General features: G+C 36.7%; 17 protein-coding genes, 8 long non-coding RNA genes and 3 other non-coding genes across 42 annotated transcripts; 10 read left to right on the top strand and 18 right to left on the bottom strand.

Annotated features, from left to right (window-relative positions):
- Positions 1–858: 858 nt before the first annotated feature.
- On the bottom strand, positions 859–51,195 carry LOC149618905 (ras-related protein Rab-37-like). 3 transcript variants are annotated; one of them, XM_089854913.1, is made up of 9 exons: positions 51,051–51,195; positions 48,373–48,730; positions 45,764–45,874; positions 5,178–5,219; positions 5,044–5,110; positions 4,936–4,988; positions 3,871–3,993; positions 2,410–2,486; positions 859–1,614 (listed from the first exon to the last, which is right to left on the bottom strand). In XM_089854913.1, the coding sequence occupies exons 2-9, from the start codon at positions 48,568–48,570 to the stop codon at positions 1,503–1,505; spliced, it is 783 nt and encodes a 260-aa protein (XP_089711039.1). In that variant the 5' UTR covers positions 48,571–48,730; positions 51,051–51,195; the 3' UTR covers positions 859–1,502. The 3 variants fall into 3 exon arrangements, with proteins under 3 accessions (XP_089711039.1, XP_089711038.1, XP_089711040.1); XM_089854912.1 differs by lacking the exons at positions 45,764–45,874; positions 48,373–48,730; positions 51,051–51,195 and adding exons at positions 6,215–6,325; positions 10,619–11,018; positions 17,301–17,397; XM_089854914.1 differs by lacking the exons at positions 45,764–45,874; positions 48,373–48,730; positions 51,051–51,195 and adding exons at positions 10,619–11,018; positions 17,301–17,401.
- A 24,248-nt stretch (positions 51,196–75,443) lies between these two features.
- Positions 75,444–77,040, bottom strand: LOC149618904 (uncharacterized). Its single transcript, XR_016375351.1, has 3 exons — positions 77,023–77,040; positions 76,306–76,834; positions 75,444–76,249 (listed from the first exon to the last, which is right to left on the bottom strand). It is a non-coding gene; the product is annotated as an uncharacterized LOC149618904 (long non-coding RNA).
- Positions 77,041–82,947: 5,907 nt separating this feature from the next.
- LOC149618903 (uncharacterized) lies at positions 82,948–96,695 on the top strand. Of its 2 annotated transcripts, XM_089854903.1 has the most exons (6): positions 82,948–83,804; positions 83,902–83,945; positions 84,437–84,502; positions 84,667–84,724; positions 90,600–91,238; positions 91,317–96,695. In XM_089854903.1, the coding sequence occupies exons 1-6, from the start codon at positions 83,730–83,732 to the stop codon at positions 92,205–92,207; spliced, it is 1,773 nt and encodes a 590-aa protein (XP_089711029.1). In that variant the 5' UTR covers positions 82,948–83,729; the 3' UTR covers positions 92,208–96,695. The 2 variants fall into 2 exon arrangements, with proteins under 2 accessions (XP_089711029.1, XP_089711028.1); XM_089854902.1 differs by having other exon boundaries at positions 82,956–83,804; positions 90,600–96,695.
- An 821-nt stretch (positions 96,696–97,516) lies between these two features.
- On the bottom strand, positions 97,517–99,425 carry LOC149618902 (uncharacterized). Its single transcript, XR_016375347.1, has 3 exons — positions 98,404–99,425; positions 98,289–98,322; positions 97,517–98,220 (listed from the first exon to the last, which is right to left on the bottom strand). It is a non-coding gene; the product is annotated as an uncharacterized LOC149618902 (long non-coding RNA).
- An 8,077-nt stretch (positions 99,426–107,502) lies between these two features.
- Positions 107,503–107,621, bottom strand: LOC149618901 (5S ribosomal RNA). Its single transcript, XR_016375668.1, has one exon. It is a non-coding gene; the product is annotated as a 5S ribosomal RNA (ribosomal RNA).
- Positions 107,622–111,942: 4,321 nt separating this feature from the next.
- LOC149618900 (5S ribosomal RNA) lies at positions 111,943–112,061 on the bottom strand. The gene has a single exon (XR_016375628.1). It is a non-coding gene; the product is annotated as a 5S ribosomal RNA (ribosomal RNA).
- Positions 112,062–112,295: 234 nt separating this feature from the next.
- LOC149618899 (U2 spliceosomal RNA) lies at positions 112,296–112,487 on the bottom strand. The gene has a single exon (XR_016375643.1). It is a non-coding gene; the product is annotated as a U2 spliceosomal RNA (small nuclear RNA).
- A 1,459-nt stretch (positions 112,488–113,946) lies between these two features.
- On the top strand, positions 113,947–115,841 carry LOC149618898 (uncharacterized). The gene is made up of 3 exons (XR_016375345.1): positions 113,947–114,672; positions 114,740–114,848; positions 114,923–115,841. It is a non-coding gene; the product is annotated as an uncharacterized LOC149618898 (long non-coding RNA).
- A 2,674-nt stretch (positions 115,842–118,515) lies between these two features.
- On the top strand, positions 118,516–121,586 carry LOC149618897 (tRNA (carboxymethyluridine(34)-5-O)-methyltransferase alkbh8-like). 2 transcript variants are annotated; one of them, XM_089854904.1, is made up of 8 exons: positions 118,516–118,680; positions 118,807–119,038; positions 119,492–119,614; positions 119,669–119,869; positions 120,171–120,348; positions 120,403–120,796; positions 120,890–121,039; positions 121,140–121,586. In XM_089854904.1, the coding sequence occupies exons 1-8, from the start codon at positions 118,576–118,578 to the stop codon at positions 121,542–121,544; spliced, it is 1,788 nt and encodes a 595-aa protein (XP_089711030.1). In that variant the 5' UTR covers positions 118,516–118,575; the 3' UTR covers positions 121,545–121,586. The 2 variants fall into 2 exon arrangements, with proteins under 2 accessions (XP_089711030.1, XP_089711031.1); XM_089854905.1 differs by lacking the exon at positions 118,516–118,680 and having other exon boundaries at positions 118,862–118,985.
- A 299-nt stretch (positions 121,587–121,885) lies between these two features.
- Npl4 (nuclear protein localization 4) lies at positions 121,886–130,744 on the top strand. The gene is made up of 13 exons (XM_089854901.1): positions 121,886–122,052; positions 122,172–122,252; positions 122,327–122,442; positions 122,516–122,752; positions 122,812–122,860; positions 122,921–123,009; positions 124,216–124,678; positions 126,493–126,619; positions 126,690–126,850; positions 127,906–128,079; positions 128,141–128,369; positions 130,050–130,219; positions 130,289–130,744. The coding sequence occupies exons 1-12, from the start codon at positions 122,050–122,052 to the stop codon at positions 130,214–130,216; spliced, it is 1,896 nt and encodes a 631-aa protein (XP_089711027.1). The 5' UTR covers positions 121,886–122,049; the 3' UTR covers positions 130,217–130,219; positions 130,289–130,744.
- Positions 130,745–132,126: 1,382 nt separating this feature from the next.
- LOC149618895 (DEP domain-containing protein 1B-like) lies at positions 132,127–139,982 on the top strand. Its single transcript, XM_089854154.1, has 9 exons — positions 132,127–132,300; positions 132,423–133,113; positions 134,221–134,268; positions 134,427–134,573; positions 134,642–135,175; positions 136,290–136,459; positions 136,592–136,774; positions 138,348–138,518; positions 139,685–139,982. The coding sequence occupies exons 1-9, from the start codon at positions 132,247–132,249 to the stop codon at positions 139,832–139,834; spliced, it is 2,148 nt and encodes a 715-aa protein (XP_089710280.1). The 5' UTR covers positions 132,127–132,246; the 3' UTR covers positions 139,835–139,982.
- Positions 139,811–144,339, bottom strand: wcd (U3 small nucleolar RNA-associated protein 18 homolog wicked). The gene is made up of 11 exons (XM_089854162.1): positions 144,152–144,339; positions 143,734–144,009; positions 143,599–143,667; positions 143,106–143,370; positions 142,353–142,527; positions 142,197–142,297; positions 142,041–142,131; positions 141,071–141,194; positions 140,195–140,369; positions 139,984–140,123; positions 139,811–139,912 (listed from the first exon to the last, which is right to left on the bottom strand). The coding sequence occupies exons 2-11, from the start codon at positions 143,991–143,993 to the stop codon at positions 139,888–139,890; spliced, it is 1,425 nt and encodes a 474-aa protein (XP_089710288.1). The 5' UTR covers positions 143,994–144,009; positions 144,152–144,339; the 3' UTR covers positions 139,811–139,887.
- A 1,251-nt stretch (positions 144,340–145,590) lies between these two features.
- On the top strand, positions 145,591–173,550 carry LOC149618892 (protein tweety-like). Of its 4 annotated transcripts, none has more exons than XM_089854159.1 (13): positions 145,591–145,789; positions 146,585–146,750; positions 146,818–146,978; positions 151,769–151,880; positions 152,965–153,203; positions 153,273–153,368; positions 155,548–155,620; positions 157,942–158,011; positions 158,583–158,868; positions 160,652–160,753; positions 160,982–161,104; positions 166,102–166,168; positions 169,785–173,550. In XM_089854159.1, the coding sequence occupies exons 2-13, from the start codon at positions 146,604–146,606 to the stop codon at positions 169,851–169,853; spliced, it is 1,545 nt and encodes a 514-aa protein (XP_089710285.1). In that variant the 5' UTR covers positions 145,591–145,789; positions 146,585–146,603; the 3' UTR covers positions 169,854–173,550. The 4 variants fall into 4 exon arrangements, with proteins under 4 accessions (XP_089710285.1, XP_089710287.1, XP_089710286.1 ...); XM_089854161.1 differs by lacking the exon at positions 145,591–145,789 and adding an exon at positions 145,872–146,054 and having other exon boundaries at positions 170,007–173,550; XM_089854160.1 differs by lacking the exon at positions 145,591–145,789 and adding an exon at positions 145,872–146,054 and having other exon boundaries at positions 169,794–173,550.
- LOC149618893 (uncharacterized) lies at positions 163,724–165,972 on the bottom strand. Its single transcript, XM_089855794.1, has 5 exons — positions 165,966–165,972; positions 165,122–165,196; positions 164,913–165,028; positions 164,236–164,777; positions 163,724–164,189 (listed from the first exon to the last, which is right to left on the bottom strand). Exons 1-5 carry the CDS (start codon positions 165,970–165,972, stop codon positions 164,186–164,188), a joined length of 744 nt encoding a protein of 247 aa, XP_089711920.1. The 3' UTR covers positions 163,724–164,185.
- LOC149618891 (uncharacterized) lies at positions 173,132–177,007 on the bottom strand. Its single transcript, XR_016375190.1, has 2 exons — positions 175,268–177,007; positions 173,132–175,182 (listed from the first exon to the last, which is right to left on the bottom strand). It is a non-coding gene; the product is annotated as an uncharacterized LOC149618891 (long non-coding RNA).
- Positions 177,008–177,788: 781 nt separating this feature from the next.
- On the bottom strand, positions 177,789–181,938 carry LOC149618890 (uncharacterized). Of its 3 annotated transcripts, XM_089854157.1 has the most exons (3): positions 180,192–181,938; positions 179,967–180,101; positions 177,789–179,893 (listed from the first exon to the last, which is right to left on the bottom strand). In XM_089854157.1, the coding sequence occupies exon 3, from the start codon at positions 179,714–179,716 to the stop codon at positions 177,920–177,922; it is 1,797 nt and encodes a 598-aa protein (XP_089710283.1). In that variant the 5' UTR covers positions 179,717–179,893; positions 179,967–180,101; positions 180,192–181,938; the 3' UTR covers positions 177,789–177,919. The 3 variants fall into 3 exon arrangements, with proteins under 3 accessions (XP_089710283.1, XP_089710281.1, XP_089710282.1); XM_089854155.1 differs by having other exon boundaries at positions 177,789–180,101; XM_089854156.1 differs by having other exon boundaries at positions 177,789–180,166; positions 180,274–181,938.
- A 1,598-nt stretch (positions 181,939–183,536) lies between these two features.
- On the bottom strand, positions 183,537–186,237 carry LOC149618889 (uncharacterized). The gene is made up of 2 exons (XR_016375143.1): positions 184,567–186,237; positions 183,537–184,214 (listed from the first exon to the last, which is right to left on the bottom strand). It is a non-coding gene; the product is annotated as an uncharacterized LOC149618889 (long non-coding RNA).
- A 3,202-nt stretch (positions 186,238–189,439) lies between these two features.
- Positions 189,440–190,105, bottom strand: LOC149618888 (uncharacterized). The gene is made up of 2 exons (XR_016375142.1): positions 189,925–190,105; positions 189,440–189,808 (listed from the first exon to the last, which is right to left on the bottom strand). It is a non-coding gene; the product is annotated as an uncharacterized LOC149618888 (long non-coding RNA).
- Positions 190,106–190,382: 277 nt separating this feature from the next.
- LOC149618887 (multiple inositol polyphosphate phosphatase 1-like) lies at positions 190,383–193,232 on the top strand. The gene is made up of 2 exons (XM_089854411.1): positions 190,383–191,017; positions 191,381–193,232. Exons 1-2 carry the CDS (start codon positions 190,755–190,757, stop codon positions 191,742–191,744), a joined length of 627 nt encoding a protein of 208 aa, XP_089710537.1. The 5' UTR covers positions 190,383–190,754; the 3' UTR covers positions 191,745–193,232.
- An 889-nt stretch (positions 193,233–194,121) lies between these two features.
- On the bottom strand, positions 194,122–196,257 carry LOC149618886 (uncharacterized). The gene is made up of 2 exons (XM_089854406.1): positions 196,154–196,257; positions 194,122–196,037 (listed from the first exon to the last, which is right to left on the bottom strand). Exon 2 carries the CDS (start codon positions 195,807–195,809, stop codon positions 194,226–194,228), a length of 1,584 nt encoding a protein of 527 aa, XP_089710532.1. The 5' UTR covers positions 195,810–196,037; positions 196,154–196,257; the 3' UTR covers positions 194,122–194,225.
- A 16,946-nt stretch (positions 196,258–213,203) lies between these two features.
- LOC149618885 (uncharacterized) lies at positions 213,204–215,339 on the top strand. Its single transcript, XM_089854407.1, has 2 exons — positions 213,204–213,307; positions 213,424–215,339. The coding sequence occupies exon 2, from the start codon at positions 213,652–213,654 to the stop codon at positions 215,233–215,235; it is 1,584 nt and encodes a 527-aa protein (XP_089710533.1). The 5' UTR covers positions 213,204–213,307; positions 213,424–213,651; the 3' UTR covers positions 215,236–215,339.
- Positions 215,340–216,228: 889 nt separating this feature from the next.
- LOC149618884 (multiple inositol polyphosphate phosphatase 1-like) lies at positions 216,229–219,078 on the bottom strand. The gene is made up of 2 exons (XM_089854538.1): positions 218,444–219,078; positions 216,229–218,080 (listed from the first exon to the last, which is right to left on the bottom strand). The coding sequence occupies exons 1-2, from the start codon at positions 218,704–218,706 to the stop codon at positions 217,717–217,719; spliced, it is 627 nt and encodes a 208-aa protein (XP_089710664.1). The 5' UTR covers positions 218,707–219,078; the 3' UTR covers positions 216,229–217,716.
- A 277-nt stretch (positions 219,079–219,355) lies between these two features.
- On the top strand, positions 219,356–220,021 carry LOC149618883 (uncharacterized). The gene is made up of 2 exons (XR_016375257.1): positions 219,356–219,536; positions 219,653–220,021. It is a non-coding gene; the product is annotated as an uncharacterized LOC149618883 (long non-coding RNA).
- A 3,199-nt stretch (positions 220,022–223,220) lies between these two features.
- Positions 223,221–225,924, top strand: LOC149618882 (uncharacterized). The gene is made up of 2 exons (XR_016375258.1): positions 223,221–224,894; positions 225,247–225,924. It is a non-coding gene; the product is annotated as an uncharacterized LOC149618882 (long non-coding RNA).
- Positions 225,925–231,313: 5,389 nt separating this feature from the next.
- On the bottom strand, positions 231,314–233,814 carry LOC149618881 (uncharacterized). 5 transcript variants are annotated; one of them, XM_089854401.1, is made up of 2 exons: positions 233,371–233,814; positions 231,314–233,287 (listed from the first exon to the last, which is right to left on the bottom strand). In XM_089854401.1, exon 2 carries the CDS (start codon positions 233,133–233,135, stop codon positions 231,447–231,449), a length of 1,689 nt encoding a protein of 562 aa, XP_089710527.1. In that variant the 5' UTR covers positions 233,136–233,287; positions 233,371–233,814; the 3' UTR covers positions 231,314–231,446. The 5 variants fall into 5 exon arrangements, with proteins under 5 accessions (XP_089710527.1, XP_089710531.1, XP_089710530.1 ...); XM_089854405.1 differs by having other exon boundaries at positions 231,314–233,345; positions 233,438–233,814; XM_089854404.1 differs by having other exon boundaries at positions 231,314–233,341; positions 233,438–233,814.
- Positions 233,815–237,250: 3,436 nt separating this feature from the next.
- On the bottom strand, positions 237,251–238,784 carry LOC149618880 (uncharacterized; the record flags this gene model as incomplete). Its single annotated transcript, XM_089854537.1, has 1 exon — positions 237,251–238,784. A coding segment is annotated over one exon (1,395 nt), but the record flags the coding sequence as incomplete, so codon positions are not given.
- Positions 238,785–246,985: 8,201 nt separating this feature from the next.
- Positions 246,986–253,483, bottom strand: LOC149618879 (uncharacterized). Of its 2 annotated transcripts, XM_089854409.1 has the most exons (4): positions 251,621–253,483; positions 248,891–248,998; positions 248,655–248,811; positions 246,986–248,569 (listed from the first exon to the last, which is right to left on the bottom strand). In XM_089854409.1, exon 4 carries the CDS (start codon positions 248,561–248,563, stop codon positions 247,697–247,699), a length of 867 nt encoding a protein of 288 aa, XP_089710535.1. In that variant the 5' UTR covers positions 248,564–248,569; positions 248,655–248,811; positions 248,891–248,998; positions 251,621–253,483; the 3' UTR covers positions 246,986–247,696. The 2 variants fall into 2 exon arrangements, with proteins under 2 accessions (XP_089710535.1, XP_089710536.1); XM_089854410.1 differs by lacking the exon at positions 248,891–248,998.
- Positions 253,484–253,566: 83 nt separating this feature from the next.
- LOC149618878 (uncharacterized) lies at positions 253,567–255,794 on the bottom strand. Its single transcript, XM_089854408.1, has 2 exons — positions 255,472–255,794; positions 253,567–255,386 (listed from the first exon to the last, which is right to left on the bottom strand). The coding sequence occupies exon 2, from the start codon at positions 255,231–255,233 to the stop codon at positions 253,713–253,715; it is 1,521 nt and encodes a 506-aa protein (XP_089710534.1). The 5' UTR covers positions 255,234–255,386; positions 255,472–255,794; the 3' UTR covers positions 253,567–253,712.
- Positions 255,795–257,529: the final 1,735 nt, after the last annotated feature.

The following is a 257,529-nucleotide window of genomic DNA, read 5'->3' as shown; positions in this document are numbered from 1 at the left end:
CAACGAATATTTGAAAAGGCAATATTTAGAGGACAACCTAGCCTACGTTCAGTAACGTAGCATCGAAGACCGATTATTTTTCGCGGATGCGCATCAGTTTCGTGACGTAATTTTTTAATAGCGACTGATGTGTTTGAAGGATGATTCAAGAAATATTTTAAAAATTGACAAAACTTTTCAAGAATTATTGTTACTAAGAATCTCCTAATTTGATTTCAAAATAGTTTTAGCTCAACACTTTCGGAAATTACATAAATTATAACGAAATTGGTTATGCCTTAGTTCTTCGCGATTTTGAACGAGACGGAAAAAGTTGAACAAAGCACCAAAAATGCGTTCCCAAAATAAACTCAATTGAGAAAGAACGGTTTTTAGTTACTGAACGTTGCCAATATTCCTATTGCATTATGGTGTGATCGTTAAGGTAAGGTTCGGGTAAGTTTCGGTTAGGTTTGGTTAGCTTAGGTTCGCTAGAACCACACTGCACGGCTTTCAGTTAGCGAGAACCCTTCCAACTTTTGACCCACCGGGGCTTCGAAAATCGGCACGGTCGCTTCATTGTTAGTCTCAATGCTCGGTTTTCAGTTCGCTAGAACCTTTTTCGCTGGAAGTCGGCCTTTAAGATTCGTTTTAGGCTAGGCTTAGGTTTAGCTTCATTTAAGTTACGTTGTAAGACAGGCTAAGTTTCGGTTTAGGTTAGGTTCAGCTATCCTCCTTCTAGCCCAATATTCAAATAAGCAAAATAAATATTGGCTATGAATCTTTCAAACCATGCATGGTTCCATGTTTCAAATACAGTCACCGTTAACTAAAAAAACCTTATTAAAGACTGAAAATTTAGTTTACGTTTTACTCCAAGAATTTTGACATTATTTTTATTAATGCAAATAAAAAAGAAATAATAATTAAAACACCTTAATCATTTAAGTCTCCCTTTAACCTCGTAATCTGAAGCCAAAAATATCTTCCGCGCTGTAAAACATTTAATTTAAAAAATTCAAAATTGAAACTTTTTTGTTTGGTTTTGCGAAATAATATTTTTATAGGCACCATATTTGTTTTTTTTTTTTAGTTCTTTTAGTTTTTTTTGGTCAGTAAAAAAGAATTATTTTAGTTATACAAATAGTTTTAGCTGGGTATTATATCTCTAGTTATAAAAAATTCTGTTAAAAACCTAAATTATTTTTGGTTTGGGGGAGATTTCATATGTATTGAAAAACTGCCACATATATATATATATATATACTTTTTCTTTCTGATAAGGAATGTACAATATTGTCTTTTCTAGGCATTTTTAGAACCAATAACTATTTTAAGTTAATTGATGATTAATATTAATTTTTGTTTTTAACTACTAAAACAAATTATCGAATTTTTTTTTAGTTTGCCTATTTTTGTGAAAATATTAGTAAAAGAAAGACTTCACTAAAGGGGGAATGAAAGAGTTGTATTTGATTCTCCCTTATAAATTTAAAAAATAAGCCAGACTATATACAGTACAGTCATCCGTTAGAGCAGCAAGAACTGTTACTTCTTTGGCTTTCTTGCCTGACATACTCCGTTACGTTGAATTTTGGGTCATCTGGGTTGCGAGTTTTCCTGTACTTTAGCTCCCTGTGTTGAATGTATAAATTAATTTTACGATGGGAATGGTATGTAGGTGTTAGCAGGGCCAGATTAAAAGGGGGGCGAGGGTGCACTGGTCCCCGGGTCCAAGGCTTTTTGGGGGCTCACTGAGTTAAACTATTCCCCCTTAGCAACATTTGCTGTTCCTTAGGGGGGTGCAAATTATCTCGGCCCCAGGGTGCAAATTATCTCGGCCCCAGGGTGCAAATTATCTCGGCCCCAGGGTGCAAATTAACTCGGCCCCAGGGTGCAAATTATCTCGGCCCCAGGGTGCAAATTATCTCGGCCCCAGGGTGCAAATTATCTCGGCCCCAGGGTGCAAATTATCTCGGCCCCAGGGTGCAAATTATCTCGGCCCCAGGGTGCAAATTATCTCGGCCCCAGGGTGCAAATTATCTCGGCCCCAGGGTGCAAATTATCTCGGCCCCAGGTTGCAAATTATCTCGGCCCCAGGGTGCAAATTATCTCGGCCCCAGGGTGCAAATTATCTCGGCCCCAGGTTGCAAATTATCTCGGCCCCTGGTTGCAAATTATCTCGGCCCCAGGTTGCAAATTATCTCGGCCCCAGGTTGCAAATTATCTCGGCCCCAGGTTGCAAATTATCTCGGCCCCAGGTTGCAAATTATCTCGGCCCCAGGTTGCAACTTATCTCGGCCCCAGGGTGCAACTAATCTCGGCCCCAGGGTGCAACTAATCTCGGCCCCAGGGTGCAAATTATCTCGGCCCCAGGGTGCAAAACTGCTTAATCCGGCCCTTTGTGTTGGTTAATATTTGAAGTATTACCTTGCAACAGCCATGAAAGCTAGTTCGACATTCAGGCCTGTTTTGGCACTGGTTTCCATGAATGCAACACCATATTCCTAGAGAAGAGTTTTGTCGAGTTAGTATTTATTCGATTAGCAACGGTTTTGTGATAACAGTTTATTTTCCCAATTTAGTGCTCTGCTCCAGAACCTTTGCAGGTAATTTTGACTGTGTAGATCAAATAGAGCATTTACTATTTTGGTATTGGCTATAAACCTAAAAACAAGTATAACGCTAATTGATGCTTGTAATTTGTCAAAACGGTCATAGAAGTAACACATGTCGGTAATAGTGTATAAAGTTGTCCAATGGAACAATCCTTCATTTTGAAATTTAGCATTATTAGGAAATGTTAAATGTCATACTTATTGATATCATATAACTTATGGCTGCAATCATTATATTATATCGTACTTATTGTCATAAACCTATGGGAGTACTTGGAGGAACCTTCAACACAAACATCCTAATCTTGTGTTACGTATTCATTGGTCATAAAAATTTCATATCAAGCAAAAACCTTAAGGGAACATGATGGTCTAGCCCATAATAAAGCCACATCGTTCAAATGATCTCGCTCATCATTTTTACAATAGCTGTTCATTCAACGCTTAAAGTTAGTGCAATATCTCTTCATTCGACGCTGAAACCTTTTATGATATATCTTCATTCAATACCTTACTGCAATATCTCTTCAGTCAATGCTAAACCTTACTGCAATATCTCTTCATTCAATGCTAAACCTTACTGCAATATCTCTTCATTCAATGCTAAGCCTTACTGCAATATCTCTTCATTCAATGCTAAACCTTACTGCAATATCTCTTCATTCAACGCTAAACCTTACTGCAATATCTCATCATTCAATGCTAAACATTACTGGAATATATCTTCATTCAACGCTAAACCTTACAGCAATATCTCTTTATTCTATGTTTAACCTTACTACATTAGTTCCTCATTGAACTATAAGATATATCCATCTACAAAAGTTGTTGCAAAATGAAGTTAGGCTTAGCGAGCTTACATCAGAACTTCCAAAATTAATTATAAATTAACGAGAAAGATTTGGTGAGTTATAGTAATGTTTTTATCCATATTTTAACACCTTTAATCAATTAAAAATATCTTGTCTTTCTACTTCATTAAATATCCCTTTAATTATAAATAAATAGTGAACGAAATACTACTACTATTACATCCACAGGCCCTGACAAACTAACAGCCCATCATAGTCATACACGATACGATGTAGCTAAAAAAAAGCTTCATCTTTAGAAATCACGGAATTGCGCCATTTGGTCTGTGGAATACCACCTGGTTATCCGAGCATAACCAATTCATTAACAACATCGCCTCCTCAAATGAATAACTTTAATTTATGGGCTAATAAAAATTGCCCCCTTTTTAATAGCCCGTTGAGTAATAAAAATTCCTGACCCTTGATAGCCTTTCGCCGTCTTCAAACTTGACTTGTCGTTCGGCTGAGGAATCCGCCTTGTTCCCAATAAGCATGATCACCACGTCATCTTGCGCGTACTCGTTAATTTCACCAAGCCATGCCTATATCGTTGAATGAAAAATATTCAGAAATCTTAACCCGCAAATTATAATTTCAAACTTTTGAGTTTTCAGAGGTGTTTTTGTATGAACGCAAGCGTAAGCTCATAAGATATGTTCCATAAGTTTGACACTTGTTACAAACTGGAGCTTGTCACGTGGGTCATAGATTCTCGTAAAAAGACGCCTGGTGAGACGCTGTCAAAGACCAGCTGTGTGTACAGACAGGGATAGATTTCATTTGAGAAGTAGGAATGAAGAACAGAAAAATGTGGGCGCGCGGCAAAGTCCCGGACCCCCTTCCACGGGACGGAGGTGAATGAAATAAGAGGCGGGTCATAGCGACAGAGGTAAAAATCAATTACGTATTTTCCGCCGCCCCCGTCAGCAACGTCATCAAAAAGTAGTTTAAGTGAGCCAATAAGATAATTTAAACTTTTCGTTACGTATTGGAGGGAGGCTCTCTGTACTGGGCCATGAGTCGGACTGAAGAAAATACTAGCCGTTCTCCATTCCTACTTCAAAAATTAAATCTATCCCTGGTACAGACTAAATAGGAAGATGGACTGGATCAAAACCGAGTGTAGTCGATTCTCGCTTGTCGTTCTCGAACTAGCTCGAGCTGTAAGTCTCTAGCATTGCGAAGTATAAGAAGTGCCTGGCCATACTTATGGAACATCACTTATGATACAAGTCATTTTATAGGAGCATATCACTAACGAGTTAAGAGAAATATCTAGACTGCTGAGCAGCTAAAGACCATTTCGACGTACAAAGTAACTAATGGAATGGTCTATTGGAACATAATGGGGTTGATACATCGTCGTCTTTGCCGTCATGATTACAGCACAGGCGTCAAAAGCAAGCGGTGGAAGTTAGAGTTTTAGTTACATCGAAATGGTCTATTCTTAGATGTAGGCTTTAGTGTTTAAATGCTTATATTACCCTGGTGTTGTCGAAACTAGATTTATTTGTGACATCGTACAAGAGTAGCAACGCTGAAAATAAAAGATATTTAATTAAAGGAAAAGGTTTTTATTTCACGTATATTACCATGTGCATCTCTGTAATACGCATGCGTCACGCTACGAAACCTTTCTTGCCCCGCAGTGTCCCATATCTAAGAAAAAAAATTAGTTTTAAATCAACATTTAATTTAAATTTAACATATTCAATATTAAGTTTACCTGTAATTTAACTTTAAAGTCGTCGACATTAACAACTTTATTCTGTAAAGAGAAAAAATAACAATTTATATTAAATTCAAAAAATTTTTAATAAATGGATTCTTAAACGCGCAATAAGTATTTTTAGATGGGAAAAAGAAATTACGAAATTGAATAAAACTTTATTGAAATAACTCATCCTTTGGAAAATATATATTTTTGAAAGTTTAGCATTATGAGGTAAATATTTTTAACCTCTTTTCGACCAATCGTAGCCTTTTGATAAGTATTTCAAAGTTTTCTCATTGGTCATGGAAATTTTTGTAAAATTAAGCCTTCTAGTTGAACTCTTATTTTCAAAAGACGGTAGGATTGGGTATTTGTCAAAATTTTAATGGTTTTCTTTGCTTCTGAATGCACCTTATGGTCACAACAAAAAATACTTGTTGCAGCATTTAAGGATTCATTGAAAAATTGGACGATTTATGCCATCAATTTTCCAAGTTAAAATGATAGAACAATGTTAGGCCACATTTTTTAACTATAAGGCTCCCTTATGCATTTTTATTTATTTATTTATTTTCAATTAAAAAACTGAAGTACTGGGATTAAAAAATCCCTGAGATACACCGGCCTGTTTGTGAGCTATGAATCTCAGGGGAAAAGGCAGTTCAGTTTGAAACAATACTTGACACAGGGCCTGACAACACTGCATTGAAATGGAAGCTGAGAGCAAAGGGTTAAATTTTCTCAACTCCAACAGTAAAAACTATTTATAAATATGATAACTATGTATAAAGAAACTGCATCCTAACTGACGTCAGCTGAAGTCTTTATTTCTCTAAAAATAGCTTGTTAACAAAATGGCTACGTTGCCATAGAAACCAAATACGCATTTATAATTGTCTGCCCACTGTATTTGTAGGCTTATATTTTAGGTTACTGTTTGTAAGTATATAGTTTTATTATTATAAAAACCATTTTATACAAATAATTTCAGATGATAAAATTAAAATTCAGAAAAATTTTTGCGCCGCCGCAAATGACGTTAAAATTACCCGGAAATCAATTCCTACTGTAGAGATGAAAGCTCCGCCCAAAAACGCGCCATCTTTGAATCGTATCAAGAGACATGTTTTTCCAACTCCTGAGTCACCAATCAACATCGCCTGAAATCGTTGATAGATACAGAAATATTTAATACAGAAAGTTCCGAGTGGACCAAGGCTTAAGAAGAACACAACTATTTCAACGATGGACCCACTAGACCATCAATCGAAAAGGACAATGGCAAATAAAATTAAGCCACTGCGACCGTTGCTATGGTACCGCAGCATCGAGGGACTGTTAAGCCTTTTTACCTTCAACCATACGAGGTGAGTTTATTTTCAATAAAATCGACAGAAGGACTCTGTTATTGTGAATCCACGTACCATAGTTGGTACACATAAAAGATGTATTTCAGGATTATGATACTTAAGCCTTGGCCATTTTACATTATACTCATATGAAACCAAAAAAATCTTCCATTGAAAAGTATATTAAACCCCGAAGTTATTCTTATGTAGACTAAAAGATTAATATTTCACTTGGCAGTGTTTCCCAAAATTGATATAATATATTCCTGAAAAGCGTGTATGTCACGTGGTATAGTTCATTAAGTCTATTATTGATCTACTAATATTCTCACTGTATCTAGGAGTCAAGTCTTGTTACCTTAGGCTATGAAATCATATTTTCACCAAACATTTCGGTCAAATACAGATATTGTCCAAAATCACAATTAAAGATGTGTCAAATATCATAAGTTCATAAGATATGTTTCATAAGTTTGTCACTGGTTAGTGAGAGCTTGTCATGAAGTGACGTAGATGAAACGTCATAGATTATCGTAAAGCGACCGACGCCTGGTGAAGAGCTGCCAAAGGCTTAGTATAGACTAAATAAGAAGATGGACTGCAAAACTAACCGAATGTAGTCAATTCTCGCTTGTCGTTCTCGAACTTGCTCTCAGTAAATCTCTAGCATTACAAAGAATATGTATTGTCATACTTATGGAACATATCTTATAAAAGTTATGCATATGCTTAAAATCGGGCAAAATGTGATTTACTTAGAAATTTTTTCGAAACCTTGCAAAGGGCCCAGGGGTATTGACATCGTAAGGAGGAAATACTGACGAACGGATCACTTCTTGTTAGGTGCGTTATAAACAAAGTATATTGGTTCACAAACAACTGAAATCCTCACTATCCTCCTATTGCGAAAATCATCCACCAGCCTTTTCCGTGGCCCTACGACTAAGTAAGTGATTCTATTGTGGGAAGGTAGACTAAAAGGGAAATTTATTGTGCAGTATGACTAGCAGTAAGGTACCATTTGGTACCTGAAAGCATCTAAACAGGTAGCGCATGATTGAGAAACGCATGCCAGCTGGCTGTAAAACAATCAAGAGTAAATCAAAAAAGAATTGAAAGTAATATTCGCCCAAACCCTCAACCGCGGATAATGAGGCAAATTGACCCCCATTGTATGGTGTAATAGTTTTAGGTTATGTTTACGTCAAATTTCTGTTTAGGTTAGGTTTCAGTCAAGTTTCTATTTAGATTAGGCTTAAGTGAAGTTTCTATTTAGATTAGGCATAAGTGAAGTTTCTATTTAGATTAGGCTTCAGACAATTTTCTATTTAGGTTAGGCTTCAATCAAGTTTCGGTTTAGGTTAGGCTTCAATCAAGTTTCGTTTTAGGCTAGGCTTCAATCAACTTTCGTTTTAGGCTAGGCTTCAATCAAGTTTCGGTTTAGGTTAGGCTTCAATCAAGTTTCGGTTTAGGTTAGGCTTCAGTCAAGTTTCGGTTTAGGCTAGGCTTCAATCAAGTTTCGTTTTAGGCTAGGCTTTAATCAAGTTTCGGTTTAGGTTAGGCTTCAATCAAGTTTCGGTTTAGGTTAGGCTTCAGTCAAGTTTCGGTTTAGGTTAGGCTTCAGTCAAGTTTCGGTTTAGGTTAGGCTTCAGTCAAGTTTCGGTTTAGGATAGGCTTCAATCAAGTTTCGGTTTAGGATAGGCTTCAATCAAGTTTCGGTTTAGGTTAGGCTTCAGTCAAGCTTCGGTTTAGGTTAGGCTTCAGTCAAGTTTCGGTTTAAGTTAGGCTCAAGTTAAGTTTCGGTTTAAATTAGGCTCAAGTTAAGTTTCGGTTTAAATTAGGCTCAAGTTAAGTTTCGGTTTAAGTTAGGCTCAAGTTAAGTTTCGATTTAAGTTAGGCCCAAGTTAAGTTTCGGTTTAAGTTAGGCTTCAGTCAAGTTTCGGATTAGGATAGGCTTCAATCAAGTTTCGGTTTAGGTTAGGCTTCAGTCAAGTTTCGGTTTAGGTTAGGCTCAAGTTAAGTTTCGGTTTAAGTTAGGCTCAAGTTAAGTTTCGGTTTAAATTAGGCTCAAGTTAAGTTTCGGTTTAAGTTAGGCTCAAGCTAAGTTTCGATTTAAGTTAGGCTCAAGTTAAGTTTCGGTTTAAGTTAGGCTCAAGTTATCCGTCATTTAGTGAAAATTCAGAGTTAGCGGTTCACATTTCCCATCGGTACACTCGCCCTCCTTACCCTTGACCAATAGCGAAGATAATCTCTTAAATCAAATATGGACTTGTGGCATCCCATGTTATTTGCCCATAAAGCTAAATACAGTCAAAAATTGGAGACAGCCAGTGCCGTTGCTGTTTAAACATTGGTCGAGAGTAAACTCGACAATAGTTCGATGCCAAACCCGGTCAAGACAGACATGTATAGACAGAAGCTCAAAGGGATGACCATCATAGCTAAATCGTTTAGAAACGTACAAGGCGTTGAGCCAAGTCCCCTTCGCATTTGCCCCTAAATTTCTCTTCAGTTTGTCTGACACATTAATCACTTTCATGTGCTCCTTCCTTACTCATTTAATGTCTCAGCCCATCAGATTTTTGATTATCACATCAGTAAAATGACCTGTTTGTGTGAGTTTAAACTAACTACACATAACCACGTTTTGAAGCCTATGCTTTCAAGGTTCACGCCAAAGCTTGCGCTACGTCCATAGCGACATCTGTCGACATATTCAAGCGGGAAAACACAGACCCCACACAACGCTTCAAAAATCAAAACGCGCTAAAGTGTAGCTTTCTATCATATGGCAAGACTGTCACTCCCAAGCGATATCTATTAACTCCTTCTTATGTCATGACTCATGATAGTCTCTGTAACAGACTTCATGTTTCATACTCCATAGCTTGATTTACTCTTGGTTTTATACGAGTGGCTTTTTATATCTTCGACTTCATCTACTTCCGAAACCCGAATAGGCTAGTTCTAAGAGATTATTTGCATGGATAAACACATCTCTTTGTAATCTACTCTTTCGAAAATATTTAAGTGCTTTCAAAGGAACTTTAGTGAATTTCTGAATATTTTAATTTTACTGATAATGTTTCAGTCCAGTATCTCCAGTTGTTGTGAACAAATACGAAGTTTACACTTACCGTTAAAACAATGCGCGTACAATAGTTTATCTAGGTTATTAATCTTCTAATTTGAAACCCTTATACCTAGCAGGTGGGCAGATAGTGGTTTCGTAGCCTGAATATTAAGTAATATTTTTCATTTGAGTTTTGTGGAAAATGACTATTCTGCTTGAAGTTAGTCTATTTAGACTAGATTTCAATGATTTAAATTAAAATGATTTCTATTTATTTCTATCTTTGAAATATTTCAATGTTAAATATGGCTCTTTATTGCAATCTTTTGAAAAACTCAATATTTGCGAAAATACAGGTTCAATCTAGGCTATTTTATTCCAATCTTTTGGCACAGTCCAATCAGATTTCGCTATTTATTTTAATATTTTCGAAAATATAATTTCTAATTAGGCTATTTATTTCAATCTTTTTGAACGTACAATTTCAAATTGGTCTATTTAGTTCACTATTTGTGATAATATAATTTCAAATTCAATTTATTTCAGTATTGCCGTGATCTAATGCAATATGTGTGATGATGACATAATTTCCAATTGCCCTATTTAATCCAAGCTTTGCGAATATATAATTCCCATGCACTTAGTCTATTTATTCCACAATCTCTAGAAAATCCAATTTCAAATCGGTGTACTTATACCTGCAACCTTAACCAAAATCCAATTTCAAATTGGATCATTTATTTGATCCAAATAAAGTTTGATCAGGTCAGTTTTTGATATAAATTTCATAACCCATTTTTATAAGCGATAATCTAATTTAATCACCTCAAGGTGACATATTTAACCATCAAAAATAAAAAATAAATTAACACTAAGCGTTTACTTATCGCTTTAAACACGACTAGTCACGCAACATCAGCTACGTGAACGTCAACCCCTATTAATAACTCTGTGCTCACAAAATGTGAACGAAAACATGCCTACTTGACGTCACAAGTTAGACTAACCAATAAGAATGAAAAGTCAATTACCTTGAAAATGATGTCATAAGGTTCTATGCTTAGTTGAGGCCTTAGAGCGGGATGTGTCGTCGGACTAGGCGCTGCCTCCTTGCGGTCCATCAGCTGAGTCAACTTGTTGACTGTCGAGTCTCTCTCGTTGACGGTAGCATCCGCGCTTCTCGAGCCATTATTTTCCTTTGATTCGCGAATCCGTTTCGAGGCACGAGGTTTCCCGATCGACCAACCAGGAGAGCGTTCGGCTAACAAGGCGCTGACGTCACTCAGTCTGTTGTTGTTGTTTCCCAATTGATACCCGTTCACGGAGGGCATGCCTAAAGGATGCCAGCACGGATTTCCGAAAAAAACGCGATGAAACTTCTCGTATTCCTCTTTATTCCCAACAATTGCCGATATTGTTTATACTACTTTCCTAAAAAATATCAATCCTCCCGTTTAAATTAAATTCACCAATCAGAGCGCGGCGGTACCCTACCGACATCTACGTCTATTTTGAACTTTCTGTTGAACTTGATATAAAGTCACACGGTGTTTTTGATAAGTCTGCCATAAATTAAAGAGTGTGTTCATAGGGTCAAACTTAGTGGAAAACCTGAGGCCTACAACATTTAGGTGCGGAGAAATGGGCTCCCAAACATTACACATTTGAACTGTTCGATCTAATATCGTTATTGAAGCTTCATCTTGCAGAAATGACGTACTATGAAATGAGTAGAAATGTGCGTACGCTGGTAACGTAAAGATAATTACAACACATGTTTGACTATATCCTTATATTAAGGGACAATCAATGTTTGGAAGACCATATCTTGGTAACTGAATGTTGTAAACAGCATGGTCTTTGACATTTTAAACTCAGTTTGAACTAAAAATCGTACACTTCAATTTATGTCAGACTTATTGGAAACGCCCAGTATATGTTAAAATAACAAAACTTTAACACAAGTTTATTATTGTGGCATATATATATTTATATAAATAGAAATGTATTTATTTTAGAACTCTTTTTGCGAACTATATTTTCACGCCCTTATTGCACCCTCTCATAGCACAACTGTAATGCTAGCTCTTTAAAGAACGGCGGGTTAACTGAAGTATAACTAAAAACTTCCTCTATCGATGAATACACCTATATCAGACAAATAAACAACTGTATTTGGCAGTATTTCACTGCGGGCTTGTAGGCCAAGGCTTAACGTTATAGAGTTTTGCAGACATTTGTTTTATAGGGCATGCCTCTATAGAACCCATAGCATAGCGAAATGCTGTGTTCAGTTTATACTCGGAACCGTAACGGTTTTTTGAAAACTAGGCTGTATTTCAAACCCTTGATACAAAGATACATGGAGGCTTTCCAATAATTTTCAGGCGAAATTCAACCTTGAACGAAATTAACCAATTATTCCACTCTAATATGACCTTGAACTAAATTGACCAATTATACGGCACGAAGTAAAACTGGCTAATATTTGCCTGCCACATATTATCTTGGGGAATAATTTAATGTAAAATTGGCCTTGAAACTGGTATAATAACAATACCTCAAACAGGGTTCGAAAAAACCTGGGTTTTGTTTCAAAAATACCCAACCCGCCGGGTTTTATTGGGTTTGTTATATTTGGTAGTTGCGTGAAATGTAGTTATTGTCATACATAAGCCACTGCTTAATAAAAAATCTTAAATTTTTCATAAAAAAATATGATTAAATAATAATACTTTTAAAGTTGAAACAATATCTTAAGCTATAGCTTTAAAAAGAAATTGTTTTAGCATTTCATCAATATTGAAGATTTTAAAGAAAGGTTATATAAAGTGATCTTTTGGGTTTTTTTTTATTTTTCGTGGGTAAAATCCAATAAAACCCATGGGTTTTTTACCTCTCCGTGTGACGTAGTCCAGGAGAGGTTCTGTAACGGCCGTGTCTGTCTGTCCGTTGTTACACCCACATGATCGCGTTCGCAGTTTGGGTATCGGAGCAAACGTGTTCGCCATTTCCGAATTGCTTTCACAGTCACGGAAATGGCTCCTCTACTAGAGTTCTCACACCACCTGTGTTGAGTTCTTACTGGCTTCTAATCACCACCATCTTCTGGTCTTCGTGCATTCCACTTGGACACCAGTCTGTACATATTGGCTTCTAATCACCACCATCTTCCGTTCTTTGTCAATCCCACATTGACACCAGTCTGCACTTACACTGGCCTCTATAACCACCATCCACTGGTCTTTCGTCTATTCCACATAGACACCAATCTGTATCATTGGCTTCTACTCCATTATCATCGTTTGGTTTTAGGATATACGCGGCGATTAGGTAGGGTTACGAGAAACGTCTAGCCTCCCTAAGGTGGGATCGCCACCAAAGGTTTTCGCAATTGCGCTTTTTCCTTACTATTATAATGGAAACGAATCGTATATATACCCCAAAATTTGAAGAAAGCGGGCAAGAGGGGTACCCTTCACTTTAAACGTCAATATTAGCAAAGTTTGAGAAGATAATAGGTATAACTTTATTTTAAACGATTTAACTATTATTAATGTTAATTATTGAAGATTAAAATAATTAAAAATAATTATATTTATTTAAATATTAAAGATAAACCTCTCGTGCAAAGAGAGAGATTATCATTACCTCCTATATCTACCAAGGCCCGTGCATGCGATATATTTCCTTCATTGCCTCCTATATCTATCAAGGCCTGTGCATTGTGAGATATTTCATTCATTGCCTCCTATATCTATCAAGGCACGTGCATTGTGATATATTTCATTCATTGCCTCCTATATCTATCAAGGCCCGTGCATTGCGATATATTTTTCAAAACAACAACAAAAATGCTCCTCTCAGAAACATAATAATTTCTTTTCTCTGTATATGAAATGAAAATATGGATAATATTGCGCTCCTTTAATGGTATGAATCCTTGCCTGTCTATTAATATTTTACGTAGGAGTAATACGTTTTTAGCGAAGTCTAGAGAGGATAAACATAAGCGAGATTGTTTCGGAAAAAAAATACAGCTTCCACTAATGGGTTTATACTCCTTGTTACTGTTGTGTAGAGTAATCATGATAAAAGCTTAAAAATTACGAGAGGACAGACCTTTTTAATCCTCTTGATTTATTCTTAATAAGAATATAAAACTTTATTTTGTATCAAAAAATATTTTTTGGTGCTAAGATTGCTTTAAAAAAATCCAAACGGTTAGGTATGATGATACTTTTCAAATCTAATGAGATAACGCCCACCTAGTTGAAAATTGCCCTTTTTTATCCGCGGGAGCCATTCTTAATGAGAATTTCGATGCTAGTAGGTTGTCAATTAAACTACCGGTATATTATTGTTGTTGGAAATTGGGTATTAAGTCAAATTAAGTGGTTGTAAAGAGCCAGCAAGTTTTTGCCACTTCTTTTTGTGAGTATTTGATTTTTGTATGTAAAATGGAGGAAGATAATGTTGAGAGTAAGGATGAAATGTGGAAGCGCAAAGCGCGGGAAAGGATGAGGGCAAGAAGGTCGACGATTTCATTGGATACTTAAGTTTATATAATCTTCTCGACACGGAGAGGTAATATTTTGGTTTTCCCAACTTGTTTAGATTCGAACCCTGATACCAAATGAGATATTGAACGTGTTTGGGAGCTTAACTAGAAAAAACTACTAATTTTTAAACAAGGTTTTTTACGCCGATTTTAAGTGTAGACATAAATTGAACAAACCCATTTTTTACTTAGCAACATGTTTTTTAAACTACTATATAACGCAATTGAAATGTATTACGATCAGTCAGTTATTGTTATGATGTAATAATGCATAGTTAATTTGTTTGACGTTGTTTTTAAATAAATACTCAGTTTGATATTTTACTCTCGGTTGTTATTAAGTTTACGTTTACTGTCGCGAACAGAACGAGTCGGATTGAATAAATTATTACTACGACAGTATGCGTTCCAACTGATCAGTTTATAACAAAGCGTCAATTTAAATTTTGAGCGTAATTGATAGCTAATTACACGTCAGATACTCACGAATAACTATCTCGATAAAGCTGACCAATAGCTATCTCGATCAAACTGACCTTGATTAAACTATAGATCAGATATATGTAAATTCTAGATAAAAATTAACTACGAATCAGATATATAGTCTTTTTAAAAATAGGCCAATAACTACGAATCAGATATATAGTCTTTTTAAAAATAGGCCAATAACTACGAATCATATATACCCATGATAAAACTTAACCAATAACTACGATATACCGTCTTGATGAACATTGACTAATAACTACGAATCAGATATACCGTCTTGATATACATTGACCAATAACTATGAATCAGATATATAGTCTTGATGAACATTGGCCAGTAAGTACGAATTAGATATGTAGTCTTGATACGAAATTGACCAATAACTACGAATCAGATATGTTGTCTTGATAAAAATTAACCTAAAACAACGAATCAGATATACCGTCTTGAAAAACATTAGCCAATAACTACGAATCAAACGTATAGTCTTGATAAAAATTAACCTAAAACTACGAATCAGATATATAGTCTTGATAAAAATTAACCTAAAACTACAAATCAGATAAAAATTGGGCAAACTAACCTAAAACTACAAATCAGATATAAATTGGGCAAAACTAACCTATAAATGGAAAAATGTAACCTAGGCTGTTATTTAAGCTGAAGACATGAGCTGGAAAAATCAATAGCATACATATATATAATATAAATGAAGGAGATAATGCATTTATCTAATCCTAAAGTGGGAAATTGGATCAGCTGCCGCAACTGAAATTCAAATCCTCTTTTGTTATACAAAAGGCGCGCGTGGAAAAAAGGCCCAAGCCCAATAGGATTTTCAAGTCTTAAATTTGATACCGGCACCTTTGTTGTTTGTACGTACGCCTTTTGTATACTGTTTTGTACTTTGGCTTTTTCTCACCCCAAAAATCCGGTTTCAAAAGTAAGAGAAAAATCGATTTTCAAACTACTTATGTAATACAAATTTTCACGGTTTCATTCTTCTTCAAATACTGTTTTTGGCTGCAAACGAAATTGATACCTTGGGATTATACTAAATCCATTGAATTTCATCAAACCTTTCGAAAATATTTTTGGAAACCGCTTAATGATCGTATGATTTTAACATCTGGAGCATCTCTATATGCTTTTTAAAGGGAAGGGTAAGATGAAAATCAAGTGATTTTTTATCGATTCTTCCACTAAATTATAAGACCAGTCTGCGCAATGAAACATTCAGGAAGTAACTCCGAATGATTTTAAAATTCAAATTAGTTCAGAATTTAAGGATAATTTTAAATAAGGACCCCTGACCAATCGCGTAACGCCCTGCCTTCCTGTTGATTATTCACTATTTCGTTCATGCCCCTACCTTACCCTGTGAGAATTCGACCAATCCCGTAGGGGTAAAGTTTGGTTTAGCAGACGCCACTAAAGCAATGGCGGCGCAGTAGTCTTCGTTTTTAAGGCTATTTAAACGCTAATTACTTTGTAATAAGAGATTATAAATTTTGTTTGATATTTTTCTTTTTATAATTTGAAAAAGGCCGTTACGTTACCTTACTTTTCCTTTAATTGAAAATGATCGACAAATTTTCTAATGAAACTAATATTTCAAAATAAAAGTTTGTATTCATCTACAATATTATTGACGGTACGAAAATTTACCCTTTTTCAAACGCCAGGGGGAAAATAGTCTGGTTTAGAACCAACTGTTGTCTCAAGATGGAACATGCGGTATGTGGATGCAAAGACGTTAAATGTGGCTTCAATAATAAGGACTTTGGTGTAATAAGTCATGATAAAATGTCGCTTATATAATGTATAGATTCCTGCTTATATGCATGATAAATTACGCTAATTTGTGACATAAATGAAATTTAAATTTTATACGCAGCCTCAGTTATATTATGGAAGTACAGATACTAAAATTAACATTTTCAACATGCTATAAAACTAGAGATGTGAGTCGGTAATTTAGCAAATACCGCCATAAATTACCGATTTATATCATACGGTAGTTTCACAATGCTAATATGTGTTGCTAATTTACCAAATACCGCCGTAAATTAACGATTAATATCATACTGTAATTTCACAATGGTAATTTAGCGGTAAATTACCGATTTATATCACACCATAATTTCACAATGGTAATTTACTGCTAAATTACAGATTTATATCATACAGTAATTTCACAATGCTAATATGTGAGTTGCTAATTTACCAAATACCGCCGTAAATTAACGATTTATATCATACTGTAATTTCACAATGGTAATTTAGCGGTAAATTACCGATTTATATCCTACCGTAATTTTACAATGGTAATTTTCCACTAAATTACCGATTTATATCATACCGTAATCTCACAACGCTAATATACCGCTAAATTACCCAACCGTTTCCAAATTTTGGTACTCTGTGACAAAACCGTTTTGAGTAAAACGTACTGCCAGTTCGAACTTAAATCACCGAAACTAGGTATACAGTATTCACAATTCAACGTGGTTTAATAGACTATATACACGTGAAAAAAAATAAATTACCGATGGAACAGTATTTATATTTTTTTCCCAAAATTTGAATGGGTAAATTAACGTTTTTAAAAATTACACTAATTTCACATTTCAAAATAAATCAAATGATTTTGGCAAACTTACTAAAATAAACGAAAATTACTCCATGCCCGATGCAATATTATTATTGCCTTAAGACCTTATTTTGATTCTACAAAGTTCGGAAACCCGTACTGTACTAAATGTTTTATAGGAAATCCTTTGAAATAATCAAAAAGCTTTTTTCTCTTATGTTGGGATACAACTGATAACGCTTTGCGCCTGCGCCTACCTCGGATGCCACCCTCATAATCTAGAACTTATAACTTTTGCATGAACTAGATCAAACCCGAAGTTTTCAGATAAGCTCATTTTCATCAGCCACTGTCAAAATGGCCAATAAAACGGCATCATAACGAAGAAACCAGGGTTTTATTTAAAAATACCATCCCGCCTGGTTTTATTGGGTGGTTCTGGGTTTAATTGGGGTTTTTTTATATTTAAAGGTTGTGTAAAATGTATTAAATGTCATTCAAAAGTTACTACTTATTTGAAAATAAAAATCTTATGTTTTATAAAAAATTACAAATATTATTAAATAATATTTTTAAAGCTAAAAAAATAAACATCTTAAACTATCTTTAAAGAGAAATTATTTCACCATTAAAATTTATCAAAATTGAAGAATTTAAAGATGGTTTTAGTAAGTGGTTTTTTATGATCCGTAAAACCAAAAACAAGTTGGGAAACCAAAATAAACCTCTCCGAGTCGAGACGCAAATAGAGGTTTTCGTAAATAATTTTAATAAATTTAATTGATATTAATTATTTTAATCGTCATTAATTTAGTTTAATCGTCATTAATTTAGTTTAATCTTAGTTAAATCGTTTTAAGAAACTTCATTCCTAAAATAATTTTAAACATAACTATTGTTGACGTTTGAATTCTAGCCTATGCCTCTTTAACAATATTTGGAAATTTGGAGTATGTAAGGTGATTGATTCACTATAGATGATAAGGGAATAAAAGCCGAGAAGTTTCCTGTCTGAGTAGATACTAAACTCTAAAGACCCGTTGAACCAAGAGAAAATTTTCTCATGGTAAAACTAAGAAGCGATATCTAATAAGGAGAAGGTATAAATTCGCCACATTTCTAGCTTTATATCAAGTCCAAACGTAGGTCCGGAGTTAATCCTCGCCGCGTCTAAATTACAAGCAGCATCTCATTGGCTCTTGAAAACTCACGTCAGCGCGACGCGAATGACGAAAATTACGTATTTTCCGACTGAGGAGAGGCGAAACAGCCCGGCTTCATTTTACGTCTCCCTTGTATTTTAAAAGGGGGACTGGGACTATGGCACGCGAATACTTAGGCATCTTAGACCTTCTCCCTAGCAAACTAGATATCACTTCTTGGTAGAACTAACGGTACTTTGCACCTACGACCTTTTTGGAACACCCTACAAGATTATTTCCCTAAATTTTTAAAGGGGTTTGGACTGGGTATACTGATCAGTCCGAATTTCGAGTTAATGTACTTTTGTTTTGGTCTTTATACCCTCTAAGAGCTTTATTTGCGGTAGCTTAATGATTTATGAAATGAAGTTGTCGCGGTCTTCTATAAGTGCGAGGTTCAAATATGAATTGTTATTTACGTCTTTAAAGGTCATGGGTTAGAACACAGTGGTGCTGGTGTTAACGAGCTCAGACTACCTGAGGCTGCAGTGTTAAATTACCCGTTAGATTTTAATTGGGAAAACTTGTGAAATTTGAGTCGAAATCTCGAGAAATCCTGGTACGCTTCAGTTATTACGTTTTCAACTTCCTTCCAATAAGCTTAGAGATGGATGTTTGCAGCGTAGAGATTGATATACCGGGTGGAAACATTTTCCGGTGACCTGTTTCGAAACTTCCCCCTAACGCATTGGTCTTATGCAGGGAAAGCGTGTAAGAGATTCACTGGCGCTTATGGAGTAATTAAACGTGGAGTCGAAAATACCTCTAATAAATGGAATCAATTCAATTTGGTTTCAACAACAGGGTTTATTTTAGCTCCTTAAATAATGCAAAAGGTTAATTGCGTCTAGTTTAAAGCTTACGCATTTATATCTAGTATTTAATTACTCTGTATTGTAGACAAATTATGACTATATTACCCTCAATATTATAGCGTTCTCAAAAGTTTGCGGCTGGTGTTTGAAAACCTGGTTTTCTTAAGATGCAGCATTCGGTATGTGGATTATCCAAAGACGTTACAAGAAACAAAAGGACTATGTCCCAGCAAAACTGGTTTGTTTCCTGGAGCGGCTTGGACTGGACATAGATTATTGTTCAGTCAGAGTTTTTACCAAGGGCACCCGGCGTTGCCCATCAGCCCACCAGGACTTTTTTTTTACATTTCGGGCCGCCATTTTTAAAGATGTTGGCAAATCGAAAAGTAAACGCCATAAAATCTGTCTACGGGAAATAGACAACCAGTGTTCTAAATATTAAAGAAATCGGTTTAAACGCGCGGACGTTTTTCCATAAACGTCATTTTTCAAGATGGCGGCCAATTGAAACCTAAAAGGCCAAAAAGTCCGTCCATAGTATATAGAGAGCAAGTGTAGTGGCTAAATTCGTTTATTATAAACAGAAACTACCATTGGGGTATTCTTTCCTCGCGCCAATATGCAACGCCAGACGGAGCCCGAGTTCAATACACCAGGTGGGAGTCTAACCAACTCGCACTGCCTCTGGCGGAGCTTTTTGGTGAGAGGGAGGATACCCCAATGGCGGCCTCGCCCCTGTATGTTCTTTTCTCTGTTTGTAATAGTCGAATTTTTCTATTTTAAATCATCGGTTCAAATGCACGGACATTATTCCGTAAAGTTGATAGTCAGTCTTAATTTGAATTACGTAGATATTTAAGTTTGTACAGGGATAGATTTAATTTTAGAAGTAGGAATGGAGAACAGAGTAATGTGGGCGTGCGTCAAAGTCACGGACCCCCTTCCCCGGGAAGGGGGGGGGGTACGAAAGAAGAAGTGGGTCATCGCGACCGAGGTAAAAAGGAATTACGCATTTTTCGCTGTCCCCGTAAGCAACGTCATCAAAACGTAGTTTAAGTGAGCAAATAAGATAATTTAAAATTTTCGTTACGTGTTGAAGGGAGGAGCTCTATACTGGGCTATGAATTGGACTGAAGTAAATACTAACCGTTCTCCATTCCTACTTCTAAAATTAAATCTGTCCCTGGTTTGTATTAAAACTGTATTATTTTCGTCACTTTTGAAAAAAATTACCGAGGAAGACATCACTAGCTATAAAAAAATGCGTATAATGAGGAATTTAACTTATAGCTCTTATAATACAAAGACAGACATTTTGGACAATATATATAAACCTCCGTCTAAAGTAATTATTTAGTAATAAGTACTCGTTTCATAAAGACAGCTGATTATACAGCTGAAAGTCCTTTCGACAGAATTTCCCCGGCATTGACACGCAGTATCTAACTTTAATCATTCCATAAAATTGAGGGACCATAAAAATCAGAGAAAAAAAACAGCTTATAATTTTTATCTTCGCGCACTCATTTTAGAAAGTGTTATAAAAATAAATCTGACTGATTCTAATCTAGACAATAACGCGCCTCAATTTTTGGAAAACACCCTTAACCAGGTATAAAAGACAATTGCGCGACTTTTCATTGTTGTCTAATTAGTTTAATCTGATACTAATGATTATTTATCTCTAAGGTTCGAATGAGGTCGCAAAATTAGTATTCTAGTCTGGTAATTTGGCTTAAAATGAATATACATCTAATGCTAAGAATCAATGAGACCAGAAGGGAGTAATAGAAGAAGGATGACACTCTGTATCCTCTTAATACTTTAGTTATGTAAAACATGATTCTTCTCAGGCGAGGGAACCCTTTTTGTTTGCTCTCCCGCTCATCAAACTTCAGATGGGCATCGCACCCTGGGGTGAATTCTATACCTGTTTGGTACTAAATCCTCAGCAATCAACCCACAAACCTTTATTGTCTTGACGTGGGACAAAAATCCACAAGTGCACCTTGGCATATAGTTAAGCGCTAATAGGGAGTATGCAAAGGGGTGAAAATATCCTCCATTAAACGTCATGCCTCCGCTTAACCAATTAGATGCATTCCTCAACAAGCCTTCCACTCTGTAAAGTTTGACGCCATTTTCGCGGAAAGGGGAGGGGGCAATTAAACTACACTCCTCTGGCCTCTCTCTATATAGCGTATAATGATGTGGGAACTATTTATCGCGTAAGTAATTCGGTTTAGTAACCTTCCTCCAAATGTTAAGGGATATGTTGGGAAGAATGGCGTTACACTTACCCCGCTTTGTGGTACACTTCTCTCGAAGAGAAGTATTATATATTTCTGATACAGCTAATAATAATTTTCTCAACGTATCTAGGCGGATTTTGTGGTAAGAGATATTGTAATCACATGACGAATTTTACTTAACGAATAATCTCTCTCGTTGTGCCCCGCACCTTGCTCGTGCGATGACCTCGGGTTGCTACGTTCAAGTAGTGACTACGATGTCTATCATAAAAACCTTTTTGTTCATTAATTAATACACTCGTTCTTGGTAAACTACATGCCAGATAATGTGTTGTTTCTTTTGTCACCTTGCTATTTATGCAAATTTTAATTAGATAAAAAACTATAAAGAAAATAGGCTAAAAATGTTTTTTTTTTATCTAATAGACAGGATAGCACAGAATTGACACGTGACGGATTGTGCTGAAGGCCAGCCCTCAAAACTTGCGTAGAAATAAACATGGGGAATTTAAGGCACAATAATTCTTATTAGCTTTATGTATTTCTGCAAATACATATAGCAATAGCAGAAAGTGATGCCCTGGGGGTTTTTGAAAGCCTTTCATAGTTCCTAAGATAATGTTTACGTAGTGTCGCCTCCTGTTTAGGTACCAATTGGCGCTCTATATTAATATTACGAAAATAGTTCGGGGCGATAGAATTCTTTTGATACTTTGGTCGACCAATCAGCGCTCAACTAAAATTACGTTATATTTTTCTTCTATCCGACGAAAATAGTAGGATTCAAAAACCCCGGGTTTTATTATTATTATTATAACTTTTCTGGGTTTTATATTTCTTATCTTTAGCAGCTGCGTGCATTGTAGAAATTATCATTCAAAAGTCACTGCTTAAAGTCTTAAAATCTTTCATAAAAATAATAAATAAATATTATCAGAAGTGGTATGATACTAGAAGTATTGAGCTAACCAAATTCTTCACTCGGCATTAGTGAAAAGACTTGATAAAAGACAAACGGTTGGCCCTCTAGTGGCGGTTTCAGAATTTCCCCTCCAAAACGTGAGACGCTCGCGGTGGTAGACGGCCGAACTAGATTCAAGGAGCCGCGCCGGTGTTCGGCCGCTTTAGGTTGAGGGGAAGGGGGTAGGAAATGTTTTTGGAACTCGACCAATTTTTTTCTCTCTAGTTTTAGCGCGTGGGAAGCGGCGAAAAATCCTCAAATTTGTTCACTATTGCCAGGATCTATTACCAATGCTAGAGCCCTTCACTTCTAGTCTCATACCACTTCTGATATTATTAAATAATACTTTTGAAGTTAAAACAACAAATATCTTAAACTATCTTTAAAAACAGGTTTTTTAAGCATTTAAATTCATCAAAATTGAAGATTTTAGTTATGTTTTACTAGCTGTTACCCACGGCGTCGCTCGCGTGTAATAAGAACTTCCTTCAAAATGATATAAATAATGGGTAGATTTTACAGATGACTAATATGATTGTAGCACCCTAGGTGCGAAGGCACTCTGCGTTGCCCGTCAGCCCGTCGGGACATTTTTTGTTTTCTTTTTCATGCGGACATTATTCCATAAAGAAGGGTTTTTAAATTTCTGGCCAGCATATAAAAATATGGCAACAAATCGAACCCAAAAGACCATTCAGCCCGTCTATAGGTTAAAGGAAGCCAGTGTACTAAATGTTTGTGAAATCGGTTGAAACGCGCGGACTTTGTTGCCTATAGAGAAGATTTTTATAGATTTCTGGGCACCATTTATTAAGATGGCGGCGGATTCGAAAAATCTTTCTTAGTACGCGCCTACTACTTATGAGTAACGTTCCTGCAAATTTTCAGCCTCCTAGGGCAAGCGGTTTGGGCTGGGCGTTGATTATCAGTCAGTCTGTCAGTCAGTCAGGACTTGGATTTATAGATATAGATTAAATGGGGTTTTGGTGGGTTATTTATGGTTCGTAAAACCCAATGAAACACGTGGGTTTTTGGTGCTTGGTTTTTTGGTTTCGAACCCTGATTCTGTGGCATTCGGGGTGTTAGAATAATTTTCATTCTTAGAGATTATCATGGATTTTGTAGTTAAAAACTTCAAACGTGGTGATAAATGTAATTCGGTTCACCTGCGTTCTCTAGCTATTATTCACATGCCAGTTTTTTCAGTGTACATGTACTGAGGGCATGAATTTTTTAAAACCACAATTTTCTCCTTTCTGCATACCATAACTCTCTGTTGTTTTTTAATCCCTTTGATACAACAGTAAAACTCATAGGCCAATAAGATCATGTCTACGATATTTCACACGCTTTCAGAATAATCCCTCGGCGCGTGAGGCATTAAACGTGGCTTTTAATAATCATACGTGCCTTGCAATGTGATTGAGGTTGTTACATCCATTCTCAATGATCACTTCCCCATTTTGGCTCGAAAATAGTCGATACCATTCGATGAACAATTTTAGCCTTGGAGGAGAGAGGTAAAATGAAGTAGCAATCTCCATACCTATAACGTAGCCTCTGTACCCCATCTATGGTAACGAAGTCCTCCCAGCATCCCCAGCGTTTTGCTAGGGGTGTACAGTACTAAAGCGTCGACAATGCCCCCTGTGTCTTAAAAATAGAAGCTAATTCATGAGAACTAGCTTCTACTGGCGCTACGCCGCAGCACCTAACAATCCCCTACCAAGTATTAAAGGTAGGAGCGTGCGCAAGGTACTCTGGGAGATTTTCATTGGAGCACATGGCCCACGAACAATACTACTCCGTTTTCACTTATCTCCTCCAAGCCTTAGCCAATCACAAATCTAGGTGACACGTCTGTCACTTAGAGCGAAACCTTTCTAGATACGGCGGGCGATCTTATTGCGTCAAACAACTAGGTTTCTTTGACAAAAATGTATCGGTAATAATTCCAATAAAACCGTATAGTATGCATAGTATAAATACTTCCGTATCTAAACGTACATACGTTTCATAAGTTTGTCACTGGTTACTGAGAGCTTGTCTTGAAGTGACGTAGGTGAAACGTCATAGATTCTCGTATAGCAACGCCTGGTGAGGCGCTGTCAAAGGCTTAGTACAGACTAAATAGGAAGGTGGAGTCCTGCAAATTAACCGAGTGTAGTCAATTCTCGCTTGTCGTAAGTTTGTCACTGGTTACTGAGAGCTTATCATGAAGTGACGTAGGTGAAACATCATAGATTCTCGTAAGGCGACGACTGGTGAGGCGCTGTCAAAGGCTTAGTACAGACTAAATAGGAAGATGGACTGCAAAATTAACTGAGTGTAGTCAATAGACCTTTCCGAAACACCCAAAGGAATCCTGGGTAAAAGGACCGACAGCAGTTAATGCGAGTCAGTTCAGTTCTAGCAGCAGCCAATCACGCCAAATTTATTCTCACAGTCGTCCACCATGGCGTACTTATAATGGCCTCTATTTAAGATTTAACGTGGTAATAGTATTTCTGTACTTTCGAGTTTGCAATTGTTATTAGTTACATTTAATTTCGTAAAATATAAAGTGTAAATATTATTTAGAGATATGTTTAAACAAGATGCCCCGGGCTCAAATTTTTTCAAAAGGGCCTATTTTCGCTTGTCGTTCTCAAACTAGCTCGAGCTGTAAGTATCTAGCATTACTTAGTGTAGGAAGTGTCATACTTATGGCACATATTTTATAAGCTTATGTTACTACTAACATCCTTTTTATCATATCAGTCAGTTTAATATAGGACATTAGTGGGCGAAAATATTGACGTGGGAAGGGGGACATCTGCTTAGGAAATGATGGAATTCCTTTTCTTGTCGCGAATAATAATAAAGCGTAATATGAGGAAATTGCTAGAACGACGGTGAGTAACGTGACAAATACTCAGAGTTCGAAATTAAGAACTCGGGTTTTATTTATAATACTAAGCCCATGGGATTTTATTGTATTCTTTATAATTAGCAGTTAAGTGGATAATTGTAATTCAATTTCAAAAATCAATCATAAGTTAAAGCAGGAGTTCATAATAAGGGGGGTTTATTATAAACTCCTGGTTAAAGTAATCTTAAACCTTTAAATAAAATAATCTTAAACTTTTAATCAATATAATGTTAAACTTTCAAATAACATAATCTAAAACTTTTAATTAAAACACTATTAAACTTTTAATTAAAATAATATTGAGTTTTAATTAAAATAATCCTAAACGTTTAATTAAAATAATATTAAACTTCCAATTAAAATGGTCTTAGTTTTTTACTTAAAATAGTCTTAGCTTTTTAATTAAAATAATGTTAAACTTTTAATCTAAATAATGTTTAACTAGCTTTTTCATAAAAAAACAAATAATAAATAAATACTAATTTTGAAGTTCAAAAAAGATTATCTTAAACTAAATCTTGATTTACCATTTAAATTCATCATTAAGTTTATTTTAAATAGTAAAATTTTAAACACAACATTAAACACGTCTATAAGGGAATAATATTCCAAAAATTTATAAATTTTACTTTCTCGAACGTTAGATCAAGAAGTGGTATCTAGTTTACTAGGGAGAAGGTATAAATTCGCGACATTTCCAGCTTAATCTCCAGTCCAAACGTAGGTCCGGAGTTAATCCGCGCCTCTAAATTACAACCAGCATCTCATTGGTTCTTGAAAACTCCAGTCAACGCGACGCGAATGACGAAAATTACATATTTTCTGACTGAGAGGCGAAATAGCCCGGCCTCCTTTTACGTCCCCCCTTGTGTTTTTGAAAGGGGGACTGGGACTATGGCGCGCGAATATTTAGGCATCTTATACCTTCTCCCTAGCAGAGAGAATTTAGAAGGGGAGTGGAAAGGGTGGTTTGGAATGTAGCGCAACGTCGTCTGCTAAACGCTATCTAGGCAGGTCGATTTCCGGTATGATGCGTTTGTAACAGAGATATTTTAGAACACGTGACCGGAAACTCGCCTACCCCAAAAAGCTCAACGCGACATCTTGTTTGGGCGTCATCACGTTTAATAGAGTCAAAGGGGGGACCTTCCACTCCCCTTCTAAATTCTCTCTGTCCCTAGTAAATCACTTCTTCGTTAGATATACCAAAATGATATTTTGTTACCCTCTAAACAAAATCTAAAAAATTTCGCACTACCGTAGGATGATGTCAGTTGCCTGTCACGTAGGCTTAATATTATTGATAAGCCTATTTATAGTTTGAAAATTGAACGGAGCGACTCGCGAGAGCCAACCTAAAACGTAATTGAAAGACGAAGAAGGGAAAGTAAATATTTCCTGCGCATTTTGAATATCGTAATCGATTTTTGGGTGAACCGGGTTTTAAAAAAAAAATATTGGTCGAATGTAAACCGGTTTTATCATTTTAACGATAAAATGTTTCAAGAGAAAAATACCCCATATCTCATTGAATTGTATTTTAAAGTGCATTTTAAATTAGAAGTATCTATTGTTAAATACTATATTTTGCCACCAATTTCTTTCCAATTTCCCAAAAATGTTGCCTCAACTTTCATCTTCTTGTTCCCAAAAATTTTGCCTCAACTTTCATCTTCTTGTTCCCAAAATGTGGCCTCAACTTTCATCTTCTTGTTCCCAAAATGTGGTCTCAACTTTCATCTTCTTGTTCCCAAAATGTTGCCTCAACTTTCATCTTCTTGTTCCCAAATTGTGGCCTCAACTTTCATCTTCTTGTTCCCTAAATTAAGCCTCAACTTTCAACTTCTTGTTCCCAAATGTTGCCTGAACTTTTCTTGTTCCTAAAATGTTGCCTGAACTTTTCTTGTTCCTAAAATGTTGCCTCAACTTTCATCTTCTTGTTCCAAAAATGTTGCATCAACTTTCATCCTCTTGTTCCTAAAATGTTGCTTCAACTTTCATCTTCTTGTTCCTAAAATGATGCCTGAACTTTCACCTTCTTGTTCCCAAAATTTTGCCTGAACTTTCATCTTCTTGTTCCCAAAATGATGCCTCAACTTTCATCTTCTTGTTCCCTAAATTAAGCCTCAACTTTCAACTTCTTGTTCTCGAATGTTGCCTGAACTTTTCTTGTTCCTAAAATGTTGCCTGAACTTTTCTTGTTCCTAAAATGTTGCCTGAACTTTTCTTGTTCCTAAAATGTTGCCTGAACTTTTCTTGTTCCTAAAATGTTGCCTCAACTTTCATCTTCTTGTTCCAAAAATGTTGCCTCAACTTTCATCCTCTTGTTCCAAAAATGTTGCTTCAATTTTCATCTTCTTGTTCCCAAAATGTTGCCTCAACTTTCATCTTCTTGTTCCCAAAATGTTGCCTCAACTTTCATCTTCTTGTTCCTGAAATGTTGCCTGAACTTTTCTTGTTCCTAAAATGTTGCCTCAACTTTCATCTTCTTGTTCCTAAAATGTTGCCTCAACTTTCATCTTCTTGTTCCCAAAATGTTGCCTCAATTTTCATCTTCCTGTTCCCAAAATGTTGCATAAACTTTCATCTTCCTGTTCCCAAAATGTTGCATAAACTTTCATCTTCATGTTCCCAAAAATGTTGCCTGAACATTCATCTATACTTGTTCCCAAAATGTTGCCTCAACTTTCATCATCTTGTTCCCAAAATGTTGCCTCAACTTTCATCTTCCTGTTCCCAAAATGTTGCTTAAACTTTCATCTTTATGTTCCCAAAAATGTTGCCTGAACATTCATCTATACTTGTTCCCAAAATGTTTCCTCAACTTTCATCATCTTGTTCCCAAAATGTTGCCTCGACTTTCATCTTCCTGTTCCCAAAATGTTGCTTAAACTTTCATCTTCATGTTCCCAAAAATGTTGCCTGAACATTCATCTATACTTGTTCCCAAAATGTTTCCTCAACTTTCATCATCTTGTTCCCAAAATGTTGCCTCAACTTCCAATTTCTTGTTCCATAATAAATTTTACAACAATTTCTTCGTATTTCAACGATAAATATACAATATTTTATTTAAAGTAATTTAAAATTTTAATGGTCACCTTTGCCATATTGGTTGAATTATTATTTTTCGATTTTAATTATAGCTTGACGAAGCAATGATTAGGGACACCCAAGGTTCCAAAGATTCTTACAATCGAAAAGAGAACAAAATTTTAAGTCGAACAGTAAACCCTACCCGCTCGACCAATCAGATTCTTTCTTCTCAAATTTCTAATTATAAGGGATTAAAATGTAGCATTTAGTATTGTAACATTGACGCCATCGTTGCCTTAGTAACTCATATATCTTATACGTGCGTCAAGATTGTTATTACCTTTTATCCTTTGATATAGAAGCAATAAATGTCGTGGATAAATATAGACGCGTTTGCCCCTAATGATATCCTCACCCGCTTTTCCATATAGACGCTTCCCTTGATGACATAAGCGAAGCAAACACCACGGCCTTGTCGGGTTATTTCCCTGGCGCCAAGAAGAACAGCAAGAGGCAGTGCGAGTTTGCTAGTCTCACACGTGTAGTAAAATTGGTCTCTGACTGGTGTTGCCTCTAGGCGCGAGGGATATAACTTCCTAAGGCGGCCCAGCCCCTGTGGGTTCTTTTCTCTACAACTATTTAATGGAATGGTCTATTCCTGTCTTGAACTTTACTGGCTGAAGCTCAGAAAATGCTGCGTAAAAGCAGAGATAATGTAGCAAAATGCATAGAAGCGTGGTCCTTGTCAATGCATAAATAGGCACTTATGATTTTAGAGAACTGTTGCTAACAGGGTGGTGGTATGACTGGGAAATTTTGAGTCGAAAATGTTCGATGACATTTTGCGACAAGGGCCACATTAAAGAAGTTATGGTTTCAGTGTTTTAGGGTTAGCCGGGCTCTCAAATTAAAATTATCCTTCAGTTACTTACTTAAATTTCAGGGGTCATATGTAAAGAGGAGACTTCTTGATATAACATATATAATTTTGGTAATATCATAAGTTTAGAAGATATGTTCCATAAGTATGACACTACCTATGCTTCGTAATGCCAGAGCTAGTTCGAGAACGACAGGAGAGTTGACTACACTCGGTTTTGAAGTCCATCTTCCTATTTAGTCTGTACAAAGCCTTTGACAGCGCCTCTCCACTGACACCATGCGTCGCTTTACGAGAACCTATGAGTTTTCACCTACGTCACTTCATGACAAGCTCTCAGTAACCAGTGACAAACTTATGGAACCTATCTTATGAACTTATAGCAATATTGAATTAATAAAAACTGTCATTGTAGACAAAGACTGGAAAGTGTAAAAGATAAGGTTTGAAAATGAACTGCCTGAAGTAACAGATATTAAAATTTTCACTTTTGAAGACATCATTATAAAACATCAATTATTTTAAAAAATTCTTATCTTACTTTTTTTCACCAAAATTACTTCGGGAAAGTATTTTAAAAAGGAACATGCGCGTTATTTTGAAAATACTACGGCTTTACATTTTATTTTTTATCAAAAATTTAAAATTAGGTAGAAAATTCGACCCTATAACGACAGAAAATCGTTGAGAGCTTATAAAATATAAACCGTATTAAAACTTTACAAAACGTATTCTTAAATTGTAAAGCTTTCAAAGTATTAAATATTAACGTGCTGTGTTGCTCTCAAAGATCACGATCAATCTACAGATCTTTTCGACACTAATAACTAAATCACAAAGAAAAGGCCTATATTATTTTCCGCTTCGCAATATTTTCAATTTTAAAATATAAAAATTTAAACTCTTCAAGAGAAATCTTTTCAGATATCCAAGCATTTGAATCTCCTAGAATCAAATGTTAGTTGAAAGTAAAACCAGTACCAAGATAGTATCCCTTAAACCCTTCTAGGTGACAACTACTATTGAGGACAAAATACTTGGGTAAATATTGCTGAAAAATATTTTGCGAAAATGAAATTTTGGTGAAAAAAAGTAAGATAAGAATTTTTTAAAATAATTGATGTTTTATAATGATGTCTTCAAAAGTGAAAATTTTAATATCTGTTACTTCAGGCAGTTCATTTTCAAACCTTATCTTTTACACTTTCCAGTCTTTGTCTACAATGACAGTTTTTATTAATATCTGTCACTTCAGTCTTCATATTAATTAAAATTGTTTAGAAAATATGGGAGAAAAAGTCCTAGGGCGTTGCGCGTACATCGGTAATCTAGCTTAAATACCAGCCGTCGGTAATGCGACTAAATCACCGGTCGTCGGTAATCTAGCTTAATCACCGGTCGTCGGTAATCTAGCTTAATCACCGGTCGTCGGTAATCTAGCTTAATCACCGGTCGTCGGTAATCTAGCTTAATCACCGGTCGTCGGTAATCTAGCTTAATCACCGGTCGTCGGTAATCTAGCTTAATCACCGGTCGTCGGTAATCTAGCTTAATCACCGGTCGTCGGTAATCTAGCTTAATCACCGGTCGTCGGTAATCTAGCTTAATTACCGGTCGTCGGTAATCTAGCCTAATTACCGGTCGTCGGTAATCTAGCTTAATTACCGGTCGTCGGTAATCTAGCTTAATTACCGGTCGTCGGTAATCTAGCTTAATTACCGGTCGTCGGTAATCTAGCTTAATTATCGTTCGTCGGTAATCTAGCTAAATTACCGGTCGTCGGTAATCTAGCTTAATTACCGGTCGTCGGTAATCTAGCTTAATTACCGGTCGTCGGTAATCTAGCTTAATTACCGGTCGTCGGTAATCTAGCTTAATTACCGGTCGTCGGTAATCTAGCTTAATTACCGGTCGTCGGTAATCTAGCTTATTTACCAGTCGTCGGTAACCCTTAATTGGTAATCTAGATTAATTACCCTTAATTGGTAATCTAGATTAATTACCCTTTATTGGTAATCTAGATTAATTACCCTTAATTGGTAATCTAGATTAATTACCCTTAATTGGTTATCTAGATTAATTACCCTTAATTGGTAATCTAGATTAATTACCCTTAATTGGTAATCTAGATTAATTACCCCTTAATTGATAATCTAGATTAATTACCCTTAATTGGTAATCTAAATTAATTACCCTTAATTGATAATCTAGATTAATTACCCTTAATTGATAATATTAATTACCCTTAATTGATAATCTAGATTAATTACCCTTAATTGGTTATTTAATTAGTAACCCTTAATTCGTTATCTAGTTTAACAACCTCTAATTGGTAGTCTAGTTTAATTACCTCTAATTGATAATTTATTTTAAGAACGTTTAATTGGTAAACTACTTTAATTACTTAAATTCGTAATCTAGTTTATTTATCTTTAATTGGGAGTCTAGTTTAATTATCTCTTTTTGGTAATCCAGAATAATTAGCAGGGAAAAGTTAAAATGTTTATTAAGCTAGTCTGAATTTGACTATATCCGCGACAATTTAGACCCGTGTGTTTTGATGGCGTCGCTGTAGCGGCCGCGTCAACGTCACTGCAGCAATATTAAAGCCGTCTTATCTCACTATCGATAGGCCATTCCAACCAAAAGGCATTAAGAAGAAACAATCGGATTATTATGAGGCAACTATACGTTAAAAAAGGGCAACATTGGTCTCGCTGATATTTCCTAATAAAACAGTGGATAAATGCTAAAATATCGCAGATTGGGGTAGTTTTTAAAATTTAAGTTAAACATACTTAAAATTAATTTTTCTTAATAACAAGAAAAATGATCCTAGATTATAGTTTAAAGTTTAATTTAAGACCGTTCCCAAAACTAACCAACGTATAGTTTTCCTAAATCACGAATAACCGATTTGTTTTTTTCGAAAAATTTCCCATGTTATTTCTATGGGAAAAATTTCTGTTTTGCATCAAAAGGTGTGATTAATTTTATGGAAATGAAAACCACCCTTAGCAACTTTATTTTTTATAAAATAAACTAATTTATGGATCTCTTTGAAATTTTAACCACATATTAAGGGCCCGAATTGTAGTTCTGTGGAATTTTTTCGAATGAATTAATACAATACAAAAAAAACTACATCCAAACAAAAAACCCTCCTTATACATTAAAAGCAGTATGAAGTCTTATCTAAGAGAGCTACCGCTCTCTCAGAATAAAACCAAAACCGAAAAGCTCGAAAGTGGTTCTGAAGCTTTTGCTTTTACTCCTTTTCCTTTATTCTCTCTGTTAAAAGCAAGATCTGGGACATCGTTAATATGCGAATAGCGTCTACGTTAATGTGAGAATAGTGAGGTACTAATTAAGTGATACGTGGTTGGTTCTTAGTAGGCTTAAATTTAGGCTTAGTTAATGGCACCTATTCGACCGATTCCGTTCCAACTACTTAGCTTTGAGCTATGTAAACATAATATAACGTTAGCCTAGCGTTGACATGGTAATGCAAAAGAGTATACTTTCAGTGGATTGAGGTGTAAATAAAGGCAGCGGTGATTTTTTAAGTCACCCATAAAAATCTTAACTTTTGTACGGGGGATAGGCCGACGTGAATGTCTACACATAAAAACTGCACGTCGGACGCTATTTGAACGTCGAGTCATTGCACGGTGTTCCAAAAAGGACGGTCTGATCCCTTCAAGTAAGACCGAACTGGGTTTCGATTTTTAAGTCTGTCGCTATGCGATATATGAATTGGTTTATAACTGACTATCGGACTCATGATTGATTTACTCATGGCTGAGTCGTTTATGCTATGAGGATGAAGGTTAAGTTTACTTGGATTGCCGGTTCTAAGATCTCAATTTTCGAGATGGGATCATGGGAGGGCCGCTCACGCGCAATGAGTTACCTATAAGATACGCACATGACGTGACTACGCTATTCACACGGTAAGAGAAGGAGTATGGGACTTTGGTAAGACATTTTGGGAGAAGCGCTGAAAAGCACCTCCGAGTACGAGAGGGAATGTGTGGGGAGCTAGTGAATCTCTAAAGGGACCGGGTAACGGCTTCCTTCCACTTTACAAACCGAGTCCTCATCGGGGGAAGGGAATGGAGGCTCTGAATTTGGGACCACTCAAGGTCATTCGGTCTTTTGTGGTTCTTCATAAAACTATTGAAAAACATTTAAAAAACCTTGGCCGTACCCATTTTTTTTACCTCTCCGAGTGACGTATGTCACGGAGAGGTTCTAATTTCGACGTGTCTGTGTGTCTGTCTGTCTGTCTGTCTGTCTGTGTGTGTGTCTGTCTGTCCGTTGTTACACCCACGTGACCGCGTTCGCAGTTTGCAAATCGGAGCAAACGTGTATTCAATTTCCAGACTGCATTTACAGTCCCGGAAATTGTATTCCACTTACAGGCTATTACTCCATTGCCTGTCTAACAACTCTGTTCATTTGTCCACCCCACATGGACACCAATCTGAACTTACTAACTTCTAAACACCACCATCTTCTAGTCTTTCGCCCATTCCACATCGACACCAGTTTGTACTTACTGGCTTCTAAACACCACCACCTTCTCGTCTTTGTCCATTCCACATGGACACCAGTCTGTACACCTGGCTTCTAACACCACCATCTTCTGGTCTTTGTTTTTGTCCATCCCACATGGACACCAGTCTGTACACCTAGCTTCTAACACCACCATCTTCTGGTCTTTGTTTTTGTCCATCCCACATGGACACCAGTCTGTACACCTGGCTTCTAACACCACTATCTTCTGGTCTTTGTTTTGTCCACCCCACATGGACACCAGTCTGTACACCTGGCTTCTAACACCACCATCTTCTGGTCTTTGTTTTTGTCCATCCCACATGGACACCAGTCTGTACACCTGGCTTCTAACACCACCATCTTCTGGTCTTTGTTTTTGTCCATCCCACATGGACACCAGTCTGTACACCTGGCTTCTAACACCACCATCTTCTGGTCTTTGTTTTTGTCCATCCCACATGGACACCAGTCTGTACACCTGGCTTCTAACACCACCATCTTCTGGTCTTTGTTTTTGTCCATCCCACATGGACACCAGTCTGTACACCTGGCTTCTAACACCACCATCTTCTGGTCTTTGTTTTTGTCCATCCCACATGGACACCAGTCTGTACACCTGGCTTCTAACACCACCATCATCCTTAAGGTTAAGACATACGCGGCGATCGGCTAGGGTTACGAGAAACGTCTAGCCTTCCAATGGAGGGGTCTTCCTCCAAGGTTCACGCAATTGCGATGTTCTTATCTACAGCTGCGATTCGAATCCTTTATATACTACCTATTTGAGTAAGTCGAAACAACAGTCATATCCTTCAATTCAAACGTCAATATTAGTCAAGTCTCTCAAGGTTGTTTAATTATTCTTTTTTAAAACGATGTAACGCTCAATAAGGCGAACAACTAACGAAGAAAATATTACATATTAATTATATTTATTTTAATATTTAAGATAATCTCTTTTCTCAATTCAAAATTAATACGGAAAGAGTTAAAAAGCAGTCTATTTTTTGTCTGTGTGTGTCCGTCCGTTATCACACTAGTATAGTGCGCCGAGTTAGCGGTTCGCTTTGTTTTGATGTGTTAAGAAATCCTACAGAACCTTAATATTCACTTTTTCCATAATATAAAGTGAATATGTGGAAATCTTTTTCGTAATTACGATGCATTTAGTACATTTGTAGCTTTAAAGCTCTGTTTCATTTTGATATTCCAAGGATGTTTTTTAATATTATTATTTGAAATGGCTGTTTATATATTACTTAAGCTATACTACATCTGTATATAGAATAATCCTTGGTTTAGGTATTTCAAGACGAAAGCTATGGCCTCGATTCTGTCGGGTAAATCAAGATTGATCCGCAATAGGCTTAGTGAACCAAAGAGTAAATAATTGAGACCTGAGGTGGAGTAAACTCTGGGTTTTGATTATCGTGTCTGTAATGAAAGGACATTAACGGTTCAGAGTGAACCGAAAGTTAAATACACGTTTAAATAATCAAATTTAGATTTTATAATAGAAGAAAGCATCATGGTAGCAATTAGATCAGTGAAAGGGCTAATCGTTATCGGATCATAGATTTGAAGTTTTCATTCTTGTTTCAAAGTTAATATAGAACGAGTATTGATACTGTTAGTTATTTAAAACAGAATTGTATATTTGATTTGCGATAAATGATAAAATGAAGTTTCAAGTGTGTGACTCTCTGAAATACGGTAGGGGGTAGAGACCATCTACTGGTCTTTGTTTTTGTCCATCCCACATGGACACCAGTCTGCACACCTGGCTTCTACTCCATCGTCATCGTTGGGTTTAAGACATTCGCGGCGATCAGCTAGGGTTACGAGAAACGTCTAGCCTCCCTAGGGTGGGTTGTCCACGATAGGTTTTCGCAATTGCGGTTGTTCTTGCTTTTAGCTGTAGTTCGACACCCTTATATACTACCTATTTGATTAAGACGAAGCAACCGGCGTATGCTTCATTTCAAACGCCAATATTAGTCAAGTCTCTCAAGAATGTTTAATTGTTCTTTTTTAAAACGATGTAACGTTTAATAAGGCGAATAACTAACGAAGAAAATGTTAAATATTAATTATATTTATTTTAATATTTAAGATAATCTTGTTTCTCAATTCAAAATTAATACGGAAAGAGTTAAAAAGCAGTCTATGTTTTTGTCTGTGTGTGTCCGTCCGTTGTTACAGTAGTGCGCTGCGTTAGAAGTTCGTTTTGTTTTGATGTGTAAAGGAATCCTACAGAACCATAATATTCCCTTTATCCTTAATATAAAGTGAATATGTGGAAATATTTTTCGTAATTATGATGTATTTAGTTCTTTTGTAGCTTTAAAGCTCTATTTCATTTTGATATTCCAAAGATTTTTTTTAATATTATTATTTAAAATGGATGTTTATATATTACTTAAGCTATACTACATCTGTTTATAGCATAATCCTTTCTAAAGTGAATACAAGCACAACGCTACTATGTTGGTCAAATGAACTTTTATTTGTCAATAGGCCTAGTGAACCAAAAAGTAAACGCTTGGGTGTGGTTTTCGTTTCTGTAATGCAGAGACATTAACGGTTCAGAGTGAGCCGAAAGTTAAATACACTTTTAAATAATTAGGCTTAGATTATATAATCATGGTGGAAATCTGGGCCGCGTTCAGCAGAGCCCAGCGCTGTGAGCAGTGTCCTACATAACGGGATTTGGTTTTTGAATTTTGACGTCACGGTGCTTAGCGCTGAGCTAGCGCGGTCTTCAAAGGAAATAGTCGGCTCTTTAGATAACGTGACGTAAAACGCATAGTTCTCAGCTTGGCGAAAAAACCATGGAGGAATTAATACAAATAGCTCTATGGGACTGTAACAATTTAATTGGCGTGAAACCAGTTGATCACGCGAGAATTTTAAGAGATATGTTAGTTTCTAATTTTAATTATAAAAGTTGTTATCTATCTCTATAAATATGTTATGATACAATTTTTGTTAAGCCTTGGTACCTTGCACGCTTTAAATCGGATGATTTTAATGTGTACAAGTATATCATTATTGGATGTAAAATGTCGTCTGATTTACTGTATATTTGCTATGCTTTGTATACTGCTTTAATATTTCATAAACATTTCCATATCTGGGTAAATAAGTTTGTAAGTAGTCGTCTTGACTCGGAGAGGTAATATTTTGGTTTTCCCAACTTGTTTTCACTAAGCAAACGTGCTATAGAGAAAAATCCAAATCTATGCCGTTTACCAGTCCCTTTAGAGATCAAGCGTTCATGATTAAAGGGGCTGTAATGTGGCATCCTGGGTCGGGTATAAAACTTGAAGGAGAGAGGGATGGAGTGGGAACCAACGTACCTATAGCGTTGTCTCTGTACCCCCACTTACGTCACCGAAGTTCTCCCAGCATCCTCAGCGTTTAGGTAGGGTCGTACAGTACGGTGTCGTAAAGGATGGCCCCCTGTGTCTTAAAAATAGAAGCTAGTTTTCATACAAACACAATGGCGCTACGCAGTAGCACTTAGCAATCGCCTAGCGGGGGCCGAGCGCAAGGTACACTGGGAGACTTTCATTGCCGACAGTCATACATAATAATTTCCTCTCCATCTAAGCTCATTTCTCCCTGTATAAAATATTTGAAATACGTCACGTAAAGATACAAAGACTATACATGGAGTAGGACTGGACTCTTCGTTCTTGTTTTTCCGCGAGATTGCAGCGCCAGTTCCACGCAGTGGCTGTTTTCGAAATAAAACGAACTAAGATCGTTTGAGCGACGCCTTTCCTCAGTAATGTGCCTATGACGTCCTTTAAATAATATTTACCCACCCACTGATGCCACTTTACAGACCCTTTAAGGTCAATAATATGAACAGAGAGAGCCAAGAAAAGGAGCAGAAGCTCCTTTCTTTGGGCCTTGCCAGTGCTAAACACGATGTAGCTAAAACGAGCGAGGGCGTCGCAAATAACTGTCCAGGTTAACTTGATAAATCTAACGCCTTCGAACCGCCGTAACACAATCTGGCCTCTTGCTTCTCATCACGTGGTTTTAGAGCTACAAATTTCCCCAAGTTTTCACCATGAACGCTGGATCTCTAAAGGAACCGGAAAAAGCCCGCCTTCCAATGTACAAACAGAGTTCTCTTTAGCATAGCATCGGGGAAGGTATGGGGGCTGTGAAATTGGGAAAAGTCAAGGCCATTCGGTCTTTTGTGATTCTTCATAAACCTATTGAAAACAAATTTAAACGATCTTGGCCGTACCCGTTTCTTTTTATTTTTTGTTTTTTTACAAAACAAACGTACTAAAGAGAAAAATCTATCCCGTTTTCCAGTCCCTTTAGAGATCCAGCGTTCATGTTTCCACTCCCTTTCTTAATCTTAATTCTCTCTAGTTCGAATGGGAAAACAACAGTCGAAGTCTCTCCTTTAACCCTCATCCTCCTAGGCATAAGAATCCCTTTTAAAGGAACCACTTTAATCAACTAGGAACAATTGAGTGACCATAATCTGAAAATGAAAGTGTAATGTAAACCATTGATAACCCAAATTCAGTTTGTAACATCATTGCGAGCATCCATTTAGTATATGGAAAAAGAGAAAACATCAACCCCGCCCTGTAACCTTCCAACTGTTTGGACATGAAAATGTCCCAGTGAAAAAAAAGGAAGTAAGGTTTTATATTTCTTCCTAAAAACGGTTCGTTTTCTATTCTTGTTTGTCGGAGCATTTCAAAAGAGATACAGTAAAAAAAGCTGACAGCGGTTTCGTATAACCAGAATTCGGAGAATAGCGGGAGGGTTTAGTAGATGATATTTCTATAGGGAAGTGGGAGTTACTAGTCTTATTTGATGATTAAGCGGTGCCACGTATCCCCTAGTGGACCAGTGAAGCAGTGAAAGCACGTAAACATAATCTATAATATTTCAATATTATCGAGACAATTCGAACAAGATTTAAAACTTTCAAAATTATCGTTACAATTTGAACAAAGTTCAAAAGTTTCCAAAATCATCATGTCAATTTATACAGCATCCAAAAGCTTACAATTTCAAAAACGTCCAAAAGCTTCCAGAATTGTCGTGTTAATTTGAACAACATCCCTAAGCTTCCAAAATTATAGTGACAATTTGAAGAACATCCAGAAAGCTTCAAAATTATCGTGACAATTTGAAGAACATCCAGAAAGCTTCAACAACTATCTTGACAATTTGAAGAACATCCAGAAAGCTTCAAAATTATCGTGACAATTTGAAGAACATCCAGAAAGCTTCAACAACTATCTTGACAATTTTAACAACGTTCAAAAGCTTCAAAATTATCGTGACAATTTGAAGAACATCCAGAAAGCTTCAACAACTATCTTGACAATTTTAACAACGTTCAAAAGCTTCAAATTATCGTGACAATTTGAAGAACATCTAGAAAGCTTCAACAACTATCTTGACAATTTGAAAAACTTCTGAATTTGATAAACAACAAAAAATTTACTGAGAAGTTCACCAAAAATCTTCTCAAGCTGCCTACGATTCATTGAACTTCCATAGTGTATTGAATTTTTGACGAACCCCCAAAAATAAAATTTTGAACTATCCTAAAACGTCAGAAATTTTCAATTGAAAAAACCGCACATTTATAGAAAAGTCGAAAAAATTACTCCCAAAAGCATTCATCCATTATAATGACTCCCTAATTCTTCCGCGAATTGATAATAAAAAAAATTTCATACGCAAATTCACAGGTAAGCTATTTTTGGAAAAACTCTATAATTGGCTTGTACAAGTAACGTATACATGTTACTTATAGTTGAATATAGCGATTGAAAGAATGTTGGACCCCTCGAATTGCGCTAGCATATCATTCGTTACGATCGAGTTGCAGCCGGCAGTTTCTCGTCTTTGGCTAAAAAGAACCGAGATTTGGGGTGGCATAAAAGGGATTATTTGTAGCCCCAAAAATAGAAATCTGACAATTTCCTAGAAATGGAGCGAGCGACCGAGGGTAAAATGAATCTTTACCCTGCCCCTTCACCATATATCCCTTTTCGCTATCCTCCTTTATTTGTGTTGCTACGGGTTACCATGATAGCAAGGTTAAGAAATACCATAGCCCAACTTTACTATACAGTATGTATGGAACGAAAGGACATTTTCTTCAGATAATTTATAACAAGATGGTCTAGCCCATAATTAAGCCACATCGTTTACGTACTCTCGCTATCCCTACTACAATAAATACACTTCTAGTGAAATATCCCCTAATATACCGGTCAGGGGGAATATTTTTCAATGGCTGCTTGGCAAAGTGAATCACATATCCACAACGCCCGTTACTAATTTAATCACTAATACTACTACTACTACTACTACCACTACTCTTCGGATAAAACTATTAGTCCCATCAATACCTTCTAGCTAAGAAGAAACCAAAAAATTGCCTATTCTATAGAATCCTCGCCCGCTCCGACCGATACATTCCTCCCATTCCTCTCTCTCTCTCACTTGGAGCTCACGAGTCACTAACTCACTAAGCAGAGTTCCGACCGCTCCTCTACACTTTCGTTCACTCTCCTTCTCGTTAAAAAAATTATGGAGCCAGCGCCACCTAGAAGTGATTTTACGAAGTACTATTGAAAAATAACGAACGAAACATCTTCTACATCATCATCATCTTCTTCTTCTACAAACCAGGTCAAACTAATAGCCCATCGTATATACGATGTGGCTAAAAAGATGCAGTGACAAAACATCTAATGGCGATATATTTCTCCTGGTGTTCAAAATCGGCTTACTCTACATAGAATACGTAGGTTTAAAGAAAGTAGATTTTAGCCGTTTAGAAAGTGTTGCCAGACAATTCGTGAGCCACAACACTGCATAAGGAAAGGCTATCAGTTCACTTTGAGTCAGTTCTTGAGTAACTTGTCTCACATAGTGCCTGACAACACTGCACCGATGTTCAAATTGAGATAGGAAAGTTTCTGTAACTCGTTCAGTCAGATCCTTTTTCAGTTAAAGTTAAAAAAACAGGATGGTCTAACCCATAATTAAGCCACATCGTTTACGTACTCTCGCTATCCCAACTACAATAAATATACTTCTAGTGAAATATCCTCTAATATAAAAGTCAGGGATAAATAATTTATCAATGGCTGCTTGGCAACGTGAATCACATGTCGCCAACGCCCGTACTTATTATTACTATTACTATTACTATTACTACTGCTACTCGGGTAAAACTATTAGTCTCATAGATACCCAGTATGATTTTTCGAAGCTAAGTCGCGCGTTCTTTCTTCGGATTAATTGGTCGCCGAGGAATGCATAAAGCTAACAGGAATCATTGTGCCCACATATATCCCAAGATAATTTCTATGTGGATTTTCGTGGGCCTGGTTATAGTACTATCCGTCACGTGTCATAATTCATAGGGCTTCTAACTGTGATTTCATTGGTTGGTAGCAGCGCGCAGTGAGATAAATTATTTGCGAGGTAAAATTAATCATCGTAATGAATAGCCCCTTCCAAAAAGTTTTGAAAAAATGTTCTTAGTCTGAGTCAGTTCAGTTCTTCCTACAAACAGGTAGTAATTTCCCCGCATAGCCTGGTTCACAACCTATATATGACGTTTTTTAGCTCCAAGTGCGCATGCGCGAAGAACTTAAACAACAAGATGCACAAGGCAGTCACACTTTTTGGAAGGGGCTATTGTCTAGATCTTCTCACATAATCCGCCTAGATACGCGGATAAAATGACTATATACACAGTGATTCTGGCAGTATTCCTGGGTCGACAATAAGCGCGCTACTCTATACATAGTTTTCACCCCAGTGTTGCCATGTCGTTTCTTATACTCGTACACGTGGTGTTATTTCTATTTAAGTTTGGTCTTAGGAACGAAAAATTAAAAGGTTAGAGGCAACTCAAATTCTTTAATTCTTTTCACACAAAACAAACACTATTAGGCCTACCACCAATTTAATATCTAAGCGATCGATCAAGCATGTTCATACAGCTCGTGAAGTACCAACCAAGGCTTAAAAAGTTTCATTAAAATTTCGTTAATTTCAGAAAGTATTGGGCCAAAACTCTTTTGAAATGAAATTATAGTCTGTCAAACGAAAGAAGAGCCCCGAGAAATTTGTCCAAATTGGTGTCGCCACCATCGACCCCATAGTACTTTATCAACTTGTTTTGTTTTGTCAATATTCGTCTGTAATATAGTCTGCTATAAACAGATAGGCTTAATCGCAATAGAACCAATAAATTTTGCTATATATATTTAATATGTTTATGGTTCATGTTTTTTTCGATCATCGAGTATTAAAGAATAAAAAACAAAATTAACGACAAGACACCAGTTTTATTTTTGTTGAGCTAGCAATGCATTTGCAATACATTTTAATGACATAAGTTAAAGTACTTGTCCATAAGTAGTTCAGCATCAAAGCGTCTTCAGTCCACGTTTTCATCAGAGTCTTCGCTGTCTTCTTGCATATTAATTTTAAGAGGTTCAATTGTGGTTTCGATGATGGGATCTTTTTCCCAATACTCATGCATTATATTCTCGACGTGCTCTATTGCCTTACGCCAATTCTCTGGTGTCACACGTTCAATGGCCCTCAATGTTGCATCTTTGACCGTCGAGAGTTTGAAACCAGAATTCTGCTTCGCAACGTCGTTCTTCACTTGTGCCCATATTAGTTCAATCGGGTTAAACTGGCAACGTCGTTCTTCACTTGTGCCCATATTAGTTCAATCGGGTTAAACTGGCAATGGTACGGTGGAATCCTCACTACCGTGTGACCTCTACTTTTAGCAACCTCGTCAATTTAGTACTTCAGGGTTCTGGACTTGTGACGCTTTATTATTTCATAAAGTTCACGTCGAGAATATAATGCATGAGTATTGGGAAAAAGATTCCGTCATCGAAACCACAATTGAACCTCTTAAAATTAATATGTAAGAAGACAGCGAAGACTCTGATGAAGACGTGGACTGAAGACGCTTTGATGCTGAACTACTTAGACTTATGGACAAGTACTTTAACTTCTGTCATTAAAATATATTGCAATGCTAGTTCAACAAAGATAAAACTGGTGTCTTGTCGTTAATTTTGTTTTTTATTCTTTAATACACGATGATCGTAAAAAATCATGAAACATATACATATTAAATATATATAGCAAAATTTATTGGTTCTATTGCGATTAAGCCTATCTGTTTATAGCAGACTATATTACAGACGACTATTGACAAAACAAAACAAGTTGATAAAGTACTATGGGGTCGATGGTGGCGACACCAATTTGGACAAATTTCTCAGGGCTCTTCTTTCGTTTGACAGACTATAGATGATTCTGGTATTAATACCTCTCAGACAATTTTCGATATATACTGAATCATCCGCCAAACACTTTTTATAGCTCCCTTGCAAATTTTCACCATTAAAAAACACGTCACGAAACTTATGCGCATGGAAAAAATACCTGCTCTTTCATACGATCAGTGTCTCATCGATGCGCAGCCTGACGTAGAAACAGGAAGTGCGAAAAACCGTATATGTGTTACTGAACGTATCCCATTTCTTCTTCGACGACGACATTGCTAAACTAATACCTTCATCGTACAAACGATGTGACTAAAAATATTTTGCCTTACCCACTTTTTGCGTTTGCAGACTGCAGAGACGCGCTTCTTAAGCTCTCTATTGAAGCATTTCAGGGCGGGGGATTTTTTATTGCATTGCTTTTGCTCTTTGTAACATCTAGGGTATATCTTATATCACTGGTTTTGTTTTAACAAGACATTGTTATAGTTCTCCCTTGGATATTTATTTTTAACGATATATAATACAAGTTTTAATATACCTTTATTGAAATAGAAATTGATTCGAGATTCTGGATTTTTTTATAAGTTTTGCGTTTGAATTTTTGATACAATATATAGGCCTAGTTAAGTAATTTTGGTTTTCATTTATATGATGGGAAAAGGTTTGGTTAAATTAAATTATTGTCATATCTGGCAATACGAAACATACTACTTATAAAATTGTGATGCGTTTTGTTCTGTGTTCGATTATAAAGCAACATTGTTCTTGTTATTAGAAAGATGATTATTAATAGTATAATATAGGCTTATGGCAATATATGAATTTTGATGAAAAATTGCTTGGTTTGAATTCAGAAATCTTTTAAAGCGAAAATTTCTCTGTAAATTGATGAAAAATTACCCAATTTCATAAATTTTTCTATGGAGGGGCAGAAATTCGATTGTGAAGGAACATTGTTCATAGTGTCAGAAAATTAACTTACGGAGGGTATAACAGGCTTATGGTAATATATGAATTTTCAGGAAAAATTAAACGGTTGAATTCTAAAATCGTATAGAACGAAAATTTCTCTTTAAGGACCCAAACGCGATTATAATTTAAGGCATATTGTTCTTCATATCGATGTTTATGTAGGGTATAATAGGCTTATGATATAACCAAATCCTAACATCATTTTGAGCGAAAATGTCTCATTAAGTGCTAGAGTTGTTTCTTTTCAATTGATAAAACAATGAGTATATCAATTGGAACCGTGTTTCTATCTACAGCATTAAAGAAAATGCAAGCAATTGAGTTTCTGTAATGACGCGTAATAGACCCATTTGGAAATTACATAAGGAGAAAATAACACAAAGGGGCGAGGCTGCCATTGGGGTACTCTTCCTCACGCCAAGAAGCAACGACAGACGGAGCCCGAATTTTACTACACACAGGAGGTTAGCCAACAAGGCTGCAGCTAGCGGTGCCTTTTAGCATGAGTGAGAATACCACAATTTAGGCCGAAGGGTTCGACATTTACACGAAATCCCGTACGCTTCTCGCAAAATCGCGAAATCTTTCACACAAAATCACGAAATCTTAAAATAAATCACAAAATTACGGAATCAAAGAGGAAATTTCAAAATCTTTGGCGAAATCGTGAAATCGAGAAGAAATCGCGAAATCAACGAAGAGATCACGAAATCTTTGACGAAATCACGAAATCAAAGAAGAAATGACGAAATCTTTGCAAAATCGTGAAATCACGAGATCTTTGGTGAAATCACGAAATACCGTACGCTTTTTTTGGGAATTTCGGACCCCTCGATTTAGGCTTAGTGTTCGTATCGCATATGTAATTTCCGAAACGGTCTATGGACACTTGGTTTTGAGCGAAGCACTTGGGAGTATCCCTATATAACGAATCCGTCAGGTGGTACTAGTCGTTCAATACCAATAGTGTTACTCCCCAATGCTTCGCGGGTAAGTTTAACTCATAGTGTCCATTATGCGCCATTACGGAAACAATATCTTGCACCTTCTTTAATATTGTACATAGAAACATGGATCCAATTAATACATGCAATATTTTAAACAATTTTTCGATTATAAAAGAAAAATTCTAGCCCGGAATATCTCATTAAGTTGTTGATGAAAATTTAATTTACTTCCCGATTTCATTAAATTTTATATGGTGGGACCAGGGATAGATGTAATTTTAGAAGAAGGAATGGAGAACAGAGTAATGTGGGCACGCGTCAAAGTCCCTGACCCCCTTCCCCGGAACGGGGAGTATGAAAGAAGAGGCGGGTCATAACGACAGAGGTAGAAAGGAATAACGTATTTTTCGCCGTCCCCATCAGCAACGTCATCAAAACGTAGTTTAAGTGAGCCAATAAGATAATTTAAACTGTTCGTTACGTGTTGGAGGGAGGGGCTCTATACTGGGCTATGAGTTGGACTGAAGTAAATATTAATCGTTCTCTATTCCTGCTTCTAAAATTACATCTATCCCTGGTGGGACCCAAATTCGATTGTAAAAGAACATTGTTCTTTAATTGTGTTAGAAAGGTGATTAGACAGAAACGGCAACGTTATGACTTACCGTGAAACCGATTCCAACTGTCGCTGAAAATGAGCCAGATTGAAATTTTCCCTGATCGAATTGCACTAGGAGAGACGTTTTACCCACTCCACTATCACCAACTAGGATTGTCTGGAAAAGAAAAATAATCAATTTAGACACTTTAAACTAATTGATTTCTCTAATCTCTTCTAAACAGCTACGTTATCTTTTAAGGAACATTTTTCATCGCCGCCTAAACGATGCATCATTTATTTTCGCTAAAATAATTTGAAAGAGATACTTAAACTGAGTGTGAAGGGTTCAAACCAGTTGATGTTACTTGGTTTAGAATGTAAGATGTTAATGCTCGCTATTCTGTTAGCTACGATAGGACCATTAAATAATTTGAATAATGTGCTGGATTTTCAAATCGATTAATCGTTGGCGAATAATTGATTTTATCTAGATTATTCGATCTAATTATTTTTTATTTTTCGATATTCTTTCGATTAATCGAATTCTGCTCAAATATTCGATATTATTTCAATTAATCTTATTCTTCTCGATTATTCGATATTCTTCTCTATTATTCGATATTCTTCTCGATTATTCGATATTCTTCTCGATTATTCGATATTCTTCTCGATTATTCGATATTCTTCTCGATTATTCGATATTCTTCTCGATTATTCGATATTCTTCTCGATTATTCGATATTCTTTCGATTAATCAAATTCTTCTCAATTATTTGATATGGTTTCGATTATTCGTTGTGCGTATCGAATTACTCGATGTGCTTTCGATTAATCAAAATCTTCTCGACTATTTGAAATGTTTTCGATTATTCGTTGCTCGTATCGAATTACTCGATGTGCTCTCGATTATTCGATGTGCTTGCGATTGTTTGATAGGCTTTCGATTATTAGATATGCGTTAGATAATTCGACGTGCGTATCGAATTATTCGATGGGATTTCGATTATTCGATGTGGCTACGGAATTATTCGATGTGGATACGGAATTATTCGACGTGCGTATCGAATTATTCGACGTGCGTATCGAATTATTCGATGGAATTTCGATTATTCGATGTGCTTTCGACTATTCGATATGCTTTCGATTGTTTGATATGTTTTCGATTATTCAAATTTCAAAATGCTTTCGATTATTCGAAATTCTCTCTATTCTTTGATAAACTTTCGATTAGTCGAGGTACCATTAGAAAAATAGTTGATTTTTCGATTAATGGAGTTAGGTTTTGAACAGTGCTTTACTATTCGTGTCAACCTTTTACTGGTTGACAAAGGGTTTGGAACAACACCTTAGCCATCTTATTTTCGTTTCTTAGGCCAAGAATTTCCCTATTTTTGAGAAAACATAAAATTTTTATGTTTACCACTACCTATCCTAAGTTTAAAAATTTTGTGAAATAGAAGTGAGGGATTGGCGGAAGCCAACAAAAAGTCACTTTCGCCACCCTCTACATAAATATATAGCCACTGGTTTTCAAGAGAAGGAAGGTAAAAAAAAAAATAAAAAAAAAATTAAGAAATTTAAATATCGGAAATAATGTCACTCCACCTAAAAGTAGAAAACTAAAGATAAAACGTAGTCGGGTTATTTACGTTATGCGGCCTTTACGCGCAGAATATTTTGCACAAATTCAATGGGCGACATCTAATAAATTCATCATCTTATAGATTACTCGCAAAACTTTTCACTAATTGTTCAAATCAGAATCCAACATGATGTTCAATGCCCAATATTTAGAAAAATCCTTAAAACTTTATTGGGCAAATATACTGATTAAATTCCACATGATTTATTCAATTATATTGAATAAATTTTGGTCACAATAAAAATGATGATTGACCGGACCAATTTTATTGACCAAACGCGTCGAAAAAACCGACTTTAATGTTATTCGAATGAAAAATATTGTTCAATTGTTTGAATAACATTATGAGCAATAAAAAGACTCATGCAATATATATTTTCAGTTTATTACGCAAATATTGTGCAAAAATTTACCGCAAAATTGTGGCATTATATTTGAACTTTGCACAAATGTTAGTCTGGATAACGTTTTATTTAACAACGGCCCTAACGATTTTTGCTCAAATTATTGAGCTTGTTGGCTCCCCTTAACCGAAACAAAACCGAGCAAAATAAACAAATTGCAAAATTAAAATTAACAAATGCACGGTTTCTTCTTGACAAAACCGTTAGACCATGCAGTTCATTACCTTAGCGAGCTGGTAAACACGATATTGTTTTACGTTTGCACATACGAAACTAATATGTCCTCCGTCCCACCAACCACACGAAGCTAATACGGAAATCTTGTTTTATTATTACGTGCCTTTATTTGACTTAAATTTTCTGTCTGGGTGTAAACATAAGTCGCATCAACCGAAGCGATTTTTCTCAAATTTGGTGTGTTCATGTTCAAATGTGGTAACACTACACAAATCAAGATTAAAACAGTGAAATATGCACAGGAAAGTATAAAAATATTGAAGCGTTTTCCTAAAAGGCTTCATACTTAAGTTATTTAAAATTGCATTAAATCTTTTTATTTATACATGAACATTTGACCATTTAAGTATCCTCTTAAGATATTTGAGCTAAATATATAGGTTGTCTTACCTTGTGTATAATTTCGTCCAAATCTTCCTGAATCGCGTCCGAGTGGCTCGTATCATTGAGCGGCCTGATCGGCGATTTGGCGCCATCTCTACTTCCATTGGCTATCACACGCAAACCGGAAGCAGAGGCGGATCCACTTCCGCCGCTTCTTTGCGAGCCTTTCTGTTCACTCTCCTCAGTCACTGATTCTGAAGCCATCTCTTCTCAATCGCTTTCCTTTTTTCGTGCGTTATCGTTTTGATGTCTTAATACTTGACCTATTGCCTTGTTGTTTTTTCCCTTTTTTGCATTTACTATCTCGAAGGGTCTCTAGACCAATCCCCGACTCTCTTTACTTCCGCTTGACAGCTTCCGGTAACTGAGTAAACAAAAATAATAGGATTATATTATAACGCTTCTCTCGCAGCGTGTGTAATGATGGTTTTTGTGGGAGTAATTGGTGTTTTTGTACAGCGTCAGTATAACTTGTTATTATTTCCCCCATTCAAAACGAGTTTTCACTATGTAAATTTGGTGACAAGTTATCTTGACGTTTTCAGAAATAAATTCTAATATGAAGGGAATATATTTTGAGCATACACGTGTCTCAAGAAAGGAGAAAATTACATTATAGCACTTTTTCTAAAGTTTATTCATGTCAAGCACTTTAAGGTTTTTTTTTGGGTCGTATTGTAATTTGTCAAATGATTCTGCTCCTAGGGCTTGTTCAATTTTTAATGACACACGCCTTAGAAGATCCGATACCACTACAATTAGTTTGATTAAACCGCGTTTAAAATGTTTAGATTCTGTTTGGTATGTTTAGATTCTATTTGGTATGTTTAGATTCTGTTTGGTATGTTTAGATCTTGTTTGGTATGTTTAGATCTTGTTTGGAATATTTATATTATCTTTGGAACGTATAGATTTTCTATAGAATATTCCGATTTTCTAAAGAATATTTAGATTTTCCATAGAATATTTAGATTTTCCATAGAATATTTAGATTTTCCATAGAAAATTTAGATTTTCCTTAGAATATTTGAATTTTCTATAGAGTATTTAGATTTTCTATAGAATATTTGAATTTTCTTTAGATTATTTAAATTTAGATTATCTTTAGAATATTTAGATTATCTTTGAAATATTTAGATTCGGTTTAAGAAAGACTAGATTCTGTTAAAGAATGTTTAGATTCGGTTTAAGAAAGACTAGATTCTGTTAAAGAATGTTTAGATTCGGTTTAAGAAAGACTAGATTCTGTTAAAGAATGTTTAGATTCGGTTTAAGAAAGACTAGATTCTGTTAAAGAAGGTTTTCATTCTGTTAAGAATGTTTAGATTCAGTTTCAGAATGTTTCGATTCAGTATAAGAATGTTTTGATTCAGTATAAGAATGTTTTGATTCAGTATAAGAATGTTTTGATTCAGTATAAGAATGTTTTGATTCAGTATAAGAATGTTTCGATTCAATATAAGAATGTTTAGTTTCTGTTTAAGAATGTTTAGTTTCTGTTTAAGAATGTTTAGTTTCTGTTTAAGAATGTTTAGTTTCTGTTTAAGAATGTTTAGTTTCTGTTTAAGAATGTTTAGTTTCTGTTTAAGAATGTTTAGTTTCTGTTTAAGAATGTTTAGTTTCTGTTTAAGAATGTTTAGTTTCTGTTTAAGAATGTTTAGTTTCTGTTTAAGAATGTTTAGTTTCTGTTTAAGAATGTTTAGTTTCTGTTTAAGAATGTTTAGTTTCTGTTTAAGAATGTTTAGTTTCTGTTTAAGAATGTTTAGTTTCTGTTTAAGAATGTTTAGTTTCTGTTTAAGAAAGTTTAGTTTCTGTTTAAGAATGTTTAGATTCTGTTAAAGAATATTTTTATTCGGTTTAAGAATGTTTAGATTCTGTTAAAGAATATTTTTATTCGGTTTAAGAATGTTTAGATTCTGTTAAAGAATATTTTTATTCGGTTTAAGAATATTTTTATTCGGTTTAAGAATGTTTAGATCCAAATTAAAAAAATTGCGATTTTTTTAGAATGTTTAGTTTCGATTAGATTATTTAGATCTAGATTAGGGTAGTTAGATCTAGTTTAGGTTGACTAAATAATGATTATCTTAATTTTAATCATTTAACTTAAATTTTTAACGCACCCTAAACAGAAGTGATATGCACCTCACTTCACTCGATCCAAATAAAAATAATAAACCACTGAAGTTCTTGAAAAATTAGATAACTGTCAGCGTCAATTTAGCATAAGCTTGAATCTCCGTTTAAAACAACACCTTTCCCCACTGTTACCCATATTGTCAATTTATGCAAATGGCATCATTAAGGTAATGTCGAATTATCATCGGGATTTGGGCATTAATAATTTCAGCGTCAAATTATCTTGGTCATTTAACAAAACCCGAACTAAACCCATAACCAAGCATCACGAGCTTTCACGTTAGATTGACGCGGGATTTTGCTATTTATCTTTCATTAGCGGCTAGCGATGCGTAGCTGACGCTTTTACAGGCGTTTAAATACCTAAGCCTTTGCGATAAATATACATTTAAATTAAGACTCAATTAGAGTTTTTTAAAGCAATAAGACAGTTAAAGCTCTTTAATTAAATGTTAATGTATTTAAACAGTTACCGCTAATTGATCGTGTTAATACGTATATTGCGAGCCTTATGTTAACTTTAAAAATGAAATGTTATTACTTACTTTATATTTCAGTGTGCATTTAATATATTGATGTTTAATTTAACTGCATATGGGATTAAATACTCTCTTAAATTAGGTAAATTTTATTGTACCTGCAATTTAGTCGGTCAAAACATGATAACGTACTTGACTACTGGAACATTAATGTCGATCTCGTAAAGGTCGGTTAAGCGCAAAAATCTGACCCACAAGCTCTTTGCGCATGCGCGAATATCGATTTTACAATTTTAGTAGGAGAGCAACGTTACGAAGATACGAAAACTCTCACTGAAGAATTTATACATTGAAATACTTTTACGGTTTTAAATTTTTTAAGTGATGCTATAGTGTATGAGAATATAATATAGACGTATAATCAAAAGGGGAGGGGCACAGTATCGTCTGCTTGCTCAAAGTTATCAGACAACCAAAGTCCTTTTGTTTGAAGTCATATTTAACGTCTTTGGATTCCCCTACCGGATGTACAGTCATATGAAAATAAGGTGGTCTAACACTAAACTCTGTTTTGATCCCTAAAAGGGTCTATTACAAAGCCTTTTCTTACTAAATTATTTTAGTTATGTCACAATTAAGTCTATCATACTCTCAGTAAGTATGGGTCAAAATGCTATTTGCTACGAGTACGCGTGTTAGGCTACTAGAGGGGCATCTGGTGGCAATGTATTTCTTGATGCTGGGCGTCTCCTTGTGGCGGATTTATATGGCTTACTATGATCTACATCTCTACTCGAAACCTGACTCGAGTATTGAAGCAAATTGCATGGACAACGCCCATACTATCTTGGAGGAGGAAAGTTTGATTCTAGAGTAGCATACTCTATAGAGGTAACACGAGAGTCATAAGTATGGACGAAAATTTAAAAAGAATTTTGAATGGGCAAATCACAGTAGGACATGCCTCTATTCAGTTCCGGTTTGGACAAGGATTAGCCCTTTCGTACTACGCGCTCCTACTATTTTGTACTTGCCTTTAGCCATTGTGTATGTAAAAGATGCAAAACATACAACATAGTATAGTCGCCAAAAGACCAGTTTCGGTGTATACCTTCCTTTATTCGCGCCTTTATTTAGCATTTTAATTCAGTAGATGGCGTTGAGCGAATGTTTTCTAGATTTTCTGATCATGGACTAATAATAAATTGCGAAGGACGGATTATAGATGACAGCGCAGTGTTCCCAAAGTTTTCGCAGTTGCTCCAGGACTTTTGCTCTCGTTTATAATCATATGACGCATCTTTCCACGTGCATAATTATTGAATGGATTTGAGAGAATTATATATATATATATATTGGACAAGTCCTATTTATGTCTTTGCCCTATACGAGAAAAACGTTTGGTGAAAAAATTATTTTATGTCCACATATATTAGCTATGAATGGTCACGTGGCGTGGCTAATGTCTGCCCCCCTCCCTGATTTCCAATGCCTCATAAAAAAGTTCGTTCCACTATAATTTTTTAAAGGGAGGATGAAAAGGAAAATTAAGTGCTTTTATAGATCTGAATTGTGAAACATTCAGGAAATGCCTCCAAATGATTTTTAAATTCAAATTAGGTTCGGATTTTAAGGATAATTTAAAATAAGCCCCTCCGACCAATCGCGTTACGCCCTGCCTTTTTGTTAACAAAATTTTCGTGACACACTCCATGTCTCACGCCACGATTGTCACATATCGCGCAAATTTTATCAAATCTCGCGATAAATTTCATTCGACACGGAGCGTGCCACGAGAATTTGTTAATAAAAATACAGGGCGATTGATAGGAGGTCCTTATTTATAATTATCCTTAAAATGTAAACCTAATTTGAATTTTAAAACTATTCGGTGTTATTTCTTGGATGTTTCACTATGCAGATTGGTCTTATAATTCGTAAAAGAATCGATAATAAATATCACTTGTTTTTCCTTTTCACCCTCCCTTTAAAGGAATTTATTGTTACAAATGACGTGAGTCTGTGATGAGTACCCGGTGCCAAAAGTGTTGTCATAATATATCCACTATTATTTCCGATTTCTAACAACTTGTGTCTTTCAACTTTCCGCTTCTAAATTCCGTCCTTGTACTTGGCATTACTTAGTCCATGTTCTTATATTTATATTGTTATGAAACGTATTATATAGTTTCGGTACTTGACTACTGATGGCGGCACTGATGTTTGGTCTCGGTTGGTCAATATTTTGGGGACTGTGTTGTTATATTAAAGGGGTTTTCCAATTTCCATCCCGCTCTCCTTTTTTTCCCCGCCCGCTATTCTGATCTCTATTAGGAAGATCGTCGTTTTATCCACGGCCTGTCCTGGGCCCCATCAGCCCCATTAAGCAAAGGGCAAAACCCTTATAATGAATACTTTTTTTATATATATTGAAATAATTAAAAAGTATATTTTACTCACCAGGATGTTTGATGTCCTATGTTTCAAATGACTGAATCACCAAGATACTCTTACATATTTTATCTCTTTTTCGTTTTTATCTACGTGTGTGATCATTTAATAGGAACGTAGCTTATGGAATGTGTGACCTTGGGAAAGTGGCGGCTATGGGACTTTGGAAAGGGAATTTCATATCATATTTTACTACGAAAGTGGTATTATATTACACTTTCCAGTCTCTACTTTCAAAATATAGTTGAACCAAAGTTTCTACTTTTGAAATCCATTGAAAAATCACGAAAACTCAGTTTCGATATATCAATAATTTTGTCTTGTCGAGCTTGTTCACCCGTTTGATGACATCACTATGACGTGAGGAAAAAAAGCGCTGGAATCCTATACACGTCTCGAGCTTCTCGCCAGTCTATACTCTGGGTCTGATAACGGAGAGAGTGGCACCATCTCACGTGAAAAATATATCTGTGACGTCGGCCTACGGGAAACTTTTTAGCCTTTCATAAAAGGTGGATTTCAAATAATTTCATATGAAGCATTTTCAAATGCATATTGCCAAATAACCAGAAATCGGAGAATTCACAGAAATTTATTCTATGTTTTATCTTCTCATTCCCTTTAAGTAAACTGTAAAATTACTCGTAATAACAGTTCATTTCAGTTATACATATTATACTTGAAATAGGGAATTTCTTCATTATTTATTGATTTACATCTTGCACAAATTAGATTAGGCAGTGTTAAGGAAGTCATATGGTTTTAGGGACGAAAGTGTGTTACTATTATAGTCCCCACGCTGGCTTTGTGTCACGACTCCCTTATCAAAGTAAACAATTGACCGTGAACGATTTTTCGAATCATCTATACAAGTCCTAAAAGTTGTTTCGATTGTTTATTTGTTCTTTATTCACAGTCCCAGTTTGTTAATTTCCGAATTCGATCAAATTGAATGGTTGATAACAGTAACACTAGGGAAATTAGAGTTCATTAAAAGTGATTTGGTTGAGTTCCTCAAAAGTTGGAACAGAAGCCCATTATTAACGTGCTATTTTAAACTCGTAACAATTTAGCGTTACGAATAGACGTTACGCTAGACGTCGGAGATGACATCAAACAATAAGGACTTTGATGGACTGATCTAAGGGTTTTTGATCCACATACCGGATATTCTGTCTTAAAAGAAAATATCAGGTAACGTAACATTATACCTTAAAAGAACGGCCATTTTTAAATATGAAAGGAATTAAATATTAAAAAAATAAATGATCTCTTGTTACAAAATAATCAGCATTTAGTCTTAAAAACACGGCCAACTGCGCCATCCGCCATTGGTTTAGTAGCGTCTGTCAAACTCTCTCTTACTCCTTACCTCTCTCAGCCTATATTAGAATTCAACCAATCCCGTAAGGGTAAGTGCTTCGGTTTAGCAGACGCCACTAAACCAATGGCGGGTGGCGCAGTAGTCCTTGTTCTTAAGACTAATTAAAATGAAAATTATTTGCAATAAGAGGTCATGGATTTTTTTAATATTTTTTTATTTTTTAAAAAAAGTCCGATCTTTTAAAGTATAATGTTATGTTACCTGAACTTTAACATTAACTCTATAATAATATAGGGTTAATGTTAAACAGCTCGAACAGAGAAAGAGACGTCAAACTTAAACTGTTCCAAGAAGCGATATCTAGTTTATTAGGGAGAAGGTATAAATTCGCCACATTTCCAGCCTAATCTCCAGTCCAAACGTAGGTCCGGAGTTAATCCCCGTCTCTAAATTAAAACAAGCATCTCATTGGTTCTTGAAAAATCACGTCAGCGCGACGCGAATGACGAAAATTACTTATTTTCCGAGTGAGGAGATGCGAAATAGCCCGGCCTCTTTCTACGTCCCCCTTGTATTTTGAAAAGGGGACTGGGACTATGGCGCGCGAGTACTTAGGCATCTTATAACTTCTCCCTAATAAACTAGATATCACTTTTTGCCTTTCTCACATTAATTTAATGCTTTTAAGCTATTACTAGGCTTTAATTGTAAATCTGGATAATATACAGTATAAACTGGATTAGAGTCAATAGACAAATTATACTATCACAATTAAACAGAAGAACCAAGTCACAGGGGCAAGGTCTCCATTGGGGTATCCTGAATCCTCCATCTCACCGAGATGCGATGCGATGATGCAGCTCGACTTAGGAAGGTTTTCATCCTACCACACGCAGATATAAATATTATGCAATGGCAATTTTTTTCTTGTATGACATATGGCTTAATTCTCTTAAATCTCCTACCTGATAAAACGGCTTAGCTTATATTCCTTTAGCGTCTTCATAATTCGCATCGATATACAAGTTTTCATTGATATTTGTTCCGTTAACCAAGGAGTCCAAGGTACTCAAAGAGTATAGTTCTAAAATAGTTTTACAGTCCGTCCACCTCATAGCAAGTCAGAAACCTTCGCCATTTATCTCTCGCTTTCTAGTTTTTGTATCGTTACTTCTAGTATAGTGAACCTACACTAAAGTGCATTAATTAGTGTTGTAGTAATTGGCTTAATGAGAAGTTTTGAACAATATCATAAGTTTATAAGATATGTTCTTCCATAAGTATAACACTACCTATACTTTGTAATGCTAGAGACTTACTGAGAGCTGTAGTTCGAGAATGACAAGCGAGAATTGACTACACTCGGTTTTGTGGTCCAACTCTTTATTTAGTCTGTACTAAGCCTTTGACAGCTCCTTTTCAGGAGTCGCTTTACGAAAATCTATGACCTTTTATATACGTCACTTCATGACAAGCTCTCAGTAACCACTGACAAACTCGTGGAACATATCTTATTAACCTATGGTAATATTTTTATGCCGGTTTGAAGAGTGTTGGACCAGTTCATAACTAGACCCATTCCCAATTTGATGGTGCGCTGTATCATTTGCATGCTACTGAACATAAGATATTTTAATCCAAGGACGTTATATGGGGCTTCCAAGCTACCAGTCCACCAAAGTCCTTTCGTTTGAAGTCATATTTAATGTGTTTGGATCCACATACCGGATATTCCATTTTACCCCATATTTTTGAAAGGGTCCATTCCACATTGAGAAAAAAGGGCCAGGTAAAAATTAGACATCTGAAATTACCTCAAGTTTATTTAATCGGTATAGTTAGCGGAACGTTCTGGGTTAAAATATGTAAATACGGCGATAATTTATGGTAATTTAAGAATACAGAAATTATAACAGGGCATATGGATAGAACGGGAAGTTCACAAGATATGTTTCTAAAGGTTGACATTGGTTACTGAGAGCAAAGATAATTTCAAATTTTAAATAATCCTTGCTAAGAGCTTGTGATGAAGTGACGTAGGTGAAACCAGAAGTGAGATGAGACTAGAAGTACTGAGCTAACGAAATTCTTCACTCGGCGAAAGTGAATATTCTTGATAACACACCAACGGTTGGCCCTCTGGTGGCGGTTTCAGAATTTCCCCTCCAAAACGTGAGACGCTCGCGGTGGTAGACGGCCGAACTAGATTCAAGTACCCGCGTCCGTGTTCCACCGCTTTAGGTTGAGGGTAAGGGGGTAGTTTTTTTTTTGGAACTCGACCAATTTTTTATCTCTAGTGTAGGCGCAATTGAAGCGGCATAAAATCCTCAAATTTGTTCACTAGTGCCAGGATCTATTACCAATGCTAGAGCCCTTCACTTCTAGTCTCATCTCATTTCTGGTGAAACCAAAGAGGGTATTAAAACGGGGAGTAGAAGGCGTGACTGGAGTGTTTTCGCTTTGAAAGTTTTCCTCAATAAGCTTCCGGTGGTCGTACATCTTTCTCTGCGCTCTTATTTGTTGAAATACGGTTCAACCGGATCATAGGATGGAAATATAACAAATAAATATAAAAGAAAAGCGAAAATTCCCAAAATGCCTTGCCAAAGCTGCCAGCTTCAACTCCCCCTCTTTATACCCTCTTTGGTGAACCGTCATAGATTATCGTAAAGCGACGCCTGGTGAGGCGCTGTCAAAGGCTTAGTACAGACAAAATTGGAAGATGGAAGGCCTGCAAAATTAACCACGAGTGTAGGACTTCAATTCTCGCTTCCGTCGTTCTCCCTCGAACTAGCTCGAGCTGTAAAAGTCTCTCTCTAGCATTACGAAGTATAGGTACTTATGGAACATATCTTATAAACGTATGATAGAACTTATATCAAGAGGAAGAGTAAATTCAATAAAAAAAAATTGTATCAACTGAAAATGGGCAATGTTGCAACTCAGATCATTCAACTAAATCATTGTAATCACAAACTATTTCTAACGGTTATTGACTCCCCTATAAGGATTACGCAATTTTAATTCCATATCCCCTCAATCTCTCAATCCAGTCAAAACAGTGACCCTCATAACTGAAATTCCATAAAAAAAAGAAAAGGTTCGTTGATTCATCATTTTGAACCCCTACCATCATCATTTCCCTCCAACTTTAAGCAACACAATGGTAACAGTAGGGGGAAACAAACATTATAGTATACGGCACATACTACCTAACGTAGGCCTACTGTATACAATATAATAGTAGCCTTATACTATAGTGTAGCAAATCTTAAACCGTTTCGAGCACTTCCGAATGGCGGCGCGCGCACGCCAATTTTGTTGGCGGGACCTCAGACCACCTAACCCATGGACAGGCAACTGAATACTAGCATGAACGCTGGATCTCTAAGAGAGGCAGTTATATCTTAGACCACCTAACCCATGGACAGGCAACTGAATAGGGAGTTAGGTTCAGGGCCGGAAATAAGCACAGGACACTGGACATTGTCTAATAAAATTTTAAAATGTCCCATAATTTTTAAAAAAAACTAGGGGGGGGGGCGGTCACTGGACATTTTGACCAATAACTTTTGCAAAGTTTTGATAGCTTGACTATGATGATGCGACATTATTTTTGCACACTCCAGTGGACAATGCCCTATAAATTTTCCAGACAAACAGGGGGGCGGGGTCACTGGACACATGTCCTATATGAAATTTTTCTTATTTCCGGCCCTGGTTAGGTTTGCTTAGAGCAACGACTGACACTAGCGCTGTGGCGGCGGATGTTGGAAGTTTTCCACCAAAACCCCGTAAAATTCGCGCCATTTTGTTTTTTGAGGAGTAAGTAGTGGTCTCCAGTCACCGATATGGCGAGAAAATCTGACTAAATTTTAAAAGTGAGTTGAGTTTCATTATTTATTTTAGCCTCTCTCTCTCTCTCTCTCTCTCTCTCTCTCTCTCTCTCTCTCTCTCTCTCTCTCTCTCTCTCTCTCTCTCTCTCTCTCTCTCTCTCTCTCATTAAAGATTCATAAACGATTTATCAAGTTTTTGCAAATATCACTTTGGTATTGTTTATAAAGTCAGTTTAACATTAAGCCTTGGCTAAAAAATATCCCAAAACATTGCAGACGAATTTTCCTTTACGGGACATTTGGGGATAAATTGCGGTCTGTAGACGCATGAGGGCGCGTGATACGCATTGCCATTTGTTGACGCGGGTTTAACATGACTTTGCCTGTCCATAGGTTAGGTAGTCTAAGGTGGGACGCGAGCCAAAGCGCGGGAAAAATATATTTGGCGCCAAAAATACCAGCTGGTCAACAAATAGGCGCTTAAGCAGCTGCGATTCTCGACCCCAGCTCTGCGTCCCTGTCAAAAATGGGGATAATAAACTTTTGGGACGGTTTTTTTTTTTCATTCAACCTATTATTACAGGGGCGGACGCATTTTGACACGCGGTCCATTCAAAAAATTTCCAAGTTCACCTTAACCTTGTTTTAGTATTGTTGTCCTCAATGGTTTGCTTGCCAGTGAAGCAAGTAATCATGTTCACGGAATCACGCCAAGGTTGGCACAGTGCCTGGAATTTGTCAGGGAATTTTGAAGATGAGTGTGATTTGTCTGAGAAAGTCGAGAATTTTGAAAATTTGTGTAATATTTATGAATTTGGAAAATAGGTGTGATGAAATTTTGAATATCGGTGACTTGTTAGGGAATTTTGAAGATGGATGTGATTTATCAGAGAAAAGTCAAGTTATCTTGAATATGGTTGTGATTTGTCAGGGAAAGTCGAGGAATTTTAAAGATGGTGTGAATTGTCAGGGAATTTTGAAACGGGTGTGATTTGTCAGGGAAAGTGAAGGATTTTTAAAATGGGTGTGAAATGTCAGGCAAAGTGAAGAATTTTTAAATTTTTATGGAATTCAGGGATCTTTTTAATTGATATAAAATTCATTGAACTTTTAATTTGTTATGGAATTCCTAGAATTTCATATTGGTTCGATAATTTTCCGATATTATCAAATAATTAGTACAAGCGTAAAGTGATATAAAAATTATATCACTATATGTATTTATTATACGTAACTTTATCTATTTAAAATGAAATAATTATATTTACTAACTAGAGGCGCGCACTACATGGGCTAAAATTGGCATTAAGTAATCGCCTAATCTTGATACTTGAATGTTAATATCTGTATCGTTTTCCGATTTCAATCTAGGCTCTTATCAGCTTAATTTCATTGCTGAAAATGAATCAGCGCAACTTCAAAGCCCCATTTTGAAGACCTTGAGCCATTAAACAATACTTAGTGAGATGTCTCAAGAATGGAGAAATTTGCACATTTCGTGGTGTTCCGGAGACGAGAGAAGACGTATTTTCTAATGGAGGTTTTTCTCTATGGATTTAGAGCCTAAGGCTAATATTGCATTCGATTGCGTTCAAATTGAAAAGAAATACTCAAAGTTTCCAATGGAAACGTTTTTATAATTGACAATTTTCCTATTGCTTGAAAAACCGTATTATCCAGGATCTATTTGATATCTTTACTTTCATTTTCGATAAAATTAATTATACAAATTGCGAAAGGCTTATTAATCTGGTTTTTTTTTCTAGGTATACTATGACCGAGTCTCGTAACCGTGTTCTAAATATAGCAAAATATTTTCAATCTACCAAATGAGCCCTTGAATTAATAATTCTTCGTATCTAACCCAAAGTTATGACTATTTTATGAAAAGCGTTACAAATTGAGACAGTTCCAATCGGTTCCAATTTAGCAATAAAACATGGAAAACAGGAAAGACGTGAAACCTCAGGTGAAACATACCGAGCCCACGAAATATCAGGAAGTTGGGAAATTATAGGTTTGGAAATTCAGTATGAATTACGCAAAAATTACCTAGGCCTATTTGAATAAAAGCAAGTTAAATTAACTTTTTTTGAAGTAGTTTATAGTTATTTTAAGTTGCACTTCCTATTGTTCTGAGAGCTTAAAGTACAAAAATAATTCAGAAAAGTACTAAAATAATTCAGAAAAGTACTAAAATAATACAGAAAGTACTAAAATAATTCAGAAAAGTACTAAAATAATTCTGAAAAGTACTAAAATAATTCAGAAAAGTACTAAAATAATTCAGAAAAGTACTAAAATAATTCAGAAAAGTACTAAAATAATTCAGAAAAGTACTAAAATAATTCAGAAAAGTATTAAATAATTTACACTCTAAGAAATGGAAGTGTTAAAAAGGTGTCTAAACGGTGTAAACACCGTAAAAACACCCATAAGAGTGTTTTATTACCTTGAGTTTTTAGAGGCCAATTTAAAGTGTAAATTCGGTGTAAAATAACACTATTAAAACACCGTTCGAAATTGAACATGAAAAATTATAATACTGCTGGTTTCTTGAATAAGGTCTTTCATTTATTTTTCATTAATGTTTTAATATTAAAGTCAATACAAACAGTAAAAAATTATTGAAAAACGTACTTGTTAAACCTTTTTTTAAAGATGATATTCATGAAAGAAAACAGCTTTATCCTTTAAATAAAATTAACAAAGAAATTGGTAATCTGGCGGTGTTGTACCTTCATAAAACTATGCTAAACGTGTTAGGCGACACTCTTACAGGTGTTAAGCGATACTCTTAAAAAACGAGACTAGGTTAGGTACTGGCCTCACAGTACTGGCCAAAGTGGGGCACTTGCTTTTGTGACATGTTTTATCATTAATTTGAGAAAAATTAGAGTACTAAATGGATTTTTTTTTTGTAAAATCTGTAGTGCAAATTAGATTAAACGCGTTTCTGGTGCTCGAAAAACTCTTAGTGAAAAGAGATTATTAAATTTAACAAGAACGTCTATATCTACTGCTTGAATATTATAGCCTCCAAAACTAATTTAATACCCTATGCAATTGTACGAATTGAAAACTTTCTGCCTTTTTCAGAAGTTTATAAACCCGTTTCAATGACTTTATATGCAACAACCCTCGCTTAAAGAGGTATAGTTCTGCATGTGAGAACTTTCCTCCCTATAGGTGATGAAGTTCTCTCAAGATGGAACCCTGCTATGAATATAGCATTGATTGCTAATAATACTGCGGAATGGCGGATAATCAAAATTTGATTAAACAGGAATACCATACTCGATATTTGAGTTATGCCTCATGAGTGGTCAAAATGTAGCTACTATAGTGTTTTTTACGTCTGCGGTTTTGCTCTTAAGTCTAGGAAAAGTACTAGAATTTCTACTATTATCCTACCAAATAATCTCCCACTCTTAAAGGTGTTACGCGACACTCTTAAAGGTGTTACGCGACACTCTGAAAGGTGCTATGCCGCACCCTTTAAGGAGTTGCACAACACTAATATGAGAGTAAAAATTCACTTTCAGTGCGATATAAGAGTTAAAAAGGTGTTAAACTGCACCTCTGTTGCACAATTTTATACTTATCTTTGCCACCAATTGCTCAAATAAGTGTTATTAAACCCTTTCAGGGGTGTAAATGTACACCTGTAACGGTGTCAAATTTGGACCCATATAAAGTACTTATAAAGGTGTTAAATCACACTCCAATTTCTTAGAGTGTACCATTAATAAAATTACGATATACCATAAATCGGTTATTTATGGCGGTTTTTCTTAAATTACCGGTAACTAAAGGACAATATACCAATTTATTAATATCATAAGTTTATATGATATGTTCCATAAGTATGACACTAACTATACTTACAGCTCGAGCTAGTCCGCGAACGACAAGCGAGAATTGACTACAATCGGTTTTGCAGTCCTAATTAGTTTGTTCTAAGCAGGCGTCGCTTTACGAGAATCTATGACGTTTCACCTACGTCACTTCATGACAAGCTCTCATTAACCAGTGACAAACTTATGGGACATATCTCATGAACTTATGTTAATACCAGCGATTTATATGGCTTCTTTTTATCGCTATAAAACCCATATGACATCACCTACATTCAAAGAAAAATTACATTCATGACTATCTATACCCACTCCACTCTCAAAGTTAGACATGTACCGTTTAACGTATAGATTGACGTCACAAGTTTATCAATTATTATTCTTATCTGTACATCACTTTAAATCCACATCCATACTCGCTCGCCTATCACCCTTCCTAGTATTACCATAAGTTGTGTACGAATTAAATTATTCCGTCTATATAAGTATGCAGCACTGCGAAACGCGGGGACTTTGATGGTCAATGCCGTAAATGGTGGTTAGGTTATGTAGATGGCGCCAACTTGATTAGGGAAGGTCAGGAACAGGCCAGAAGGGTGAGCTGGCGACTATCACCTGGTTCGGCTTCGAAAAACGACTGGCGACCGTTTTGAGGGGGCGGGGTAGGGAATAGGGGGCCCATTTCCGTTATGGACTACTGTGTGTATTTTTTTTAGGAAACGGTTTCCCTGCATTTTGTAGTAGGGGGGGGGAGGAGATCTTACAGTGAATGATTTGATAGTTTTATAGATTTTGAGAACTTTAAAAACATGTGTGTGGGGACGCCATTTGAAGAGTATATATATTTATATTTATAACCAACCGTATTCAGTATTTTTAGTCTACCGGGTGTCGATCTGCGCTGACAAGCAGTCTGTCTATGCGTTGGATTCTATACAGTTTTGTAAATACTTATACGTTTGATAAAAAAAAACAACTTAGAATATAATATACACATTTACATTTGTGTCAAGGTTTTTGCGGTCGTTGGTTTAGAGCAAAGAATTTAAGGGGAAATGGTATAGAGTGAAAAACTCATGGAAATTTCAGGGAAAATGGTATGGAGTGAAAAACTCATGGAAATTTCAGGGAAAATGGTATGGAGTGAAAAATTCATGGCAATTTCAGGGAAAATGGCATGGAGTGAAAAACTCATGGCAATTTCAGGGAATGGTTCAGACCAAAATATTCATGGAAATTTCAAGGAAAATGGTTTAGAACTTTAGACCAAAATATTCATGGAAATATCAGGGAAAATGGTTCAGACCAAAATATTCATGGAAATTTCAAGGAAAATGGTTTAGACCAAAATATTCATGGAAATATCAGGGAAAATGGTTTAGACCAAAATATTCATGGAAATTTCGGGGAAAATGGTTTATACCAAAATATTCATGGAAATTTCAAGGAAAATGGTTTAGACCAAAATATTCATGGATATATCAGGGAAAATTGTTTTAGACCAAAATATTCCTGGAAATATCAGGGAAAATGGTTTAAAGTGAGAAACTTATGGCAATTTCAGAGATAATGGTTTTTAGCCAAAAAACTTTGGGAAATCTCAGGGAAAATAAGTTAGAATGAAACACTCAGCGAAAATCGAAAACTTTCTGTATCATGAACACTGGAGATGTTAAATCGAGTGAAGTGGTTCACACACTGTACCTTTGATTATACAAAGGGAAGTAACCTTTCAAATCTCTCGTCCCCTCTAATAATCCTTCCATAAGAAGTTATACTTATTATTGTTAGGTAACTTATGGTATTAAAGAAATGAATCAGCCTTTTTCGTGTTATTTTAATGTTAATATACCTGCCTCCACCACAAAAATATAAAAAAATCCAAATTTTCTTTCTTGAGGGATATGAATAAGTTTCCAAATAAAGTGAATATCAATTACGCAAAAGGCAACCCTATTATTAAATAATAGCAATGCAATATTTGGATGCTGCTATATAATTGTAATTGTCCAACCATAATGATACGGTGTACGGGTAGAACCCGGTAGAACTCGGTAGAACCATAATACTCCGATGTACAGGGTGAAAACCACACGTAGTCATGCTTTTCGTTACGGGACCTGTAGAAGCGATATAAAAACCACCTTCAGTCCTGCAAACACCCTGTGTATTAAAAGGATTTTAAAACTCTTTTAAAGTGACTAATCGTCATTATAAGTAGCCCGTTGAAATAATTTTCACCTATGAGGGTTATCTAGATGGCGCAAATTACCTACAATAGTAGCATCGTCTGCTTATACTTTAACTGACTCTCTCGTTTTTATATTGTTTGCCAAAGACCAGGCAAACTATTTATCGATATGGTTTAAGCGGGAAATTAAAGAGGTGCACCACTTCGATATAACTAGGAAAGAAAACCTCGGGGTTAAAACTTTGCCTTCCATCTCGAACTTTTACGCCTGCGCTGTAGGTTTTGGGGATCATGAGAGCGATCAGAGACGACAATGGACCAACCCCCACCGATAGAGAGGGTTGCTACCCCATTTTTACATGTAAATGGTCTATTTTATGGTGAAAACCCGGGTCGAGAGTTTACTAAAATACCGCCATAACCCTATAATGGATAAGCGTATACTAATTTCGGCATTGTTCATCTAACAAAATTAAATCGGCTGCTGCGCCCAATTCCTTCTTCAAATCTGACCATAAAACAGGCATGACCCATGGACGAAATAATACTGATGGACCGGTGGCAGAGGGAGAAAGTTGAAAAATACTTGTTAATTCGCCTTCTAGCGGGAGATGGTAGCAAACCGGATAGTGGGGGGCTTATGGGGGAATCAACGTTCTAAAGAGAGAAGCATCTAACGTCTTATTTTGTCAAGATGGTGCTAGCTTTTTCCGGGATTTGACTCAGTATTTTTCATAACCCCCTTCCATTTTGGGACTGAAAAGGGGGAAGTTAGCTTAACATTGGTTGTTTAGTCGCTTAGTTTGGGACTCTATGGACTGACATCGGTCCTTCAGTATTATTTCGTCCATGCATGACCTATCGTGATTATCGAGTTATTTGCAGAGGTGGAAATGGCAGTAGACGATGTTTTTGATTTCCGGAAAAACCCCAAAACCAGGAACGCCCATCTAGGAGAAATACGCCGACAGCATATGAGCCCCAACTACCCTTTAAATAGACCTTTTCATCGTAAAAATGGGGTAGTCAACTCTCAGCATCGGGACATACATTGCCGTCTCTGCCCATTCTCAAGATACAAAAAGACTACAGCGCAGGCGCCAAAACGCGAAATGGAAGGCAAGGTTCTACCCCGTGTCTTTCCCTCTTAGTTACATCGAAACGGTCCATACATAGTTTCCACTAAAGGGTTTATTACTTTATTGCCATTTCCCCAGTGTTGCCAGGCCGTTGGTGAGTCTAAATATTTCAGTTCAGTTTCACTCAGTACTTGACCAACTTGACTCACCGAGGGAGGGCCTTACAATAATGCACTGAAGTTTAAGCTGAGAAGGGGAGAAATTTTATGTGCCCCCTTTAGTGAAGCCCATCTATACGAAGTCTTTACAAATATCCTTCCTTCCCTTACTTATGAGTAATATAATAGGCTTATGGTACCGCCCACATTACAAAATTTCATCCTAACACAGTGGAGACGGAGATGTAAGGATTTCCTACGTCACCTGTAAATGAGGCAATCTTTTTATGGGTGCTCATTGAACATCGATACTCCACTATTAAAGCCAGCCCTCCAATAACAATTTTATTACAATTTCATAACCCTTCTATTACGTAATTCACCCCTATCGATTGCCCCTATATAACAATGAAGATGGCGCTGATGACGAAACGTCCCCTAGGCATAATATAAATTTATACTCTACAAAACCACATTACATATCGGGTAAAGCTTTTGACGCTAAAAAGGTTTAGCCAAGGAGGGGAGGTTAAAAATTTTAACAATATGATTGCAAAAACCTTAAGAGGAACAAGAACTAGTTGAAGAGTTTATCAATACAACAAAGGCCTAAGTTAACGCGCCGAGAAATTTCTCGATGACGCTGCAAAAAAATGTATTTTTGTATATAATACGGTAAATCTATTTTTCTTTTATAGTTCCAAAAGATCCCGCTTTTAAAAAGGGTGGCGACACTATGTGCCATCCCTAGTGAAACTCAAGGGACCAAATTTCCCATCGAAATATTACAAAAGGTGTCCCTTTTTCTGGGTACATAAAAAATTTATTTTTGGACCCCTTGTTACCTGATTTCTTAAAAAAAGTGTTCGGGGTTTTCTGCAACCAAGTTTTTTAAAGGTTTTTTTTATTATTAAATTGTTTGGATGTAGGCACTAGGCACTAGGGTGGGCCACCATTTCCGGGCAGGACTTTTGGAGGGGGCCTAGACTAATGGCAATACTTGCTATTTTCCAATAGACCTTAAAGTAGTTATGGAGGGGGATTGTCAATACTCTACACCAACTTCGTTAATGTCGTATTACAAAATGAAACTATTGTGTAATGTGTATCTATCTACCTGGCCCCCAACTAGCTGGGTTTTTAAAATTCATTTTATAATTGTTACGTCTATGGAATAAACATTTGTCAAGGGGTGTACATGTACGTGAATGAAATTGATGACGAAATGAAGAAGTGTTATAGGTGAGGGGTTAGTCACTTGAATAATCAGGTGTACAAAACAGCAGAAATCGATTACTTAATTGATTTCTAGAATTTTTAGAAAATCATCAGTAATCACATTCGTTTTGTGGGTAATCATAGGTAATCAGAAATCTCCGATAATCACTGGAAATAAAGTGAAATCTTCAGAAAAATCAGAAATAATCACATCATTTACAAGTAGAGATGGCCGATACCAGGCTTAACCCGATACCGGTACAAACATGAACCGATACCGATATGGTATCGGTTCATCCCTACAGGCGCGTACTAAGACAGATTTTCGCTTATTAGTTGTTAGATAAACTGAATTAAATGTTTTAATAAAATCACGTTGGATATCTCCGTAAACGAAAGTTTTTAATTCTTTTATATCTTGAATTCAGGTACTTTTTATATAAATGAGAACTCGTCACGATTGAAATTCATAGAAATGAGATATTATCACCATCATTGCGTTACGAAAAGACCTAAAAATGTCATGTAGCGTCATATAACGCATTTTAAACGAGTATTGGTTTAGTATCGGTATCGAACCAACCGATCCGATACTATCGGGAAACCCTGAGTGTCGGTGCCGATACCGATATGGTATCGGTACCGGTTCACCCCTATTTACAAGTAATATTTTGTAATAACCTCGGTAATCACGCATTTGGTGAAATCACACCCGGTCGAGGGGTTAGTCACTTGAGTAATCAGGTGTACAAAACCACAGAAATCGATTACTTGATTTCAAGAATCCTTAGAAAATCATCAGTAATCAAAATCATTTTAGTGGGTAATCAAAGGTAATCAGAAATCTCCGATAATCACATGGAATCACGTGAAATATTGAGAAAATCAGAAATAATTACATGATTTACTAGTAATCTTTTGTAATCTTCTCGGTATTCGCATATTTCGTGATAAAAATCACACATAATCAATGGAGGAATTTGAAAGTCCAAAATAAAAATAGTAATCAGTTGAAATAGAAGTAATTCACGTAAAATCCAGTGATATAATCACGGCATTCACCAAAAATTCACTGGAGTTCATTGCAATGGAAACAGAAATCCCAAGTAGTCTGAGGCAATAACGGGAAATCAGTGTAAAGATTATGGAAATCACCTAAAATAATCGTAAACACGGAAATCAAGGAATCTGTTCAGTAATCATCGGAATTCATATAAAAATTCCGAAGTCAGAAATCAGGTGTACACAATTTTGGCGAATGACTAGCTCCTCGGTGTTTGGTTTTGTTTTACGATTAGTTGGGTCACAAAAACGTCATGGCTCGTGTGCAAAATTGAAAAGATTGTAGCCATTTTTAAAATCACAAATTATACATTAAAATCAAAGTCCTGACTGACTGATAATCAACGACCAGCCCAAACCGCTTGCCCTAGAAGGCTGAAAATTTGAAGGAAGATTACTCATAAGTAGTAGGCGCGTACTAAGAAAAAATTTTCCAATCCGCCGCCATCTTAAAAAATGGCGCCCAGAAATGTAAAAACTCTTCTCTATGCAACAAAGTCCGCGCGTTTCAACCGATTTCACAGATATTAAGTACACGGGTTTCCTTTAACCTATAGACGGGCTGAATGATCTTTTGGATTCCATTTGTTGCCATATTTTTAAATGGCGGCCAAAAACTAAAAAACCCTTCTTTATGGAATAATGTCCGCGTGAAAAGTAATAAAAAATGTCCCGACGGGCTGACGGGCAACGCCGAGTGAATTCGCTCCTAGGGTGCTACAAAAATTTAAGTCATCAGTAAAATCTACCCATTCTTTGTATCATTTTGATGGAAGTTCTTATTACACGCGAGCGACGCCGCGGGTAAGAGCTAGTTTATGTATATTGTTGCTTAGTTTACTAAATGTTTTTAGGAAATATTTGAAATGTACGAAATTTACATAGTCAATATGTTGGAGGAGGGACGTTTATACAGTATTGGAGTAGCATACTCTATAGCACTAACACGAGATGACCCTTCCAATGTATGGCCGTAAATTTTACCATAAGATCATAAGATATGTTCCATAAGTTTGTCACTGGTTACTGAGAGCTTGTCATGAAGTGATTCAGGTAGGTCATAGATTCTCGTGAAGCGACGCCTGGTGAGGCGCTTTCAAAGGTTTAGCACAGACTAAATAGGAAGATGGACTGTTAAACCGAGTGTACCCAATTCTCGCTTCCGTCGTTCTCGAACTAGCTCCCATTAAGTCTCTAGCATTATGAAGTATTTGTAGTGTCATAGTTATGGAAAATATCTTATAAACTTGGGATTTTACCCATAATTAGCCGTTTTTAAGTTGGGCATAAGCTTTAGGTGCCACCTGGTTATAGCAACAAGAACTACTAGTTGCACGTGACTAAGCTACTAAAATATTGCCACTGAGATGTGGCTGCACATGCAATGATGCCAACCTTGAAAAGTTTTGATCTCTTATTACAAAACAATTAACATTTAATTGGTCTTAAAAAGAGGACTACAGTGCCGTCGTTGTTTTTAATAGCGTCTGCTAAACCGAACCGTTTACCCCTACATTACTCCGCCTGTTAGAATTCATCCAATCCCGTAGGGGTAAGAGGTTCGATTTAGAAGACGCCACTAAACCAATGGCGGATGGCGCAATAGTTCTCGTTTCCAAGCCTAATAAAATGCTAATTACTAGTCGTGTTTTGCCAGCTAACGAAGTTAGAGCGTTGTTATCATCAGGTGTTCTATAGAAGTTAACATCTAAAATCTCTGTTATCAGACATACGGATCAAGATGAATCTTTCTTAAATTTATTTCATTTTATAGTTCTCATAGAATTGTAATTCTGATCGTGGGAAAAAAATGTGAGACATTTGCCTTATATTTTTAAAAATCGATACAACGTAAACATTCCTCACTTTTGATATACATTTACGATAAGTGTTTCCACTAAGCCTCTATAAGGGGAGTCTCAGTGCTAGCTTTGAACCATTGACTTAACAATTTTATACAAGATTGGCAAAGAAATATAGAACAATAAATTCAAATATAGAAGTTGTTCAAAATAGAGTTTTCTGAAATCCGAAAAAGTCACAGGTCTGTTACATATTTACAGAAGTGAGATGAGACTAGAAGTGAAGGGCTCTAGCATTGATAGTGGGTCCTGGCACTAGTGAACAAATTTGAGGATTTTATGCCGCTTCCCACGCGCTAAGACTAGAGAGAAAAAAATTGGTCGAGTTCCAAAAACATTTCCTACCCCCTTCCCCTCAAGCTAAAGCCGCGGAACACGGACGCGGGTGCTTGAATCTAGTTCGGCCGTCTACCGCCACGAGCGTCTCACGTTTTGGAGGGAAAATTCAGAAACCGCTACCAGAGGGCCAAACGTTCGTGTGTTATCAAGAATATTCACTTTCGCCGAGTGAAGAATTTGATTAGCTCTATACTTCTGGTCTCATCTCACTTCTGATATTTATAATCGGGCAAAAATATGTTTCAACTTCGAAATAAAACTTTGGTAAAGAAATCTTAAAGGGTCTGTAAAGTTGGAATCGGCGGGTAGGTAAAAATTATTTGAAATACGTCACATGAACGTGACTGAGGAAAGGCGTGGTTCGAAGAAGCTTAGTGTGTTATAAGCCACCACTTCAGGGAATTGGCACTGCAATCTCGCGAAAAACAATGACTAGGTGTTCAGTTCCACTCCATTTGGAGTCTTTGGAACTAGGCGTTACGTGGTGCTTGTGACTTTTTCAAATAATTTTACCCTCCCCCCCCGATGGCAACTTTAGAGCAGCTTTAATCTCCACTGCACGTGCTATGGTTTTTGTATCGACATAGCGACAACCACTCCGACGGCAACATTAAAGCAGCTTTAATCTCCACTGCACGTGCTATGGTTTTTGTATCGACAAAGCGACAACCACTTTCTCTCTCTCCTATATTGAGTCTTCTCCCTATATTGAGTCTTCTCCCTATATTGAGTCTCCCTGGAAATTCGTGTACATACACTCTACGGCAAAGTATTCAACTACTCACAAAGAATGTGAAGTGATTATAATTAGCCTTCAAAAATTTAATATTCGTATATATATCAGGTTAATCCTGACCTTGGATATCTCTTAAAGTTAAAACGATATCTTTGATATCTTTTTTTTGACTAATGTGGTTTTTGCAGCAGTGTGGGGTTCTTCTCGGTATCGTTTTTATAAACGTCAAGTGTCCTTGAATATATTTTTTCTTTTAATTTTCCTACAAGCATAAGTAAGTTACTAGCTATAAGTATGACGGCGTTTAGCGAAGAAAACCAGTGGGGAAACCGATCACAAGTACTCGTAAATAACCAGGGATAGCTATAATTTTAGAAGTAGGAATGGAGAACGGTTAGTACTCGTAGCCCAGTATAGAGCCCCTCCCTCCAACACGTAACCAAAATTTTAAATTATCTTATTGGCTCACTTAAACTACGTTACGATGACGTTGCTGACGGGGACGGAGAATAATACGTAATTCCTTTTTACCTCTGTCGCTATGACCCGCCTCTTGTTTCATACCCCTCCGTCCTGGGGAAGGGGGTCCGGGACTTTGACGCGCACCCAGATTACTCTGTTCTCCATTCCTACTTCTAAAATTAAATCTATCCCTGGTTTTACTTATTGTTGTTATGTTATTTACGTTCCATAAAAGATTGTGAGCCGATTTAATTTCGGCACAGATTCCTTTTATCCCTGTTCACGCGATGTTAAAACTAATTGAAAACATTTTGGTTATTTATTATTCAAGGTCATCGATTCTCTCTTTTTTATGTCAGTAGTTTCGTTTGAATATTAATTATCTTTCGTATGTACACAGGTGGCCAAATTAATTTCCATATTAAAAACGTTCTGTTTGCTTTAGTTCGTACGCTTGGTCGCAATTTTCGTATTTAAGTTTCTATTGCTTTTTGGGCTTTTTGAAACTAAACATGGTTCGTTTAAATAAATTGTTTGAGGAACGAAACTTTAGAGTAGACCATTCCATTAATGCCATAAGAGAAGCAAACACCATAGGGGCGTGGCAGCCATCGGAGGCTATTTCGCTCGCGCCAATTAAGAAGCACCGCAAGAGGCAGTGCGAGTTGGCCATCCTCAAACGTGTAGTGAACGCGGGCTCCGTCTGGTGTTGCTTCCTGGCGCGAGGGAAAGAGTCTCCGATGGCGACCCCGCCCTGGTGTGTTGGTTTCTCTTCAAGTATTTAATGGAATGGTCTATTGGACTGAAATGAATGAACGGTGGCTTTTGTTACAATGTAACTTCAAATAAGTTCGCGCAAATAAAACTGAAGTTTCGTTTTCGTCTGCTTGATAAACGTATTGTATAGAGCTTCAAAATTACCAGTTCATCACAGTCCTTATTGTTTGCAGCCATATCTAGCGTCTTTGGATCCCCATTCCGGATCTTCCGTCTTAAGACAACAAGGTGGTCAACAAACAGACTCTATTTTACTTCCGACTTTTGAAAAGCGTCTATTAGAGGTGAATCGTAAAGCTAAATTGTTACAAGTCTAAAATAGCACGTTAATAACAGGCTTAATGGCTAGGGCTTTGCCTCAATTCCAACCTTGAGAAACTCAACTAAACCACTTTTAACCATAAGTTAATAAGATATGTTCCATAAGTATATGACACTTCCTATACTTCGTAATGCTAGAGACGACAAGTGAGAATTGACTAAACTCGGTTTTGCAGTTCATCTTCTTATTGGGTCTGTACTAAGCCTTTGACAGCGCTTCACCAGGCCTCGTTTACTAGAATCTATGACGTTTCATCTACGTCACTTCAAGCTCTCAGTAACAAGTGACAAACTTAAGAAACATATCTTATGAATAAGTGGTTTTACTGATATCAACCATTCAGTTTGGTCAAATTTTGACTGTGCATTAAGAACAAACATACAAAGAAGAAATCGAAACAATGTTATGGAATATATATAAGAATTGTATTGATGATTCGAAAAATCCAACAAGGTCAATTTTTACTGTTTCATATTTTGGAAATTGACGGCCAACTAAGGAAAGCGTAGGACGTGTTTTTGACGGTGCTCAGCAAAGAAAACCAGTACGTACTTGTACATAACCAGGAATAGATGTAATTTTAGAAGAAGGAATGGAGAACTGTTAGTATTTACTTCAGTCCGACTCATAGCCCAGTATAGAGCCCCACCCTCCAACACGTAACGAAAAGTTTAAATTATCTTATTGGCTCACTTAAACTACGTTTTGATGACGTTGCTGACGGGGACGGCGAAAAATACGCAATTTCTTTTTACCTCTGACGCTATGACCTGCCTCTTCTTTCACACCCCCCGTCCCGTGGAAGGGGATCCGGGACTTTGACGTGCGCCCATTCCTACTTCTAAAATTAAATCTATTCCTGACATAACCCATGTCTTTCTTATGTACACTGAACACTCCTTTGTGAAGTCGACTAAAAGCACTAAACCCATGGAAAAACAATTTTACGACTCATCTATTAAAGGAAGTGGAAAGAAATTAAAATTTGGTTCTTGTTTGTTAACGTAATTAACACCAAATAATTAGAATATGTATGTAGTACATGGTGAGAAAAAAATTAAGCTGAACCCTTGACTTTCAAGCCAAGATTCATACTTCCTTTAAACAATATTTCCCAATCTTCTTTAAATTCGTTATGCATATCCTACCAACGTTTTAGCAAAGTTGCTTAACCATTAATTCAGTGAGGCTTACGTAAATATTATACAAGCATTTACTATAAGTATATTGCTATAAGTCTCTATGCCGCAACCGTTACCGAGATAAATGATCGAGAGAGTTTTGCCATAGCTTTTACGGGAACTATAGTAGAGAGCTTTCGTTTTGGGGGAGGAGCTATAATTCATGAGATAATTTACTAGAGATGGGCCGATACCGATACCATATCGGTATCGGTACCGATATTTGGCTTTAACCGATATATCGGTATCGGTTAAAAATGAACCGATATTTCTACCCGATATTTTTTGAAGAAAATAAATACTTATGTTGAGAGTAGATGGCGCCATAAGACCTAAACTCTGAGACAGCACAGTTTTTCATCTATTTTTGGATAACGTAACTAGTGTCTAAAATGGGTTTTTCGTATGAAAGGCCAGTTTTATAGTTTCAAGTACCGAAATTGGATCGAGAATCATCTTATAGAGATGGGCCGATACCGATACCATATCGGTATCTGTTTGATATCGGTTTAATCGAAGGATCGGGTAAAATATCGGTATCGGTACGTATCGGTTTCCCAAGTATCGGATCATATCGGTATCGGTTTAAACTGGTATCGGCCCATCTCTATAATTTACACGGCCATATCGGTGGGTTAAATGCAGAAGGAAAGCTGAAAACAACCAAACCAAAGAATCGTGGCAAGACCAAGACTAAGGAGGGTGTGGCGTTCTCCTCAACCAACTGAAATCTCTCTGGAGACATAGTGTCATAGTCGGTCTTCTTCAATGCATCGCGCGAGTTTTGTATTCCGTAATGGTGTAGTCAACTTATTATAGTAAACTTATTATTTAACTTAGGGCTATATTGGTACATGGGAGAAAGGGAAGGTGAAACATCTCCGTATCTGCACTCTTCTACAAGGCAAAAGCCCCATAAAGAAATCACACTCGTTGTCAATTCACTAATGCGCGATCGGTTGGCATTGCTTTAATTGTTAAATTGGTTTGTGGCTCTAGCCTCCTATGCGTTTAAATATAATTCGGATTAGGCCCCTGTATAAAGCGTTTCAATGGGTTTATATAGCGCCATCTAAGAACAAATTAATTTTAAGCAACTATAACTTCAATTGATTAAGTTTTTTGCAGCAGTCGACGAGATTTTAACAGTAAATAGTACGTTTATAATACGTGTTCCGTGGTGTTCCGTAAGGGTTTCAGCGGGTTTCAGACTGGTTACTAAGAGCTATTCATTTAGTGACGTAATGAAACGTCATATTCTTCTAAAACGACCCCTGTTGAGGGGCTTTAAAGGCTTAGGACCGGCTAAAAGGGGGTAGAGTTCAAAAACTGTGTGTAGACAATTTTTGACGTCGATCTCGAACAAGTTCTCAGAAAGAGTAGGAATCTCAAAATATTGAAAGTGTCATACTTATGGAACATATATTCTATAAACTTATGATGTTACTTATACCATAAGTATGTTCCATAAGTTTGTCACTGGTTACTGAGAGCTTGTCATGAAGTGACGTAGATGAAACGTCATAGATTCTTGTAAAGCGATTACTGGTGAGGCGCTGTCAAAGGCTTAGGACAGACTAAATAGGTAGATGGACAGTGCAAAACTAACTGCGTGTAGTCAATTCTCGCTTGTCGTTCTCGACCTAGCTTCGAGCTGTAACTCCCTACCATTACGAAGTAAAGCTAGTGTCATACTTATAGATATAACATTATAAGCTTATACTCAATTGCGCAATAAAAAACCATGGAATACCCCTCAATTGTATTTCAACATGAATAATTTTTAATGATCAGTTTTTATCTCGAGGACAGTCTACAGTATAGACTTAATGGTATTCCTTATCACAAAATGGCGGGTTATGCAAAAAAAATATCTTTTAAATTTCCTTGGCTGAATAATGATAGCTTTGTTTTGTAAATAAATCTCTTTTCTTGTCGGCTTTTTTTAAACGGCCGTCGCTTTTATTTCATTTTGAATTTTTTTACCTTTTGTTATTTTAATGAGCGCTAGAGGTCGTTCCGTGCACCTCCTCTCCTCCTCCCTGCACCCCCCTTATCTGGCGATGATGAAGATAATAATGATGATGGCCAAGCGAATGATTATCTTGCGCCGTCGAGCGTGCCAAAGCTTGTGATTCTCAGTTTCCCTATGAGCCCGAGCGAGCCATCTGAGAACCACGACTTTTTTGTAGCTTAGCACCCCCTCGTGGTAAACCCCCTTTACCTTGAAAGCCTCGAATACGTTTTTACGGGGACGTGTACACTGTAAACGAATGCTGGTTATACCATGGATAGTTGGTTGTATCTCTAAGCCTGTGATTCTCAGTTTCTCTATGAGCTATCCGAGTGAGCCATTTGAGTACCACGACATAGTAGCACCTTCTCGAGATCATACACCCTTCGATTTTACCTTGAAAGCCTCGACTAAACATGTATTCGCTTTATGGGGACGGGTTCACTCTACACAATTTCGCTGTTAATAATTATTGCATGACCCGATTATAGTACTCTTGATTTTTACCTCTCCGAGTGACGATGACGTCACGGAGAGGTATTACACTGGACGAGTCTGTGTGTGTCTATCACCGCGTTCGCAGTTGGCAAATCGGAGCAAGCTTGTTCGCAGAAAGCAATTTTTGGCTTCTACTCCCATCGTTGGTATTAAGAAGTACAGTACGCGGCGATCGGCTAGGAATACTAGAAACGTCTAGCTCTATCTAATCCAACAAAAAGAGATAATATCGTTCACAGTTCCACTTTGAAGAAGAGTACATAAATTCAGCGCGGTTTTAACGCTCGTTTTTTTTTCTTACGAAACGTCTATACTGATTTACCGAGCGACTCAAGGTGTCCAATGGAATTCGCTATTAGAGATCTACTTTATCTTTAAATTCTAATGGCGAATTATATTTGACTGCTCTGAGATCACTTGCGTGGTTAGCTCTATTTCGTCATCAAATCCGACAAAACGCAATTAGATCGTTCTCAGTTTGACCTTGAAGAAAATGCGCATCATTTCCGGAGCGAATTTATGGTGGAATTCATAAACGTCGGACGCAACGCAATTTAGTATAGATGAAGGCAGGACGTTTGCGCACGACGCCCTTCCTTCTCCAGTACTAAATTGCGTTGCGTCCGACGTTATCCATAGTTTTCTCCACCAAAATGTCTGTGCTGGTTTACCGAGTGGTCCGTACGGACCTGTCTTTCAATTCAAAGGGAGCTACCCCTCCCTTAGATGAGGCTCGATACTGCCTCTATTTACTTTTTCTAGTCTTTGTCCACTATGACATTTTTTATTAATACAGTTAGGTACCACTATACTCTGTCAAACGAAAGAAGAGCCCTGAGAAATTTGTCCAAATTGGTGTCGCCACCATCGACCCCATAGTACTTTATCAACTTGTTTTGTTTTGTCAAGAGTCGTCTGTAATATAGTCTGCTATAAACAGATAGGCTTAATCGCAATATAACCAATAAATTTTGCTATATATATTTAATATGTTTATGTTTCATGGTTTTTTACGATCATCGAGTATTAAAGAATATAAAAAAAATAAACGACAAGACACCAGTTTTATCTTTGTTGAACTAGCATTGCAATATTTTAATGGCATAAGTTAAAGTACTTGTCCATAAGCCTAAGTAGTAAGTAGTTCAGCATCAAAGCGTCTTCAGTCCACAACTTCATCTTAATTTTAAGAGGTTCAATTGTGGTTTCGATGATGGAATCTTTTTCCCAATACTCATGCATTATATTCTCGACGTGAACTTTATGAAATAATAAAGCGTCACAAGTCCAGACCAGAACCCTGAAGTACGAAATTGACGAGGTTGCTAAAAGTAGAGGTCACACGGTAGTGAGGATTGCACCGTACCATTGCCAGTTTAACCCGATTGAACTAATATGGGCACAAGTGAAGAACGACGTTGCGAAGCAGAATTCTGGTTTCAAACTCTCGACGGTCAAAGATGCAACATTGAGGGCCATTGAACGTGTGACACCAGAGAATTGGCGTAAGGCAATAGAGCACGTCGAGAATATAATGCATGAGTATTGGGAAAAAGATCCCATCATCGAAACCACAATTGAACCTCTTAAAATTAATATGCAAGAAGACAGCGAAGACTGATGAAAACGTGGACTGAAGACGCTTTGATGCTGAACTACTTATGGACAAGTACTTTAACTTCTGTCATTAAAATATATTGCAAAGCTAGTTCAACAAAGATAAAACTGGTGTCTTGTCGTTAATTTTGTTTTTTATTCTTTAATACTCGATGATCGTAAAAAATCATGAAACATAAACATATTAAATATATATAGCAAAATTTATTTTTTCTATTGCGATTAAGCCTATCTGTTTATAGCAGACTATATTACAGACGACTATTGACAAAACAAAACAAGTTGATAAAGTACTATGGGGTCGATGGTGGCGACACCAATTTGGACAAATTTCTCAGGGCTCTTCTTTCGTTTGACAGACTATAGGAGAGGCACTCTGAGATCGACAAATGCTTATTATCTGTAGTTGTAACACATGCAGCATTAGGAAAGCGATATTTCCGTACTTGTTGTCATTTATAGCCTCGTGTTTACCGCCCTTCGATGGCGGGCGCTTGTTGAAGCCCCTTTGTAAAACACTTTGTACTAGGCTTATACAGTAGGTCTTAGTTACAGCCTCGCTGTCTGTCTTTTATATAGGTTTGATTTATGAGCTTGTATGACCGATTTCACAATAATGAACAATCTAAAATTGCTCGTGTTTCGTCTGAAAATGAAATATTTCTTTTTTGTTCCTTGTATGTGTTGGGGGGAAGGTGGGAGTAGCTCATTGTTAAATTGTTTAGTTTTGGTCCAACGATCTCTGGTATTATTAACAAGTTTTTAACTTTAAAACGTTTTTTCGTGACTAATTTTTATTTTGAATGATTGCAACATTGAGTATATGGCGAGGGGACCGTCATTACACATCAGAGCGTACGAGATTTGAAATCACTATCGGTTTTGATGATTTCAATGATTTAAGAATGATTTGCTGGTTTGGAGCCGATTTCAATGATTTGAGAGTGATTTTTACGATTTTACGATGATTTGGATTCGATTTATGACGTATCGATGATTTGAATGATTTGGTAGTCATTCGAGTAGTTTGGTAGTGATTCGAGTGGTTTGGTAGTGATTCGAATGATTTGGTAGTGATTCGAGTGATTTCGTAGTGATTCGAGTGATCTGGTAGGGATTCGAGTGGTTTGGTAGTGATTCGAATGATTTGGTAGTGATTCGAGTGATTTCGTAGTGATCGATTCGAGTGATCGGGTAGGGATTCGAGTGACTTGTAGGGATTCGAGTGACTTGGTAGGGATTCGAGTGATCTGGTAGGGATTCGAGTGACTTGGTAGGGATTCGAGTGACTTGGTAGGGATTCGAGTGATCTGGTAGGGATTCGAGTGACTTGGTAGGGATTCGAGTGACTTGTAGGGATTCGAGTGACTTGGTAGGGATTCGAGTGATCTGGTAGGGATTCGAGTGACTTGTAGGGATTCGAGTGACTTGGTAGGGATTCGAGTGATCTGGTAGGGATTCGAGTGACTTGGTAGGGATTCGAGTGACTTGTAGGGATTCGAGTGACTTGGTAGGGATTCGAGTGACTTGTAGGGATTCGAGTGACTTGGTAGGGATTCGAGTGATTTGTCGAGGATTTGAATGGTTTGGTAGTGATTCGAATTATTTGGCAATGATTCGAGTGATTTGGTAGGGATTCGAGTGATTTGATAATTTCTTGATTTGACTGCTTTGTATAGATATTCGACTGATTTACTATTGATTTCACTGATTTTTATAGTGATTTGAATGTTTTACTACCGATCTCACTGATTTTTGCGGGGTTTTGAATGATTTGATTGGTTTCATAGCGATTTTAGTGATTTACTTGATTTGGGAAGTGATTTATGTGATTTGAAGGATTTGAAAACCTAGGTGTACGAGATTTGAAGGAGTGACGGCCCCTTCGGTATAAGTTCTCTGGCAGTTTTGAACCTCAAAATGTAGTAGAACACAACAACGCGGCGTTGCACGATTAGACTCGACGCAGTTTCCGGTAATTGGAACACTGTGTTTTTGGGTGTAGAAATATTGGAGAGTGGAAATGAAATACACCAATATCCGGATGAGTTTTACACGTGAACTATGACAGCTATTTCCTTTCGGGCCTGTTAGTTAGTTTGCAAAAATATTAATGAAATTTATATACGTAATGCAGTATAGTTATGTGAGGTCAGTAGCTTCTCATTAAGTCGCGTTCACACAAACTTTGAAATCGTTTTTAAAATAATAATTGTATTTTCCAATGAAAGCGTAAGTTCTCTTAGCAGCAACTCTTGCATTTCGACATTTCCAAAACGGTTTAAAACGATAGGGTAAACGCTGCTTTAATTTGAAATGACATTGGAAGATTTAGACCTATTTTAACTTCACCGAGACACTTGCATGACTCTTGTTTTAAATTAAAATTCTGCTTCAGTATAGTTCAATTTTGTGCTACTAGATTCAAACGCCAAACCAACCTTGATGATCTTCAAATTGTACCCCAAAGGTCAAAAGAGAGGTTAAGAAAGTTACCGAATAGTGCGTACTATACAAATAAGGCTTAACATCGCTTAACATGCAAAGGAATTTGAGAAATTTCGGCTTTAGAATTTAATGGAATACTACACGTTTTCGTACACTTTTTGGTCCAGTTTAAATAATTGACCGTAGAACGGATAGGACCCCAGTAGTTTGAAACTTAATTTTAATTTTGTTTAGTTCAAATTTCATTAAGAACTTTAGGATTTAAGCCTAATTTAAGAAATTTTAAAGCATTCGTTGTTTTCCTCCTATACTTGAAAGGTCTTCATTTTTCGGCCAATTACTTAAACTAAGCTGTAAAAATTTTTAAACATAACGATTAGTCACATCATAAGTTTATAGGTTATGTTCCATAAGTATGACCTATACTTCATAATACTAGAGACTTACTGAGAGCGGTTTCGCAGTCCATCTTTCTATTTAGTCTGTATTAAGCGCCTCACCAGGCGTCGCTTAACGAGAATCTATGACGTTTCACCTACGTCACTCCGAGACCCGCTGACAAACTTATGGAACATATCGTATGGACTTATGGTCACGTGTTAGCACATACATAACTTGAAGCAGGGTCTTCAGATTTGGTGGTTAATAACCAATTATGCGATTTTTCAGTGGTATTTGGTGACAGTTTGGCGATTTTTAGGAAAGTTCAGAGAGTTTTCGTTTGTCATTTTTTTGGCGATATTCAATTTATCTATTAGTGTTTGGCGATTTTTGATCAATAATAGCTTTTTGGACTATCATTTCATAAAAAAAAAAGTCCGCTCTTGAGGAGCTTAAACTTTCAGGAACCTCAGAAGAAATGGTTCCCGTTATTTATGAGCAAATAATGCAAAAGGGGAGTTTGTTTTTGCAAATGTGACTAGACTATAGGGTGCACTCGACTTTCTATAGTTTTCATTAATGGAGCATTAACTACAAGTGCAGTGTTGTCAGGCACATACGCGATCTAAACAGTTCCCTCATCATTACTCAATTAGCGCTTAACTATTTGCCAAGGCGCATGCGCTTGTCGATTTTTGTCCCACGTCAAGACAATCAAGGTTTGTGGGTTGATTGCTGAGGTTTTAGCACCAAATAGTTATAGAATTCACCCTAGCACGGTTCGATAGTTACTCATCTGAAGTTTGATTAGGAGGAGAGCAAACTAAAAGGGCTCCCTCGCCTGGGAAGAATTATGTTACATATCTAAAGTATTAAGAGGATACAGAATGTCATCCTTCTTCTATTATCCCCTTCTGGTATTATCCGTTACCCCTTGTTCCCTTTCTAACGATGTTTCCCAGTAAGGGTTGTTATTGGTCTTGGTAACCCTTTCTTTTACGCATAGAATGCTCTGAAATAAAATAATGAAAACACTATATAAAGGGGCGTACAAACAAGCAAAGCACGTACGGATTTTCAAATTTTTACGTCCCCTCTATCCCAAAAAGTCAGCTTATGACGGTAAAAACCCGCTACCAAAAACCCCAGGATGAATAATAGGACCCACTTGACGGAATTTTTGGTTAGCCCTCCATAAATCAATATGAAAACGAATGAATCATGTTTTTTCCCGAGGTCTCCAATAGAGGGGGTTTAAAGCGAGGGGCTACACTCTCCCAAAACACATCTACACCTCATTCAACTCTCTAAAAGAGTCCCTATAACTCCTAAAATTTCCAAATCTTATATTGTTCACAATTCGTTAATTTCAGAATTTTTCCAAACTGCAGAGTAGCTAGTTAGCAGTAACATCAGAAGTGGTTGTTAAATTCCTCAAGGTTGGGCCCACGAACCCCTAGTTATTAAACTTGTAAAGAAAGTTTTATTCTAGACCCATAAGGACCCAAACCAATTTAATGTTTTGTGAGACTGGAAGCTCTTTCTGGTTTCCAAAACACACAGGCAACGCTAATACTTAATAATAAATTAAAAACTTTCGCGTAAATTTTAAAAAGTACACCCATTGGTTTAAAATATGTTTCCACGATTCCCTGCAATTTATTACCACACTTTGTGAACCTGATTCCTTTAGTGTTGAACCCCTCGGTTTTTCGCTAAGCCTAAACATATTTGTCGAAAAATATCTACTACTTTTCCAATCGTTTCACCGTCAAATACAGCGTTTTATCATTAATATATTGAATATCTTATACCCTTAATTGTGATTCACTAGAAAAAATAGGCTTAAGGGGGGCTCCCGTGGTGAAGAAGGGTCCAACCGACAAACAGTCCAGACGGCGACGCGCCACCTACGTATTAATATTTTTGAATAAATTGGGCAGGCCAGTTTTTTCGTTTTTACAAGAGTACCTTATTAACCCGCGTTATTATTTATCTTTACTAGGGGAACTTTGTTGCCTTTTATCAACCCCAATCGTCACTGAACAGCATGAACCCTCTCAACACTGTAAAAAAACATCTTAAAGTGACGGGACACCTTTATCTAAAGAAGGCAACGACAAGTTAAGAAACTAGCGAATGTTTAAGGCTCGCTTTGAGAAGGTGCTAGAATGTTCAGTGCAAATAAATAGCGGCCGTAATAATCGTTTTGTCGGTGCGAGAGCAGCGAGAATCAACGGAAAACGATACTAAAACGAGCCCGACACCGGGCCTTTGAAAAGAAAGAGGTGGAGCCTAATGGGAAACATCTAGAGCGTTCCGTGACGTCATGCCCCTTTGCGCGTGCGTCATGCGCTCTTGTTTCGGCGCGGTGGGGATGTTTTTTCCGGTGGACGGGACGAGGAACGTACGAATCATAGGCTGCATAGGCCAATCGAGTCGTTCGGTTGAGGCTTGAGAGCGCTAGATTTTCCGTCGCTGGCTCGTGTGCATCGAAAATTGGAAATCAGCCTTGGGCTGCGTATCCCGTGGCGCGTAAATGTTGTCGGAGATCTAGAGAAAGAGCCGGTTTATTTTAGCATTACGATTTCTAATGGACGTTTAGCGTTTGCGATTGCGCGATGGCTACGTATTTTTCTGGGCCTTGCGTCTACATCTACATTTAACACCCGAGGAGAGGGGGATACGCTGTACCTTTACCGCGTAATATTACGTTTTCGGCGTTGAACGTTGCGCGTGTACGCGCGTTTTTGGGAAAAATTTGTGTGTGCCGTCTTAAAACGTCAACGACTTTTTGACGGAAAAAAATATAAAAAGTCAACAATTACGTTTTTCTTCAGTCCGAGAAATATAAGTGCGTTCGGTTGATACGTTCAACATTTTCATCTGGATTAACGTTTACGCGTAGTGATCTTAAATCGTCCCCGAAAACATGGAGTTGTCTTCGGTCGGACTCGGTGAGAGAGTTTTCGCCGCCGAATGTATACAGAAGAAGCGTATGCGAAAGGTGCGATATATTTGTTAAGCCTTGGCCAATTTAAATTTTACATTGGATGCGTTAAAAAATGGTGTTTAACGTTAAATTTTTTCATTATAATTTGCAGGGCAGAACTGAATATCATGTAAAATGGAAGGGTTGGAGTTCCAAGTGAGTTTCGTACTTGTGTTTTTATTATTAATTAGGGCCTTGGGCTAAAGTTTCAGGGATTTTTTTTGGGTAATTGTAAAAAGTCATTGGAGTAATGTATTTTAACAAGGCCGTTTTGCAATGACAGCTGCGCGGCTTTTGTTAGGAACGTAAGATTTTAATGTATGATTAATTAGCTTTAAAAAAATCGTTAGTTTAGTGGCGTGGAATGAGGAATTGAAGTAAGATTTAGGTTATTGTGATAGGTGCCAAGGCCTAATATGTATATTAATTACAGTTACGTGTTTCAAATACTGTTGAGTGGGAAGCGGTGTTTAATTGTTAAATAGGTTATTAATCTTAGTGTTTAATATATATCTTACACATAAGTACTAACAGCTAAGCCTATTCCTTCGCCACTTTAATGGGAATACGCGCAATTAGGCCTAATCCAGGTGACCTCAAAATGAGAATGAGTGTTACAACTTGGTGTATAATTATTTATTTAAAAGGTACAATACGTGGGAACCCGAAGAAAATATACTGGATGTCAGGTTACTGGAGGCCTTTGAAGCTAGGTAAGATATCGTTCCTTTAAATTAATTCTTTAATTTTACTCCCTATTTGAAAAACTTACCGATATAAATCTTTGTAACGGTAAGTGCCTTGTCTAGTTCAAAAGCCATTCTATAGGCTTTGAGAATTTGTTGTACTTAATTTGAAATCATTTTTTTAATAACAGTCAACGCGATCAACATAATACTTCGAAGAAAAGTGTCAAACCTAAAAAGAGAAGTCAGGTAAATTGACAATCTTATTATTTTTGGTTTATGCATAGTTTTTAAAGGAATAGTTCAGTTAACGTAACATTATACCTTAAAAGATCGGCTGCTTTTTCTAAATATGAAAGGAATTAAATATTAAAAACAAATAAATCACCTCTTATTACAAAATAATTAGCGTTGAAGTAGTCTTAAAAGCGAGGACTTATGTGTCGCCATTGCTTTAGTGGCGTCTGCTAAGTAGGGACTTGGCAATGGGGACTTGGCAGTACTACGTCATGCAACGTCAGGGTACCTTCCAATAGTCCTAAAAAACATACCAGGGGGAGGGGCTTATATAGCTTTCATTCTGTTAAAAAAACATACCATAATGGCGATGGGGGCGGAGTTAAGCCCAAATTGCCAAGTCCCTGTTCGGGCTTAGCTCCGCGGCCCCGCCCCCAGCGCCATTATGGTATGTTTTTTAACAGAATGACAAGCTATATAAGCAGCTCCTCCTGGTATGTTTTTTAGCACTAGTGGAAGGTAGCCTGACGTTCCATGACATAGTACTGCCAAGTCCCTATAGAGTTATATTGGTTACGGGGAGGGTGACATTAAACTCCGCCCATTCGCCATTTTGGCGGCAGAATTTAACATGAGCTCTACAGCAACCAGAAGGTGACCCCATCTGTTGGCTTGTTAATTTCATTGGCTGAAAAACCAATGACGTCTCACCCCCCCCCCCCTCAGCAAGTATAACTCTATACATAGTTTACAGGCGTAGAGGATTCCTACCATTAACACCAGGAGATCAAGCGACTTAGAGTGTAAAATCGTCTGCTATTTTACACTCTAAGTTGCCAGGTCTCCATGTGCAAATGGTATGAATCCTCCACGCCTGTAAACTATGTACAGGGCTCCCACCAGGTCCCTAAAAGTCCCTAAAGTCCCTATTTTCCTACAAGGTCCTTAATCTACCCTAAAATTGGTATTCGGTCCTTAAATCACCCTATTTTTATAAACCTCAGAAAAAGTATAAGGGTGACCTGAAAATGTCTTGTCTGAGATTTGACCAGAGCCCCAAATTTGCGGATCTCGCTTCGCTCGCTCCGGTTATTTATGATTTACTTAATGTTAAATTTAAATGAATTAATTGGCTTATTTTTATAACAATAACAACTCGTGCAAAAATTATTCGAGTGGTTTTAGATTGGTTTTCGCTATGTACATTATTGCAAATGGTCAGAGAAATTTGTTCAAGTTAGTCAGGGAAAGTCAGGGAATTTCATTCCAAAAATTTTGTACGAACCCTGTAAAGGTCCAAATTCTAGTTCAGTGGATTTTTTAAAAAACAGTAAACATGATAACGAAAATAGTTACTTCTAATCAAAAAACCTTCCTTATACATTAGAGCCAGTATCAAGTCTTACCTACCGCTCCCTTAGAATAAGAATATAAACAAAACATAGTCAGAAATAATATCCTATTTTGTCGAAATAAATAGAAAAGAGTAATAGGTTCCTAACTGTTTGTGATATTTTCACAGAATAGATATCATTTTGTTTTATCAGTGGTCCCTTTTTGGTTCCTACTTTTAGAATTTAGGTCCCTATTTTACCCTATTTTTATCGTGAAAAGTCCCTTTTTCCCCTATTTATTTTTGAGATTTTGGTGGGAGCCCTGTATGTATTGGCCTGTGAGAATTCAACCAATCCTGTAGGGGTAAGATATTCAGTTTAGCAGACGCCACTAAACCAATGGCGGGTGGCGCAGTAGTCCTTGATTTATTTATTTTTTAAGGCTAATTAAATGCTAATTTATAATTTAACAGTTGCAAGTAGATTACAAGGTTTTTATTTCATTGTAAATTATTCTAAAAATTTTTTGTTATGTCATGGCTTCTAATTGAAGTTCAGGGACACCAAAAATGTTTTAATTAGTTCTCCAAATAGGGAGGGTGTGACGTGACGTGTGTTTCCAATATATGTCTAAATTAAGGAAATTGCTTTTTGGGGTAAAAACTGAAATTGTGGAGGTTGAACTATTGACCGCTAGATGGCGTTTTGTAGAGATGGGGCGATACCGATCCCATGTCAGTATCGGTACCGATATTTGACTTTAACCGATATATCGGTATCGGTTAAAAATGAACCGATAATTCTACCCGATATTTTTTAAGGAAAAATATCAGTTCATTTTCAACCAATACCGATATATCGTTTAAAGTCAAATATCGGTACCAGTACCGATATGGGATCGGTATCGGCCCATCTCTACAACCTATATTATAGCATCTATTTTCTTATTGATATCGGTTAATATATCGGTATCGGTTTAATATCGGTTTATTCGAAGGATCGGGTAAAATATCGGTATCGGTACGTATCGGTTTCCCAAGTATCGAATGATATCGGTATTGGTTAAAACTGGTATCGGCCCATCTCTAGCGTTTTGTAACGGAGGCCTGTTTCCTTTAGTCTGACTAATAATTGGCATTATGCTGTTAGTGAGACCACAAATTTGATATTTAAACTCAAGATTAAGATTGATAACAACAACCTAGTTCACCCTTGCCATTTGATTTTAATTTCCAGACACCTGTTTGTCAGATTTAGTTAATAAAAATTAGTGGTTTAGACGCAACATTATCTTGGCTTTGAACTATCCAGTGCCGCCATCCGCTGGCGTCTTCCTTAATACTAATTAATGTATAGTGGGGGTGGCTGGCTAATTAGTGCATAGTAGGGACGGGGTTCGCATTAAAAAAACCCTGCCCGAAAAACCCCACGGGTTTTATTTGCTTTTACCACCTTAAGAAACCCACTTAAAGGGACGGTGAAGTGGAAAATCAAGTGATATTTTACCGATTCTTCCACATATTATAAAACCAGTCTGCATAGTGAAACATTCAGGAAATACCAACTCCGAATGATTAGGTTCAGATTTTATGGATAATTTGAAATAAGCCCCTCTGACCAATGGCGTAACGCCCTGCCTTATTTTTAACAAAATTCTCGTGACACGCTTCATTCGATTATTCTATCTGCATAGTGAAACATCCAAGAAATAACACCGAATAGTTTTAAAATTCAAATTAGGTTTATATTTTAAGGATAATTTTAAATAAGGACCTCCAACCAATCGCGTAACGCCCTGCCTTTTTATTAACAAAATTCTTGTGGCACGTTCCGTCTCGAATGAAATTTATCGCGAGATTTAATAATTCCGCGTGATGTGATAATCGTGGCGCGAGGCATGGCGCGTGCCACGAGAATTTTGTTTACTAGAAGGCAGGGCGTTACGCAATTGGTCGGAAGGGCTTATTTCAAATTATCCTTAAAATCTGACCCTAATTTGAGTTTTAAAATCATTCGGAATAGCCCCTTCCAAAAAGTTTTGAAAAAATGTTCTTAGTCTGAGTCAGTTCAGTTCTTCCTACAAGCAGGAAGTAGTTTCCCCGCATAGCCTAGTTCACAACCTAGATATGACGTTTTTTAGCTCCAAGTGCGCATGCGCGAAGAACTTAAACAACAAGATGCACAAGGCAGTCAAACTTTTTGGAAGGGGCTATTGGTATTTCCTGAATGTTTCACTATGCAAACTGGTCTTATAATTAGTAGAAGAATCGATAAAAAATTACATGATTTTCCACTTCACCCTCCCTTTAATAAAACTCATCAGTAAGATCTTCAATTTTGATGAATTTGAATTTTGGAATAATTTAATTTTAAAGATTAGATATTAATTGTTTCAACTTCAAAAGTGTTATTTTATTTTATATTATTTATTATGAAACATTTTAAGACTTCTTTTTTATTAACAAGTAGTTATTTTGAATGACAATTTCTGCAATGCACGCAATTACATATAAAAAACAGTGGGCAGGGTTTTATTTTTTCAATAAAACCAGGCTTTTTTTTAACCCTGAGTGGGGGTCGCGTAGTGGGCAGGGTTCGTACAGAACCTCTATAAGTCAGGGATATGAAAAATAGAGGAAGAAGGCAGGGATTTAAAACATTTTCCTAAAAAGTCAGGGATTTGTCAAGGATTTCGTTTGGTATATCAAACCAGTCTTCATGCAATGCTAAATATGAGACAGGTGTGATGAAGTTGGCTCTGGCAAACACCTTAAAATGGTCAGGGACATAGGCAACATTTGGTCAGGGATAACCTGGAAAAGTCAGGGATTTTCAATGTATAAATTTCGTACGAACCCTGGTGGGGAAGGTTGAAGAGAAATTGGCCTCTAGATGGCATTATGTGACTGAACACGGAGTGTTTGTTGCCTGAAGTTTGGCTTTAATTCGAAGTACAATTTGACTTTAATTCGAAGTACAATTTGATTTAATTGCTAGACACCAGTTTGTCAGACAGAGTACTAATGTTTAGAAGCTGGGATAAGCCTTGACATTTACCTGTAACTGGCGCCATCTGCCGGGGTTTTATTTTTTTTTGTTTGTAACAAATTGCGTGTCAGGTTACGTAATTAATTAAAGGGTATTTTGGATAAAATTATGTCACGACTTGACAACCATTGTAATTTTGTGCATAAGGTCGTCTTCAGTATTGATCTACGTTACGTAGTTCTAATGATTTGTGACCAACTGAATTTTGTTCGGGAGTCGGGTGGCTTTTATTGCTGTAAATTTCAGTCACATTCATGTTGAAAAACATATAGGGACAGTGCCAGTAGTTCCAAATTTCACTGTTAGGTGCAGTACCAATACAAATTCCCTTGTAATGAGTTTCGCCAATATATTTTAGGCTGACCACTGGTCATCAAGTAAGGTCTAACTTCTAAGTAGAGCGGAATAATAATTTCACCTCCTTAAAAGTAATGCCAACTGCAAACGTTGATTGTTTGCTAAATTTTGGATGGATACATATAAATTAAATCTTTATGTTACACTTTAAAATCCAGCCTCGAAAATATTCGCAAAATATGTAATAATGCTCTAAAACCAAGCCCACTTGCAGAATTATTGTTCCCTTAGAAAAAGCATTGCAAGGTTTTTAATTAGTAACGGGCCTAATGGTGAAATTCGGAGCTTGCATGAAGGATGATGGGGGAGATGTGTAATCTGAGGGAAATTGGTACCCTAACTGTGGAACGACCTAGGTCTGGTGGGACGATAGAAATGGGGGAGGAATACTCGGGAAAATAGCGGCCAGCCTACTCAGACGAACCGCCCGCCATTTTCCGTGTATTTCTGTCTCATTTTATAGCGTCCCACCGGACCTAAGCCGTTCCACAGTTATAGGGCCGATTTCTCTCAGACTGCATCCTCATTACGTATCCTCCCCCATCCCATCATCCTTGCTTGCAGCGCCTTAGCTCCACGCTTTTTAACATGGTCGACTGAAGCGAAAGGCCTTCACCTATTGGAAAAGGCAGTGGGCCATGAGTTATTACACAGAAAAAAAATATTCAACTATTCCGTTCCAAAGTTTTTAAGGCCTCGTGTCAGTCAGTGGCGACATGTAGTGGTAACTTGCTAATTGCTGTTCAGTGTCATAGCCCCTTAGCAATAAACATTCAAACCGTTATTTAGGAGTACTTAAAGGCTCTGTAAAGCAGGCATCGTCGGGTGGGTAAAAATTATTTGAAATACGTCAGAGGCACGTGACTTAGGAAAGGCGTGGTTCAAGAAAGCGTAGTTCGTTTTATTTCAAAAACTACCACTTCGGGGAATTGGCGCTGCAATCTCGCGAAAAACAAGGTCTCGGTGTCCAGTCCCACTCCATGTTGAGTCGTTGTATCTTAGCGTCATGTGGTGCCCCTGACGTATTTCAAATAATTTTAACCCATCCGCCAATGCAACTTTACAGTCAGTTTAAGATTCATTGTTGCTTTTATCTTCATGTGTTCTTTTCGAACTAATTAAACTAAATATTACTTAAAAATTTGCAGAGTTCCAGTGAAGTATCGGATTTAAAACCAGATGACAGCAGTCTCTTAGATGAAAGCTCGGATGGCGGAGCTTTGGTGATTGACGATGATTACTTGCCAGTCCTGAACGCGGTCGAAAAGGAACGTAGTTTAACTTCTGGAACAGTTGCGTCAACATCGGGCGCCACAAGCTCGGACGAACCCCAGCCTTCCAGCCCATCGTCCTCGTCACCCGGTAACGATGCTGACTCTACTACCGGTTCCGTTGACACGTTGGAGGCACCTTCCACCAGCCAAACGGAAACCCAATCCGTGTCCGCGACATTACCCGTGGAAAATCAGGATGCGAGTAAATTGGCCCCAACCTCAGTCGCATCTACCAGTCAAGCTAGTTCAACTGTGACGGTAACTTCTACAACCGCCGCCTCTGCCGCTGGTAGCGGAGCCACGGCTTCGATACCCGTGGCAACGGAGGTTAAAAAAGACATTAAACGTAAGGCTTCGGCCATATCTGGCGTTTCTAAACCGGAAGTTGCCAATGCCAAGCAAATAAATACCCAACCTAAAAGCGTGACACCGTCTTCGCAGACTACTACTACTAATTCGCAAAGTACCAATCCACCACCCAATAAATTAGCCCGTATCGCTCCTAAACCCGATGTAAGTATCGAAGCCTTGGCAAACAGTTTGAGCAACGCGAAAACTCAACGTAATACCGCATCTACCACTACCCACCAGAGTACCAGCAACTCTTCCGCCTCCGCCACCGCATCGAAAACAAACCCTCCAGTATCGGAATTCGCGACTGGGGATGTGACAAAAAGAGTCGTGACGGCGACACCCAAGGCCATGGTTTCGACCGGTGTCGGATGTAGCGATGGCGGTGGGCTTACTATGAAGTTTAAGAGCAGCAGTACCAATCAGCCTTTGTCACCCGGACAACCCGGATATCATCACGTTAGCGTCGGTGTCGTACCTACTCATAAATCAACCGCTAATCAGTTGAGCGCCCAACCTAAAGCTAAAAAGGCTAAGACAGTACCAACCACAACCCCCGTTGTTAGCAACAACGCCCCGATTGGGATTAGTAAAAACGTGACGTCAGCAAGTAGCAAAGCAATTTCAATTTCGACTAACCCGGTTGGTTCCCCCATCAGCGCGAATCATTCTGATCAAGAAAACAGTCAATCCGCCGTGACACCGACAGTTACGGTTGTAAATGATAAGTGCGCGCTGACAACGTCGAGCAACGGACACAATACGTTGACCATTAACGGTGGCAAGCCCAGTGGCAATAATTTGTTGCAGCCCAAGCAAAATAGCTTTAACTTTAATAATAACGGTAATTCCGGTGGTAACCAAGCCGTTACCGGTACCGGAACTAACGGGTCCTCTCAGAAGAACTTTAACTTGCATTTGATGCGTAGCGGGTATCTACACGATTTAGGCATTACGACACCGCCTGATTTTTGGTTGAAACAAAATAAGCTATTGGATCAAATTTTTATCACCGATGTTACGTCGAATTTGGTGACTGTTACCGTTAGAGAATGTCGCACCAGTGACGGGTTTTTTAAAGAACGAAGTGAAATGGAGAAAATGGAAAATGGCGGACAACAATCTTGCTGAAACTTTCAAGGGAGAATGAAGAAAGTTTAAAAAAAAAAATAGTAATTATACAAAAAACATAACCAACCAAAACCGCCTTTCTCGAACTAATCATTTTTATTTAATGATGGAAGAACTCATTTTTTGTGTTTTAGAAAAGAATTGTAAGTATTTCTTATTGTTTCGTTTCTTTTTTTTTTGGGAAAAAACAGACAAACAAACATACATCTTCATGACGGTTCGCAACAGTTAACAGTAGTTAGTAGTGATACCTAGAAAGTAGTAGAAAAACAAAAGATTAACTTTCATCGATCGCATTGTCGGCCATTTTGATTTTTTTTTAGAATCAAATCCTGTGATTTTTTTTTTTTATTCAGCCAATCGAAACCACTTTCTGATAGATCTCATTTAAATTAATTCAAATTTATTTGCATATCTGATGAATTTAATTACCTACCATGAAATAACCATTTAATTATTAATGGGGAGCTCTGAGAACTAACGTTAATGCGTCATAACAATTTTCCACGCGTCGATAGGCAATATTATCAGAGGTCACGAATAGCCTGTTAGACAATGACAAGGCTTAGTAATCTACCCAATTTGTTAAACCTATTCATTATTTTATTTTTTTTTTTTTAAGTTATGCAATCCCAAAAATAACTGCAATTCTTAATTTATCGAAGTAAGATTATGATTTATTGTAATAGCGTTACAATTGTTGCTTCAAAATCTTGCCTTAATTTTCTACAGAATTCTGCCCAAAAATCGCTGCAATTCTTAATTTATCGACGTAAAATTATGATTTCTTGTAATCATTGCTTGAAAATATTGCCTTAATTGGCAGGTTTCAATGATTATCTGCATAATTCTGCCCAAAAATCGCTGCAATTCTTAATTTATCGACGTAAAATTATGATTTCTTGTAATAACGTTACAATCATTGGTTGAAAATCTTGCCTTAATTGGCAAGTTTCATTAATTATCTGCATAATTCTGCCAAAAAAACGCTGCAATTCTTAATTTATTGACGTAAAATTATGATTTGTTGTAATCTACGCTTGAAAACCTTGCCTTAATCGGCAGGTTTCATTAATTATCTGCATAATTCTGCCCAAAAATCGCTGCAATTCTTAATTTATCGACGTAAAATTATGATTTCTTGTAATCATTGTTTAAAAATCTTGCCTTAATCGGCAATTTTCATTAATTTTCTGCATAATTCTGCCCAAAAATCGCTGCAATTCTTAATTTATCGACGTATAATTATTATGGTTTCTTGTAATCATTGCTTGAAAATCTTGCCTTAATTGGTGGGTTTCATTAATTTTCTACAGAATTCTGCCCAAAAAATCGCTGCAATTCTTAATTTATCGACGTATAATTATGGTTTCTTTTTATTCAATAATTAATTGAACACTGCAATCATTGCTTGAAAACTTTGTGTTAATTGGCAGGGAGGTTTCATTAATTTTCTAAATTATGCTTATAGGCCTAGAATTTGTTAATAATCACGTAATTTTTTTTTTTTTGCAAATTTAAAATCAAATATAATCGTGCTCCAAAATAATTAATTAATTTGAAAGCTGAATTATTATTATTATTTCTTTATTAAAATTTCAAAATCATGAATATGAAATCTAAACAAGTTTAAATAAAATTTAAAAAACAAAGTATCGAAGTTAATATAATATAAAATTGAAATGAAGTGAAATTCAAATTTTTAGTGTTTATATTATGAAATGAATCATGAAAGTCCATTGGGTAATTGTATTTTGAGTATTTTTAAAATACAAATAATTGTAAATTAGAAAAGGAATTTTTTTATATATATTTATGTTATATATTATGGCGCCATTTTGTCTTTCTTAATTTCAAGGGACTGTGAAATTCTTGATTATATTTTTGTTCTAGTTTAATAGTCCCTTTAAAAGTAGAAAACAACCTCAAATTTTGTTTAAAAATTAATTTACTCGTGTTTAATTAATTAACCGCGCATTATATCAACGCTAATTATGAGATCTAACGACTTTAGAATAATTAAAAAAAGAGAAATATAATCTGACGTCACAAACAAGGTTCTAAAATGATACATTGAGGAAACACTCGAAACATTGAATTGATACCAAAAGTATGTAGATATAAAAACAAAAAGTACACTTTGTTGAAACTGCTCGTGCTATGTAATATGAGAAGCCCAGCCTACTTTATCCCTGAATAGTGTCGACCCCCCCTCTGCGCATGATTCCCTTCCCGACGACTGTGGCACAGGGAGCAAGCCGTAAATAGGATCGTAAAGTAGCCAGTATCTTGTACTACTTTCTATAAAAAATGTAACGACAAGATTCTTTCCCCTGATTGGTTAGTACTTGCAGGTTGTTGAGAAGAGGGTACTCAACTTCTCAGTTTACATGTCGTGTGCAACCATAGGCAGGGAATTATCAATGAAGTGTACTTTTTGTTTTTATATCTATATACTTTTGATTATTTCCTATTTTTATGCAAATCAGAAGTAAATTAATTTTAATAATATTGAGAGCAATAAGCTAAAAACGTTAGGCATTATTGTAATATTTGTATTGATGACGTCATAAAATTTTCGTTCAGTTAAAGGGGTGTGTAAAACCAAGAACTCATATGAAACCTGAGAACGTTAAAAGATAAAAATAGGCAGTAGATAGATCCTTGGACTCTGGTTTTATTCCCGGTTCCTTCGCATGGCTGCCATATTTGTTGGTTAGCTTATAAAAACCCAGTGCAAAATTTATGAGTTCAAGGTTAATCTAGGATGGCCGGCAATTCTTCTGTGTCCTCGGGTATTATATGATATCGTATTATTTTAAATACCTCACAGACACTTGACTAAGAAACTTCGTTATTTAATTTATCTAAAACTAACTTTTAGGCAACAACCAATGAATTCTAAGGTTATTTTAAATATGCCACAGACACGTGACTAAGAGGCGTGGTTCAAAGAAACTTCGTTATTTATATATCTAAAACTATCCAATGAGTTCTGAACTTTTCTCAAATCCCTATGCAAAATGGTTTCTTTGAACTGAACCAAGCTGAACCGCTGTATTTACTATATTTTCTATATTGAAACGTTACGTAACAATAATGGTCAGTCGACGTAACAATAATGGCCAGTCGTTTGTCCAAAACCATACAGGGTGGTCCAAAAAGTGGGTTGGTTCTATGGTCGATTTTGAGTTGAAAATGTTATATGACATTTTGCCCAATAGCCATTGTTTAAAAGTTATGATTTTAGTGTTTTAGGGATGGCCCCTTAAATTTAAATAAGAACTTGAAAAATAGTGATCATTTCAATAAGGGGTCGTCCGTAAAACGCTCTAATCATAACTTGTAAACTGTGGCCATTTAGACAAAATGTCATAAAACATTGACTCAAAATCACCCATAGAACAAACCATTTTTGCGTCACCCTATGAATACAGTCTTCAGAATAGGAGGGTTGATACCATTTGCACTGCAGGAAACCAGGCTACTTGGTAATGCGGAAAAAGTGCATTACCATGAAGCCTGGGCTCCTTGTGTAAATGGTATGAATCCTCCTAGTTTTAAAACGATTGGTTCTTTCTTGAAAGTAAAAACAGCAGGTTGCACTTCTACTTTAAAATTATAATATTACATGAATTCATTTACCCCGTTTGTTGTCTAACACATCTAATTCATTTTCTGTTTTAAGCCTTGCTATTTTACTTTATTATTTTTTCTTTAAAACGGTCTATTACACACCCGATCATGGATAATAATTTACTGGTTTATGACCTTCATCTCTTGAGCAGAGAGAGAAAGAGAGATTGCGCGCTTTTTGGCTTTGCAAAGGCTTAGCAGGTGTCAGTTACCCTTCAGAAGTCAGCTACCTTACCAAATCTAAAATTCGTGACTGAGCTAGGCCTACGAATTTATTTTTTTTTTTTAGATTTTAAAGACTAGCGCTCGCAAACAATGCATTGTACTGAAAGTTTAAAATAAAAAAAATGTTTAAAAACGTTTTAGTACAATGCTCCTCCTCTATTCTTTATAAGTGAATCAAAATGGCCGACCCCCGTGACGCGACAAAAAATACATAACCTACTATACGCTATCAGTGTATTTAAAAAAATAAAATAAATTTAAAATATATAAATATATATATAAATATAAAATATTTTGTGTAAAACTTTAATAAGCCTTTTGAAAAAAGATTACATTACCTATTTCAAAATGAAAATTAAATAGCTATGCATTACATTTTGGAATGCGCAAAAAAATTCATTCATTCATTGAAAAAATGATGAAAGGATATGAATTATATAATACAATATTACAATGAATGACGTACTCGATCGCCTAGAAACTCTCCCCCCCCTCTCTTGTATTGTATATTTTTTCTTTTTTTTTTCGTGGAGAATTTAGTGTATAAAATAATTATGATGATGATGATAATAATGCAACCATTTTGAGTGGTCAAGATTCAAATAAATGTGAATTTCCCCGGTTCAATTTTGGTCTGATTTTAATTATTTAAAGGGGCCTATTCTATGAGCTAAACATACACGTTTTAGTGAGGGGTCCTACCGGCGTTATTAGCTAATCATACACATTTTAATGATGAGTCGTGCCGGTGCTATGAGGTAATCATACACATTTTTGAGTCGTCCCGGTGCTATAAGCAGGGAGCCCAGCGGTCCTATAATTCCTATAAAATCCTATATTTTTGAACCTGTCCTATTTTATCCTGTAATTTCATGAAAGGTCCTATAATATCCTATATTTTTGACTTAGTACAAGTTTTCGTATAGTTTAGTATAAAATTTTTCAAAATTTATCCCAAGATCACATTCACATTGGACTAGACACCGAAATTGCGGAGCTCGCTTCGCTCGCTCAGGGGTTTTTTTTTTAAATTATATTAATAAATAAAATATAATACTAAAATAATAATATTATAATTAATTAAACTACTCTTTTCAAAGAAAAATCTAATTTGTTATTATTTAAGATTTTTGTATGTAGTTTAAGCCAAAATTCTATTATATATGAGCATTTTTAGTCCTATATTTTCCTATAAAAACACATTTTTTCTCCTATAAAATCCTATAATTCCAGATAAAAGATCCTATTTTTCCTATAAGGAATTTAAATTTTTGACTGGGCTCCCTGTATAAGGTAATCATACACATTTTTGAGTCGTCCCAGTGCTATGAGGTAATCATACACATTTTTGAGTCGTCCCGGTGCTATAAGGTAATCATACACATTTTTGAGTCGTCCCGGTGCTATGAGATAATCATACACATTTTTGAGTCGTCCCGGTGCTATAAGGTAATCATACACATTTTTGAGTCGTCCCAGTGCTATGAGCTAATCATACACAATAATCATTCCGATTTTATGTGGTGAACATACATTATTTATTAACTGAACGAACTCATTTTTATAGACGGATGAGTTATGCCTATTTCATGAGGTAAACATACACATTTTACGGATGAGTCTTGCCTATTTCATGAGGTAAACATGCAAATTTTACGAATGAGGCATACCTATTACGAGGGGAACATACGCATTTAATGCAAAAGACTGATGCATTATTAACTGAACGTGCAAATTTTTAGGGTAGACATACATTTTTCCGAATGAGTCATTCATTATTTATAAGCTGAAAATATTACATACTTTTACGGATGAGTCATGGTCATTTTTACCTCTAAGTGTGACGTATGTCACTGAGCGGCTCTGTCCAGACTGAGAAATAAGACTTTAGAAATTTACTGGTCCAGTTTAAAATTTAAATGCTTGGGCCACTTAATTAAAAACGTTTCAAGGTTAACCATTTTAAACGGTCAATGTCCAGTTTTTTTATCCAGCCCTTTCGTGTCTGTATGTTGTTACAGTCCAGGGGACCGCGTGCCGTGCGTAGTTTGCAAATCGGAGTAAACGTGTTCGCCTTTTTCAGACCACTTTCACAGCACACAGAAATTTGGAAAAATGTATAGTTGTGAATAGAGTATTGCATAACATAATTCTGCAATAATTCATTAATTTTAACTTCAGCAGTTGCTTATCAATAAAGAGCCATAATTGCATAAATACGTTTGAGTTTAGTCCTCGTGTCCACTTGTATGAGCTAAACATACAAGTTTTACTGATGAGTACGTGGTGCATTAATTAATAGCAGAACATATTCATTTTTACGGATGAGTCATACCTACTTCAAGAGCTGAACATACATTATAACCCATTCGTGATGAGTTTTATCTTGGGATTAGCTCTTTAGGCCATGTTTAGGCCTAAAATCAGCATTTTACGAACTTCAACCTAATTAGGAAACATTTATGGCAATTTTGAATAAGCGGTGATGGTTTTTACAGTTTTATCATAAGTAGTTCGAAATTTATACTTGCTAATTTATAAGAATCATTTAAAAGGATCTGTAAAGAGGAATCGGCGGGCGAGTAAAAATTATTTGAAATACGCCATAGGCCCTTGACTGGGAAAGGCGTGGTTCAAAACTACCACTTCATGTTGGAATTGGCATTGCAATCTCGTGAAAATCAAGGACAAGGTGTCCAGTCCCACTCTACGTGGAGTGTTTGTATCTTAGCGTCACGTGGTGCCTGTGACTTATTTCAGATAATTTTTATCCATTCGCCAAAGCCATTTTTACTGTTTTCGGAGCAGTTATATTTTTCACACTGGTCACACGCATGGTTTTCGAATGCATCTAGTTTTAACTAAAAGGAATTATGTCATTTAATGTAACCTAAGAATTAGCATTCCTGATTTGCGCCAAACGTTGTTCCTCGCAAACATTACTACGGACTACTTAACACTTCATGACTAGCCACACCTCAAGTGTTTTAATTGCATCTAATTAGCCAAACACGAGTCTAACGTGTTTTTCTATACATATAGACACGCGAGGCATATAAAGTAAATATTTCCATATTGAAACCAGTTTTTTTAAAGGAAAGTGCATGATGTTTAAAAGTTTAAGATTTACGTATTTGTGAAATTCACTAACTGATCGCTGTAGAGCCATAACCCTTTTGACCAACGATTCTGAAACTATAGTTTTGTTGGGAAGCAGATATTAAATAATAGAAGAAGTATATAATACTTATGTTCGAGAGAAGTGTACCACAAAGCGGGGTAATTGTAACATGATTCTTTCCAACATTAGAACATTAGGAGCAAGGTTGCTAAACCGAATCACATACGCCATAAATAGTTCCCACATCATTATACTCTATAGAGAGAGGCCAGAGGGGTGCAGTTTAATAGTGCGTTACCACGAACTTTGTAGTGACGTCACATGCTCTTATCTCTTACCTTATTTTCAGGCGACCATATTGGCAGTCGCGAGACGTCGTTAGCTTGGGCAATACAAATTCGGGGCCCAATATTGACGTCACAGTTTCCTCCTCCCCAGCTTCGCGGTAGCACACTATATCGCCCCCCTTCCACCAAAATGTCGGCAAACAGAGTGGAAGGCTTGTGGGGGAATGCATCTGATTGGTTAAGCGGATATAGGCATGACGTTTAATGGGGGATATTTTCACCCCTTTTCACGCTCCCTATTAGCGCTTAACTATTTGCCAAGGCGCACGTGTGCATTTTTGTCCCACGTCAAGACAATCAAGGTTTGTGGGTTGATTGATGAGGATTTGGTACCAAACAGTTATGGAATTCACCCCTCGGTGCGATGCCCATCTGAAGTTTGATGAGCAGGAGAGCAAACAATAGAATAATCATGTTACATAACTGAAGTATTAAGAGGATACACAGTGTCATCCTTCCTCTATTATCCCCTTCTTCTGCTCACTAAGGAAGCTTTCTTTAGTCCTCAGCCATCTTGTAAAATGGAGACCTCGTAACGTCGTAAATATTTTGGCTAATTCGGTTTATAAGGTTTGTTTTTATTTTTGAAGTACAATAAACAAGCAAAGGTGAAGACAGGGATAGATGTAATTTTAGAAGAAAGAATGGAGAACGGTTAGCCCGAGGGGGCAGACACTTGAGAACTCAGGTGTACAATATGTCTTGAACTCTATGTACTGTCAAAGCTGAACTCTGAATTCCGAAGGCTTTGAACTCAATGCACTGACAAAGCTGAACTCTTTTCAACTCAGGTGTACACAGAGATTCAAAGCGTCTACCCCCTCGGGTTAGCCTTTACTTCAGTCAGGGCCCAGTATAGAGCCCCTCCCTTCAACACATAACAAAAGTTTATTGGCTCACTTAAACTACGTTTTGATGATGTTGCTGACGGGGACGGCGAAAAATACGTTATTCCTTTTTACCTCTGTCGCTATGACCCCGCCTCTTCTTTCATTCCCCCCCAGTCCCGTGGACTTTGACGTGCACCCAGATTACTCTGTTCTCTATTCCTGCTTCTAAAAGTACATCTATCCCTGGTGAAGCTAAACCACATACGCCAAATCATAAATATTTTGGGAGGTCCATTCCTTTAAATATAATAATAATAAGAAAAAAATTTAGCATTTCCTCTTACAAATTTTTCTTTTTATTTTTTTTAATTAGTCTTGTTTTTTCGAAAACTTATTCGTGGAAGCTGTGAGAGGGAACGTAATGTTTTTGTAGCAAGTGCACTCTCCAATAATGTTTTTCACCCATTTCAAAGTTCTTAGAGTGGAAGGTTGGTGAATTCGCGTTACAAAAGCCTCAATTTGCCTTACAAATTTTGAACAATGTTGGAACTAAGCGTGTTTATTGACGATAGTGAAGAATGCAACCACAAAACCACTTCTATTGAACCTTCTAATATCAACCATGTGCAGTTGATCAAATATAAAATTAACGATTTGTGACTACGCGCCAAGAACAAACAAATCACTTTCAGAAATATAAATAAGATTTGAAAATTAAAGGGACCGTGAAGATTCCATATATTATTTGAAATACGTCACTAGCACCACGTGACAACAAGATAAAAAAGACTCCACATAGAGTGGGACTGGACACCTAGTCCTTGTTTTTCGCGAGATTCCGGCGCCAATTACTGGAAGCGGTAATTTTCGAAATTAAACGAACTAAGCTTCTTTGAACCACGCCTCTCCTCGGTCACATGCCTCTGACGTAATTCAAATACTTTTAACCCACCCACCGATGCCTTCTTTACAGTCCCTTGTAAAATCCCGCATTTTTCTCGCGTAGTTTTTCATCTTGGCATCCAGCTCCGTGCTGATAATCAACGCCCAGCCCAAACCGCTTGCCCTAGAAGGCTGAAAAATAAAATTTGTCGGAACGTTACTAAGAAAGATTTTTTCAATCCGCCGCCATCTTAATAAATGGCGCCCAGAAATGTAAAAAAATCTTCTCTATGCAACAAAGTCCGCGCGTTTCAACCTATTTCGCAAATATTTAGTACACTGGTTTCCTTTAACCTATAGACGGGCTGAATGGAATATTCTTTATGGAATAATGTCCGCGTGAAAAGTAATAAAAAATGTCCCGACGGGCTGACGGGCAACGCCGATTGCCTTTACTCCTAGGGTGCTACAAAAATATTAGTCATCAGTAAAATCTACCCATTCTTTATATCATTTTGATGGAAGTTCTTATTACTTGCGAACGACGCCGCGGGTATCAGCTAGTAAATGCTATAAGTAAGAAACGTTCCCAACCTTCTATCTTAAAAACCTTGCCCTCGCTCAGATAGATATATGTATATATATATAATTCAGTATTATGAAAAATATCCATACGTAAAAATAGGCGTCAAGAGTACAACTTGAGTCTTTTAAAACCCGCTCAACTGGTTTTGGTCGTTTGGTTATGGAAACGTTCGTTTTAATCACGTGGTTTCTAATGCTCGTTCGTTCGCTACCTGTACCGAACTTAACTGACCTTTTTTTTATATACATATAATATTATTCAATAGAAAAAGATGTAGATCTATGGTCGTTAATAATTTTATGACGTTTGTATTTGACGCCATTTCATAGTCGATTCTTATTGGTTGAACCTATAAGCGTAACAAAAATAAAATGGAATATATTTTTTTAGCCTCTTTAGTCGGGATGACTATTTTAAAAACATCGTTAAGACATAAGCCAAATTCGTTCTTTATTTTTTTACGAGGAAAATTGTAATCCTCCTTGTCAATTTATGTTAAACTAAAGGTAGATAATACAGACGTTGATTAATTCGAAGTTATTGCGAAACTAAAGGGGACCCTACACCAAGGAAGATGGTTGCCTACACGCTCAATAATTGGCGAAAAAAACGTGGGGGCCATTGTTTAAGTTACAAAGTATAAATTATTTTTATGTAGTTTTTACAAACGGAACTTAAAAATGCATATTTTACTTTTTTTTTAGCAAAAACCATGAACGCTGGATCTCTAAAGGGACCGGAAAACGCCCGCCTTCCACTGTACAAACCGAGTCCTCTCTAGCATAGCGTCGGAGGAAGGGATGGGGGTTGTGAATTTGGGAACACTCAAGGCCATTCGGTCTTTTGTGATTCTGAATAAACCTATTGAAAAGAAATTTAAACGACCTTGGCCGTACCCGTTTTTTTTATTTATTTTTTTACAAAGCATACGTGCTATAGAGAAAAATCTATTCCGTTTACCAGTCCCTTTAGAGATCCAGCGTTCATGCAAAAACACACTTGTTTTATAGCTTACGTCTATCAATACACTTTCTTATATCGATACTGATATTGCAATTGTCAAATCACAAGTTTAATAGCAAGCCTCTATTGTAACCTAACCGAACCTAACGAAACCTAATGTAACTTAACTGAACCTAACCTTACCCTAACCTAAACGAAACGTAACTTAACTCTAACCTATCCTAACCCAAACAAAACCATGATGAGTTTTTAGTGCAAGATAGTAAAAATCTAGCAGTCAGTTGTTATCACAGTTAACGCTAAAATCAAGAAGTGATATCTATTTTATTAGGGAGAAGGTATAAGTTGTCTAAGTATTCGCGCGCCATAGTCCCAGTCCCCCTTTCAAAATAAAATGAGGGCGGGCTATTTCGCCTCTCCTCAGTCGGAAAATACGTAATTCTCGTCATTCGTGCGGCGATGACGTGAGTTTTCAAGAACCAATGAGATGCTGGTTGTAATTTAGAGGCGGGGATTAACTCCGGGCCTACGTTTAGACTGGAGATAAAAATGGAAATATGGCGAACTTTTACCTTTTCCCTAATAAACTAGATATCGCTTCTTGCTAAAATATATTACTGAAACAATCTTTGTATCTCTAAAGTATATATTTAAAAAATATGGTAGAAACAAAGTCCACTATTAAGGGCGATTTTGAGTCGAAAATGTTGCCCTAAAGGACACCGTTTAATTAGCATTGTCTTTCAGCTAATTAAATTTGAGGGGGCATACGTAAAACACTCAAATCATAACTTGTAAACTGTGGTCATTAGGGCGAAATATCATGGAACATTTTTAACAGTTTTAACGATTTCGAAAATATATTTATTACATTTCAGATAGACCAGTAACCAGAGATGGGTTGGTAATTAACCGTCCGTAAAATTTACCAAATACCGCGTAAATTACCGATTTATATCTTACCGTAATTTTAAAATGGTAATTTACCGCGGTAAAAAGCCTGTAAAAATATTAAAAAAAAACCCCATAAATTACGGTAATTTTTGTTATTCCAAAATTTTAATCGGTAATTTTCGATAAATTACCATTTTTAAAAGTTACGGTAATTTCACATCTCTACCAGTAACACGGTTCACTTTAGCATTGCATTGATTTTAAACCGATATTCAAATTTTCCAAAGCCTCAGTTTTGCGTTTCCCGAATTTTCCCGCAAAATCAAGACTATCGAAGCAGCATTTATTTCTTAACCTCTAACCCGTTTCAGTTTCATGCCTTCCTTTCTTTGATAGGCTGAAACTTTGACCAATAACTGACTGTTGGCTTTTGCCTTTATACTCCCTTTGAAAGAAAAGTTAAGGTAACATAAGATCATACCTTAAAGGGACTGTAAAGAAGGCATCGGCGGGTGGGTAAAAATTATTTGAAATACGTCAGAGGCACGTGACTGAGGAGAGGCGTGATTCGAATAAGCTTAGTTCGTTTTATTTCGAAAACTACCACTTCATGGAATTGGCGCTGCAATCTCGCGAAAAACAAGTTCCACTCTATGAGGAGTCTTTGTATCTTGGTATCACGTGATGTCTGTGACGTATTTCAAATAATTTTTACCCACCCGCCGATGCCTTCTTTGCAGTTCCTTTAAAAGAACGGCCCTTTTCTAAGTATAAAACGAATTGAATATTAAAAAATTAATAATTAAATTATCTCTTTTTACAAAATAATTAGCATTTAATTTCGATTAAAAAAATCAAAGACTACTGCGCCATCCGCCAATGGTTTAGTGAGGTCTGCTAAATCGAACTTCTTACCCTTTACCTTTCTGAGCCTGTGAGAAGGGGTTCGGTTTAGCAGACGCCACTAAACCAATGGCAGCGCACTATTCCACGTTTTTAAGTCTAATTAAATGCTAATTATTTTGTAATAAGAGATAATTTACTTTTTAAATATTTTACCTTTCATATTTAGAAAAAGGCCCTTTTTAGGGTGCAATGTTATGCTACCTGAACTTTTGTCAGTCAAATTATAACGAAAGATACCTTTGAATTAATAAACTTCTATTGAGCCTATGATGTATTAAAAACCTTGTTGGCAGTTCAGGGAACTTCATTTTTAGGGGGGGATGGCGGCAGGTTACCCAAAGTTAAGAGGGATTAGACTCACTTAAAACGTATATACTTATCTATAGAAAATCAAGGGACATGTGGGTCAAATTTTTTAAAACATTTTCTTATTCCGCATATATTCTTTGTGTTAACAAAAGCTTCCTGAAAACTCGAAACTGTTTTATGGCGCTCTTGTATTATAACGAATTGGTCACGATATCTGGATTTTTGGCCTACATTTAATGCCATTTCACGCCGCCACCATTCGCGTACGGTTTTTTTACCTCTCCGAGTGACGATGGTGTCACGGAGAGCTATTTTACTGGTTGCTCTATCAGTGTGTCTGTCTGTCACCGCGTTCGCAGAAAGCAATATTAGCTTCTGCGCCATTATCATCGTTAAAGGGTTAAGATACGCGGCGGTCCGCTAGGGTTACGAGAAACGTCTAGCCTCTCAATGGCAGGGCTTCCACCGAAGGTTCACGCAATTGTGAGTTTTCTTATCATTTAGTGTGAATCAATCGCGTTATATACCCTAAATATCCAAAAATTGTTAAAGAGGCATATGCTTGAATCCAAATGTCAATAATAGCTATGTTTAAAATGATTTTAGGAATAAATTTTCTTAAAACGATTTAACTATAATTAAGCTAAATTAATGACGATTAAAATAATTAATATTAATTATATTTATTTAATTATTTAAGAAAAACTTCTTAATTGAGTCTGAACTCGGCGAGGTTTATTTTGGTTTCTCAACTTGTTTTAACCTTCTACGGATTTATTTCACTTCCTGAAAAGCTTTTGCGACTGTTAAATTAAACTAGAGGTGGGGGAATTAGATGGGATAGAAATCTACAATAGGGTCAACACCTAACATAGTTAATAAATACCCCCAATATCCTTGTTTTTTATTCCGAAAATTACCCTTAGGCCTAAATGTGCAGCTACAATCAGTTTCTGCCATTCTGTATTGAAACGGAGCTCATTTACATAACCTGTCCAAATTAATAAATAATAGAAAACTGTAATTTTGTTTGCGGTTTAATAGAAAGGTTAAGAAGTTTCTCTTAGTACTATTTTCCCAGCAGAGGGTTAATTAGTTATTTCAATCTCTTTGGGAAGGTTTAGATTGGGATCAGGAAATACCCAGACAAATAGCCGACCAGTTCGAAATAATCAAAAAATAAATAAATTGTGTACAAATGCGCTCTTTTGGTAGAAAAAAAGATTTTCCTGCAAAAGACGACGAGTTCAAAAAATTTTTCCTGCTTAAAAAATCAAAGCATTTTAAGAACCTTGAGTATAAACGTTTTTCGGCAAAAGTGTCGCCATCTAGTAGTGACTAAGACACTTATGGTTAATATCATCAAAAATCAATAAAAACATAGTTTAAATTTTGAATAACACAGACCGGTATATTTGTATTAAACAGAGAACTAGTTGTCAGGTGGTCGGACTAGAACAGGTGCATTCAGAGATATGCCCGTTGCCGATTGAAGATGTTCAATTTTCAAGAGTAAATCTAATTTGTCATATAGTTTTCAACTACCCTGCTTTTTTTGAAAAAAAAAAAAAACTAATGGGACCGTCCATAAACTACGTCACACGCTTATGGGGGGGAGGGGGTTTGTAAGTTTGTGACGGTCCGTGACGAGGGGGGAGGGAGGGGTCCTTCGATGCGTGACGTCACATTTAAAATTAATTTTATTACGAAGTCAGTAAGAGGTCGATTGACCTTTTTGTTATAGAAGAAAAACACAACGTTTCAAAGTCCACCGTGAGAACGACCTCTACAATAATTTAACAAATTTCTTATTCCATCATCGTTTAAATAGTAGAAACTGTAAGCTATGATCACATACTCGTACGTGTAGCCAATTTAAACATCGCATTTAAAATAAAGTGACCCGTTCACTGCAGAACTAGCTACACGTACGCATAAGGACTGCTAAATGTAGTGTCAGCTTAAACTCTCAAATGTCACTGTTTATTCGCCACTAGCATTAGCAAGGATGAATCGAATTTGCATGGTTTCGTTTCTTTCGCACATTTTTAAAATCTGAATCCCAAGCTCGATTAGCCTAAGGTTTTCAAGTGACAATGTAGAAAAGTATTTACTGTGCCCCTTTAACTAAGCTTTAAGGAAATATTTTGGAAGGTTATAAAAAAGCACATCCAGACAATAAAGTTCTAAAGCTCAATCAGAGGCAAACGATATTTGTAAAAGCTTAAAATGGAAATGAACTTTGACTTTCAAGTCGATCAAAAATTTCTGAGTGGAAAGAAGAAAGAAGCTCTTTTTAAATTAATCAAATTAAGTGGTAAATTAAGACATACCATAGTCCGTTGGGGGGGGGGTTAAAGAAATGTGACGTGGTTTTCAGGGGAGGGGTCTTAGAAAACGTGACGAAGCGTGATCTGGGGGGACGGGGGGGTCAGAAAATGCCATTTTTTGCGTGACGTAGTTTATGGACGGTCCCAATCTGCTGCATTTAAAAAATAAACTCCTGGAATTAAAAAATTATCTACTGGAATTGAAAAAATTATCTACTGGAATTGAAAAAATTATCTACTCTTAATTAAAATTATTAAACAAAAAGAGCCAACGGCACGCAGTGTTCCCAGGTGGTCTCCCTCCCAAGTACTGACTGCGCTCGACGCTGCTTAACTTCGGTGATCGGACGAGAACCGGTGTATTCAGCGTGATATGGCCGTTGCCGACAAAATTTGCTCAAAATTCCAATTTAAAACTAAACAAATAGTTTTATACATAATATAGAACCCCTCTTTAAAAATAAAATTTAATTTTCTGCATTTATTAATAAACTACTGGAATTAAAAACAAATATTTGAATAAAAAAATATACAGTAGAATTGAACAAAAAATATTCAGTGCGTTGAAAATAATCGACTATCATAATCCTCGGGTACGGGATTCGATTCGCTCGTCCCTTTTTAGGATCCCATGAAAAATTGTAGTGTCAAATTTCTTCCCCAGAGATGTCCAGTTAAAACAATGCCGACTCAATTTATAAATTGAGTCGGCATTGGTTAAAAACATGAAATTTACCCAAGTTTCAAAGTCTTGGATATAAACCTTTTTTTCGGCGAAAGTGTCGCCATCTAGTAGCGCCTAAGATTTCAAAGTCTTGGATATGAACCTTTTTTTCGGCGAAAGTGTCGCCATCTAGTAGCGCCTAAAGGCCCGTTCAGAGATGGGCACTATCATATCATTTGATAGTTTTACCACTTGATACGATAGAAAACTAAATCTGCCCCAATCAAAGTATCAATTTTGATAGTTATTTTCGAGAAAAATTTGAATTATAATGATCGATTGAGTTTGATAGCTTAGAAAGTGCACTCGAAGTTGATATGATTCATTGATTCGTTGAAATCTTCTAGAGAAAAATATCGATTCTCAACGTGATCTGGCTACTAACCCCATCTTTTAGAAATCATAAAAAATGATAGGCATTATTCCTTGAGAAATATATTGATTTTTGGAGTGATTTTATTTGGCGACATCTGTTTTCTGATTTGATTTTAAAAAAATTATGAGCTAATCTTTGATAGGCAATTTTGATAGTTATGAAAATTTCTGGAAAGATAAGTCGTTTTTTGAATGATATCGAAGTTTTTAATATATTTTAACGTTAGCAAGTGTAGGTTTATTCTATAAGAAGATTCTGTACTTGGTGGTCGTTATAACCCTCTCAAACAAATAAATAAAAATAAAATAAACGATGGTTCAACAGTTCAAACTGTGAAGACGGAGCTTCTTGTATATAGAAGCTCCGTGCTGTCACTGATGTGAACGTGCTGTCACTGATGTGAACGACTACTCGAGGAGGAAGAACGATTCCACGAAATCATCCAAACGTAGAAGTAGATAAATTAAAGTGTAGATTTTCTGATTTTTATTACCCACAGTTTTTAATTGCAATTTTTGCCTTTAATTATTATTAGTTAACCGTTTATAGTAGATGGTTTAGATTAAATCAAGGGCGAATAATTTTAAAAATTATGAAAAGTAGCTTTTGAACTATAGACAGTTAAAAGTCAAACTTGAGAAATGAGATTATGGAAATTATATGAATATATGAAAATATTAGAAATTCTACAAAATCAGGAAATATCAGGAATCGATTAAACAGAGTAAAATTAGGTAGAGACCAAATCAGTTTGATCGAAAACAATCAAATTTAAAGTCCGAAAATTAAATAATCGATTAATTTAGTCGTCCCTAAAGATTTCAATTTGATTTGATAGGCAAAAAATCTATCTAACAATGAGAGCCAATCTAACATATTGAAGGAAGATTTGATAGTTTCACCATCTATGATTTGTTGAGAGGGAAAAAATCTATCTAACAAATAATGCCCGTCTAAAATATAGCTAGAAGAATTGATAGTTTCGCCAAATATGATAGTTTTGAGAGGAAAAATATCTATCTAACCAGCAGTGTCAGTCTAAAATATAGTCAGAAGAGTTGATAGTTTCGCTATCTATGATAGTTTGAGAGGAAAAATATCGATCTAACCAGCAATGTCAGTCTAAAATATAGTCAGAAGAGTTGATAGTTCCGCCATCTTTGATAGTTTGAGAGGAAAAAAAATCTATCTAAGAAGGAGTTCCACTCTAAAATATAGCCAAAAGAATTGATAGTTTCGCCATCTATGATAGTTTGATAGAAAAAAAACTATCTAAAAAGGAGTGCCCAACTCTGGTTCAGACGACACTATTTTTCTCGCTACGCTCGCTGTGCTGAGCTCATCAGATTTTCTGGCTTCACCAGCCTCTATAAAATTCACTGTTCACACGGACAAAATTTTCTCACTGTTGACATGCTGTTGACCTCGGTGAGGAAATTTTGTCCATGTGAACAGTGAATTTTCTAAAGGCTGGTGAAGCCAGAAAATCTGATGAGCTCAGCACAGCGAGCGTAGCGAGAAAAATAGTGTCGTCTGAACCGGCCTTAAGATAGCAATTGTTAAAATCGTTAAAAATCAATAAACCAAAGAGGTAACGATCAGTCTTGGAAATAAGGATTTTTTTGAAACTAGTCCTCGGGACCAGTGACCCCCAGCGTCTACAATATTAAACTGGTTTTTGGGACCAGTGACCCTATACTTAATTTATTTTTTACTAATCCTATTTAAAAATTAAGGAAGTATATCATTGACGCACAGCCCATTCGATCGGGCTATAGAAGCAATATTATGTCAAAAATCAGAGTTAACTCTTAACATTGCCGTCAATGGGAGGAACACCGTTTTTTGGTCCTAATTTTGAAAATACTGGTTGAAATCTCTTGAATTTTTAATGAGATTTGCAAAATAAAGTTTGGTATTTTTGTGCAAAGTTTTTCTCTTCCAAAGTTTTTGTAAGAAAATTAACCATAATTTAATTTCCAAAACATAGCAAATGTTGTTTTGCAATTCTGTTTAAAATTTCAAGAGATTTACACCAGTTATTTCAAAATTAGGGCAAAATAACTGTGTTCCTCCCATAGCTGGTCATGTTAAAAGCTGACTCCTTGAATTTTTCGAGCGAAAAAGCCCCAAATTACCAACACGTGCTTTTACATAGGAAAAACATTGTGTGACTCTGGAGGGCCTTCTATAGCGTGTGAAGCCAAAGCGTGATCGAGTGGGCTGTGGTTGTAGCAAGGAAGGCAAGAATGAGAAAAAGTCAAGGCTAGGAGACTATATCCATGGAGTAGAAATTTATAATGACTAGAATTTTTAAACTGGTCCCTCCAGAATTTTCATAAAAATTCTCAATTAATAAACTGGTCGCAAGGACCAGTAACCCCCGGGTTTTGAATAAAAAAACTGGTCCCAGCAATTAATAAACTGGTTTTTGACCTGTGGACCTGTGCTATTTCCAAGACTGGTAACGATACGATCCCGTGAAAAGTACATATTTCTTCCCACAGATACAAGCACCTACCGAAGTAGCTCATTGCTAATTAATAGAGAGCTGCAACTCCGTGGAAGAACTCCGAAACCCGCTGGGTTCCGCGTTTAAGCGATGGGAACTCCAGGAGTTGGAAATGTTTTTCTGAGATAAAATTGGAGTTGGGTGGCAGTGGAAGTTTTCGTGTGCGGAGTTGGGAGGCAATGGGAATAATGATAATTATAATTGCGAAGTTGGGAGGCAATGGAAAATTATCTTAAAACATGGAAATCTACGGAGTTGGAAAACTTAAGTCTGGTAAGTGGTATCATAAGTTTATAAGATATGTTCCATAAGTATGTCACTACCTATACATCGTAATGCTAGTGGCTTAATGAGAGCTAGTTCAAGAACGACGCGAGAATTGACTACACTCGGTTTTGCAGTCCATCCTCCTATTTAGTCTATACTAAGCCTTTGACAGCGCCTCACCAGGCGTCGCTTTACGAGAATCTATGACGTTTCGCCTACGTCACTTCATGACAAACTCTCATTAACGAGTGACACACTTATGGAACATATCTTATAAACTTATGGTGGTATTGCTCCAATTTAAAAGCGGACTTTAGCGTTGTGTGTCTTCAGAAGCTTCGTACGAAATTCTATTTTCACCCGTAACCCCACGTGACACGTCCCCTCAGTGTGTCTCTCACACAATGGGGCCGCGGGCGCTTTCCTTTTCTCTTAAACCCATTGACAAGAAGAGTCTCCTTTCTAGCTTTGAGGCATATTAAAGTAAGGCAGTAGGCATATTGGCAGGCACAACTAATAACAGAATGGACTCTAGTGTTAGTATTTCTTGATTCGTGAAGTTTTCATGGAAGGAGTTGGTAGGAGTTTTACATTTCGCTTGGCGGAGTTCTGCGGAGTTGAAACTTTTGATTATGGCATTGGGAGGAATTGGAGTCATTGTTGTGTATTGCCTTGGAGTTGGAAGGAGTTGGAGGTTAATATTTTCATTTTGCAGCTCTCTACTAATTAAGAGCTAGTTGCGTAAACAATTGTAAATGAATGCACAGCGTCGTTTTTCTAGACCGGAGAAAAAAGTTTATCTGGAATTTTAAAATATTAAATAAAAGAGCCAACGGCACGCAGTGTTCCCAGGTGGTCTCCCTCCCAAGTACTGACTGCGCTCGACGCTGCTTAACTTCGGTGATCGGACGAGAACCGGTGTATTCAGCGTGATATGGCCGTTGCCGACAGAATTCGCTCAAAATTCCAATTTAAAACTAAACGAATAGTGTCAAACTATATAGAAGCCCTTCGCAAAAATATTATTCATTTGCTGCATTTAAAATGGTATAAATATCAAATTCCTTCCCCGAGTAACAACGACGCAATCCAAATTCATTGTGAGATGCGAAGAACGGCAAATTTGATTGCTGCAAATCGATGGTGGTTAGGATATGTGTGTTTGATTTTAGTTTATTTAAGGAAGTGGGCCGATCCCGGAGGTACTGCAATACCGGGCCAACCCGTGGCGGAGGTGGAGCAAGCCCCGAACTCTCCGCCGCCGTTCAAAAACAAGTTTAATATCTTGGGCCCCAATGGGACCCGTATCAGATATTAAGCTGATAAGAACAGATACTACACTTTGATCTTAGCCAAAAGGCCGAGAAGCGATAACCCACATTCGTATCCTATTTAGCCTATATAAAAATTCTTACCTAAACCTTGTATGGAAGAGGTGTCATATATAATACCAAGTGTGTGCTTCACATACCTACGTTAACATTCATAACTTAATGTAAAATATAGACATTTTTCATATATTGCGCTATCGAAAAACGTATTTAAAAATTGACCTTATTTACTAAATAATTAAGAATATAAGGGTCTTAATTTTACGTTCTTCCAATGAAAAATAATGCAAGCCGTGCCATCTATTTCGCCTTCGTTGATAAGATAATCAAATTTAAGCTTATCTTATATCATGTAGTTAAATAAATTTTTATTAAGATAAAAAAACTGTTAAAAACATATTACTATAATTTTTTAAGTTTAAAATTATAAGGTAAATTGCTAGAACTTCCACCAATAGATGGAGCCATTGTTGGATAAAATATGATAAATCATAGAAAAGGCGAAAATTCAAACTAACTGAATCCGATATAGTTTACACACATGGAGATTACCGGGCCTCCGGATATAAATGGTATGAATTCTCCATGTTTGTAAACTATCTATATTTGATCAATATCATCAGAAGGGGATAATAGAGAAGTATTATTCTAAGGTAGCGGTTTTAAATCTAAAAATTAAGCTAAATATTAAAAAACTTAAGAAATAGCAGCTTTTAAAATCTACAAAATTTCTAAACTATGATACTAGAATTGTTTCCGTTGATAAATGAATGCATTTCAAATTTTAAAAATGCGTTAACGAAGCTAATTAGTAATTAGTCACCATCAAAAATCATAATTATTTTGTTTAGCTATATAACTTGAGAGTGTCACCCTTCTTCTATTATCCACTTCTGATATTACGTAACAATTATCATTTAATTATATTTGGCCGTATCTACATAGAGGCTTGCTAATTTTGCACTTAATTGTTTCGTCTTTGGCCCCTTTTATTTTAAGTAACTCCGAACATGCATTAAAATTAACAATATTAAAATAAACATGCGTAATTATTAGTAAAGTGCACTGATTAAACAAGTTTAATAAACATTAACGCGCTTAATAATTTACTTAAACTTAAAAGCTTACCTTTAACCTTAGAAAGACGCATCCCAAAAGCACCACAACACTAGAATGATAATTCTATTTCTAAATATAGGCTCAGTAAATAACACATCTCAGAAATACGTAAACAAGCAACCCGTCTCGCACCTGGGCTCAAATTTTCCAAGAAATAGAGAAAGAACTTGACACAATAGGAAGGGGGGGAATAACTTCAATGGCGCCAGCCCCTTCCAGTAGTTTCTGCCTTTCACAGGTACTCACCTCGGTGCAAAACAGAGCACGTGTTCCTTTAAGCGGAGGAGGAGGGGTGTTGTAAAATAAGTCCTATTTACGACCACCAAATTTTTCCATTTAAAAAAACCCCAAGCCGTACTTTCCCACAGGTCTTCTGTTCCCAGCCTCAACAGAGCATTTAAAAAAAAAATTCTTCCCCCTTCGCTAACAAGTACAAGCATAAGTTCATAAGATATGTTCCATCCATAAGTTTGTTAATCTCTGGTAACTTAGAAACTGAAGCTTGTAATTTTGAAGTGATTGAAGTAGGTCATAGATTCAGGGTAAAGCGACATACGCCTGGTTTTGGCGCTTCTGTCAAATTAGTGCTTAGTAAGTTCAGACTAAATAGGACCTAGATGGAACTTGGTCCTGCAAAATTAATTAACCACCACCGAGTGTAGTTAGGACTTCAATTGACTCGCTTAATTGTCGTTCTCCTTCTCGAACTAGTTATCTCGAGTACTGTAAGTCTCTCAGTAGCATTACGAACTTTTATGTCTAGTGTTATACTTATGGAAGGAATATATCACTTATAAACTTATGCTACAAGCAACCCTTCCACAGAGAAAAGCTTTCAAGGTTAAAGTTGATGGACAGGACGGTCCTTATAGCCATAAACAACCCCAGCTGAAAAATTCCCCTAATTGAGAGTAATGGGTTATGGGCCTAACCCTACCCATGTTTTAACAAAGGGCAAAAGAAAGGTAACATACATACCTTTTAGAACCCTCCTGTTAGAACCCAATAAGGTTTTAAAGAAAATTCTAAAACTTCAATCCTTTACTTCGGAAACTTATCAGTATTATCTCTAACAAAACAACACGAAGGGAAACGTTTTCTTCTAAGGTAACTACGATAAGTAGGCATATTATGACACTGAAGTGTGTGTGACCTTGTGTGTTTGCTTTTATAGACCATTCTATTACTTCCAAAAGAGAAGCAAAGACTATAGGGGACGGGGAGGTCACCTTCTTGGGTTGTTTTCGTGGCGCCAACCAAGAAGCACGTGACTGCTAGACACAGTGAGAGTCGGCTAGCCTCCCTACCCGCGTCACGTGTAGCAGGGAGCTTAACCAAAAATTTAAATTCCTTATAGAGCTATCTCATAAGCCTTAGTGTGACGTCACCCATGTTATTTGCCCATAGAACCAAAGCGGTACCAAACATGGCCGCCCACTGCCAAAGCTACCTAGGCACTGACAATTTCCCCAAGCTACTGGTTATCAACAATAAAACCAGTATTAAGACAAGTATTTAACAATTATATCATTATATTAGCCTAAATAATAAATTTATGGAATTTAATTTAATGAATAAACAGTCCTCTTCCTTCTTTATCCAATGAATTATTTTCTTCATGGCGTTTGTCGCGTCCATTTTGGTTACTAGCGGCTCAAACGCGGCGTATAGTTCAAAACCAGACATATGCATGCTGTAATTAGAAATGCAGGCTATTTTCCCAAGCGTGGGGAACGCGTCAGGCCATTTTCCCTATGGCGGGATCGCGTCAGGCGATTTTCCCTATCGGGAACGCATCAGGCAATTTTCCCTATCGCGGGGAAGCGTCAGGCGGTTTTCTCTAACCCCGGAACGCGTCAGGCGATTTTCCCTATCCCGGGAACGCGTCACGCCATTTTCCCTATCTCGCGAAAGCGTCACGCCATTTTACCTATCGCACCAAAACGTCACGCCATTTTACCTATGCTTTACTGACTCACTGATCCCAAGGACTAGTTTAAAAAATATCCTTATTTCCCAGACTGATCCTTCCTTAGACATTTTTGAGGCGTGATCGAGTACAGGCTAGGAAATAAGACAGGTTTACAGGTCAAAAACCAGTTTATTAATAGCTTGGACCACTTTTTTTATTCAAAACGTGAGGGTCACTGGTCCCAATGACTAGTTTATTAATTCCTACTTTTATTAAAAATTGATATGGGGACCTCTTTAATTATTTTCATTTTAACATAAATTTCGACTCCAGGAGTCCAGTTGTGTATACAACCCTAAGCCGAGAGAGATATTTTTACCTCTCCGAGTGACGTATGTCACGGAGAGGTTCTAATTTCGACGTGTCTGTGTGTGTGTGTGTGTGTGTGTCTGTCTGTTGTTATTGACTTACACCCCAGGGGACCGCGTTCGCAGTTTCCGAATCGAAGCAAATGTGTTCGCTATTTCCGGACCGCAATCACAGTTCCCGGAAAATTCAAAACTTGAGGCTATCCACAATTCAACTAGTCACCACTATTTCATCTGACTAGTCAATTGTCCATTCCACATTAACACCAATCTGTATTCATCGGCTTCTAACACCACCATCTTCTGGGCGTTGTTTTTGTCTATCCCACATAGACACCAGTCTGTACTTACTGGCTTCTAACACCACCATCTTCTGGTCATTATTCCCACATGGACACCAGTCTGTACTTACTGGCTTCTAACACCACTATCTTCTGGTCTTTGTTTTTGTCCATCCCACATGGACACCAGTCTGTACACCTGGCTCCTACACCACCATCTTCTGGTCTTTGTTTTTGTCCATCTCACATGGACACCAGTCTGCACACCTGGCTTCTACACCACCATCTTCTGGTCATTGTTTTTGTCCATCCCACATGGATACCAGTCTGCACACCTGGCTTCTGCACCACCATCTTCTGGTCATTGTTTTTGTCCATCCCACATGGACACCAGTCTGCACACCTGGCTTCTACTCCATCATCATCCTTAAGGTTAAGACATACGCGGCGATCGGCCAGGGTTACGAGAAACGTCCGGCCTCCCAATGGCGGGGCTTCCACCAAAGGTTCACGCAATTGCGCTGTTCTTATCCATAGCTGCGATTCGAAATCCTTATATACTACCTATTTGACTAAGGTGAAGCAACCGGCGTATGCTTCATTTTAAACGCCAATATTAGTCAAGTCTCTCAAGAATGTTTAATTGTTCTTTATCAAGACGATGTAACGCTCAATAAGGCGAACAACTAACGAAGAAAATATTTAATATTAATTATATTTATTTTAATATTTAAGATAATCTTGTTTCTCAACTCAAAATTAATACGGAAAGAGTTAAAAAGCAGTCTATTTTTCTGTCTGTGTGTGTCTGTCCGTTGTCACACTAGTGCGCCGAGTTAGCAGTTCGCTTTGTTTTGATGTGTTAAGAAATCCTACAGAACCTTAATATTCACTTTTTCCATAATATAAAGTGAATATGTGGAAATCTTTTTCGTAATTACGATGCATTTAATACTTTTGTAGCTTTAAAGCTCTATTTCATTTTGATATTCCAAGGATGTTTTTTAATATTGTTATTTGAAATGGATGTTTATATATTACTTAAGCTATACTACATCTGTTTATAGCATAATCCTTTCTATAGTCATTTCAAGAAGAACGCAACGATGTTGGTCAATAAGCCTAGTGAACCTAAAAGTAAACGCTTGGGTTTGGTTTTCGTTTCTGTAATGCAGAGACATTAACGGTTCAGAGTGAGCCGAAAGTTAATACACTTTTAAATAATTAGACTTAGATTATATAATCATGGTGGATACCTGGGCCGCGTTCAGCAGAGCTCAGCGCTGTTAGCAGTGTCCTACAGGACGGGATTTTGTTTTAGAATTAGACGTCACGGTGCTCAGCGCTGAGCCAGCGCGGTCTTCAAAGAAAATAGTCGGGTTTTTGGAAAATGTGACGTAAAACGCGTAGTTCTCAGCTTGGCGATAAAACATGGAGGAATTAATACAAATAGGTCTTGCTGATTCTGATGGGACTATAGCTATTTAATTGGCGTGAAACCAGTTGATCACGCGAGAATTTTAAGATACATGTTACTTTCTAATTTTAATTATAAAAGTTGTTGTTATCTATCTCTTTGAATATGTTATCATACAATTTTTGTTAAGCCTTGGTACCTTGCACGCTTTATTGCGCTAGCGTCATTTTTAAAACACCGATGACCGGAGAAAAGCTATGACGACAGATCTCACCGGTAAACGTTTTCCAAAATCCGCTGTCATTTTGGGGAGCTCTGCTGGACGCAGCCCAGACCAGTGAAAGGTCTGATCGTAATCGGATTATAGCTTCGTGTTTTCATGCTTTTTATGGTGTGCATTTACTTTCAGTGTGTGTAGCCACAAATAAGCTTTGGTGTTATGTAACGTTAACGGCCATGTTGACAAACTAAGAAAATCGTTGAGGTGAAACGAGAGGATAGTGTTTACATGGCAACCCTGTTGTGAATATGGCTTTGAACATAGAGGGTATACAGTTGAGGAGTAGAAAATTGGGCCTTTACAAAAACGTAAAGGTAATATCCCTCCAAAGTTTTAGATCTTCATTTCCCGTTTTTCCCCCATCGGATGAATTTAATGTGTACAAGTATATCCTTATTGGATGTAAAATGTCGTCTGATTTACAGTATATTTGCTATGCTTTGTATACTGCTTTAATATTTCATAAATTTTAACTTCAGTATTTGTTCTTAAAAAAAGAAACATTTCCATATCTGGGTAAGTAAGTTTGTAAGTAGTCCTCCTCGGAGAGGTAATATTTTGGTTTTCCCAACTTGTTAGAAGATAGAACGACCACAAGTCCTGGGACCAGTAGAAAAATAAATAGGGGAAGGGTCACTGGTCCGGAGGACTAGTTCAGAAATAAACCTTATTTCCAAGCCTGGATCGAGTATCCTGTGGCTAATCTAAGGAGCTGGTGTCGTCCGCTCTTTATTCTACTTGTAAGTTTCAGTATGTCGACTTTCAGTAGTGTCAAGAAAATTAAAAGTAAAATACATAAATATGCAAAAACTCTGAAGAGATTAGATGACATCAGCTGCGTTGTCGAGCCGACAAAGGTACGAATTTTACTGAAGTTTAAGCTAAATTATGTATCAAAGTAATTAAAAATTTCTTGTTTAGTTTGAAGTTAATCACGTGTTTGTCAAAGGCTTAAGGTATTTCATAACAGTAATTACTTGCAGATTGTTTTCGTGTGCAATGTTGGGTTTGCAAGCGGGTTTGATTCATTCAAACTTCTTAAATTATTTCAAAAATATGGTTCAATCGAAAGCCTCATAACCTTGCCTAATCGACCTTACTCTTTTGTGGTGTTTGACAGCGTTAATGATGCTGTTTTAGCGGTAGAAGATTTGAATGGAAAGTGTGTTGATATCTTAGAAGACAAACCTGTTTATTTGACATTTGCTGAAAAAGGTATACCATAGATAAAGAATGCGCGTGGGGGAATTTGTTTTCACTCTACAGGATCGGCAACTCCCTATCTCGAATGACAGCTTATTCTGTATATACTCTGTTACAACATCGGTTGTCAGCACGCGTAAAGCTAAGTCTCTATATAATCTAGCCTTGCACGTGCTGACAAGAGACAAAAAACTTCAGGATCTTCAGGATTTATAATCGTTCAAAATATCCTGAAGTTTCTTGTCTCTTGTCAGCACGCGCAAGGCTACGTTACATAGGGACCTAGCTTTGCGCGTGCTGACAACCAATGTTGTAACAGAGTATATACAGAATAAGCTGTCGCTCGAGATAGGGAGTTGCCTATCCTATAAAGTGAAAACAAATTTCCTCACGCGCATTCTTTATCCATGGGTATACCATGGACAACCTGTGTATTACGTTCGTGTTAACATCTGATTATTTCAGTTCCCGAAAATAACGAATTTAGTGACACGAGCCTTCCACCTGATGCTATACTTTTAGAAAACTTTGTAACTATCAATGAAGAGAAAGAACTCCTCGAGTTGGAGCCTAAAATTGATGAAACGAGTAAATTCACGTAGAAATTTTAATTAGCAATGCCTAATTATTATCTTATTTCAGAGGAACAGAGTTTGAAACATCGATTAGTTTGGCACTATGGCTACGAATTTGATTATAATACCAATAACATTGATAAGAATAAACCACTTCATGGAGATATTCCAGAACTTTGTCAAAACGTAATGCAACGAATGGTTGAACGTAATGTTGTTAGCGAATTGCCTGATCAAATAACTTGTAATCGTTACGAACCAGGCCAAGGTAGCACCTAAAAGAGTCTTAAAGGGCTCCTTCGGACCCTTAGACACATGGCCCCGCGGATTTCCATCCCCTCTTCATAGACGATCTTCCTCAACACTTTGCCCCACCGATTTCCGACCCCTAAGTAGTTCCCTCCTTGTTAATATCCCCCTTCTTTCACTCCCTCCCTCTGGTTAGGTAGGGGGGCTCGGAAATCCATGGGGCCATGTGTCTAAGGGTCCGAAGGAGCCCTTTAACAACTCAAATGAGACTAAACTGTAAAAATCTGAAATCAAAGCCTAAATTTGTGTTTATCTTATAGGTATTCCGCCTCACGTTGACACACATTCTGCGTTCGAAGACGCCATTTTATCATTAAGTTTAGGATCTGATGCAGTTATGGAATTCACTCATATTTCGAGCCATAGAAAATCAGTTTTCTTACCTAGAGGAAGCTTATTGGTTATGAAAGGGGAGAGTCGATACGGATGGACTCATTGGTACTTTATTCCCTGTTTAATATTAGATTAATCAAATAACATTTTCCATTTTAGCATAGCTTGCCGAAAAACCGATATTGTCCCTAAGACATTCATTGGAATAAATGGGGAACTTAAAACAACATTATCGTTAAGTGAACGATCAACTAGAACTTCATTTACATTCCGAAAGATAAGGCAGGCAAAATGCGAGTGTAACTTTAAAGAACTATGCGATTCTCAAAAAGAGAGCAAAAAATTAGAAATAAGTGAAGAATTAGCGAAAATACTGGAAAACAAACACGTTTGCGAAGTTTACGACAGCATTGCTGATCATTTTAGCGAAACTAGGTTTAAGCCTTGGCCTAATATCGCTTCATTTTTGGCTAATTTATCGCCTGGATCATTTTTAATCGATGTAGGTTGTGGAAATGGCAAGTATTTGGGACGCAATTCCAATTTAATTGAGGTGAGTAATGTATATTTAATGTAGTTTTTCGCGTTTTGAAGTATCAGAAAGTAGGCTTAGCAATGGGGTTATAAAAGAGAGTTATAATTACAGTTAGGATGCGATTTAAGCGGAAATCTTTTGAGCATTTGCAAAGATCGAAACTTAGAAGTCGCGCAATGCAATATCTTGCAGCTACCATTTAAAAATAATTGCGCCGATGCGTGCTTGTGTATCGCTGTATTGCATCATCTATCCACAGTGGTACGTTACGTTTGAATTTCGCGCCAAATGTTATTAAAAAAAGTGGGGCTGGACATATTCAAAGTATGTTGAATAAATTTATGTTAATTAATTATTAAAGGAAAGAAGGAGAAAAGCGATTGAAGAAATAATTAGAATTTTAACAATAAATGGACAAGCTTTAATTTATGTTTGGTCTATGGAACAAGAAACAAATGAAGGGGTAGAATCAAACTATCTTAAAAAATCTCGGTGTCAGAAAGTTGAAAACGTTAATAAAACTGAATGTGGGGAATTTTCATTGCCTGTTCATGTAAATCGAACAAAATTTACACAGCAGGATATGTTTGTGCCATGGAAATCTAATCAAACGGAAGATATTGAAAGTGAAAAAGTGTTTCATAGATTTTATCACGTTTTTATTGGAGGGGAACTTGAAAAACTTGTTGAAAATTTAAATAATGTTAAAATAGTTAAATCTTTTTACGATAAAGGTAACTGGTGTGTAATTTTACAGAAAGTGTAATTTAAAATTATTAAATACTTGGAAATAAAATTTGTTACGTAACTTAAGCGACCCCCCCCTGGTCTGGAGTAAATAAACTGGTCCATGACCATTGACCAGGGCGCGTCGTCTGCTAAACTAAAGAAGTGGATTATTAAAATAGCTGAGATAATTTCTGGACTCTGGCTACCCTTGAATTTTATTAGTGGTTATTGTTAAGTGGACCACTGACCCCCCTCCGATTTAATTTTTAAACTGGTCCAGGCAATTTTTAAACTGGTCATTTGCCCTGTGCCACCGCCTTATTTCCCACACTGGTGACTGACGTAAGTAGCCATTTTTTGACAGACGAAAAAAAGGCCCAATGACAAAGCAAATCAGCTGGCGAATCCCTAAACGACACTTCACCCCGTCCGTAATGAACACAAGTTATTAATATTAACTAACTTTGATTAACTTAATAATAATTACAATATAAGATATCGTTAAAACTCGTCGTTGATTATATATCCCGTAATAATTTATCATGGTAAGTGGTTTCATTATTTAATAAAATATATTTTAAAGGACCCCCTGTTAAGCCTTGGCTTGTCTTTCCATTGTTATTTTTAATTTCGGGGCCCCCTCAAAATCGAAAAATCTTTATAGATTTTACGGGTACAATCACCAATTGGAACGAAACGTATCGAATGCCAAATTACAGACTCTACGGCTTCCTTTTTTGAAAAAGTAATTGTTTATTTAGGCCTAAAATTAAAATTAACATAAGCTAAACATTTTTGTTAACGATGTTCCGAAACCAGGTTCGAGAAGAGTTTGATTTGGATAGCGTTTTTGACTTTTCTATATATAAGAACCGTGATAAATCATGGGAAGTTCATTCGTTAGAGAGAAAGAGCTTATCTTACTACAATTTAAAGTTTGTTTTAATTTAAATTTAAAAAGCAAATCTTGTTTAAAAGAATTCAATAAGGAATATCGTAACGCTTTAGACACGGCGATATGTTGTTCATGGTGTTAAAAGACCCATCTAAACTCGCTGAGAATAAACCACCTTCACCGGTACCTTCTACATCGACAGCGAACATCGATATTGGAAAATTAAAATTAAATCAATTTTTGGGTGTAAAGGGTGATCCTTCTTCCAAAAGCAGTCAAATTGTCGAAGATGAAGTTGATAAGATACTTTATACTCAGGATGGCTATATCCAGAGGCAGCGTGATAAACTGTAAGAGGTTCTTTCTTCTTACGCACAAAAAATTATTTAATGATTAATAATTTGTTCAGATGTCAACATGGATCTCATGCAAAATGTGTACATTGCGCCCCAATTGAAGTACATTGGTTACTTTTTGGTTTTATTTCTTTATTTTCTAATTAAATTTTACATCCATAGCCATATAACGATGGTTACTTGCAAGAACACAATATAAAGCACATGTCCTTTCATTCTTACTTAAGAAAAGTAACTGGAGGCATTGATAAGTGAGTATAAATAATAATAAACGTCCTTTACAGAACTATATAGGCGCAAACTGCCCAATCTCGTAGCATTAGTAAATAATAATGGTGGTATGCTTGTTTTGCTCTCTATGTAATTTCTCCATTGGTCTATAACAAAGCAGCTGTTCCCTGGGAATGGGTACAAATAAACACTTACCAGAAATTTATGCAGTTAAGGGGAATGCGAATTTACAATTTGATATCATATTTTACCACGAAAGTGGTATTATGTTACACTTTCGAGTCTATACTTTCAAAATATCAAGTTTTTAATATAATTGAAGCAAAGTTTCTATTTTTAAAATCCATTGGAAAATCACGAAAACTCAGTTTTGATATATCAATAATTTTTTCTTGTCGAGCTTGTTCGCCCGTTTGATGACATCACTATGACGTGAGGAAAAAAAGCGCGGCAATTCTATATGCGTCTCGAGCTTCTCGCCAGTCTAAACTCTGGGTCTGATAGCAGAGAGAGTGGCACCATCTCACGTGAAAAATGTATCTGTGACGTCAAAAAAAGGGAAATGTTTTAGCTTTTCATAAAAGGCGGTTTTCAAATAATTTCATATGAAGCATTTTCAAATGCATATTGCGGCCAAATAACCAGAAATCGGAGAATTAAAAGCTTGATATTTTTGAATTCACAGAAATTAATTCTATCTTTTGTTATATAAATCAAAGGTTTTTTTCAAACGAAGCTTCTCATTCCCTTTAACATAGAGTCCCCTCTCACAGTCAGTATGGGAAATAAGGATCATTTTTAAACTAGTCCTTGGGACCAGTGACCCCCCTTGTGTCCAAAATAATAAACTGGTCTCCGGAGTGATCGCATCCTTTGTTCTCCTGAAGATTTGCAATTAATAAACTGGTTCCGAGGACCAGTAACCCCCACTTCTTGAATTAAAATTTTAAAAAACTAGTCCAAGCAATTAATAAACTGGTTTTAGACCAGAGGAAGTGTGCTATTTCCCAGACTGTTCACAGTATAACCATGAGAGAGCATAGCGAAATTTGTTTTCACGCTTAGAGGATAGGCAACTCCCTATCCAACAGCAGCTTATCTGTATATACTCTGTTCCAGCTTCTTTATGTAACGTAGCTTTGCGCATGCTGATAGGAGATGAAAGCAGTGCTGATTTTTAGGATCTGAAATCAGGAGGTTTTCCAACTTAGTAATCCTTTTTTCAGGGGGAAGTTTGCAGCGCTAGAAGATATCAGTTGTAAAATCAAACCCGGGTGTCGAGAACACGTGCCTTGGCCCAATGGCATCTGCACAAAATGCCAGCCCAACGCTGTCACTCTAAATCGACAGACTTATCGTCATACGGATAATGTTATGTTTGAAAACCCTTTCCTCGTTGAACGGTTCCTAGATTATTGGAGAAATACAGGCAACCAACGAATGGGCTTTCTTTACGGAAGATACGAAATTCACAAGGATGTTCCTTTGGGCGTTAAAGCCGTTGTAGTTGCGGTTTACGAACCCCCTCAGGAAAATGGAATCGATTTCATAAAATTAACTACAGATTCAAACCGAGAGGTGGTTGACGAGATTGCTTCTCATTTGGGCCTTCAGCAAGTTGGCTGGGTATTTACGGACCTCATTGCGGAAGATTTACAGAAAGGAACTGTGAAGCACTTAAGAGGCGCTGTAAGTTATGATTTTAGGGCTGGGATAATGCTTGTATCAATGTACCTCTTAAAACAAGTCTCGGCTGTGGATTAGTTTTAAAAAATGCCACTAGATGCTCCCATAGTCGAGGGTTGGAGACCTTTTTCGCGAGTTCAAGGCTTGAGACCTTTTTCGGGAGTTCAAGACTTAAGACTTTTTTTCGCGAGTTCAAGGCTTAAGACTTGTTCGCGAGTTCAAGGCTTAATTCTTGTTCGCGAGATCAAGACTTAATTCTTGTTCGCGAGATCAAGACTTAATTCTTGTTCGCGAGATCAAGACTTAATTCTTGTTCGCGAGTTCAAGACTTAATTCTTGTTCGCGAGTTCAAGACTTAATTCTTGTTCGCGAGATCAAGGCTTAATTCTTGTTCGCGAGATCAAGACTTAATTCTTGTTCGCGAGATCAAGACTTAATTCTTGTTCGCGAGATCAAGACTTAATTCTTGTTCGCGAGATCAAGACTTAATTCTTGTTCGCGAGTTCAAGACTTAATTCTTGTTCGCGAGTTCAAGACTTAATTCTTGTTCGCGAGATCAAGGCTTAATTCTTGTTCGCGAGATCAAGACTTAATTCTTGTTCGCGAGATCAAGACTTAATTCTTGTTCGCGAGTTCAAGACTTAATTCTTGTTCGCGAGATCAAGGCTTAATTCTTGTTCGCGAGATCAAGGCTTAATTCTTGTTCGCGAGATCAAGGCTTAAAACGTGTTCGCGAGTTCATGGTTTAAAACGTGTTCGCGAGATCAAGACTTAATTCTTGTTCGCGAGTTCAAGACTTAATTCTTGTTCGCGAGTTCAAGACTTAATTCTTGTTCGCGAGATCAAGGCTTAATTCTTGTTCGCGAGTTCAAGGCTTAATTCTTGTTCGCGAGTTCAAGGCTTAATTCTTGTTCGCGAGATCAAGACTTAATTCTTGTTCGCGAGTTCAAGACTTAATTCTTGTTCGCGAGTTCAAGACTTAATTCTTGTTCGCGAGATCAAGACTTAATTCTTGTTCGCGAGATCAAGACTTAATTCTTGTTCGCGAGTTCAAGACTTAATTCTTGTTCGCGAGATCAAGGCTTAATTCTTGTTCGCGAGATCAAGGCTTAATTCTTGTTCGCGAGATCAAGGCTTAAAACGTGTTCGCGAGTTCATGGTTTAAAACGTGTTCGCGAGATCAAGGCTTAATTCTTGTTCGCGAGTTCATGGTTTAATTCTTGTTCGCGAGTTCATGGTTTAAAACGTGTTCGCGAGTTCATGGTTTTAAAACGTGTTCGCGTGTTCCAATTTTAAAACTTGTTCGGGAGAGTTGAAGGCTTAGAACCAGGCTTGGAAATAAGGTTTATTTCTGAACTAGTCCTCCGGACCAGTGACCCCTGATGTCTTAAATATGAAACTGGTCCCGGGACCAGTGACCATACCCCTATTTATTTTTCTACCGGTCCCAGGACTTGTGGTCGTTCTCTCTTCTAAAAAAATCTCTCTCGGTTTAGGGTTGTATACACAACTGGACTCCTGGAGTCGAAATTTATGTTAAAATGAAAATAATTGAAGAGGTCCCCATATAAATTTTTAATAAAAGTAGGAATTAATAAACTAGTCATTGGGACCAGTGACCCTCACGTTTTGAATAAAAAAGTGGTCCAAGCTATTAATAAACTGGTTTTTGACCTGTAAACCTGTCTTATTTCCTAGCCTGCTTAGAACTATTTGAGTGTGATGGTATTTAGAAAATTTAAGAAGTTCTGAATAACATAACACAACTACAGCAAATGGCACTCGTCCCACCTCATACTTGTTTTTCTTTTTATTAGGATTCGTACTTTCTCAGCGCTCAGGAGTGTATCATGGCGGGTCACTTACAAGCCTTACATCCAAACGCGTGTAGATTCTCTCCCGATCGTTTTTTCGGCTCAAAATTTGTTACCCTCTGTGTTACTGGTTAGTAGAGGGTACTTTTATTATATTATTATTAAACGCGCGAGTAATTATTTAAACCCTTAATTTTCAGGCGATAAAGACAATAGAGTTCATTTAGAAGGCTATCAAGTTTCAAATCAATGCATGGCGTTAGTTCGCGATAAGTGTTTAGTTCCCACCAAAGATAGACCTGAATTGGGTTACGTTAGAGAGTCCAGTAATAAGCAATATGTCCCGGACGTCTTCTATAAAGTAAGTTTGCTAATTATTTAATGCTCTTGGTTTGGGTTGAAATTGGTTTTCAAAGGCGCGTCTTGAGCATAGAAAATATAGTGGGTTCGTGAACTATGGAATTGCTGTTGATTTTTATTAAACTAACTCTCGGACTGAAAGGAAAGGTTCGAGTAACGTAACATTATACCTTAAAAGAAGGGCCTTTTTCTAAATATAAAAGGAATTAAATATTGAAATTGAAATAAATGATCTGTTATTACAAAATAATTAGCATTTAATTAGTATTAAAAAAAATTAAGGACTACTGCGCCATCCGCGATTGGTTTAGTTTAGTGGCGTCTGCTAGCCAGAACCTCTTACCCCTACGGGATTGGTTGAATTCTCAGAGGCTGAGCGCTAATCAACAGTGTTATCATGGATAAAGAATGCGCGTGAGGAAATTTGTTTTCACTCTACAGGATAGGCAACTCCCTATCTCGGGCGACAGCTTATTCTGTATATACTCTGTTACAACATTGGTTGTCAGCACGCGTAAAGCTGTTTCTCTATGGAGCGTAGCTTTGTACGTGCTGTCAAGAGACAAAAACTTCAGGATCTTCAGGATTTAAAATATTTATTTGCGAGTTTTTTTAGCTCGAGTGCTGCACGGACCTCTAGGCCTTAGTTTCAAATACCTGTAGTAGGCTGTAGGCAATTTCACACGTATTTGAAACTAAGGCCTAGAGGTCCGTGCACTCGAGCCAAAAAACTCGCGGATATTTTAAATCCTGAAGATCCTGAAGTTTTTCGTCTCTTGACAGCACGTACAAAGCTACGTTACATAGAGAAACAGCTTTACGCGTGCTGACAACCGATGTTGTAACAGAGTATATACAGAATAAGCTGTCGCCTGAGATAGGGAGTTGCCGATCCTATAGCGTGAAAACAAATTTCCTCACGCGCATTCTTTATCCATGCTATTGCCCTGTTAAACATCTATCTTATTGAAAACCCAGTTTAGCTCGAGCAAGAATTTTCTCGTCTTAAGCCTTGGCTGGCGGCATTTTAAAATATTCTTATGTAATAAATTCTAGATCAAAGATAACTATGGAAATGAAGTGACTGAATTAGCTAGGCCTTTACCAATTGAATATCTATTAGTCGATGTACCAGTTTCAACACCCAACGAACCTTGTTTCACTTTCTACGCGGATGCATCCATTAAGCCTTTCCCAGTAGAAAATCGTTACATTGATGGACAGATTCAGGTAAAGAATCGATCCATCTCCCATCCTTGGATTATTCAATTATGTTTTCTTCCAATTCAAGGACTTTGGAGCTTTAGCGACGTATTTACGACAGTTTAAACCCGAGCAGTTCCTCGAAGCTGTTTCTGATTTTCACGTTCTTTTGTACATTGCAACCATGGACACGCTACCGCTTAGAGACGCGATGGAACCCCTTTTAGAAGCTGTCCGAAATAAAAATCGAGAACTAGCTTCCCAGTGGGCCCGCAGCGAGCAATGGGCGACGGTAGAACAAATAATTTCTGCTCAAGGTAAGGCAAGGCTTTAAGTAAATGATTAGAAAAAGAAAACCGGTTTTTTTTCTTATACCACGAGGAATGTAGCCCTTATCGAAATGACCGCCTTGACGTGTGGCAGAAAGTGTTATGTTAAATAGTATATTTAGACTTTAGAGGAAAACGCGTTTGCAGCAAGGCCTTTGGAAATCGGAGAGTTGATCTAGATTTTAGAGCGCTCTAGAGCAGTAAATTAAAAACGCTGATAAATGATAGGCCATTTGAAATTAGCGCCATCTCGTGTCAGAAAGTGTCAAAAAATATTATAATCTCTAGAACAATCGCTTGTACAGGCCTTAAATATAACAGGGTTCATACAAACCTGGAAAAATCAGGGAAATAAGTAGTTGACAAAAACCTCAGGGAAAACTCGGGGAATGTTCGAATTTTTTGTAAAATTCAGGGAAATCAGGGAAATTTGAGTCAAACAGGGGCCGAGTAATTGAGGAAAATGTTCGTGAACATTCCCTCCATAGGATTAACATTACACTCTACTTTGGAGGCTCGTAACTCTGGTTCTACTAGAGATACGGGGATGTCCTTTGAGTATGTTATAGCCCAATTTATCCCCCATCCAACCATACTAAAAACTTAGGGCTACGACAAACAGGGGCCGAGTAATTAAGCAAAACGTGAACAAACAACCCCCTCCTTAGGATTAACATTACACTAAATTTTGGAGGCTCGTAACTCTGGTTCTACTAGAAATACGGGGATGTCATTTTAGTATGTTATAGTCCAATTTGTCTTTCATCTAACCATACTAAAAACATACGGCTACGACAAACAGGGGCCGAGTAATTAAGCAAAATGTTCGTGAACATTCCCTCCATAGGATTAACATTACACTAAATTTTGGAGGCTCGTAACTCTGGTTATATTAGAGATACGGGGATGTCCTTTGAGTATGTTATAGTCCAATTTGCCCACCCCCCTCTTTCGATAACATTTGATCCATAGGATACTCCATATAAGGGAAAAACCTGGAAAACTCAGGGAAGTATATGGGAAAAAGCCTGGAAATCTCAGGGAAATTTGTTTTCCAAAAGTTGTATGAACCCTGTATAAACGAAAGCATGCTTTTTTCCATAACTGAACATTCAGGAATAAACCCTTTCGACCTAAAAAAGGGCTAATTCAAACCTCAGTATCGGGATATCAATTGCCGATGAACGGCAAAGTATTACCCCGTGCCTATTTAGATTAATTGAAAATCTGTTTTTTAACATATCTGAACATTCAGGAATGCGCTATTGAAACGAGCGCCATCTTGCGGCAGAAATTTCGAATAATTATTTAGAAAAAATGCGTGTGCGCTTCTTGAATAATAGTTTAGATGTTGAGCGCCATCTTGTGGCAGAAATTTCGAACAATAATAGTTTAGATGTTGAGCGCCATCTTGTGGCAGAAATTCCGAATAATAATAGTTCAGATGTTGAGCGCCATCTTGTGGCAGAAATTTCGAACAATAATAGTTTAGATGTTGAGCGCCATCTTGTGGCAGAAATTCCGAATAATAATAGTTTAGATGTTGAGCGCCATCTTGTGGCAGAAATTTCGAACAATAATAGTTTAGATGTTGAGCGCCATCTTGTGGCAGAAATTTCGAATAATAATAGTTTAGATGTTGATTAAATAAATATTAACGCTATTTAGGAATGGACATGGATACATCGGCGTCAAATGAAATGAATGTTGACCAACCATCCGCAATGAGTGGGGGCGCTTCATCTCAAGCAGCGGCTAGGTGGACATGCAGACATTGCACATTTTTAAACAGTAACACCAACAGCAATTGCGAAATTTGCGGTTTACCTCAATGACACGTAAATAATTTTTGCTTCCCGAAAAAAACATTCGTTAAGAGACTTAAAAATTAATCTTCTTCGTTGCAGTAATCAAGCCCTCAAAATTTTTTTACGAGATAAACAGAAAAACAACAAAAACAAATGAAATAAAATTGAAAATAAAATCTTATTTATTTTTCAATTTTTAAGTGCGTTTAAAACTTTAAAAAAAAATGCGCTGCGTTAAATTCTTATCTTCGTTTAAACTGATTAAAGAAAAAATTAGGCATTTATTAATTTTATTGTTGTTATTAGTTTAATTAGATTCATCAGCCTAATTTTGTAAATAAAAATGAAATCAGACCGATAACAATGAAATTGTAAAAAAAAAATAAAAAATCTTCTAGAATTTTTGGTAAAATGATAGGCTGAAAAATTGTTAAAAAAAATTAAGCAAAATTTCTTCTAAACGTATTTGATTATTTTTAAGTGCACAAAAAAAAACACCCATCTGGCTTGTATCGTAAAAAAAAAATAAATTAATACAGATATTTAATAATATAAGGTAGCTCAAATTTAATTTAAAATTTGCAGCTGGAGTCGTGGAGCGCGTGATCGAGTTGGCTATAACCCCCAAATAGCCGACTCGGTCACGCTTTGTCCTAAAAACGCGTATCACATATTTTAAGCCGAAAATCAAAATTTCAAATTTGCAGCTGGAGTCGTGGAGCGCGTCATCGAGTTGGCTATAACACCCAAATAGCCGACTCGGTCACGCTTTGTCCTGAAAACGCGTATCACATATTTTAAGCCGAAAATCAAAATTTCAAATTTGCAGCTGGAGTCGTGGAGCGCGTGATCGAGTTGGCTATAATCTCCAAATAGCCGACTCGATCACGCTTTGTCCTGAAAACGCGTATCACATATTTTAACTTTTTAGGCCGAAAATCAAGGGAGTCAACTTTTAACATTGCCTCTATGGACCGTTTTTTGGCCATAGTTCTGAAAATTTTGGTTCAAATCTCTTGAAATTTTAATGCGCTGTGCAAAATAAGGTTTTTTTGCAAAGTTCATCAGTAAGTACACAGAGATGTGAAATTGCAGTAATTTTTTCTCTCTATTTTACCGCGAGATTTCATTGATAGTTGGACCGAAACGCGCTCAAAAATGAGTATTTAAAATTCCAAGCGAGAGAAAATGAACATTTCAAATTAGCGCCTCAGGTGAGAGAATTTGGCAACTTAAATTGCCAAACGAAAAATAAAAATCGGCGCCGCGCACAGGCCTTGATTAACGTAGGCAACGGTTTTGCTATTCGCCATAGGAATGATAGGACAGCAGAGTGGGAAATAAGGAATTTTTTTAAACTGGACATTGGGCCAGCGACCACTCTGGCCTGGAATAAATAAACTGGTCCATGACCACTGACCAGGGCGCGTCGTCTGCTAAATTGAAACAGTGGATAATTAAAATATATTAGCTAATGTCTGGGCTCTGGAAACCCTTGAATTTTCTTAGTGCTCCTGTGGACCACTGACCCCCCTCCGATTCAAGTTTTAAACTGGTCCAGGCAATTTTTAAACTGGTCATTTTCCCTATGCCACCGCCTTATTTCCCACGCTGTAGGACAGCGTCCGTGTCCGCAAAGAGAATATAAGGGAGGAGTGGAAACTCCACCGCTCCACAAGCGTAAATGGTTACGTCACGCCTAAATTATACTAGCGGTACGAGGGAGTTTCCGGCTCAGTCGCGCCACCTACATACCATTTAATGTCTCAAACGGAAATGCCTCGGTACTGCGCATTGAAGATGCGCGGTAGAAAAGCGTGACAAGTTTTGACCCTCTTTCCACTCCTTCCCTATACTCTCTTTGGTGTCCGTGTCCGTGAGCGCGAATCGAGTGGGCTATGTTTCGGGAAAGGCTATTGGTGGATTTCTATAAGAATCCCGTATAATCCGTATTTGAAATTTTCAGGCTGAAATGCGAATGACAGTTGTAAACTTCGAACTATGTTTTGGTGCGAATAGGTGTTGAATAATAATAATTTTCGTTATAAATATGAAACATGGATACAGTAGATTCATTTAAAAATGTTAAACCATATAGAGCCACCAAATTGGTAAGTTAAATTTAAATTATAGCTTAATGTGACGGACTCACCACCCTGATGGTTAGTTAAGCCTCGGCTATGACCAATTATATTTTGGGAGGGACATTTGAAATTTAACATGCGTTTTACAGTGGAATGAGTTGGTGGTTACTTTCAAAAGCAAAGTAACAACTCAAAATCATCGTTATCGTATGAAAGTTTACGAAAATACTTTCACTGGAACTGAAGGTGTAGATTGGATTCTACGGTATCTTCGAAATCACGATGAATTTGGGCCCGATATCAGTCGTCAACAAGCCGTTCAGCTACTTCAAAAATTCGCCACTTGTCGAATAATTGAGGATGTAACGAATAAAAAGAAAAGCAATGAATTTCAAGATGGGAAAAAGCTTTACAGAGTCGTTAGCTCATCGTCACAATCCCCATTTAAAGTACAAGGACGAACCCCATTAAGAGCTGTTACGCAAAACCAACAGAATTCGAATGACCAGTCCCTAGTTTTGAAAGGAAACACCGCCGTAAAACCACCCACCCTAACTTTCCAGCTTAATTTTGACCCCAAAGTTCACAATGAATGTCCTAGACCCAGTTCGGCAATTATCGAAGGAAATGCTTTACGCTTCCCATCGATGCCAATCACTCTTAGTGCCAAAGAAATTACAGATGTATGGAAGAATGTAACTTGGAATAAATTGGAGTTAGCTGTGGGGATAGCTACACTACAGGATTTTCTTAACCCGGCTGATATTTGTGGAAAAACTGTACGTCACAATGCTACTAGGATTGATAAGAATGGCATTGTAACTGTTATGGATAAGACAGGTAGGCAAGACTCGGCTGTGGTTTAGTTTAAACAAATGCCGCTAGATGCTCCCATTGTCAAGGGGCGGAGTTGACCGACCCACTAAGCTTAGCAAAGGCCAGTTTTAGTTCTGCCTACGTGGGGGAAATTTGATTGGCTCCTGGAGTCCTGGTAGGTAAAATTTGGGTGTGAAAGATTAGCCAGCATAATAGGTGCGCTAATGTTTGTAGAGGACCCTGACCCTGCAACTTAAGATGTTAAAATGTAGTGTTTTTTTTTCGGGGTTAGATTTTGGGGCATTAGGAAATTATTTTAGACCTGTTACAAACACAATAGTCTCATTCGTCTCAAATGGTGTCATATAAAACGCAGAGATTTCAGACTGCGTCAAAAGTTGCTTCTTAGTATTCCCTAAGACCATTAAACACAGATGGACTGGCATGATAAGCTAAAACCCCCGTTCTTTTAATGGCATCACCTGTCGTCGCCCCTAGCGGGAGAGTCCCGAAACATTTTGACTCGTAGATCGGTTGGTTGGTCGCGGCGTGTACTAGAGGCGCTGCCCTATAAGAACCACGCACCAGTTCATCTGTGTTTAATGGTCTTAGGTATTTCTATTTTTCATTACGGAAATCCGAGTAGCGCTCTCAACCATGGTGGGTAGGTCTGCCAATGTTTGAAATATTTTAACAGGCGCAGAACCAGGGGAGCGTGAAGTATTTGTTAAGTTGTTAGTCCTAGACCCCTCATCCAGGGTTCGTACGGACCCTGGATATCCTTGATAACCTGGATAAGTCAGGGATATGGAAAATAGGGGGATAAGTCAGGGATTTAAAACATTTTATTAAAAAGTCAGGGATATGTCAGGGGTTTTGTTTGGCATATCAAACCATTCTTCATGCAATGCTAAATATGAGCCAGGTGTGATGAAGTTGTCTATGGTAAACACCTTAAAATGGTCAGGGATATATACAAGATTTGGTCAGGGATAACCTGGAAAAGTCAGGGATTTTCAATGTAAAAATTTCGTACGAACCCTGTCACCTCATTTATACAAATTGTTTCTTTATGTCTCACTTTTTTTTATTCCAAAATTAAATTTATTCCTTTTAAAAACATATTTGCAGAAAATTTGCCAGAATGGATTTTATGTGCAATGAAATGCCTGGCACGATGTAAGATCGATTTCATTCATATTTCAAGGTACTGGCAAGGGAATGTGACACAACATGCTAAATAGCAGAAATCCATGAGATTTCACTCAATTGCCAGAACCATTTAATTAATTCACAGTAGCGTAGACTTTGAATTAAGTAATTGGTATTATTTTAAGGGCCAAATGCGAGTGGAAGTGCCAGTTGTTTGCCAAAATATGAAGGATTTGAAAATGACGTTTTTCGTGTAGTTAAAGATCATTTTTGCAACTCCGATGTACCTTTAATATCATTTGACCTATTTCGGCTATTTTACGCTGCTTATTGTGAGTATGAAATTAGGCCAAAATTAGATGTAATCAGTTAGCTAATTTAATTGTTTTATAATTTTAAGTTTTTATCGCTAAAACTAAACCAAATAAAGAAATTAGCACCCAAAATAAACCAAAAATTAGGCCTAGTAACTCATTCTGGGAAGAGAACACGGGCACCAATGAAATGCAATTTGAAACGGAGTTCATCGCTCCAGTACCCGTAACCCGATTAATGCCTTCATTTGAACGTAGTTTATCATCTCCCCATTCAAGAAGTAGACCTAATTCAGCAACGGGTTTAACGAGAAAAGAGTCCCTTCTCAGTGAGAATAAGTTTACTCGAAGGAGACGTTGCGCTTCAATGGAATGCGTGAACAAAGGAAGAACTGGTTCCGTAGCTTCAAGGGCCACTCTTGATTCCAAATTCAAGGCATCTCTCGGAAACTTATGGGCTGAAGGATCAAATCCAAACTTAGTTCATTTTCTTAGCGAAGAGAGTTTGATTTCAGATGTGGTTGTCGATAAAGCTGGCGGCCAGGATGATTTATTTAATCAAAATGATAATAGTTTAGTTCGAAGGATGTTTGTGCCAAAAACCCTGCCATCGTTTTACAGTAATGTTTGAATGTTTATAAGCATTAGTAAACGAACCAACAATATTTTTATTGTTAAGAATATATTGTTTAGTTAGTCCATTAAGTTTTGACCCACTTTGACAGAATAATCTGGCACCATATCAAATGGCGGCAAAGTATGTAACTTTTTAGCAGTTATAGATAAAGAATGTACGTGAGGAAATTTGTTTTCGCGCTATAGAATAGGCAACTTCCTATCTCCGATGGAAGCTTATTCGATAGATACTCTGTTCCAGCTTCGGTTGTCAGATGGCCCAAAGCTAGGTCTCTATTTAACGTAGCTTTGTGCGGTGCGCAATGACAAGAGACGAAAAAAATTAAATTCCTTTAAATCTCGAGATTTTAAATCCTGAAAATTTGTTTTTCTTTCGTGTCTTGTCAGCACGCACAAACGTACATTACATAGACACCTAGCTTTGCGCGTGCTGATAACCGAAGCTGGAACAGAGTATACATTGAATAATCTGCCGTCGGAGATAGGGAGTTGTATATCCTATAGAGTGAAAACAAATTTCCCCACGCGCATGGCGCATCCTTCATCCATGTTGTTATAACTATCACTTAGAGTGTTGATGTTCACCACTTACGTCAACAGTCAAGGCGCGATTGTATGTGAGTGCGACTAGTCGTGGGTGTTATTAAACTTTGAACAAAAAGCGGTTTAGTCTCACAAATTCTTTCAGGCTGGTCAGATAGAAATTTAAAACTTTTTAATTATTACGTGTTACGTATCAGAAGCGTGGATATCATTGTTAAAGCAAAGCGCGGGTCCAGTGGATCCCCTACAGGGTGACTTTCCTCCTGAACTTATCGAAGGGTAGCGGGCGGGATTCATATGTGCACTTATAAATTAAATGCCGTCCACTAGCCTTCGCCAAGCCCAAACTAGAGTTCAGGAGGAAAGTCACCTTGTAGGGGATCCATTGGACCCGCGCTTTGCTTAAGTTTACACGTGTTGTGACGTGAAGCTTAGTGACACTCTCAGAGAACCGCGTATGAACTCCACTAAGCCCCCAAGTTAAAATTATTGTTGGTCCGTTTAAATATCCCTTTAAACCAGAAATATTAGTGTTAAGATCATTTTTAATTACAGGAGACTTAAATTCTAGTTGCCAAGAGCGTTTCATAAAGTTTTTGCAGTTAGCTTTGCTATTGTTACCAATGGGCCAACGTAAGCAATTGCACCTGCTTTTAAGATTATTGAAAAAAATAATTGATAATAAGCAGTTGTTGCTGTTTCCTCCGGGTTGCGTGCAATTTATGGTAATGGTCAGGAAAGCAGAAGTGACACTGGGAATTACTTTTGTCTCATTTCCAATATCCTTTGTCGCTTCTATAATGATATTTTCTCTTTTGGTATGGGTGTTTTGATTGACTACATTGGTGGTTTTTCAGTTGGTTAAAACATTTGCTAGTAGTATTATTCGACCAAAAGTAATTTCGGGACAAGATGATGAGGTGGTCTTCTCGTGCAAAATAGCTGACTTTCTTTTGGATCATTGTCAAGAGGTGTTTAGTCCACCTAAAGAACTGATTTCGGAAGTTGAGGATATTTTGAAACAACATGCGGCTGCTAAGGTTAGATTCAAATTTTCAGAGTTGTTCTGTGGTTGTTTGGTTAATAACAACGCCCTGGTGGCGAGAAATCAAACTAGACTCCGTGAGCCCTTTAGAAGGAGAATGAAATGTTCAGACAAAAATTTTTAACAAATTTATATCATAAGTTTAAGTTTATAAGATATGTTCCATGAGTATGAGACTTCCTATACTTCGTAATGCTAGAGACTTACAACTCGAGCTAGTTCGAGAACGACAAGCGAGAATTGATTACACTCGGTTAGTTTTGCAGTTCATCTTCCTAAGCCTTTGACAGCGCCTCACCAGGCGTCGCTTAACCGAGAATCTATGACATCACACCTATGTCACTTCATGACAAGCTTTCAGTAACCAGTGACAAACTTATGAACTTATGCTTTTTTTTATTAATAAAATAACATTGAAATATTAAGAAAATGTGCCAAAACCTTTCTGTTTATTCTACAAAAGTTGACTGCTATAAAATTAATGGAAAGGTTGTGGTAAGTTATCTTAATGAGTTTGATGTTATTTTACCACTATCATAAGTCTATTATGTAAGGTCCCCAAATTCGATTACGTCAGCTCCGCTTTGTGGTACCGCCAGAGTCCGACAGGGGGCGATGAAATTTCCTTACCTGCTTCCTTCATTAGGGGCATTTGCTAATGACTTAAATTGACTTTGTTTCTGACTTATGGGGACCTTACATAATAGACTTATGCCACTATAAATTGGTTAAAAAAATTCATTCACTCTCCATTCTCATTGGCCGTTTAGAGGAAGTCATTTTGATTAGGTTAAAGGGAGTTGACAGAAATGGGTTTTATTCAATAGAGAAACCTAAAATAGGGTTCAAACTTAAATTAAATAATACTGTACAAAACATTTGGGTTGATTTGGAACTGATTTTCGAAGTTGGATATTTGGCCCTAAAAGTTAAGAAAATGTAGTGGTTCTTTTTTAAATTACTTTATACCAGAGGGGCACGCACATAGACGCGGAAGAGAAGAATTAGCTTTTCGCGTTCCTATTTGTGGTAGGCTGAAACCAAGAAGTGATATCTAGTTTATTAGGAAGAAGGTATAAATGCGCCACATTTCCAGCTTTATCTCCAGTCCAAACGTATAGTAGGTCCGGAGTTAATCCCCGCCTCTAAATTACAACCAGCATCTCATTGGTTCTTGAAAACTCAGGTCAGCGCGAGGCGAATGACAAACGAAAATTACTTGTATTTTCCGACTGGAGAGAGGCGAAATATCCCGCCCTCCTTTTACGTCCCCCCTTGTATTTTGAAAGGGGGACTGGGACTATGGCGCGCGAATAAATACTTGGGCATCTTACACCTTCTCCCTAATAAACTAGATATCACTTCTTGCTGAAACGTGGACCAATGAGACCACCAGTTGGATTTGTAGTAAAATTTGAAAAATGCAGAGTAAAAACGGTCAAATTCATTTCGGATCATTTAGGCGTAACTTTTGTAACTTTGAAAATCAGCAGCTAAAACTCAATGCAAATGTTCTTTGAAAGAATGTGGCTTCATTTTAAAGTCTGACAATAATGTTTCAATTCTAGTACATCCGTTGGCAATCCGAACCTAGCATAACATATTGTCAAAGAGTCAGTACCAAAGTTTACGAGGAGCAAAAAGCCCAGACTTCCACGCAAGCAATATCCGAGCTCTTGGAAAGTATTATCAATAATCCGAGATTATCAACAAAAGAAAAACACAAGAAGCTCAAAATGGTAACTTGAAATCTTCTCTTCTATAAAAGACTGAAAAGTATAGGTGTGTGGTTAACCGTTTCAATCAAATAATTTGATCGAATCCCGAACTAAATAATTTGATAAGCCCATTTTCTCTATTCAATATGAATAACTATAGACCAATACGAATATTACATGCAGGGAAACACTTAATTCCAGGGGCACGCCTCTATAGTGGATAATTTCAATCATGTCAGGAGGCACCGCTAGAGGCATGACCGAGTTGGCTAGCCTCTCAGATGCAGTGAGCTTGGGCTGCCTCTAGTGTTGTCTTATGGCGACAGGTAAATTATCCAGTATGTAGGCGTGCCCCTGGAAGTTTGTTTCTCTGTAGGTAATATTCGTATTGGTCTATTCGGTCGGTTAAAACTCGACAACCATAAATTTAGGGCCTTGGCACTGCAGCTCTATCCTCTCTACTGACAATGAGACCCACCTTATTTAAAAAAATATCCTCCTAATTTTATTCGTCTCCCATCAAAAACTACGAGCAAGTGCCTAGGAAAATTTTAAGAAACGCTCGGAGAAGTATTTTGATATATATACAGGAGCTTCTAAATATTATTCTACTTACTTGATACTATGTTAGGATTGAATATTCACGAACAGTGTTGTTCCTTAGCTTTTTGGGAACGTACTTTCCCCAATAGCAAAACGTACTACCCCAATAGGAGGCTTTTTGAAAACGTACTTCCCCCCCCCTTTGGGGGTATTAAAATTTCCTTCACCCTCCACGAAAGGCTTTTAGCGCCATCTTGCGGCGTAATTTTCGTCCCATAGACGCTAATGTTAAAAAATGGAATTTGAAAATGTACTTTCAAACGTCAAATCGTACTTTTCGTACTGAAGACTTTAAAATGTACTAAAAAAAGTACAATTGTACTACCAAGAACAACACTGTTCATGAACACGGGGGTCGACTATTCGCGAATACTAGGGTAGTAAAAAGTTTGCCAAGGCCTAACTACTCGATTCGGTAATTGTGTAACGAGCCAAACAGTTAGCATAAGCGCCCTCTCCCAGCCATTACAATTGATGAGGAAAATATTTGGTATTCGGTAACCGGTTCGATAACCAAAAATCTAGTATCCACGCACCTCTATATTTAAAACAAAAAATGAAAGTACTCGTAAAAATTTCAACAGTTTAAACTGCAATACCCTGAGATTTACGAACGGCGTTTCCCAACTCAATCATGGTACGAATTAGAAATGGCTCAAAATGAACGCAAAGAAAGGGAAAGAAGAAATGCCAAATGGACATTGCTCGAGAAATTTTTAAAAATGAGGCTTTAATAAGTAAGCGAGACATTTTATCAAGAGAAAAAAAGGTATTTTTTTTTTATAAATCAATAATTTCCATATTTTTTAACTCTGAAAGATTTTACAAAGAAATTGTTAATTTTAGAATTTACAGTAGAAATTAAATAATTTAAAAATCTTACCTGTAAAGATAAACCCTGCCTTTTTGATTAGCAAGAGCTAAGTAACCGCTATTTAGTGAAATGTCAAGAGAGGTTACGCTGTCAAGTTTTTGATGTTGAACGGGAAAATTGGAAAAAACTGTCATGCTTGGAAAATGCGCCTATAAATATAGCTTTAGTTGTAGTGGCGTTTGTAAATGACTTGTGTTAACAAAGAAAAATTATGTAGTACCAATTTCACCGCTTCGTCTTTCTGATCAGATGCCATGATTAATAGTTCGGATGAATGATTGAATTTTAACGAAGAAACCTCTGTTGTTAGATTCATGAATGTTTTAACAGGTTTAGGGTTACTTTTCCCTTCAAGGCTGTTTATCTCGTAGATATTAACAACTCCAGTGTCAGATCTATGGAATTTTTGGGAAAGGTAAGTACTAAATTGGTCATTTTCTACGAGCGCCTTTTAGATTGTGTTTCTTTACACGCGGATGCAGCAATGAAATAGATGGGAAAGAATTTTGGTGGCGCGCCATCTATATTTCAAAATTCTACCAAACCGTTCATACAACTACTGGTTTTTTCTTATATATAACAAACATTTTGCTTAATTACTCGGCCCCTGTTTGCTGCAATCCCAAGTATTTACTATCGTTGATAGGGGACAAATAGGACTCAAACACCATCCCCGTATCTATAGTAGAACCAGAGTTATGAGCCTCCAAATTCGCATGTGATTTTAATCCTATGGAGGCAATGTTAACGAATATTTTGCATAATTACTCGGCCCCTGTTTGCAATAACACCAAGTATTTATTATCGTTTAAAGGGGTCAAATAGGACTATAACATACTCAAATGACATCCCCGTATCTCTAATAGAACTGGAGTTAAAAGCCTCCAAAGTTGCGTGTAATTAAGCCTATGTTAATAACGGAAGTGGTTTTTTATAGTGGAAGCAAACCTCACAAACTTCCCTGAGTTTTTTTTTTGTCAACTAATTATCTCCCTGAGGTTTTTTTGTGAACTAATTATCTCCCCGACCCATCTATATTTGAATATCCTACCAAATCCCAATAAAACTTTCCAAATGAATGTCAAAAAGGACTTACCCCGTGGCTAAATATTGGTCGTTTGGTGACACCGCGAGGCTTGTTCCTGTAATGCAGCCTTCGTCATAGAACTGACCAACACAAATGCGTCTATCCAAATCCCAAATGTAGACTTGACTACAAGCTGTAAATGCATAAAATCAGAATGCTGTAATAATATAAGGCCAATTTCGTGTGTTAACCGGGGTTGGAAAAAAACTGGCTCTTTTAGATTATAAAACTGGTAAAAACCACAAGTAAAAATATTTTAAAGCAAAAGTTCAGGTAAAAATCGAGGACTACTGCCCCGTCATTGGTTTAGTGGTGACTGCTAAATCGAACCACTTATCCCTTACCTTTCTCAACCTGTGAGAATTCAACCAATCCCGCAAGGTTAAGTGGTTCGATTTAGCAGACGCCACTTAAAACTAATGAAATGCTAATTGTTTTAGAATAGACCCAACCAACAAATAAACAAGTTGGCTTGGTCTCGTCTCCATCTAAGGGATAGGATCACGTGACTAACGAAATTTACTGTAGTACCATCTGTCATTGAGCGACGAAAATAAATCTCTTATTTTTCTGATTGGATTAGATTCTGACTCTTGGGGTAAAACAGGTTCTGCGCATGGCAAAATCAAGCCAATCAGGTTACCCCTTTCTCGCCTCAAAACCCGCGAACGAGATCTGAGCCGTTATAAAAATTCGAAAGAATTGTTGGTTGGGTCTATTTTGTGATAAAAGTATCATTTTTTTTTAAATATTTTTCCCTTTTACATTTAGAAAAAGTCCATCCTTTGAAGGTATTATGTTATGTCACCAGAACTTTTCCTTTATCGGATTTAAAAGCTCCATCTATTGACTTTTTTTAGAAAATCAGTAAAAATTCATTTCTACAGATTTTCCCGACTAATTAACAAACTAAGCTACATTTTAGATCAGTTTGAGAACATAACTAATTGCAAAATTCTAATTTTGGATTGCTACTTACTTCCATGGCTATACATAAACTTCCCATTTGAACTGAAGGTAATAGCAACCACATTGTCATTCATTTTAAGTTGTCCAATCCATTCTTTAGTCTATCAATTTAAATTATAAATCATATTTAGCCAGAATTTAAGTACAATTAATCATTAATCAATACTTTGGCAGATAGTAAATGAATTGAGCCAAATTTTCCACAAATAACCAGAAATCTTCCATCAGGTGACACAAAAATTCTTCGGGTGGTGACGTGTTCCAAACCTAATTATAAACATTATTATAAACTGAACCAATTACCAAAACTTGATTAATTAACCTTTATCCCATGGAACTTTAACAATTTTTCCTTCAATCATATGATAGTAGAAGAAATGGGGGTATTTCCGAGATCCCACTATAATTTGTTCGCCATCTGTGGTGAAATGTGCGCAACTAATGGGATATTGCTCAAATTGTATCGATTGAATCTTGCTATTGGTTTTTCCATCAACCTAGATTAATATTTATATTTAGGGCAATTGTTTCTAAATACATAATGACGACATGGATAAAGAATGCGCGTGAGGAAATTGGTTTTCACTCTACAGGATAGGCAACTCCCTATCTCAGATGACAGCTTATTCTGTATATACTCTGTTACAACATCGGTTGTCAGCACGCGCAAATATATTTCTCTATGTAACGTAGCTTTGTACGTGCTGTCAAGAGACAAAAATCTTCAGGATTTAAAATATTTATTTGCGAGTTTTTTAAGCTCGAGTGCACGGACCTCTAGACCTTAGTTTCAAATACGCGTGAAATTGCCTACAGCCTACTACACGTATTTGAAACTAAGGCCTAGAGGTCCGTGCACTCGAGCTAAAAAACTCGCGGATATTTTAAATCCTGAAGATCCTGAAGTTTTTTGTCTCTTGACAGCACGTACAAAGCTAGGTTACATAGAGGCCAAGCTTTGCGCGTGCTGACAACCGATGTCGTCCGAGATAGGGAGTTGCCTATCCTATAGCGTGAAAACCAATTTCCTCACGCGCATTCTTTATCCATGATAACGAGTTGAAATATTTTAAACCTGAAAAAGGGTAGTTTTGCCAGTACTCGTTGCTACTAACGCAACTTGAGATGTGGGGTGAAATTCTACGCCCCTTATTGGTTTTGGGGTAAAATCGTCACTGCTCAAGTTGGTACATTTGTTTAGAATAATGTTTCCTGATGGTAGAGGGATGTATTGACCCAGTAAGTTTCGAGAGGTTCTGAGCATATCATCGTCACTATCGTATTCTTTTTCATTTTGGTCCAATTGTGCCCATTTGGCATCACCATAGGTATTAACAAATCTAAAAAAAAAAAAAAAGAGAAATTCGATGCAAATTTTTCCAATAGGGAGCTAACAACTGGCTAGGGGGAAGAGATAATCTGACGTCACGCAGCCCCTCTCTGGTTGGCATTTTTGCGCATAGATACTGTTTCCAACCGTTAGGGGGATGAAACTCCAGTAAGAGATAGAAGGGTGTGACGTTTCAGGGTCAGAACTGTTAGCTCCCTATTTTGAGTTTAAAACGCACCGTTCTTCCAAATGTTTTGCATAATTATCCTGATGTTTAGCCTTTTTTTTAACCAAAATAGCGTCAGTTCTGCAGCGAAATAATATTAACGTTAATAGAGAAACTTCTCAACTACAAGTGTTAATTATTATTCACTTAATATTTTGATCATCCGCGTCTTCCCAAACTGGCTTCCTCTTGGGTTTATAAACTTTTTCTTCAACTTCTTTTAAATCTTTCTCCAAATTTTCCAGTACTTCCGTTTCATCGCCAAAAACAATTTTTTCCAAGTTTTTTTCATCTTCCGAAAGTTTTTGTCGCTTGCGTTCTTTCTTCTCCGCACGTTTTGAGATTTTATCACATGATGTATCAGTTTCTATTTCGTCATCATGGCCGTTTAGAATTGGGCTTAACATTTTCAATTACAAAAATCTGAAAAGGTATTTAAAAATCCCACTTGAATTTTATAGGTTTATTAAAGTATGGGCCAAGGCTTAAGATGTTCTCCTTAATTAAACCCGTGAAATAAACACCAAAAAAAGTTATAAATTTGAAAGACATAAAATCAACATACTTGAATTAATTATATAGCTCTAGTTAAGATCTAATCATTAATAAATACTAATTTCCTAAAAAATTGTTTAAGCCTAAGATTAAACAACGGCGTCCATTTTGGCTAAAAAACGTGGTAGACTTTTTGCAGAAGTTTAAGCAGACCATAGCAGACAGCCCTTACAAAATTCACGGCCAGAAATAAGCACAGGAGACAGGACACTGGACATTGTCCCATAATTTTTTTTAAAAAAAAACTTAAGGTGGCCACTGAACATTTGACCAATAAGGATGATGACCAGTCTGGGAGTGGGAAATAGCACTCGTGCTCTGGTCCAAAAGTTCGTTAATTAAAAATTGCCTTGCTTTTCCAGTCTTGAAGGAGAGTGGTGAACTGGTGATTGGTGAAATGGGGTGTAATGTTGATGAGCGGTCTGCGACAATGATAGACTCCCAATCTTCCCCTAGTACCTCGCGGTTAGGTAGGATCGTGGGCCTTGTGGGTGAGGGTGAAGGATGCCGGCTTGACTGATGACTGGTCCCTACTGGGAGGACTTCGCTGCCGTATATGATTATGTGGTACTGGGTACAGACAGACTACTGTGGCGATTTTACAGTTTCTGAAATTATGACTCCATGATGGAGTGTCCAATCTCCATCTCATCTCTTTCCTCCATCAGTTCAGTACAGTTTTCATCTCTGATAGTTCGACTCCGCCCATTAAAGAATTCACGTGCCCAGTCTCAACCAATCATATCTGAGCAGCCATGCAAGTGAGTTTATGGAAAATATATCAAAGGAATAAAAGGTTATTCAGGATTACAATAAAGACAAGTTTGACATCGTGGACACAGTCAACATGTCCGAAGAATTCATTTAACCATGGAGGGGAGGAACAATGAGATAGATAGAGTTCCAATTCAAATCGGCTTACCGCGATACACATTTTTTTTATCAAGCAAGTTTATCAAAACATGACAGCGCCACCTGTGAGCCTCTAGCGGAACTAATTACAACTTTTACTCGCTTATTTTCAATCAGAAACATCGTTATGATTTTTATTTCATCTATTTATTAGATTAAAATGGACTAGAGTTTTTATTATTTAACTTGCTTATTTTATTTAACACGTTTAAAAAACTATTTTGACAGCAGACGGTAATAAAAAAGTTCTTCAAGTGACTAATAGGCGGCGCCACCCGTATTTGATAAAGATTCATGCTCGACAAAAAGTGTATCGCGAATCGTCGATCTCGAGATCCCACGTTGTGACTCTAGGTTTATATATATATTCTATCTCATTGGGGAGGAAGTAGAGATATATGTGCTAGAACTAATTTAACTCTGACCCTGATCTGAGTTCTGACCAAGGGAAAAAAGGAAATTCTGGATGAAGGCCCTACCACACCAATGCTAGCCTTGCAGTTTCTAACTTTCTACTCCTACTATGAATTTTCTTTAGTGATTCACGAGTCTGTGTGTAGTCGCTAAGAATGCGTCAGAGATATTTTCATGTGATTAGCGCGAAATTAGTGCTGAAATAAAAAGCAATCGTCATTTTTTGTTTTGTGTATGGCAATGACTTTTTCTCAAGAAAACTATGAAGGAATTACATTGAAGGGCAGTATTTTCTGAAATAAGGCGTTCCCGTGAATTTTTGGTAAGTACATTTATGTTCCCCAAATCCTCTCCCCCTGTTGTGGTGCTAGCCTTGCGCGTGCCTTATGAATAATCCTTGGATCGAAGACTTTTTGCTCCCATTTCTGAAAGGGCGCAGGGTTTTGAAGTTTGTCGGACGGTACACAAATAGGAAAATGCGTGTCTGATTATCAGAGTTTGTTATTAACAAAACAAATACTTGTTAAAATGAGTCTGAGTTAATGTCAGCCTAGTTTCTTTGGAAGTTGTTTCCGTTCATTTAATTTGTAAGTAAAGTGTGAATTTTTAATGAGTATTATTGGAAGCCAAGGCTTAGAAGTACGGCTGCAAAGTGCAAAGTGAGGCAAGGCCGCAAGAGAGAGGCCGTTGCCCTAATATTGATTGATGTGTGGGGCCTCGGACTTTTAGTTTTAATGTTTCTTAATGGTTTTTCCATCGCGTCCTTTTGATTTTGCGTGACGGTAAAATACGTGACCTTGGGGTTTTTAAAGTTTAGGCGTTGCCTCTTAACTTAACTTACAAAAGGAAGTAATCTGTTGATAAATAAGGTGTTGATGAGGCAGCGAATAATGTATGCATTTCCTTCCTAATCCTTTGCTTAGTAGTTACTGGGGCATAACCGTCATGTTATTCAAAACCAGTTTTTAAAAACAAGTTAAGTTTCTATTGTCACAGTGTCAGGAGGAAAAACTAGTCCTGAAATTCAACCCCTTTTATTAAATCTAAAATGATTAAATTTGTAGCCAGTTTTAAGTGGTTTTTTTAAATTTATTAATTAATAATTGTCGAACAACAGGGAGCGCAGTGATATTACGATGTCGTCTCCTACGGACCCACTTTACTCTCCCGAAGGCTATAAAGTATCCCCTATAGTTGAATGGTTACACGCAGTACCCCATATCGACATTACATTTAGCAGTGTTAATTCTACATTTGATCCATCAAGCAATGCATATCTTGAAGTAAGAGATTAATTTAATTGGGTTTATTTATTGTTGCCGAACTAACGATACTCACGTTTCTAATTAGGCACTTGGTATTATTATCGCTGTACCTGGTTTTTGGCTAATTCTCACATTATTAGCCTTTCTCATATTCTTTCTGTGTCGTTGTTGCGACACTGGTTTTAAGAAGAAGAAAAAGCTAACTCCGCTGAAATGGGCCTTGTGCATTTTTGCAGTTTTATGCGGGTATGATTTCTTTTTTAAAACTCTTAAGAATCCCAATCCAGGGTTGCCACGGGTCAGGGAAAACTTGGAAAAGTCAGGGAATTTAAAAAATGGGCCGGAAAAGTCAGGGAATTTAAAAAATTTTAGGAAAGTCAGGGAATTTGATTTTAGTGGGTAAAATTTCTGGGGATTTGTCTTTATTGAAAGAGTAATGAAAGTTTCTCCTCATCCTCTCTTAACACAGAAAACTCTAGAGCAAACCTTATAAATGTCTAGAATTGTTTGTGTAAAGTAAATGTTCTCTAAAAAAACATCTCTTAGACTGTTATTTATAGTTAAAATGTTTCTTATTCATTTTGGTGCAACAAATACATTGGAAAACTTAATGTAGATCGAGTTTATTTAATTATAAGCACTTAAAACGTGCTCTAAACTTTCACGCTTTCGGCCAGAAAAAGGTCGGGGAAAATCTCAGAAAAAGGTCAGGGAAAATCTCAGAAAAAGGTCAGGGAAAATCTCAGAAAAAGGTCAGGGAAAATCTCAGAAAAAGGTCAGGGAAAATCTCAGAAAAAGGTCAGGGAAAATCTCAGAAAAAGGTCAGGGAAAATCTCAGAAAAAGGTCAGGGAAAATCTCAGAAAAAGGTCAGGGAAAATCTCAGAAAAAGGTCAGGGAAAATCTCAGAAAAAGGTCAGGGAAAATCTCAGAAAAAGGTCAGGGAAAATGTCAGAAAAAGGTCAGGGAAAATGTCAGAAAAAGGTCAGGGAAAATGTCAGAAAAATGTCAGGGAAAATGTCAGAAAAATGTCAGGGAAAAACTCAAAAAAATGTCAGGGAAAATCTCAGAAAAATGTCAGGGAAAATCTCAGAAAAATGTCAGGGAAAATCTCAGAAAAATGTCAGGGAAAATCTCAGAAAAATGTCAGGGAAAATCTCAGAAAAATGTCAGGGAAAATCTCAGAAAAATGTCAGGGAAAATCTCAGAAAAATGTCAGGGAAAATCTCAGAAAAATGTCAGGGAAAATTTCAGAAAAATGTCAGGGAAAATCTCAGAAAAATGTCAGGGAAAATCTCAGAAAAATGTCAGGGAAAATCTCAGAAAAATGTCAGGGAAAATCTCAGAAAAAGGTCAGGGAAAATCTCAGAAAAAGGTCAGGGAAAATCTCAGAAAAAGGTCAGGGAAAATCTCAGAAAAAGGTCAGGGAAAATCTCAGAAAAAGGTCAGGGAAAATCTCAGAAAAAGGTCAGGGAAAATCTCAGAAAAAGGTCAGGGAAAATCTCAGAAAAAGGTCAGGGAAAATGTCAGAACAGGGTTCATACGAACATGGAAAACAGGGAAAACCTGGAAATATCAGGGAAATTCGTGTAGAGGAAAAAAATCAGGGAAATATCAGGGAAAATGAAAATTTCTTCGAAAAATCAGGGAAAATTAATTTCTTTTCCAAAAAATCAGGGAAATTAAATAAATTGAAACAAATTACACTTCAGTGTGACCCATAATCTAATTTCGTGCACGAAAAAAAATCGATGTTAGTTGTCTCAGTGGAGAGAAATATATTTCTTCTGAGCTCGCTTCGCTCGCTCAGCAAATGTTTAACTTATTATTTAAAATTAATCCAGTTCAAATGAATGTTTTTTATTGATTTAAAACGGCATTAGTTGCTTTGAATTCTGTAATTAAATTTCGCCGTAGACCTTTTATGAGGTGACCTTTCCTTTGACTGGAAATATCTAAGACCATAGATTGGGTTAAATTACGACACTGACCTTCAAAATATCTTTTAAATCGGTCATTTCTGAAAACATTTCATTTCAAGTGGCCCTTTTTTATAGCTTAATTCGACTTAATTTGCCCCTATTTAGTCACTTTTGCTTACTATTTCTAAATTAATTAGTCACTTATTCAACAAAAATTGAGCGTATAAGTGAGTATCAGCCCTGGTGTATGGAATTCTGTATTTTGGTCCTACCTACCTAACAAAGAATGGTAAACAAATCATATTTATTTCGTAACCAAAGCTACTGGCAACCACAAAGGCATGAGCCCAAATAAAATGTGGTTTTAGGTATAGTCTGATTGCCCTATTTGAAATTATAACACTCGTCGAATGTAAAAAATGCACCTGGAAATTTATAAGAAGTACTCTGGAAAACCTGGAAATATCAGGGAAATTGGCTTTGGAAATTTCGTATGAACCCTGCAGAAAAAGGTCAGGGAAAATGTCAGGGAAAATGTCAGAAAAATGTCAGGGAAAAACTCAAAAAAATGTCAGGGAAAATCTCAAAAAAAGGTCAGGGAAAATCTCAGAAAAAGGTCAGGGAAAATCTCAGAAAAAGGTCAGGGAAAATCTCAGAAAAAGGTCAGGGAAAATCTCAGAAAAAGGTCAGGGAAAATCTCAGAAAAAGGTCAGGGAAAATCTCAGAAAAAGGTCAGGGAAAATCTCAGAAAAAGGTCAGGGAAAATCTCAGAAAAAGGTCAGGGAAAATGTCAGAAAAAGGTCAGGGAAAATGTCAGAAAAAGGTCAGGGAAAATGTCAGAAAAATGTCAGGGAAAATGTCAGAAAAATGTCAGGGAAAAACTCAAAAAAATGTCAGGGAAAATCTCAGAAAAATGTCAGGGAAAATCTCAGAAAAATGTCAGGGAAAATCTCAGAAAAATGTCAGGGAAAATCTCAGAAAAATGTCAGGGAAAATCTCAGAAAAATGTCAGGGAAAATCTCAGAAAAATGTCAGGGAAAATCTCAGAAAAATGTCAGGGAAAATTTCAGAAAAATGTCAGGGAAAATTTCAGAAAAATGTCAGGGAAAATCTCAGAAAAATGTCAGGGAAAATCTCAGAAAAATGTCAGGGAAAATCTCAGAAAAATGTCAGGGAAAATCTCAGAAAAAGGTCAGGGAAAATCTCAGAAAAAGGTCAGGGAAAATCTCAGAAAAAGGTCAGGGAAAATCTCAGAAAAAGGTCAGGGAAAATCTCAGAAAAAGGTCAGGGAAAATCTCAGAAAAAGGTCAGGGAAAATCTCAGAAAAAGGTCAGGGAAAATGTCAGAACAGGGTTCATACGAACATGGAAAACAGGGAAAACCTGGAAATATCAGGGAAATTCGTGTAGAGGAAAAAAATCAGGGAAATATCAGGGAAAATGAAAATTTCTTCGAAAAATCAGGGAAAATTAATTTCTTTTCCAAAAAATCAGGGAAATTAAATAAATTGAAACAAATTACACTTCAGTGTGACCCATAATCTAATTTCGTGCACGAAAAAAAATCGATGTTAGTTGTCTCAGTGGAGAGAAATATATTTCTTCTGAGCTCGCTTCGCTCGCTCAGCAAATGTTTAACTTATTATTTAAAATTAATCCAGTTCAAATGAATGTTTTTTATTGATTTAAAACGGCATTAGTTGCTTTGAATTCTGTAATTAAATTTCGCCGTAGACCTTTTATGAGGTGACCTTTCCTTTGACTGGAAATATCTAAGACCATAGATTGGGTTAAATTACGACACTGACCTTCAAAATATCTTTTAAATCGGTCATTTCTGAAAACATTTCATTTCAAGTGGCCCTTTTTTATAGCTTAATTCGACTTAATTTGCCCCTATTTAGTCACTTTTGCTTACTATTTCTAAATTAATTAGTCACTTATTCAACAAAAATTGAGCGTATAAGTGAGTATCAGCCCTGGTGTATGGAATTCTGTATTTTGGTCCTACCTACCTAACAAAGAATGGTAAACAAATCATATTTATTTCGTAACCAAAGCTACTGGCAACCACAAAGGCATGAGCCCAAATAAAATGTGGTTTTAGGTATAGTCTGATTGCCCTATTTGAAATTATAACACTCGTCGAATGTAAAAAATGCACCTGGAAATTTATAAGAAGTACTCTGGAAAACCTGGAAATATCAGGGAAATTGGCTTTGGAAATTTCGTATGAACCCTGCAGAAAAAGGTCAGGGAAAATGTCAGGGAAAATGTCAGAAAAATGTCAGGGAAAAACTCAAAAAAATGTCAGGGAAAATCTCAAAAAAATGTCAGGGAAAATCTCAGAAAAATGTCAGGGAAAATCTCAGAAAAATGTCAGGGAAAATCTCAGAAAAATGTCAGGGAAAATCTCAGAAAAATGTCAGGGAAAATCTCAGAAAAATGTCAGGGAAAATCTCAGAAAAATGTCAGGGAAAATCTCAGAAAAATGTCAGGGAAAATCTCAGAAAAATGTCAGGGAAAATCTCAGAAAAATGTCAGGGAAAATCTCAGAAAAATGTCAGGGAAAATCTCAGAAAAATGTCAGGGAAAATCTCAGAAAAATGTCAGGGAAAATCTCAGAAAAAAGTCAGGGAAAATCTCAGAAAAAGGTCAGGGAAAACCTGGAATAGTCAGGGAATTTGGTTCTGACAGTTAGGTGGCAACCCTGCAATCGTGTGACTTATCCAGAGAAATCTCATTAATAATACTTTATGTGTAGTTTAAAGTTACATTAAAGTGGGTTTTTGCAGTGTTGCCAGGCTGTTGGTGAGTTAAGAGAAAGGCTAGTGGTTCATTTTGACAGAGTACTTGACTCACACAGAGCCTGACAACACTGCACTGAAGTTTTAGCTGAGAGAGGAAAGGAATTATCTTTAACCCTGATAGTGGAAATTATGTATTCATTTTGCCCTTGATACATCTATCCATTTTTTACCGTCTTAATTTGTCTAAAGATGTTTCAAATTAAATCTTTAAGAAATAGAGGACAAGAGAATATTTATTCTTTATTGTTTGAACTCTTGGATAAGTCAAATTTTCTATGAATCAAGGCTTAATGATATTAATTAACAGAGGTGCACTTGCTGTTGGCATCTTTGGCAATGACCAAGCGCACAATGGAATTGAAAGTGTCCGAGTTTCTACGGAAAACATTCAAAACATTCTAACAACTCTAAAAAATCAGGTATGATCAAGCGAAAAGACTGTCATATGACCCTTGATAGAATCTGCCATCTAGTGGCGAACATCAGCATATTACAGGGTTCATACAAACCTGGAAAAGTCAGGGAAATTTGTGATTTTTGAATAAGTTTGCTCTGAATTAATTATAAAAAAACTAATCCCTTTGTTATTTCTCCATAAAAACCTGGAAATATATGGGAAAAAAAACCTGGAAAACTCGGGGAAATATATGGGAAAAAAACCTGGAAAACTCGGGGGAAATATATGGGAAAAAAACCTGGAAAACTCGGGGGAAATATGTGGGGAAAAAACCTGGAAAACTCGGGGGAAATATGTGGGGAAAAAACCTGGAAAACTCGGGGGAAATATGTGGGGAAAAAACCTGGAAAACTCGGGGAAATATATGTGAGAAAACTTGGAGAGGCCAAGGAAATATATGGGAAAACCCTGGGAAATATATTGGGGAAAACCCTGGGAAATATATTGGGGAAAACCCTGGAAAATATATGGGGGAAAACCCTGGAAAATATATGGGGGGAAAACCCTGGAAAATATATGGGGGAAAACCCTGGAAAATATATGGGGGAAAACCCTGGAAAATATATGGAGGAAACCCTGGAAAATATGTGGGGGAAAACCCTGGGATATATGTGGGGGAAACCCTGGAAAATATATGGGGGAAAACCCTGGAAAATATATGGGGGAAAACCCTGGAAAATATATGGGGGAAAACCCTGGAAAATATATGGGGGAAAACCCTGGAAAATATATGGGGGAAAACCCTGGAAAATATATGGGGGAAAACCCTGGAAAATATATGGGGGAAAACCCTGGAAAATATATGGGGGAAAACCCTGGAAAATATATGGGGGAAAACCCTGGAAAATATGTGGGGGAAAGTGGATATTCCAAAATTTGTATGAGCCCTGATATTCTTTATGCCAAAAACAAAATGGCTAAACACCTCTGTTTTTGTCATGAAGACAATGTTGGAGCAGCTGAAAGAAAAACTTTAAAAAGACCTCGTTCTTGAGAAAAATGGCAACTTTATCATTAAAGATGTCAAACTGTAATTTGGTTTCTAGACACTGGTGATTGAAAACACATTGAAAGACAACATTAAGCGAGAGTTGGAAATTCTCGATGACAAGTTCAATAAACCATTAGCAAACGTGACGATTCATAACATACTGAAACAATCAGTCAAAGACATGGAGGGAAACGTCTCCCTGGGTGTTGAAAAGATGAAGGAAATAAATGAACATTTGAACAAGTTTCGACTCCCAGCCATTCCAGTTTATATTGGACAAGTGGAAATCATTAGGTATTAGGCCTTCACAATTAAGCCTAACCACTTGGCCCGCTGCATAATGAATAATTTTATTAATTCCAGGTGGCCTGTTACAATCGCCGTTCTATGCGTCTTGGTGTTAATATGTTTAATATTATTCTGGGGAGTTTTGAGGCATTCCAGATGTTTGCTCATCCTGTAAGTATATCTATAATTATCTTCTTTTCTCCTCTTAGCTAATCACGTGGTCTTATAGTAATGGGGAAATTTTCCATAAATGACTCAGTATAATTCCAACCATAAGTTTATAAGATATGTTCTTCCATAAGTATTACATTTTGTATGCTTCGTAATGCTAGAGATTTATTGAGAGAAGGACGCGAGAATTGAAGTCCTACACTCGGTTAATTTTGCTGTCCATCTTATTACTATTTAGTATGTACCAAAGTATATAGATGTAAAAATCTAAAGTGCATGCACTTCATTGAAACTTGGTGGCGCCATGTAATATGAGAAGCCCGGCCTCCTTTATCCCTGAATAGTGTTGATCCCTCTCTGCGTACGTTTATCTTCCCTACCATGGCACAGGCAGGGTTCATACAAACCGGGAAATATCAGGGAAATTGATTTTTGCGTCAAACGTCAGGGAAATATCAGGGAAATTGATTTTTGCGTCAAACGTCAGGGAAATATCAGGGAAATTGATTTTTGCGTCAAACGTCAGGGAAATTGATTTTTGCGTCAAACGTCAGGGAAATATCAGGGAAATTGATTTTTGCGTCAAACGTCAGGGAAATATCAGGGAAATTGATTTTTGCGTCAAACGTCAGGGAAATTGATTTTTGCGTCAAACGTCAGGGAAATTGATTTTTGCGTCAAACGTCAGGGAAATATCAGGGAAATTGATTTTTGCGTCAAACGTCAGGGAAATATCAGGGAAATTGATTTTTGCGTCAAACGTCAGGGAAATTGATTTTTGCGTCAAACGTCAGGGAAATTGATTTTTGCGTCAAACGTCAGGGAAATATCAGGGAAATTGATTTTTGAGTCAAACGTCAGGGAAAAATCTGGGAAATTTCAAATAAATAGTAAATGTCAGGGAAATCAGGGAAATTTACGAGGATAATGTACTTTTCGCCCAATCCAGTTTATTTTCGATCGAGGTAGCCGAAAGAAAAATAATTTTCGTATAATTTAATAATAATAATTTCCAGCCATAGAGATGGATCCAGCGGTACTCGCGTTCCCTCTGAGGCTCTTGAGTCCTCTCAAGGCCATGTTTGTAGCGTTATTAGCATACTCTATAAAATTAGGGGCTCTTACACCTGGAAATATCAGGGAAAAACCTATGAAAAAACCTGGAAATATCAGGGAAATTGATTTTCCAGATTTTGTGTGAACCCTGACAGGGAACAAGCCGTGAATAGGCTCATAATGTAGTAGATTCTAGCTATAGTACCAAAAATGAACGTTTGGATCGTCAGCATCATGTACTACTTTCTATAAGTATGACGTCGAGAAGCTCTTCCTTGATTGGTTAGTTCCTGTAGGCTTATAAAGTAGTAGATTCTAGCTATAGTACCAGCAGGGTTCATACAAACCTGGAAAACAGGGAAAACCTGGAAAAATCAGGGAAATAAATAGTTGACAAAAACCTCAGGGAAAAATCAGGGAAATTTCGAATTTTTAGTAAAATTCAGGGAAATCAGGGAAATTTGAGTCAAACAGGGGCCAAGTAATTAAGCAAAATGTCCGTGAACATTTCCTACATAGGATTAACATTACACCCAACTTTGGAGGCTCATAACTCTGGTTCTACTAGAGATACGGGGATGTCCTTTGATTATGTAATAGTCATATTTGCCCCCCGCCCCTCCTTCGTTAACATTTGCTCCATAGGAGACTCCATATACGGGAAAAACCTGCAAAACTTAGGGAAGTATGTGGGGGAGAAACCTGGAAATCTCAGGGAAATTTGCTTTCCAAAAGTTGTATGAACCCTGTACCAAAAATGAACGTTTGGATCGTGAGAATCATGTACTACTTTTTATAAACCTATGACGTCAAGAAGCTCTTCCCTGATTGGCTGGTTCCTGTAGGCGTTGAGATGAGTGGTTTGTTTCTCAGTTTACATGTAGTCTACAGCCAAAGGCAGCTAGGGAATTGTTAATGAAGTGTACTTTTTGGTTTTATATCTATATACTTTTATCGGTACTAACTCTTAGACAGCGCCTCACCAGGCGTCGCTTTACCTCGAATCTTTGACCTACTGATCACTTCATGACAAGCTCCAGCTTGAAACTTACGGGAACATATCTTCTTATGAACTTATGTTCTAACATTGACTTTGTTTATAATTCTTTTTTGTTTTCATCAGGTTCTCCGTTCTTGGTCTCTTATCAGTTGTGATTTGTTGGGTTCTCGTGTCATTGTACATTGGAATATCTGTCGTAAGTAGCTTGCTTTGTTGTCTGGCGATAGATAAACGCGCCCCCCCCCCTGTTTCTGATAAGGGAATCAATCAATCAATTGTTGACACATTTTTTAAATTGTTTTATTGAAGGAATTTCAATTCAAAATAATATAAGCGTGAATTACGGGATAAAAGTGTTACTAATTAGTAATTGTTATCTTTCTTTTTGGGGGAGGGGGGTGAAATACTATATGATGACAAAGCAGAAAAATATGTAGGCCAAACAGCTTATATTTAATCATAAACTGTGATAATGTTTCCCTTAGTATTTTTTTCAAGTGCGACGCATTTTTTTAGTTAAAAGGGACTGTAAAGAAAGCTGTCTTATAATTCCTTTAAAATCCTACATTTTTGAACCTGGCCTATAAAATCCTATATTTTTGAACCTGGCCTATAAAATCCTATATTTTTGAACCCGGCCTATAAAATCCTATATATTTGAACCTCGCCTATATTATCCTATATTTTTGAACCTGGCCTATATTATCCTATATTTTTGAACTTGGCCTATATTAGCCTATATTTTTGAACTTGGCCTATATTAGCCTATATTTTTGAACTTGGCCTATATTAGCCTATATTTTTGAACTTGGCCTATATTAGCCTATATTTTGGAACTTGGCCTATATTAGCCTATATTTTGGAACCTGTCGTATAAAATCCTATATTTTTGAACCTGTCCTATAAAATCCTATTTTTTTGAACCTGGCCTATAAAATCCTATATTTTTGAACCGATCCTTTAAAATCCTATATTTTTGAACCGATCCTTTAAAATCCTATATTTTTGAACCGATCCTTTAAAATCCTATATTTTTGAACCGATCCTTTAAAATCCTATATTTTTGAACCGATCCTTTAAAATCCTATATTTTTGAACCGATCCTTTAAAATCCTATATTTTTGAACCTATCCTTTAAAATCCTATATTTTTGAACCTGGCATATATTACCCTATATTTTGAACATGGCCTATATTATCCTATATTTTTGAACCTGGCCTATATCATCCTATAATTTCATGAAAGGTCCTATATCATCCTATAATTTCATGAAAGGTCCTATATTATAATATAATTTCATGAAAGGTCCTATACTCCTTATTTTGGAACCTACCCTATACCTGACAATGGGGGCAATTCTCTAACTTTTTAAGCGAGTTATCGCAAGTGATAACTATCGTCTAAAGGGTTGATGTCAACCTCGTGTGTTCTATGAGAGCGCGAGAGCTGAATAGGCTATTATTTATGTGTGTCATCAAGCCTTGAACGAAAATCGGTGGATGTCTCGTGAATTCCGCTCGTGCTAATAAAAAACAAGCTGGGCACGTTTATTTTTTACCGTCTTTGGTTATAAAGCAAGGGATAACTTATCGACCAGTTTAAACCCTTTCGATAAGTTATCACTCTCGTGAATATTAAAGACGGTAAAAAATAAACTTGCCCACTTTTTTGTTTATTAGCACGAGCGGAATTCACGAGACATACACCGATTTTCGTTCAAGGTTTGATGACACCTATGACTAATCACCTATTTAGATAGCGTGCTCTCATAGAACTCACGAGGTTGGCATCAACCCTTTAGACGATAGTTATCACATGCGATAACTCGCTTAAAAAGTTAGAGAATTGGCCCCAATGGCTGACATTGCTACCAACCAATGGAAGCACAGTTAGAAAGACTTCAGAATTATGAGGCGTGGCGAATAGTACTAGACTCCGACCTCCAAAACCCGCTAAGAAATTAACGTGGGAGATATGGGGGTGCAATGAATCTTATAACCTGTATCAGAAGTATATAATACTTCTCTTCTTCGAAAAAAGTGTAGCACATGCAGGGTAATTGTAACATGATTCTTCCCAACATCATTTTGCATTTGGAGTGCAACAGCTTACTAAACCGAATCACATACGCGATAAATACACTATTAGCACTTAACTATTTGCCAAGGCGCATCGGCTTGTGGACTTATTTTTGTCCCACGTCAAGACAATCAAGGTTTGTGGGTTGATTGGTGGGAATTTAGTATCAAACAATTATAGACTTCACCCCCACGGTTCTATGCCCATCTGAAGTTTGATGAGCGGGAGAGCAAACAAAAAGGGGGTCCCTCGCCTGGGAAGAACCATGTTACACAACTAAAGCATTAAGAGTATACAGAGTGTCATCCTTCTTCTATTATCCCCTTCTGCTTCCATGTATTCCTGATACTTGGTCACTTAGCAGTGCCATTTGGTTAGATCATAGATGCCTACATTTGACTATAGAAGGCCTTGTACTGATTGTATGTTTATTCCAAGGCTGGCTCTGATTTTTGCACTGATCCCAAGCCTTTGATTTACGAACAAGCTGATGGAGTTATCGAAACTTGTAAGTTCGTAAAAATAATTCTTTTAATTTAAGTACAATTAGGGATAGATTTGATTTTAGAGGTAGGAATGGAGAACAGTTAGTATTTACTTCAGTCCGACTCATAGCCCAGTATAGCGCCCCTACCTCCAACACGTAACAAAAATTTTAAATTATCTTATTGGCTGCTCACTTAAACTACGTTTTGATGACGTTGCTGACGGGGACGGCGAAAAACACGTAATAGGGACTTGGCAGTACTACGTCATGCAACGTCAGGCTACCTTCCATTAGTGCTAAAAACATACCAGGAGGAGGGGTTTATGTAGCTTTTATTCTGTTAAAAAAAAAAACATACCATAATGGCGTTGGGGGCGGAGTTAAGCCCGAATTGCCAAGTCCATATTCCTTTTTACCTCTGTCGCTATGACCCCTCCGCCTCTTCTTTCATATCCCCCCCCTCCGTACCGTGGAAGGGGGTCCGTCCGGGATTTCGACGCGCGCCCACGTTGCTCTGTTCTCCATTCCTACTTCTAAAATTAAATCTATCCCTGGTTCAATGTATAAACTGATCAACTGCAACCCCTTTTAGCAATTTTGAACTACTATATTAACTGTGGTAAAGAGGCTGACCCATTTGAAGATGCAAAACGCGAAGGGCGCCAAGCGATTGAGAGTGTGGAAAGAACTTTGGTCATTGTCTCAAAGGTGGCGCTGGCTGTTTTCACTGACAAGAGCATTGAGGAAGAACTGAATCTATTGACGCAGAAAGTTAACGAAACTGAACGAATAATCAACAGTATGCAAGCACTCATAGACTGTCAAATACTTCACAAGGAGTATATTGCTGGCATGGATGCCGCTTGCACCAATGTCATGTAAGTCATTATAGTATTTATTCATGATGAAGCACTTGAGTTGTTTGTGACTTATGGTTGTCAGTATGTTTGACTAGTTCCGATTTACTCTAACTGTATGAAAGAGTGAATAGCATTGGCTATTTAAAGCAATAGTAGAGTTTAATTTTGACTCGGGGTTTGCCACCGGTCAGGGAAAACCTGGAAAAGTCAGGGAATTTGAAAATGGGCTGGGGAATTTTAAAAATTTAAGGAAAGTCAGGGAATTTGATTTTAGTGGGTAAAATGTCTGGGTGATAAGTCTTTATTGAAAGAGTAATGAAAGTTTCTTCTCATCCTCTCTTAACACAGAAAACTCTAGAGCAATCCTTAAAAATGCTGTCTAGAATTGTTTTTGTAAAGTAAATGCCTTTAAAAAACATCTCTAGACTGTTATTTTTAGTTAAAATGTTTCTTATTAATTTTGGTGCAACAAATACATTGGAAAACCTAATGTAGAGAGTTTATTTAATTATAAGCACTTAAAACGTGCTGTAAACATTTACACTTTTGGCCTAAAATGGTCAATGGAAATCTCAGAAAAAGGTCGGGGAAAATCTTAGAAAAAGGTCGGGGAAAATCTCAGAAAAAGGTCGGGGAAAATCTTAGAAAAAGGTCGGGGAAAATCTCAGAAAATAAGGTCGGGGAAAATCTCAGAAAATAAGGTCGGGGAAAATCTCAGAAAATAAGGTCGGGGAAAATCTCAGAAAAAAGGTCGGGGAAAATCTCAGAAAAAAGGTCGGGGAAAATCTCAGAAAATAAGGTCGGGGAAAATCTCAGAAAATAAGGTCGGGGAAAATCTCAGAAAATAAGGTCGGGGAAAATCTCAGAAAATAAGGTCGGGGAAAATCTCAGAAAAAGGTTAGGGAAAATCTCAGAAAAAGGTTAGGGAAAATCTCAGAAAAAGGTCGGGGAAAATCCCAGAAAAAGGTTAGGGAAAATCTCAGAAAAAGGTTAGGGAAAATCTCAGAAAAAGGTTAGGGAAAATCTCAGAAAAAGGTTAGGGAAAATCTCAGAAAAAGGTTAGGGAAAATCTCAGAAAAAGGTTAGGGAAAATCTCAGAAAAAGGTTAGGGAAAATCTCAGAAAAAGGTCAGGGAAAACCTGAAAAAGTCAGGGAATTTGGTTCTGAAAATTCCGTGGCAACCCTGCATAAGTTTGTCGCTGGTTATTGAGAGCTTGTCATTACTGGGGTTTGCTCAGTTGAGCGTGCCTCTTGTGTCGCCATAACTATAGTGACAGCGTGATTCCTTAATGCCGTTGACCACTTTGATTGATATGGAGCCAAGCAAAGTGCGGGTCATGTGGTTCCCTTAAAAGTTGACTTTCCTTACAAACTCCGGTTTTGGCTTGTGAAGGCTCGTAGGCGGAATTTATAAGTGCACAATAAATCCCGCCCACTATCCTTCTTGTGCGTGCTGACAAAAGGCGAAAGCAATACTGATTTTTAGGGTGTAAAATCTCGAGATTAAGTCAAGTGTAATAAATTTAGCACTAGTAAGAGTAGGACCTTCGAATATTGCATATAATGTAAGATACAGTGTATACCAATTACACATTATGACTGCTGCCTTGATTTAAATTTCACAATAATTCGACCTCTAGCAAAATTGGGGCAGCTTGAGTAGCTCCATCCCTCCAAATAAATGAATTTCATAACCAAATATTTCACTTGCTTCGTGAAAAAACTTTGTTTGTTCGAAGTTTCTTCTTCATTTCAAATATTACAATAATTCCGAAACCAAATAATCCCGATTTACTTACAGCGAAGGAACCGGTTTCATGTTGGTCTCTGCCGTTGGAGCGGGACTACTTTTCACCATTTTAATCTACCTTTCATCTCATACCTGGATTCATATACGTAAAAAGTAAGATCATTTACAATAATCTTTAAGGTTTAAAGAAATTATGGCATGTTTTGCGTGAAAATATATATGCATTTACATTCGAATCAATATTGAGAATGATTCTGAATTTTTGAGAGTTAATGTTTTTTGAACTCCCTCCCTCCTTCCCTCGTCCATTGTCACAATTTTTTTCATTCATTGCATCTTTCGTCCCTGACTGTTTAAACGATGCTTGATTACGAAATGAAGACGACAGAATGATCACGTTGACGAAGAAGATCCTTTTCTTCCGCCTGCATCTGGGGATGGAGCGGGCGTAGTCTTAGGAGGAGGAGGAGGAGCTAACAACGCAACGAGGAGAAACCGCGACACGTATGGAAGCACAGCCGCTCGAGGAGGGGGACCACATCCTCCCCCTTCGTTCTTTAATCAGAATCCCCCTTTCAATCCTTCTTATAAAACTCCTCTATTTAAGGGAACATTGTGAGCACCTTGATACGGTGGTGTTCCTTACCCCCTTTTTTAATCCTTTCTATTTTCTTTCTTTCCCAACAATCTTTCTTTCTTTCTTTCTTTCTTTCTTTCTCGCTAATATCTTTTCCAATTTCGTTTTTTTATTACTTCGCTCTTAAAGTTCAACTTGGTGCCTGTTTTTGCATTTTTTTTTTTTTTTGCGATTGTTGGTTTATTTTATTTGAATCTTGATCAAATATTAATTAAAATTTATTATTTTTTAATTCGCTTTATTTTAAAAATATTGGCCTGATTAGTTTTGATTAACTAACCTAACTTTACTAGCTAACTAACTAACCAAGGCTTAGGGATTTTTTTTTAAATTAACACTTTTTGCTGAAGGTAAAGACTCTGATTTCAGTATGACAATATTTTAAAGGGACTGCAAAGAAGGTATCGGCGGGTGGGTAAAAATTATTTGAAATACGTCAGAGGCACGTGACCAAGGAGAGGCGTGGTTCAAAGAAGCTCAGATCGTTTTATTTCGAAAACCACCACTTCATGGAATTGGCGCTGCAATCTGGCGAAAAACAAGGACTAGATGTCCAGTTCCACTCCATGAGGAGTCTTTGTATCTTGGCATCACGTGATGTCTGTGACGTATTTCAAATAATTTTTACCCACCCGCCGATGCCTTCTTTGTAGTCCCTTTAAAGCGACCATAACTCGGGTTCTGCGCATCGTGGCTATTTTAAATCTAATTTTAAACATGATGCCAGAAGCGAGCGAAAACATATGCTTCAGGGTTTGGGAAAAAGTCCGCCATTTGCCAATGTATTTTCTCTTAGGGTTGGGCTCTTTTCTAATATACTCTGTAAATTAGGAAAAGATGAAGCTACGATGTGTAGAATGTTATGGTCTCACCATGGATAAAGAATGCGCGTGAGGAAATTTGTTTTCACTCTACAAGATAGGCAACTCCCTATCTCGAACGACAGCTTATTCTGTATATACTCTGTTACAACATCGGTTGTCAGCACGCGCAAAGCCGGGTCTCTATGGAACGTAGCTTTGTGCGTGTTGACAAGAGACAAAAAACTTCAGGATCTTCAGGATTTAAAATATCCGCGAGTTTTTTAGCTCGAGTGCACGGACCTCTAGGCCTTAGTTTCAAATACGTGTGAAATTGCCTACAGCCTACTACATGGTATTTGAAACTAAGGTCTAGAGGTCCGTGCACTCGAGATAAAAAAACTCGCGGATATTTTAAATCTTGAAGATCCTGAAGTTTTATTGCCTCTTGACAGCACGTACAAAGCTACGTTCCATAGATGCCAAGCTTTGCGCGTGCTGACAACCGATGTTGTAACAGAGTATATATTAAAATAAGCTGTCGTCCAGGTAGGGAGTTGCCGATCCTGTAGAGTGAAAACAAATTTCCTCACGCGCATTCTTTATCCATGGTCTCACCGGCCCTTGAAATTCTAAATTGAAATCTATGAGGCTTCACCTTAAGAGCATTTTCTATTTATGTCTCTAAAGCGCTCAGAGAGCATTTTAAGCTGTCAAGAGCGCCTTCAGAGCATACAAGAGCAGTAAATGGAAAATGCCCTACAACAGTGGCATTATTTATGCAATATCGTAGACTATAACAAAAATAATATAACTGAGACGTATTTCTCCAGTTAACAATAGAGCTATCTCACGTGTGACGTCAGTGCCTAGGTAAAAAGTCATGGGCTTAGCTTTGGCAGTGGGTGGCTATGTTTGGTTCTGCTTTGGTTCTATGCCATGGGCAAATATTAGTATGGGCGACGTCACACTAAGGCTTCTGAAATAGCTCTATAGCCCAATTCGAAAAAATGCGTACAATACCATTGACAAGAGGCATTGCAAGATCCTAACACGTCCATTGAACTTGCGTGTCATCTTGTTGTTCCTCTTGTGCCCCTGAATTGGAATCTAATAGGGACTTGGCATTACTACGTCATGAAACGTCAGGCTACCTTCCACTAGTGCTAAAAAACATACCAGGAGGAGGGGCTTATTTAGCTTTCATTCTGTAAAAAAAAACATGCCATAATGGCGCTGGGGGCGGAGTTAAGCCCGAATTGCCAAGTCCCTATTGGGTGTTAATTTAGTTAAATTTTTCAGTCAATATTTCTTAGTTTGGTTAGGTTAGGTTTAATGGGGGTCAAATTGCAGTCTTCTAGCCAAAATTTATCTTCCATGATAGTTAACAAAGGCTTGAATTTGTCTCTGTGATAACAAGTTGAACTTTAATGAAATGATACGTTATTACTATCAAGCATGGGTTCATGTATTAATTAATTTAAAGCTTTATATATATATATTTTGCTGTAAAATAAGGAATATATAATGTGATATAACAATTCTCAATGTAAATAGATGATTTTTTTAAAATATTTTTTTTAATAGTTACGATATAGTCAAAGCTCCTCTATACCTTATTATTTTTTGTTAGCGAAAGGTTACAAAATAAACAAACGTACCTTTAAATTATAATTTCTTTTCGCCTAATTAAATTAGTTAAGGATACGAGCTAAGGCAAGTTAATTTTTTTATATTATTTTTTATCGTATGCTTTTCTTAGCTGGTGGCACAATTTTTCTTTGCTTCTACGCTCACTTTATTTTGCTGTAATCCCTGTCCATCTCACTCTTAGCTTTTTCTCACAGCAGTTAACCCTGAATTAACTAGATTTATTAGCTTAACCCCATTATTAATTAACTAGATTTTTTTTAATTTTTTGTTCAGTGTAGCATATATATTCTGGAATACCATTCAGCTCCGAGTTTGTAACTGGTGAATTGTCCATTCGTTGCTCAAAATGTGTTCACTAATTTTCCCGTGACATAATTAATATTTTAACTCATTCATTTTTGATAATAATAATTGCCAGTATGTCGTGAGTACAATTTTCCGGGTGTGGTTAGTTTACTAGTATGTCTCGAGTATAATTCTCTGGGTGTGGCTAGTTTACCTACCAGTATGTCGCTAGTATAATTCTCTGGGTGTGGCTAGTTTACCTACCAGTATGTCGCGAGTATAATTCTCTGGGTGTGGCTAGTTTACCCGTATGTCGCGAGTATATTTCTCCGGGTGTGGCTAGTTTACCAGTATGTCTCGAGTACAATTTTCCGGGTGTGGCTAGTTTACCAGTATGTCTCGAGTACAATTTTCCGGGTGTGGCTAGTTTACCAGTATGTCTCGAGTACAATTTTCCGGGTGTGGCTAGTTTACCAGTATGTCTTGAGTACAATTTTCCAGGTGTGGCTAGTTTACCAGTATGTCTCGAGTACAGTTCTCCGGGTGTGGCTAGTTTACCAGTATGTCTCGAGTACAGTTCTCCGGGTGTGGCTAGTTTACCAGTATGTCTCGAGTACAGTTCTCCGGGTGTGGCTAGTTTACCAGTATGTCTCGAGTACAGTTCTCCGGGTGTGGCTAGTTTACCAGTATGTCTCCAGTACAATTCTCCGGGTGTGGATAGTTTACCAGTATGTCTCGAGTACAATTCTCCGGGTGTGGCTAGTTTTACCAGTATGTTTCGAGTACAATTCTCCGGGTGTGGCTAGTTTGCCGGTATGTCTCGAGTACAATTCTCCGGATGTGGCTAGTTTGCCGGTATGTCTCGAGTACAATTCTCCGGGTGTGGCTAGTTTACCAATATGTCTCGAGTACAATTCTCCGGGTGTGGCTAGTTTACCGGTATGTCATGAGTATAATTCTCCGGGTGTCTTAGTTTACCAGTATGTCTCGAGTACAATTCTCCGGGTGTGGCTAGTTTACCAATATGTCTCGAGTACAATTCTCCGGGTGTGGCTAGTTTACCGGTATGTCATGAGTATAATTCTCCGGGTGTCTTAGTTTACCAGTATGTCTCGAGTACAATTCTCCGGGTGTGGCTAGTTTTACCAGTATGTCTCGAGTACAATTCTCCGGGTGTGGCTAGTTTACCCGTATGCCGCGAGTACAATTCTCCGGGTGTGGCTAGTTTTACCAGTATGTCTCGAGTACAATTCTCCGGGTGTGGCTAGTTTTACCAGTATGTCTCGAGTACAATTCTCCGGGTGTGGCTAGTTTTACCAGTATGTCTCGAGTACAATTCTCCGGGTGTGGCTAGTTTTACCAGTATGTCTCGAGTACAATTCTCCGGGTGTGGCTAGTTTTACCAGTATGTCTCGAGTACAATTCTCCGGGTGTAGCTAGTTTACCGGTATGCCGTGAGTACAATTATCCGGGCGTAGCTAGTTTACCCGGTATGTCGTGAGTACAATTATCCTGTCGTATCTAGTTTACCCGGTATGCCGTGAGTACAATTATCCGGGCGTATCTAGTTTACCCGGTATGTCGTGAGTACAATTATCCTGTCGTAGCTAGTTTACCCGGTATGTCGTGAGTACAATTATCCTGGTGTAGCTAGTTTACCGGTAGTCGTGAGTAAAATTATCCGGATGTGGCTAGTTTACCGGTAGTCGTGAGTACAATTATCCGGATGTAGCTAGTTTACCCGTATACCGCGAGTACAATTCTCCGGGTGTGGCTAGTTTTACCAGTATGTCTCGAGTACAATTCTCCGGGTGTGGCTAGTTTTACCAGTATGTCTCGAGTACAATTCTCCGGGTGTGGCTAGTTTTACCAGTATGTCTCGAGTACAATTCTTTGGTTGTTACACCGCCTAGTCTAATGAGAAAACATTAAAGGGGTGGTTAAATTCCAGGTGTCAATTATGTTCATGTGTCTTTAGTTAGCTAGTGACTAGTCATCCAAAAGCTTTCAAGATGGTATTCCAGATATTACTTGTAGATTTCCTTTTAATAATAGCCTAGACTACTTTTTAGTACAATGTTGGAATAAATACTAATCGGTGCTTTTATTATTTTTCACGCCTAAAGGAATGGTCGATCTGGGAGCCGAGAAGACCCCACTTTCTTACAAGGACGCTACACTCCACCACCTGCGGTGAGCTTACATTCGTAGTATTTTATCGTAGCTTAAGTTGTACCATGATTATTTCTGAGGCCTACTTATAAGTCTTAAGCATACTCGCATGCTTTTCGACCCAGTATAGTTTTTTGCATAATTATTTATTGAGACATGGATCCCCGAAAATCAACCCCTAGTGCATCTTTTTGCATTGATTCATGCAAGCGAATCCAAAATAAGATGAAGTGATACTCAAAAAACACGCACTAATAAGTATTTTTTTACCGCGCTTTATTCCAAGAAATCCATGAAATTAGGGTTGCCACAGATCAGGGAAAAGCTGAGAATTTTATAAAGACCTAAAAAGGTCTGTGAAAAGTCAGGAAAACTGAGGAAATAGGGAAAAATCACGTGATAAGGCTAGGGAAATAAATCACGTGATAAGGCTAGGGAAATAAATCACGTGTTGAGGCTAGGGAAATAAATCACGTGATGAGGCCCCGGGGGGGGGTGGAAATCACGTGATGAGGCCCCGGGGGGGAAGAAAATCACGCGATGAGGCCCCGGGGGGGAAGAAAATCACGCGATGAGGACCCCGGGGGAAAAAATCACGCGATGAGGACCCCGGGGGAAAAAAATCACGCGATGAGGACCCCGGGGGAAAAAAATCACGCGATGAGGACCCCGGGGGAAAAAAATCACGCGATGAGGACCCCGGGTGGAAAGAATCACGCGATGAGGACCCCGGGTGGAAAGAATCACGCGATGAGGACCCCGGGTGGAAAGAATCACGCGATGAGGACCCCGGGTGGAAAGAATCACGCGATGAGGACCCCGGGTGGAAAGAATCACGCGATGAGGACCCCGGGTGGAAAGAATCACGCGATGAGGACCCCGGGTGGAAAGAATCACGCGATGAGGACCCCGGGTGGAAAAAATCACGCGATGAGGACCCTGGTGGAAAAAATCACGCGATGATCCCTACGGGGGAAAAATCACGCGATGAACCCCACGGGGGAAAAATCACGCGATGAACCCCACGGGGAAAAAATCACGCGATAAGGACCCCCGGGGTAAAAAAATCACGCGATAAGGACCCCCGGGTGAAAAATCATGTAAAAATCACATGAAAAAGTCTGGGGAAATGAAGGAAATAGTGAAAAATCGCGGGATATGGAGAAATATTGGCGGAAAATAGGCAAAATCTGTTAAAGACAGTCAGGAATTTGAATCTGAAAATTATTTAAAATTGTGGCAACCCTAAAACACGAAAGTTTTTTTCTTGGTATAATGCGTGTAACAAAAATTCTTTGGGAGTGTTAGATATAAATTAGCTTTATAATGTTTAATATACACTTGCAAGCTAACTTCAATTATTTTTATTTAAATTGGCAAGTGAACAGTAGTTTACGATCTTACTATGGGAATGTTAGCTGAATGCCTTGCGGTAGAAAAGAATAGCCTACTTAGTTTGAGGAATTGATTCTTGAAAGTTGATCTCTAGTAGTCTGTAGAAACCTTAGTCTTAGTCTTTCAAGTTAATGATTTCAGGATTTTAGTATCAGGACTCGAGCATATGAACGTCGTTAAGACAAGTAAAGAGTTCATGACAGAGTTATTGACGAAAGTATAAGGGTCATATTTTAAGCTAGTTTAGTTCTCATTTAAAAGCCATAACATGGAAATATTTGAGGTAAACTTGTTGAAGAAACGTTTCTCTAAGAAATTCTAGGATTTCAAAATTTCCAAATCTTAATTGATGTGTAGTAAAACAGTATACGATTAGTTTGTGTAAAAAAATGGTGAAGTCCTTAAATATAGTGAAAATACTTGATTATAAATAATTTTATGAAACGTACCTATCCCATAATCATTTAATTTGATTTATGTGAAAAATATCTCAAACCTCAGACTCCGTTTAGTCCGTATTGTTTTTCTTAGCCGTTCTTAAAACGCCATTCGTGCTAAATAATAGCTTGGTTTTCAAAGATGTATTGGCAATACACGACCTGAAATGAGACACATTACATTGATATTAGAACTTTGAAATACTTGAACATATGAAGTTTTGTTATTTCGAAAACTGGGAAACGTCATAACTAGAGTAAGCTGCGTCAATGCCGACTCAATTTATAAATTGAGTCGGCCTTCAATCTGTTATATGATAATCGATTATTCTCTACTATCCTTTAAAAAGGAGGGTAATAAGGAAAATGATGGTTTTTTTTTAATCGATTCCTCTACTAATTATAAGAACTATCAGCACAGTGAAACATCCAGGAAATAGTACCTCAGAATGATCTATATCTTGAGCCATGTTTGGCACAACGCTCGTAATTTATACCAAATCTTGCACTAAATTTCATTCGACATATGAAGCGTTCCACTGGAATTTTGTTAACAAGAAGGCAAGACTTTACGCGATGGGTAAAGACTCAGGGTTGCCACAGTACCTGGAAATCCTGGAAAACCTGGAAAAGTCAGGGAATTTAAAAAATGGGCCAAAAAGGTCAGGGAAAAATCAGGGAATTTTAAAAGTTTCAGCAAAGTCAGGGAATTTGATTTTAGTGGGTAAAATTTCTGGGGATAAGTCTGCATTGAAAGAGTAATGAAAGTTTGTCTTAACACAGAAAACTCAAGAGCAATTCTTTAAAATGTCTAGAATTGTTTTTATAGAATAAATTCCTTTAAAAAATCTCTCGGACTGTTATTTATAGTTAAAATGTTTCTTAATCATTTTGGTGCAACAAATATATTGGAAAACTTAATGTAGAGAGTTTATTTAATTATAAGCACTTAAAATGTGCTGTAAACATTTACGTTTTCGGCCTAAAATGGTCAGGGAAAATCGCAGAAAAAAAATCAGGGAAAACCTGGAAAAGTCAGGGAATTTGGTTCTGAAAATTCCGTGGCAACCCCTGGTTTGGAGGTGCTAATTTCAAATTATAGTTAAAATAATCATTGCATTCGGAGGTATTTCCTGGATGTTTATTATACAGATTCGTCTTAAAATTAGTAAAATCTACTGTTCTATCACAAAAGACATTGATGAGATCATTTTTAAAACACTAAAATGGTTTAGAAGTTACATAATTACTTCAATTTAAAACTTTATTTATATTTACCGTATAAACTGAAGATTTGGAAATTTTCCTCGAAATATTTTATGAAAAACAACAGATTTCTTTAGCAAGTTGGTTTAGCGACTAGTGTTTAGTATAAGTAGAGACTTAGATAAGAAAAGCTAACAGTAAATCAATCAATTTAATCAGCACTTGACCTACACGCCTCGCTAACAATTTGACAAAACATCCATCGTATCGTTCGTTCACATTAATTTATTTATTTATTTACGCAAATAAAAGGCCAATAGTTAAGCCCCTCCCCTTGTTAAAAAAAATAAAGGTTGCCTGTTAAAATAAGCATGATTTAAAAAAAAAAAAGTTTAATATTTTAGGCATAAGCAAGCATGTTCTTTCGTTTTTATTTATTTTATTTTCTCTCCAATTTTTTCTTTCTTTCTTTTTCTTTATATTCCGATTTCACGTTACCTTTACCCAATTCCTGACTGTTTATTTTTTTAAAAAAAAATATGGAAAAATACGTTTTTGAATCACATTTGTACGTCACACTTTATGCATCTGTGATTTAGTATGAACAGCTTTCTGGTAGAAATAATTTGCAGGCTGGAATCGGTTATTATCCGCCATATAAACCATAATTATTTTTTATTATTATTATAAATTAAGTATTTCTTTAAAAAAAATGATAAAAATTAAAATCAGTATTTAAACTTAAGAAGACAAGAAAAAAACCTTAGATTTTTATCGGTATTTTTTTTTACTTCGCTACACCATAAACATTTGCAAATTAGCCCGATGGAGATTTAACCTGCGCTACTAAGTTCTGATCATGAACACGGACGTTTTGCGACTAATAAAAATATAAAAATGCAAGAACATTTTTAACAATATCCATACCCAAACCATTTCCAACGTATTTTTGCGATACTATATACCCAAATACGTTAATTTTTTATTTTTTAATTTCCCCCGTGAAATACTTCAAAACATACACAAAATGGCAATTCTATTTTACAATTTTTTATTTAAAATAAATTTCTTACAATTACAATTTTTTAAAAAAAAAATTTCTTACGATTACAATTTTTAAAAAAAAAAAAAATTTATTGAAAAATTTTAAATTTACCACAATTTTTTTAAATACGGTATAAATATACCGTTCCGTTTATTAACTAACTATAACTACCTATGATTGGTTTGTTTATTATTTTAATTAACTACGGGAAGTTAATTAATTAATTTCTAAAAAATAATTTAAATTTTAAATTTTTAATTTTTAATTTTTAGTTCCCAAAATATTATGTTAAAAAAAAATAAGTTTAAACATGAAAAATCAATGCTCAGAAACATATTATAAATAAATATGTGATTTTTCTTATCAAGCTTAGGTATTATTATAACGACGACAGTAAACCAAAAAAAAAAAAATGTTAAATTACCAAAACACCACGTCAAAAAAAAAAAAAAAAAAAAGTGAAATTCCAATGGTCCATTTTTGGCGTGTTTTAAAAAAAAATTCAAATTCAAACACTTAGATATGTGGTTAGTGACAAACAAACAAAATGTGAAATAAAATTAAACATACGAGACATTTTATAATGAGGCTTTACACACAATGGGGAAAATAATTGAGCAACGCGGGACTACGTAAAATGGGCACTGCCTAAAAAAAAATTTGATGTGGTGTTTTTATTTGTATATAATATATATATAATAAAACTTAAGACTTAAATTACAAAGAATGATAAAGAAAAAAAAAAAAAAATAATGCCATAGGCCTTCAAAATTTTTCCGAATTTACTCTGATAATTGCGTTAGTTTTTGATATTTTAAACACGGATGGTTTGAGAATTATGATTTTTAGTTTTATATGAAAATATCATGGTTTAGTTCCTTTCGTAAATTAAGGTTTTATTCATTTTCGGATTTTTTATTTTTTAAACAAGCCTGATTTTATAATAAATGTATTTTGAAGTTCAAAAAAGTGGGGTCATGCATTTTTCAAAAGATTTTTTTTTTTTTTCGATGGCGATTGGAAGTATGCCACATATTTGAGACTGAAAACTGTATTCATGACTTTGAGTGAAAATAACTTAAAATTCAAGACTTTTGGGAGAATCTTTTTAAATTCATTTTTTTGGGAGACTTTCATCAAATTCATGATTTTTATTGTGAATTTTCATGAATTTAATGATTGTTTTTGGGAGAATTTTCATCAAATTCATGATTTTTTTGTTGAATTTTCATGAAATTCATGATTTTTTTGTTGAATTTTCATGAAATTCATGATTGTTTTGTTGTGAATTTTCATCAAATTCATGATTGTTTTGTTGCGAATTTTCATCCAATTCATGATTTTTTTGGTTGAACTTTCATCAGATTCATGATTTTTTGTTGAATTTTCATCAAATTCACGATTTTTTATTTTGAGAATTTTCATCAAATTCATGATTTTTTATTTGAGAATTTTCATCAAATTCATGATTTTTTATTTGAGAATTTTCATCAAATTCATGATTTTTTAATTTTGAGAATTTTCATCAAATTCATGATTTTTTTATTTTGAGAATTTTCATCAAATTCATGATTTTTTTTGAGAAACTTCATCAAATTCATGATTTATTTGAGAATTTTCATCAAATTCATGATTTTTTTTAGAATCGGCATCAAATTCATGATTTTTTTTTAGAATCGGCATCAAATTGATAATTTTTTTTGAGAATCGGCATCAAATTCATGATTTTTTTTTTGAGAATCGGCATCAAATTCATGATTTTTTTTTGAGAATCGGCATCAAATTCATGATTTTGAAAGAAAATCAGGTGGAAACTTTTTGATAAATGCATGATTTGTATTCCAGTTTAATCCCACAGACTTAATTAGCTTCGCTTAAAGTTAAACTATTTTCAAATACTCATTTCGTTTTTAAGGCTGAGAATATATTTTATTTTAATAAAACTGGAATTAACCAACAAAAACAAAAACGAAATCTTAAAATTTTATTTTAATTATATTATTATAAAAAATTATTGAAACAAAATTGTACAAAACCTTATTAGGTCCTCAAAAAAGGTGCTGATAGAAATTACCGGTAAATAAATTAGACAAACAATTTTCTCAAAAATTCTGAACCATCTTTCGGATAAACCAAAATTAAGCAGCTATTAGGGCCAATTTTGAAAAACGTTTGAATAAAAAAAACTTCGTTAGATATAAATTATAAAGTTTTACAATTAACAAAAAAAAAAAAAAGGTTTGAAAGCTTGATGATACAAACAAAAATAGTATTTAGTGTTGTGTAAGTCAGTGTATAAAAAATTTTCAAAGACAAAAAAAGTTAAAAAAAAACACTTTTTTAATATTTACGTTGAATCCTAAAAACATTTTTACAGAAAAAAAAACTTCGTACGTAAAAAAAAAAAACAAACCTGGCCTAGTTTTATTTTTAAGCTATTTCTGCGTTTTTGAAAAATAATTAATCGTTCTATTTAAAAGTGTGTGCCAAGTATTTAAAGAAAGTTTCACAAAGTTTTTAGAGTACATGAAAATTTTTCCAAAAACACCATTGATATACAAAAAACCTAAAAAAAAAAAAAAAAAAAAAAAATTAGGACTCATTAATTTATATTTTAAAATAATTGAAAAATATTTCTGGGTGTGTTTTTGAAATGAAGCTTTAATTTTCAAAAAGTACTTGCTCAGGCTTTTTGGCAAAAAAAAAAAAAAAAAATATTTAGAATTGTAATTAGCCAAAGATAAAAAATTTGAGAAAAAATATTCCCGTTTTGAATTTTTAAAAATGGGGATTGCCAATGTAATGGTACGGTGTTTGTATTTTACTGCAAAATTAATTATTGCTTGAATTATTACGCCTAATTGCCAATTGCAAATTAATTAAGGTTACATTTTTTAAAAAAAAAAAAACTTATCGTATATCATTGTAAATATAATTTGTAAAGGATTTTGTTACAAACGCAGGTTTGTTGAGTTTAAATTAACTTTAAAAAAAAAATTTATAATTCTCATTTTTATAATTTTAATTAGAGGTTGTGCTATAATGTAATAAAAGTAGTAAAAATGTGTTTTTGACAATTTGCCATATAGGGACGATGAAATAATTTGCTAATTAGCGCGGCGCTGCTTTTTATTTTTGATAAAACGTGAAATTTTGTTTTAAAAGGTTTCGCAGCTGTGTTAGACGTTTTAAAGATAAAAAACACCCTTAAAAAACTTTTAATGTATTTTTTAAAGATGAGATTTGAGAAACAAACAAACAAACAACAGCATTTATGTCATTTCACTATTTGTACACGAAATAAAATCAACTTCTCATAATTTTTCTTGAAACCTCCTAATTTATATTACTACTAGCTGTTACCTGCGGCGTCGCTCGCGTGTAATAAGAACTTCCATCAAAATGTTGTAAAAAATAGGTAGATTTTACTGATGACTAATATTTTTGTAGCACCCTAGGAGCAGCGAAGGCATTCGTCGTTGCCCGTCAGCCCGTTGGGACAGTTTTTATTACTTTTCACGCGGACATTATTCCATAAAGAAGGGTTTTAAGTTTTTGGCCGCCATTTAAAAAGATGGCAACAAATCGAACCCAAAAGACCATTCAGCCCATCTATAGGTTAAAAGAAACCAGTGTACTAAATATTTTTGAAATCGGTTGAAACGCGCGGAATTCGTTGCTTAGAGAAGATATTTTACATTTCTGGGCGCCATTTTTTAAGATGGCGACGGATTGGAAAAATCTTTCTTAGTACGCGCCTACTACTTATGAGTAACGTTCCTGCAAATTTTCAGCCTTCTAGGGCAAGCGGTTTGGGCTGGGCGTTGATTATCAGTCAGTCAGTCAGTCAGGACTTTGATTTATATAGATATAGATTCTTTTTCAGATTAGGTGCCATCAGCTAGTTGGAGATATTGGAGGAAATCAACGGAGCCTTCTTTGAATCTTATTGTACACGCAGTTTCACCCTCGGTACTGTCTGGGGAATAGCACGCTTCCTCTGATCCAAAACCAGTTTATTAATTGCTTGGACTAGTTTTTTTTAATTCAAGAAGTGGGGGTTACTGGTCCTCGGGAGCAGTTTATTAATTGCAAATCTATAGGAGAACAAAGGCTGGGACTAGTCTGGAGACCAGTTTATTATTTCAGACACTAGGGGGGTCACTGGTCCAAAGGACTAGTTTAAAAAAGATCCTTATTTCCCAGACTGATTTGGTATACAGATTTTTTCCGTCGGCAGTCCACCGATGTTCAGTCAAAGTAAGTTTGGTCTCATCATCGATATAAACCCTCCCATAGCATTTGCAATGCTAGCCTATAAATTTTCGTTTACATTCTGTCGCGCCTAAATTTCTGACGGCGTCATATAGAATATTTTTTACATTTCCCTTTGATGACACAAAAGGTTCGGTAGTACTGGTTTGTAAGACAGAGGGTTGGGTAGTATGGGTTTGTGAGACAGAGGGTTGGGTAGTATGGGTTGTGAGACAGAGGGTTGGGTAGTATGGGTTGTGAGACAGAAGGCTGGGTAGTATGGGTTTTGTAAGACAGAGGGTTGGGCAATGGGTTGGATAGTATGGGTTTGTGAGACAGAAGGTTGGCTAGTATGGGTTGTGAGACAGAGGGTTGGGTGGTATGGGTTTTGTAAGACAGAGGGTTGGGCAATGGGTTGGAGAGTATGGGTTTGTGAGACAGAAGGTTCAGCGGTATGGGTTTGTGAGACAGAAGGTTCAGTGGTATGGGTTTGTGAGACAGAAGGTTCAGTGGTATGGGTTTGTGAGGCACGAGGTTCTTTGATACGGAAATTTTTTACGTCACTTGTTTTTTTATTCGGCTTGGAAATAGTACAATAAGTACAAAAAAATTGTCAAACAGTTAATACAATAATTGAAAGAAATTATCAAACAGTTAATTCAATAATTGAAACCGATTTTCAAACAGTTCAATTCTAGCTATTTCAGAAATAGAAACAAATATCGGTCAGTTAATACAGTAAGAGATAAATGCTAACCTAAACAGTAACTACCCCAATTTTACCTTCAATCTCGCAACAGCAGCTAAATTAAAAGTTTTAAGCGCTTACATCCAAAGTAAACGTTTGAAATTTATACTAAAATGCTATGGATTAAGTCGCAAAAGTTCCGGTTTACTTGTTCGGTGGGTTGAAATCAATGAAATATTTAAAAATATAGGACTTTTGGCAAAAATATAGGATTTTATAGGACACTTTTATAGGTATTATAGGACCTCGGGGGGCCCTGTCTCACCGCCGGCTTTTCTTGCTTGCTAATTGGTTCGTTTTAAGCTGGGTTGCCAAAGAGAGCTTCGGAAAGTCCAGGTTTACTGTAGTTTTATTAAAATGTTTTTGCAGAACATCAGATAACCACTCATCGGCGTTTTCGCCAGTACTCCGTTCATCCTTCATAGTCAATTTACTAATTTGTTTCTCTCGTCTACTAAGTTTTCGCTTTAACATGGTCATGTCCGTTTTGGTCTTTATCAATTCACGAAGAATTTCATCGTGGCTTAAAGTTTTAAACGATGATATTCTACTTTTTCCTTTTTTCTTTTGAAATATCACGCAGCGAAAGTAACTACGAAGCTTAACGCAGTTACCACACCTTTTCATTTGAGAAAGAAGGCAGCATGAAACGTGTCGTATTGTATTAGTCGCCCAACACCTTACACCATTAGGAACGGCTTTTCGCTCGAAAATATCTTTATACGTTTGTTCGTGATTTCCCGAGCATATTTTAATCTTATCCAATTTTTGCAGTAAATTGGTCAAATCTTCTGGGCAGGTTAATTTTGCGGGTAACTCCGGTAACAGGGCGTGTGCCTACAGTTATTAAAGCTAGCACAGATCCTAATTGGTAATTAATCTTTGATAGTTTTAAACCTCCTGGATCGTAAGCAACAGACCAGTCCTTTGGGAACTCGTAGAACTTAAACATGCTCTCGATAACAGTTGTATTACGAACTATCTCTTCATAAACGAATGACTCAATAGGGCTTGAGATGTTCATCATTTGATTAGAGGTGTTAACTAATAAAGCTAAATTTCGCACAGAATTATCCCTCCACTTTGGAATGTCGAAGTCACAATCCTAATCTTAATAAGTCACAATCCTAATCTTAATAAAATTTACAAAACATTTCTACCCCTCTCACACCATTAATAATTATATGAAACGCTCGACCCCAACTTTAATAAAAAAAAATTTTTTTTTAATTCCCCCATTTTTTATTCTTTAATGTAAACCCGTCTATACTACATTTGCCATGTATACGCCGATCTCATTATATTATTTCATCTTACAATTTGTTACTCTTTTACTAAATTCGATACTATTGTTCCTAAACGAAAAAAAAAAATACTACCCAAGCCTATAAGGTTACATGTATTCAACAACCTAAATAAATAAATAAAAAAATGACATATGGAGACATTTTCTATAGATAAGAAAATCTGACCAAATTAAACCAAGTACAAGTTGTGCAGAATAATGGCTCTCGCTTTACGGCAAAAAAGAAAAACCGTTCCTCCGCATCAGAATCTTGCAACGAACTGGGTTGGTTATCACTAACAGAACTCTATAAGAATAATCTTCTGAAAACAATGTATCAGATCAGAAAAGGGAAAACTCCTGCCTATATGAACGACTTCTTTACTAAACAAACGGAAATGCATAATTATTCAACCAGATCCAGCAACAATTTCCACGTGGAAGATCTTCAAACAGCATTACGGGAAAAAAGTGCAAAAGTTCGTGGTTGCCCCAAAGACATGGACTCGATAACCCAATTAAAAAAGAGTTGGCTAAATTTTTAAAAACTTAAATCTGTTTCTTATTTTATTTTAGTCTCGAGATAATTTAATTTTATGGACACCTTTGTAAATCAGATTTATCTGAAAGGATTTCTCCAAATAAAAAGCCGTTATTATTATTACTAATTTCTTATAATAACTTTCAAATAGTTGGCCCAGATTAGCCGACAGCCCGACACAAAACCCCCAACTACCATTTTATGTAGTAATCATCCTTTCGATGCACACCTATAAATAGTATAATAGGCCTTTGGTATTAGATAAGTTCAAAAGATATGTCCCATCAGTACGACACTACCTATTCTTCGTAAAACTAGAGACTTACAGCTCGAGCCGATTCGAGAACCACGCGAGAAATGACTACACTCGTTTTGCAGAAATTGCAGTCGATTTTCCTATTTGACAGCGCCTCACCAGGCGAGAATCTATGACGTTAAACGTACGTCACTTTATGACAAGCTCTCACTAACCAGTGACAAGATTATGGAATAAATCTTATGAACTTATCAGCTACAATTATTGAAAGCAAACCAAAAATGATATTGTTACTCACTTTTTTCCAAATACTTGTTTTTTATCAATACCATTTATGTCATGACGACGCTGCATGTTCTAATAATGCTGGCCTATTATAAATATAGAGTGGCTTATAACTGAGAAAAAACCCTAATAAAACCAGTTTTACGTAAAGAATTTCGTTATCTTCCAAGCCGCTTAAAGACTATAGTCTCATAACGTGAAAAGTATTTTTATTTTGTTGAAATGAAAGGTTTACAAAAACATTCTTAAAAAAAAAAAAACATATTATATGAGCTCATAAATTGTTTTATTTTCATGTTTTATAATAACAGAGCTTGTTTTTACTCTGGTTCCTTTTTAATGACGAAGTCCTCGATCTGGATTCTCAATCGTGGATATGAAAAAACACCATATTCGGCGAGTTGCTTCGGAGATAACCTTTCCAATGCAACATGGGAAGCTCGCAGTTTGAAGTTTTGGAGGGAACATCTCGTACCTTTATGTTGAAACAAATCGAGTTCATTTGCAAACGCGGTTTTGCAAATGTAGCACTCGTAAATGACAGGTTTCACATCATTGCTTGAACAGTTTTCATATCTTCGCGTAGTTTCGAAATATTTGTCATATAAATGATTAGATGTCTCGTGTGCACGAAGGGATGTTTCGGAAGTGAAACACAGATGGCATTTAGAACACTTGAAAGATTTAGCACCTAAGTGCACCATTTTATGTCTTTTCAGATGTGTGCCACATTTGAAGGCAGAACCGCATTCCGTACATTTGAACGGTCTTTCATCAGTATGGACAATTTTCAAGTGGCGATTTAACGACCTAGGGTCTTTGAAGGTTTTGCCACACTGTTCACAAGAAAAGTGCCTTTCGTTCTGGTGAACATCAATTTTGTGAAGATTTAAAATACTTTTGGCTTTAAATTTTGCGTCACATAAGTCGCATTGAAATGATTTAGTTGTCATATGAACTCCTCTCTTGTGGTTGTTTAACAAACATTTAGTTTGGTAAGAACGCTCGCAATGTTCGCAATCGCATGGTTTATCCTCCAAGTGTGTAGCCTCGTGCAAATTTAGACTCGATCTCAATTTGAAAGATTTATCACACTTTTCGCATTTAAATGGTCGCTCCGAAGAATGAAGAACCTTATGATTTTTTAGATTCTGCAATCTTTTAAAGGTTTTATCGCAGTCAGAACATTTGTGAAGTTTCAAGTCAAGGTCATGTTGTGATTTGTAACTAGAGTTACACAAATCATATTTGGACATGTGGGTGAGTGTATGATCTCTCAAATCATATTTCCTTTTGAAGGCCATATGACACAATTGACATTTAAATGGACGTTCGGACGAGTGTTTGAGTTTATGCCGTGCCAAATCAGCATTGCGTTTGAATGCCATCTGACACACTTCACATTTAAATGGACGTTCGGACGAGTGTCTGAGTTTATGATTTGCCAAGTCCCTTTTGCCTTTGAAGGTCATCTGACACACTTGACATTTAAATGGACGTTTGGACGAGTGTCTGAGTTTATGCCGTGCCAAGTCACTTTTCCCTTTGAAGGTCATCTGACACACTTGACATTTAAATGGACGTTCGGACGAGTGTTTGAGTTTATGCCGTGCCAAGTCACTTTTCCCTTTGAAGGTCATCTGACACACTTGACATTTAAATGGACGTTCGGACGAGTGTTTGAGTTTATGCCGTGCCAAGTCACTTTTCCCTTTGAAGGTCATCTGACACACTTCACATTTAAATGGACGTTCGGAAGAGTGTCTGAGTTTATGATATGCCAAGTCCCTTTTGCCTTTGAAGGTCATCTGACACACTTGACATTTAAATGGACGTTCGGACGAGTGTCTGAGTTTATGTTGTGCCAAGTCCCTTTTGGCCTTGAATGCCTTATGACACACTTCACATTTAAATGGACGTTCGGAAGAGTGTATGAGATTATGTCGTGCCAAGTCACTTTTCAATTTGAAGGCCTTCTGACACAGTTGACATTTAAATGGACGATCAGATGAGTGTTTAACCTTATGCTTTGTTAAAAGTTTCTTATTATTAAACGACAAGCCACAGACATCACATTTAAAAGGCTTCTTAGCATCGTGTGTTTGTCTTTCATGCATTAATGGGGATAACTTCCTTTGTTTCTGATTCTCAGTAACTTCTTCCACGTTGTCAGTGTTTTCCGCTGGGGGATGAACCGAATCCGCTTCTTTAGAAGTGCTAGTCTCGTCATCTTCGTTCTTAATGATGATTGGCCATTTCACTAAAACGTTTGAAGGTGTTTCCAAATTCTCCACCTCATCCGAGTCCGGCTTCTCAGTTTTTATGAATTTAATTGGGCGAAACATTGCAATAAATGATCGTAATTACTTTATGTTCTTATGTATTTTTATGAAGCTGGTATCCAAGAAATTAGTCTCTACTCCGTTACAGATAATAACGTCAATGTTTCAATAGACTTGAAGAACGGCCATAATGATATATATTTCATCGTTGGTCTTGAGACTGAAATCATCCACGTAAGAAAGAAGTAGCTTACTTTTTTAAACACCGTAGGACTTTTTGTCTGTCTTAATGAAAAATGATTTTACTTACTGAACTTGTGAAATTGCACTAACTTTGATTTCATTCACGTTCATTCAACGATCTAAATTGTTTTTACAATATATTTACGTACTTATTCAGAGAAATTTTATCTCCGAGCTAAGAGCAACGCTAAAGACACTCCATTCTCCAAGGCCACCGTATATAAGACTGGCTGGTAGCCTGGTACATAGCCAGCCCGAGATGGTTATGTTGAACACTTGGCTCCACGCAGCACGAGCAGTTCCATCGACCTCTCTTTCTCAAAAGCACTGGTCTTTCGGGCTTTTAAAGAACAAGATGGCCTAGCCCATAATAACACCACACCGTTTACGTAGTCTCGCTACCCGTACTTCAATAAACTTTATCCTAGCGAAGTATTTTCTAATATACGGCTACGTGGCAACGTGAATCACATCTCGCGAACTCCCTACTTACTACTTCTCTTCAGTCATTAATATTAATACTTCTACTACTATTACTATTCGGGTAAAACTATTAGTCCCATCGATACCATGTAGCTGAGAAGAAACCAATAGACCTAAGGGCAAAATCGCCAAAGCGCGCGTCTGTAGAATCATCGTCGCCAGCACCGACTGCTTCTATCCCCAGTTTTCCTCTCTCTTGAATAGCCAGTGTGTAGAGGGTAGCGCGAATCTGCCCCCGTTTTCGCAGTGGCGTCGCTAGGCGTTTTTGGGGGATAGCCCCCCAAATTTCGAACTTAGCCCACTCAAAATAATCCTTAAACCCTACCAAAATATTGCTCGTAGCCCCCCAAAATTTTTACAGCAATATATAAAAAATTATATTCATAGATTCGTTAAGTTTCATCTTTGTAGAGATGAATTTCAATATCAAGTATAATTTTGAAGCAAAACAAGAGTTCCAAGGAAACCCTTACAATTTTGTCGCGCTTTCTAATGTATTTTAGCAATGTATAATGAACTCCATATTGATATAATAGCAAAGGATAATTATTACAAAAACTATATTTAGGCACTGTATAATTAATGCCTTACTTATATACAGTAACATTGCTAATTAATATTGAAATCGTATAAAGAATATCTCCTCAACAAAAGCCGAGATACAACAAACCCCAAAAAATCCTTATTTCTCAGCCTGTTACGGCTACAATGACAGGGAGCCGAACATAAAGAGGTCACACAAAAGACACGTGTCCATGGAATGACCCATATTAGTTTAAAACACGTTTCCGCACAATTTAAATGAGATCATAGTGTTTAGCAGACGGCATAATGAATTTTAAACTTTTTAGGACGGTCTGAGACAAGGACTAGGCAATATCCCCATCGTCGTTACAGCGTCACTTTCGGCGAAAATGAGCCAAATAACGATGAAACCGAATTAAAAATAACGATGAAACCGAATTAAAAAATTAAACACCGTTAGCGGAATGCAGTGAGCAACAAAAAATGTCGAGTCCGCACGTTTAATTACCGAAATTCAAAGAATAACAGCGAAAACATGAGAGTGGAGGTATTTTAAGTAAGGTCTCAAACACAGTTATAGAAAAGCCCCGTCATGAGTCCCGAGGAACAAACAATAAGAGCTTTTCCAAGACCTATGGCAAAACGCTGCCAGTAGGTAAAACCAAAAGACGGCGATAACACGAAAAATAGTTTAAATCACTGAAAATTAAGTTTGATTACCGTTAACGGAAGGCTTTAGAAGTCGTTATGTGCAAAAATCAAACGAAGCCAACTCGATCACGCGCTCAGCAAAAAAAATCCTTATTTCTCAGCTTGGATGAGACTAAATTGGCGTTAAATGGACTAATGCTGCTGGATTTTTTTTTTTTTTTTTTTTTTCCACCTACTAGCTTAGCCGTTAGGCCTTGAGCACCAGGAAGAATTGAGCGGGAGACCCTACGCGGCCCAGCACTGACGGGGGCCGCTAGGTCGTATGTGTGTAAGCAGGGAAGGAAATGAGGTTTACTTGGGAGGCGACGGAAGGTGGCATTGGGGTAAGTCACCTCCGGCGGACACGGGACAGTCGGCACCTATAGGGTAGGAACGCCGACATGTGTCGTATTCCCTCAAACTTTGCCGCCCAGAAGCTTGGCTTACAGGAGTGCGCCACACTCCCGGCTGCTGCTGGATTTGTACGTCTCACGTTGACTGGAGCAATAATTTGACGCCAATGGTGCTACAGAATCCTTTATTAAGTTGAAAATGGAACAGACTTTCTTGAACGAACGACCGTGACTAAACATCAGGGCTGCTTTAGGATTCTCCGGTAAGGTTATTTTTGTCCTATTAGAGTTAATTACAATACTTTTATTCTTGAACGCTTGATGCTATACAATGTACAACAGATGAAATTAATAGTTGTGTTGAGCAAAATGTTGCCGCTGTATCACTGACGGTAAAATAATTTGTATGGTAAATGTCAGACCTACAGAGAGCTTTGGGTTGGGGAGGTGTTTAAGTTCCTGAGATAGTTTACACGGCCATACTGGTGGGTTGAATACGGGGGAAGACAGAAATCCTTCAATATGGCTGCCAGAACTAGTATAACAAAGCTAGAAATATGAATGACTGATCTGATTTCTCGAGTATATCCTGTATATTCCTCAGTACATATTTGTGCAAAAATTATGAACAGTAAAAGCAGCGATTGTGATTGGAACAATCATAAGTTTATAAGATATGTTTCATAAATATGACATTCCTATACTTCGTAATGCTAGAGACTTATTGAGATTTGAGAGCTATAGTTCAAGAACGACGCGAGAATTGAGTACACTCGTATTTGCAGTCCATCATCCTATTTAGTCTATAATAAGCCTTTGACAGCGTCTCACCAGGCGTTGCTTTTTTCGAGAATCTATGACGTTTCACTTACGTCACTTCATTTCAAGCTCTCAGTAACAATTGACAAAGTTATGGAACATAGCTTATGAACTTATGCAAGAACTCATATAAAACCTAAACCATCTGGGTCGTTATACCTTAGCCACTGCCATCGTATTAGAGAAGGCAGTGGTTTCATGATAATAGTTGACTGTTCCTGGAATATTCCGTTTACGTTATGTAATTCGTGTTATATAAATAAAATTTATATTTTAAAAATTCGCGCCTATAACATCATCTATAAAGTCAACAAGATGGCCCCGGCCAGATTACACTTTTCGCGCCCTCTAGTGACAAGAATTAGTATTACTAAATTCATTGACCCCGACAAATTTAAAATTTTCAAGTTTTTTTCCATTGTTTATAAAATAGCATTCCGATTATGAATAAAACCAATCTAGTAAGAATTTGGTTTACAGTTTAATTAAATAAGTAATAAACTGTAGTGTTCAAGTCTTGGCGGATTAATTAGGCGAGATATACTAATCAGTATCCAAGATTTATTCTACCATATGATTATGGTCATTCGTTACATTGGGTGGCAAGGATGCCGCTTGAGTGCGGATAAAGAAGTGAGGAATGTTCTCTCCTATATCTCATGCTTAGAAAATGGGGGTTACAATCAATCGATATCTGAGGATGGGGCGCCATCTAGGTTGTGTTTGGAATAGGCGGGAATTACGAATATAGCAATACTCTCCCGTGAGATTAAAACCCAGTGACTGTATGAGTCTTAAGATAATGTGAGGGTTTAACAATAAAATTCGAAGATCATTGGCAACTTGTAATATTGCGCTATGCATTTGTAACAGTTTGGTTGAGCTTAATGAGGTAGATTGTAATTCAGATTTAACTTCGTTTAACTCACTATTTTATACTGTCCTTTATGAGGTTATTGTTATAGTGGTGAAAAGATTGTTTAAAGTCATTATTTACACTGTCCTTTATGAGGTTATTGTTATTATGGTGAAAAGTTTGTTTAAACTTATTATTTATACTGTCCTTCATGAGGTTATTGTTATTATGGTGAAAACTTGGTTTAGCTGCTGTCTCATAGGTTGAGCCTTTCAGGCGCTCGTCTGTTTCGGAGTGGGCGGCGGCATGGATTAAATATACCTTACAGGGGTAAAATATTTGTTCCAGGCGCCCCTGTCGGTCACTATTGTCAAAGACCGGAAGTTTCAAAAATACTGATGCACGGGGTTATATAATACCATAAGTTTATAAGATATGTTCCATAAGTGTGTCAGTCGTTAATGAGAGCTTGTCATGAAGTGACGTAGGTGAAACGTCATAGATTCTCGTAAAGCGACGCCTAGTGAGGCGCTGTCAAAGGCTTAGTACAGACTAAAGAGGAGGATGGACTGCAAAACCGAGTGTAGTCAATTCTCACGTCGTTCTTGAACTAGCTCTCATTAAGCCTCTAACATTACGAAGTATGGGTAGTGACATACTTATGGAACATATCTTATAAACTTATGATAATACAAATATGTGAAAAGGTTACTTACTGTATTTAGTTCAAGTAGTAATGCTACAATCCCTAAAATTAACATGAATTAAATCATCTAATTGACAAATTCTTTGCAACATGTTTGAAAACGCCCGATTTTTTCGAAAACACGCGATTTAACGGTTTTATCATCTCACGCGGTCGACGCGAGATGGCGACATATCAAGAATCTACTTCCGGATGAATCAGTAAATTTGGGGAACGGCGGAAATATCTGGCTGCCTTGTTTGAAACAAACGTGTTCAACTCGTGATATACTAAAATGTTGGGGGACATAACTATCCCTGTAAGGTATATTTAATCCATGGCGGCGGCGAATTGGTGTCGCGGATGTGGTGGTGGTCCTTGGGACCAGTGACCCTCGCATTAATTATTATTTTACCGGTCCCACTATAAATTAAATTTCTAAAATGGTGAGAATAAAAAGCACGAAAAGACACAAAAGTAAAGAAGCTGAAAATTCTAATTGAATTTGAATTTTTACTGTAGGAAAAAGTAGCATATAACAATCCATAACAGTTAACTTTTATTTCTTATCACAATTTTTCAACTAGTTGCCACTAAATATCAATCAACATGTCTAATGATATTTGAAGTTCTTAATCCTTTTCTGAACTCTCCTTATTCCTTATTGCATTTTACATAAATTCGGTGGCAATATCTTCTCTCGCTATCAGTAAGCCAAATCAAAATCTAGTAATGTGACCATACACTACTGAGAAATACGACTACTGACAACTAGTACTGGCTATGGTCTAGACTGTCGACTACAAGAGACTCATTCTAGAGTATAGACGCTAGACAAGATCAATAGTCAATAGAATACAAAACTTTTGTAGGGAAGTTGTAGCCAAGGAGTACTAACTACCTATGAGTAGAATTGGTAGAAAATGTGTTGAGCTAGAAAAATTCTAATAAGGAACCCCGAATTTATAAACTGGTCCCACCGTCTATTTTTTCCAAAAACCATAATTAATAAAGTGCTCCCTGATACCACTGACCCCAACTTTTGGAATAAATAAACTGGTCCGAGCAATTAATAAACTGGTCTGGGACTTGTAAACCTGTCTTATTTCCTACCCTGTAGTGACGAGCCCATGATGTAAACAATAAAGATGGCCGCGAGCTACGAGGTTTAAGCCTCGGTCTTTAGTGTATCGGGGAGACGGGGACTCGGGGTCCGAGAAACGGGAGTTTCTGAAGCGTTTGCAAATCTTATTTAAATTTATATTTTTTACCTCTCCGTGTGACGTAGTCCAGGAGAGGTTCTGTAACGGCCGTGTCTGTCTGTGTGTCTGTCTGTCTGTGTGTGTGTCTGTCTGTCCGTTGTTACACCCACGTGACCGCGTTCGCAGTTTGCGTATCGGAGCAAACGTGTTCGCCATTTCCGAACTGCTTTCACAGTCACGGAAATGGCTCCTCTACTTGAGTTCTCACACCACCAATCTTCTGGTCTTTGTCCATACCACACGGACACTAGTCTGTTCTTACTGGCTGCTAATCACCACCATCTTCTGGTCTTCGTCCATTCCACGTGGACACCAGTCTGTACATACTGGCTTCTAATCACCACCATCTTCTGTTCTTTGTCAATCCCACATTGACACCCGTCTGCACTTACACTGCCTTCTAACACCACCATCCCCTGGTCTTCCGTCTATTCCACATAGACACCAATCTGTATCATTGGCTTCTACTCCATTATCATCGTTTGGTTTTAGGATATACGCGGCGATCAGCTAGGGTTACGAGAAATGTCTAGCCTCCCTAAGGTAGGATCGCTACCAAAGGTTTTCGCATTTGCGGTTTTTCCTTACTATTATAATGGAAACGAATCGTATATATACCCCAAAATTTGAAGAAAGCGGGAAGAGGGGTACCCTTCACTTTAAACGTCAATATTAGCAAAGTTTGAGAAGATAATAAGTATAACTTTATTTTAAACGATTTAACTATTATTAATGTTAATTATTGAAGATTAAAATAATTAAAAATAATTAAATTTATTTAAATATTAAAGATAAACCTCTCGTGCAAAGAGAGAGATTATCATTGCCTCCTATATCTACCAAGGCCCGTGCATGCGATATATTTCCTTCATTGCCTCCTATATCTATCAAGGCCCGTGCATTGTGATATATTTCATTCATTGCATAAACATAAGCGAGATTGTTTTCGGAAAAAAATACTGCTTCCACTAATGCGTTTATACTCCTTGTTACTGTTGTATAGAGTAATCATGATAAAAGCTTAAAAAATTACGAGAGGACAGACCTTTTTTATCCTCATTCAAAAATATTTTTTGGTGCTAAGACTGCTTTAAAAAATCCAAACGGTTAGGCATTGGTAAAAAAGACAAATGATATTTTTCAAATCTTATGAGATAACGCCCACCTAGTTGAAAATTGCCGTTTTTTATCCGCGGGAGCCATTCCTTATGAGAATTTCGATGCTAGTAGGTTGTCAATTAAACTACCGGTATATTATTGTTGTTGGAAATTGGATATTAAGTCAAATTAAGTGGTTGTAAAGAGCCAGCAGGTTTTTGCCACTTCTTTTTGTGATTATTTGATTTTTATATGTAAAATGGAGGAAGATAATGTTGAGAGTAAGGATGAAATGCGGAAGCGCAAAGCGCGGGAAAGGATGAGGGCAAAAGGTCGACGTTTTCATTGGATACTTAAGGTTATATAATCTTCTCGACACGGAGAGGTAATATTTTGGTTTTCCCGACTTGTATTATTATGTAACCGATTTATATTACTGAACGAATTGTACCTTGTACTGTAGCAGACCACCCTAAAAGTTAGGCCAAGGTTTTTCAACTGTTGCTGATATTTATCTAGTTATGCCACCGCATGGATATTTTAAAATCCTTTCCTAACATTAGAATAAGGTACACACTTCGGAGTATGAGCCTGAGGTTAGGAAAAAACATTGCTTTGGTGACGATGGCCTAGGTTGCCAAACTAACAAAAAACTCTTGGCAACAGAGCTGCCAAAATACAAAGTTTAAGGAAGACAAAATAGGAAATTATTGCTAGTCCATTCTTAAACAAAGTTATATGTTCTTTCTGGACTGGTACAGTTTTACTACCCCCATAATAGGAAAGGCCTATTAAGAAAATCCCGTCAGGGATTTTCTATTTATACTCAATCCGAAATCGTAATGTTAAACTCTATGGAGCTTAACATTATGAGGTGGAAACATTTTCGCGACCAAGGGGGTACACTTTTTTCACAGCCTAACTTTACAGCACTAGCAAAGGCTGAAAAGGTATAGTATCTCATTTCTCGTAGTGTAAGGTTAACTTGGCCTTTTTGTATAGGTTTTAAAAATAAATATTTTAAACCACGCGCTAGCTCACGCGCCAGCACGCGCTGCATTTCAATTAAAGTTTCAATTCAAATCTCGCGCTTAATTTCACCATTTTGATTCTCTAATTAAGTTCACGTGATTTTTTTAAAACTTTTTGGGCCTAATTTTTGTCTTTGTAAGCCTAACGTTAAATGATCACAAAGAAATAGTAGGAGAATTTTTATAATTTTCACATGGTTTCAACGAATATTTAGCATAGTGTGTTTTTATACAATTTCCGAATGCAAGTTACGATTTAGTGAAACACTATATAATTAGTCTTAAAAAATTGGACGAATGAGTTTCACTATTCCAGAACTAATTTATTCCCAAATAACGTTTCTCCCCAAAAAGGGACAGATATTATACAAAAACGAGTTTTGCTTCGCAGTCCTTAAAAAACTGCATTTATACACAATCCGCGGTACTTTTTCAAACCCACAAAGGGCCAGAAATTAGAAATTATTTTATGTATTGCAATTTGAAATTAAGTTTAATCGATATGAGAAATTTGGTTTTAATTGCGTAGTTTAGACATTTGTTATGATTAGAAATTTTACAACAAAAACGGGTATAAATGCGGCGTTTCGGAACAAAGAGCTAAATCAAGGACTCGAGTTCGAATTGAAGTTTAAAACTTATACAAGATGTAACAACACACATATGAACACCTTATCTGAATGTATGATAAATGTCTGAAATACGACACTGCTTTTAAAACCACAAATCAGAATGAGGGACCTCATTTTAGGAGTAGTAAAGCGACATTTTACTCGAAATAAGTGTTCTTATCTCTTCCACCCTGAAAAACTAAAATGTTAAAAGCTCATTGTCTATTTTTTCGCTTTAATAATTTGAGAGGGATAAGTTTTTAGGGGAACAGATTCTATATAATTTCATACGTGAAAATCTAAGCTCCCTTTATCTCGAAACGCCGTATTTATACCCGTTTTTGTTGTAAAATTTCTAATCATAACAAATGTTTGAACTACGCAATTAAAACCAAATTTCTCATATCGATTAAACTTAATTTCAAATTGCAATACATAAAATAATTTCTAATTTCTGGCCCTTTGTGGGTTTGAAAAAGTACCGCGGATTGTGTATAAATGCAGTTTTTTAAGGACTGCGAAGCAAAACTCGTTTTTGTATAATTAATAATTATCTTAATGTTCTTTTTATTGATGAGCTTAAATTGTAAATTTTTAATTTGATACTTTCAAAGTAACGTTAATTAAACCTTCAATACCTTGATTAACTTATCATTTATAATCCTTATTTAATTTAAGGATGATGTCAGTTTGTAAGTCTCGTTAATTTAATTCCCCCTTTCCCAAAGAGAGGGTCTGAAAATTTAAATCACTTGGCAGAGACTGGAGATCTGCAACATTCAGTGACAGACTCTGAATCTCAATGGGCATTTAAAAAACTGTATAAATTTAAATTGAAATTCCAAATTATAATTAAATACTTTTTGTTTGATACGTTGATATTAACGTAATCAATCCTTGAATACTCTATTGGTACTATCAACACCATCGTTAAATTTATTACTTAAATAATATAATTTTTTAAATATAATAATCAAATTAGCGACTTATAATTAGTTAACTTTAAATGAGTATGTTTCATTGATTAAAATTACATTTCTAAAAATTGTTAGGTTGATAGCACTTTCATGTTTCATGTAGAAATTTCATATTTCCGTGGATGGAGAGATGAACACGTTGATTCCGTTTGTCGTTGATTGAAATTAGATTCATTTTGATCATAAATATCATTTTATATTTTGAGTTGTTGATTTTATGAGATTGTTGATTTTATTTTTATAATTATCACTTACGTAACTGTTATTAGTAGATGAACCCAGCGAGAGTGGAAACTGCCAAAATGATTAGTTGATTCCGTTTGTCGTTGATTGAAATTAGTTTCAATTTGATCATAAATTTCATTTTATATCTTTGAGTTGTTGATTTTATTTTTATAATTATCACTTACGTAACTATTATTAGTAGATGAACCCAGCGAGAGCGGAAACTGCCAAAATGATTAGTTAATTTTGCAAAGAATCTGCAATTTAATTCAGTGGTCACAAATAAAAGAGGAAATTAGCTCCCGTCGACATATGTATGTAAATATGTTTATAAAAACTCCTGATTAATTATCCTAAAATACTCAACGGGGTAATTTATAATTTAGTTAATTTCGGTGACGTGTCTTCTAGGGTGCGTTTGGTTGTATTTTAAAACTGACAGTTGTTTCCGCAAGGATGGTGAGGGGAGAATGAGTAATCTGAGAGAAATTGCCCCGCTAACTGTGGAACGGCTCAGGTCCAGAGGGACGCTAGAAAATGGCGGAAAAATACACGGAATAATGGCGGGCGGTCATCGTGATTTATCTGACGTAGACCACCCGCCATTTTTCCGAGTATTCCTTTCTAGCGTCCCGCTGGACCTGAGTCGTTCCACAGTTACCGTGCGGAATTTCCTCAGATTACGCATCCTTCCCTCCCCCAATCATCCTTGGTTTCCGTACTCGATCTATATTTCCTACTTTTCTGAAATGTACGGGATGGCTGGAAGAGATCTCGCGGGGACACTGACGACGAAAATTGGATAGCTTTTAGTAGATTAAAGTAATGGCCACAATAAAAGAGTAATAAAGAACTAGGAGAACGCGGGAATTTTAAATAGATGTATAGTTAAATTAACAATATCACATATGACACATACATACTCGTTTCTTTACTTGCAAACTATATAATTCAGGATAAAAATTACAAGAAAACAAAGCCAGAGGAAGAACTTACGTTTTTGACATCAAATGCCATGAACACAACGTTAGATCAAATTACGGAAAGGCTTGGCTTCAACGTTACTGCTGATCAAGTCAAGATGATGCTCCGAACTTGTCAGTTTGAGTACGCCATCGATGGAAATTCTGTATGGTGCCACATCTTTTTCGAAAGCGACGTTAAAGTATTTGAATATTTGGAGGACCTAAATGATTATTACAGTGATGGCTATGGCGGCCCAGAGCGAAATTACCGACAAGCGTGTCCTCTTGTCAAGGATCTACTGAACCAATTCAGGTCTAAATATTTTTGCGTTGTAAAATTCAGCTATTTCCAATCAAATCGAACCCAAAAGACCATTCTCAGCCCGTCTATAGGTTAAAGGAAACCAGTGAACTAAATATTTGTGAAATCGGTTGAAACGCGCGGACTTTGTTGCATAGAGAAGATTTTTTACATTTCTGGGCGCCATTTATTAAGATGGCGGCGGATTGGAAAATTCTTTCTTAGTACGCGCCTACTACTACTTATGAGTAACGTTACTGCAAATTTTCAGCCTTCTAGGGCAAGCGGTTTGGGCTGGGCGTTGATTATCAGTCAGTCAGGACTTTGATTTATATAGATATAGATTTTAACATATTGTTTCGATTTTGTCCATAGACTTGCGAAACAAGGTGAACATCCGAATGCCTACATGATGTTTTCACACGCGGGAGCCATGAAAAAGATTTTGAGCGCTTTTGGACTTTTCAAAGACGACAAACCACTCATGGCCAACAATTATAGCGCATCCAGCGATCGCAAATGGAAATCTAGTCTCATTTGCCCCTTCATGGCAAACATCGCCTTTACCTTGTACAAATGCGACGGTGATCAGAATTTCAAAATTGAAACCCTCGTCAACGAAAAACCAGTGAAAATTAAGGGATGCTCTAACGAGCTATGTTCTTTCAAAGAATTTGAGGAAGCTTACCAAGACGCGGACACTTGCGATTTGAACAAAGTTTGCGTATTGGAGCATTAACTTAAAATAGTTGAGATTTACACGTAATAAAAGATTAGTTTTTATATATATGACTCGTTAAAGATTGAAAAGGTAGTTTTAATTTTATAACCAAACCGCTATCTTGCCGATGAATTTTAGTGCAATGGTGAAACGCCCACAGTTACTTGTAGTTATTATAAATTTGGTATTATTATTACCAAAATGCCTTAGGGTACTATAATACTTTGTTATTTTTTAAGCAGTTTTAAAATTGTGATACGCTCATGCTTTCATATTTTCATGAACTAAAATTTTTTGTGAGATTAGGGCCTCATTCTACGGTATGCGTGGTTTAGCAATTTTTCATACTAGAGTTCACGAGTATTTTCTCTGAATTTAATTAAAGAGGTACCACGTTTAATGACGACTTTTTCGTTGCCCACCAGTGAGTGCATTGGTGATGTAATAACAGCAACGCAATGATTACATTACAGAGTTGTTGACATTTAGTTTCGTGTTTGTAGAAAACACGCATATTTTTAGCTATATCAAGGGGAAACAATCAAAGCGTTACCTGTACCTTGTGTGGGGAAAGTTTGATTCTTGAGTACCAAACTCAGTAATGATAACACGTACGAGAGGTCATTCCCGTGTATGGATCGAAAATTTAGCCATAGTACCCTCGGTTTTAGGTTGGGCATAAGCTTTAGGTGCAACAATTAGTAACTTCTATTTACACGTTCCTTCGCTACTACAATATAATTAGGCCCGGGAGGTGACTGCACTCAATGATGCACAACAATGAAAAGTTTTCTGACATTTTCAAACAGCTACTGATGGACCCCAACTACATAAGTTCAAAAGATATGTTCCATAAGTTTGTCACTGGTTACTGAAAGCAGTGAAACGTCTTGGATTCTCGTAAAGCGACGCCCGGTGAGACGCTGTCAAAGGCTTTGTACACACTAAATAGGAAGATGGACTGCAGAACTGAGTGTAGTCAATTCTCGCATCGTTCTCGAACTAGCTCTCAGTAAGTCTCAAGCATTACGAAGCGTCAAACTTATGGAACATATCTTATAAACCTATGCAACTATGGTATTCCAGAATCAGACTTCCCTCTCCCAAGCGTGAAAATTCGAGACATTACAATGCATTGGTGACGTCATAACACTTGTAATGCATTATCAAACGAAGTAGACGACGGCATTGAATATTGGTATCGATTTGTTAGAGCAAAAATATAACTGGACATGATCTGGCTTCGTTTTAGCATAAGTACAATAGCAATTATTGTATTTATTATTCTAACGCAAGTGCAAAATTTTAGTCCAAATGCAGACTTACTAGTTTACGTGAAACAAAGAAGAAGAAAATCAAAATGGTATTGAACTATTTTTCATAACGGGGTCCAAAGGTGTTTTGATACGGTGGTTTTGAAAACACCCATATTGTAACTTTAAAATTTGTTGCTAAAATTAATTCTGTTAAGTTTATTTTTGTTGCACATTACTTTTTTGTTCTATATATTTTTGTTCTATATATTTTGTTCTAATTACGGTGATTTTACGGACTTGTATTAAGATAACTGTGCCGCGCACCACTGCGAAACAGTACAATTGTTCAGTTGACAGTTGTTTTACATTAGATTGTCATCGAAATTGTTTCGGAACTTGATCCATTTTGGAAAAAAAGGTTAATTAGCTGCAAATTATGTTAGGTAATTTATGAACGTTTGGTGTACTATAAATATATTTTAACTTTGATTTGTTTAATTTTTATACAGGTCAGTAGATCTTTATTTGTTAGTAATTGTGGGCATATACAACAGTATTTGTGGGCTTGTGGCTGAGGTATTTGTTTTAACATAACGTCATGGCTTAGAAGAACGGCCTTTTCCTAAATATAAAAGGAAAGATACTAAAAAAATAAATGATCTATTATTACAGAATAAATAGCATTTACTTAGTCTTAAAAACAAGGGACTACTGCGCCATCCGCCATTGGTTTAGAGGCGTCTGTTAAACCGAACCACTTACCCTTACAAGATTGGTTGAATTCTCACAGGCGGAGAGAGGTTAACCAATGCTGGCGCAATAGTCGTTTTTAAGACTAATTAAATTCTAATTATTTCGTAATAAGACATCGTGTATACTTTTGCTTAATATTTTTCCTTTTATATTTAGAAAAAGGACGTTCATTTAAGGGATAACGTTATGTTAGCTAACCCTGTCATTAAGTCTCGAATAAGTTCAAGATCACATGAAACGTGGATGACATTGAAAATTACATATTTTCAAAAACTTGTTACCTGGATATAAGACTTTAATTTCGTCAACTAACCTGTTCAATGCGGCTCTATAAACGTTGATCTGTTTAGGTAACAGAAACAATTTGGCATCATCCAAGACTACAATTTTTCATGACATGAGAAGTATTTTTATTTGATAAAATGCATAGGCCTAGTATACAAACACATTACTCATAAGTTTTGAGATTTTGTAATAACATAGCTTGAGTTTATAATGGTTCCTTTTTAATGACGAAGTCCTCGATCTGGATTCTCAATCGTGGATATGAAAAAACACCATATTCGGCGAGTTGCTTCGGAGATAACCTTTCCAATGCAACATGGGAAGCTCGCAATTTGAAGTTTTGGAGGGAACATCGCACAGCTTTATGTTGAAACAAATCGTGTTCATTTGCAAACGCCTTTTTGCAAATATAGCACTCGTAAATGACAGGTTTCACATCAGTGCTTGAACAGTTTTCATATCTTCGCGAAGTTTCGAAATATTTGTCATACAAATGATTAGATGCCTGGTGTACACGACGGGATGTTTCGGAAGGGAAACACAGATGACATTTAGAACACTTGAAAGACTTAGCACGGCAGTGTAACAATTTATGTTTTTTCAAATATGAGCCACATTTGAAAGCCGAACCGCATTCCGTACATTTGAACGATCTTTCATCAGTATGCACAATTTTGGAGTGTTTCTCTAACGTGTAAGGTTCTTTGAAGGTTTTGCCACACTGTTCACAAGGAAAGGGCCTTTCGTTCTGGTGAATATAAATCTTGTGAAGATTTAAACTTGTTTTGTTTTTAAATTTAGCGTCACATGAGTCGCATTGAAATGATTTAGCCATATGAACTGCTCTCTTGTGTTTGTTTAACAAAAATTTAGTTTGGTAAGAACGCTCACACTGTTGGCAATTGAATGGTTTATCCTCCAAGTGCGTAGTCTTGTGCAAATTTAGTCGCGATCTCAATTTGAAAGATTTATCACACATTTCGCATTTAAATGGTCGCTCCGAAGAATGAAGAACCTTATGATTTTTTAGTTCCCGCAATCTTTTAAAGGTTTTATCGCATTCAGAACATTTGTGGAGTTTCAACTGAAGGCCATATTGTGATATGTAACTAGAGTTACACAAATCATATTTGGACATGTGAGTAAGTTGATGTCCTGTCAAAGCAGATTTCCATTTGAAGGCCATATGACACAATTGACATTTAAATGGACGTTCGGACGAGTGATTGACTTTATGCGATGCCAATTCAGAATTGCGTTTGAATGCCATGTGACAGACTTCACATTTAAATGGACGTTCGGGCAAGTGTATGAGTTTATGTTGTGCCAAGATCTTTTTCTCTTTGAAGGTCTTCTGACACACTTCACATTTAAATGGACGTTCAGACGAGTGTCTGAGTTTATGCCGTGCCAAGTCACTTTTCCCTTTGAAGGTCTTCTGACACAGTTCACATTGAAACGGACGATCAGATGAGTGTCTCACCTTATGCCTTGTTAAATATGAATTATGATGAAACGCCAAGTCACAGATGTCACATTTAAAATGCTTCTTAGCATTGTGTGATTGTCTTTCATTCATTAATGGGGATAACTTCCTTTGTTCCTGATTCTCCGTAATTTCTACCACTGGGGGATGAACCGACTCCGCTTCTTTAGAAGTGCTAGTCTCGTCATCATCGTTCTTAATGATGATTGGCCATTTTAGTAAAGAGTTTGTAGGTGTTTCCAAATTTTCCACCTCATCCGAGTCCGGCTTCTCAGTTTTTATGAATTTAATTGGACGAAACATTGCAATAAATGATCGTAACTACTTTATGTTCTTATATTTTTATGAAACTGGCATCCAAGAAATTAGTCTCTACGAAGTTACAGCATACAACTTAAAGGTTTCAATAGGCTTGAAGAACGGCCATACTGATATATTTCATCGTTGGTCTTGAGACTGAATTCATCCACATAAGAAGTAGCTTGCTTTTTTAAACACCATAGGACCTTTCGCCTCAAGGTCTGTATACCGCTTCGCATTATTAATGAAAGAGGTTTTACTTACTGAACTTGTTAAATCGCACTATTTATGATTTCATTCACGGTCATTCAATGATCTAAAAGGTTTTTACAAAGGTATTTACGTACTAATTCAGAGAAATTTGATTTCCAAGCTAAGAGCAATGCTAAAGACACTCCATTCTCCAAGGCCACCGTATATAAGACTGGCTGGTACATAGCCAGGAGGTGGTTATCTTGAACACTGGGTTCACGCAGCATGAGCAGTGTCATCGACCTCTTCTTCTCAAAAGGGCTGGTCTTTCGTGCTTTTAAAGAACAAGATGGTCTAGGCCATAATTACACCACATTGTTTACGTACTCTTGCTATCCCAACTTCATTAAACCATAAGTGGATCATATTACAGCTCCCTATAAGTACTGGACGTAGGTTATGCTTTTGTAAACAGCGTTTTCTTCCAAGACATCCAAGCCCGCCATCTATAGCTCAGTTTTACAAGTATAGTTTGCCCATTAACCCGGATCTGGAGTTTCTTTAGACTACGGAAGTTCCGGTTGATGATAGCCTAATGGCTGTCAGACCGCCGTCAGTGTTGTGATTAGAGTGAAGCTTGTTATCGCGCTATAATTTTGATTTAGAATGGCTTATGTTTCTTTGCTAATTAAGAAAAACGTCTAGGACCAATGTAACTAATTACAATCGTCGCATGCCCAAATGAAAGACACATCTGAACACAATTTATATGTGATATTAAAATCACATAACCCTAAGCGACTAAAACGTTTTGTAAAACTGAAAAATATTGACCAGCATCTTTCGCGAACGGAAAACGTTAAAAAAGGAAACAAATTTCTATGTCGACGCACATAACCTATAATTCGTAATAAATCGGTCCAACTATCCCCGCTAAAAACCTATAAATCGGTGGAAACTCATTGCTGTATTAGGGGTGCACTAAAAATGTTCTAGCATTATGAATTTTATTTTGAACATTTGAATTCATATTAATTTCCTTTTCAACACAAGCGTTTAAAAATTGACCGCCAATTTTTTTTTAAAATCGTAAAAACAAAGTGGACTTCTAGTATTATATTTACAACACAACACTATGTATGGAACAACTTGTTTCCTTCCGCGCTCTTCTCTCTCAAACCTTTTCTCGTTGGCTACTACGTACTTCCGTTTTCTTGGCCCGCTTTTTAAAAATTTCTTTCGCGCCAAAATCATTCCTCTGGTTTAGTTCACAAATTCGCCGCTGCGTTTCGCATATACCCTCTTCCCTTCAGCGCTGGGAGACAATGCTGATGCACAGCGATGTTATATCGTCCAGTACTTCTAGGGAGCTGTAATACGATCTACTTCTGATTAAACTTTATCCTAGCGAAGTATAGTGGCGTAGGAACGGGGGGGGGGTACAAGGGTACATTTTATCCCCCTAAAATTTTACTAGGGCGCCTAAATAGGTCAGAAAGGGCGCCAAATTTATAATCACAGGGCGCCAAAATTACACTTAAGTAAAAAAAGAGGTAAATAGACCATTTCGGTATTACGCGCGGTGCTGTTTCCCGTTCTAGTGGCGGAGCTAAGAGCTCGTGTTCTGTAAGGCATAAAAGGCTTATTCAGCTTCACAAATTTGGGGCGCTGAAGACCGTTCGCGCCTTCGCAGAGATGAATACCGAAATGGTCTACTGTGAAAATCAAGCGGACTCGGAGAAAACTTGTTTTGAAAGGCAAGGGACCGTCCATAAACTACGTCACGCGAAAAAAAGCATTTTCTAGCCCCCTGTCCCCCCAGATCACGCTTCGTCACGCTTTTTTCAGACCCCTCCACTAAAAACCACGTCACATTTCTTTAACCCCCCCCCCCCTCCGCACTATGATTTGTCTTAATTTACAAATTTAATTTGATTAATTTCTTGAGTGATATGCCGCCCTCTCAGAAATATTTTGCTCGGCTGAAAAAGTTCTCTTCCGTTTTAAGCTTTTTCCCTCTGATTGACCTTTAGAATTTTAATGTCTGGATGTGCTTTTTAAAAGTTTCAAAATAGTTCCATAAAGCTTAGTTAAAGGGGCACAATTTTTAGGTTTCGACACTGTCACCGAAAACAGACTAATCGAGCTTGAGATTTAGAAAATTTGCCAAAGAATCGAAACCATTTCTATCGGCAGGGGGATTTGATTCATCCTCACAAATAATATGGGCGAATAAACAGATACATAAGATAGTTTACGCTGTTTTAGCCTGTTTATTTTAAATGCGCTATTTAAATTGGCTATATAAATGTGTAAATAGTAGATAATTGCTTAAATTTTCTACTATTTAAGCGATGATGGAATAACAATTTTGGTAAATTATTGTAACGGTGGACTATGGAATGTTGTCTTTCTTCTTCTATAACTTACTGACTTCGTAACAAAATCAATGCTAAATGTGACGTCACGCATCGAAGAACCCCTCCCTCCCCCTTGTCATGGACCGTCACAAATTTAGAAATCCCCTCCCCCCCATAAGAGTGTGACGTAGTTTATGGACGGTCCCCAACGCAACGGCAGCAGGAAAGTTGGACGACGAAACCGTCTTTTTCTGTTTGCAACTTCATTCGTCTCCTTTTTGTTGTGCCTGCCAAAAGGCTGCCATTACACTTCAGCAGAAAGAAGTTTCTCTATATTGAAGCTTTTAAAAACGTACTAACAGCAAGGCCCCAGAAGTCTTATAATTCCCATAAAATCCTAAAGTTTAGAAAGTATCCTATTTCTATAAAGTCCTATTTTTGGTATTTTGGTGTAATAATTTATAATTCCAGCTGTGTGACGTTTTAAACTTAGAATTAGCAAGATCTCATTCAGTCAGGACATCTGAAATGTCTTAGCTCACAGATTAAGCTCATTTATAGCACAGACCTTTAATTATGAAAAGGAATTATGGAAATAGGGTTTTCTCTGAAAAACATCTTTTCTTACCTGACCCTTTTAAATTGTTTGATTTGGTAACTTTTCAATCACTTTTAAGTCTCTTTTTTTCTTGTTGTTTTTTTAATTATTGGTCAATTTCCATGTAAATCTGAATGTGTGTCTTCTGTGTGAACCCTTTAGCATTTGATTAGATATAGGTGCTGTAACGCTCTTTATGGCATCTTACATTCTAGTAGATAGTAAATACCGGTTTTGGCCCACTGGCGTCAGTCAGTGCCAGCATCGTGCCAGATGGCACCAATAAATATGGCGTCAATGGGCGCCCACAGAATTTTTCCTCCTATGGCGCCAGTGAATCAAACATTTTTCCCCCAATATTGTTGTGACGTCAGTGAAACGTTCATGATGTGTTGGCGTCAGTGAATCAATCATGGCGTCAATGTTAGACTTAAGCGCCAACAGTGGTAAATAACCTTTGTCACACGCGTCATGTTCGCTATAAGAACGTGATTGGTCTAAAAGGACCGCCATATTCAAATTTAATACTATTTAACTAAATATATAAGCATATTCCTAATTTTAGGAGTTATTTCAACTTAATATTCGAATTTAATACTTCTAAATATAAACTTTAGAAATTATTTCAACTTAAACCAATTTCTCTTTATTGATAGGCTTATTTCAAGGATAAGAAATGTAAATAACAAGGTCGATGAACGTGAATAGAGAAACTCGGACGGTAAATAAACGGCCTATGTCAATAATTAGAAATCATGATAAGCGCTTGTAGAAAGCGGTTAGTGTCGACATGGGATCATAGTTGGGGGTTACAATGTTTGCTACGAAACGTGTAAATAAACAAACTAGATTGAAACTTGGCGCGAATTCCGAAACATGGCGCGGTATTAATTTTTATTATTAAAAACATAAAATTTCTCTTATCATAATGTATTTTTTATTTGAACTGATAAGGGAAATATACTCTATGTCCAAAACTCTGTCTCACATTGCCAACAGTAATGTGAACTTTCGATCTGATAAGAGAACCAATAATGATTATGAAATGATAAAAACATATGCCTCGATTTATCCATTCTTTCACATACCTGCCGAGGAAATGAACAAATATTTAATCTTCCTAAAAGTACGGATTAACAGTAAATAGAAAAGATGGCAATTGTATCTCCTAAACACAAACAAAATCAAATTCAAACCATACTAAACAATGATGAAAGGGTAAAACTCCTTTCAAAATCATCGGTAAATTTCCTCCGAGCGTGAGCAAACAAAGGTTAAATTGATAAGTGCAGAAGTGAACTAATTTAAGAAATATGGCGGGTAGACTTTCGAACTACCCACGCTTTAGTCCATGCGTTTAATCCACTTCTAAAGTCAACATGATTAGAGCAAACTTTCCTATTAGTGTTCAAACCTTTCTGTTCAAAGTTTCACTCTTTCTGTTCAAAGTTTCACTCTTTCTGTTCAAAGTTTCACTCTTTCTGTTCAAAGTTTCACTCTTTCTGTTCAAAGTTTCACTCTTTCTGTTCAAAGTTTCACTCTTTCTGTTCAAAGTTTCACTATTTCTGTTCGGTGTTTCACTCTTTCTGTTCAAAGTTTCACTATTTCTGTTCGGTGTTTCACTATTTCTGTTCGGTATTTCACTATTTCTGTTCGGTATTTCACTATTTCTGTTCGGTATTTCACTATTTCTGTTCGGTATTTCACTATTTCTGTTCGGTATTTCACTATTTCTGTTCGGTATTTCACTATTTCTGTTCGGTGTTTCACTATTTCTGTTCGGTGTTTCACTATTTCTGTTCGGTGTTCCACTATTTTTGTTCGGTGTTTCACTATTTCTGTTCGGTGTTTCACTATTTCTGTTCGGTGTTTCACTATTTCTGTTCGGTGTTTCACTATTTCTGTTCGGTGTTTCACTATTTCTGTTCGGTGTTTCACTATTTTTGTTCGGTGTTGCACTATTTCTGTTCGGTGTTTCACTATTTCTGTTCGGTGTTACACTATTTCTGTTCGGTGTTACACTATTTCTGTTCGGTGTTCCACTATTTCTGTTCGGTGTTCCACTATTTCTGTTCGGTGTTTCACTATTTCTGTTCGGTGTTTCACTATTTCTGTTCGGTGTTTCACTATTTCTGTTCGGTGTTTCACTATTTCTGTTCGGTGTTTCACTATTTCTGTTCGGTGTTTCACTATTTCTGTTCGGTGTTTCACTATTTCTGTTCGGTGTTTCACTATTTCTGTTCGGTGTTTCACTATTTCTGTTCGGTGTTTCACTATTTCTGTTCGGTGTTTCACTATTTCTGTTCGGTGTTTCACTATTTCTGTTCGGTGTTTCACTATTTCTGTTCGGTGTTTCACTATTTCTGGTCGGTGTTTCACTATTTCAGTTCGGTGTTTCACTATTTCTGTTCGGTGTTTCACTATTTCTGTTCGGTGTTTCACTATTTCTGTTCGGTGTTCCACTATTTCTGTTCGGTGTTTCACTATTTCTGGTCGGTGTTTCACTATTTCTGGTCGGTGTTTCACTATTTCAGTTCAGTGTTTCACTATTTCTGTTCGGTATTCCACTATTTCTGTTCGATGTTTCACTATTTCTGTTCCATGTTTCACTATTTCAGTTCGGTGTTTCACTATTTCTGTTCGGTGTTTCACTATTTCAGTTCGGTGTTTCACTATTTCTGTTCAGAGTTCCACTATTTCTGTTCAGAGTTTCACTATTTCTGTTCAGAGTTTCACTATTTCTGTTCAGAGTTTCACTCTTTATGTTCAAAGTTTCACTCTTTCTGTTCGGTGTTTCACTATTTCTGTTCAGAGTTTCACTATTTCTGTTCAGAGTTCCACTATTTCTGTTCAGAGTTTCACTATTTCTGTTCAGAGTTTCACTATTTCTGTTCGGTGTTCCACTATTTCTGTTCGGTGTTTCACTATTTCTGTTCGGTGTTTCACTATTTATGTTCAGAGCTTCACTATTTATGTTCAGAGTTTCACTATTTCTGTTCAGAGTTTCACTCTTTCTGTTCTAGGTTTCACTCTTTCTGTTCTAGGTTTCACTCTTTTTGTTCTAGGTTTCACTCTTTCTGTTCTAGGTTTCACTCTTTCTGTTATATGTTTCACTCTTTCTGTTCTATGTTTTACTCTTTCTGTTCTATGTTTCACTCTTTCGGTTCTATGTTTCACTCTTTCTGTTCTAGGTTTCACTCTTTCTGTCCTATGTTTCACTCTTTCTGTTCTATGTTTCACTCTTTCTGTTCTATGTTTCACTCTTTCTGTTCTATGTTTCACTCTTTCTGTTCTATGTTTCACTCCTTCTGTTCTATGTTTCACTCCTTCTGTTCTATGTTTCACTCCTTCTGTTCTATGTTTCACTCTTTCTGTTCTATGTTTCACTCTTTCTGTTCTATGTTTCACTCTTTTTGTTCTAGGTTTCACTCTTTCTGTTCTAGGTTTCACTCTTTCTGTTCTAGGTTTCACTCTTTCTGTTCTAGGTTTCACTCTTTCTGTTCTAGGTTTCACTCTTTCTGTTCTAGGTTTCACTCTTTCTGTCCTATGTTTCACTCTTTCTGTCCTATGTTTCACTCTTTCTGTTGTATGTTTCACTCGTTCTGTTCTATGTTTCACTCGTTCTGTTCTATGTTTCACTCTTTCTGTTCTATTTTTCACTCTTTCTGTTCAAAGTTTCACTCTTTATGTTCAAAGTTGCACTCTTACTGTTCAAATCTTCACCATTTATGATTAAAGTTTCACCATTTATGATTAAAGTTTCACCATTTATGTTTAAAGTTTCACCATTTATGATTAAATTTTCACCATTTATGATTAAAGTTTCACCATTTATGTTCATAGTTTCACCATTTATGTTTAAAGTTGCACTATTTCTGTTCAAAGTTTCACTATTTATGTTCAAGGTTTCACTCTTTCTGATCAAAGTTTCATTCTTTATGTACAAAGTTACACTATTTCTGTACAAAGTTACACTATTTCTGTTCAAAGTTACACTCTCTCTGTTCAAAGTTTCACCATTTATGTTTAAAGTTTCACTATTTATGTTCAATTTTTCCCTGTTTCTGTTCAGACATTTCTTATTTCTGCTGAAAGGTTTTTTTATTACTGTTCAAACTTTTCTTATTTGTGCTGATACGTTTTTTATTACTTTTCAAACTTTTGTTGTTCCTGCTGAAACGTTTCAAACTTCTTATTTTGTTGCAAGTTTATTTATCCTTTTTCCTCAAGCTTTTCATGTTTCTGTTCTAATTTTTATTATTTCGGCGATTTAATTCCTTTTTCCGAAATTCTACATCGCTTTACTAATTTCTATGGTTTTGAAATCGAATTTCAATGTTCCATAACCAAAATTCCCATGTGATATAAATGTGATGAATACCTTATTACCTAATAATGTATGAATTCCTAGAATATAAACGTCTTACTCTTAATCGGAATACATTAATTTATGATTTTAAATTACTTTAGTATTGTGAGATTTAGAACTCCAGATAAATTCCTAATCCAACTGCAAAAGTTTATATGGAAAACGAATTTTCAAGGTGAAAGATACGTAGTGTAAAACGGATGATTTCAAAGTTCAGACTAAATAACCGAAAATCAGTGAAACACCATCTCCTGATTAACATTAATTTATGTTTTGATATTATTGCAGTTTGGTTTCTAATATGTTTATAGGTATTAACGTTACAGAAAACTTTTTCAAATGACAGAATTCCGATTAAGTTTTCTTCACAAGGAACTAAAAAAGTGGTTGAAAGTGACATGAAGTGTCTATAATTCATTTTATAGTATCGGCAAAACACTAAAAATTGGTTAAAGTTTCGATAAATGTTTAGTAAACGTTTCGTTATTCGACTTAAATATATCCGATATTGTTAATATATGACTATTATAAAACAGATAATGAAGTTGAATGACGAAAAAGAGGTCGAAAGTGTTGTTAATCTACTGAAATTCAGATGAAATTGATGTGAAATGAAAGCATTCGATTGAAAGCGAACTAATACGACTAAGAAAGTGGATCAAAGTTTTGTTAAACTACTAAAATGTGGTTCAAATCACATTCAAAGGAACTAAAAAGCAGTTGAACGTTCATGAAATGACAAAAGTACAATTGTAAGTAATGTGTTTAATATTTCTATAAATTTTACAAGGGTATAAATACTTCTCGCAGATCTCAACAGTGTGTGAAATTTGATCACACGCATGTTACCAGTAATTGGTCCATTAACGTAACAAATGTGGATGATTACCAAGAAATAAACCCATTTGTTTTCAATCGTGATTTGATACTATCATAACCAAAACTTCGGTATATCACGACGTTTCGAGGAGACCTTTAGACACTTAATACTAGTCAAAACCTATTGGTGAGAAATTAACAATTGCTAAACTTGTTTGAAATATAAACCAGGGTTTTGAACGCAGAATTTATCCCAGTCTGTTTATTTTAGCAGTAAAGATCTTCTCAAGACACACATTCTTATCAGTTTGATAAATGGAAATTTCACCGGTGATAAATTATAAAGTGCAACGTCTAATAAATCCGCATCTCTTTTATCGGTATCATCGCCTTTTCGATCTTACGTTGAAATTTAAAAATATCATTTAACCCTTTTGGAACAGAAAAACTCCAATGCAAAAACAGACGGACACGCGTAGGTTCAATAGAGAATGATGTACCACAGACATTGGATGGAAGTGTCAAGGCTACCAATCTCAAGACCGGGAGAGGGCCGCCTAATAAAACACGCGCCGGGGAGAAAAAAAAACGCGTGTGGCGGCCCTCCCCGGTCTTGAGATTGGCAGCCTTGACACTTCCATCCAATGTCTGTGGTACATCATTCTCTATTGAACCTACGCGTGTCCGTCTGTTTTTGCATTGGAGTTTTTCTGTTCCAAAAGGGTTAAATGATATTTTTAAATTTCAACGTAAGATCGAAAAGGCGATGATACCGATAAAAGAGATGCGGATTTATTAGACGTTGCACTTTATAATTTATCACCGGTGAAATTTCCATTTATCAAACTGATAAGAATGTGTGTCTTGAGAAGATCTTTACTGCTAAAATAAACAGACTGGGATAAATTCTGCGTTCAAAACCCTGGTTTATATTTCAAACAAGTTTAGCAATTGTTAATTTCTCACCAATAGGTTTTGACTAGTATTAAGTGTCTAAAGGTCTCCTCGAAACGTCGTGATATACCGAAGTTTTGGTTATGATAGTATCAAATCACGATTGAAAACAAATGGGTTTATTTCTTGGTAATCATCCACATTTGTTACGTTAATGGACCAATTACTGGTAACATGCGTGTGATCAAATTTCACACACTGTTGAGATCTGCGAGAAGTATTTATACCCTTGTAAAATTTATAGAAATATTAAACACATTACTTACAATTGTACTTTTGTCATTTCATGAACGTTCAACTGCTTTTTAGTTCCTTTGAATGTGATTTGAACCACATTTTAGTAGTTTAACAAAACTTTGATCCACTTTCTTAGTCGTATTAGTTCGCTTTCAATCGAATGCTTTCATTTCACATCAATTTCATCTGAATTTCAGTAGATTAACAACACTTTCGACCTCTTTTTCGTCATTCAACTTCATTATCTGTTTTATAATAGTCATATATTAACAATATCGGATATATTTAAGTCGAATAACGAAACGTTTACTAAACATTTATCGAAACTTTAACCAATTTTTAGTGTTTTGCCGATACTATAAAATGAATTATAGACACTTCATGTCACTTTCAACCACTTTTTTAGTTCCTTGTGAAGAAAACTTAATCGGAATTCTGTCATTTGAAAAAGTTTTCTGTAACGTTAATACCTATAAACATATTAGAAACCAAACTGCAATAATATCAAAACATAAATTAATGTTAATCAGGAGATGGTGTTTCACTGATTTTCGGTTATTTAGTCTGAACTTTGAAATCATCCGTTTTACACTACGTATCTTTCACCTTGAAAATTCGTTTTCCATATAAACTTTTGCAGTTGGATTAGGAATTTATCTGGAGTTCTAAATCTCACAATACTAAAGTAATTTAAAATCATAAATTAATGTATTCCGATTAAGAGTAAGACGTTTATATTCTAGGAATTCATACATTATTAGGTAATAAGGTATTCATCACATTTATATCACATGGGAATTTTGGTTATGGAACATTGAAATTCGATTTCAAAACCATAGAAATTAGTAAAGCGATGTAGAATTTCGGAAAAAGGAATTAAATCGCCGAAATAATAAAAATTAGAACAGAAACATGAAAAGCTTGAGGAAAAAGGAAAAATAAACTTGCAACAAAATAAGAAGTTTGAAACGTTTCAGCAGGAACAACAAAAGTTTGAAAAGTAATAAAAAACGTATCAGCACAAATAAGAAAAGTTTGAACAGTAATAAAAAAACCTTTCAGCAGAAATAAGAAATGTCTGAACAGAAACAGGGAAAAATTGAACATAAATAGTGAAACTTTAAACATAAATGGTGAAACTTTGAACAGAGAGAGTGTAACTTTGAACAGAAATAGTGTAACTTTGTACAGAAATAGTGTAACTTTGTACATAAAGAATGAAACTTTGATCAGAAAGAGTGAAACCTTGAACATAAATAGTGAAACTTTGAACAGAAATAGTGCAACTTTAAACATAAATGGTGAAACTATGAACATAAATGGTGAAACTTTAATCATAAATGGTGAAAATTTAATCATAAATGGTGAAACTTTAAACATAAATGGTGAAACTTTAATCATAAATGGTGAAACTTTAATCATAAATGGTGAAGATTTGAACAGTAAGAGTGCAACTTTGAACATAAAGAGTGAAACTTTGAACAGAAAGAGTGAAAAATAGAACAGAAAGAGTGAAACATAGAACAGAACGAGTGAAACATAGAACAGAACGAGTGAAACATACAACAGAAAGAGTGAAACATAGGACAGAAAGAGTGAAACATAGGACAGAAAGAGTGAAACCTAGAACAGAAAGAGTGAAACCTAGAACAGAAAGAGTGAAACCTAGAACAGAAAGAGTGAAACCTAGAACAGAAAGAGTGAAACCTAGAACAGAAAGAGTGAAACCTAGAACAAAAAGAGTGAAACATAGAACAGAAAGAGTGAAACATAGAACAGAAAGAGTGAAACATAGAACAGAAGGAGTGAAACATAGAACAGAAGGAGTGAAACATAGAACAGAAGGAGTGAAACATAGAACAGAAAGAGTGAAACATAGAACAGAAAGAGTGAAACATAGAACAGAAAGAGTGAAACATAGAACAGAAAGAGTGAAACATAGGACAGAAAGAGTGAAACCTAGAACAGAAAGAGTGAAACATAGAACCGAAAGAGTGAAACATAGAACAGAAAGAGTAAAACATAGAACAGAAAGAGTGAAACATATAACAGAAAGAGTGAAACCTAGAACAGAAAGAGTGAAACCTAGAACAAAAAGAGTGAAACCTAGAACAGAAAGAGTGAAACCTAGAACAGAAAGAGTGAAACTCTGAACAGAAATAGTGAAACTCTGAACAGAAATAGTGAAGCTCTGAACATAAATAGTGAAACACCGAACAGAAATAGTGAAACACCGAACAGAAATAGTGGAACACCGAACAGAAATAGTGAAACACTGAATAGAAATAGTGAAACTCTGAACAGAAATAGTGGAACTCTGAACAGAAATAGTGAAACTCTGAACAGAAATAGTGAAACACCGAACAGAAAGAGTGAAACTTTGAACATAAAGAGTGAAACTCTGAACAGAAATAGTGAAACTCTGAACAGAAATAGTGAAACTCTGAACAGAAATAGTGGAACTCTGAACAGAAATAGTGAAACACCGAACTGAAATAGTGAAACACCGAACAGAAATAGTGAAACACCGAACTGAAATAGTGAAACATGGAACAGAAATAGTGAAACATCGAACAGAAATAGTGGAATACCGAACAGAAATAGTGAAACACTGAACTGAAATAGTGAAACACCGACCAGAAATAGTGAAACACCGACCAGAAATAGTGAAACACCGAACAGAAATAGTGGAACACCGAACAGAAATAGTGAAACACCGAACAGAAATAGTGAAACACCGAACAGAAATAGTGAAACACCGAACTGAAATAGTGAAACACCGACCAGAAATAGTGAAACACCGAACAGAAATAGTGAAACACCGAACAGAAATAGTGAAACACCGAACAGAAATAGTGAAACACCGAACAGAAATAGTGAAACACCGAACAGAAATAGTGAAACACCGAACAGAAATAGTGAAACACCGAACAGAAATAGTGAAACACCGAACAGAAATAGTGAAACACCGAACAGAAATAGTGAAACACCGAACAGAAATAGTGAAACACCGAACAGAAATAGTGAAACACCGAACAGAAATAGTGAAACACCGAACAGAAATAGTGAAACACCGAACAGAAATAGTGGAACACCGAACAGAAATAGTGGAACACCGAACAGAAATAGTGTAACACCGAACAGAAATAGTGTAACACCGAACAGAAATAGTGAAACACCGAACAGAAATAGTGCAACACCGAACAAAAATAGTGAAACACCGAACAGAAATAGTGAAACACCGAACAGAAATAGTGAAACACCGAACAGAAATAGTGAAACACCGAACAGAAATAGTGAAACACCGAACAGAAATAGTGAAACACCGAACAAAAATAGTGGAACACCGAACAGAAATAGTGAAACACCGAACAGAAATAGTGAAACACCGAACAGAAATAGTGAAATACCGAACAGAAATAGTGAAATACCGAACAGAAATAGTGAAATACCGAACAGAAATAGTGAAATACCGAACAGAAATAGTGAAATACCGAACAGAAATAGTGAAATACCGAACAGAAATAGTGAAATACCGAACAGAAATAGTGAAACACCGAACAGAAATAGTGAAACTTTGAACAGAAAGAGTGAAACACCGAACAGAAATAGTGAAACTTTGAACAGAAAGAGTGAAACTTTGAACAGAAAGAGTGAAACTTTGAACAGAAAGAGTGAAACTTTGAACAGAAAGAGTGAAACTTTGAACAGAAAGAGTGAAACTTTGAACAGAAAGAGTGAAACTTTGAACAGAAAGGTTTGAACACTAATAGGAAAGTTTGCTCTAATCATGTTGACTTTAGAAGTGGATTAAACGCATGGACTAAAGCGTGGGTAGTTCGAAAGTCTACCCGCCATATTTCTTAAATTAGTTCACTTCTGCACTTATCAATTTAACCTTTGTTTGCTCACGCTCGGAGGAAATTTACCGATGATTTTGAAAGGAGTTTTACCCTTTCATCATTGTTTAGTATGGTTTGAATTTGATTTTGTTTGTGTTTAGGAGATACAATTGCCATCTTTTCTATTTACTGTTAATCCGTACTTTTAGGAAGATTAAATATTTGTTCATTTCCTCGGCAGGTATGTGAAAGAATGGATAAATCGAGGCATATGTTTTTATCATTTCATAATCATTATTGGTTCTCTTATCAGATCGAAAGTTCACATTACTGTTGGCAATGTGAGACAGAGTTTTGGACATAGAGTATATTTCCCTTATCAGTTCAAATAAAAAATACATTATGATAAGAGAAATTTTATGTTTTTAATAATAAAAATTAATACCGCGCCATGTTTCGGAATTCGCGCCAAGTTTCAATCTAGTTTGTTTATTTACACGTTTCGTAGCAAACATTGTAACCCCCAACTATGATCCCATGTCGACACTAACCGCTTTCTACAAGCGCTTATCATGATTTCTAATTATTGACATAGGCCGTTTATTTACCGTCCGAGTTTCTCTATTCACGTTCATCGACCTTGTTATTTACATTTCTTATCCTTGAAATAAGCCTATCAATAAAGAGAAATTGGTTTAAGTTGAAATAATTTCTAAAGTTTATATTTAGAAGTATTAAATTCGAATATTAAGTTGAAATAACTCCTAAAATTAGGAATATGCTTATATATTTAGTTAAATAGTATTAAATTTGAATATGGCGGTCCTTTTAGACCAATCACGTTCTTATAGCGAACATGACGCGTGTGACAAAGGTTATTTACCACTGTTGGCGCTTAAGTCTAACATTGACGCCATGATTGATTCACTGACGCCAACACATCATGAACGTTTCACTGACGTCACAACAATATTGGGGGAAAAATGTTTGATTCACTGGCGCCATAGGAGGAAAAATTCTGTGGGCGCCCATTGACGCCATATTTATTGGTGCCATCTGGCACGATGCTGGCACTGACTGACGCCAGTGGGCCAAAACCGGTATTTACTATCTACTAGAATGTAAGATGCCATAAAGAGCGTTACAGCACCTATATCTAATCAAATGCTAAAGGGTTCACACAGAAGACACACATTCAGATTTACATGGAAATTGACCAATAATTAAAAAAACAACAAGAAAAAAAGAGACTTAAAAGTGATTGAAAAGTTACCAAATCAAACAATTTAAAAGGGTCAGGTAAGAAAAGATGTTTTTCAGAGAAAACCCTATTTCCATAATTCCTTTTCATAATTAAAGGTCTGTGCTATAAATGAGCTTAATCTGTGAGCTAAGACATTTCAGATGTCCTGACTGAATGAGATCTTGCTAATTCTAAGTTTAAAACGTCACACAGCTGGAATTATAAATTATTACACCAAAATACCAAAAATAGGACTTTATAGAAATAGGATACTTTCTAAACTTTAGGATTTTATGGGAATTATAAGACTTCTGGGGCCTTGCTGTTAGTACGTTTTTAAAAGCTTCAATATAGAGAAACTTCTTTCTGCTGAAGTGTAATGGCAGCCTTTTGGCAGGCACAACAAAAAGGAGACGAATGAAGTTGCAAACAGAAAAAGACGGTTTCGTCGTCCAACTTTCCTGCTGCCGTTGCGTTGGGGACCGTCCATAAACTACGTCACACTCTTATGGGGGGGAGGGGATTTCTAAATTTGTGACGGTCCATGACAAGGGGGAGGGAGGGGTTCTTCGATGCGTGACGTCACATTTAGCATTGATTTTGTTACGAAGTCAGTAAGTTATAGAAGAAGAAAGACAACATTCCATAGTCCACCGTTACAATAATTTACCAAAATTGTTATTCCATCATCGCTTAAATAGTAGAAAATTTAAGCAATTATCTACTATTTACACATTTATATAGCCAATTTAAATAGCGCATTTAAAATAAACAGGCTAAAACAGCGTAAACTATCTTATGTATCTGTTTATTCGCCCATATTATTTGTGAGGATGAATCAAATCCCCCTGCCGATAGAAATGGTTTCGATTCTTTGGCAAATTTTCTAAATCTCAAGCTCGATTAGTCTGTTTTCGGTGACAGTGTCGAAACCTAAAAATTGTGCCCCTTTAACTAAGCTTTATGGAACTATTTTGAAACTTTTAAAAAGCACATCCAGACATTAAAATTCTAAAGGTCAATCAGAGGGAAAAAGCTTAAAACGGAAGAGAACTTTTTCAGCCGAGCAAAATATTTCTGAGAGGGCGGCATATCACTCAAGAAATTAATCAAATTAAATTTGTAAATTAAGACAAATCATAGTGCGGAGGGGGGGGGGGGTTAAAGAAATGTGACGTGGTTTTTAGTGGAGGGGTCTGAAAAAAGCGTGACGAAGCGTGATCTGGGGGGACAGGGGGCTAGAAAATGCTTTTTTTCGCGTGACGTAGTTTATGGACGGTCCCTTGCCTTTCAAAACAAGTTTTCTCCGAGTCCGCTTGATTTTCACAGTAGACCATTTCGGTATTCATCTCTGCGAAGGCGCGAACGGTCTTCAGCGCCCCAAATTTGTGAAGCTGAATAAGCCTTTTATGCCTTACAGAACACGGGCTCTTAGCTCCGCCACTAGAACGGGAAACAGCACCGCGCGTAATACCGAAATGGTCTATTTACCTCTTTTTTTACTTAAGTGTAATTTTGGCGCCCTGTGATTATAAATTTGGCGCCCTTTCTGACCTATTTAGGCGCCCTAGTAAAATTTTAGGGGGATAAAATGTACCCTTGTACCCCCCCCGTTCCTACGCCACTATACTTCGCTAGGATAAAGTTTAATCAGAAGTAGATCGTATTACAGCTCCCTAGAAGTACTGGACGATATAACATCGCTGTGCATCAGCATTGTCTCCCAGCGCTGAAGGGAAGAGGGTATATGCGAAACGCAGCGGCGAATTTGTGAACTAAACCAGAGGAATGATTTTGGCGCGAAAGAAATTTTTAAAAAGCGGGCCAAGAAAACGGAAGTACGTAGTAGCCAACGAGAAAAGGTTTGAGAGAGAAGAGCGCGGAAGGAAACAAGTTGTTCCATACATAGTGTTGTGTTGTAAATATAATACTAGAAGTCCACTTTGTTTTTACGATTTTAAAAAAAAATTGGCGGTCAATTTTTAAACGCTTGTGTTGAAAAGGAAATTAATATGAATTCAAATGTTCAAAATAAAATTCATAATGCTAGAACATTTTTAGTGCACCCCTAATACAGCAATGAGTTTCCACCGATTTATAGGTTTTTAGCGGGGATAGTTGGACCGATTTATTACGAATTATAGGTTATGTGCGTCGACATAGAAATTTGTTTCCTTTTTTAACGTTTTCCGTTCGCGAAAGATGCTGGTCAATATTTTTCAGTTTTACAAAACGTTTTAGTCGCTTAGGGTTATGTGATTTTAATATCACATATAAATTGTGTTCAGATGTGTCTTTCATTTGGGCATGCGACGATTGTAATTAGTTACATTGGTCCTAGACGTTTTTCTTAATTAGCAAAGAAACATAAGCCATTCTAAATCAAAATTATAGCGCGATAACAAGCTTCACTCTAATCACAACACTGACGGCGGTCTGACAGCCATTAGGCTATCATCAACCGGAACTTCCGTAGTCTAAAGAAACTCCAGATCCGGGTTAATGGGCAAACTATACTTGTAAAACTGAGCTATAGATGGCGGGCTTGGATGTCTTGGAAGAAAACGCTGTTTACAAAAGCATAACCTACGTCCAGTACTTATAGGGAGCTGTAATATGATCCACTTATGGTTTAATGAAGTTGGGATAGCAAGAGTACGTAAACAATGTGGTGTAATTATGGCCTAGACCATCTTGTTCTTTAAAAGCACGAAAGACCAGCCCTTTTGAGAAGAAGAGGTCGATGACACTGCTCATGCTGCGTGAACCCAGTGTTCAAGATAACCACCTCCTGGCTATGTACCAGCCAGTCTTATATACGGTGGCCTTGGAGAATGGAGTGTCTTTAGCATTGCTCTTAGCTTGGAAATCAAATTTCTCTGAATTAGTACGTAAATACCTTTGTAAAAACCTTTTAGATCATTGAATGACCGTGAATGAAATCATAAATAGTGCGATTTAACAAGTTCAGTAAGTAAAACCTCTTTCATTAATAATGCGAAGCGGTATACAGACCTTGAGGCGAAAGGTCCTATGGTGTTTAAAAAAGCAAGCTACTTCTTATGTGGATGAATTCAGTCTCAAGACCAACGATGAAATATATCAGTATGGCCGTTCTTCAAGCCTATTGAAACCTTTAAGTTGTATGCTGTAACTTCGTAGAGACTAATTTCTTGGATGCCAGTTTCATAAAAATATAAGAACATAAAGTAGTTACGATCATTTATTGCAATGTTTCGTCCAATTAAATTCATAAAAACTGAGAAGCCGGACTCGGATGAGGTGGAAAATTTGGAAACACCTACAAACTCTTTACTAAAATGGCCAATCATCATTAAGAACGATGATGACGAGACTAGCACTTCTAAAGAAGCGGAGTCGGTTCATCCCCCAGTGGTAGAAATTACGGAGAATCAGGAACAAAGGAAGTTATCCCCATTAATGAATGAAAGACAATCACACAATGCTAAGAAGCATTTTAAATGTGACATCTGTGACTTGGCGTTTCATCATAATTCATATTTAACAAGGCATAAGGTGAGACACTCATCTGATCGTCCGTTTCAATGTGAACTGTGTCAGAAGACCTTCAAAGGGAAAAGTGACTTGGCACGGCATAAACTCAGACACTCGTCTGAACGTCCATTTAAATGTGAAGTGTGTCAGAAGACCTTCAAAGAGAAAAAGATCTTGGCACAACATAAACTCATACACTTGCCCGAACGTCCATTTAAATGTGAAGTCTGTCACATGGCATTCAAACGCAATTCTGAATTGGCATCGCATAAAGTCAATCACTCGTCCGAACGTCCATTTAAATGTCAATTGTGTCATATGGCCTTCAAATGGAAATCTGCTTTGACAGGACATCAACTTACTCACATGTCCAAATATGATTTGTGTAACTCTAGTTACATATCACAATATGGCCTTCAGTTGAAACTCCACAAATGTTCTGAATGCGATAAAACCTTTAAAAGATTGCGGGAACTAAAAAATCATAAGGTTCTTCATTCTTCGGAGCGACCATTTAAATGCGAAATGTGTGATAAATCTTTCAAATTGAGATCGCGACTAAATTTGCACAAGACTACGCACTTGGAGGATAAACCATTCAATTGCCAACAGTGTGAGCGTTCTTACCAAACTAAATTTTTGTTAAACAAACACAAGAGAGCAGTTCATATGGCTAAATCATTTCAATGCGACTCATGTGACGCTAAATTTAAAAACAAAACAAGTTTAAATCTTCACAAGATTTATATTCACCAGAACGAAAGGCCCTTTCCTTGTGAACAGTGTGGCAAAACCTTCAAAGAACCTTACACGTTAGAGAAACACTCCAAAATTGTGCATACTGATGAAAGATCGTTCAAATGTACGGAATGCGGTTCGGCTTTCAAATGTGGCTCATATTTGAAAAAACATAAATTGTTACACTGCCGTGCTAAGTCTTTCAAGTGTTCTAAATGTCATCTGTGTTTCCCTTCCGAAACATCCCGTCGTGTACACCAGGCATCTAATCATTTGTATGACAAATATTTCGAAACTTCGCGAAGATATGAAAACTGTTCAAGCACTGATGTGAAACCTGTCATTTACGAGTGCTATATTTGCAAAAAGGCGTTTGCAAATGAACACGATTTGTTTCAACATAAAGCTGTGCGATGTTCCCTCCAAAACTTCAAATTGCGAGCTTCCCATGTTGCATTGGAAAGGTTATCTCCGAAGCAACTCGCCGAATATGGTGTTTTTTCATATCCACGATTGAGAATCCAGATCGAGGACTTCGTCATTAAAAAGGAACCATTATAAACTCAAGCTATGTTATTACAAAATCTCAAAACTTATGAGTAATGTGTTTGTATACTAGGCCTATGCATTTTATCAAATAAAAATACTTCTCATGTCATGAAAAATTGTAGTCTTGGATGATGCCAAATTGTTTCTGTTACCTAAACAGATCAACGTTTATAGAGCCGCATTGAACAGGTTAGTTGACGAAATTAAAGTCTTATATCCAGGTAACAAGTTTTTGAAAATATGTAATTTTCAATGTCATCCACGTTTCATGTGATCTTGAACTTATTCGAGACTTAATGACAGGGTTAGCTAACATAACGTTATCCCTTAAATGAACGTCCTTTTTCTAAATATAAAAGGAAAAATATTAAGCAAAAGTATACACGATGTCTTATTACGAAATAATTAGAATTTAATTAGTCTTAAAAACGACTATTGCGCCAGCATTGGTTAACCTCTCTCCGCCTGTGAGAATTCAACCAATCTTGTAAGGGTAAGTGGTTCGGTTTAACAGACGCCTCTAAACCAATGGCGGATGGCGCAGTAGTCCCTTGTTTTTAAGACTAAGTAAATGCTATTTATTCTGTAATAATAGATCATTTATTTTTTTAGTATCTTTCCTTTTATATTTAGGAAAAGGCCGTTCTTCTAAGCCATGACGTTATGTTAAAACAAATACCTCAGCCACAAGCCCACAAATACTGTTGTATATGCCCACAATTACTAACAAATAAAGATCTACTGACCTGTATAAAAATTAAACAAATCAAAGTTAAAATATATTTATAGTACACCAAACGTTCATAAATTACCTAACATAATTTGCAGCTAATTAACCTTTTTTTCCAAAATGGATCAAGTTCCGAAACAATTTCGATGACAATCTAATGTAAAACAACTGTCAACTGAACAATTGTACTGTTTCGCAGTGGTGCGCGGCACAGTTATCTTAATACAAGTCCGTAAAATCACCGTAATTAGAACAAAATATATAGAACAAAAATATATAGAACAAAAAAGTAATGTGCAACAAAAATAAACTTAACAGAATTAATTTTAGCAACAAATTTTAAAGTTACAATATGGGTGTTTTCAAAACCACCGTATCAAAACACCTTTGGACCCCGTTATGAAAAATAGTTCAATACCATTTTGATTTTCTTCTTCTTTGTTTCACGTAAACTAGTAAGTCTGCATTTGGACTAAAATTTTGCACTTGCGTTAGAATAATAAATACAATAATTGCTATTGTACTTATGCTAAAACGAAGCCAGATCATGTCCAGTTATATTTTTGCTCTAACAAATCGATACCAATATTCAATGCCGTCGTCTACTTCGTTTGATAATGCATTACAAGTGTTATGACGTCACCAATGCATTGTAATGTCTCGAATTTTCACGCTTGGGAGAGGGAAGTCTGATTCTGGAATACCATAGTTGCATAGGTTTATAAGATATGTTCCATAAGTTTGACGCTTCGTAATGCTTGAGACTTACTGAGAGCTAGTTCGAGAACGATGCGAGAATTGACTACACTCAGTTCTGCAGTCCATCTTCCTATTTAGTGTGTACAAAGCCTTTGACAGCGTCTCACCGGGCGTCGCTTTACGAGAATCCAAGACGTTTCACTGCTTTCAGTAACCAGTGACAAACTTATGGAACATATCTTTTGAACTTATGTAGTTGGGGTCCATCAGTAGCTGTTTGAAAATGTCAGAAAACTTTTCATTGTTGTGCATCATTGAGTGCAGTCACCTCCCGGGCCTAATTATATTGTAGTAGCGAAGGAACGTGTAAATAGAAGTTACTAATTGTTGCACCTAAAGCTTATGCCCAACCTAAAACCGAGGGTACTATGGCTAAATTTTCGATCCATACACGGGAATGACCTCTCGTACGTGTTATCATTACTGAGTTTGGTACTCAAGAATCAAACTTTCCCCACACAAGGTACAGGTAACGCTTTGATTGTTTCCCCTTGATATAGCTAAAAATATGCGTGTTTTCTACAAACACGAAACTAAATGTCAACAACTCTGTAATGTAATCATTGCGTTGCTGTTATTACATCACCAATGCACTCACTGGTGGGCAACGAAAAAGTCGTCATTAAACGTGGTACCTCTTTAATTAAATTCAGAGAAAATACTCGTGAACTCTAGTATGAAAAATTGCTAAACCACGCATACCGTAGAATGAGGCCCTAATCTCACAAAAAATTTTAGTTCATGAAAATATGAAAGCATGAGCGTATCACAATTTTAAAACTGCTTAAAAAATAACAAAGTATTATAGTACCCTAAGGCATTTTGGTAATAATAATACCAAATTTATAATAACTACAAGTAACTGTGGGCGTTTCACCATTGCACTAAAATTCATCGGCAAGATAGCGGTTTGGTTATAAAATTAAAACTACCTTTTCAATCTTTAACGAGTCATATATATAAAAACTAATCTTTTATTACGTGTAAATCTCAACTATTTTAAGTTAATGCTCCAATACGCAAACTTTGTTCAAATCGCAAGTGTCCGCGTCTTGGTAAGCTTCCTCAAATTCTTTGAAAGAACATAGCTCGTTAGAGCATCCCTTAATTTTCACTGGTTTTTCGTTGACGAGGGTTTCAATTTTGAAATTCTGATCACCGTCGCATTTGTACAAGGTAAAGGCGATGTTTGTCATGAAGGGGCAAATGAGACTAGATTTCCATTTGCGATCGCTGGATGCGCTATAATTGTTGGCCATGAGTGGTTTGTCGTCTTTGAAAAGTCCAAAAGCGCTCAAAATCTTTTTCATGGCTCCCGCGTGTGAAAACATCATGTAGGCATTCGGATGTTCACCTTGTTTCGCAAGTCTATGGACAAAATCGAAACAATATGTTAAAATCTATATCTATATAAATCAAAGTCCTGACTGACTGATAATCAACGCCCAGCCCAAACCGCTTGCCCTAGAAGGCTGAAAATTTGCAGTAACGTTACTCATAAGTAGTAGTAGGCGCGTACTAAGAAAGAATTTTCCAATCCGCCGCCATCTTAATAAATGGCGCCCAGAAATGTAAAAAATCTTCTCTATGCAACAAAGTCCGCGCGTTTCAACCGATTTCACAAATATTTAGTTCACTGGTTTCCTTTAACCTATAGACGGGCTGAGAATGGTCTTTTGGGTTCGATTTGATTGGAAATAGCTGAATTTTACAACGCAAAAATATTTAGACCTGAATTGGTTCAGTAGATCCTTGACAAGAGGACACGCTTGTCGGTAATTTCGCTCTGGGCCGCCATAGCCATCACTGTAATAATCATTTAGGTCCTCCAAATATTCAAATACTTTAACGTCGCTTTCGAAAAAGATGTGGCACCATACAGAATTTCCATCGATGGCGTACTCAAACTGACAAGTTCGGAGCATCATCTTGACTTGATCAGCAGTAACGTTGAAGCCAAGCCTTTCCGTAATTTGATCTAACGTTGTGTTCATGGCATTTGATGTCAAAAACGTAAGTTCTTCCTCTGGCTTTGTTTTCTTGTAATTTTTATCCTGAATTATATAGTTTGCAAGTAAAGAAACGAGTATGTATGTGTCATATGTGATATTGTTAATTTAACTATACATCTATTTAAAATTCCCGCGTTCTCCTAGTTCTTTATTACTCTTTTATTGTGGCCATTACTTTAATCTACTAAAAGCTATCCAATTTTCGTCGTCAGTGTCCCCGCGAGATCTCTTCCAGCCATCCCGTACATTTCAGAAAAGTAGGAAATATAGATCGAGTACGGAAACCAAGGATGATTGGGGGAGGGAAGGATGCGTAATCTGAGGAAATTCCGCACGGTAACTGTGGAACGACTCAGGTCCAGCGGGACGCTAGAAAGGAATACTCGGAAAAATGGCGGGTGGTCTACGTCAGATAAATCACGATGACCGCCCGCCATTATTCCGTGTATTTTTCCGCCATTTTCTAGCGTCCCTCTGGACCTGAGCCGTTCCACAGTTAGCGGGGCAATTTCTCTCAGATTACTCATTCTCCCCTCACCATCCTTGCGGAAACAACTGTCAGTTTTAAAATACAACCAAACGCACCCTAGAAGACACGTCACCGAAATTAACTAAATTATAAATTACCCCGTTGAGTATTTTAGGATAATTAATCAGGAGTTTTTATAAACATATTTACATACATATGTCGACGGGAGCTAATTTCCTCTTTTATTTGTGACCACTGAATTAAATTGCAGATTCTTTGCAAAATTAACTAATCATTTTGGCAGTTTCCGCTCTCGCTGGGTTCATCTACTAATAATAGTTACGTAAGTGATAATTATAAAAATAAAATCAACAACTCAAAGATATAAAATGAAATTTATGATCAAATTGAAACTAATTTCAATCAACGACAAACGGAATCAACTAATCATTTTGGCAGTTTCCACTCTCGCTGGGTTCATCTACTAATAACAGTTACGTAAGTGATAATTATAAAAATAAAATCAACAATCTCATAAAATCAACAACTCAAAATATAAAATGATATTTATGATCAAAATGAATCTAATTTCAATCAACGACAAACGGAATCAACGTGTTCATCTCTCCATCCACGGAAATATGAAATTTCTACATGAAACATGAAAGTGCTATCAACCTAACAATTTTTAGAAATGTAATTTTAATCAATGAAACATACTCATTTAAAGTTAACTAATTATAAGTCGCTAATTTGATTATTATATTTAAAAAATTATATTATTTAAGTAATAAATTTAACGATGGTGTTGATAGTACCAATAGAGTATTCAAGGATTGATTACGTTAATATCAACGTATCAAACAAAAAGTATTTAATTATAATTTGGAATTTCAATTTAAATTTATACAGTTTTTTAAATGCCCATTGAGATTCAGAGTCTGTCACTGAATGTTGCAGATCTCCAGTCTCTGCCAAGTGATTTAAATTTTCAGACCCTCTCTTTGGGAAAGGGGGAATTAAATTAACGAGACTTACAAACTGACATCATCCTTAAATTAAATAAGGATTATAAATGATAAGTTAATCAAGGTATTGAAGGTTTAATTAACGTTACTTTGAAAGTATCAAATTAAAAATTTACAATTTAAGCTCATCAATAAAAAGAACATTAAGATAATTATTAATTATACAAAAACGAGTTTTGCTTCGCAGTCCTTAAAAAACTGCATTTATACACAATCCGCGGTACTTTTTCAAACCCACAAAGGGCCAGAAATTAGAAATTATTTTATGTATTGCAATTTGAAATTAAGTTTAATCGATATGAGAAATTTGGTTTTAATTGCGTAGTTCAAACATTTGTTATGATTAGAAATTTTACAACAAAAACGGGTATAAATACGGCGTTTCGAGATAAAGGGAGCTTAGATTTTCACGTATGAAATTATATAGAATCTGTTCCCCTAAAAACTTATCCCTCTCAAATTATTAAAGCGAAAAAATAGACAATGAGCTTTTAACATTTTAGTTTTTCAGGGTGGAAGAGATAAGAACACTTATTTCGAGTAAAATGTCGCTTTACTACTCCTAAAATGAGGTCCCTCATTCTGATTTGTGGTTTTAAAAGCAGTGTCGTATTTCAGACATTTATCATACATTCAGATAAGGTGTTCATATGTGTGTTGTTACATCTTGTATAAGTTTTAAACTTCAATTCGAACTCGAGTCCTTGATTTAGCTCTTTGTTCCGAAACGCCGCATTTATACCCGTTTTTGTTGTAAAATTTCTAATCATAACAAATGTCTAAACTACGCAATTAAAACCAAATTTCTCATATCGATTAAACTTAATTTCAAATTGCAATACATAAAATAATTTCTAATTTCTGGCCCTTTGTGGGTTTGAAAAAGTACCGCGGATTGTGTATAAATGCAGTTTTTTAAGGACTGCGAAGCAAAACTCGTTTTTGTATAATATCTGTCCCTTTTTGGGGAGAAACGTTATTTGGGAATAAATTAGTTCTGGAATAGTGAAACTCATTCGTCCAATTTTTTAAGACTAATTATATAGTATTTCACTAAATCGTAACTTGCATTCGGAAATTGTATAAAAACACACTATGCTAAATATTCGTTGAAACCATGTGAAAATTATAAAAATTCTCCTACTATTTCTTTGTGATCATTTAACGTTAGGCTTACAAAGACAAAAATTAGGCCCAAAAAGTTTTAAAAAAATCACGTGAACTTAATTAGAGAATCAAAATGGTGAAATTAAGCGCGAGATTTGAATTGAAACTTTAATTGAAATGCAGCGCGTGCTGGCGCGTGAGCTAGCGCGTGGTTTAAAATATTTATTTTTAAAACCTATACAAAAAGGCCAAGTTAACCTTACACTACGAGAAATGAGATACTATACCTTTTCAGCCTTTGCTAGTGCTGTAAAGTTAGGCTGTGAAAAAAGTGTACCCCCTTGGTCGCGAAAATGTTTCCACCTCATAATGTTAAGCTCCATAGAGTTTAACATTACGATTTCGGATTGAGTATAAATAGAAAATCCCTGACGGGATTTTCTTAATAGGCCTTTCCTATTATGGGGGTAGTAAAACTGTACCAGTCCAGAAAGAACATATAACTTTGTTTAAGAATGGACTAGCAATAATTTCCTATTTTGTCTTCCTTAAACTTTGTATTTTGGCAGCTCTGTTGCCAAGAGTTTTTTGTTAGTTTGGCAACCTAGGCCATCGTCACCAAAGCAATGTTTTTTCCTAACCTCAGGCTCATACTCCGAAGTGTGTACCTTATTCTAATGTTAGGAAAGGATTTTAAAATATCCATGCGGTGGCATAACTAGATAAATATCAGCAACAGTTGAAAAACCTTGGCCTAACTTTTAGGGTGGTCTGCTACAGTACAAGGTACAATTCGTTCAGTAATATAAATCGGTTACATAATAATACAAGTCGGGAAAACCAAAATATTACCTCTCCGTGTCGAGAAGATTATATAACCTTAAGTATCCAATGAAAACGTCGACCTTTTGCCCTCATCCTTTCCCGCGCTTTGCGCTTCCGCATTTCATCCTTACTCTCAACATTATCTTCCTCCATTTTACATATAAAAATCAAATACTCACAAAAAGAAGTGGCAAAAACCTGCTGGCTCTTTACAACCACTTAATTTGACTTAATATCCAATTTCCAACAACAATAATATACCGGTAGTTTAATTGACAACCTACTAGCATCGAAATTCTCATAAGGAATGGCTCCCGCGGATAAAAAACGGCAATTTTCAACTAGGTGGGCGTTATCTCATAAGATTTGAAAAATATCATTTGTCTTTTTTACCAATGCCTAACCGTTTGGATTTTTTAAAGCAGTCTTAGCACCAAAAAATATTTTTGAATGAGGATAAAAAAGGTCTGTCCTCTCGTAATTTTTTAAGCTTTTATCATGATTACTCTATACAACAGTAACAAGGAGTATAAACGCATTAGTGGAAGCAGTATTTTTTTCCGAAAACAATCTCGCTTATGTTTATGCAATGAATGAAATATATCACAATGCACGGGCCTTGATAGATATAGGAGGCAATGAAGGAAATATATCGCATGCACGGGCCTTGGTAGATATAGGAGGCAATGATAATCTCTCTCTTTGCACGAGAGGTTTATCTTTAATATTTAAATAAATTTAATTATTTTTAATTATTTTAATCTTCAATAATTAACATTAATAATAGTTAAATCGTTTAAAATAAAGTTATACTTATTATCTTCTCAAACTTTGCTAATATTGACGTTTAAAGTGAAGGGTACCCCTCTTCCCGCTTTCTTCAAATTTTGGGGTATATATACGATTCGTTTCCATTATAATAGTAAGGAAAAACCGCAAATGCGAAAACCTTTGGTAGCGATCCTACCTTAGGGAGGCTAGACATTTCTCGTAACCCTAGCTGATCGCCGCGTATATCCTAAAACCAAACGATGATAATGGAGTAGAAGCCAATGATACAGATTGGTGTCTATGTGGAATAGACGGAAGACCAGGGGATGGTGGTGTTAGAAGGCAGTGTAAGTGCAGACGGGTGTCAATGTGGGATTGACAAAGAACAGAAGATGGTGGTGATTAGAAGCCAGTATGTACAGACTGGTGTCCACGTGGAATGGACGAAGACCAGAAGATGGTGGTGATTAGCAGCCAGTAAGAACAGACTAGTGTCCGTGTGGTATGGACAAAGACCAGAAGATTGGTGGTGTGAGAACTCAAGTAGAGGAGCCATTTCCGTGACTGTGAAAGCAGTTCGGAAATGGCGAACACGTTTGCTCCGATACGCAAACTGCGAACGCGGTCACGTGGGTGTAACAACGGACAGACAGACACACACACAGACAGACAGACACACAGACAGACACGGCCGTTACAGAACCTCTCCTGGACTACGTCACACGGAGAGGTAAAAAATATAAATTTAAATAAGATTTGCAAACGCTTCAGAAACTCCCGTTTCTCGGACCCCGAGTCCCCGTCTCCCCGATACACTAAAGACCGAGGCTTAAACCTCGTAGCTCGCGGCCATCTTTATTGTTTACATCATGGGCTCGTCACTACAGGGTAGGAAATAAGACAGGTTTACAAGTCCCAGACCAGTTTATTAATTGCTCGGACCAGTTTATTTATTCCAAAAGTTGGGGTCAGTGGTATCAGGGAGCACTTTATTAATTATGGTTTTTGGAAAAAATAGACGTTGGGACCAGTTTATAAATTCGGGGTTCCTTATTAGAATTTTTCTAGCTCAACACATTTTCTACCAATTCTACTCATAGGTAGTTAGTACTCCTTGGCTACAACTTCCCTACAAAAGTTTTGTATTCTATTGACTATTGATCTTGTCTAGCGTCTATACTCTAGAATGAGTCTCTTGTAGTCGACAGTCTAGACCATAGCCAGTACTAGTTGTCAGTAGTCGTATTTCTCAGTAGTGTATGGTCACATTACTAGATTTTGATTTGGCTTACTGATAGCGAGAGAAGATATTGCCACCGAATTTATGTAAAATGCAATAAGGAATAAGGAGAGTTCAGAAAAGGATTAAGAACTTCAAATATCATTAGACATGTTGATTGATATTTAGTGGCAACTAGTTGAAAAATTGTGATAAGAAATAAAAGTTAACTGTTATGGATTGTTATATGCTACTTTTTCCTACAGTAAAAATTCAAATTCAATTAGAATTTTCAGCTTCTTTACTTTTGTGTCTTTTCGTGCTTTTTATTCTCACCATTTTAGAAATTTAATTTATAGTGGGACCGGTAAAATAATAATTAATGCGAGGGTCACTGGTCCCAAGGACCACCACCACATCCGCGACACCAATTCGCCGCCGCCATGGATTAAATATACCTTACAGGGATAGTTATGTCCCCCAACATTTTAGTATATCACGAGTTGAACACGTTTGTTTCAAACAAGGCAGCCAGATATTTCCGCCGTTCCCCAAATTTACTGATTCATCCGGAAGTAGATTCTTGATATGTCGCCATCTCGCGTCGACCGCGTGAGATGATAAAACCGTTAAATCGCGTGTTTTCGAAAAAATCGGGCGTTTTCAAACATGTTGCAAAGAATTTGTCAATTAGATGATTTAATTCATGTTAATTTTAGGGATTGTAGCATTACTACTTGAACTAAATACAGTAAGTAACCTTTTCACATATTTGTATTATCATAAGTTTATAAGATATGTTCCATAAGTATGTCACTACCCATACTTCGTAATGTTAGAGGCTTAATGAGAGCTAGTTCAAGAACGACGTGAGAATTGACTACACTCGGTTTTGCAGTCCATCCTCCTCTTTAGTCTGTACTAAGCCTTTGACAGCGCCTCACTAGGCGTCGCTTTACGAGAATCTATGACGTTTCACCTACGTCACTTCATGACAAGCTCTCATTAACGACTGACACACTTATGGAACATATCTTATAAACTTATGGTATTATATAACCCCGTGCATCAGTATTTTTGAAACTTCCGGTCTTTGACAATAGTGACCGACAGGGGCGCCTGGAACAAATATTTTACCCCTGTAAGGTATATTTAATCCATGCCGCCGCCCACTCCGAAACAGACGAGCGCCTGAAAGGCTCAACCTATGAGACAGCAGCTAAACCAAGTTTTCACCATAATAACAATAACCTCATGAAGGACAGTATAAATAATAAGTTTAAACAAACTTTTCACCATAATAACAATAACCTCATAAAGGACAGTGTAAATAATGACTTTAAACAATCTTTTCACCACTATAACAATAACCTCATAAAGGACAGTATAAAATAGTGAGTTAAACGAAGTTAAATCTGAATTACAATCTACCTCATTAAGCTCAACCAAACTGTTACAAATGCATAGCGCAATATTACAAGTTGCCAATGATCTTCGAATTTTATTGTTAAACCCTCACATTATCTTAAGACTCATACAGTCACTGGGTTTTAATCTCACGGGAGAGTATTGCTATATTCGTAATTCCCGCCTATTCCAAACACAACCTAGATGGCGCCCCATCCTCAGATATCGATTGATTGTAACCCCCATTTTCTAAGCATGAGATATAGGAGAGAACATTCCTCACTTCTTTATCCGCACTCAAGCGGCATCCTTGCCACCCAATGTAACGAATGACCATAATCATATGGTAGAATAAATCTTGGATACTGATTAGTATATCTCGCCTAATTAATCCGCCAAGACTTGAACACTACAGTTTATTACTTATTTAATTAAACTGTAAACCAAATTCTTACTAGATTGGTTTTATTCATAATCGGAATGCTATTTTATAAACAATGGAAAAAAACCTGAAAATTTTAAATTTGTCGGGGTCAATGAATTTAGTAATACTAATTCTTGTCACTAGAGGGCGCGAAAAGTGTAATCTGGCCGGGGCCATCTTGTTGACTTTATAGATGATGTTATAGGCGCGAATTTTTAAAATATAAATTTTATTTATATAACACGAATTACATAACGTAAACGGAATATTCCAGGAACAGTCAACTATTATCATGAAACCACTGCCTTCTCTAATACGATGGCAGTGGCTAAGGTATAACGACCCAGATGGTTTAGGTTTTATATGAGTTCTTGCATAAGTTCATAAGCTATGTTCCATAACTTTGTCAATTGTTACTGAGAGCTTGAAATGAAGTGACGTAAGTGAAACGTCATAGATTCTCGAAAAAAGCAACGCCTGGTGAGACGCTGTCAAAGGCTTATTATAGACTAAATAGGATGATGGACTGCAAATACGAGTGTACTCAATTCTCGCGTCGTTCTTGAACTATAGCTCTCAAATCTCAATAAGTCTCTAGCATTACGAAGTATAGGAATGTCATATTTATGAAACATATCTTATAAACTTATGATTGTTCCAATCACAATCGCTGCTTTTACTGTTCATAATTTTTGCACAAATATGTACTGAGGAATATACAGGATATACTCGAGAAATCAGATCAGTCATTCATATTTCTAGCTTTGTTATACTAGTTCTGGCAGCCATATTGAAGGATTTCTGTCTTCCCCCGTATTCAACCCACCAGTATGGCCGTGTAAACTATCTCAGGAACTTAAACACCTCCCCAACCCAAAGCTCTCTGTAGGTCTGACATTTACCATACAAATTATTTTACCGTCAGTGATACAGCGGCAACATTTTGCTCAACACAACTATTAATTTCATCTGTTGTACATTGTATAGCATCAAGCGTTCAAGAATAAAAGTATTGTAATTAACTCTAATAGGACAAAAATAACCTTACCGGAGAATCCTAAAGCAGCCCTGATGTTTAGTCACGGTCGTTCGTTCAAGAAAGTCTGTTCCATTTTCAACTTAATAAAGGATTCTGTAGCACCATTGGCGTCAAATTATTGCTCCAGTCAACGTGAGACGTACAAATCCAGCAGCAGCCGGGAGTGTGGCGCACTCCTGTAAGCCAAGCTTCTGGGCGGCAAAGTTTGAGGGAATACGACACATGTCGGCGTTCCTACCCTATAGGTGCCGACTGTCCCGTGTCCGCCGGAGGTGACTTACCCCAATGCCACCTTCCGTCGCCTCCCAAGTAAACCTCATTTCCTTCCCTGCTTACACACATACGACCTAGCGGCCCCCGTCAGTGCTGGGCCGCGTAGGGTCTCCCGCTCAATTCTTCCTGGTGCTCAAGGCCTAACGGCTAAGCTAGTAGGTGGAAAAAAAAAAAAAAAAAAAAAAATCCAGCAGCATTAGTCCATTTAACGCCAATTTAGTCCTGCACTTTACAAGTGTCGCGTAAACCATTCAGCTTCTTATAAAGTGGAAACCAAGTTGAATGGGCAACCTATTAGGGTTAAAGGCTGCCACTCCTCCATTTGTGACTTCAATACTTTTCAAGAATCGTTTCGCGATGACGAAGTTAATTGTGATATGGATGTTATTTGTAAACGAACCGCGGGCGAAGATTAAATGGCTATTTGATTAAAATTAATTTGTGTATACTTATATAAATTGTCTCAACTTTAATCGTCACTCGCCCATGTGCGGCTCACCCTAAATTACCGCCAGAAAGTAGCAGACTGTTACCTCGTACCAGACAGCTTCGTTAGAATCGTTAGTAACAGCCATGGAAATAAGACAAGTTTTTTTTTTTTTTTGGCTCCGTTTATTGTCGAGCTAGGGCTGGGGTCAGCCATACAGCTCCAAAAGGGAAGGTACAAAAATAGTGGTAGAAATTCAAAAATACAAATAATAACATTAATCAAGGTACAATAAGTAGTGGTGGAATAACAAATATACATTAATAATAATTTTTTTTTTTTTATATAATCAATAGGCACTTTCAATAGGAACTTTAGTACTAGGATTAATAGTTTCACTGAGATATCACTGGGTAACATATTAGTAGGATTATAACGTTTTACAATTATAACAATTTAGTGGAAACATAAAGGTCTAAATTAAATGTTAAGAAAGGCTCGAAGTTTCAACTTAAAATGATTTATCGAGCCAGTTGACACCAAGTCCTCAGGAAGGGCATTCCAGAGCGGAACTGTTCGACGGAAGAAGGAGTCATGCATGAGATTAGTACGCGAGTGATTTATAAATAACCTGCGACTATGTCCCCGGGTACCCATAGTGTTGGCACGGACAGTGAAAAAAGTCTGGGAAGGCTGACTGAGAACCTTGAAAAGGCTAATAAGGTCGAGGTATTTGCGGCGAGTTTCAAGGGGTTTCAACCCAAGGGCATTTAAACGGGTAGGGCGAGGTTTATCTCGCAGGGAGAGCGGAATACGGCTAGCCCGTCCAAGCACGTCCTCGAGTAATTGAATATCCCGATTAGAGCTAGGGTTCCAGACCTGACTTCCGAACTCAAGAACTGGGCGTACATAACATTGAAACAACCTGGTTAAGAGAGTCTCAGAGATTTTAGGGAAGTTAGCTTTGATCACTGACAGCAGCCCATTGGCTCTTTCACAGGAACGCAAAATGTGATTGTGGAACGAAAGGTTGTGATTAACTGTCAGGCCTAGGTCGCGACATTCATTAACCCGCTTTATATTATTGCCATTAAGGTAATAGGGGGAGGGAGCACTAAGATCAGATGGACAACGCTGCAAGGTGAGGACCAGAGACTTATCACAATTGTAGGTTAGGCCATTAGAACGAGACCAGGACTCAAGACTCTTGAGATCCCCCTGCAAGGTAGAAACATCCTCGTAGGAGTTGATAACTCTCCAAATTTTAAGGTCATCAGCATATAATACAAGGGGGGAGGATAGCGAATTCGGCAAGTCATTAATGTAGAGAACAAATAACAGGGGACCAAGTACACTCCCCTGCGGGACACCACTCGTAACCGGAAGGAAATTACTTAAGGAGCTACCCACCCGCACCGCTTGAGAGCGACCTGTCAGATTACTAGCCAACCAGCCTAGTAAGTTAGGGGAGAGCCCATAGGCTGTAAGTTTAGAAAGTAAACGGGCATGAGGAACTGAATCAAAAGCTTTGGCAATATCTAGGTAGATGACATCGACCCTTTTGCCAGAGTCAAGGGCGGTAGACCACTCATGGAATGCCGACAAGAGGTTGGTTTCAACTGACCGATTAATTGTGGAGAAATCCGTGCTGGAGGGGAGATAAATAAGGGGTGACATGTTGTAGCACAGCCCAACGAATACATTTTTCAAATACTTTACAAACCGATGAGGTTAAGCTGATTGGTCTATAATTTTCAGGAGCAGATTTGGCACATTTGCCCTTATAAATTGGAGTCACAATTGCAGTACGCCACTCCTCGGGCACAGATTTCTCCGTTAGAGAGGTGGTAAATAGCTTAAGTAGGGGGAGGGCTAGAGAGGGACTGCAGTTTTTTAATAACCGGTTAGTAAGTCCTTCAGGGCTAGAAGCACTTTCGACATCAAGTGACCGGAGAGTTTTCTTAATCTCCGAAAAGGTGGGGAAGTATTCTTCCATTGTAGGAAATTGAGGAAAATTAAAATTATCAGGTGAGTGAGAAAAGTTTGTATTAAAGTTTTTGACTAAGGAGTTGTTTAAACACTGAGCCATATCAAAGTCAGAATCAGTTTTAACACCATTTGGGAGACGGATTCCCAGTCGACTCGGGAAGGCACGTATTCGTTTACACTTTACAGGTCCAAAACCATTTTATTAATTACTCAGACTAGTTTTTTTGTTCAAAAACAGAGGGTCACAAGTCCTGGGAGACTTGTTTATTAATTGTAAACTTTCAGAAATATTGAAAGAGGACCAGTTTATAAATTCATGACTTCCTCAAATTTCGACTCCTTTCTCATTGCAAGGAGTCTTAATCTTATTTCCTAAATATCTCTACTCCCAGTCGTAGTGTCAGGTAGTACTAATAAGTACAGCGTTGCCAGACGTACGATAATTATAGTACAATGCGATAATTTTAAGAGTTTCTTCGAAGCGTACGATAATTATAACACTGCACTATATAGTACGCTAAATAAAATAATTCGGCTTCGGCGTGCGATATTTTAGCGAGAAATCTAACTAATCTGGGCACAAAAAGCTGACTAGCGGAAGAAAAAGGTGAAATAGGATGAAATTATTCATGTTTTAAGTCCAAAGGCAGGATGTGAGAAGCGTTTCGAGACGTTATTTGTCTATCTCCTTTAGAACGCTTGTAAGTTGTACCGATTTTAGTATAAATACAAGGTGAATTAGAACACTTGCATATGTTTGACCGCTATTTTGGAGGCGCTCGGAGCGTACGATAATTTTGATTGAAAATCGAAAATATTTTGGCTTTTATACGATAGTGTAGTCAAAGATGGCTAAATAAAATTGTTAAAAATGATTTGGGACCATGTAATTTTATATTTATAAATAGTTTTGAAGTGGGACCAGTAGTAAAATAAATATGCACAGGGGTAACTGGTCTTGGGGACCAGTTTGAATATTGTTGATGTCGGGGTCACTGGTCCCGAGGACTAGTTGAAAAAAAAAACCTTATTTCCATGGCTGGTTACTAAGGAGTCACTGTCAGCCTTCCTTCAGCCTCCTCACCCTTGAATCTACTCACGTACAGGACTAGAAATAAGACATCTCATCCATGAAAAATTTCTCTACAATTCAATTTCGCGCTAAATTTGAAAATTCAAGAGTGTCGCCTCTTTTTAAGGTAGAAAAAAATAAATAAAATATGAAAATCATGGAAATTTTACATTTTTAACTTTTTCTGAAACGGGGCTCTTGAGGTTAATCACTTTAGAATGGAAACTGTTCGATCTGGGTGGCTGTTTTAAGAAAATATATCACCTCTTTTAAGAGTGCAAATTATTATAAAATTAACATCTTCCTTGGTCTGGGCATAGCCATAGGATCACGCTGCTCGCGCTATAGAAGCCCGTCCAAAGAATTATTTTCTTACGTTAAAAGCGCGTATCCGATCGTGGATTTTCACTAGAAAAATCAAAGCCGTCAGCTTTTAACATGGCGCTTGATAACTTAGAAAAAAACCCTAATAAAACCAGTTTTAAGTTAATAATTTTGCTATATTCCGAGTCGCTTAAAGAATATATTGTCTTTCATAACGTGAAAAGTATTTTTATTTTGTTGAAATGAAAGGTTTACAAAAACATTACCCTTAAATTCTTAAAGCAATATCATATTATATGAGCTCATAAATTGTATTGTTTTCAAGTTTTATAATAACACAGCTTGTGTTTATTCAGGTTCCTTTTTAATGACGAAGTCCTCGATCTGGATTCTTAATCGTGGATATGAAAAAACACCATATTCTGCGAGTTGCTTCGGAGATAACCTTTCCAATGCAACATGTGAAGCTCGCAATTTGAAGTTTTGGAGGGAACATCTCGTACCTTTATGTTGAAACAAATCGTATTCATTTGCAAACGCGGTTTTGCAAATGAAGCACTCGTAAATGATAGGTTTCACATCAGTGCTTGAACAGTTTTCATATCTTCGAGAAGTTTCGAAGTATTTGTCATACAAATGATTAGATGTCTCGTGTGCACGACGGGATGTTTCGGAATTGAAATACAGACTACATTTAGAACACTTGAAAGATTTAGCACGTAAGTGTAACAATTTATGTTTTTTCAGATGTGAGCCACATTTGAAGGCCGAACCGCATTCCGTACATTTGAACGGTCTTTCATCAGTATGCACAATTTTGGAGTGTTTCTTTAACGTGTAAGGTTCTTTGAAGGTTTTGCCACACTGTTCACAAGAAAAGGGCCTTTCGTTCTGGTGAACATAAATCTTGTGAACATTTAAACTGCTTTTGATTTTAAATTTAGCGTCACATAAGTCGCATTGAAATGATTTAGTTGTCATATGAACTGCTCTCTTGTGTTTGTTTAACAAGCATTTAGTTTGATAAGAACGCTCGCACTGCTGGCAATTGAATGGTTTATCCTCCAAGTGTGTAGCCTCGTGCATATTTAGACTCGATCTCAATTTGAAAGATTTATCACACTTTTCGCAATTAAATGGTCGCTCGGAAGAATGAAGAACCTTATGAGCATTTAGTGTCCGCAATCTTTTAAAGGTTTTATCGCATTCAGAACATTTGTGGAGTTTCAACGGAAGGCCATATTGTGATTTATAACTAGAGTTACACAAATCATATTTGGATATGTGAGTTAGTTGATGTCTTGTCAAAGCAGATTTCCATTTGAAGGTCATATGACACACTTGACATTTAAATGGGCGTTCGAACGAGTGCGTGAGTTGATGAACTGTCAAAATTTTTTTCATTTTGAAGGTCATCTGACACACTTCACATTTAAATGGGCGTTCGAACGAGTGCGTGAGTTGATGAACTGTCAATTTTTTTTTCCTTTTGAAGGTCATCCGACACACTTCACATTTAAATGGGCGTTCGAACGAGTGCGTGAGTTGATGAACTGTCAAATTTTTTTTCCTTTTGAAGGTCATCCGACACACTTGACATTTAAATGGACGTTCGGTAGAGTGTATGATTTTATGTCGTGCCAAGTCCCTTTTCATTTTGAAGGCCTTCTGACACACTTGACATTTAAATGGAAGATCAGATGAGTGTTTAACCTTATGCGTTGTTAAAAGTGAATTTCTAATAAACGACAAGCCACAGACATCACATTTAAAAGGCTGCTTAGCATTGTGTGTCTGTTTGTCATTCATAAATGGGGATAACTTCCCTTGTTCCTGATTCTCCGTAATTTCTTCCGTATTTTCAGTGTTTTCCGCTGGGAGATGAACCGAATCCGCTTCTTTAGAAGTGCTAGTCTCGTCATCATCGTTCTTAATGATGACTGGCCATTTCACTAAAACGTTTGAAGGTGTTTCCAAATTTTCCACCTCATCCGAGTCCGGCTTCTCAGTTTTTATGAATTTAATTGGACGAAACATTGCAATAAATGATCGTAACTACTTTATGTTCGTATATTTTATGAAGCTGGCATCGAAGAAATTACTCTGTCCTCGGTTACAGCTTACAACGCCAAGGTTTCAATAGGCTTGAAGAACGGCCATACTGATATATTTCATCTTTGGTCTTGAGACTGAATTCATCCACATAAGTAGCTTGCTTTTTTAAACACCATATGACTTTCTGTCTGTCTTAATGAAAAAAGATTTTACTTACTTAACTTGTGAAATCGCACTAACTTTGATTTCATTCACGTTCATTCAATGATCTAAAATGTTTTTACAATATATTTCCGTACTAATTCAGAGAAATTTGATTTCCAAGCTAAGAGCAACGCTAAGACACTCCTTTCTCCAGGGCCACCGTATGTATGACTGGCTGGTAAATAACCAGGAGATTGTTATCTTGAACGCTGGGCTTCACGCAGCCCGAGCAGTGCCATCGACCTCTCTTTCTCAAGAGCACTGGTCTTTCGGGATTTTAAAGAACAAGATGGCCTAGCCCATAATTACACCACATCGTTTACGTACTCTCGCTATCCCAACTTCAATAAACTTTATACTATCGAATTATTTTCTAATATATGGCTACGTGGCAACGTGAATCACATGTTGCCAACTCCCTACTTACTTTCTCTCTTCAGTCATAAATACCTCTACTACTATTACAATTCGGGTAAAACTATTAATCTCATAGATACCAGGTAGCTAAGAAGAAACCAATAGACCTAAGGGCAAAATCGCCAAAGCTCGCGTCTGTAGACTCATCGTTGCCCGCACTTCTATTCGGGTAAAACTATTTGTGCCATCGATAACAGTAGCTAAGAAGAAACCAATAGACCTAAGGGCAAAATCGCCAAAAGCGCGCGTCTATATAAAGAAATCACCGTCGCCCGCACCGACTGCTTCTATCTCCTTTTCCTCTCTCCTTAGAATAGCCAGTGTGTGGCGCCATTGCTCCATGGTAGCGCGAATCCTCCCCGTTTTCACGGTGGCGTCGCTAGGCTTTTTTGTGGGGGATAACCCCTAAATTTCTAACAACCCCTTCAAAATAATCCGTAAACCCTACCAAAATATTGCTCGTAGCCCCCCAAATTTTAAAGCAATATCTAGAAAATTATATATATTAATATATTCGTTAATTTTTATCTTTGTATGAATTTCAACATCGAAGTGTATTAGTTTGAAGAAAAAAAATATAGTGAAAACCATTCAACAGATTTTTCACGTTCTTTCGAAGGGAGTCCCAGTAGTGATGATTAAAAGCAAACCAAAACTAAAACAAAACTTAAGACATTAAGAAAAGTGAAATTCCTTCATCCACAATTGTTCCATAGTCAATAAATTCGGTTCCCTAAAAGTTTGTATATCCAAGGAGCACTATTTCGGGCCCACACCACACCCCGGTGTGGGCCCGATATACTACTCCTTGGTATATCTTTAGAATACGAATAATTTCACGAGAGACACAAATTTTCGGATAATTATAAAGGTCTACACATATTCCAATTAACTAATTAAGCAAACTTTAATTGCTTTAAGGTTTAAATTAAAATTTTAATATTTTGGTTTGGGTAGGTTAGGTTTGGCTTGGTTTTGTTACAATAGCTCGTTGACACCTTTTCCAAAATATTCTCCTTTTAATTAGCTACCACCTTTTCCAAAATATTCTCCTTTCAATTAGCTACCACCTTTTCCAAAATATTGTCATTTTAATTAGCTACCACCTTTTCCAAAATATTCTCCTATTAATTAGCTGCCACCTTTTCCAAAATATTCTCCTATTAATTAGCTGCAATCTTTTCCAAAACATTCTCCTAATAATTAGCTGCCACCTTTTCCAAAATATTCTCCTATTAATTAGCTGCCACCTTTTCCAAAATATTCTCCTACTAATTAGCTACCACCTTTTCCAAAATATTCTCCTATTAATTAGCTTCCACCTTTTCCAAAAGATTTTCCTATTAATTAGCTGCCACCTTTTCCAAAATATTTTCCTATTAATTAGCTGCAATCTTTTCCAAAACATTCTCCTACTAATTAGTTGCCACCTTTTCCAAAATATTCTCCTTTTAATTAGCTATCACCTTTTCCAAAATATTCTCCTTTTAATTAGCTACCACCTTTTCCAAAATATTCTCCTTTTAATTAGCTACCACCTTTTCCAAAATATTCTCCTATTAATTAGCTACCACCTTTTCCAAAATATTCTCCTATTAATTAGCTGCCACCTATTCCAAAATATTCTCCTATTAATTAGCTGCAATCTTTTCCAAAAACATTCGCCTACTAATTAGTTGCCACCTTTTCCAAAATATTCTCCTATTAATTAGCTGCCACCTTTTCCAAAATATTCTCCTATTAATTAGCTGCAATCTTTTCCAAAACATTCTCCTAATAATTAGCTGCCACCTTTTCCAAAATATTCTATTAATTAGCTGCCACCTTTTCCAAAATAATCTCCTACTAATTAGCTACCACCTTTTCCAAAATATTCTCCTATTAATTAGCTTCCACCTTTTCCAAAAGATTTTCCTATTAATTAGCTGCCACCTTTTCCAAAATATTTTCCCATTAATTAGCTGCAATCTTTTCCAAAACATTCTCCTACTAATTAGTTGCCACCTTTTCCAAAATATTCTCCTTTTAATTAGCTACCACCTTTTCCAAAATATTCTCCTTTTAATTAGCTACCACCTTTTCCAAAATATTCTCCTTTTAATTAGCTACCACCTTTTCCAAAATATTCTCCTTTTAATTAGCTGCCACCTTTTCCAAAAGATTTTCCTATTAATTAGCTGCCACCTTTTCCAAAATATTCTCCTATTAATTAGCTTCAGCCTTTTCCAAAACATTCTGCTACTAATTAGCTGCCACCTTTTCCAAAATATTTTCCAATTAATTTTCTGTCATCTTTTCCAAAATATTTCTATTATTGCTAATAAATTGTTCGTGGTAAGAGGCGGGCTTTTAATACTCATAAAAATAATCTTTTTACCTCCAAACAAGGTTAGGTTAGGTTAGGTTAGGTTACGTTTGGTTAGGTTAGGTTAGGCTAGGGTAGGTGAGGTTCGCTGTAATTAAAAAGTAGTTAAAATAAGTGCAGTAATACATTTTCAACTCACATTTATTTTAAGAAAAATAAGTTGTGAAATTAAAAATATATTTAATGCAAAACCACACAGTATATAATAATTTCGGTCCAATGGGACTATAATAAAATTGCACCTTTTGGCTACGTTCGGTCGAATGGGACACCACAAAAAAACCGTTCTGTCGAATGGGACTAAAGCGGCCAGCCAGCTTAACATCGGACTATCAAACAATTCCCGATGGTGGTGCTGAAGAAAAATAACATTTATAAATTTAAAAAATCTGACATAAAATTTTGAATTACACACAAACAGGAACAGAATTGAGTCATGTCTAATTTTGATTTTATTCCTGGTTCGAGTTGGGTTGCTGAAAGAGACAGAAATCGCAATAGACTTTGATTTAAGTCTAACGACAAATCCGCCATCAGAAGACGCTTTCTTACGCGAAATTCATCGACACAAGACCACAATTACCATTTTATGTAGTAATAATCCGTTCGATGCACACCTATAAATAGTACAATAGGCTTTTGGTATTACATAACTTTAAAAGATGTGTTCCATAAGTATGACACAACCTAATCTTCGTAATACTAGAGACGTAGTGAGAGTTAGTTCGAGAACGACGCAAGAATTGACTACACTCGGTTTTGCAGAAATTGCAGTCGATCTTCCTATTTAGTTTTAACTAACGCTTTGACAGCTCCTGACTTACGAGATTCTATGACGTTTCACCAACGTCACTTCAGGACAAGCGCTCAGTAATTAGTGATAAACTTACGGAACATATCTTACGAACTTATCAGCTACAATTATTGAAAGCAAACCAAGAATGATATTGTTAATCACTTTTTTCCAAATAATTGATAAGAAACCAGTATGTCATGACGACACTCTGCATGTTCTTCTAATAATGCTAGCCTATTTTAAAGTGAGAAAAAACCCTAATAAAACCAGTTTTACGTTGGGAATTTTGTTTTCTTTAAAGCCAATCAAAAACTCTTTCATGACGTGAAAGGTATTTTTTATTTTATTGCAATATAACTTTTACAAAAGCATGACCCTTAAATTCTTAAACTGAATATAATATTATATGAGCTCAAAAATTTGTTTTCATGTTTTATAATAACACAGCTTGTGTTTATTCTGGTTCCTTTTTAATGACGAAGTCTTCGATCTGGATTCGCAATCGTGGATATGAAAAAACACCATATTCGGCGAGTTGCTTCGGAGATAACCTTTCCAATGCAACATGGGAAGCTCGCAGTTTGAAGTTTTGGAGGGAACATATCATACCTTTATGTTGAAACATATCGTATTCATTTGCAAACGCGGTTTTGCAAATGAAGCACTCGTAAATGACAGGTTTCACATCAGTGCTTGAACAGTTTTCATATCTTCGCGAAGTTTCGAAATATTTGTCATACAAATGATTAGATGTCTCGTGTGCGCGACGGGATGTTTCGGAAGGGAAACACAGATGACATTTAGAACACTTGAAAGATTTACCACGGCAGTGTAACAATTTATGTTTTTTCAGATGTGAGCCACATTTGAAGGCCGAACCGCATTCCGTACATTTGAACGGTCTATCATCAGTATGGACAATTTTGGAGTGTTGCTTTAACGAATAAGGGGTTTTGAAGGTTTTGCCACACTGTTCACAAGAAAAGGGCCTTTCGTTCTCGTGAACACAAATCTCGTGACGATTTAAACTTGTTTTGTTTTTAAATTTGGCGTCACATAAGTCGCATTGAAATGGTTTAGTAGCGATATGGGCTCTTCTCTTGTGTTTGTTTAACAAATTTTTAGTTTGGTAAGAACTCTCGCACTGTTCGCAATTGAATGGCTTATCCTCCAAGTGTCTACTTTTGTGCAAATTTAGACTCGATCTGATTTTGAAAGCTTTATCACACTTTTCGCATTTAAATGGTCGCTCCGAAAAATGAAGAACCTTATGATCGTTTAGATTCCGCAATCTTTTAAAGGTTTTATCGCATTCAGAACATTTGTGGAGTTTCAAGTCAAGGTCATATTGTGATTTGTAACTAGAGTTACACAAATCATATTTGGACATGTGAGTGAGTGTATGATCTCTCAAAGCAGATTTCCATTTGAAGGCCATATGACACAATTGACATTTAAATGGACGTTCGGTCGAGTGTTGGACTTTATGTTGTGCCAATTCAGCATTGAGTTTGAATTCCATATGACACACTTCACATTTAAATGGACGTTTGGGCAAGTGTATGAGATTATGTCGTGTCAAGATCTTTTTCGTTTTGAAGGTCTTCTGACACACTTGACATTTAAATGGGCGTTCGAACGAGTGCGTGAGTTGATGAGCTGTCCAATTTGTTTTCAATTTGAAGGTCATCTGACACACTTCACATTTAAAGGGACGTTCGGAAGAGTGTATGAGATTATGTCGTGCCAAGTTCTTTTTCAATTTGAAGGCCTTCTGACACAGTTGACATTTAAATGGACGATCAGATGAGTGTCTAACCTTATGCCTTATTAAATATGAATTATGATGAAACGCAAAGCCACAAACGTCACATTTAAAAGGCTTCTTAGCATTGTGTGTTTGTCTTTCATTCATTAATGGGGATAACATTCTTTGTTCCTGTTTCTCCGTAATTTCTTCCGCATTGTCAGTGTTTTCAGCTGGGGGATGAACCGCATCTGCATCTTCAGAAGTGCTAGTCTCGTCATCATCGTTCTTAATGATGATTGGCCATTTCACTAAAACGTTTGAAGGTGTTTCCGAATTTTCCACCTCATCCAAGTCAGGCTTCTCAGTTTTTATGAATTTAATTGGGCGAAACATTCCAATAAATGATCGTAACTACTTTATGTTCTTGTATATTTTTATGAAACTGGTATCCAAGAAATTAGTCTGTACTGAGTTACAGCTTACAACGTCCAGGTTTCAATAGGCTTGAAGAACGGCCATACTGATATATTTCATCGTTGGTCTTGAGACTGAATTCATCCACATAAGAAGTAGTTTCCTTTTAAAACACTATAGGACTTTTAGTCTGTCTTAATGAAAAAAGATTTTACTTACTGAACTTGTGAAATCGCACTAACTTTGATTTCATTCATGTTCATTCAATGATGAAGTCAACTGCGATATGAATGTTATTTGTAAACGAACCGCGGGCGAAGACTAAATGGCTGTTTGATTAAAGTTAATTTGTGTACTTTAATAAATTGTCTTAACTTTATTAGTTACGTGCCCATATGGCTCAAAAGCATCACGCTAAAATTACCATTTACCAACCAATGAGATAGATAGAGTTCCAATTCAAATCGGCTTACCGCGATACACATTTTTTTTATCAAGCAAGTTTATCAAAACATGACAGCGCCACCTGTGAGCCTCTAGCGGAACTAATTACAACTTTTACTCGCTTATTTTCAATCAGAAACATCGTTATAATTTTTATTTCATCTATTTATTAGATTAAAAAGGACTAGAGTTTTTATTATTTAACTTGCTTATTTTATTTAACACGTTTAAAAAACTATTTTGACAGCAGACGGTAATAAAAAAGTTCTTCAAGTGACTAATAGGCGGCGCCACCCGTATTTGATAAAGATTCATGCTCGACAAAAAGTGTATCGCGAATCGTCGATCTCGAGATCCCACGTTGTGACTCTAGGTTTATATATATATTCTATCTCATTGTTACCAACAAAGGGCGCCAATACGGATTCCACTATACCGAAAATCATAGCAGACAGCTTCTTTACTCAGAACACAGCTGACTCGATCACGCTTTTGGTTACACGCACTAAAGAAGCCAGTCTGGGAAATGAGGATATTCTTTTAACTAGTCCTTGGGACCAGTGTCCCCCCATCATCCTTGGAGTGCTGACCAGGCTAGGAAATAAGACAGGTTTACAGGTCAAAAACCAGTTTATTAATAGCTTGGACCACTTTTTTTATTCAAAACGTGAGGGTCACTGGTCCCAATGACTAGTTTATTAATTCCTACTTTTATTAAAAATTGATATGGGACCTCTTTAATTATTTTCATTTTAACATAAATTTCGACTCCATGAGTCCAGTTGTGTATACAACCCTAAGCCGAGAGAGATTTTTTAGAAGAGAGAACGACCACAAGTCCTGGGACCAGTAGAAAAATAATTAGGGGAAAGGTCACTGGTCCCGGGACCAGTTTCATATTTAAGACATCAGGGGTCACTGGTCCGGAGGACTAGTTCAGAAATAAACCATGGGTACGTTCAGTAACCCTCTTTGATGGCAGCGCTTAATAAGCGATGTGTGATTTTTCCTACTGTACGCTTTTTCGCGTTTCCGGTTTTGACGTCATGATGCTCAGCGCTTGCCCATCAAGAAAACCATCTAATCGATATGGTTTTTTTGATGGCGTGACGTAGCGCTTGACTGATAAACACTTGACAGACGAAAAGTTGGCGCGGGATTTAAAAATTAAATTCCAATAATGCTATTCCTACAGTAATTGTATTATTTTTCTTCACAAAACTACTTCTACCATTCAAATAGGCATAATTTTCTTACACAATTCCATTATTTGGGAGCTAGTTTATAATTAAAAAGAGCCTTTTGCGCTTCGTAACGTTTTGAGGGCCAGTAAGACGTTTCCCCGACTCCATTTTCTAAAACGGCGCTAACTTCAAAATGTCACTTTTCCGTTCAACAACCTCTTACGTCACTGTGACGTCTCGAGCCCATCAACCACACATCAAGAAAACAGCGATTTCCTTGAGATTTTCGTTACTGAACGTACCCCTTATTTCCAAGCCTGGTGCTGACCGAAATTTACTGGTTTTGTAACAAGAGCAGAAATAAGCAACGAACTGGAAGCACTGCGGAATAATATTTCGTGTGTTCGATAAAAATTTAAATTGTTTGAATTTTTCCTGTATCATATAGAGATTTGTCAATGATTTTAGTGGCATTTTCAACATTCTCTCCATTAGTTAAGATTAATAAATATTTTAGAAATAATAATAATAATAATTTGAAAGGTCCGTGGTTAACTGACAGTCTGGGAAATAAGGATATTTTTTAAACTAGTCCTGGGGACCAGTTACCCCCTAGCGCCAGCGAGTCTCCGAAGAGAGTGGTCCCAGCCTTGTTCTCCTCTCCTTGAAGCAAGAGATCCGGGTCCATCGACTTCGTGTCGATTGTTTCCGACGACTATGGATTGGATACATCAAAAACAAAGGTTCGAGAGGTGGTAAATTGAATCGGTTGAATTTAAGATGTTGGAGGAGACTCAGGAGAGATGCGTATCCAGATGCGAATGGACATGAGGGTCAAGTTTGCCGCGCAACAGCAACCGTTAATGACGGGGTTTTAGTCGTGAGAAAAAATCACAATCACGGGCCAGATGTAGTGGAGCTCGAAAACGCGAAGCTAATGTCACTCACGTCGGTAGCTTTTCCGGTTAGAAGAGCCGGAAAAGCTTCCGAAGCTGAATAAATTGCCAGTGGAAGGTAAACTATTACAATATAGATTTAGTTAAGGTGTTGGCTTGCTTCAAATTATTGGCACATCTCTTTGGGTTGCTCCCACAGCTACCAACAAGAGTACATTGCGGGGTTACTATTTTAATAACAAAAATTACAAAATGAACGTTCAATCATAAGTAACATAATAGCAAAAACGGATTTATGTACTAAGAACGTCGGATCGTAGCTTTAGCCTCTAGTACCATCCTCGCATACTTTATTGAGAAACTTCGTCTGCTTATATTTTGACTCCACCCTAAATTCTGTATATAGCGAGATTAGCGACTTCCAGAAATTGCGATATACAGAATTTGTGGGTGGAGTCAAAATATAAGCAGACGAAGTTTCTCAATAAAGTATGCGAGGATCAGTGTGGGAAATAAGGATTTTTTAAAAACTGGACCTGTGGCCAGTAGAGCCTAGGTATTTTAATTAAAAAACTGGCCACGGTGCCACCTACCACTTTTAGCCTAAAAAATCAGGCTTTCGTAATTTAGGGCCAAATTATCTATTCTGGACAATATTTGCTAGGGCGTAGGCTTAGTAGGTTAGTTTTTATAGTTACGGGTATTTAAAAATATTGGAGTCTTAAATTAAGAACTATAAGTCTTTATTGAGTAATGCTAAATTAAAAAATTCGGCCCGTAGGGAGGGAGTTGACACTCCATTGCTATCTTCCCATAGACTCTAATACAATCAAAGGCAGCAGGCTGCCTTTCCCTAGAGACCAGACCCAAACAAGACTACCGAGAGATTATCTTCCCTTTAGCCATGCTTTAGCTAACCATGAACGCTGGATAGAGATCCAGCGTTCATGAGCTAACTGCAAAAATCACTTCATCTACAGTTTCTACACTGTGAAGAGCGTAGACAGACATACGAAACCCACCCATAATCCCACTCCCACATACACAATTCAGGCCAAGCAAGCAAACAGCATAGAAGCAAAGACGAGACAATCTTAGGGATTAACATAGTATTTATTTAATGATCCAAAATCTTGAGGGGGAAAACTTTGAATTAATTAAGTGGCCAACAGGGCCAGTAGACCCCAAAGCGTTGAATTTTTAAACTGACCCAGGTAATTTTTGAACTGGCTATTGGCCTGTGAAAGTGCCTTATTTCCCACACTGGCGAGGATGGGTAGTGAATTTGCTACCTTCAACGTTCTTCTTGCATAAATCCGTTTTTGATAATAGCAATATTATGTTACCTATGGTTCAATGTACATTAAGGAAATGTCGAGAAAAATTTCTGTCTAAGAATCTAAAAAGTTTTAAACGCGCCACCATAATTTTGCTTGAACGATGTATTTTACCTAAAAACCATTTATTATTACCAAGGTACCCCAACGCTTCAATTGGGTACGATGACGTGAAAGAGTCCTTGTACCAATTTAAGAAAAAGGCCCGACGTGAAGTTCCAGTGGGTGAAGCGGCTCAAGGTCAAGGAGTGGTAGCTCAAGGAGGGGAAGGTGGTGCAGAAGCAGAAGGTCAAGCGGAAGGTGCTGGTGTGGCGGAAGGATAAGGGGTGGTTCATTATGTGGCGGAAGGACAAGGGGGATTGGTGCTGAAGTCGCGGAAAGTCAAGGGGGACTGGTGCTGAAGTCGCAGAAGGTCAAGGGGACTGGTGCTGAAGTCGCGGAAGGTCAAGGGGGCATGAAGAGCATGGAGCGGTCGTGGAGTATGAGGCAAACTTCATCCCGGACTTAAATTTCGATGAATTGAAAAAGGAACTTGAAAACTTTTATGATGATGTAAAATTTACCAGAAAGGTATTTTACATCTGCTCAAATTCTGAGTATTCCCAATATTCTTACGAGAATATTACCCATTTGAGCGCGAGAAATTGGCCAAAGACACTTTTATTTTTGAAAAAATTGGTTGAAAAAAAAACTGGAGTTCAATTTAATGCCGCAGTAGTAAATCTCTACAGAAATGGCAGGGATTCGGTTGGATGGCACGCGGATGATGAAGAAGGAATTCATTCCTTTATTGCCTCCTTATCTTTAGGAGGGACGAGAGAATTTCAAATGAAGCCAAATTCATCGAAATACCCAACAAAGTCAGTTGATTTGACACATGGTTCCTTTCTTTTGATGAGAGGGTAATGTCAGCAAACTTGGCAACACTGTGTACCAAGAGCGGCAGGTCCCGATCATTCAAAAGAAAGCATCAACCTTACTTTTCGTTACATGGGGAATATAAATAAAAATTCAATCGTGAGAAATCCTCCATGTAACCGAAAGTAATGGCAAATCAACTGGCTTTGTTTGGTATTTCGATCAATTTGGAAAAAATCTCTTCCCTCTTTAAAAATAGGGAGCAATAACGGAATGAACCCTTTTATGCCATCCAAACAATGTAATCACTGCCATTTCTGAAGATATTTACAACAATTAATAGCATATTAATTAAATAAATAAATTAAAATTAAAATAATTAATAACATGAACTTTACGACCATTAAATATCAATATCGTTTTTCACTCAAACTGTATAATTGTGATTTTTTTTAAAAATTGTTTAAGATTCTTTCAGGGATCCACTTAATTTTAGAAGCAAGAATAGAGAACAGTTAGCCTTTACTTCAGTTCGACTCATAATAGCCCATCCCTTCAACATGTAACGAAAACTTTAATTTATATACTTATATTAACTTTCATCCCTTTTCATTAACACACCGCCAATCCCATTATCCCGCGTTTTTGAAAAATTTCGTACCTAACCAATGAGATCATTTACTGGTTGGTTCTGTAACTAGAACAGAAATAACGAACTGGATGCACTGCGAAATAATATTTCACGTGTTCGATAAAAATTTAAATTGTTTGAATTTTTCCTGCATCATATAGTGATTTGTCAATGATTTTAGTGGCATTTTCAATATTCTCTCCATTAGTCAAGATCAATAAATATTGTAGAATAACTTGGAAGCTTCGTGGTTCACCGTTCACTTAGGCAGCTGGTTGTTTCTCCAGCGCCGTCTATCTAAAATGTAATTTATAGGCTTCTCCCACTCTCCCAGCCTCTAGCATGCTTTTGTGAGTGTTCGATGTCGGACCGAGCCAAAGTACACGTATTAAGTCTATTTCAGGATAGATGGCGCTGCGGTACGTGTTACAAGCAAAGGTCTATTAGACCTTTTCGACGTAAGAAAAGAGGGGAGGAAACCCTCAATATCGGGACATACAAGGGGGTTGATACATTGCCGTCCCTGCGCACTCTCATGATACAAAAAGACTGGGCTAAATTTAATAAATAATATACCAAAAGAAAGCTTACGCCTTTATTTTTTTTAACAAAATTCATTCCGTGCAAATTATTTTAATTTTACATAATTTACACGTTATATTAGGTTAGGTTTGGTTTGGTTAAGTGCGGTTTGTATTTTTAAAAATGCGATTCTTTGATCACCGGTGAAAGTACCGATGTTTGAAGCTATATTTATATTTAGCTTATACAATGCCTGCGAGATAGGCTTTTTTGTAACGAACGCCATGTGCCGCTGCGTGTACCATCATCACAGCGAGTCCCGGCAAAGCCTTTGGTACTGCTATATATATAATTAGTTTTTTAATGTTAATTACTGTTTATGCTCATTATAATGGTGTGCAATGAATAGAGGAAGGCGTAAGCTTTCTTTTGGAAGAGCAGGTTGCAACGGTTCAAGCCGAGTTTATAAGGAGACTAAAACGTCATTACAAAATTGAGGATGAAGAGACAAAAGTTAGGATCGATTTAAATAATAGGCGACAAAAACAAGATGAATCCGTGGATGAGTTTTTCGGCTATTTCGTTAGGGTCAATCAGAACTTACATCCTCCAATACCGGACAATGAACTACTCTTAATGATTAAACGAAATTTAAGGCCGGAGGTTAAAGGATTACTTATGTTGTTCCCAATGTATACAATCTCAGATTTGCATGATGCGTGCCTAAAAATAGAACAAACTTTTAACTTAGATAAACCCATCTCATCCCAAGATAAACCCAATCCTATTGTCCAACAAAATATCGCTGTTAGAGAACAACCTGTACATCAGGTCCTACCCTATATAGTTCCTCAGCCCCAAGTGGTCTCGCAACCCCAAATAATTCCCCAACAAGTACTTCATCAGCCTCCAGTTATACAACACGTAGCCACATCCCCTATCAAATGCCAACCTTGGCAGAATGGCAAAACTTTTCCCGAAATGGACTGGACCATTCAAGACCATAGAGAAAAATAAATCCTCTAGTTTACATCCTTGAAGACATGATTTCTGGACAGAAAACCGGTCCCTTTCAACATGTCGCAATTGAAACTTTACCAGACTCCAGAAGTTCCACTGGAAGAAAATGAAGAGTCAAGTTCTCCGAGAGAAGAGCCAGTTGCGCCAGTCGAAGTCATCCCTGAGGGACTTCGCCAGGGAGACGAGAACACTCAACCTAAAGAAATCATCTCTCCACCAAGACCCAGAGCACAAACCCCCGAAAGAACGCCACCCCCGAATGCAACAGAAGAAAGATCCCCGCCTTCCTCCGGATCGTATCGATGGAACTAATAGTTTTTATCCGAATTGTAGTAGTAGAAGTGTTAACAATGACTAATAGAAATAACGGAAATGAGTAAGTTGGCCGTTGGCGACGTGTGATTCACGTTGCCTCGCAGACAAAGAAAAATATATCCCCCTCAACGGTATACTAAGGCCTACATTGTTTCTACACTAAATCATAATTCTATATCGAAAACGTATGGGTGTAAAAATTAAAGGGTTCTCCTCCAAATAAGAAACGAATAAAGCCATACTTTATTGTGATATCATTACTGCAGGTTCGAGTCGGGTTGCAGGAAGAGACAGAAATCGCGATAGAATATGATTTAAGTCTTGAGACAAATCCGCCATTAGAAGACGCTTTTTTACGTGCAATTCATCGACACAAGACCCCCAACTACCATTTTATGTAGCATATATCCTTTCGAGGCACAGCTATAAACAATATAATTGGCTTTTGGTATTATCAGCTACATTTATTGAAAGCAAAACAAGAATGATATTGTTAATCACATTTTTCCAATTACCTGTTTCTTATCAATACCATTTATGTCAAGACGACACTCAACATGTTCTAATAATGCTAGCTTATCATGATAAACATCGAGGGGTTTATAACTTAGAAAAAAACCCTAATAAACCAGTTTTACGTTAAGAATTTTGCTATTTTCCAAGCCGCTTAAATACTATATTCTCATAACGTGAAAAGTATTTTTATTTTGTTGCAATGTAAGGTTTACAAAAACATTACCCTTAAATTCTTAAAGTAACAACATATTATATGAGCTCATAAATTGTTATGTTTTCAGGTTTTATAATAACAAGGCTTGTGTTTATTCAGGTTCCTTTTTAATAACGAAGTCTTCGATCTGGATTCTTAATCGTGGATATGAAAAAACACCATGTTCGGCGAGTTGCTTCAGAGATAACCTTTCCAATGGAACATGGCAAGCTCGCAATTTGAAGTTTTGGAGGGAACATCTCGTACCTTTATGTTGAAACAAATCGTGTTCATTTACAAACGCGGTTTTGCAAATGAAGCACTCGTAAATGATAGGTTTCACATCAGTGCTTGAACAGTTTTCATATCTTCGCGAAGTTTCGAAATATTTGTCATACAAATGATTAGATGTCTCGTGTGCGCGACGGGATGTTTCGGAAGGGAAACACAGATGACATTTAGAACACTTGAAAGATTTACCACGGCAGTGTGACAATTTATGCTTCTTCAAATATGAGCCAGATTTGAAGGCCAAACCGCATTCCGTACATTTGAACGGTCTTTCATCAGTATGCACAATTTTTAAGTGTTTCTTTAACGAGTAAGGTTCTTTGAAGGTTTTGCCACACTGTTCACAAGAAAAGGGCCTTTCGTTCTGGTGAACACAAATCTTGTGAAGATTTAAATTTGTTTTGTTTTAAATTTAGCGTCACATAAGTCGCATTGAAATGATTTAGTTGTCATATGAACTCTTCTCTTGTGGTTGTTTAACAAACATTTAGTTTGATAAGAACGCTCGCAATGTTCGCAATTGAATGGTTTATCCTCCAAGTGTGTAGCCTCGTGCATATTTAGACTCGATTTCAATTTGAAAGATTTATCGCACTTTCCGCATTTAAATGGTCGCTCCGAAGAATGAAGAACCTTGTGAGTTTTTAGATTCCGCAATCTTTTAAAGGTTTTATCGCATTCAGAACATTTGTGGAGTTTCAAGTCAAGGTCATATTGTGATTTGTAACTAGAGTTACACAAATCATATTTGGACATGTGAGTGAATGTATGATCTCTCAAACCAAATTTCCTTTTGAAGGCCATATGACACACTTGACATTTAAATGGACGTTCGGATGAGTGTATGAGTTTATGTTGTGCCAAGTCCCTTTTGCCTTTGAAGGTCTTCTGACACAATTCACATTGAAACGGGCGATCAGATGAGTGTCTCACTTTATGCCTTGTTAAAAGTGAATTAATATTAAACGACAAGCCACAGACGCCACATTTAAAAGGCTTCTTAGCATTGTGTGATTGTCGGTCATTCAATAAAGGTGATAACTTCCTTTGTTCCTGATTCTCCGTAACTTCTTCCGCATTGTCAGTGTTTTCAGCTGGGGGATGAACTGGAACTGCTTCTTCAGAAGTGCTAGTCTCGTCATCATCGTTCTTGATGATGATTGGCCATTTCACTAAAACGTTTGTAGGCGTTTCCGAATTTTCCACCTCATCCGAGTCCGGCTTCTCAGTCTTTATGAATTTAATTGGACGAAACATATTCTACTAAACGATATTAATTACTTTATATTTCTTATCTCTATGAAGATGACTCCGAAATAAAATTACGCTCCAGTCGGTTACAACTTACAAATTGTCGGTTTCAAAAGGCGTACACAGAGGCCATAGCGATATATTTCAACATTGGTCTTGAGATATTATTCTTGAATGTAAGATTTCGCTCTCTTATTAAAATGGGATGTAAATTTTTGTTTGACTTAATAAGAGACGTTTTACTTATGGAACTTCTGAAAATACATTAATTAAATTAGATTAAATAAGCATTCATTCAATAATCTGAAAAGGGTCAACATTATAGATGCGTACAAACACTGCGTAAATCTATTGAAAGTTGTTGCCGCTAAGTAACGCTGACGTTACCCATATTCTACCCAGAAAACTACGTACCCCTCACTTGGGAAATGGGCATTGGCACTAAGGTAAGAAAGAAAAAGGTAAGAGTTAAAGTGTTTCACAAATTAGGAAGAAAAAGTTGAATTGAAATTAAACCCGGGAGGTATGAGGGCCTCAATGATTCCTGGATCAGTGCATGGAGTAAATTAACTTTTAAATAAATCATAAATACAGGAAGAAGATGTAAATCTCACCAAAAACATCTCTGTAAAAATATGCCAAGTTGTTTGGCCGTAAAAAGAAGTGAGATCTAAAATACGGCCAAGTTATTATCTCCAGGTAAACCAACATTTTATTCGACTTAAAACTTCTCAAGAATGTTTTTCTGACACAATATTGTGGCAAGTAACACTTTTAATCAACAGAATAGATTTAAGAAAAACTAAATGAATCACAAAACACGCTTAGAACCATTTCAGACGAAATGTAAAGGAAATGAGTAAAATATTTAATTACTAAAACATTATGTAAAAAACATAAATTTTGCAATAATACGAAAGAATCATATTAGTAAAAAATATTAATATTAAAAGACGAAAAAATTAAATTATAATGTCCTATTACGAGGGGATATAAATTATAAAACCCCCATTTCAGGGGCCAACAGGGGAAAATTCCCGCTTTTGGGACTTTTTCCTTTCTTTGTATGCTAAGTCCTACTTGTATGCCAAATTTTATCATTCCCGCAACACCGGAAGTGCCCTAGAGGTTTAGATGATGACTCTAATTTTAAACCCCCATTTCAGGGGCTAAAAGGGGGAAACTCCCGCTTTTGGGACTTTTCCCTTTGCTTGTATGCTTAGTGGTTCAAGTATGCCAAATTTCATCATTCTAGCACCACCGGAAATGCCCTAGAGGTTTTGATGATGAGTCTAATTTTAAACCCCCATTTCAGGGGCTAAAAGGGGGAAACTCCCGCTTTTGGGACTTTTCCCTTTGCTTGTATGCTTAGTGGTACAAGTATGCCAAATTTCATCATTCTAGCACCACCGGAAATGCCCTAGAGGTTTTGATGATGAGTCTAATTTTAAACCCCCATTTCAGGGGCTAAAAGGGGAAAACTCCCGCTTTTGGGACTTTTCCCTTTGCTTGTATGCTTAGTGGTACAAGTATGCCAAATTTCATCATTCTAGCACCACCGGAAATGCCCTAGAGGTTTTGATGATGACTCTAATTTTAAACCCCCATTTCAGGGGCTAAAAGGGGGAAACTCCCGCTTTTGGGACTTTTCCCTTTGCTTGTATGCTTATAGGTACAAGTATGCTAAATTTCATCATTCTAGCACCACCGGAAATGCCCTAGAGGTTTTGATGATGTGTCAGTCAGTCAGTCAGTCAGTCTCATAATGTGTCATTTTCACATAGGATTATCACAGAAACCAAATGAGTTAGAAAGCTGGAAGTTGGAGGACTTCCTAGGATTAACACTGTGCCTTTGAGGTGCAAATATGAGTGGTGTACTATTCCCCAGTACCGAGTTAAGAGGGGGTCAAAATGAGGCTGAAATGTTTCGGGTAAAGGATTGCTGGTAGTGCACGACAACTTGGCGGGTGCACTGCCGTGCACCCAGATGAATCATAAACACAGGAAGGATATTTTCAATTAAATGCGTGAGCAAGGCATTTATCACGTGTTTCCCTGTATTGCTCTAACCAGTGCGAGGTCAAAAATCGAAAGCTTCACTCAGTTTCAACCAGGAAGAGAAAAGTATCTAGCGAGGGGTTTCGCTACATATGAGTACTATGTATTTACAGTACTATTTATACGTTTTTGACTTTACAGATGTTATAGGCGCGAATTTTTAAAATATAAATTTTATTTGTATAACACGAATTACATAACGTAAACGGAATATTCCAGGAACAGTCAACTATTATCATGAAACCACTGCCTTCTCTAATACGATGGCAGTGGCTAAGGTATAACGACCCAGATGGTTTAGGTTTTATATGAGTTCTTGCATAAGTTCATAAGATATGTTCCATAACTTTGTCAATTGTTACTGAGAGCTTGAAATGAAGTGACGTAAGTGAAACGTCATAGATTCTCGAAAAAAGCAACGCCTGGTGAGACGCTGTCAAAGGCTTATTATCGCTTATTATAGACTAAATAGGATGATGGACTGCAAATACGAGTGTACTCAATTCTCTCGTCGTTCTTGAACTATAGCTCTCAAATCTCAATAAGTCTCTAGCATTACGAAGTATAGGAATGTCATACTTATGAAACATATCTTATAAACTTATGATTGTTCCAATCACAATCGCTGCTTTTACTGTTCATAATTTTTGCACAAATATGTACTGAGGAATATACAGGATATACTCGAGAAATCAGATCAGTCATTCATATGTCTAGATTTGTTATATTACTTCTGGCAGCCATATTGAAGGGTTTCTCTCTTCCCCCGTATTCAACCCACCAGTATGGCCGTGTAAATTATCTCAGGAACTTAAACACCTCCCCAACCCAAAGCTCTCTGTAGGTCTGACATTTACCATACAAATTATTTTACCGTCAGTGATACAGCGGCAACATTTTGCTCAACACAACTATTAATTTCATCTGTTGTACATTGTATAGCATCAAGCGTTCAAGTATAAAAGTATTGTAATTAACTCTAATAGGGCAAAAATAACCTTACCGGAGAATCCTAAAGCAGCCCTGATGTTTAGTCACGGTCGTTCGTTCAAGAAAGTCTGTTCCATTTTCAACTTAATAAAGGATTCTGTAGCACCATTGGCGTCAAATTATTGCTCCAGTCAACGTGAGACGTACAAGTCCAGCAGCATTAGTCCATTTATCGCCAATTTAGTCCTGGCACTTTACAAGTGTCGCGTAAACCATTCAGATACTTTCAAAGTGGAACCAAGGGTTAAAGGCTGCCACTCCTCCATTTGTGACTTCAATACTTTTCAAGAATCGTTTCGCGATGACGAAGTTAATTGTGATATGGATGTTATTTGTAAACGAACCGCGGGCGAAGATTAAATGGCTATTTGATTAAAATTAATTTGTGTATACTTATATAAATTGTCTCAACTTTAATCGTCACTCGCCCATGTGCGGCTCACCCTAAATTACCGCCAGAAAGTAGCAGACTGTTACCTCGTACCAGACAGCTTCGTTAGAATCGTTAGTAACAGCCATGGAAATAAGACAAGTTTACACTTTACAGGTCCAAAACCATTTTATTAATTACTCAGACTAGTTTTTTTATTCAAAAACAGAGGGTCACAAGTCCTGGGGGACTTGTTTATTAATTGTAAACTTTCAGAAATATTGAAAGAGGACCAGTTTGTAAATTCATGACTTCCTCAAATTTCGACTCCTTTCTCATTGCAAGGAGTCTTAATCTTATTTCCTAATTATCTCTACTCCCAGTCGTAGTATCAGGTAGTACTAATAAGTACAGCGTTGCCAGACGTACGATAATTATAGTACAATGCGATAATTTTAAGAGTTTCTTCGAAGCGTAAGATAATTATGACACTGCACTATATAGTACGCTAAATAAAATAATTCGGCTTCGGCGTGCGATATTTTAGCGAGAAATCTAACTAATCTGGGCACAAAAAGCTGACTAGCGGAAGAAAAAGGTGAAATAGGATGAAATTATTCATGTTTTAAGTCCAAAGGCAGGATGTGAGAAACGTTTCGAGACGTTATTTGTCTATCTCCTTTAGAACCCTTGTAAGTTGTACCGATTTTAGTATAAATACAAGGTGAATTAGAACACTTGCATATGTTTGACCGCTATTTTGGAGGCGCTCGGAGCGTACGATAATTTTGATTGAAAATCGAAAATATTTTGGCTTTTATACGATAGTGTAGTCAAAGATGGCTAAATAAAATTGTTAAAAATGATTTGGGACCATGTAATTTTATATTTATAAATAGTTTTGAAGTGGGACCAGTAGTAAAATAAATATGCACAGGGGTAACTGGTCTTGGGGACCAGCTTGAATATTGTTGATGTCGGGGTCACTGGTCCCGAGGACTAGTTGAAAAAAAACCTTATTTCCATGGCTGGTTACTAAGAAGTCACTGTCAGCCTTCCTTCAGCCTCCTCACCCTTGAATCTACTCACGTACAGGACTAGAAATAAGACATCTCATCCATGAAAAATTTCTCTCCAATTCAATTTCGCGCTAAATTTGAAAATTCAAGAGTGGCGCCTCTTTTTAAGGTAGAAAAAAATAAATAAAATATGAAAATCATGGAAATTTTACATTTTTAACTTTTTCTGAAACGGGGCTCTTGAGGTTAATCACTTTAGAATGGAAACTGTTCGATCTGGGTGGCTGTTTTAAGAAAATATATCATCTCTTTTAAGAGTGAAAATTATTATAAAATAAACATATTCCTTGGTCTGGGCATAGCCTCCTGGATCACGCTGCTCGCGCTATAGAAGCCCGTCCAAAGAATTATTTTCTTACGTTAAAAGCGCGTATCCGATCGTGGATTTTCACTAGAAAAATCAAAGCCGTCAGCTTTTAACATGGCGCTTGATAACTTAGAAAAAAAACCCTAATAAAACCAGTTTTAAGATAATAATTTTGCTATATTCCGAGTCGCTTAAAGAATATATTGTCTTTCATAACGTGAAAAGTATTTTTATTTTGTTGAAATGAAAGGTTTACAAAAACATTACCCTTAAATTCTTAAAGCAATATCATATTATATGAGCTCATAAATTGTATTGTTTTCAAGTTTTATAATAACACAGCTTGTGTTTATTCAGGTTCCTTTTTAATGACGAAGTCTTCGATCTGGATTCTCAATCGTGGATATGAAAAAACACCATATTCGGCGAGTTGCTTCGGAGATAACCTTTCCAATGCAACATGGGAAGCTCGCAGTTTGAAGTTCTGGAGGGAACATCTCGTACCTTTATGTTGAAACAAACCGTATTCATTTGCAAACGCGGTTTTGCAAATGAAGCACTCGTAAATGACAGGTTTCACATCAGTGCTTGAACAGTTTTCATATCTTCGCGAAGTTTCGAAATATTTGTCATACAAATGATTAGATGCCTGGTGTTCACGACGGGATGTTTCGGATGGGAAACACAGATGACACTTAGAACACTTGAAAGATTTAGCACGTAAGTGTAACAATTTATGTCTTTTCAGATGTGAGCCACATTTGAAGGCTGAACCGCATTCCGTACATTTGAACGGTCTTTCATTAGAATGCACAATTTTGGAGTGTTGCTTTAACGTGTAAGGTTCTTTGAAGGATTTGCCACACTGTTCACAAGAAAAGGGCCTTTCGTTCTGGTGAACACAAATCTTGTGACGATTTAAATGGGTTTTGTTTTTAAATTTCGCGTCACATAAGTCGCATTGAAATGGTGTAGTTGTCATATGAACTCCTCTCTTGTGATTGTTTAAAAACGTTTTAGTTTGGAAGGAACACTCGCAATGTTCACAATTGAATGGTTTATCCTCGAAGTGTGTAGCCTCGTGTAAATTTAGACTCGATCTCAATTTGAAAGATTTATCACACTTTTCACACTTAAATGGTCGCTCCGAAGAATGAAGAACCTTATGATTTTTTAGATTCTGCAATCTTTTAAAGGTTTTATCGCATTCAGAACATTTGTGGAGTTTCAAGTCAAGGTCATATTGTGATTTGTAACTAGAGTTACACAAATCATATTTGGACATGTGAGTGAGTTGATGTGTTGTCAAAGTATCTTTCCTTTTGAATGCCATATGACATACTTCACATTTAAAGCGACGTTCGGACGAGTGTGTGAGTTTATGTTGTGCCAAGTCCCTTTTGCCTTTGAAGGCCTTTTGACACACTTGGCATTTAAATGGGCGTTCGCACCAGTGTATGACTTTATGCCGTGTCAAGTCACTTTTCCCTTTGAAGGTCATCTGACACACTTGACATTTAAATGGACGATCAGATGAGTGTCTAACCTTATGGCTTGTTAAAATTGAATTTTTTTTAAACGACAAGCCACAGACGTCACATTTAAAAGGTTTTTTAGCATTGTGTGATTGTCTTCCATTCATTAAAGGGGATAACTTCCTTTGTTCCTGATTCTCCGTAATTTCTTCCGCATCTTCAGTGTTTTCCGCTGGGGGATGAACCGAATCCGCTTCTTTAGAAGTGCTAGTCTCGTCATCATCGTTCTTAATGATGATTGGCCATTTCACTAAAACGTTTGAAGGTGTTTCCAAATTCTCCACCTCATCCGAGTCCGGCTTCTCAGTTTTTATGAATTTTATTGGGCGAAACATCCCAATAAATGATCGTAACTACTTTATGTTCTTATATTTTTATGAAACTGGCATCCAAGAAATTAGTCTCTACTGAGTTACAGCTTACAACGTCCAGGTTTCAATAAGCTTGAAGAACAGCCATACTGATATATTTCATCGTTGGTCTTGAGACTGAATTCATCCACATAAGAAGTAGCTTGCTTTTAAAACACTATAGGACTTTTTGTCTGTCTTAATGAAAAAAGATTTTACTTACTGAACTTGTGAAATCGCACTAACTTTGATTTCATTCATGTTCATTCAATGATGAAGTCAACTGCGATATGAATGTTATTTGTAAACGAACCGCGGGCGAAGACTAAATGGCTGTTTTATTAAAGTTAATTTGTGTACTTTAATAAATTGTCTTAACTTTATTAGTTACGTGCCCATATGGCTCAAAAGTCTCACACTAAAATTACTATATACCAACAAAGGGCGCCAAAACGGATTCCACTATACCGAAAATCATAGCAGACAGCTTCTTTACTCAGAACACAGCTGACTCGATCACGCTTTTGGTTACACGCACTATAGAAGCCAGTCTGGGAAATAAGGATATTTTTTCAACTAGTCCTTGGGATCAGTTACTCCCCCCCCCTAGGGTACGTTCAGTAACGAAAATCTCAAAGAAATCGCTTTTTTCTTGATGTTTGGTTGATGGGCTCGAGACGTCATAGTGACGTAAAAGGTTGTTGAACGGAAAAGTGACATTTTGAAGTTAGCGCTGTTTTAGAAATAGGAGTTGTGGAAACGTCTTACTGGCCCTCAAAACATTACGAAGCGCAAATGGCTCTTTTCAATAATTAACGAGCTCGCAAATAATGAAATAGTTTAAAAAAAGTATGGCTATTTGAATAGTAGTAGTTTTGAAAAAGAAAACTAATACAATTACTGTTGGAATAGCATTATTGGAATTTAATTTTTAAATCCCGCGCCAACAACAGTCAAGCGCTACGTCACGCCATCAAAAAAACCATATCGATTAGATGTTTTTTTTGATGAGCAAGCGCTGAGCATCATGACGTCAAAACCGGAAACGCGAAAACGCGTACAGTAGTGAAAATCTGGCATCGCTTAGTAAGCGCTGTCATCAAAGAGGGTTACTGAACGTACCCCTAGTGTCCTAAATTATAAACTGGTTTCCGGAGTGGTCCCAGCCTTTGTTCTCCCATAGATTTGCAATTAATAAACTGGTTCCGAGGACCAGTAACCCCCACTTGTCAAATTAAAAAACTAGTGCAAGCAATTGACTAACTGGTTTTGGACCAGAGGAAGGGTGCTATTTCGCAGACTGATAGTAGCCCGTCCAATCCGCCTCAAAAGAGTCAAAACGCGCATCACCAGGGGCGGAAATAAGTTAAATTTCTTATTGGACATGGGTCCAGTGGCCCCCCCCCCCCTGTTTGACTGGAAAATTTATAGGACATTTCACTTGAGTGTGCAATAAAAGTGTACCATCTTCATATTCAAGCTATCAACAGCTGAGAAACATTTATTGGTCAAAATGTCCAGTGACCCCTTAGTTTTTAAAAATATTGTGACATTTTAATCCAACCGCTTTAACACCATTGTTTGTTCCCATTTTTGAAAATACAGGTTCAAATCTCTTGAAATTTCAATGAGATGTGCCAAATAAGGTTTGTTATTTTTGTGGAAAGTTTCAATAGATTCTCTTCTATAGTTTTTTTTTGTAAAAACAATTATAACCAAAATTAGCCATGATTAAATAGGGCTTAGTCATCAAACGGTTTAAATGTGTTTTCTTCGGTTTCACTCGTTCCGTGTTTAAACTTATCGTGAAAAGTTTCAAAGTTTTAAATCGAATAGTCCTTTTCCTAAAACTTCCCTAAGTTACTCAAGAAATTGTGATTACGCACAAACAAATTTTTAATGAATTTTTATGAAAATAACTATTCGTTTTAAAATTTTTAAACAGTATCCCCTCTTACAAGAACGCGCCCAGATGGAGGGATACACAGTCTACGCCCTTCTCTATCGCCACTAGTCTATAACACCGTATAAAAATTTCATTACTTTATGTATGAATGTTAGCAAAAATTTGAATTTATTTTACATTTAACGACAATGCCTGATGCCGTATTTTAATTTAATACCGTTACATATATTTTTATCGTAAAAAATTGTTTTATCATTAATGCACTATGCAAATACTTATTCAAAACGAGATGATAACAAATACCTCTAGGCATTGTAAATACATACATCGAATATATATTTTCGCCATCAATAATGTTTACAACATATTTACACC

This window comes from Phalangium opilio, unplaced genomic scaffold (assembly GCF_054372755.1).
Source record: "Phalangium opilio isolate 3A_F unplaced genomic scaffold, DU_Popi_V2 ptg000209l_1, whole genome shotgun sequence".
In the NCBI taxonomy this organism is placed as follows: domain Eukaryota; kingdom Metazoa; phylum Arthropoda; class Arachnida; order Opiliones; family Phalangiidae; genus Phalangium; species Phalangium opilio.
Note: the sequence above shows the minus strand (reverse complement) of the source record. Positions and strands in the feature narration are given on the sequence as shown.

Bases quoted from the DNA above. Each gene is read 5' to 3' on its own strand.
- LOC149618886 (XM_089854406.1), bottom strand. From the start codon at position 195,809: ATGTTTCGTCCAATTAAATTCATAAAAACTGAGAAGCCGGACTCGGAT.
- LOC149618905 (XM_089854912.1), bottom strand. From the start codon at position 10,918: ATGCCCTCCGTGAACGGGTATCAATTGGGAAACAACAACAACAGACTG. The intron at 3,994-4,935 runs GTAATATAAGCA...TCAACGATATAG, and splicing joins CTAGTTTCGACAACACCAGG to GCATGGCTTGGTGAAATTAA. The intron at 1,615-2,409 runs GTAATACTTCAA...CATTCAACACAG, and splicing joins GCTTTCATGGCTGTTGCAAG to GGAGCTAAAGTACAGGAAAA.
- LOC149618885 (XM_089854407.1), top strand. From the start codon at position 213,652: ATGTTTCGTCCAATTAAATTCATAAAAACTGAGAAGCCGGACTCGGAT.
- LOC149618887 (XM_089854411.1), top strand. From the start codon at position 190,755: ATGAACACAACGTTAGATCAAATTACGGAAAGGCTTGGCTTCAACGTT. The intron at 191,018-191,380 runs GTCTAAATATTT...TTTTGTCCATAG, and splicing joins GATCTACTGAACCAATTCAG to ACTTGCGAAACAAGGTGAAC.
- LOC149618893 (XM_089855794.1), bottom strand. The intron at 165,029-165,121 runs GTAAAACTAGCC...CCGGTAAACTAG, and splicing joins ATTGTACTCGAGACATACTG to CCACACCCGGAGAATTGTAC. The intron at 164,778-164,912 runs GTAAACTAGCCA...CCGGCAAACTAG, and splicing joins ATTATACTCATGACATACCG to CCACACCCGGAGAATTGTAC.
- LOC149618897 (XM_089854904.1), top strand. From the start codon at position 118,576: ATGTCGACTTTCAGTAGTGTCAAGAAAATTAAAAGTAAAATACATAAA. The intron at 119,615-119,668 runs GTAAATTCACGT...ATCTTATTTCAG, and splicing joins GCCTAAAATTGATGAAACGA to AGGAACAGAGTTTGAAACAT. The intron at 120,349-120,402 runs GTACTTTATTCC...TTTCCATTTTAG, and splicing joins CGATACGGATGGACTCATTG to CATAGCTTGCCGAAAAACCG.
- LOC149618879 (XM_089854409.1), bottom strand. From the start codon at position 248,563: ATGTTTCGTCCAATTAAATTCATAAAGACTGAGAAGCCGGACTCGGAT.
- LOC149618892 (XM_089854159.1), top strand. From the start codon at position 146,604: ATGTCGTCTCCTACGGACCCACTTTACTCTCCCGAAGGCTATAAAGTA. The intron at 153,204-153,272 runs GTATTAGGCCTT...TATTAATTCCAG, and splicing joins GGACAAGTGGAAATCATTAG to GTGGCCTGTTACAATCGCCG. The intron at 158,012-158,582 runs GTAAGTTCGTAA...AACCCCTTTTAG, and splicing joins TGATGGAGTTATCGAAACTT to CAATTTTGAACTACTATATT.
- LOC149618881 (XM_089854401.1), bottom strand. From the start codon at position 233,135: ATGTTTCGTCCAATTAAATTCATAAAAACTGAGAAGCCGGACTCGGAT.
- wcd (XM_089854162.1), bottom strand. From the start codon at position 143,993: ATGTTAAGCCCAATTCTAAACGGCCATGATGACGAAATAGAAACTGAT. The intron at 143,668-143,733 runs GTGAATAATAAT...ATTTCGCTGCAG, and splicing joins GCGGATGATCAAAATATTAA to AACTGACGCTATTTTGGTTA. The intron at 142,298-142,352 runs GTTAATTAATCA...GTTTATAATTAG, and splicing joins TAAAGTTCCATGGGATAAAG to GTTTGGAACACGTCACCACC.
- LOC149618895 (XM_089854154.1), top strand. From the start codon at position 132,247: ATGGATACAGTAGATTCATTTAAAAATGTTAAACCATATAGAGCCACC. The intron at 133,114-134,220 runs GTAGGCAAGACT...ACATATTTGCAG, and splicing joins AACTGTTATGGATAAGACAG to AAAATTTGCCAGAATGGATT. The intron at 136,460-136,591 runs GTAATGGTCAGG...GTGGTTTTTCAG, and splicing joins CGGGTTGCGTGCAATTTATG to TTGGTTAAAACATTTGCTAG.
- LOC149618878 (XM_089854408.1), bottom strand. From the start codon at position 255,233: ATGTTTCGCCCAATAAAATTCATAAAAACTGAGAAGCCGGACTCGGAT.
- Npl4 (XM_089854901.1), top strand. The intron at 122,753-122,811 runs GTAAGAGGTTCT...TAATTTGTTCAG, and splicing joins CAGAGGCAGCGTGATAAACT to ATGTCAACATGGATCTCATG. The intron at 126,620-126,689 runs GTTAGTAGAGGG...CTTAATTTTCAG, and splicing joins TGTTACCCTCTGTGTTACTG to GCGATAAAGACAATAGAGTT.
- LOC149618890 (XM_089854155.1), bottom strand. From the start codon at position 179,944: ATGTTTCGCCCAATTAAATTCATAAAAACTGAGAAGCCGGACTCGGAT.
- LOC149618884 (XM_089854538.1), bottom strand. From the start codon at position 218,706: ATGAACACAACGTTAGATCAAATTACGGAAAGGCTTGGCTTCAACGTT. The intron at 218,081-218,443 runs GTCTAAATATTT...TTTTGTCCATAG, and splicing joins GATCTACTGAACCAATTCAG to ACTTGCGAAACAAGGTGAAC.
- LOC149618903 (XM_089854902.1), top strand. From the start codon at position 83,730: ATGGAGTTGTCTTCGGTCGGACTCGGTGAGAGAGTTTTCGCCGCCGAA. The intron at 83,805-83,901 runs GTGCGATATATT...TATAATTTGCAG, and splicing joins AGAAGAAGCGTATGCGAAAG to GGCAGAACTGAATATCATGT. The intron at 84,725-90,599 runs GTAAATTGACAA...AAAAATTTGCAG, and splicing joins AACCTAAAAAGAGAAGTCAG to AGTTCCAGTGAAGTATCGGA.